The 254,167-nt window shown below is 42.7% G+C and overlaps 5 protein-coding genes and 1 pseudogene across 17 annotated transcripts; 3 read left to right on the forward strand and 3 right to left on the reverse strand.

Moving 5' to 3' along the window:
* Positions 1-8,865: 8,865 nt before the first annotated feature.
* Positions 8,866-144,321, forward strand: GIGYF2 (GRB10 interacting GYF protein 2). Of its 12 annotated transcripts, none has more exons than XM_038574200.1 (29): positions 8,866-8,951; positions 14,719-14,786; positions 36,619-36,702; positions 47,323-47,452; positions 48,379-48,474; positions 60,387-60,498; positions 64,591-64,702; positions 65,536-65,576; positions 90,359-90,538; positions 94,680-94,897; positions 94,989-95,151; positions 95,234-95,422; positions 97,897-98,093; positions 99,070-99,229; positions 106,077-106,243; positions 108,698-108,789; positions 110,213-110,320; positions 111,369-111,469; positions 113,731-113,831; positions 115,679-115,840; positions 117,302-117,460; positions 120,327-120,563; positions 132,179-132,301; positions 133,232-133,441; positions 133,570-133,775; positions 134,979-135,133; positions 136,675-136,883; positions 138,915-139,065; positions 143,286-144,321. In XM_038574200.1, exons 3-29 carry the CDS (start codon positions 36,662-36,664, stop codon positions 143,351-143,353), a joined length of 3,888 nt encoding a protein of 1,295 aa, XP_038430128.1. In that variant the 5' UTR covers positions 8,866-8,951; positions 14,719-14,786; positions 36,619-36,661; the 3' UTR covers positions 143,354-144,321. The 12 variants fall into 12 exon arrangements, with proteins under 12 accessions (XP_038430128.1, XP_038430130.1, XP_038430132.1 ...); XM_038574202.1 differs by having other exon boundaries at positions 138,918-139,065; XM_038574204.1 differs by having other exon boundaries at positions 95,237-95,422.
* On the reverse strand, positions 70,738-79,496 carry KCNJ13 (potassium inwardly rectifying channel subfamily J member 13). 2 transcript variants are annotated; one of them, XM_038574213.1, is made up of 3 exons: positions 79,378-79,496; positions 73,660-74,134; positions 70,738-71,694 (listed from the first exon to the last, which is right to left on the reverse strand). In XM_038574213.1, exons 2-3 carry the CDS (start codon positions 74,117-74,119, stop codon positions 71,072-71,074), a joined length of 1,083 nt encoding a protein of 360 aa, XP_038430141.1. In that variant the 5' UTR covers positions 74,120-74,134; positions 79,378-79,496; the 3' UTR covers positions 70,738-71,071. The 2 variants fall into 2 exon arrangements, with proteins under 2 accessions (XP_038430141.1, XP_038430143.1); XM_038574215.1 differs by lacking the exon at positions 79,378-79,496 and adding an exon at positions 74,231-74,750 and having other exon boundaries at positions 71,072-71,694.
* LOC102156171 lies at positions 124,626-125,110 on the reverse strand (annotated as a pseudogene).
* Positions 143,395-165,323, forward strand: SNORC (secondary ossification center associated regulator of chondrocyte maturation). The gene is made up of 6 exons (XM_038574216.1): positions 143,395-143,532; positions 145,174-145,326; positions 157,715-157,874; positions 158,216-158,379; positions 164,380-164,562; positions 165,150-165,323. Exons 4-6 carry the CDS (start codon positions 158,307-158,309, stop codon positions 165,257-165,259), a joined length of 366 nt encoding a protein of 121 aa, XP_038430144.1. The 5' UTR covers positions 143,395-143,532; positions 145,174-145,326; positions 157,715-157,874; positions 158,216-158,306; the 3' UTR covers positions 165,260-165,323.
* Positions 165,324-167,149: 1,826 nt separating this feature from the next.
* Positions 167,150-206,426, reverse strand: NGEF (neuronal guanine nucleotide exchange factor). The gene is made up of 13 exons (XM_038574217.1): positions 206,288-206,426; positions 205,604-205,746; positions 199,376-199,680; positions 178,742-178,902; positions 177,122-177,274; positions 175,806-175,935; positions 173,526-173,600; positions 171,729-171,818; positions 170,531-170,694; positions 170,134-170,289; positions 169,420-169,499; positions 168,601-168,705; positions 167,150-168,124 (listed from the first exon to the last, which is right to left on the reverse strand). The coding sequence occupies exons 1-13, from the start codon at positions 206,392-206,394 to the stop codon at positions 167,934-167,936; spliced, it is 1,860 nt and encodes a 619-aa protein (XP_038430145.1). The 5' UTR covers positions 206,395-206,426; the 3' UTR covers positions 167,150-167,933.
* Positions 206,393-208,429, forward strand: LOC119865815 (spidroin-1-like). The gene is made up of 2 exons (XM_038573027.1): positions 206,393-206,777; positions 208,416-208,429. The coding sequence occupies exons 1-2, from the start codon at positions 206,393-206,395 to the stop codon at positions 208,427-208,429; spliced, it is 399 nt and encodes a 132-aa protein (XP_038428955.1).
* Positions 208,430-254,167: the final 45,738 nt, after the last annotated feature.

Here is a 254,167-nt window from a genome sequence, read left to right on the forward strand (position 1 = left end):
ACAGGGAGAGAGGAATATGGGAATATCCTTTCTGCTAAGTTTTTCTGCAAATATAAAACTGCTTTAAAAAATAGTCTATGGATAAAACAAAAAAGGAATGGGGACAACTGTGTAGTTACTTCATTTTGTGTGTGTGTGTGTGTGTGTGTGTGTGTGTGTGTAGTTACTTCAAGCATCCACTTGCCTCTCTGGACAGCCATGCCCTGCAAGAACTAAAAACTCATGATTGTAAATGATAAAAAATGTGACACAGAACAGGTGAAGACAAAAAGGACAAATAATTGGGTTCATGTAACTGGAGACCAGGGATAGGACTTCTTCACCCCTTCTTGATCACAGAGTCCTATAGATGTTGTCCCTCTACACCTCTCCCCCGCAGTTCCCATTCTCCACCTCCATGGCCATGGACTTCCTGGGCTCTTTCTGGGTCTCTGCAATGGCCTCCTGACTGCTTTCCCTGCCATCATTTTGCCTGCATGGTCCACCCTGAAGTTAGGATAACATTTGGTTGTAATATTTCCCCTTCAGTTTTTGCTTCCCCCACTTTGGGGATCCAGTTCCCTGCTCCCCTGTCCTGCCCTATCGCTTGTCCCTTTTCCCTCCCCTCTCTCTGTCCAAACTGTGCTCCAGGTACACCTGCGAAACCAAGTGGTTCCTAGAAAGTGCGGCTCCTGAGGGCTTTGCATGACTGTCTCCTCAGCCTGGAGCTTGCCCCCTCCCTTCCCCTGGCAAAGGACTTCTTATTGTTGATGACTCAGCTCAGAGATTATCTTCAGGAAGCTTTCCTGATACCCCAGGCTAGGTGAGGTGCCCCTTCTCTGGGTTTCTGTTTCCTTTTTCCTCTAGTATAATCTTCATGGCATTATGCAATAGCCTTCCTTTCACTTCTCTTTTTCTTCTTTGGACAAGGAACTCTGCTTTACTCACTGCGGTAGGCCTAGCATGGTGCCCAGCCTGGGATAGGCTCCCCTGCCTACTTCATAAGGACAAACCGGGTTTGTTGCAGCAGAGATGGGTAAGGGAGGACCTCTATCACCTACTCAAGGACTTTCTAAGCGTAGTGACATGGGAGCCTGGCCTGAGGGAAGAGCTCTGAAAGTGAGGATAGTGGAGATTATGGGGATATCATTCTCACTGGAAAAGTGATGAGTCTACTCCCCAAAGCCCCCCCCCCCCTTTTATTGGGCAATAGGGAAACCAACAAATCAACAAACCAGTTCTGCCTCTGTCCTGGGGGCTGTGTGATGTAATGGGATTTGGAGTCAGATATAAATAGTAGCTTAGCTTCTGTGATGCTCAGTCCTCACCTGTAAAATGATGATGATCATCTACCTGGCACTTATTAGTGCTCAGGACATAATTGGTTCCTTCTCTATCTTCCACCTTGCAAGACTGTAAATCTGCTACCTCCTGAGCCCTGGGTCTCCAGAGTCATAGGCAAAGGATCCCAGGCCAGGGTGGCCCAGTTCTGGCTGCTGCCTTGGACCTTAGCACAGGTGCCTTCTCTCCCATTTCTCTATTCTTTTGAGGTTTCTGACCCAATGAGCCCAAGGGACTCCTGCCAGTGTGCCTGTTTACCTGCCACACCCTCTGCAGCTGCTACTTGCTGAGCCCTCCTGGGTGGATCTCAAGGCCTGACACCTGTGGCCTTGTCCCTGCTCATATTTCTCCCTCCTGACCTTGCCTGTCCACCAGGCCAGATTCTGGCCACATCCCTACTCACAGGGCTGACTTATAAGAACAGTGGTTCCAGGGCAGCCCGGGTGACTCAGTGGTTTAGCACCGCCTTCAGCCCAGGGCGTGATCCTGGAGACCCAGAATTGAGTCCCACGTCAGGCTCCCTGCATGGAGCCCACTTATCCCTCTGCCTGTGTCTCTGCCTCTCTCTCCCCCTGCTCCCCTCCCCCCATCTCTCTCATGAATAAATAAATAAAGAATCTAAAAAACAAAAAAAAACACAACAAACAAACAAAACAGTGTTTTTTATAGCCATCCCCTGGGTCCTGTGCTGGTGGGAGGTCCAGGGGGGCAACATAGAGTTCCACAACTTAAGGAAGTGCTGAGCATGGACCTTATCAGGGTTCAGTTGTCCCTCTCCTGCCTCCTTTCTGTAACCAATCACTTTCAGTACTCTGCCACATGGTATCAGTGGAAGCGCACACTGTTCTTACAGGTTTGGAAGAGCAGTTTGGTAAGTTGTTGAAATTGTATCTGTATTATTTACTTTTGTTTTAACAAATCATCCCCTAACTTAGTGGCTTAAAACAACGATTAACATTTTATTATCTCACATAGTTTCTGAGGGTCAGGAATTCAGAAGCAGTTTAACAGGTGGTTCTAGCTCAGAGTCTTCCATGAGGCTGCAAAATGTGAGTTGGGGCTATAGTCATCTGAAGGCTCAAGTGGGGCTGGAGGTCTACCTTTCAAGGTGGCTCTGTCATATGGTTCACGAGTTGGTGCTGGCTGTTGGCCAGAGGACTCAGTCACTTGCTGCATGAACCTCTCTACTGGGCTGTTTGAGTATCCTTACAGCATTGCAACTGGCCTTCCTCAAACAAGTGATACAAGACAGCAGATATAAGCCACAATGTCTTTTAAAATCTAGCTTAAGAAATCATACTCTGGGGGGTGCCTAGCTGGCTCAGTAGTGTGCAACTTTCAATCTTAGGGTTGTAAGTTTGAGCCCCACATTGGGTGTGGAGATGACCTTACACTCAGGTGCCTCTGTTTCTTCAGGTTCTTAATCCAGATCCAGAGTCTGAGGCCAAGTCCAGTCATGTGCCCACATGTTGGGGTCAGAAGGGTTAGTATCTGGACAGTTTCTCTTCTGCAAAGGGAGGCAGGCTCTGCCTCTGGCCAAGATTTTTGTTTTCTCCAAATATGGGAAAGTATTTCAGATGCAGAATAGCTGTGAAAGAGTAGCAGATGTCCATTGCAGAGCTACTCATGAGTTTGATCCAGTGGTGTTACTTCTGAGAATTTACCCTATAGGTAAATATAAACATAATAAAGGGTATATTTAGGGTGATACTCATTACTGCATTGCTTGCAATAGAAAAACTACCGGAGACAATCAGGATGTCTACCAGTAGGGAATCGATTAAGTATATTATGGTACAGACATGTAAGTGTCTGTATACGAGGCAGTCATTTAAAAAATGCCAAGGACACCAAGGCATATTGTTTCTTAGAAAAAGGTCAGGGGCAGAGCAGCACGTATAGTAATTCTTAGGTATTTTGTTTTGTTTGTTTTACATGAGAGATTCAAAATCATAGCCCAGCCCATGTAGACCAAGCTGCATGAGGTCAGAGACCAAGTGGATTTTGGGGCAATCAGCATATCCTCAGCACTTGATGGTGCTGAGAATGAAGCACATCTTACTTGTTTATGCATACAACATTTGGGGGGAAACCTTACCAGAAACTGTCAAGAGTGGGTTACCTCCGTGGGGGAGAACCTGAGGGTCCTGGGTAGGTCTTGGGGGGGGAAGATTTGAATTTTTTCCTTTATATGTTTTTGCATTCTGAAAATTTAAAAACCATAGCATGTATTGCTTTACTACTTTTAACAACAGTTAATAATAAAGAGAGGAGACTGACCATCATGAAAGTGAAAAGGGCAGTTGCACATATATATGAGAACCCTCTGCAGTATGAACAGCTGCAATATGAAATCCTAAATAAGCAAAAGACCCAGGAGAAAACAAAACATTTTGGGACACACTGTGGGGCATTTACGTGAAAAAATACATTTATTGAATTCCAAGATAGTTTTTTTTTTAAATTTTATTTATTTATTTGAGACAGAGAGAGAAGGGAAGCATAAGCGAGGTAGCAGGAGGGCCAGAGGAAGAGGGAGAAGCAGGCTTCCCGCTGGGCAGGGAGCCCTCTGGTGCAGGGCTCAATCTCAGGACCCTGAGATCATGACCTGAGCTGAAGGCAGACACCTAACCAACTGAGCCACCCAGGCACCTCCCAAGATAGTTTTTTTATGATTAAATTTTCTTGGTATACCTCTGAATGTTAGAAATGAGAATAGAATTTAAAGTATGAAAAAAAAAAAAAGAATTTAAAGTATGCCATTGTATGGGGCACCTGGGTGGCTCAGCTGGTTTAGCATCTGCCTTAGGCTTGGGTCATGATCCTGAGGTCCCAGGATTGAATCCTGCATTGGGCTTCCTGCTCCACAGGGGACCTGCTTCTCCCCCTCTGTCTGCCTGCCCCTCCCACTGCTTGTGCTCACTGTCTCTGTCAAATAAATAAATAAATAAATAAATAAATAAATAAATAAATAAATAAAAAATTCTTTTAAAAAATCTGCAAGTACTTTTATAATAAAAAATGCTTTAAAACATAAAAATGGATCTGTTTCCATAGTTATCATCTAAGCAGCCTTTCCCTGATGTTTGCTCAGCTCTCTGGCTCTCTATCTTCCCTACCCTCTCTGCTTGTGTTTTCTCTTGTGTACGCAACACTTTCAGTTAGGGTCCCAATCTGAGTGGCCACTGCCCTCTTTACTAACAAATACATCCTCCCTTTTCATTCACTTCCACACTTTTGTATCCTCCTTCCTTATCTCCTGCTCTTCCCTAATCTATTCTTCCTACTCCAAAGACAATTCTAGTCACCAAATTCAATAGCTGTTTCCCCAGCCCCAGATTCTTCTTCTTCTTCTCCTTCTCCTCCTCCTCCTCCTCCTCCTCCTCCTCCTCCTCCTCCTCCTCCTCCTCCTCCTCCTCCTCCTTCTTTTTATTAGCCCCAGACTCCTTGACGATTCTGTATATTTGGCATTGCCAATCAATTTCTTCTTCTCTCTGTTCTGAGAGAGAAGAAGAAATTCTTCTGGTTCCTGCTCCTTATCTGGTCCTACCTGTAACTTTTCTCTACCTACCAGCCATGTGTTTTCCTCCCCAGAGCCTGCCTTAGCTCCATACTTTTGCTTTCTGCAATTGCTGGTTATGGAGGATTCCCCACGATTTCAAAGATCTCCTCTCTGTGGATGACTCTCAGATCTGTAGCTCAGACCTCTGAAATTTCATTTGGGGCTTTTGCTGGAGGCAATTACATGGGCCTCCCCTTGTAGTCTAGGCTAACTCACAGAACCGTGACCTCAGGCTATATGGATTTATTATCTGGCACCTACTTGCTTCCAAAGAGACTGTTTTAGCAAACAAGGTAGAAGCTCTATCACCTTTGTGATCTAGCATAGGAAGTCACCTCCTTTCATTTTTGACTTGTTCTATCAGATATAACAGTTCCCTGGGGACTTTGCCTTTAGAAAGGGCAGTGGCAAAGTTCTAGAGGAGTATGTTGGTTGGACAATATTGGTGTTGCCATTTTTAGAAAAATACAATTTGTGGCAGTGTATCAACCAGTATTTGTTACATACTAAACTTGTTTCTGGCTAAATTCCTTCCTCCTTCCTCCCCTCAATGATGTTACCATCAACTTAGCTGTTTCTATCAATGATACAATAAAGGTGAAACTTTGTTATTACCCCTGGGTAGAGTAGGCCTTCCTCTACAGTTGTAACTTTAAAACCAATATTTAATGAAACATTGGAAAGAGAGTGAATGTAGGAGAAGGGGAAGACACCCTTCCTGTGGAGTAGATAATCAAGAATTGATTTGATCCTGTAGGTATTTACCAAGTGTCTACTGTGTGCCAAGACAACACCAACTGCTGAGGATGTAAAGTCAAATACTCCTTCCTCCTCCTCTTTCTCTTCTTCCCTTAGATTTGGTTCCTACTCTCTACAAGCTTATACTTTGGGCCTAAAAATGTGGCTAAGGCACTCTGAAACACAGTTTCACAGTTTCTGATAAAGTTAGAAATATCACCAATTCCATTATGAGTTATTTACCCACGTGAAATAAAAACCTATGTTTACACAAATACCTGCTTGTGAATATTTATAATGGCTTTATTAATAATCTCCCTGGCTGGAAACAACTCAAATGTCCCTTAGTGGGGGGAATGGATAAGCATATACATAGAATGAAATACTACTCATGAAAAGAAGAAGGGGGAAGGGGAAAGAGGAGGAGAAGGAGGAGAAGGGAGGGGAGGCGGAAGTACTTAAGGAGGCAACAGTATGGCTGAATCTCAAGTGTATTATGCTAAGTGAAAGAAGTCAGCCTCAGAACGCTACATACTTTATGTTTTTATTTATATGATATTATAAGCCAAAACTATAAGGACAGGGTTATTGAGGGATATTATTGAGTGGATGGTGGGACTATTTTGTACTTCAATCTTAGTAGTATTACATACATCTGTATGCATTTGTCAAAAGCTGCAGAATAGCCACTAAAATGCTAAATTTTACTGTATATAAATTAGACCTTAATTATATATATATTTAAATTATATCTTACATATTTAATTTTATGTATATAGATAAAATTACAGGCACAGATGGCATAGCATCAGAGAGATGGAGGTAGCATGGCAAACTGGTTAGGCACTTGGGCTCAGTAATCACTCGGCCTGGGCTAGAAGGTCATGGCTGAGATTTAGAGAAGGCACTTCTTCCAGGTGCCTGGTTGGCTTTCTTAGTGCTCCAAAATACCATTGCCAGGATTACAAGAGAATGAAAGCAAAGCCCTTAATGAGGTGGTTAGCACGTAACAAGTATTAGTATTACTTTTTTTTCTTAAAAGTAACAGCTCAGGAGGTAGAGTCTGTGGTCTAAGGGAGGGGATTAGAAACAGCTTCACAGAGCAGTAACATATGATTTAGGTATTTATTTATTTATTTATTTATTTATTTATTTATTTAAAGATTTTATTTATTTGACAGAGAGGGAGGGAGGGAGAGAGAGAGAGAGAGAGAGAGAGAGAGAGAGAGGTGGAGAGAGTACAAGCAGGGGGAGCAGCAGAGGGAAAAGGAGAAGCAGATTCCCTGTTGAGCAGGGAGCCCAATGTGGGGCTCGATTCCAGGACCTTAGGATCATGACCTGAACTGAGGGCAGACATTTAACCAATTGAGCCACCCAGGTGCCCCTGCTTTATTTAGGCTTTTAATGATGAGCAGGAGTTATGCAGGTTGGTAAGAAGTGGGCCAAGTGTTAGGAAAGACATTGTAACAGGAGGGAAGAGCATCTGCAAAGGCCAAAACAGAATGGCATATTTGAGGACCTGTATTTTAATTTTTAAAAGGTTTTATTTATTTATTTGAGAGGGGAGGGGAGGGGAGGAGCAGAGAGAGAGGGATGAGCAGACTTGATACTGAACACAGAGCCTGATGAGAGGCTCGACCCCATGACTCTGAGATCATGACCTGAGCTGAAATTAAGAATGGGATGCCTAACCATCTGAGCCACTCAGGTGCCCTTGAGGACCTTTAAATATGGGCATATCTGAAGCAATATGCTCAGGGGAAAGAGGAAGGAGAGGGGGACAATGCAAGTCTAGGGTTCAGCAGAATGAGACTGTGAAGGGTCCATTTGAGATTCTGCATTTCTAACAAGCTTCCAAGTGATACTAATGCTACTGGTTCATTGACCACATTATGAGTAGCAAGGACATAAAGATCAAGGGAATAAAGTATTGCAGAAAATAGGGAGTTGTCAATCACATTGAAGATGGGAAAGCACTAAGTCAAGACTGCGACTGAGAAACTCTAGCTACCAACCTGTAGGTTGGGGATATCTAAGAGCAAGCATTAGGTGGATGAGTCAAAACAGAAGCCACACTGGAGTGGTTGATGATTGCTTGCCAGGCATGGAAATTGGGCGAGTGAGTAGAAACAACTCTTTTGGCTCTGAAAAGGAACAGAGAGGTAGGGAGGTGGTTGGAGGCAGAATTGTCGTTTTCTACCATTAACTTTCATAGTGGAAGACATTCGAGTATTTTATTTTATTTTTTTTGCTTTTTAAAGTAAGCCCTGTGCCCAACATGGGGCTTGAACTCACAACCCAAGATCGAGTTGTATGCTCTACCAATTGAGCCAGCCAGGTGCCCCAACTTTTGAGTATTTTACAAAACTGCTGAGTGGCGCTTGGGTGGCTCAGTGGGTGAAGCAGCCAGACTCTTGATCTCAGCTCAGGTCTCTATCTCAGGGTCATGAGTTCAAGCCCCTCCTGGGGCTCCATGCTGGGTGTGGAGCCTACATTAAAAAAAAGAAAAGAAAAAAAAAAGCTGTTGAGAGGGATCCTGTAAAAAAAGGAGGTGGTTGGATGCAGAAGGAAAAAGGGGATGACTTGAGAAGGGTTGAGTTCTCAGATACAGAAATAAAAATAAAGGACGCCCCGTTAAATCTGAATTTCAGAAAAACGAGTGACTTTTTAGTGTAAAATATGTCCCCAATATTTCTGGGCGTCCTGTATCTTATCCGGAAGCCACATCTCAAGACTCTAGGATGCATTCCCAGGTCTACCAGAACCGTTCCCCAGGAGAGACCCTGCTCTGAATTTCAGCTTTTGTCATTTCCCCATTGTCTCTGGGACGGCACAGGGGCAGGGAAATGCTGGGTGGGTAGAAAGGTGTGGAAAAGTTCTAGGGCTGAAAACCAGCTCGTAAATGATGAAGAGCTTTTTGAACTGCGAACGGGTTCCGGATTGGGCGCACAGCGCGGTGAGTCACAGGGCCCTGGCCGGCGCCCAAGCGCGGACACCAACTCTACTCAACTCAAGGGCAGGCAGGGAGCTCCATCCCGGGGACGCGACCGCGCCTGCGCCCTGCCGCGGCCCCGCCCACTCGCCCAGCCTGACATCCGGGGCTCGCGCAGGGGCGTGGCCAGCGCAGGGGGGCGGGAGGCCGCGGAAAGGAAGGATGTCGTGGGAGGCTGGAGAAGCGGGTAGGGAGGCGAGGCGGGGCGGGGGCGGGGCAAGGGGCGTGACGGGACGAGCGCGCTGTCACGTGACGTGCGTGGCGACGTGTCGGCCATCTTGTGTTGTTGAGGCTGAGGACTGACTTGGGTTCTGAGAGACTCCCTGTCCCGGACCGCAGGTAACCAGCGACTCCGTCTCACTCCCCTGCCCGGCTCCGCTGCGCGCCCCGACTCCGCCGTCTCCCACCACCCCACACGCAGCCTCCCGGGCCCGCCGCCCGTGCTCGCGTCCCCGCCGCTCTGGCCGGACCCGGCCCAGCCGCATGGACACCCACAGGCCGCCCCGGCAGCGGCCGCGGCCGGCTCGGGCGTCAGGCGAGGGGACAGGTCAGGTGCGGGGCTGCAGGGTGTCTCCTCCCCGGCGACGGGCTCGGCGGCCGCGGGCGCGTCTCGGCCACCGCGCCGGGGGAGGGGGCCCTCTCCTCCAGGGCCCGTTGGCATCGCTGGGGGAGCCGAGGCAGGGAGGAGGGTGGTGGGGTGGGCAGTGTCAGGCCGACTTGCTCAGGGCCGGACGGCTCGCCTCCTGCTGCCCGCCCCCCAGGCCGGCCCCCCGCCCCGCCTGAGGTGCCCGGGGCAGCAGCTGCTCGGGCCCGACAGCTGCGCCCGCCGTCCCTCCTCCCCACACCTGGCCTACGGGAGGTGCGCCTTTGCCTTCCTCGCGGAACATCTGCACCGGGGAGCCTCCTTCCGTGGCGAGAGGACTGGGTCTGGACCAGGCCTGAGGCAAGGTGGAGCCATGATCTGAACCTGGGACGGAGGTCGGGAAAGTCGAGCCCGAGGCAGCTCCGGGACCCCGAACACTCACGTCAGGTTGAAATGGGCATTATTAAGTCTTTTTTTTTTTTTTTTAAGTGTCAGCAGTTTCCCACGAAGCACTTTGAATACTTCAGTTTCGTGACAGAAACATAAATCAGGTGTATCTTTCCGAGCACAGAAGGGTGTGTGAAAGAAGCAGCTTGTATGACCGTGTTTGGGAAGCAGTAACGTTGCTTTGCATTTATGTGGATAAATATCCACTTTGGATATTTTTTTTTTTCCTTTTTTTTCCTTTTTCTTCTTTTTCTTTCTTTCTTTCTTCTTTTTTTTTTTTCTCTATCCCTGAAAGTCAAAGCACTTAAAGCACACCTAGTTTTGTCTGTAAAGGAAGGTAAGTATTCCAATTAAACTTAAAAGAAATTGAGGACCGGGCCAGAAGCTGTGAAGTTTCTTACTCAGCGTTAGAGATCTCGGGTTCTAGGCAGTTTGGATTCCCAGTGTTGTGTGCAGGAGAGGTACTCTGCCCCTCTCTGGTATTTCCTTGTTTAGATCCTCATGATTTCTTAGATTTTTTTTTTTTTTTTTGATTTCTTAGATTTAAAACAGTTTTCTCTTGTCAGTCCATTTCTGCGCATTTAACTTTTCATCTATTGAATATTTGCAGCTTTAGCCTCACGGCGTTTGGTTAGAGCACAAAGGTGTTCTCTCATTCATGGATGGTTTTATGTGTAATTAGGGTACCAGATTTTGGAGTGCCCAAACCGGATGGAATATGTACTTTTTTGTCACATCAGATGTTGACATCCGTAGAGGACACCGGGAAAAAAAATTTAGAAGTGGTGTGTATCTGGAAAAATGTCACACAGTTTTTCTTTACATTTAACACCACGGAGTACACTGGTAATGGTAGTGATTTATTGGGAAAGAAAGGGCTTCACACCTTCTCTCTACTTGATAGAGCGTTTTAGAATTTTGAGACTGAGGCGGCAGAAAGGGACTATGTGCTTTTATTCATTTTATTCATTCATTCATGCATTCACTTATTTGACAACTATTGAGACTCTACTACACCGTTGGGTGCTAGAACCAAAACAGACAGAAAATTCCTTTTTCAGTGGAGCTCATTTCCAGACAGATAAATAAAAGCTCAGGTAAAATATATAGTGTTGTGGTAAATGATGTGGAAAAAAAAAATGAGACAGGGAAATAGGATGATAGGGAGATAGGGATTTGAGGGTTAATGAGGCGGGGGGGGGGGGGGGGGGGGGGTTAGTTGATTTTAAGTGCCCTAGGAAGGCTGCGTAGAGAAGCTTATGTTTGAGGAAGGACCTGACACTGGTAAAGTAGCAAATCCTGTAGCTATATGGAGAAGGAATGCTGCAGGCTAGGGAAGCTAGAGCAAACATACTGAGGCAAAAACTGACTGAAGTGGGAGCAGGTCAGGTACTGGGAAAAATATGGAGGCTAGTTTAGCCAGAGTCACAAGCGAGAGGGAGGCTAGTAGAAAATGTGTATCCTTCTCATTGGTTCTAAGTCTAGAGGGGTAATTCAGTGACTTAGAAGTTTTTTTCTACACCTCTTGGAGCTGTAAGAAAGGGAGATGAGATTCTGGAGATTTGGGCCAATATACCCAAGTCCCCTTCCCTCCATATAACACACCCCAGTTTGGAAAAATTCAGGCTGCTCATATAACATATTTTAGGAAGTTGTCATGAAATATCTCTCTTAAAAGTTTTTAAATGAGGTGGATGATAAACTGCCTGAAAGATTTCTCAAAAGGAATGGCTTTGTTTTCTTTTTTTTCTTTTTTCTTTTTTTATTTTTATGATAGTCACAGAGAAAGAGAGAGAGAGGCAGAGACACAGGCAGAGGGAGAAGCAGGCTCCATGCACTGGGAGCTCGACGTGGGATTCGATCCCGGGTCTCCAGGATCGCGCCCTGGGCCAAAGGCAGGTGCCAAACCGCTGCGCCACCCAGGGATCCCTCTTTTCTTTTCTTTTTTTTTTTTTTAAAGATTTTATTTATTTATTCATGAGAGACAGAGAGAGGCGGAGACACTGGCTGAGGGAGAAGCAGGCTTCCTGCAAGGACCCCGATGTGGGACTCGATCCCGATCCCGGGATCAGACACTGGGCCAAAGGCAGATGCTCAACTGCTGAGCCACCCCGGCATCCCCAAAAGGAATTGCTTTCAAAGAAGGGGATCTTTGGAATACTTCTGAATATTTGAAAATGTAGGGAAATTCCTTTGAAGTTTAGACACATCATTAAGAAATATAACCTGGAAGAGTGATTGAATCAGCATATTACATTGTTCTTAATCTGATTAGTAAGAATTAAATTTCTCTTAATTACTTCCGTCCAGCCTAGTTTTAAATTCTTCGGGGTCTCTTCCACTAATTTGTATGTCTTTTATAACATCTTATATATGTAGAACTTTTTGTACTGAGTTTATTTCTCCACTTTTACCTTTCAGACTAGTTCCCCAATTCTTTGATAATAGGCATTTTTCTTTGGAAATTTTTTTTCTATTTCCTTCCAGTTTATCTCCATATGCTTATTACTGAGCTATCAAAAATGTTTTCTTTCATTTTAATTCACCTGAGGAATTTAATATTTTGATTTTGAAATGCTTTTGCTGGTGAGTCAACTTGCACATATGAAAAATAATTTGTCATAGCTTGCTTGAAACTCATGAGAAGAAAGGAATTACAACTTCAAGGTGTGAGTGGAGCTCCTTGGCTAAAAGGAGACATAGCAGTAGTAGGGATGAGGTGGTGTTTTGACAAATTGCCTTTTTCCTTCTTGTTCCTTTGTTGAATTTTTGAAATGACATTTCCATATTCTGTCTTTGATGTCATATCAGCTCATTCGTTCTCATGACTCTGCATTTTAAAACTCCATATGTCTGTTTTGTTGTTGACTTTCACATTGGAAGATGACACTACTGATAGTGATTGCTCCTTGGGAGGACCTTTTTGGTGAAAAGATTATTACTGTCCCTTTTACCCTTACCTTGCTAAAGGATCTTTGATTTGTGCCATTTTCAAAGACTGACTTCATTTGCGGTTCTTCATTATCCCCTGTTGATTAAATTTTCAGTATTCTATTTTATTGTGTTTCTTATAGATAATAGTGGGACCAGTCTCATTAGGTTGAATCTACAGCCTATGTTGGTGTTAATCCGGGTATTTTAGAGGCAAGTTAAATGTCCGTTTTCCTTTAGCAGTTTGAATTGCCTTAATATTATTTGGTCATCATTGTAAAACTCTGAACCTAAGCCTTTTTCCCCCCTGTAACCCTCCTCTAGGATTTTATGCTGATAGAGTTCTAGGATTTCCATTCATTTTTAATGCCACGAAAAGTTACTTTTAAATATAAAAGTATTTTCATTCCATAGGGAATCTTACTTAGAGTTGGAGTCATAATATTTCTTCACCTGATTAGCATTTTTAAAATTTTTTAAGCACTCAGATGACTGAGAAATATAGTAGATTGATTAATTATACAGGAATGCAGAATGATACCTTTGTTAAATTGCCCCCACCTTCCTTTTTTTTTTTAAATGGTGGTGTTTTTTTTTTTTTTTTTTAAAGATTTTGCTTATTTATTCATAGAGACAACACACACACATACACACACACAGAGGCAGAGACACAGGCAGAGGGAGAAGCAGGCTCCATGCAGGAAGCCCAAAGTGGCACTCGATCCTGGGTCTCCAGGATCACACCGAAGGCTACAGGCGGCGCTAAACCGCTGTGCCACCGGGGCTGCCCTTTTGTTTTGTTTTTAAGATTTTATTTATTTATTTGTGATAGACGCAGAGAGGCAGAGACACAGGCAGAGGGAGAAACAGGCTCCCCGCAGGGAGCCCAATGTGGGACTCCATCCCAGGATCCTAGTAACTGAAGGCACTGAGCCACCCAGGACTCCTGCTCCCCGCCCTTTTTTTTAAAGTAAGCTCTGTGCCTAACTTGGGGCTTGAACTCATGACCCCAAGATCAAGAGTAGTGTGCTCTACTGACTGAGCCAGCCAGGTACCCTGAATTGCCTATAATTTTTTGGTGAGGTTGAGGGAGGAGAGGGAGGAGGTTTGAAAAACAAAAGAATATTCACTTAATTGGCCACAATTAAGCTTATAAAAATATTTTCAAACTATCGTATACTACCTACTTCAAGTAAAGTATACACTTTTATATTTTCTTGTTAACCATAGTTTCATTATAAGGAAATTGAACTTAATTTATATTTATAATAGATATTCTAGAGCTTGTTCTCTTGAGTTAGGCCCAGAGATGACTTTACTACCTAGTTCTCCCCTTTTCCTTCTGCCTGCCCTTATAGTACATTTCAGTTCATAAAGTTGATTGACCTTTTGGACAGTACAATAACATGGCTACTTTTTTGCAAAATTAAATCAAAAGGCAGAAGTGGCTTAAGTTGCTTTCTTGCTCTTAATAAAATTACCAACTTTAATTTGTAAATTTTGGTTTTTGGCTTGTAGTAGCATTCAAAACATTGTTTGATTTTAGCTGAGAAACCACTTGAAGCTACTGTGTTCAGTCCACTTTTTGTCATTTGAAATATCACCATCCTGTGAATTTTTAAGATGCTGTCTCAGTAGAGCATTGAAAGTAGGTTGTGATTTTGCATCTGAAAGCACACCTGGAGCTTTGCTCCTTGGGCATTTTGGCAGTGGTTATATTTTTGGGTCACTGATTATTTGCATAGGATACATCCTGTATTACTGTGTTGCTGGCTGTTATTTTTCTATCAGGTATGTTTAAAAATTAATACCAAATCCCCGTAATGTGGTTTTGAATGAAAACTGCAAGTAATCACTTTCCTAAACTCTGTATTTCCTAAATTCTCATTTGTTAGCTTCATCCGATTAGAACTTTTGTTGAAAACATGTATATTTTGGTCCTACTCCAGAGTTACTGAGGGAGACTCTTTAAAAAATGTTAGGGAAGTGGAAGCTAGTTTATAAGCATGCAACATGATTCTAATATTTTAGCCAGATTTGTAACCATTTCCTGTTAAAACTATTCATGATAAGAAATTATGTTTTTAAAGTTTCCTAAAAGATTGGTTGTTGGGTCAATTATTTTAATACTTTTGTTATTTACAGTGTTAAAAGGACCTGAACAAAGTCTGCTCACACCTCCTGCTGTGAACCATAGCAGAACTTTTGAACAGGTGAGTGTTGAAGGGAAGCAGAGAGCTGACTGCTTATGCAAACAGATAATTTTTGCATTTAAAGTTTCAGGAGTTATTGTCTTATTTTTTCCCTGAAGTTACAGGTAGTGATAGAAACAACTTCTGAGGTAGTCTTCAGATTCCTTGTGAACCATAAGAATAATCATGCCATTTCTGCATTGATCCTGGTATGGAATTTGTGTCTTAAACTGTTGAAATGATTTTCTGATGGTGTGAAACAGGAAGAGGAATGCTTTGGGGGCAGGAGTTAAGGAGGTATCTTTACAAACCCAAGGGCTATTTGCTTTCGTGAAGGACACAAACTAGAAACTAGGAAGCATTCAGGAGCTGAGACGGTCCAGGTAGCGCTTCCCTCCCTTCCAGCTAGTCAGTGTCCTCCCCTGGCCCCTTTAGTCTCCTCTCCTCTCGTCTCTTTCTCTCCTCTCCTCTCTCTTTTTTTCTTTTTTCTTTTTTCTTTTCTCTTTTCTTTTTTCTTTTCTTTCTTTTTCTTTCTTTCCTCCTCTCCTCTCCTCTCCTCTCCTCTCCTCTCCTCTCCTCTCCTCTCCTCTCCTCTCCTCTCCTCTCCTCTCCTCTCCTCTCCTCTCCTCTCCTCTCCTTCCCTTCCCTTTCCTTCCCTTCCCTTTCCCTTTCCCTTTCCCTTTCCCTTTCCCTTTCCCTTTCCCTTTCCCTTTCTCCTTTCCTTTCCTTTCCTTTCCTTTCCTTTCCTTTCCTTTCCTTTCCTTTCCTTTCCTTTCCTTTTCTTTTCTTTTCTTTTCTTTCTTTTCTTTTTTCTCCTTCCTTCCTTCCTTCCTTCCTTCCTTCCTTCCTTCCTTCCTTCCTTCCTTCCTTTCTCTCTCTCTCTCTCTCTCTCTCTCTCTCTCTCTCTCTCTCTCTCCTGTTTCAATTGTCTTTTCACAAGCTGGCCTTTTTGCTTTAACACATGGAAGAAACTCACCACTTCATTCCTGGACCCACATAAGAACTCAAGCTCTAGTGTCATTAGCCAACTGGTTACCACCTCATTGTCCACACTTCAGATTCCTGGGAGGGAAGATTTGATTGGTTTGTCCAGTTCTCTATCATTGGTTCAATTAGTATGGCCATAGGGTTGGAATCTAGAAATACATACATCGTTGAAAGATCCCACTCCTTTTTTTTTTTTTCTTTTTTTTTTTTTTTTTAATTTTTATTTATTTATGATAGTCACAGAGAGAGAGAGAGAGAGAGGCAGAGACATAGGCAGAGGGAGAAGCAGGCTCCATGCACCGGGAGCCCAACGTGGGATTCGATCCCGGGTCTCCAGGATCGCGCCCTGGGCCAAAGGCAGGCGCTAAACCGCTGCACCACCCAGGGATCCCGAAAGATCCCACTCCTAAGAGTCGGTGCAGGTCTCAGAGAAGGTGTGAAGTTGGCTCTTCAAGGCAGAAACCCACAGAAACTTCTGGATGGTTTTCCTTTCCTAGAAAAATTTCTTATAGATAGCTTGGCAGTTTCAGCTTATATGCCCTGAAGAGTTAAAATACATGTATATCTTTTGGTCATTGAGGCCCAGTAGGTTTCACCAAACATCCCTGTTGGAATTTCCTAGTGCAGTGTTTTAACAAAAGTTCTTGATTTAGGGGGTTCAGAGAAATGTCTCTCTCCCCCCTTTTTTTTTAAGATTTTATTTACTTATTCATGAGAGACACACAGAGGCAGAGACATAGGTAGAGGGAGAAGCAGCCTCCATGCAGAGAGCCCGATGTCGGACTTGATCCCAGGACTACAGAATTATGACCTGCGTCTGTCAAAGGTGGACACTCAACCACTGAGCCATCCAGGCATCGCAGAGAAGTGTCTTTGATAAAGGTTTAGCAAATGAACATAAGTAAGAGGCTTGGTTTGTGGAAAAATTCATTGGTTATTTTTCATTGATTGCTTTCATGAATTTTAATTTCTTGGTACCTTTTTTTTTTTATTTCTTCGTACTTTTTATAGTATTAAGCACACTTGAGTATTAGGAAGCCATGGAGAATTTGAAGGGGACTTACCTTTTTTTTTTTAAGATTTATTTGAGAGGGAGTAAGAGAGCATGAGCAGGGGGGAACAGAGGGAGAGAGAAAAGCAGATTCTCCTCTGAGCAGCAAGCCCAACTCAGGGCCGTCCTGGGACTCCAGGGTCATGACCTGAGCCGAAGGCAGATACTCAACTGGCTGAGCCACTCAGGAGCCCCAAGGGGGTAGATTCTATATGTGAACATATATTCACGTTATTTGAATGGTAGCAGGGATTTCCACTGTTAAGAAAGAATCAGTGAGATATTGTAAACTTTTATATTAACATGTTTTTGTATTCTAGAATTATTAGGTAACATTGAAGCAAACTTATTTTTAGAGTATTTATTTGACAGTGTGTGCCTGCACACATACACACATAAGCAGAGCGAGTGGCAGGCAGCGGGAGAAGGAGAAGCAGGCTCCTTGTGGAGCAGGGAGCCTGATGCAGGACTCATCCCAGGACCCTGAGATCATGAGGGAGCTGAAGGTAGACACTTAATGAACTGAGCCACCCAGGCACTCTGAAGCAAGTTTTTTTTAATGGAGCATTTTGAAGCCCTGTTTATTATTGTTTATAGCTTGTATGTACTTGGTGACATCTAATTACTTAATTTTTTATGACTTGAATCTTGTTGGTATATTAGCATATTGAGATTTTTGATGCAAAGCCTAGAGATTAGTAATTAAGGGTATTGTAGAGTGATGTATCCAGTGACAGGCCACAGATTTGACTTCCTATGATACTTTTTTTCAGATAGTTTCTTTAGCAGATTGCAGCTGAATTCATTTATTTATTTATTTATTTATTTTTTAATTTATTTTAAGATTTTATGTATTTATTTATGAGAGACAGAGAGAGAGAGAGAGGGGAGCAGACACACAGGCAGATGGAGAAGCAGGCTCCATGTAGGAAGCCCAGCATGGGACTCGATCCTGGGTCTCCAGGATCATGCCCTGGGCTAAAGGCAGCGCTAAACCGCTGAGCCACCCGGGCTGCCCTGAATTCATTTTTAATGTAGAATAGCTCTCTTGTATGTTTTCTTTCCTATTATTTTCAAATATTTGTTAGAGATCATGAGCAGGGAGGGAGGGCAGAGGGAGAAGCAGACTCCCTGCTGAGCAGGGAACCTGTTTTGGGACCTGATTCCAGGACCCTGGGATTGTGACCTGAGCCAAAGGCAGACGCTTAACTGACTGAGCCACTCAGTGCTCTCTGTATGTTTTCTTTAATCTGGATTTTGAGGTAAAGTATATTCAGGCTTGTTGAGTTAAGGATTTGTGAGGTTTAAAAAGATTTCCACATAATCTGTAAAACTTCTATAGTCTCTGGGGATCCTTTTCTGGAAAACATTGGCTTGTGATGAAATTATCAAATGACATGATAATGTTTATAGGATTGTAACTTAGAATAGCTCACTGGTTGCTAATTTTGTTCTTTCAACCAAAAGGGGGAAAAATAAAAATGTTTACATATTGTTCAGAAGCTGTGAGGAGAATGACAGTTTTTCTTCTTATAGTGATATTGTGGCCAAAGAACATAGTGATATGTTCTTTGGGAACAAAGCTCCTTTTATTCAAGTTGTCCTGGGCCTGGAGGAAGTCTTGGGAACTCTGGTCTCATCAGTATTGGTTCTTTTGTTCCAGATACTGATAGGAATTAGCAGAGGTACTGTCTTGGTACTTTCCAATTGGTAAATCATGGCTCAGGCTTTCAAGGCATTGTCAGATCTGTGGGCTTTCATGATTAGCTCCTTGAGAGTTGAAGTGATACTGCCCAAACCACGGCCGATTGAGGGACTGGATGTGAAGTTATCCTGCAAGATCAGTGGGTCAGAGAGCCTTAGTTTATGTTCTGGAATCTGACACTCTTCTTTAGTCTTTTATACTACTTCCATCATTGTTAATGAAGTTTTTGATAGTGTGTTAGGAGAATCCATTCCTTTCCCTACCCAGATTGCTTACTATATTCTTTTTTTTAAAGATTTTGTTTATTTATTCATGAGATACACAGAGACAGAGAGAAGGAGAGACACAGACAGAGGGAGAAGCAGGCTCCATGCAGGGCGCCCGATATGGGACTTGATCCCAGGACTCCAGGATCACGCCTGAGCCAAAGGCACATGCTCAGCCTTTGAGCCACCCAGGCGTCCCTGCTTACTATATTCTTAATTGAGTGATGTGGAAGGGTAGAAGTTTAAGGATAGTGGAATAGAGTGGAAGATTGGGAAAAGGGGTAAAAATGACTTCCACAAAATAAATTCCTCTGAAAATTTCAAGGAAATGAAAAAAGTAAAAGGTAATCAAGCAGTGTTGAGCACTGTATCATTATGTAGTGAAAAGTTTGTGGCCTTTGAAGTAGTAAAGTTTAGGTTTAATTTTTTGTTACTAATTACTTGTAACTTTAGGGAAATAAGTTAGCCTCTTGCAGTCTTATTTCTCTTACTTGTAAAGTTTCTCTTTTCTTTTTCTTTTTTTGTAAAGTATATTTTATAGTGATTGTGGGAATTAAAAATCTACAAATGCCATGTGTAATGCCTGGTACACAGTATATGGGCTCTCAGTAAATGGTAGATTTCATGATTGTTATTGCTATGTAAATAGGTAAATTTTGATTATAGAATTTCATTTTTATAATCTGAATAGAGACATCAATGAGTTTTGTTTGTAAGTCTTTTTGGTTTTGTTCTCAATCCAACAAATGTTTGAATAGGTGCTTTGTGATGAGTACTGGGCCAGCCATAGTGGTAAGCAAAACACACAAGGACCTATCTTCATGGGCTTTGCAACCTAGTGAGAGTCGATCAAAAAATCATATAAGTAATCTTCAAAATGGGAAAAGTCTCTCTGTCCTTGAAAAAGATACATTTTTAAGACCTGGATACTTTTTAAGTATTTTGGATACTTGATGTTCTTGTTGTCAATGATATTTTATGCTTCTTGATAGGCTTTTCAGGGTATGTATGTTTGTTGTAAGTTAATTTATGTATTTCTTTGGTTGTCATTTTTCCTTTTTCTCTGAGAGAGACATTCTCATCTTTTGATCTTAGGACTGCTTTATCCTTTAAAAGCTAGAGGACCGACCCCAAAGAGCTTTTGACTTTTAGTTCTCTGTGTTCTTATTGAGAAATTTAAAATGATTTATTCAGGCAGTCCGGGTGGCTCAGTGGTTTAGCGCTGCCTTCAGCCCAGGGTGTGATCCTGGAGACCCGGGATCAAGTCCCACGTCGGGCTCCCTGTGTGGAGCCTGCCTCTCCCTCTGCCTGTGTCTCTACCTCTCTCTCTCTCTCTCTCTCTCTCTCTCTCATGAATAAATAAATAAAATCTTTAAAATAAATAAATAAAATGATTTCTTCATTAAAAAATAACAGTAATCTCATTATATGTTAACGTAAATACATTTTTAGTGAAAAACACCTATTTTCTAAAACATTTCTAAAAAATTTGGTTGAGAAGAGTGGTATCGTTTGAGCTCTTCGCAAATTGCTTTTATGTCTTGCTTTATGGAAGGCAGCTAGATTCTCATGTTTGCTTCTGCATTCAGTCAGTTGCTGTTTATTATTTTGGTTGAAGTATATGAAGGATATTCATCCTCACAGGGATATATGTATATTTGGAAAAGGAAGGAGTATTTTAAAAGCTTTTTCAGATAATTGCAGATCTCCTTTGTACACCAAAATTCAACAAGTAATCGTTCTTTTTTTTTTTTTTTAAGATTTTATTTATTCATGAGCAACAGAGAGAGAGAAAGAGAGAGAAAGCGAGAAAGCAGAGACACAGGCAGAGGGAGAAGCAGGCTCCATGCAGGGAGCCTGACATGGGACTTGATCCCAGGTCTCCAGGATCATACCCTGGGCTTCAGGCGGCACTAAACTGCTGCGCCACTGGGGCTGCCCAACAAGTAGTAGTTCTTAAAAGTTAGTTGTAATGTGAAGTCTGAGTTATACCAACACACTTTTTGCATTTTGTTACATTAAAATCCACTGGTCTATCTTGCACCTTAAATGAATATTTTATATAACAGAGTATCAAAAAATTGCATTCATTTAAATCAGTACCCATTAAGAAAGCCTTTAATACTGGGAAAGTGTAAATACTGGAAAACCATCAAACTCATGGTGGTGAATAGTTTTCCAAAATTCTAATTTTGCTTGAAAGCTCAAATTTTATTATTGGCAACGAGTACTGATAATTGTTTCTTTTTTTTTTTTTTTTTGAAGTGACAGTGTCAATTTGTTCATTTTGGAAAGAAATGTCTGCTAAATACCCAGGTCTGTGTGTCAGTTACTCTTTCACTGCTTTGCCTGGCCAGTTCAGTGCCAACACTGAAAAGTGTAAATATCTTGGTATTGTTATAGTAATAGTTTTGACATCATGGGTACCATGAAAGACTTTCAGAAGACCTTACTTTGAGAATTGCTACTCCAAGGAGTAGAACAGTTTTCAGTGTTCTATTTACATATGATACATAGGAGTTTTGTATTTGTTTTTGTTTGTTTTTTAAAGCATTAAAAAATAATGGATTTGAAATAGAAACTGGAATAAACGTATTGGAACTTTTTAGATTTCAGTGAGGGTTTTTAGTGCTGGGTAGATATGGATTTGTTCATAAGTTGTGATCAGTTTTAAAATAGTTCCAATAGTCCTATAAAAACAATCTTCACATCAGCACTCTGACAGCTTTCTGCTGTGATGGAAATGTTCTATAAATTTGTACCATCAAATACTGTAGCCATTAGCTGCTTGTGGCTGTTGAGCATCTGAAATGTGATTAGTGTGACAAATCGCATTTTATTTTTTAAGATTTTATTTATTTATTAATGAGAGAGACAGAGACATAGGCAGAGGGAGAAGCAGGCTCCCTGCGGGAGACTTGATATGAGACTTGATCCCAGGACCCTGGGATCACAACCAGAGCCAAAGGCAGAAGCTCAATCACTGAGCCACCCAGGTGCCCCTTCCTTATTTTTGTAGTAGTCTTTTTTTAAAGTCATCTTTATTTTATTCTTAAACATTTATTTAGAATGAGAGAGAGAGAGACAGAGAGGGGAGGGGCAGAGGGAAGAGAGAGAATCCCAAGCAGGCTCCACCCCCAGCATGGAACCCAATGCACAGCTCAGTCCCACAATCTTGAGATCACCACCTGAGCTGAAATCCACTAGTTGGATGTTCAACCTACTGAGCCACCCAGGCCCCCCTAGTAGTCTTTATTTTTAAGAACCGTTTTAGATTTACAGAGAAAATAGTACAGAGATCCTCTCATATATACCACACCCAGTTTCCCCTATGAACATTTTGTATTACTGTTGGTGGATTTGTTACAATAATGAACCTGTACTAGTACATCATTATTAGCTAAAGCTCATAGTTTATTCAGATTTCCTTAGTTTTACTTAGTGTGTTGCAGGATCCATCGAGGATACTGTGTGACATTTAGTCATGTATCCATGGCTGTGATAATTTTTCAGACTTCCCTCTTTTTAACAGTCTTGACAGTTTTGAGTTCCTGGTTAAGTGTTATTGTAGAATGTCTCTGTTAGAATTTAGATGTCTTCTTCATGATTAGAGGGGGCTTAAGGGTTTTGGGGAGGAGGTCCATGGAGGTAAAGTGCCACTTTCATTATGTAATTTTAAGAGCACGTACTATCTGTGTGATTTATCACTGTTATTCTGTTATTATTACCTTGATATATGATTGACTTTGATTCCTTGTCAGGTTTGTTCACTGTAAAGTCACTCTTCCTTCCCTCCTTGAGGATGTGAATTAAATTTTAATTTTTGCTTCAGGTAGCCACATGTGGCTAATGGATGCTATATAAGATAGCAAGCACAGTTCTAGACAATGCTCCTCTGTTTTAGATTTATTATTTATTTATTTTTAACAGTTTATTTATTCATGAGAGACACACACAGAGAGGCAGAGACATAGGCAGGCAGAGGAAGAAGCAGGTTCCACCTGCAGGGAGACTGATGTGGGACTCAGTCTAGGGACTCCAGGACGCCCTGAGCCAAAAGCAGGTGCTGAGACCCAGGCGTCCCTAGATTTATTTTTTTTTAAGATTTTATTTATTCATTTGAAAGAGAGAGAATGAATAGGGAGGAGAGGCAGAGGCAGAGGGAGAGGGTAAAGCAGATTTCCTGCTGAGCTGGAAGTGTGACAAGGGACTTGATCCTGGGACCTAGATATCATGACCTGAGCTGAAGGCAGATGCTTAACTATCTGAGCCACTCTGGTGCCTCATCAGTTTTAAATTTTATCCAAAACTTTATGTAACATTTTATTTTTAAGTAATCTCTACACGCAATGTGGGGCTTGAACTCAGAACCCTAGGATCAAGAGTTGCATGCTTCACTGAGTTGGTTAGGTACCCCTAACATTTATCTTAATCAATTAAAAAAAGATCATTTAACATATAAAATGTTACTCTTAGAGTGCATTACTCTCTGAGGGAGGCAGTCTATTTTTAGTAAGCTTAGTCTTTTTTTAAATTCACCTTTTTTTTTGAAGTATAATTTACATAGAATAAAATACCTTCATTTTAAGTACACTCATATTAAGTTACATTTTGATGAGTTTTTTTTTAAAGATTATATTTATTTATTCATGAAAGACACAGAGAGAGAGGCAGAGACCTAGGCAGAGGGAGAAGCAGTTTCCATGCAGGAAGCCTGATGTAGGACTCGATCCCATGACTCCAGTATCAGGCCCTGAGCAAAAGGCAGATGCTCAACTGCTGAGCCACCTAGGTGTCCCAATTTTGATGAGTTTTGATAAATATATATTCTTGAATAACGTCACCACAATTAAAATATGTAACATTTTCATCACCCATGGAAGTTTCCTTCTACTTTTTGAAGTCATTCTCCCTCCCCCACCACTGTTCAGAATCTATTTTCTGTTAGATTTTGCTGCTTCTAGGATTTTACATAAATGGAATTATTCAGTATGTATTCTTTTTGGGCCTGGATTCTTTTGCTCAGCATAATGTCTGATTCATTCATGTTGCTGCATGTATCAGTAATTAGTTTTTTATTGCTGAGAATGTTAGGTATAACTGTTACAGTATTTATCCATTCATCTGTAGATAAACATTTGGGTTGTTTTTGCTTTGGGGCTGTTAGGAATACAGCTGATCTTAGTTTCATGGCATGGGTAGTTATTCAAATTGTGCTGGATTACAATGCTTATCTCAACACTGTAAATTAGAAATCTAAATTTCTTTTAGGATGAGAAAAGCCAGCAGAGAATCTATAATTTTTTTGAAGATATGCCATACAAAGGGTAATTAATATAGAAATAAATAGTATTTTGCCAGGTTTTCATATATAATATATGGTCCAGATAGATATAGATAATTCTTTTGATTTTTGATGATTTTTCTGGGAAAAAAGTTCTCTGTTCCTTTTCCTGGGGTTAACTGTTTAGTAATAAAATGAATAATTGAAGCCTAATTTTGCTTCATGAAGTTTTGTCATCAATAAATATGTTAACAGATCATATTTTCAAAATTATTAAAAAATGATTGCATGTTGGAGCACCTCAGTGGCTAAGTCAGTTGAGTGCTTGATTTCAACTTAGGTCATGATCTTGGGGTCCTGGGATCAGGCCCGGTGTTGGACTCTGTGCTCGGTGGGGAGTCTGCTTGTCCCTTTCCCTCACCCCCTGCCCTCTCTCTTCTCCTGCCTTCTTTCTCAAATAATAATAATAATAATAAAAAATTTGCATGTTAGAGCACCTGGCTGGCTCAGTCAGTAGAGCATCTGACTCTTGCTCTCAGGGTTGGGAGTTCAAGCTCATATTGAGCTTGGAGCCTACTTAAAAAAAAAAAAAGTTTGCATGTTTAAAAATGAAGATCAGATAAAGGAAAAAGTGTTTTCTGCTCTAATGGGGAGAAGAGTTTCCTTTTATTTCTGTCAAAAAATGTCAAAAAAAAAATTCTGTTTGTTTAGTAATCTCTACACCCAAAGTAAGGCTCGAATTGACCACCTTGAGATCAAGAGTTGTATACTTCACCGGCTGAGCCAGCCAGGCACCCTCTTAAAATTGTTTTTAAAACTGAGTTAATTTAAAAAAAAAAAAACTGTTAATATTCAAAAGGATATTAACTTTCTTTTTCTTTTTTAAGGATTATATTTATTTGAGAGGGAGTGCGTGAGGTTAGCAAGAACGGGGGAGCGGACAGAGGGAAAGGGAGAAGCAGGCACCCTGCTGAGCAGAGAGCCTGATGTGGGGCTCTATCCCAGGATCCTGGATCATGATCTGAGTTGAAGGCAGACGTTTAATCAACTGAGCCACCCAGACACCCCAGTATTAACTAACTTTCTATGACATATATGTTGGGGTTGTAAAAGTATTTCATACAAACCAGGCAGACACTTTTTGTGAGAATTAAGATCTACTTTGTAATAAAAATTATTGAAGAATATTATTGCAGATTATGAAAATAGGGATAAAACCATTAATCTCACCTCACTAGTATCTCTTCATTGCTGTCTTCTCTTTGTGTTTAATGACATGAGTAATTACACTCTTGTGTGCAAGAATGTATGTTGCACTGTATTCTGTAGAGTGAATGTGCTGCTTTTATGATTGCTTCCTTTCTTTATAAAGATGAGTGATGTGTGTGTGGATCTTCCTTCATGGTTCCTTTTCATTGTCTTATTTAGCTTTTTTCTGAAGTTAGAAAAAAAAATGCATTCTGAGACCTACATATTTTAGTCTAGTGACTGAATCTTGCTTCATTTTATTTTATTTATTAATTTTTAAAAGTAAGCTCTACCCCCATTATGGGGCTTCAATATATCATCCCGAGGTCAACAGTTGGATGCTCCAGGCACCTGGGTGACTGAGTAGGTTAAGCCTCCAACTCTTGATAGTGGCTCAGATCTTGATCTCAGGGCTATGAATTTGGGCCCTGTGTTGTGCTCCGTGCTGGGCATGGAGCCTGCTAAAAAACAAAAAACAAACAAAAAAAAAACCCCAAACAAAAAAAGGCACATGGGTGGATCAGTTGGTTGGGTGGTTGACTCTTGATTTCACCTCAGGTTTAATCTCAAGGTCATTGAGCTCAAGCTCCACATTGGACTCCATGTGGGGCGTGGAGCCTGCTTAAAAAAAAAAAAGGGAGTTGCATGCTCTACGGACTGAGCCAGCCATGAGCCCCCTTTTTCAACCTTTTTAAAATTGAGGTATAAAATATAGTAAATAGTACACAAATCTTAGGTGTGTACTTGGAAAAGTTTCACATGTGTATATACTGTATTAGATCCGTATAGCAAACATTTCTAGTACCCCAGAGCATATTTCTCCTTCCTGGTCATTAGTTCTACTTCCCTATGAGCATATTTCTGACTTATGTCACGTTTTGATTAGTTTATCTATTGAACATCTTATCAAAGGAATCACACAGCCTGTGTTCTTTGGTGGCTGGTTTCTTTCATTGAACATGATGTCTGTGGAGATCCATGCAGTATTGTTGTATCAGTAGTTGATTCTTTTCTTTTTATTGCTGAGTGCTTTGTTTTATGAGCAATTTAACTTTTCTTTTTGAAATAATTTCAAATTTACAGAAAAGTTGCTGAAAATTGCTAAGATTTTTTTTTGTGTTCATTTAGTTCAGTCACTAGTTTTTAACATTTTCTGTATTTACTATATTATTCCTTTCTCTTTGTATGTATGTACACATGTAATTCTTAACATAATTTATAATATATCTTTTTAAAATAATATATTACATTTTATGTAAGTTTTTTCTGTTCCATTTGAGAGTATGATACAGACGTCATGCTTCTTTTCCTGTAAATATTTCAGTGGTGGTAGTTTTTTTTTTTTTTTTTTTTTTTTAATTTTTGAATCATTTTGGGGGTGGGCAGTGGGGGGAGGGAGACTCCTAAGCAGGCTCCACACCCAGCACATGATCCTCATATGGGGCTCGATCTCACAACCCTGAGATCATGACCTGAGCTAAAATCAAGAGTCAGACAGATGCCTAACTGACTGAACTATGAACCACCCAGGTGCCCCTATTATTCTTAAGTAAGCTTTCTGTCCAGTGTGGGGCTTGAATTCAAGACCCTGACATCAAGAATCCCATGCTCTACCAACTGAGCCAGCCAGGTACCCATTTAATGTTATTTTCTTTTTCCTTTTTAAGATTTTATTTATTTGAGAGAGAGAGAATACCCATGTGCATGCATGAGCAGGGGTTGGGGGTGGGGAGGGGCAGAGGGAGAGAGAGAAGCAGGGAGCTTGACTTGGTGCTTTGAACCCAGGACCTCCAGATCATGACTTTGGCAGAAGACAGACGCTTAATAGACTGAACCACCCTGGTACCCCTTCAGTGTTGTTTTCTAAAAATAAGAACATTCTCCTTCATAATCACAGTAAAATTTTCAGTCATAATTAACATTGATATTATACTATTACTTAATCCAGAACTCTTTTATTACAGTTGTCCTTTAAAGTTGGTTCAAGATGAAATTAAGAATCAGAGGCACCTAGGTTTTCATACCTCCATGTTTCCCTTAATCTGGGATGATTCTTCTGCCCTTTTTTTGGTGTCTTATGACATTGATATTTCTGGAGAGTATAGATGATTGATTTTGTGTATCAATTGAGTATATCTGATGTTTTTTCAGGATAAGCTTCACTTTATGCATTATTCTCAGGAATGTAACAAATATTGCTATGTTCTTCTCAGTGCATCACATCAGGAGGCACATGGTATCAGTTTCTCTTTATTAATGTTACCTAACTTAGTAACAGCCAGATGGAAGAGATGCATAGGGCAAGGTATATGGGAAGGGGTGCAGAGCTTCAGTGCTCTCTCTGGCATACCACCCTTTCCTTGATAGCTCCACTACAATTTGTTTATTTATTCATCTGTTGGTAATTTTTTAAAAATGTTTTATTTATTTATTCATGAGAGACAACAGAGAGAGGCAGAGACACAGGCAGAGGGAGAAGCCTGCAGGCTCCATGCAGGGAGCTCAACGTGGGACTTGATCCCGGGACTCCAGGATCATGCCCTGGGCCGAAGGCAGGTGCTAAACCGCCGAGCCACCCAGGGATCACCATCTGTTGGTGATTATTTGCCGTGATAAACATAGTAGCCAAATGTCAGTTTTTGGTAATTGTGAATAAAGCTACTATGAATATCTTTGTCTTTTGGTAGATACTTTTCTTGAATATATATTTAGCTGTGTATTATGGGATCATGGGAGGTAGGCATATATTTAGATTTGATAAATATTGCCAAACTATTTTCTGAAGTGGTTGATATAATTCGCACTAATGGAGCTACTAATCTTGTGTTATCTTAATCCAGATCTGGCTCAGGTAAAAATAGTTTGCTGCTGGAATAGGGACAGAAGTCTTCATTTATTTGGGACTGTGTGTGTGAAGAGTGCTGGAAGGGTAGCTCTTTTTCTTTGCCCTTGGGAAAATGGATGTAAAGAAGTGTCAGGGCAGATTCAGGTTCCTAGGTGTTCGTTTTGGTATACTATGCATAGTACTGGCTGGACTTCATTCCAGATTTGTCATATTTTTTTTTGGGGGGGGGTAAGTTTTACATATCCAGGAGATGGAGATTTGCAGCAGCAGATAATTTTTATAAGATTCAGGAGGTTTTATTTATTTATTTTTAAAGATTTATTTATTTATTCATGAGAGATACAGGGAGAGAGGCAGAGACACAGGCAGAGTTGGAGAAGCAGGCTCCATGCAGGGAGCCCGATGTGGGACTTGATCCCGAATCCCAGGATCACACCCTGAGCCAAAGGCAGGTGCTCCACCACTGAGCCATCCAGGCGTTCCAGATTTAGGAAGTTTTAAAGGAGTACATATTTTGAGTTATTAGTAGTGGTAGCTAATCACGTCGCAACTTCTGGAAGCAGTATCATGGAACACTTTCAGAGTTGAACTATCAGCTGCTGTTCAGATTCTTTTTTTTTTTTAAGATTTTATTTTATTTATTCATGGGAGACAGAGAGAGAGAGGGAGGCAGAGACACAGACAGAGGGAGAAGTAGGCTCCATGCAGGGAGCCCGACATGGGACTCCATCCCAGGTCTCCAGGATCACACCCCGGGCTGAAGGTGGCGCTAAACCACTGACCCATCCAGGGATCCGCCTGCTGTTCAGATTCTGATTCTACTTTGGCTTCTTCCTGCTGTGTTTCTCCAATTAGGACTTAGACTACATAGATCTGTAGCTCCTTCCGTGTTCATAGTGATTGGATGTGTCCAGAAGTTATCTGGCTTCTTGACACTGCTAGGTTGTGAGAAAATGAAGCATTTTGGGCAGCCTGGGTGGCTCAGAGGTTTAGCACTGCCTTCAGTCCAGGGCCTGATCCTGGAGACCTGGGATCGAGTCCCATGTCAGGCTCCCTGCATGGAGCCTGCTTCTCCATCTGCCTGTGTCTCTGCCTCTCTTTCTCTCTCTCTGTCATGATAAATAAAATTAAAAAAAAAAAAAGAAGCACTTTATGTCATTGTGTACACTTTATGTCCTTTTCCAACTACTTTTTCAGAGGTTTGGATGCTTCTATATTTCAGAGATGATAGGACCAGGACTTGTTCTCAGAATTCTTGAAGCCTGCTAACTCCACTGTGCCATGTGTTACTGTCATCACTGGTCATGAGATGAATGAAAGTCCATGTGGTTATTTATCTTTTTTGTCTCATTTTCGTAACCACTGAGTTTTTTCTCTGTTGACCCAATCTCATGGTTTCGTTCCTTTCCAAGAACTTTTACTGAGATTTCTGAAGTGTCATTTTTGTGTGTTAAACCTTTCATATGTTAAATTGTTCATAGGATGTTTTTCAGTGTTATTAAGGTAACTGAAGCCCACTCTGCCCTGATAATTTTGCTGTCTCTTTAGCCCTCTGAGGTTACTAGTATATTTCCCTGCATAAAAGTAGCAGTGTCAGTAGGCAGAATCAGAAACTTTATTCTCTTCTGTTCATGGCCTGTTCTGTTTCTTTGCTAGGGTGATGACCATTTAGCCTGGTTTACTCCTATTGTCTCTATGTAATTACTACTCTGCTTGAACACACATTTTCTGATGTATGTATGTATATAAACTGTACCCCTAATGTGGGGGTTGAACTCACAGCCCTGACATCAAGAGTCCCATGTTCTACCGACTGAGCCAGCCAGATGCTTCCTCTCACCACATTTCTATAACTACTTTACAAATCACCAGTGACTTCATTGGTAGGAGACAATCTTTATCTTTTTTGCTTTCAGTGTTTGAAACTTTTAAATTCTATAGAAAAAGAATTGTGCCAGTTCTTTATTGTATACACAGATTAGAAACTTACTAGGAAAATAATTATCCATAATTCCACTGTTCAGAAGTAAATATTAACATTTTGGGGCATATTTATATATATCCACTAAGGATATATTTTAGAATGTGTTGAATGTTATATTCTCTGTAGTCTGTAACCTGCCTTGAACACTTAATATGTTGTTGACGTCTTTTTATGTCAGTGAATATAGTTACTATTTGTTGTCATCAGCATTCTATAGGTATGTAGGTCTGGCTTTCACAATATCTGCTCTATTTCTAACACCTCACCTTTCCTTTTAGCTCTTGATAATTCATTCTCCTCTTGGCACCTTGATCTTCCTAAAATACAAGTTTTATCCTAGACATTTTCTTGCCCTAATCTTTTTATAGCCTTTCATTGCCCCTGGGATATAATATACTAAGTCTTCTATAATATGGCCACTGATTTACCAGTCTTCACTTTAGTTTTTAGCCCTTTTGAACTGATAGATAATCTCCCCAGAGACCCTGGCTCTTTCTCCCATCTGTTAGAGTCAGTGAACATGGAGAAAGTGAGAGTCCATGATAGGGTGAAAGATTAGTGCTGGAGATCTCTAACTATGTGGTCTTTCTCTTCTTGCCAGTATCGTCCTGCATTGTGTTTGCTGGGCTTTGTTCTTATCCCTTGAGCTTGTCCCCACTTGGCTTCTACTTTGGGATAGTTTCATTCAGTTTTTGGTTACAGTTATGTAGATTTACTTCCAAATCTGTTTTCTCATCCCCATCCTCACTCTGTAGTGGAGTTCAAGGTCTATAATAATGGTCTTTTGGGGTGTTTCCTCAGGTGTGTTGATTTTGACCAAAACTATGAGTGTTTTTCCTCTCAAATTTTATTTCTTTTCAATTTTCTTTTTACTTTCAAGCTTTATATACAGATTCAAAAAGCACTGTACATTGATACTGACTCCTGTAGTTTCCATTCCACTTCTGCATCCTCTGTGTAGATTTTCCTTTCCAGAGGGACCAGTGCTGCTTCTACTTACGAAATGGAGTAGATACTTGAATGGATCTTTGGTTTTATGCAGGTCATTGTAAGGGAGGGAGGGCAAGGCAGTCCTTCCAGGGCAGAGGATTGGCACAGAAAAAGAAGAAGAAGGAGAATGCAGTGGAGAGTATAAAGTTCTCATTTGGCCTTGAGTTCGGAGGTGAATTGAGAAGGTAGGGATTATCAGATTGGTGGGGACCTAAAATACCAAGAATTTTGACCATACATGGTAGGTAGGTTTAATTGACCATTTTACAGAGGGGTAAGCATGACCAGAATAGTACGTTAGGAAGATTGATCTTGTTGGATGTGAGTACTTAGTGATTCAGGGAAACAGATTAGAAATTTCATTGTAATAATCCAAACGTGAGTTAACAAAGGCTTAACTGTAATGAAAGAATGCAAGAGAAATCTTGAAAAGGAAATTGACCAAATTTGAGACAAAAATGACAGGATATAAGGAAGCAATGAGGAAGGAGTTGCATATGATTCTGTGCTTTTGAGCCTGGCTAATTACTGAACTCTGAGAACAATGGTACCTTGATCAGTTTTTGTTGAGGTAGATATCTAGGTGGAACAGGCAGCTGGAAATAGCATCTGGGTCATGGGAGAAAAAAATCAAATCTGTATCACAGTGTGGGTGTGTGTGGGGAGGGGCTTCCCTAGGGAATAGCAACTAAATAGGAAGGAAATGAAGATAGGAAAAAACAGTACCAGTGCAATGCTGGTCATGGAGGAGAGTTTCAAGAAAAGGCAATCTAGAAAGGTAGAGCACAGCATCCAGAGTCTGGTTCAAATCCTGACTTGCTGTGAAAATTCAGGGCTGTTTTCTGATGGTGACAACATGTAGCTCAAGGTGAACCCTATGCATTTCAGGACCTCACTGCATCCTTAGAAAGGACAATTGAGAAATACACCCAGTTTCCATTCTAATTTATAATGCAGAGGTATTGAGTAAGATACTCTATCTAGTACATATGTAAATACATTAGAACTGGGCTCATTTAAATGGATGTGGATGGGGCAGTCTGAGGTGGAGAATTCAGAATTAGAGATTATAGTACTATAAGCTTTTGAATGAGATTTCTTCAATGGTTGTGACTCTTAGGTTTCCTTTTTTAATTTATAAAGGAGAACAAGTAGAAGACCATTCTGAGTAATGTAGGTGTCTTTAGTTGATAATTAAGTCACGTAGATTATTATTCTTAGGTCCTCAAGAGCTCTTCAGAAATCTTAATGGAAACCATGTTATAAATGGTAGTTAGGTTTCCAGCCTAGGACATTAAAAAGAATAGCTTTTAATGTTTGCACTACCTGTAAGGTTTATAGGTGGAATGGTAAAGAGGACCAGAACAGGATTTCCTTGCTTGTTCCTTACTGTCTAAGTCTAGTCTAAGGCTTCTCCTGTAATTCAAGACTGCTCCCTGCAGTTGGGAAGGTTAGGTGTTACACAACTCTAAGGACTCCGTTGGCATTCTTTGTAGTAATGGTGCTCACACAATTTTGTGCTTCCAAGACTTGTGTGGTAGTAATTGAAAGGGGGAATTAAAAAATTTTTTTTTAATACAACTATCAAATAATTCAGTTTTTAATTGAGAGTCATTTGCCTTGTAAATTCAGTCTGGTTAAAATCTTGACTTGCTTTATAAATTCAGCATAAATATAAAACTGACTGTTTTCCAGCAGTCAAAGTTCCACAGGGTTTGAGTATAAAACATTTGGCTAGATGGGGTTTAAAATGGTAGTAAAAACACTCCTTCAGGATGTTTTGTATTACAATAAAGCCTCTTAGTTGATGTAGGTCCACATACTTTTTAAAAGCACACTGAATTGATTTATGCCAAATATGGTCACAGGGCTGATTTGTAAGCAGCATACCTGTATTGATTTACAATGGGTACTTACTTGGAGTCTGATCAACACTCTCTTGACAAGTCATTTCAGTTGGAATGTACCATAATTTAATTGAATCTAATGTGCATCGGTTGTGAGATTGTTAAAAAACATTTTAAAAAAGATTTTATTTATTTATTTGAGAGAAAGAGAAAGTGAGAAAGTGTGCATGTGAGCACAAAGGGAGAGGGAGAAGCAGACTCCCCACTGATCAGAGAACCCAAAGCAGGGCTTCTTCCCAGAACCCTGGGGTCATGACCTGAGCTGAAGGCAGACAACTAACTGAGCTGCCTGAGCACACCAGTGAGTGTCTTCATGTATTATTAAGGAAGAAATCATACTGTGAAGTAAGCTCTGCCACAGTTTTTTAATTACTTAAAATTTTTATTTTACATTTTTTCCTTTTAGTCTGGTAGTCTATGACAGCTCTTATTTGACATTTTTTAGATTCAGAAAACATTTTTCATAAATTGTTATTTTTTTAAAGTTATCTCTACATCCAACATGGAGCTTGAACTCATGACCATGATCAAGAGCTACATGTTCTTTTTTTTTTTTTTTTAAGATTTTATTTATGGGGTGGCTGGGTGGTTGAGCATCTGCCTTTGGCTCAGGGGTGATCCTGAGGTCCTGGGATTGAGTCCCGTATTGGGCTCCCTGTAGGTAGCCCGCTTCTTCCTCTTCCTCTCTCCATGTCTCTCATGAATGAATAAATAAAATCTTTAAAAAAAATGTTTTATTTGTGAGAGAGAGCATGTGCGCACATACACGTGTGTGCATGAGTGAGCAAGCATGAGCTGATTGAGGGGTAGAAGGAGAAGGAGAAGCAGACTCCCTGCTGAGCAGAGAACCTGATGCAGCACTGGATCCCAAGACCCTGAGATCACGAGCTGAGCCGTAGTCTGACGCTTCACCCAGATGCTCCATGAGTCACATACTCTTCTGACTGAGCCAGTCAGGTGCCCATTATTTTACATTTTTAAAAAAGTTCCTTTAAACTTATTTAGCAAATAAGTCTAATAGATTTTATTATATGATATATATTTTATATATATGTTACAGAGAAAATAGAAGTGAAATAAATTGTTAAGATATTCCTCAGATTCCGACATATTATGTCTGACTCTTCTACATCATGAAGAATTTAGGATTATGGAAATTTCTTTCCTCCTTCCTCTCCCTATCAGTTTAGGGTCATGTCATTAAGGGTATTAATGATGAAATGTTTCTTGGGGGAATGCTCCATTGTTTTCTCATCAATTTAAAATTCAGTGATTTGGTGCTTCTGAAATTTTCAAAAGCAGTCTAAGTTGTTTAATTTTTCCCTCTTTAAGTACTTTGGGGCTACTGCATGTGGCCACATGTGGGTTGTGCGTTGTCCAGTCTCAGCAGGAAACTCTAACAAAGTTCATCTGCATTTGGTTCTTTTCCTCAAGTTCTGTAAAGCACTTAGAATCATTTATTTGATGATGAAAACTTACTTCACTAATATCCCATTGCTGTATTTTCTTTCTTTTATATATACTACATATCATTTCAATTTAGAATTATTTTATAATCTTTTTGAAGACATTTTAAGCAGCAGTTTTAAAAATCAGATACTAGCAACAATACAGTTGAAAGGATGATAATATGAATGGTTATGACCAAATTTATTCTGGACAATGACAGCTTCCTTTGAGCTGAGAGCAGTTGTAACAGGATACTAATTAAGATGTATTCTAATTTCAGAGAGGTTAAAATGTGCAAAACCATGTGTCTTAAGTGGTTTTTTTTTTTTGCAATCACCAGTTGCTTAAGAGGTGGGGAGGGCACTAAGTTGATCTCAGCTCTAGTCTGGTGTACAAGCTTGAGGGGTCAGGTAGCAGAGAATCAGGGTTAAATTAGAGTATGGGCATCTCCCTAGGATTGAATAACCTCCCTCAGGGTTGAAATAGGGCTAGAAATACCTTCCAGGAAGGGGGACAGATAAATTATTTTTTATTTACTTTTATTTTTTCCCCACCCTGCTGAGTTTTTCCCTTTTTCTCCTCCCCTCCCAGGGTAGACAAATTAATAGCTGATTATGGACATTAACATATTTTTATTTTGCCTTTTCTGCATTTTTGACTAATTTCTGGTTAGTATTTTTATGCAATCTCTACACCCACAACCGCAAGATCAAGAGTTGAATGCTCTACCAACTGAGCCAGCTAGGCACCCTGAAGCATTTTTTTTTCTAGTTAATTATTTTTAGATCTTCTAAATAGAAATAAGAGTCAGGGTAATATGACTTTATCTTGGAGATATTTACAATATATTTATAATATTTATAGTATTTCTCATTTTTAAGCTCTGAGGTCTTTTTCCCCCCAGCTTTACTGAGATATAATTGACACATTATATTGTCTAGGTTTAAAGCATATGTAGTGTGTTGGTTTGATATGTTTATATTTTGCAAAATGATTACCACCTTAGCGTAAAACTAATAACCTCATTCCATCACATACTATTTCTTTCTTGTGGTGAGAACATTTAAGATCTAATCTCTTAGCAGCTTTCAAGTGTATAATATGGTATTATGAGTTGTAATCACCTTGCTGTACATTAGATCCCCAGAAGTGGAACTTTGTATCCTTGGACCATATATCTCCCTATTTTTATTTCCCCTGCCTCCCAGCCCTTGGTGACTGCCACTCTGTACTCTATTTCTCTGAGTATGGTGTTTTTAGATTCCATATAGAAGTAATACCCTACACTATTTGTCTTTTCCTGTCTGACTTATTTCGCTTTAAGCTCTGATATATATATTTTTTAATATTTTATTTATTTATGATAGACATAGAGAGAGAGAGAGAGAGAGAGAGAGAGAGAGAGGCAGAGACACAGGCAGAGGGAGAGACAGGCTCCATGCCGGGAGCCCGAAGTGGGACTCGATCCCCGGGCTCCAGGATCCCGCCATGGGCCAAAGACAGGCGCTAAACTGCTGAGCCACCCAGGGATCCCCTAAGCTCTGATATTTTAAAATGGCTTTTGAAAGGTCACTTAGGAAATTTATTACTGAGTTATTTTAACTTGATGGTTCAAGATAAATTTTTTAAAAAGAATCACTAGTGTGTAAACATGCTAAACAAAGTGGGGAGAGTTGTAGCAGAAACTATAAGATAGAAAGGGAGGATGCCTATTTTAAGAATCTTTCATATACCTCCTGGTGATTAGAGAGCCATTGCAAGGGAATAATATAAATTAAAATGTAAATCTGTTACCCTTCATTTACTCCCTATTGCTCAATGGCTAATGAAGAAGATCCTTAATTTGGTCCCTGGTGCCCTGCATGGTGTGTTCCCACCTATCTGATCAGCTTCATCTTAGACCATGCCCCCTTTCCCCAGATAAACATAAGAAGACAGTGAATTGAAATGTAAGGTGGATTTATAAATTTCACTTTGCCTGCTATACTGTTATAAACAGGGATTAAAAAATCCCATTCTGGTGGCTCTAGTTAAGAGGAGCCAGGGAATAAGTAAAAAAACTCTAGCTAGACTTTCTGGATTGGGATTCTGCATTTACTCTTGATTAATTGTATGGAGATATTTTTCTCTTTAACAGGTTTCTCCACATATAAAAATCTATTGTAAAAATACGGAAAATAATGGCAGCGGAAACACAGACACTGAACTTTGGGCCTGAATGGTGAGTTTTCACAATCTGATCCTGTTGAATATTGGATATAGTACTAGTATAGTAGTAAGGTATTTGTACAGATATTGGGTGGTTTATAAATGTACATGTTTCTGAGACTTTGATTTATCCTAGTTGAAAACAGTGTAGCTTGTCTAGGAATAAATTACATTTGGTTAATGACTGCATTCTGTTTTTAAAACTTTCTTGATCTGGCCATGTAATGATAATGGGATTTTCTTGGTCTGGTTTTGCAATGATAATAGACTCCTTGCAGTCCCACCACCCTAGCAAATTATTTGCTTTTTCTTTTGAGCCCTTGTCTAGGTGCATATAAAATTTTTCATAAAATTGTAACATTTTTATCTGTATTTGTTTTCTGCTACAATGCTGTTTTGTGAGTGCTGTTCATAGACTTGTTTGAAAACATAGTTTTTATTGAATTACTATTTGAGTTTTATTTTTTTGATGGGCCAGGGAGGTGGTCCAGAATTATACTGGCTATTAACTGTAGCCCATCTAAGATTGATATAGCATTTGCCATAATAACAATTAATTGACCTTTGAGTCTCTTACAGATGTGTTTGGACCCTGAATATGGAATTCTCATGGAATTTTGAGATCCATCACATTGTAGTGTGACTTTTTCCCCCTCTTCTTCTTTCCCCCCCAATGTTGGTGATTGAAGATCCTCTCATCAGTGGCATGAATAGTTGTTTTTTCTATTCAAATCTTGAGCCAGAGGCAGTGTATATAAAGTGGATAAATTGGAATGGTATCGTAAACATTCTTGATTGTTCAGGTGAAATATGATTCAGACTTCTGTAGTAACTCACTGCTTGAGGACACTTACTAACTTATTTTATGCATTTATTTTTTATATGTAATTCCTAAATTTTCTTGGCCCCTTATAGCTAGCATTTGGAGACTGAGGAGAAATCACTACTTGAAGTTCTAAGAACTGATGCAGCTTCTCTACTTTGAGAGTTTATTTTGGAAACATTAACTTAATTAATGCTGTACCTATTTGAGGTCTTAGTTTGTATTTTAAAAACAATTTTATTACCATATCTATATATGTTTCTAAAGAAATTAAGAGATTACAAGTAAGCCAGAGGAAGGTAACATCATCATAATTTTACAGTCCATGATAACCACTGTAAATAGGTTAGTTTATTTTTCCAGGTGGTTTTATGTATGCTTATTTGTATATATGTACATTATTTTCACAAAAACGGGATCATACTGTACATTCAGCTTTGTAACCTGCTTTTAAAGAATAACCACATGAAAAGTATCTTTTTTTAATCAATAAATGTTTTCTATTATCTTAAATGGTGGCATTGTATGATGTACCATTATTTATTTAACTAGTCTAGATGTAGCATATATAGGCTGTTTTCAGCTTTTCATTATAATGAAAATATTTTTGATGAAATTCTTGTAGCTAAACTTTATTCACAACTTAATAACTTTCTTTATAAGGTGGTTTTAAATCCATATAGCTCACTTTGTAAATCATTTTGTGTGTAACTCTTCTGCCTTTATCTAGAATTTGTAACTGCTTCTCTTTTGTATTTACACACTTTCTTTCATTGTAAAAAACATGATTAAAATTGTCAGCTAATTTAAAGAAGTTGCCCCCTTCCCCCACCTCACCCTTTAAGAAAAAGAGACAACACCAGGAACTTAGCTTAAACCAAAAAAAAAAAAAAAAAAACAAAAAAAAACCTGCTGGAGATGTTCTAGAGTCAGAACACGTTTAGCTTGATGTCCTATACCATAGATTGGTAAACTGTGACCCGTGGGACTATAAATAAAGTTTTTATAAGTGCAATTTTATTGAACACAGCCACACCCATTTTTTCCCCCATATTACCTGGCTGCTTTCATACTATAGTGGCAAGGGAGTAGTTACAACAGAGGCCATCTGGCTCAAAAAGCTTAAATATTTACTCTCTAGCCTTCTACAGAGAAGTTTTTTGGCCCCTGCCCTAAACCATGGGTTCCCAGTCATTTCAGTGTGTCAATGACCCAGTCTATCAATAGCGCCGTACATTTTTTCATTGGTACGCTGAAGTTTTTTGTTTGATCAGTCCAAGTTTTGTACAAAATTTGAATTGGAGTAACTTTATTAGAGAACATTTACTAGTCCCATGCTTAAACAAAACAGTAGCTTTACCTAATTCTTGCCAACTGCAGGCATTTTTAGAGCTTAGGAGCCTTCCCATGGTCATCTGAAGTGCCGTTAAACTGAGGAGTGGAGGTCTAAGTAGGCACACTATCTGTTTGGTATCATCTATCAAATTTTTTTCTGGCAAAGGGAATATATGAGACCTTTAAGTAACTCAGATAATCCTGAACTAGAAAGCTGCAGTGTGAATAGAAGCTGCTGTATTTCTCTGCATGTAACATTACATTCATTGTGGAGCTTGAGGTAAGGAACTGTGTTTGGAATACTTGAGAATCAAAGTTTAGAGTGATTGCATTCCATCAGGGTGTAACTCTGAACCATAGAGGAACATTTAGTGATACTTTATTCTATTTATTAAGATCATTATTTTTATTATGATGTAAGACCAATGTTCAATAAGAGATGAATGGAATGAAGAGATTTACTGATACTTGGGACAGTAGTAAAGTTGGGAGAGTGTTGAAAATTGTGGTAAAGGCAGACCATGAATGACCATATAAGTGGACTTTTTAAGGTAGGTCTGTGAAAGCATTAGATCTTAGCTCATTTCTATGTTTAGAATAAAGAAATGTATTATATAATCACCAATTTAAAAAAGTGTGATAGATTTAACAGAGGAGTAAATAGTTTTTAGGAATAAGATTTTATTTATTCATGAGATACACACAGAGAGAGAGAGAGGCAGAGACATACACAGAGGGAGAAGCGGGCTCCATGCAGGGAGCCCGATGTGGGACTCCATCCCTGGACTCCAGGATCATGCCTTGAGCGGAAGGCAGATGCTTAACTGCTGAGCCACCCAGGTGTCCCCAAAGCAATGGTCTTTACTCAAATGTTACCATCTTATACCTCTCTTGACTATCTATACAATACCTTCCCCTTATTCCCTGCCTCCCTTCTCTGATTAATTTTTTCATCATGGTCTATATCCAAATAGAACATGGCAAATATTTTACTCACTTATTCTCTTTATTATTTCTATCCCATCCTCCAGCTCCCACTAGACTGTGAGCTCCACTGAGGGCAGGTCCTTTGGTCTCGATTTTTGTACAATTTATTCGCTGCTGTATCTCCAGTTCCTTCATTATAGTAGGTACTCAATAAATATTTGTTCAATGAGTGAATGAATTTTTGGAAAGTAAAGTTGATTTTAATGTTTTGTTGTTATAAATATGTGTGTACATCCTTGAACCGTTTTGTTTGTACTGCTGTTTATTTATTTTGGAATAATTCCTTGGAAGTGGAGTTATTAAATCAAAAATTTCATTTTTAAGTCTTTGGATGATGTATGTTATGGACAGATTGACTACCAGAAGGATTGTGTGAATTTAATTCCCATTCTCTGCCTGTTTACCTCACCCTTGACAAAACACTAAATACTACCTTAAGAAAAACAATTTTTGTTTTGTTTTGTTTTAAATCTGGTAGATTCAGGTTTTTTGGAATTTTTTATTTCACTAACAGAGTAATTCATACTTATTCTGGGAAACCTTGGAGGAAACAGTAGTACAAAAAGAAAAATAAAATATCTAAGTTATCCTTAATTTTACCATCCAAAGAACCATTGCTAACATTTTGGGTTGTATCCTCCTATTCTTTTCTTTTTTTTGCAAATGTTTGTATGTATATTTAAAGACATTTTGAAAAACCAAGTTCATTATTACAGTTTTATTTGGGGATTTTTTTTCTTTGAGGATTATAAACGGATAAATGTAGATGATAAAGGAATTTGGCATAGGGGGAATAATTGCAGATATTTACCTGGCTTTATGGGGAAGGAACCAACGAATCTCCTTTAGATTTTCTCCTATCCCATCTCCTCCATGGCCTTAGGGAAGTTTTCTCAGGTCTTTACTTGCAAGAAAGTGAGGCACCTCTTTACCCTAAAGCACTTTGTTTATACCTGTGTGAAAGTAGCTACATCTTTGTGTTGTGTGTCTGTGTTTACTCAGAAAAGAACAAAAGAAAGGCACCGTGTATCTCAATTTTGCTAAGCCCATTGTTTACCTTAGCTTGCCGAACATAAGCACTTAGTAAATGTTGGATGAAGGCATTTGAGTCTTATGGGGTGGGGCGAAATGAGGGCAAAGAAGGAAAACTTGACATTGCTAGATTACTAGTATCATCTTTGTGGGCTTGTGGGTAAAATGAGCAAAATTCTGGAGAATGGAATGCATTATTCATCCCAGTTTTCAAAAAGAGTGAAAGACATCTGTGTGGTCTGGAGGGATAAATAATTCAATATTATTGAGAGGTGTATTTTAGAAGAGAGTATTAAGATTTGCTTAGAAAACATTTCTCATGTGCCTCCTATGTTCTGTGTCTTGTGTTAGGTTCTGAGGCAACAAGGTTGAAATGACCTGGTACCTGCTTTTGAATGATGTAGTGGGGAAGCTGACACTAAATAATTTCACTATAATACCAATGTGTAAAGGAAGTGTAGTGAAGTATAGGATATTGAGCTACTTATTTGATGTCTGTAGATCTCTCATCCTTCAATACTTTTCCAAAACTGAGCTCATGAGTTTTACTGTTTTTATTAATTTATTCATTCATGAGAGACACAGAGAGAGGCAGAGACTTAGGCAGAGGGGGAGAAGCAGGCTCCCCATAGGGAGCCCAATACAGGACTGGATCCTCTATCCCAGGACCACGCCCTGAGCTGAAGGCAGACACTCAACCGCTGAGCCACCCAGGTGTCCCGAGTTTTACTGTTTTAAATTTCTCCTTTTGTTTAATATTAAATACCACAGTCTGCCATTAGCTCAAGCTCGAAGTCTTGGAGTTACCCTGGGTATTTCTTTTACTTCTGTATTTCTACATCTAGTCCATCACAGTGCTGTGTCAGCTTCATCTCCAACATATCTCTTGAATCTGTTAATTTCTCTCCACCTGCATTGCTGTCACCCTAATATAAGTATGATTACAGGAGTGGCCTAATGTTTTATGGCTTCCATTCTTCTCACTGTTCTTCCTATAGTAATCTTAAAATATAAATTGGGTCAGGTTTTTCTCCAAAATCCTTTAGTAACTGTATGTCTGTACTGTTGATTAGCTTTTTCTTCCCCTAGCCAGTTAACTCCGTTAAGGCTCAGCAGGTACTTGTGTGTAGCCAAGATCTTGAGGATTTCTGTTTCTCCTCTTTTTCCCCTTATTCTCTCTCCAGCTACCCCCCATCCTCCTCATTCTGACTCTTCCTTCTCCTTCCACTTAACCTCTCTGCTCCCGCAGCAGCCTTCCCCTCTCCCAAGTGAAAATGGCTTGAAAAAATATTCCTGATAGCAGAAAGGACATGTATAAAGACAAAGGGGTAAGAAATGGCAAGTTTAAGAGAGGAATTCTGAGACATTGTCTTTACTATAGTGTGAAATGTGTGAGAGATGAGCTTGGAGGCAGCCTTTTTGCGTTAAGAAGCTCTGGATTTATTTGATCATTATATGCCAATAAACAATTGTTTATCAGGGAACACCTTATTCAGGCTTGCATTTGAAATATGTTTGTAGTAGTGTGGAGGATGAACAGTGACTAGCTATATCACTTAGGATGCTGTTGTAGCAGTCCAGGTAAGAAAGAAAAGTGTGGACAATAATGGGTTAGTTGATCCAGGGGATGGCTTAAGAAATTTAGGATCTAAAACTGGTAGGATGTGGTAATTGGGTATGGAAGATGGTAGAAGGTGAGGAGTAAAGGATGATTCCCAGACTTTTTTTTTTTTTAAGATTTTATTTATTTATTTATTCATAAGAGACACAGAGAGGCAGAAACATAGGCAGAGGGAGAAGCAAGCTCCCTCCGGGGAGCCTGATGCAAAACTCGATCCCAGGATCCCGAGATCATGACCTCTGGTCAACCACTGAGCCACCCTGGTGTCCTTGATTCCAGACTTTTAATTCTGTGGTTGAGTAGATGGTGGTCTCCTTATTACCCACCTTAAGGTGATAAGGGGGGTTGGGATGAATCAGCTGATGAGTAGGGTTTGGGACATGTTAAAGCTAAAGCTATGGGGTCTCTAGGTGGTTGAATGTGGAAGTCTTAAACTCTAGGGAAGTCAGAGCTGGAATTGAGAATCAGGAGCTTACCCAGAAATGGTTTTTGACCCTACATCTTCACATATCTACATTGACATTCCAGATTGCTTTCATAAGCTGAAGTTTGGATTTGGGACAGTAATTAATATGTGAAGACCTTGGGGTATCATGGAGTTTTAGAAGGTCCTGCTAATGCTACCTATCAGTTACTACTACTCATACTAGACCTAGGCCTCTTGTGTTAAACAGATCTCAGTATGACCATAAAGGTGAAGGTGACAAGGATAGGAAGTTGCCCCTTGGATTTGTGTGGGTTATTGATGAACTCTACTGGAGCAGTGGAGTTGTAGAGGAGAAGCCAGATTATGCTGGTGTGGTTTTGTTTGTTTGTTTCTTTTTTTTTTTTTTTTTGCACTAGGTTTTGAAGTGACCTGGAAGTGCAGATGTGGAGATGGTTCTGAAATGAAGAGGAAAGATGAGCAATGATGCATAACTAGGGGGGGATGCTGCATTACAGGAGTTTTAAACATATCACTATTAGATATATTTAGAGACTAAGGGGAAAGCAAATAGGAGGGATTAAATTTCTAGAAGAGAGAGTTGTATGGAGCAAGATCCAGGAGAGGTTAAAAATCATTGGTGGGAAAAAAAAAAAATCACTGGTGGGTTTTTAGGGAGGGATATTACCCAAGTATGTTTTTAGCTTTTCCAGATATCTGTAGGTGGGGAGGGACTTGAAACAGGATTTGTCGATTATTGAGTAGAGCACAGTTCTCCTTATTCAGCCTATCTTAGTTTGAATTACTCTCAGTTTTCCTTGGTCTGTTCTTTTCACAATATCTGGAGGAATCTCTTGAGAATGCACTCCGGTTACGTTATTTTTAATAGATCTGGTGCCTATAAGAAGTATTTGGTGCTTGACATTGGACATTCAATCCTTGGGCAGCAGGACGTGGGGGTCCATTGGAAGGGAACCAGGGTCATGAGTGGATTTGAAACCTTATGAGGAACAGATGAAGAAATTAGTAATGTTGAGCCATGAGAAGGAAAAGTCTTGAGACAGTGTGACTATTTTCCGGTACCCAAGTGATTTTCATTCCAAAAAGCACCTAGTTGTGCCCTCTAGTGGTAGAAACTATTGGCGAGCATACTGGTTTAGTATAAGAAAGATCTTTTAACAAAATTTTTTTCTAAAGATTTTATTTTTTGATTTATTTTAGACAGCATGTGAGTGGGGGGGAGGGACAAAAGGAGAGTGAGAATGAGTGCTTCAAGCTGACTCCCCGCTGAGCATGCAACCCAATGTGGAGCTTCATCCTGCAACTCTCAGATCATGACCCCAGCCGAAATCAAGGGTTGGACACAATCAGCTGAACCACCTAAGCACCCCTAAATATTTTTAGTAAAAAACTATATATATTTTAAAATTAATGTTTGGCAGACTAAATGTTGGCTATTTTAAATAAAAATTTGAGATTTTGTTCTTTTTAGTCATGAAAACTTAGGTTTGAGTCTTTGTTTTGCTGGCTGTAAATGTGGGCAAGTTGTGTAACCCTCGTCTGTTAATTGGGGTTGTCGTGAAGCTGAAATAAAATGAGGTACTGCATGTGTAAAATTCACAACCTCAGTTCTCAGTGGATATTAATTCCACTTCTTCAGGAAAAAAGCCCAACTTTACATGAATTTGATGGAAAGCAGTTTCCTGGAAGGTTAGTCAACAGTGGTTGGATCACTTCTTCATGGGCATGTTTTATTTGGTTGTCCCAACCTGTCTTACAGGACTTGGACTAAATGACTTCCAAGTCCAGGAATAACTGAAAAGAAAACAAAAGATCAGTTATTAGCAATAAGCACTCCCAGCACCCAGATTATACTTTTAATATGCATTAGAGAGAATCGGGCTCCCTGGAGAAACGGCTAATTCTAAATCTGAGGCAAGAAATAATACAGGTTATGTCTGGAACATACTGATATATCAGGTAAAAAAGAAGCTGTTAAAGACCCTTAGGGTTGTGTCAGAAGGATTTAGGAGAGCCAATCTGAATAGTCTCCCATTGGTCAAAGGTAAGACAATTTGCAGGGTACCTGGCCTGCTTGCTCAGTCAGTGGAGCATTTGACTCTTGATCTCAGGGTTGTGAGTTAGGTGTGGAGCCTACCTAAAAAAAAAAAAAAAAAAAAAAAAAAAAAAAGGAGATTTTGAATATTGTTAAGAATAATTGTTAAGAATAATTAGTTAAGGATAGTTTAACTTTAAAAATAATTTGTTACCATTGGAAGATGCTAGTAAATTAAGTCCCTATTTTGAAAACCAATTGAAAAGAATCAAGACTTTTTTCTTTTTTCCTATATTAACTATACTATTTGGTAACAATACCAAAAAGTATAAGAGAGAAGCTTCTCCTTGTAGAAATACTCCAGCTAATAAATAAGGAATGATAGAATATAGTCACTTTGTAACCTTGTATTTATTAATGAATAAATTTAGGGACCTAAGCCTTGGTTATCAGAGACTGCTAGACTCAAAAAACCAACGAGGCAGTCTGTGCTTCCTGATGGCAAAACATGGAAGTCTTTCCAAATCTGATCAGGTCTTTATATCCAGTCACCAATGTCATTAATGCAGAGAGCAGAGAAACATGTTACACTATATAGCACAGAGAGAAGAATCAGCAAAATCCAGACTAGAAAAAAATCCGTATCTTTTAGAACATTCTGAAATATTTAAAAATGAAAAACGTTTCCTTAAAAATTCCTTCAAAAAATCTTTGAAAGCATATGATTTCCTTCGAAATAGTATCAGAGTAGGGTTAGATGGAGTGGTAGAAGGAGCAGGGTTGGCCATGGGTTATTGATTTGGGGGCTGGGTGAACAGTATGTGGGAGTTTGTTATGTAATTCTTGGTATTTTTATATATGTTCAAAATTGTCCATAAATGTTAAAAAAAAAAAGTGAGTAGAAAGATAAGATAGAAACATTGAAAAAAGACCCTATAGTCTTTTACTAATATGTCCTCCCGCCTTTTCTGGAATTATATTGTACATGTAAACATATTTTTATATTTATGTGTATATAATTTTTGGATAATATGCAAGTAATGCTCTTTTATTTCATATTTTTAAAAGTGTATAGTGTAGATCATTCCCTTTTTTGGTTATGTGAATAAAGCTTAGCAATTTTGGGAATATATTTTATTTATTTTTTAAAGATTTTATTTATTCATGAGAGACAGAGAGAGAGAGAGAGAGAAGAGGGGCAGAGACACAGGCAGAGGGAGAAGCAGGCTCCATACAGGGAGCCTGACCTGTGACTTGATCTGGGGCCTCCAGGATCAGGCCCTGGGCCGAAGGCAGCGCTAAACCGCTGAGCCACCCAGGCTGCCTGGAGAGTGTATTTTAATGCTTCTGTTGAATTTTCCTTTAGGCTAAATCTGAAGTAAAGTATCTTAGTGCCTTTTATTCTTGATACTCACTATATAGAACTTCAGGCAGCCCTCAGATAAGGAGTTATTGCTGATAGTTTTGCTATCTGCTCTTTGACACAGTGCTGCAGTAGGATCTTATTTTTGCCATTTTTTGCTGAGTTGCCCTACCTTTTTTTTTTTTTTTTTTTTTAAATAAAAGCATCTTACAAATATTTCCCTTTCCCAAGTTCCATTCCTCTTAGAGTATATTTTTATTTTTTCCTAGCAGTAAATATGGCTCAAATTTTTTTCTTACACTTTCACCCTTCACTGCATTTTCAGATTCAGTACACTGATTCTTAGTTGCTTTCAGTAAAAATCATGAAATACTATAGGTATATAAAACTATGAAATTGTAGCATTTCTACACAGCATGAATGAGAAAATAAAACATTGCATTTAAAACACCCTTTATACTCTCCTTCCCTTTGCAGATAGAACCTTATCTTGAATTTTATATTTGTCAATTCATGTTTGTTTTTATACTTTTGCTATGCTTTATAGTGTTTTTAAACACTATAAATTTATTTGCAGGTTTACATGTATATCTTTTTATAGGCTTCTATGTTTGCTTTTTCTTTTATATAGAATACTTTGTTATTTAACAAATATTAATGTTTTATTAAATGTTAGCAGATCATTCTTTGAAGTGGTTGTTTCATTGCAATCCTACAGAAACTGCTTGAAAATTTCCATTGTTTTACATCCTTAACAACAATTGGTATTCCAGATTTGTTAATTGGTACCGTCAGATTCATTAGTTCTTATTAATCTAATATGTATAAGGTGATTCTTCAGTTTCGTTTTAATCATGTTACTTTTATGATTTCGAAAAAGTGTCGCCTCTTCACTCCCAGACTTCTCAGGAACGTGCCATCATATTTTTTAAGTAAGGAATTGCCACAGGGTTGACACTTCATTTTTATATTTTATGTTTCTCCTATTCTAGGCTCCGAGCTCTATCCAGTGGTGGGAGTATCACGTCCCCTCCTCTTTCTCCAGCTTTGCCGAAGTATAAGTTAGCAGACTATCGTTATGGTCGAGAAGAAATGTTAGCACTTTTCCTTAAAGATAACAAGGTAAAAAAACAAAGTAAAGAATTTAGAATTATGAATGAGATTTCAGAGTACGTATGGTGATGTATTGATAGATGAGGTACCTATAATTTTTCTCTTTTTCTTGGCTTTGATACCTGTAGTAGTTGACAGAGAATCTTCTAAGTGTAAGGAGCTCTGTATTTCTTAGAGAAGACCTAAGATTTTGTTACAGGTGTGGAAAGCTTCATGGAAACAGGAAAATCTTCAGCACTTAATACTTTGTCTAATTTCCTCCTAATGTCTCCTTCATGTCTAGTTCTATCCCAGTTTGCTGGCTGAGAAATGCCATCACCTTGCACCTCTTACTCTTCAATTGGAAGTTAGGAGTGAGAAGAGGAGCTGTTTCTCTTCTTCCCCTTTTTGTGTTAACTATAAACAATTTTTAGTGGAGAGAACATGTTAAAATATATCACAGTTGTGTCACTTCTAAATGATCGAAACCAAAACAGCGTGTAAAGTACACTTACTATCTGACTAGTGAGAGATAATATTTTCCATTTTTTAAATATACTTTGTTTTTACTATTATTAATGGATTGGGGATCTCAAATTTTAATGATGATTGCTAAGAACAAATTGTTTGTGAAACTCTCTTTAGTACCTTGTTCCTTGAATTAAATATGGGGATTTTTACTCTTCCACTGTGCACTCTGGAATACCAGAGTTAGTGCTGTATATCAAATCTGAATGTGGTGATCTGATGGGAGGAAGAGGAAGTGACTGGGGTTTTTAATACTTGACCCTCTGAGAATATGTAAGTACTGCTGAAGGTAATTGTGGTTGACAAAGCTTTACTCCATATTTATAATAAACAGCAAGAGATAAACCAGACAGTATTTTTTCTTGTTTTATAGTTTTTGTGATTAGAGGGACAGCATTAATTTCATGGTCATATGTTTGGTCATACAGATACCTTCAGACCTTCTGGATAAAGAATTTCTGCCTATTCTACAGGAGGAGCCCCTGCCTCCGTTGGCTCTTGTACCCTTTACAGAAGAAGAACAGGTTTGTGACTAGCTTTGAGCCTTAGGTCAAAACCTTATTGCTTTCCATTGAGTCATGAAAATAGGAAGTTACTAGTTAGGCCCTAAGGCCATCCATCCCCACAGGTCTGCTTCCTTCTTTCTGTTTTTGCGAAAGTGTGGATGCCTGTCTTAGTTGATGAGATTCTGTTTTAGTTCTGAGGCTTTTTGAGTGTTTTATAGAGGTGAGGAAATGTTTCTAGATCCTTGAGGATGGGAATCTTATGATTTATTTGAGTAGAGAGAGAGAGCTACTTTTTGGGGGAGATAGGGGCTTCTCTTCAGAAAAATGTAGTTTTTCAGAAGTAATTAGCAACCTGGATTCTCTTGAATGCATTCTACCACTGAAGGAATATATAGATCTTCAGCCCAAAATGTGCTTAATAATGGGTTCTCTGTCACCAATTTTTGTTTATGATGTGAGAAAGTTAGATTTTGGGGCTGGAAAGTAGATTTTGTGTTGTCTTTATTTATGGTGTGTTGTTTCCAAACATAAATAAGAGTTTCTGATTTTAAGGAACTTATGGTAATTGTTGTAAAACGGAAAAATAAGAACTTTATTGGAATGCTGGAAGGCCATTTTATTAATTCATTTATCTTTTAGAGATTTATTTATTTATTTTAAAGAGAGTGTGTGCTTGCACAAGGGTGGGGAGAGGGCAGAGGGAGAAGAAGTTAATCCCAAGCAGAGTGCATGCTGAGTGTGGAGCCTGGCATGGGGCTTGATCCCACTACTGTGAGATCGTGGCTTGAGCTAAAACCAAGAGTCAGACGCTCAACCAACTGAGCCACCCAGGCATCCATGGAATGCCACTTTATGTTTATTTATTTATTTTATTTATTAGAGACAGAACAAGAGTATGAGTTGGATGAGGAGCAGAGGGAAAAGCAGACTCACAGCTGAGCAGGGAACCTGGGGAGGGCTTGATCCCACGACCCTGCGATCATGACCTGAACTGAAGGCAGACACTTAACTGACTGAGCCACCCAGGAACCCTGGAATGCCACATTAAATGAAGAATCCTAATTTCTTTTCTTTTCTTTTCTTTTTTTTTTTTTAAACAGATTTCTTGAGGGGCACCTGGGTGGCTCAGTCAGTTAAGCATCTGCCTTCAGCGCAGGTCATGATCTCAGGGATCTGGGATCCAGCCTGTGTCGGGCTCCCTGCTCAGTGGAGAGTCTTCCTCTCCCTCTCCTTTTACCCCTCCCTCACTCCCTGCTCTTGTGCGCGCGCTCTCTCTCTCTCTCAAATACATAAATAAAATCTTTAAAAAAACAAAAATACAGCTTTCTTGGGACAAAATTTGTATGTCATACTGTTCACTCTTTTAAACTATACAGTTTGGTGGGTTGTATAACCATGAGTTGTATAACCATCACAACTGTCTTATTCCAGAACATTTCATCATTACTTTTTGCAATAACCCTGGATGTTTCCTTTACACTCTTGCCATAGTTTGCAGGAGGAAATCACTCTATTAAGAAAGAGATGCTTATTAGAAGCTCTCTGTTACAACTATGCTAAGTTCTAAGAAAGGTGTGATATTAATCGTTGGTGATTTTCATTGCCAGTGTCATAAACAGTTTTTGTTTTGTTTATAACTTCTTTTGAACTAGGTTAGTTTTGTCTTTATTCATGAAACCCAGTATCATTTAGTATCATCAGTGGATATTTTCATTGTCAAAAGTTGTTTGTTTATTGCTATAAAAAGTACACAAGAAAGAAAGGATACTGTCGCCAGTGATGGCTGAAAATTTCCTTTTCAAAATTGGGGCCAGTTTCCTTTTCTTTTTTTTTTTTTATTTTTATGATTTTATTTATCTGAGAGAGAGAGAGAGGCAAAGACACAGTCAGAGGGAGAAGCAGGCTCCATGCAGGGAGCCCGATGCAGGACTTGATCCTAGGACTCCAAGATTATGCCCTGGGCCGAAGGCAGGCACTAAACCACTGAGCCACCCAGGGATCCCTAGTTCCCTTTTCAAAAAGATTTGACATATGGCAGTATTTTGGTTTAATTTTTCTTAAAAATATTTTTACTATGAAGTCTTTCAAATAGATAAGTATAGAGAATATTATCACAAATACCATTATGTTTATGATTGAGATAGAGAAATCTTAAAATTATTATGTATTTGTGGGGTTTTTTTTGTTTGTTTTAAAAATGAGATTTCTCATATTGTGGCTGTATTCCACCCTTCCTTCTTTCCCAGATATTACTTTGAATTGGATAATTTTTCTCATTCATGTTTTAATATTTTCATTACATGTTTGTATATCCATATGCCATAAAAATTTCATTTTACAGGGTTATACATTTTTAAAAAAGTTTTTAGTATTTTTATTTATTTGACAGAGTGCACAAGTAGGACAAGAGGCAGAGAGAGGGAGCAAGAAGCCCAATGTGGGACTTGATCTGAGGACCGTGGGATCATGACCTGAGCTAAAGGCAGATGCCTAAGCTACTTAGGCGCCCATATTGTTATTTTTTAAAGATTTTACTGTTTTTACTTATTTATTTCTAAAGATTTTTATTTATTCACTTGAGAGAGAATGAGAGAGAGAGAGAGAACATGCACGCGCATGAGCAGGATGAGGTACAGAGAGAGAAGCAGACTGTCCAGTGAGCAAGGAGACCGATGCAGGGCTCCATCCTAGAACTCCAGGATCATGACCTAAGCCGAAGGCAGATGCTTAACTGACTGAGGCACCCCAGGTGCCCCAAAGATTTTATTTTTTTTAATCTCTACACCTGCTGTGGGACTTGAACCTACAATCCTGAGATCACATGCTCTACTGGCTCAGCCAGCCAGGTGTCTCTAATGATTTATTTATTTATTTATTTATTTATTTATTTATTTATTTATTTATTTATTTAATTATATTTATTTATTCATGATAGATGTAGAGAGAGAAGAGACACAGGCAGAGGGAGAAGCAGGCTCCATGCTGGGAGCCTGACGTGGGACTTGATCCCGGGACTCCAGGATCGCGCCCTGGGCCAAAGGCAGACGCTAAACCACTGAGCCACCCAGGGATCCCCATAATTTTATTTTTAAGTAATCTCTGCATCCAACATGGAGCTTGAATCTCTAACCCCGAAATCAAGAGTCACTCACTCCACCGACGGAGCCAGCCAGGTGCTTTTAAAGGGTTATGAATTTTATTATTTTTTTATTTTTTATTTTTTAAAAGATTCTATTTATTCACGAGACACAAAGAGAGAGAGAGAGAGAGAGAGAGGCAGAGACACAGGCAGAGGGAGAAGCAGGCTCCATGCAGGGAGCCTGACATGGGACTTGATCCCGGGTCTCCAGGATCACGCCCTGGGCTGAAGGCGGCGCTAAACCACTGAGCCATCCTGGTTGCCCAGGTTATGAATTTTATATTGAAGATGGCATACAGTAGTTTTTATTCTGTAGTTTGATTTTTTTCTTTCAATAATGAATTTTAGATTTATCTGTGTTGATACACATAGCTTTAGTTAATTCATCCCTTCTGTTTAGTATTCCATGTGTGAGAAAATCCAGAGTTTTTCCAGTCTCCTCTGGTTAGAGATTTAGGTTGTTTTGAAATTTTGCTATTGCAAATTATGCTGCAGTAATTATTCTTAGAACCTGCGTTTTAAAATTGAAATGGTTAGATTTGGTTCTTTGTGTGTGTGTGTGTGTGTTTTTTTTTAAAGGTTTTATTTATTTTAAGAGAGAGCACGAGTGACTGGAAGGGGGCTAGAGGGAGAATCTTGAGAAGACCCCATGCTGACCCCAGTGTGGGGCTTGATCCCAGGACCCCGAGATCATAACCTGAGCTGAAACCATCATCAGAGGCTCAACAGATTGAGCCACCCAGGCACCCTAGTTCTGTGTGTGTGTGTGTTTAAGAATTTTATTTAGTTACTTGAGAGAGACAGACAAAGATAGTGGCAGAGAGTACCAAGTGGGGAGGAGAGAGAGAAGCAGACTCCTTGCTGAGCAGGGAGCCTGGCTTGGTACTCCATCCCAGGACCCTGGGATTGTGACGTGGACTGAAGGCAGACACTTAACTGACTGAGCCACCCACATACCCTTTTTGGTGTCTCTTTAAACACACAGATGTGGGTGATGTAATGTGAGTAATGCTACATTAGTTTCTATAGTAATTTAAGCCATTTTGCACTGTTACCAGCCGCATATGTGAGGTCTCATTTTTTTTATGCAACCCTCTAGCTCTTGATTTTTACAGTTTGGCCAAAACAGTGGCTGTGATAGTTGTGTGTGGCTTTTTTTTCCTTTTTTTTTTTTTGTATTTCACTAGTCACTATCAGCTTGAGTACCATTTCATATCCCTGTGGCCATTATGGTTTCTGATTTGGTTGTGTTCTTTGTCCATTGTTTTACTGGGTTGTCTTTCTTGTTGATTTTACAATTTCTTTATATTTTCTTTAACATCAATAAAATCTGTTTTTTTAATCTTATTTTTTTTAATAAAAGGTACTCAGGGGTACCTGGGTGGTATAGTTGGTTAAGCAGTTGACTCTTGATTTTGCTTTAGATCATGGTCTCAGGGTCCTGGGTTCAAGCCCTGCGTTAGGCTCTGTGCTCTGTTCTCTCTCCCTCTCCCTCTGCCCCTCCCACTCAACGCTTGCTCTCTCTCAAATGAATATTTATATTATATTTATAAAAAAAAAGTTACTCATATTTACTGTAGGAAATACAGAAAGGTATATAGGAGAAAAATCTCACCATGTAGAGATTCTTTTAACATTTAGTATGTTTTATTGTAGTCTCTTTCCCTTGTATATCTTTAGTTGTGAAAATATACCAATACAGACTGAATCCAACAGCATATTAAAAGGATTATACAACCTGACCAAGTGGTACTTATCCCTGGAGTGCAAGGGTGGTGCAACTAACATTAATAAAATGAAGAAAAAACCACTTGATTTTCTAAATTGACACAGAAAAAGTTTTTGACAAAATTCATCACCTTTCCTTTTTTTCTTTCTTTCTTTTTTTTTTTTTTTTTTTAAGTTTTTATTTAGTCATGAGTAACACAGAGAGGCAGAGACATAGACAGAGGGAGAAGCAGGCTCCATTCAGGGAGCCTGATGTAGGATTCGATCCCAGGACCCCAGGATCACAACCTAAGCTGAAGGCAGACACAACCGCTGAGCCACTCAAATTCATCACCTTTCTTGATAAAACTCTCAACTCTTGTTGAACTCACTCTTGTTGAACTCACTCTTGTTCTCAGTGAACAAGAAATAGAAGGGACCTTCATCAATATGATTAAGGGCATTTATGAAAAACCCATAGCTAACATCATTCTCAGTTGTGAAAGACTGAAAGCTTTTCCCCTAAGATTGGGAACAAGACCAGCTTACTTGCCTTTACTACTGATATCCAACATTGTGCTAGAAGTTCTAGCCAGAGCAGTTAGATGAGAAAAAGAAATAAGAGGCATCCAAATAGGAGAAGTTAAACTGTCTATTTTTAGGTGACATGATGCTATAAATAGAAAATCCTAAACACACAATCCCACATACAAAAAACTATTAGCACTAGTAGATGAATTCACAGTTGTAGGGTACAGGATCAACACCTCAAAATAAGTTATTTCTATATGCTAACAATAACAATCTGCAAAAGGAATTATGAAAAGAGTTTCATTTACACAATAGCATTATAAACAGTAAAATACGTAGTAATGAATTTAACTAAGGAGATGTAAGACTTTTTACATAAAAACTCTAAAATACTTTTGAAAGAAATTAAAGAAGACCTAACTGAGAAGGCATCAGTCAGTATTCATTAAGCCTTGGAAGACTTAATATGGCTAATCAGTTTATTGTTTCTGCAGTTCCCATTGAAACCCCAGTGGCTTTTGGGGTAGAAATTGACAAGCTGGTCCTAAAATTCATATGGAATTACAAAGGACCCCAATAGTCAAAATGATTATGAAAAAGAACAAAATTGGAAGGGGCAGCCGGGGTGGCTCAGCGGTTTAGCGCCGCCTTCAGCCCGGGGTGTGATCCTGGAGACCCGGAATCGAGTCCCATGTTGGGCTCCCTGCATGGGGCCTGCTTCTCCCTCTGCCTGTGACTGTGCCTCTCTCTCTGTGTGTATCTCTTGTGAATAAATAAATAAAATCTTAAAAAAAAAAATTGGAAGACTCATACTTGATTGCAGATTTTTCCACAAAGCTACAGTGAGCAAAACTGCAGTATATAAAAAAACAAGCAAACAAAACTGAAAAAACTACTGTGTAAGGATAGACATATAGGTCAGTGGAGTAGAAGTACAGAAATAAACCAGATTTTTCCATACACTAAATTGCTTTCAAGAAGCTTTGTATGAGGATATCTCTTCTGTTTCACTGATCCATAACTATAGCATTTTACTATTACTTTTGCCATGTTCAGCATTTTTATTTTTATTTTTCCAGATTTATTTTTTGAATAAGGAATAAATTATGTGGTTTGAAAATAAAAATGTACAGAACAGTATGCAATAGGAAATCGCTTTCCCATCCCTTCCTTCAGCCACAAGTGCCCCTTTCCTAAAGACAGCAAATGTTAGTAGTTCATTGTGTATTTTTCTGAGGAAATATTAAATATGTCTTCTGCCTTTTATACAAGTGATGGTGTACATTAAGCATTGTTCTGAACTTCCAATATTGAGTATTTGTTTTGAAAAAACTCTACAAACTTGGCAAAATATTTTTATTGTTTTAGTTTGCATTTCTTTCCCAGTGTAAAGTTTTTCAAATGTTTATATTTAAGTTTTTGTTTTTGTCTTTGTTGATTTTTCTTTGAAGAGTAGTCTTTTTCTAGTTTATACTATTTATGTGAGCTAGCCCTAATCTGACCCTGTTTTCTAAATTTTAAAATTGTATTTAATGCTTTAGTATACCAATTTTAATCATTTGTGAGTATCTTGGAATTTTTCAGGTACTTATACATATTTGTAATAATTTCTTTTTTTTTTTAAAGATTTTTATTCACATGAGAGAAAAAAAGTACGAGTTGAGGGAGGCGCAGAGGGACAAGCAGATTCCCCACTGAGCAGGGAGCCTGACATGGGGCTTGATCCCAGGACCCTAAGATCATGACCTGAACCAAAGTCAGATACTTAACTGACTGAGTGACCCAGGAAGCTCCTAAAGTATTTTTTCATGGAGGCCCGGTTTGCATAGATAGCCTGCCAGGGGCCACAGTGTTTTTTGAGCTTTTCATTTTTTTGTTTTTGTTTTTGTTTAACCTAATCTTTGCATTCAGTGTGGGGCTTGAAATCATGACCCTGAAATCAAGAGTCCCTGTGCTTAACCCACTGAGCCAGCCAGGTGCCCATCTTTTTATTTTTCTTTTAATTATTTTCTATATTTCTTAGAGTTTAAATGAGCCAGAAATGCTTTTTAATAAGTAGGGAGGAAGACTTGCTTCTAGTTACCAAAACATAATATACTTTTAATCAACAGAATGAATAATTTGATCATCCAGAAATATCGTGTAACACTTTAAGAAGTTAGTAAGTTTCAAATACGTTTTTTGAAAAATCAAAGATTATTCAACAAAGTGCTGCTGGGAACTTGGTTAACAATTTGAAAAAGAGTCAAGTTAAGTTTGCACTATACCTATACAATGAAAGTAGCCCTGGAATGATAAAGTAATAAATCTTCATTCTGCTTTTATAGTGGAAAAACTTATTTTAAGGTGCTAATAAGGTCTGGATAGGTATTATAATTACGGTGGTCACAGAAGATCATCAGGATCTATCTTTGAACTCCTTTAAAGTTCAAAGGATATCCTGATACTATTTGGTATCCTTTGTTTATAAAATATGCTGGAATAGGAGTGCCTGGGTGGTTCAGTCAGTTAAGCCTCAGACTCATGATTTCGGATCAGGTCATGATCTCATTGGTGGTAAGATTGAGCCCCATGTTTGGCTCCATGCCCAGTGGGGTCTGCTTGAAATTTTCTCCCTCTTCTCTTCCCACTTGCATGCATGCATCTTATACTCCCTTTCTCTCATATGTGTGTGTGTGTGTGTGTATATATATATATATATATTTTTTTTTTTTTTTTTAATGCTAGAGTAGGACAGTGCTTAAAGCTGGCAAAAGATTCATTAGCATTTTGATGTTGTCCTTTGGATGACCAGACACCCCCTTTAGGGATTGTTTAGATATTTGAAGACTAGAATTTTACATATTTTTTTCACCCCATGACCCTTGCAGGGGAGATGAATACTTCTAATAACCCAAAATAGCTTCCTGGGATGCCTGGGTGGCTCAGCGGTTGAGCTCCTGCCTTCGGCCCAGGGCGTGATCCTGGGGTCCCAGAATCGAGTCCTGCATTGGGCTCTTTGCGTGGAGCCTGCTTCTCTCTCTACCTATGTCTCTACCTCTGTCTTTGTGTCTCTCATGGATAAATAAAATCTTTAAAAAACCAAAATAATAGCTTCTTGCTGCATATATTAAATTTAAATATTAAATTTCCCAAAGTTATCTTTTTTTTTTTTTTTTAAGATTTTATTTATTTACTCATGAGAGGCACAGAGAGAAAGAGAAGCAGAGGCACAGGCAGAGAGAGAAACAGGCTCCACGCAAGGAGCCCGATGTGGGACTCTATCCCAGGACTCCAGGATCATGCCCTGGGTGGAAGGCAGGCACCAAACCACCAAGTCACCGAGGGATCCCTCCCAAAGTTATCTGAAGTAGATACTTAATCTTTAAAATGCAAGTTAAGGGACGCTTGGGTGTCTCAATTTGTTAAGCATCTGCTTTCTGCTCGGGTTGTGATCTCAGGGTCCTGGGATCGAGTCCCACATTGGGCTCTCTGCTCAGTGGAGTCTGCTTCTCCTTTTCACTCTCCCTCTGTACTCTCCTCCGACCTCAAATAAATAAAATCTTTTAAAAAATAAAATGCAAGTTAATTTTGTCCTCTTTCTATATATGCGTGTGCTTGCATGTATGTATAAAATAGACTAGGAAAAAGGTGTTTTTTTTTTTTTTTTAAAGTTTAAGTAATCTCTACACCCAACGTGAGGCTCAAACTCACAACCCCAAGATCAAGAGTTGCACATTTTTCTGATTGAGCCATCTAGGTGCCCTGGAAAAAAGTTTTCTTTTTTCTTTTTTCCTTTTTTTGGAAAAAGTTTTCTTAAAGCAAATTTGTTGCTTAAACATCTCGTGAATTGTTTTGGTTTGGGATTTCCCTTGTAGGTATTTTGAGAAGCATGACTCTACATAGCTGCTACCTATTTTAGATTGTTGTATTTTATTTATTTGACATCAAATTACTTTATGCATTTTGGATAGATAATACATTTTATTAAAAAAAATTCAAAAAGCACATATAGTGAAAAGCAGTTGTGTAAGTCACCTATTGTTATTCTAACTAACTGTTCCTCAGGAATAGCCACTGTTTCCATTTTCTTGTGTTTCCTCCCAGGGATAGTTAATAAGTCTACAACTACTTATATATTTATTCCTATAAACAAGCATGAACATAAATGGCATATGTTGTGCACATAGTTCTGCACTTCACTGTTTTCACCTAAACATCTATTGAGGAGATACCAAATACTCCTTTAGCTTTTAATGTGTCAGACACTGTTGTAAGCACTTGTCATGTCATGTGTTAAGTGCTGGCAGCAACCCATGAAGTAGACGTAAATATTGTTTCTATCCACTTTATCTAGATGAGGAAAATTGGCACAGAGAAGTGGGGCAAAGGAACCACAATTCAGTTTCAGGCAATCTGGCCTTTCTGTACTCCTTATTACAGCTATGCTTTTATATCCTTATGCATTTGGTTGACGATACGGAATTTGCAGTTTTTGTGGATCAGGATTGATTAGTGAGTTCATATGGTTCAACCTAATAAATAGAATTGCCTCATTTTTTTAAACAATTGCACTGAATTCCACATGTAGATGGCCATTCTTTATTTTTTTTGGGGGGGGGTAGTCAGGTCTATGCCCAATGTGGGGCTTGAACTCATGACCCCAAGATCAAGAGTAGCATGCTCTTATGGACTGAGCCAGCCAGGTGCCTCAATGATTTTTAAGTTGATACTTAGGTAGATCCCAATTTTGATTTTACAAACAGTACTGCAGTTAAAGATCTTTCTGTTTTTGTGATTTTTCACGTGTTATAAGAGAAGTGTGTCAAAGGGTATAGACATTTAAATCGAATTTTGAGAAATTGCCTTTCAGAGATGATAGAAATTTGCACTTTCAGTTGTAGTATGTGAAGATGTAGGATAGAATATGCAAGTTTCTTGTACCATATTGACAGGTACATATGAGTTTCATACGTGTTTGGTAATGTGTTCAACTGCATGGGATCTTGGCATACATGATGATTTAGCTCTGAGCTCTGTTTTTTTTTTTTTTTTTTTAAAGATTTTATTTATTTATTCATGAGAAACAGAGAGACAGAGAAGTAGAGACACAGGCAGAGGGAGAAGCAAGCTCCATGCAGGGAGCCTGATGTGGGACTCGATCCCAGGTCTCCAGGATCATGCCCCAGGCTGAAGGTGGTGTTAAACTGCTGAGCCACCCAGGCTGCCCAGAGCTCCGTTTTTCTAGTGTTAGAATATATGAGTAGATTTTGGGACTTCATAGTCTTGCTTATGACCCTGAGATCATGACCTAAGGTGAAATCAAGAGTCAGACACTTAACTACCTGAGCCACCCAGGTGCCTGTCAACCCAACTCTTAAGCCTCACTTCTTGCCCCTCTGCCAGGAGGGCCCTTAGCTATAGCTGTGCACAAGTTGCATTTTCTTCATTGTACCACACTTCTGCATTTTTGCACAAATGTCTGTTAGGTTCTAAGTGTAGACAGTATTCAAGTAAGGATATATTCCATCATTTTCTGAGTTTAAAACTCTATTGCAAAATTCTCCTTCAAATACCCAGGATGTTTATATTTTGTAAATCATTTTCAAGATTTTAAAATTGCTTCTTGCTGAATTTTTCCTAAGACCTATGTATTCCATTTATCCAGGAGTGTCAACTAAACATATTTTTGGCTCCCAGGCTTCCTGTGTTCTTGAGTCTTCCTCTTCATGTTTGAAGGTTTCCCACTGATTATTATCTTACTATATTTGACCCTACCCAGATTGGCTGTGGATGCAAGTTCAGGCTTATGACTGAGAGATTGGGGTTTTGTTTTTTTCAACCTTTCCTTTCTTCTCCCCATTAAGATGGTTGATCTTATTTATGTAGATTCTTAGCTGGCCCTTATTTATTTATAATTCTTGTTATTCTATTAAATGCTACTTGGAGTTGCTAATTCACAGTAGTGAGCAGAATGAAGCAAAAATGATTATTTCCACCTTATGCTATCGTTTGTGACCATCTTATTTCCACCTTTCACTAAAGAATCCTTTCAAACTGGATTTCTTTTCTTTTTTTTTTAAATTTTATTTATTTATTCATGAGAGAAACAGAGAGAGAGACACAGAGACACAGGCAGAGGGAGAAGCAGGCTCCATGCAGGGAGCCTGACATGGGACTCGATCCCAGGTCTCCAGGATTACGCCCTGGACTGAAGGCGGCACTAAACCGCTGAACCACCACCCGGGCTGCCCTCAAACTGGATTTCTTTACCAAGTTTTCTCTATTTACTGTAATGCATATTTATCTCATCTGCTTCTGGATACATTCAGCACTTAGAGATTATCTAATATTTCCACATATTATAGTAAATATAACACATTGGTGGTCAGCATTTGTTGATCTGCAATGTTAATTTGAGATTTATAGGTAAAATCAAGTTTTAGATCATCTTAGGATGTGGTGTAGTTATGGTTAATGAGATGCCATGTCATAGATGAAGTGTGAGACAGGGAAGAGCTACATACAGTTTTATCTGTTTCATCCATTTTTTCTTTTTTCTTTTTTTTGGCAGAGAAACTTTTCCATGTCTGTAAATAGTGCCGCTGTCCTGAGATTGACAGGACGAGGAGGAGGAGGAACAGTGGTGGGGGCTCCTAGAGGTCGAAGTTCTTCAAGAGGGCGAGGTGAGCTTTCACGTGAAAGATGTAATAACAGAGGGAGAGAGAAGTCACTTTAAACATATTTTTATTCTTGAGTTTTAAAAAAACAGTTCTTTGACATTAACTGTGTACTAAGTGTGCTGAACCTTTGTTTTCTGAACCATTTCTCAGTGTATCTGTTCCACACTGCCTGATTTGGAGCAGAGGAGGATAATTCTTAAGTGTGAAGGATTCTAGATGGTCCTAGTTAACTTTGGCAAAACCTCATGCATATTCCTCATGCCCAGGGAGCCTTGTGTTTTGCTATAGCGCCCTAAAGTGCTCGGCTGCTGGGGCATCACTGAAGTCCCTGCAGGCCTCTGTAACACAGAGTTTTTATATAAGGCAGTGTACCAGGAGTTATCCCCAGTCAGAGAGAATCTTGAGTAAAAGCTGTCTCATCAGTACGAGGGGTATTTTAGAGGTAGAGCAAAAGATAATAAGTGTAGTCACTTATTTAACCTGTAGTTTTATAGATTTGTGTCTCAGAATAATTATTTTGATACTACTTGTTGTATTTTTTTTTTTTTTTTCTATTTGCTCCACTTTGTGTTCATTGATTTTCTGCAACATAAGGGCATTCTGGATGTTTGTAATATATGTATTCAGCATTTACCTCTTAAGATGGTTAAATCATAGCAGTAGCCTAAACATACGCTGTAAGTTTTTGAAGAGGTGCTTTAGAAGTGGAAGAATTAGATATCTACAAAGCCAGAGGCTGTTGTCTCCACATACCGTACCACCCAGATTGTCTTGATCGAGTGTGGAATATCTAAATTCTTTTTTCTTAAAGCTATGCCTTATGAATAGTTATTTACACCCAGTCTTTACAGAGACTATGCTTTCCTGTGAAGAGGTTGCTTTCATTTATTCAAAATGTGGGAATAATGAAGAAGCTAACTAAATTCTCTACTTGTAGACCAGGTACATTACCAAGGTATATGTGGTTTTTCCTTCTGAATTTGTCAGTTTCTAGAACAGTAGTTTTTAACCTGCGGAGTTGTGAGAAGTACCTCTGCAACAAAATACTGGGTGGTGAAATTTAGGCATGTGTGTGCTTCAAAAGCTCCATAGGTCATGGAGATTCCCACATGTAATTAGGTTCCATTGGTCCAGAATTCATTTGAAATTTTGCATCTGGGTGGTGTAGTAATGTTTTGGAGATGGCTCTGGTCCTCTCCTTGGGTGTTACTTGTGTTTTTCTCTGGTAAGCTGGCAGCAGGGAGAGGTTACACTCAGGCAGCTTTGCCTATTGTGCTCTTTAGAGTAAGTCCTACAGAGGACTTAATACTCAAGAAGTGTGGCCCATAAGCAAGCTGTTTCATTAGCCTCAAGTCATCACCAACTTTGTGTGCCGCAAATACTAACCAGTTTTCCCTAAACAGTTGTTAAAAAAAATTCCATATCAAGAAATAAGTGAAGGATTGACAAAATTCTCCCTTTCTTTGAACTGGAGGATTATCATATATCCCACATTCAGGATTTAAAGAGGGTATGTGCAAAAGATAGATACTGTGAGAGAAGTGGTGACTTAACGCTGATGTGAACAAATGGCATGAAACTATTCATATAAATGAACTGACTTGGAAAAATAGTTCCAACACCATTGTCCCAACTGTGATTTCCAATAATTTCATAAGACCATTAATCTGGTTCTATTTTTTTCACTTAGTACTTAATTTTGACTTACGCTTTAAGTAATGGTTATTACAGCTTTGTTTTACATGGGCAGAGCTAATATTAGATGATTATTTGGCTCTTTTTAGCTTGAGGAACCTTTGATGTGAAAATTGACTGACTTCTAGATTTCTAAATACCATGAAATAGTAAAATTTAAACAAATGGGTGGGGAAACAATAAAATTATCATCTTTCTATTTTATCTGGTTAATCTGTTTAACAGTACAGCAGATCCACACAATGGTCAACCACCTGGCTTCGTCATCATTAAATGGAAGTATGTGTGTATGTGTGTGTATATATACACACATATATATATTTTTTAAAGCAAGTATATTTTATTCTCCCAAAATAATTAGGTGAAATCTCAGGGCAGTTCTTTAACTATTTAGCTGTGTAAAAGATTCATCATGTTATATATACTTCTTATATGAGAACTATTTTTTTTTTTTGAGAACTATATTTATATATGATTTTGGTCTTTGTACTTTGAAGATTGTTCCTTATGTTTTACAAACTGGAGAGCTCTAGAACCTGATTCTTTTTATGTGCCCACTCATGAATCTTAAGTCTGATAAGGAGGACCAGTACCAATGCTGGTTATAACTGGCAGAAAATACTTTGTGGTATGCTTGTTTTTCTGGTAACCTGAAGGCTATTCTTTATATTCAGATTTCCAAAATAAAACTCACTTTCAAGATGTTATGTACTTAATGGTTTATTTGAGAAATTTGTTCTCTTCAGAAGAGAAGACTTTCACCCTATAAAATCATCATTGTGGGAGATTATCCCAGTGTTACGTAACAGTTTGTGTTCTATTGTTTTAGGATTTTAGATAAAATGTATACATTTCCTAAGGAGAGAGGTACTGAAACTAGGAGTTGACATTAAGTTGACATAAAGTTAAATTGACAGAACTAGAAGGTAATTTAAGATTATTATAGTTTATACCTAGTCCTCACTTCCATTTTATAGATGAAGAAATGGATTACCTGGACTAGTTAAAAGGGTGCCCATTGTTTCCTAAAATTACCCACATGTAATTGTGTGCATTTTATAATAAGATTGTATAAAGTACAAGTATATTCTGAGTCAGGTTTTGATAAATTATAAGCAAGAAGTGGAAATCCTTTGTGGATATTTGCAATAATTATTTAACTCAATTGTATTTAGCTTGGAATGCATTCATACTTTTGTTCGAGTTTCATCATCATTTTTCTTTGGGTGCCTTTACACTGGTAAAGAAGTTGAGCTACGGATGATGGCTAAGATTTCACCTAAGTACAGCCGTAGACTCCTCTCCCTTTTCTAGTTTTCTGACCTGTGTGTTGAATACACATGGTGCACAATAGTTGAGAAGACCTCACTTTGCACAGAAGGTATAAAGCTAAAAGTTCATATGGTTTTCTGTCACCAGACCAGCAATTGGATGTATACTCTTCCTGACCCTAACTGTGCAGCTTTATCATTTATATAAGTGGAGTTATTTTTTATAAGTATTATTCTTTGGCATGCTTTTGTCATTCAACAGGATAATGTAGATTTCTTATGTCAGCATTTTATCTTCTGTGGCTTCATAGTGTTCTATCAAATTATTTTATCAGAATTTATTGGCCGATCCTTTATTGATTAGGTTGTTTCCGGTGTTTAAGGTTGCAATGAACACCTTTATACATATGTATTTGTGTGTTTCTGTTAGGATAAATTGTAGTTAGAATCATTGAGTCAAATTTTGATAGATTAACCTCATTGCCTTCAATAAAGGCCAGTTTACACTTGAAGGCCTAGAGCCTCTTAATCCCTGCATTCGGCACATTTTCACCACCAGCCCACTGTTTCAAATTCAGTCTGGATGCTTTTCTTACTTGAAGACTTGAGCAAAGGGGAAAGAGTGCCTTTGTTGCTGAGGAATATGCTTTAAGAAGTTAGTTCTCAAAATTAATAGAGTTTGACCCTATTAAATTATTCTTTCTTTGGAGTTAGATAAATAATTTTAACATTTGTGTTTGGCTTTTATACGTTATCTGTTCTCAAGCTCTCTAAATCTTTCATTTTTGTTGGAAATAATCCAATAAAAGGTCCTATTTGTAGTAATAGTTTATTGATCTTAGAATTTTACTGTTGAACTTTGGTATTAAAGAAATGAATGTTGATACTGTTTCTTGTTTGGGACTGGGACTCTTCCATCTGTTTCTAACTTGTTTCTTTCAACTTCCTGTGGTCTAGCCTCTTCAGTGCCAGTTTTGGTCTTTCAGGTAAAGATCCATCAGATCTTGCTAAATGTTTAAATGTAGACCTCCTCTTTATGAAGAGACAGAACTTCAAGATTAATCTTTGGTGTTGAGTATTTTCCAAAGTTGACATCTGAGTATCATTTTTTCTGTTTTCTTATTTTCAGGCAGAGGCAGAGGTGAATGTGGTTTCTACCAAAGAAGCTTTGATGAAGTAGAGGGTGTGTTTGGTCGAGGAGGTGGCAGGGAAATGCATAGGTCACAGAGCTGGGAGGAAAGGTAACTAAAAGATCCAGATCTTGGTATAAAGGTTTCTTGGTGTAACAAACATTTTTTTTTCTGCTTTATGCAGAGGAGATACTTCTGTATATAGTTTCTAAGATTTCATTTAAAAAATGCTGTTAATTGAGTATCAATCTGTAAGAATTTTTTAACAGATCCTTATTTAAAGGATGAAACATTCTAAATAAATAGGTTCATATGTTAGTGCCAGCATGGGTATTTCATAGTTTATCACATTTGCTATTTGATTAGCATTCAGTGGGAGGCATTAACAATTGACATTTTATTGCTTGTTGCTATTAGTCAAAGCATCTTCTCTGTTATTTGTGAGTTTTTGTGATGTTTGTTGATGAGGGAGGGCAGTTGCACAAAGTTGTATGTGCAAAGATGTCCACTGTGATGATTATAATAAGAAAAAGCCAAACAGCTTAATATCACTGTGGTTTCTTATATAATGATATACCCACACAATAGAATATTATATAACCGTTAAAGTTAGGATGATTTTGAAAATATTTAATGATGTGGAAAACACATTCTAAAAGTATATTAAACTATAGCATATATGTAAAATCATGTATCTAATTTTAAAAAAGAACATTTTTTTCTGGGTAAATAGAAGCTAGTTAGATTTTGGTGAGATAGTGGATATTTTTGTTTTTATCTTTGTGCTATTTTGTATTTTCCAAATGCTACAATAATTATGCATTTGTTTTATAATTTGAAAAAGAAAGCATGCTATTAGAGGAAGATAGGGCAGTGGATGTCACGGATGGAAAGTCTATATATTACTCTCAAGTCGTGTTTGAAACTTATTTTATCTTTTCTAGAGGTGACAGACGTTTTGAAAAACCAGGACGAAAAGATGTAGGTAAGGCTTGCTTACTGTTTTGAAGTATTTTTATCTAGACTTCCATGATAATAGTTCGTAACAAGGCTCAAGGGATACATTTATTAAAAATTAACTCATTACCTGTACCTCTCCAGTAGATGGAGTTGTAGCATTGCTTGCATTAATAATTCCATGGGTCTGTGAGGGCTCTGTTGCATGAAACTAGGGGTGGTGAACACAACCATTAGGATTTACTTGGATTAGCTTTTTAGGTTTGTGTGTTCTTGGGAAGGCATATATTCTTTATTAAGGCTACCTTGTGAACTAAAATTTCAGTCTGTTAACTCCCTTTTCCAATGTAGATACATCTCAAGGGTGAGAAGAAATAGGAAAAATGCTAGAATGCTTGTTTTCATGTCAGAGGGCAAGTGCTAAAACTTAATGTTTTTACTTTAGTCTTTTATTCATCTGGTCTTTTTGATGTATAATCTTTCTTTTTCTTGTTTTGAGATGAGAGCCCTCAAAATAAATTATAGTTAAGTTAGCCACTGAATTAAAAGGTATGTAGTAAGGGAATAAGATTTCCATGTTTGTGCTCAATTAATCATAGTTTATATTAAAAAATCTAATATGTTAAGATGGGCTTTCTGACTGATTAAAGGTACTACCTTCCAAACTGCCAGTGGGTAGTAATGTCTGAGAGGAAAAAGAAATGCCGATTCACAGTAATATTGGAGTTATGAAAATCACCATGCAAGATCCAAATTCCTACAAGTACCAGAAAAGGACTACAGAGTGTGATTATATCTGACAAGAGTAAATATTTCTCAAAGATATGTTAAATATGTAAATATCACTCATAGGCTGATTTGCAGATTTTTTTTTTAACACTAGTTACAGTAGTCAACTTTGCATCACTGTTTTCATATCAAATTCATTTTTTCAGTTATTTAAACTTCTCATTTACTAACATGGCATCAGGAATAATCAGTTGTATTTATATTAATGAAAAGTTAAATGAGTAACACAAATTTAAAAGACTAGGTAAGTTATTGCTACTTGAAAGGCTTTACTTGTGTCATAGACTATTGGATAAATACTATCTTGGGGCATTTGTTTAGGACTTTTGCTTCTATCCTTTTCTGATTCAGTACTTCTGCCAGTGCATATGGAAAGATAATGAGGGGTAGTTTGGAGTACAGGGTTTTGAGTCAAAGATCACCAGTAATCTAAGTTCTCAGACATTCAGTAGTTTCCTAATAAATGAAGGTAAGAATGCCTTACAAAATTTTTGGGATTAAATAAAAGTATATGGACCCATTTATTTGTTTAATAGTTATTGAGTTCCTACTCCTTTGATAGGCCCTGATAGGCCATGTGTTAGGTGCTATGTAAATAGTCCCTTTTTTTGGATGACATTGTTTGTATGTGACCAGATTTTCAAACTATACAGTATTTAGAGGGATAGCTATAGAGTAGAACTGGTGGGACTTGAGATAATTATTAAGATGGAACAAGAGATCAGATCTAATCAAATGGAAGTTTAACAGCAGAAAATGCCAAGCAAGTCTTGCATAAACTCTAGAATTGAAGATATGGAGTAATGGCATAATAGCATCCTGCTGGGGAAAGGCACAGCCTTCTCAGCTGACTGCGGGATCAGTGTTAACCAGCAGCGGGATGGTGCCGAGCACAGCATTTACTAGGACTGAAGTGTCCTCATGATGCAGGCGATAGGGGTGCCTGCTGTCTTTTTTATTGACACAGGACAGCTTAAGTATTGTGTGCAGTGGCCATACCCAGAAGGGATCCATATGTTGGAGTAGGATGCTTAGGGCATTTGAAGCCCTGTGATGGGGAATGCATGAAGGAAACAGGGCTGTTTACACAGCAGACAAGATTGTGGGCAGGACAGGGTGGGGAGGAGGGTTTTTAGGGTTTCTCTCTACAAATATTTGCTTAACAGTCATAAAAGAGGAATTAAATTTGATCTGTATGAGTCTAAAGGCAGATTTAAGGAGGCAGATACTCGACACAATCTTAAAAAGGTTTACTAGAGTTGTCTGAAAATGGCTTGGATTGTCTTGGGAAAGCAGTGTGTTCCCTGTTAAGACAATAGCTTGATTTTAACTGTTTTACACATAGTTATATTTGGTGGTTTGGATAGAGTGTAAAGTTTCTTTTTTATCATTGTTTTAACTCTTAATTCAATCTAGGTTATTTCCCCAACTACTATTAAAAATACAAGTCTTTTTCTTTGTCACCCTATAGGTATATCTGTGAAAAGATGAGTTCCATAAAACTAAGTTGATGTGAAGTTGTTAAGAATATAAAGAAAGTTTTTCCTATTAAAATATCAGGGCAAGTTTCACATATATATATAAATAAATCATAGTGGATTTTACTGAATATTTTTTGACAAGATGCACACTTCAGGTTGTATTAACTGCTAATAATTCTGAGCCTTTCTTTTTATAAGCAGTCCATTTTTGTTGAAAATATTATAAAGAGATTTGTTCCTAATTGTATCTTGCACTCTTCAAGAATGGCAGTTCTAAACTAGATTGTTGGGATAGAGTGATATATATATATATATATATATATATATATTGGTCAGTTGTGAGATGTTTTAGGACCTCAAATTAAGATTTGGAATACTGAAGTTTCCAGAATACTAAAGGTTCCAGAATGACTTGTTTTTAAAATTAGTGATGATTTATATCATGTATTTGCTGCTTATATGAAGAGAAATGGGTGTGTTTGCAGACATCTGGGCAAGAATTGTGCATATTCCCTGTGAACACACCCTTGGGACAATGTGGAGGTGGAAAAGGCCTTCAACATTGGAATTACAATTGCTATTCAGTAGGAATTAATTGCTGCAGAGGGAGATCAGTTCCGGTGATGAACTTGTATGATTCTGTGAGGAGGAAATTGAAAGATCATTAAATAAAAATTAATCCAGTTGATACCAATAGGTTCATCTCAATGTGTTACCAATTAGTGGATTTTGGTGTGAAATACTTTAAAGTAGACATAAGAGCCTTTGACTATAAGGCTGCTTCTAGCAGTAGTAGGTATTATGGGCTTATACATATATAAAACCAGACCTTATGATATTTAGTAACTACTTGTCTAATTTGTTGGGATTGTCATGCTGTCTATATTAGCTTCCTAAAGCACTTCTAAAGTGAATTCCATCGTGGTCTTCCTAGTCAGGTATCCAAGATAGCATTACTGGGCTCCCAGGTGCCCCCAGGTTAGTGAGCTGTACAGCCAGAAATTAGAGCTGCTGTTCCCACCTCCCAGGTCTTTCCCCCTCTGTCCGTTTGCACTTCCTTCTCTTGAAAGGATAATGGTATCTTGGCAGAAAACTTAATCCTTAACGTAGAAACTGATTCTCTAAAGTAAGTGAAAGAACCATGAACAGTGCTTTCAGAAGCTTTTCAGCCACCTAGACAGAAGTTTTTGATTGCATTTCTTAGTTGTCTGCTTGTGAAACATTTATTAAATAGCATTAGTATACCAACAGAGTTGTTTTGGGGTATATGTGGAGGAAATCACATCTAGTTTTCAGATGCAGAGCTTATATATACATAGTGTACCTTGAGAGTTCTGTGACTTGAATGGAGAACATGCTGTGTCTGCAGGGAGCCTCATCCCAGATTTTGCTCACTTTTGTCACTTTGGGCACCTTCACTTAACGGGTGGAGTTGTGATTTGTGTAAGTGATATAGAGCTCTTAGGAAAAAGCGTATCATGTAAATCTTTGATACTACTTTATTTTCATAGATTATGTGAATCTGGTTACTTTATTATAGAAATAAGAATTCCTACTGTCTGTATGTGTTATGGCAGTCCTGGGTTGGAAAAAAAAAGTCTGTTGGAAAAATTAGCCTTCCAGAATGCCTAAAGTTTCCAAACAGCAGAAGTTTACCATAATTAATTTCTGTGTTCTTGATATTTTCTTAGACCACTCCAGAGTTCTTTATTTTCTTTTCCTTTTGGTCAAAGAATAGAAAAATGTGACTTGCTGCTCTGTCCTGCTCTTCAGAACTGATTGCCTTTATAGGCTCATGTTTATTTTATGGAATGATTCCTGGCTGGGTCATCACCAGTGGGGAGGGTTAATCTTTCACTTTTCCTACTAAGACCTGAGTAAGGGAAGTTTTAGAAAAGAAGAGCAGCCACAAATCTACTTGAATTCTGATAAGGGTGACTTTTTTGGGTTTTGTTTACTTTGAGGACAGTTTATTATTTTTTTAAATCAAAATGAAAAGCATGCAGAGAATGGTTTTAAATTAAATTGGAGGTAAGGGAAAAGGGTTCATCTAAGTATATGTAAAATAGAAATTGAAGCAGAGAGAGCATAATTTTCATGGAGTATTAGACTTGGTAAGAAATAATAGAGTTTATCTAGTCCAACCTCCTACTGGTGAATAAACACTCATTTTGTGTTTATAGAAAAAACTATTTGAAGTTGGAAACAGGAATTTGGGTTTGAAAATACTTGTTGCCTAATTTTTTGCTTTATCTATTGGAGATGTTTTTCCTATTTGAATTATAAGTAACTGAACTTTTATATCTAAAGCCTTAAATATATTTGCATTTATGAGTTACTTAGGGTGTCCTGTTTTTTTTATACCACTGAATGGATCACAGGTAAGAAGGGAATGTTTTTACTTAGGTCAGAAGCCATTCAAATGAATCGTTAATTGTAATTTTTAAATCACTATTTGATTATTATGCAAGCTTACTTTATAGGAGATAGAATTTTGCATCTCCTTACAAAATTACGGGTTGCATTCAGCCTGGAGCTCTTACTTGATCTGATCACTTTCTGCCACAAATACATGAACATGTGCATGTGTTTGAGTGTCATGCTCAAATACTTTTAGAGCTATGTATAAATCTATATACATTGCTGTGTGTGTGTGTGTGTGTGTGTGTGTGTGTGTGTGTGTGAATTTTTGTTCTTAGGTGGTAAAAATTGAGAGGGTAATACTTAACTCCAGTTTTGTTGTATGAAGAACCAGAGGAATGATCTTTGTTGTCTTGCAAAAATAAGAGTTTTAAAATGATGTTCACTAAATATTGTGAAATCATCATTCTACACAGGGAGCTAGGTTTAAGACTAGACTGTTGCTTCACTTGCAGATGAAAATGAGAGATTGTGATTGATTTTAGAGTTCAGGTGTGTTAAACTTTATTGTCCCATTTTACCTTCATTAGTGATACCATACCACTTTAATATGAATCCATCAACATTTCTGTATAAATACCTGTCACGTTGAGATGCATTGATTTCAGCAGATAACCACAGTACAGATTTGTAAGGTAGAATGTTATATTTCCAGAATGTGTATTGTTAGCTCAGCCTTTTTTATGGGCATAGGCTTGATTACTATGATGTAATCAGAGGTGTAATCAGCATTGAAAAAAAGAGAAAACATGAGATATGATGAAAGAGAAGTAGCTGCATAACTGGCTGGGTATATTTAATACATTAAAAAACAGGGTGTCATGGAGACGTCTTATTCTGTCAGTCCTGTTTCTGAGATCTGAAAATTGTCCATGCTTTGTCCATTGATATGGATGTCCATGTCAGTCCTATTTGGGCTCTTGGAGACCAGAGGAGTTGGAAGTTCAGGAACGGTCTTGTCAAAATTCTCCATCTTGATTTGATATTCACCTTTGGAACCCCGGGTCAACAGAGACGCAAAACAGTGATGTAACATGATCTCGGAGGGTAGGTAGGACGTCCTCCTTTGGCATATTTCTCCAGTGCCTTCCTGCATTGCTGAGAGGAACACAACTAATTCAAAGTGGGGAGGATTTTCATGCTGGAGCAGAGTAGCAAGAGGACTTGATGGTATAATGGAGTGATAATAGGTTAGTGGAAAGATAAAGAATGGACATTCCTCAGAACTGATGCCATCAAGGTGGAAGTCCACACTGGTCTGGTTGAGTTCACCATTTTCCCTTTCCTGATAGAGTACAGCTGAGACTCGGACACTAGTCAGAGGACTAGGTCGAGTGTTGGCCACTTGGAAAATTAGATTAGGTTTGCCATCTATGTGAGCTACTACTGCTAAGTCCGTAAAGCGAATTGAAAAAGCTCGATTTTTTGGCCGGGCAATCTTCGCCACAAAGGCACCTAAATTAGAAATCAGTGAATTTTTTTTTAGAATGAACACTTGAAATATGAATACTATTTCCGAATGAGAAGGGTATATCAAATAGTTATACACTTCTACTCCAAGTGAGTTACGAATTGATAAATACATTGTTAATTTGGATAGTCTCATTTGCCTGAAGAATTTTCAACATGTACATACATCCTTATTTTAAAACTATGATTTCAGAAGGCTTAAACAGAATTCATTTTGTTACATAGAAATGTAACTTTCTTTTCATTTCTTACAAAATCAGAGAATGATCATTTCTTATATTTCTGCCCCCAATTTAAAAAAAAGTAACAAAATAAACGAAATTCATTTGTAATTAGATTATTTCAAGTTGAAGTAGAAATTAGATTCAGAGTCGAATGATTTAGGGTGGGAAGGGGACCAGTAGAATGATTGATACATTGAGGAATTTTTAACTTTGAAACTTATACAACCTCTTCCCTCCCCTTTATTTTATAAGGCTTTGGCTCTAAAGTGTTTTCAGTGTACCTTTAAAAGTGCATTTCTGGGATCCCTGGGTGGCGCAGCGGTTTAGCGCCTGCCTTTGGCCCAGGGCGCGATCCTGGAGACCCGAGATCGAATCCCACGTCAGGCTCCCGGTGCATGGAGCCTGCTTCTCCCTCTGCCTATGTCTCTGCCCCCCCCCCCCCGTGACTATCATAAATAAATAAAAATTTAAAAAAAAATAAAAGTGCATCTTCTGTGCCCCCAAGCTGTAGGTCAGGATTTCTTAACCATTTTTGTGCCACAAATCTTGTTGGCAGGCTGGTGAGATCTGTGGTCCTCTTATCATAATTATGCTTTAAATGCATAAAATAAAAGACATACGAAGGAAACCAAATATACTGAAATCGAGTTGAACATTTAAAAATTTATAGTACTGTATGTGCTTTATAAATGCATTAAACAGCAAAATATATTGGCAGGTTTAATAGTGTACTTTGGGGAGTATTGTAGTGTGATATGAAAATATCAGTGATTGCTGTTTGAATCAGAGTTATGGGTATGCTGATACTATTGTTTTTGTTGCCTATGTTTATAATGGAAGGAAATGGTAATTTTCAGTTAGGGGCTAGTGACAAAAGAAGTAAGTTTTTCCTAAGTTCATGAATCCCCTAAATTTTATCTAATGGCTGACCAGTTTAAGAACTTGAATAGGGAAGTTAAGTGATTTGTTACAGTTTACAGAGCCAGTTGGCAGCACACTGGACTTCATTCCAGATCACCCTTCATTTGGCTCATTACTTACCTTTTCAGATTATTATTGCATAGTATGTTAAGGCCAGGTTTTCTTTTTGATTTGTTTTTTGATTTTTAAACTATATATACACACCACTTACAAAAATGACGTCCTACTTAATTACAGGAAAGTTTTATGTGTTACCAGGTTTATAAATAAAATTTCATTAATCTTTGTGGACGTATATTCAGTAAGAATGTGTATACTTGATCTCTAAATATAATGCTGACTTTGGTGCTCTGGGTTTACTGATAATGAGTAAATGTTGAACAGATAAACTCAGAGGAGGAAATTTTAACCTAGTAAAAGAAAATAAAATTCTTCTGTTAGGTAAAATGATTGTCAAAATGTGCATTTAACATATTTATCCACTTATCTGACAAAAGTATTTAGTTTCTCTGAAAAAATGCCTTTTAGACTTTTTGTTAATATTCTTTTTGTGTAAGATGTTGCTGCAAGTTAGTGTCATTAATAATCCCTTTTTTCTTAAGGAGTCCAAATAGGTAAAGTTTAAGCATAGGGTCAGGGTTCATATAATTTCATCTCTTATTCCCCTAGTCTTTCTTCAGTCTTAGATATTACCGGCTGATAATGCAAATGAATTATTCTATACATACCACAGTTGCTTATAATTGGCTATCCCTTCTCCAAACCACTTGTAATTTTTTTTTTTTAAAAGAACAAAAACAATTACCTGTGATAAAAGCCTCTAACATGAGGCCTAGGAGCATTTGTATGGCAAGTAGGGCGATTGCACTTGGACAGTCACCACTGGGGAACATGGTACCATAACCAATTGTGAGTTGTGTCTCCAGGGAGAAGGAGAATGCAGCTGTGAAACTGGTGATGTACTTCACACAGATAGTGTGGTTTTCAGGTGGGGCATCATGATCTAGTTCCAGATCACCATTCATCTCAGCTAGAACATACCAGAGCACTGCAAAGACAAGCCAGTGGACAACAAAAGAAGCAGAAAAGACCAACATCATCCAGCGCCAGCGCATGTCCATTAGGATTCCCCAAGCATCTCGCAGATATGCAAGACCTCTTTGAGCACCATCCATTTGAAGTGTGCTGTGGCCATCCTTGGTGACCATCCTCCGGTATCTCTGAGTTAGGAGAGGAGCAATAACTTTGCAATTACTGCCATCCATCTCAGGCTGTAATTTCTGAAACAAAGAATAAATTAGTAAGCTCTTAACGGTTTTACAGTTAATATTAATTCTGAGACCTCATTCACTTTCTCCTTTTTTTGGAATACTTACCTGGCTACTGGGTAGGCTTTCCCAGTCTAACAGCTCTTTTTCTCTTCACGTAAGAGAAAAGAGACAATACTTATTGACTAAGCCATTCATTTGTTGCCTAATCATCACTTGCCTTCGGATATCTCTTATTGTTTCCTTGAATGACTGTTAAAATATTGTTTGCTATTTTAATATTTCCAAGTATATTTCAAAATCCTTAAAGCTTGGGGTTATGGTTCATGTCCCTTTGATATCTTTGTCTCTTGCACATAAAGTATTTATTGATTTGACTAAACATTAGTGTAAATAACGTTTTTATAATTAATAATTATGAATAACTCATAATTTAAATGAATAAATTAAATATATGTGTTCCTTTATGTAAATAACTAGAAATCATTTGGAAATGCAGTGTTACACTGTCTGCAAATGTTTTGAAGCTGAATTCCATGCTAGGACAGAACTAAGCTTTTAGATCCATAGTTCTAATGTATGATTTTTAATTAGCCTATTGAAAGTTTTATGAATAGGCTTTGTTTTTGTCGCTTTGTGGCCATTTTCATGGATTCTTTCCTTTGTCTAATGCATTGTCATCCTCTGAATATTCTAGATTCTGATTAGATTGTGGAATGGGGAGAACATTATTTTCTTAGATAAGTAAGAAATTCTAGGTAGAGGTTCCTAGGTAATACTAGTTTTGAAAGTAAGTAAACCAGAGAAAAGCTTCAAGTTTAATGAACTAAAATAACCATTAAGGCACCACATGGCCATTTTTGAAAAATAATTAATATAATTCGTTTTTAGCTGTAAACAGTTAAACTGTAAATCAGTGGGTGTGTTTTTCTCTGTGTGGTGAGAAGAAATCTAAGGTATGCTTTCTGTGTGACGATTTCTATGTCTTAAGACTTTTATGTGGATCTCACAGGAACAGACTGGAAAATGCAGCTTTGCTTTTTCTTTCTTTTTGTCACAGTGCAGTGCTAGGAGTTTACGTTTGACTCTTTGCCTACCTGCTTCCCTCAGAAGTAGATGCTGTTGAGAGTATTATATATCCCCTTCCTATGTTTTGTTTTGTTTTGTCCCTTCCTATGTTTTGAATGACGGTGACACTTAAAGGGAGTAGAGGCATTGGAGCTAAGTTGTTGGTTGAGTTTGCTGGATCTTTTCCTGTGTCTAGGGACTTTGGGGCTGTGGAGACTGCCTTCCTGTGATAATTGGAATTAGACATTGGCTAGTTGGGTATGTAATTTCCCTTTCTCCTTGAGGCTAATTTAACAGATATCAGTGACTTAGAGACATTCTCTTGTATTTTCTTCAGATTTGAATTACTGATGGAACACTGGGATAATGGTTAAAATTTATTTACAGTAATAACCATTTTATTTTATTTTTTTTTTAAAAGATTTTATTTTATTTATTTATTTTTTTAATTTATTCATGACACAGAGAGAGAGAGAGAGAGGGAGGCAGAGGGAGGCAGAGGGAGAAGCAGGCCCCATGCAGGGAGCCTGACGTGGGACTCAATCCCTGGTCTCCAGGATTACGCCCCAGGCTGCAGGCGGCGCTAAACTGCGCCACCTGGGCTGCCCTAACCATTTTAGTTTCATATAAACTTAAAGTCTTAGGTCATTAATGCTTTATAATTCATTATTCTGACAAGTAGTCTTTATTATTATTAGTGTATTTTTTTTCCTTAACATAGCTACTTAATGACTCATTTTGCTAGATTCTTTAAATGTTTTAGGAGACCTTATCTCTGTCCTTTTGAAAGTAACAACAACAGCAATAATTTTCACTGTGCTAGGTATCTTCATATTGCATTATATCTAATTCCTTGGTATGTCAGCAGGATAGACTTTTCTTTTGGGTTTGTTCTTAAGATTTATTTGTTTATTAGAGGCAGAGAGAATGCGAAGAGGGGGAGGGGAAAAGGAAGATAGAATCCTCAAGCAGATCCCCTGCCGATCGTGGAACCCTGTGGCAAAAGTGGATCCCAGGATCCCGAGATCATGACCTGAGCCAAAATGAAGAGTCAGACACTTAACTGACTGAATCATCCAAGTGCCCCAGCAAGATAGACATTATTATTCTGTTTCTCAGATGATGTCACCAAGGGTTAGGCAGATGGGGGCCTTAGATTGTTTGTAATATTATCCTCGTCTGGCTAACTTTACTGGTTAATTTTCTTACTACAAGATGCTAATTTTCTTACTACAAGAAAGTTTGGTGAAAAAAAAATCTTTCCCAAGATGATTGGCATTATATTTTCAAGATTGTCTTTGACAGCCATATTTTTAGCTTCTAGTAGATGTTCTTTCAGTCCCCATAACTATCTCAAGTATCTGTCTTAAACTATTGTTGACTTCACAAATGATTCTCATGACAGTAATGATTAATAATATTGGCCAACATATATTGTTTACTATGTGGCAGTAATAATACCAAATACTTTCAAATGCCTAGTGCAGAGTAACCTTCTAGTGTTAGTTGCTTTATTATTATTATTAATAGTGTTCCTTAACTTTCCCAGTAGTAAGTACCATTGTAATTTCTATTTTACAGATAAGGAAACTGAGGCATAGTGAATTTCCTAGGATCACAAAGGTAGTGTTATTAGTGAATCTCACACCAAGTCCATAGTCCAGAGTCAGTGCTTCAGAAATAGATATTTTGATCCTGGTTAGCCTTTTGTGAATAATACTACATTCCATTTGACTAGTTTTGTTTAGGAGTCATTATAGAATATTTGGTCTTTAGGAATGCTTAGGTTCAGACCTAAGATTTGTGGTCAAGAAATATATTTTCAGTTAAGGAAGACATCTTGTAAAATTTGAAGATCAGTACAGCCACAATTATTATGTAGTCTAATCTTCTGAATATTATAGACCAGTACAAATTAAAATGTGGAGAGGAAACTTCTTACATAGCATTGCCAAATTTGTATTTTACCAGGTGAGAAAATAATTTCTAGAATATATCATACTAATTTTATAAAAGAAAAGCCATTTTGACCTTAAAAGAGGAAGAAGGATATAATAAATGTTAATTGGATTCCTTCAGAAAGGTTGTGAATCACCACTGTATTGTCCTTAATGGTTTCTTTTTCTTTTCTAATTTTTTTTCGTTTTTTGAGGTGAAATTGGTATCTGATATTATATTAGTTTCAACTTGTTTCTTGCTTCCCATCTGTGTGAAAATGCCCATGATGGACCTTGTACTCTAGTGCGTATTGTACTTTAGGATCCACTGTCCTGGTGAATGCTACTAATTGCTGATTGTTTAACAATAGTTTTTTGTAGGGAGAACTTTGTGATTCTTGATTTTCACCTTAAGTTATTAAGTTCTAAAACTCATTACCTAGGGAGATAGCCTTTCTGTATATATTATAGCTAACAAAATTATTATTATTTGGGCTTTTTCAGGATTGTTATTACCTACAGCTTTGTAGCACTTACTCTGGGCTTCAACAATTTCATTCTTTTTCTCTTGGAATTAACTAAATATGTGAGGAAAAAAAACCTTTGAACAGGGATGTCAAGGCTAATATCAAAACAGTGAAGCCGTCTCCTTTTTATATATAAGGCTTTGCTGGATCTTTTTTAAATTGTGTTGGTAAGTGGAGTATTCTCAGATTTTGATCCCCATTTAACGATTGCCCTGAATAAGTCCATCTTTGGATTTATATGAAGAGTATGGTTTAGTATAACTAAAACAAGGTAGGGAATCTAGCTGACCATGCTCTGGCTCTGTTGGTTACATAGCTGTGTCAGCTGGGCAAGCCACCCAGTCCCCTTGGCCAGGCTTCCTTATATTAAAAAAAGAGAGACAAAAGGGAATTAAATAATACGATCTTTTAAAATTCTACAAGTTTTAAAATTTATTTCTATTTCCCTCAACTGACATAGGTTTTTTATATTATTTTTTTTCTTTTTTCTCTTATGTGTTTTACATCTGCTTGTGTGGTATTTGAAAATTACATTATTGTTGCCTGATACATGTAGATTTTTCTCTTCATCAAATTTAAAAGTGACTGACAGGCATCATTATATTTATACTATTATATTTCCAAGTAATTTTCATATCTTTCCAGGTGTACAAATACCCTTTGAGTATGTTTGTCTTGGTTTGTATTTATATGATTCTTACTAACTGATCCCAATAGAAAATAGAATTGAAGCTTGAGAAGGTTTGTTTTTTCTCTCTGTGTGTGGGCTGTAAAGTATTTGCTCATTTACAAACTTCGGTGGATAAAAACACTACTTTATAAAAATGATAGTTTGGCTGCTTCGGTGGCTGTCGAAATTATGGATTTGTTTTACTCATTTGGTTTGTAGTACTTAAAATTATATCTTTTTTATTGCCATGTTGTAAGGTGGTAGTGTAGTTCATATTAAACAGTTAAGATAATAGGCTATAACTACAAATGTTAAATGATCACAATATTACTATGTATTTGTTCACATCTAGTGTAAAAACTGATTGTATAAAGTCTTAAAGTCATCTCTCCTACCCTCTATAATTGGGGCAAACAGTGTGATTTCTCTCTTATATAAGCTCAGAGAATCTTTTATATTTTAATTTCTTATTTGTAGAAGCACCTACTAATTTTGGTAATTCTATACTTAAAAAGACATTTAAAACTAGATAGTCATCACTTTTTTCATGAAATAAAAAATTGTGTGTGCGGAGATTGTTCTTGTATACTCATTTTGGGTTTTTTACTCCCTTCCAAAAGAAAGATTATCTATCTATCTATCTATCTATCTATCTATCTATCTATCTATCTATCTATCTATCATCTATCTATCTATCTATCATCTATCTATCTATCATCCTTCTATCTAAAATCCAAGGAAGAGAGGTGAAAACAAAAAAGCCCCTGAATTTTTTTAGGGCCTTTCATTTCTGCTTATTTCTGTACTGTAACATGGGATTGGTGTACATTTAATAAAACAAGAAAATTTCTAGTAATGCTTTCAGTAGGGCTATTACTCCATTTCTAAAATTTAAGGAAAAAGAATAAAGAACCTTAATGTATGACCCTGAAGGTAATATCTTTGTTTTAAAAATCTATTGGCAATATCTAGCTCTGTCCCTATTTGCCACTCAATTTCTTTCTGTTCCTCTTAAGGAAAGAAATAAGAATGAATATTATTTCATGTACTCACCAGTACTTTTGCTGGGTCAGTCTGTGTGCACAGGTAGGTCTTGAGGAAACTTGCAGAGTCTGTCCTTTTGATAAGGTAACTTTAATCTACAAGGCTAGCTTGTGGGTTCTCTTCTTGGACTGGATTTACAGTTCACATTCCTCTGTTTATAATGTCGTGGGGGCTAGTTTCAGCTGAAGATGATGTGATTGGTCACTTAGTCCGCAGGGGGGCCAATGAGCTCTGATCATGTGGAAAAGAATGCTGGTTTGTTAGGAGGTCTTTCTTTACCCAACACAAACCTTAACAATTCTGGAGAAAGCCTCCAGAACTGACTTGGAGAAGGGGTGCATTTTTTCCCTCTAATCAGGACCGGTCTTTAGTAAGTTTGCATAATCTTACTTAAGAGTTTATTTGAAAGTTCAAAGGGATAAAATTCCCTGCAAGATTTCCTTTTAGCCGTCTTTCCTTATATAGCATGTTGAAGTGTGAGATACTGCCTTTACTATTCCTTTTTTTTCTCCATTTCTACAGGGAAGGTTTCCTTGGATAAGGACTTTTAAGCATGAATTAATTAATTGATTTTACTAGTTTTCTTTTCATATTCCATCTCACTAGAATGGCTGCCACTAATTCTAAAACTGATTATATAGGTGATTTAGTTACCTGAATTTTTGTAAGGGAGGGACAAGGAGACAGGCCTTTTCTTCTTCTTCTTCTTCTTCTTCTTCTTCTTTTTTTTAAGGCTATGTGCAGAAATCTTAAATAAGAATAGATTTAATTGTTTGCTACCTTGCACTTATCTTTAAAAAACACACCTGTGTCAAGGAGCTGAAGAATTATCTTAAGGCATGCTTTAGTAATGAGGATGGTTTCCTGAGAGGTTTATGGTGTTCAGGGTACAGCAAATTTAACTTAACATCTAAATAGTGTTTACCTAGAAAACGACTGTGATCTAACTTGTAGCAACCTTAAAGTGAGCTGTGGGATGGTTTTGTGTAATGCTTTTACTGAGCAGTACTTCTCTCCACCTCTGTTAGCTGCTGATTTTAAAACTTTGATCAAATGTCACATGTAAGAGGATCTGAGAAACAAAGGCTGTGATTGTTCAAAGTAAAATCATGGAAGGCCTGCTGGGAAAATTATTAATGTAGACCAATATAATGCTACTTAGAAGGTAAAATCCGTCTTTGTAGATTCCTTCCCCTCCCCCACAATTAAAAAGAAAGTATTAATTCCTTCTTTGTTCTGTAATGCCAAACATTTCAATACAAGTTCAGACACAGCATTGGAAACTTTGACCTTCAGAACTAGAGAAAGTAAAAGCATAAAGTAGGGACTTGTGATGGTGATGCTTATTCCCTGTACACACTGGTAGGGAATTATACTGTATATCAATTGACAGTTGACTGGGGAAGAAAAAGCCTTAGCAAATACAGTGTGACACTGCCTTTTAGAAAGTACAGGAGTGTATCTGCCATGTGTCTCGCATCAACATTATGATAATTAAGATGGTGAAGGATTTTACCAAACTTAGAAGCCTCTTTCCATAATATACTCTGTTTCAGAATATATTAAGGCAGAAATGATTTGGCGAGATGATTGTCAAGAAAGAAATGTCTCAAGTGAAGAAGGGTTCTGGTTTCTGGATTTCTGTAATTTAAAAGTCTTGCTGTGGTTTATAGACCATTCCTAGTTGCTAATTGTGTGGATAGTAGACCAGCTTTGGAGTGTCCACTCAGGAGCACAGTACTCCCATTTAATAGTCTGAGCAGTACTATTCATTCCTGGTTGAGATTGCCAGGTTAGCTGAGATGAAACTGATCTCGACATAGATGGTATATCAACTTCACCCTAAGACACATGGGCCCATCTAAACAGAATTACTGACTTTAGTTAAAGATGGTTCTAAAACATTTCTTTTATGAATGAACATAAGTGGTAAATATCTGTTCTTTGGTTTATTTTTTATTAAAAATTATAATGATTAAGCAAGGTGCCAAGACCAGATACATTGTTCTATATTAAATTCAGATCTCTGTCCCTAAAGGTATTTGATTTTCTTTCTGGCTAAAGTAATCCAGTGTATAGTCCATAACTATACCAACTTGTACTTGAGACTAACAGATGCTTTAGTTGGAGTATAGTGTCCTGCCTATGTACATGGATAATCTTTCAACTTTAAAACTTTAGCCGTGTTCTATGTTCTTTCTTATATAGTATACCTCGCTTTCTTTAGAAGATGCCTAGTCCCTTTTCAGTTCTGCATTCAAGCCCAGCTGCTGATCGTCTTCTTCCCTAGAGATTTGCGGCAGTGTTAGGGTATATACCATCAGATGACTGAACATGAGGGTTCAGTTAAAAAAATACCACAAGAGGTATTTTTTTTCAAGGAGATTTTGATATGCTGCAGCCCCTCCAGTCTGTCTCTTCCGGTCAGGGATTGTGTTTTCAGGACCAGTGTTAATGAGTGGAGCAGATTGTAACCTCTCGGGTTAGGATGGGAGAAAAGTTACACATCTTTGGATATAAAACTTAAACTTCTCCATCCTAGCCATCCTGAGTTTTGTTTACAATTAATTGTGGGGAAAAAAAGTAAATACTAACACCTGGATGGGATTTCCTTTCACTATTTTCTCTGGTGTTAGAAAATATTTTTAGTGTTGATCAGAGAATGTATATCTGAATAGAGGAATACAAAGTTTCTTACTAGAAAAATTTGCACATAAACAAGCTTCAAAGTCTGTCCCATAATTCCACTTTTGCTTTTGGAGTTTGGGTACTTGTAAGTTCCAAGTCTCACAGCTGTAGATTTTATTGGCTGAGTGCCTCTTCGCTCCATCTGAAGTTTTCCATAAACACCATTTTTGGCTGTGAGTCAAACATGCACACAGGTGCCCTTTTACTGCTCTTTCTCCTTAGGAAGTCTACTCAATTAGACCAGACTAAAACCAATATTACATTTTAATTTAATTTAATTTTTAGAAAAATCCTATTCATACTTAATACATTAAGTCAGAAACAACTAAGTATTTACTGCCATTGGGAAAATGTTTATATATGTCATACATTTGCATTTTAGCACCTTTTGTACATTCTTAGTTACTGTTGATATAAGATCATAACTTGTATTATATAGATTGTATAGTTTGATTATAAAACAGTCATATTTGCTCTTTTGAATAGAAGAAAATACATTTTAAATTTGTGTTTCTTTATCTTTTGAAGGTCATAGATACCTTTAAGACTCTTACAGGGATCCCTGGGTGGCGCAGCGGTTTGGCGCCTGCCTTTGGCCCAGGGCGCGATCCTGGAGACCCGGGATCGAATCCCACGTCAGGCTCCTGGTGCATGGAGCCTGCTTCTCCCTCTGCCTGTGTCTCTGCCTCTCTCTCTCTCACTGTGTGCCTATCATAAATAAATAAAAAATTAAAAAAAAAAAAAAAAAAAAAAAAGACTCTTACAAAAACCTTACACCTTTTTCCCTGATAAAAGAAAGCATGCCAGCATAATATTTACTTCTCGTTCAAGGATTCATGGCCCCCAAGTTCATTTATGGACTGTAGGTTAGGAATATTTGGGTCAGCCATTAAATTTGTAAATTATTCAGTTATGTTTACTTTTCAATCTTGTTTACAAATTATTCTGTTAAGATTATAAGAAATCAACTAAAATATTTGCTTACTCAACCTTATTATTGTTCTGATATTATGGAAGGAGGAGGACTTTGGTTTGAAATGCTGAGGAGGGCCTTGTGGGTATCCCTCACTGGCCACTGTGGAATTCTAGACTTTGTAGACATGAAAGGAACTTTAGATAGCATCCTCTAAGTTGCCTGGGAATGGCTTTTAATATTTTGCTTTTTTTTTTTTTTTTTTTAAGATTTTATTTATTTATTCATGAGAGACATGGAGACAGAGAGGCAGAGACACAGGCAGAGGGAGAAGCAGACCCCATGCAGGGAGCCCGATGCAGGACTGGATTTTGGGTCTCCAGTCACGCCCTGGGCTGAAGGCAGCGCTAAACCGCTGAGCCACCCAGGCTGCCCTAATATTTAGCTTTTATTTTAAATTAGACCAGTAATACACAAATTATGTGTGTTTTTTTTTTTAAGATTTTATTTATTTATGACAGAGAGAGAGGCAGAGGCAGAAGAGAAAGAGAGGCAGAGGAAGAAGTCAGGCTCCATACAGGGAGCCCAACATGAGACTCGATCCCAAGACTCCAGGATTATACCCCGGGCCAAAGGTGGCGCTAAACCGCTGGGCCACTGGGGCTGCCCTCTGTGTTTTTTTGTTTTTTTGTTTTTGTTTTTTAAACCAATCCTATAGATCAAATTCTTCTTGAGATTTTCACTCTCAACTCAAATCTACACAAATACAAATATACTGTAATCATTTAAATGGTTAAGGATTTATTTGGATGTTTTAGAGCAATTCTTGAATTCAGTGTAATTTTTAGTTATATTAGTAGTAATTGGAAATTTATTTTATTAGATGGTGCTTGAAGTCATTTTTTTCCTCTCAAAAGAATTTCTCGAGTGAAATTTTTATATTGAAGAATGGGTCTTAACATTTCTGAGGGGAAAAAAAAAACATTTCTGAGGGGTATGCTTTTTTTTTTTTTTTTAAAGACTTTATTTATTTGAGAGAGAGAAAGCAAGAAGGCGGTGGGAGGGGCAGAGGTACAAGGGACAAGCAGACTGCACGCTGAGCATGGAGTCCAGTGTGGGGCTGGATCTCATGACCTGAAGCTATGACCTGAGCCAAAACCAAGAGTCTGTTGCTTAACTGAATGGAGCCACCCAGGTGCCCCAAGATTAACACATTTGGTTCCATCTTCCCCTTTTAGAAATGTCGGTAGTCGTTGTCTATATAAGCTGTACCATGCATAGTATGTCTGTTGCCCTTTTAAAGTTTGTTAGACTTTGATCCCAGAGCTTCCTCTTCATTAGTTTTTCTGGAATTTTTTTGCTTCTTTCAGTGGATTAAGTCTGTGAGTAAACCCAGGTTTAGGAGTTTGAACACCTGTGTTCTATGTCTGATTTGGTCACTACTTAGCTCTATGACCTTGGGAAATTCCCCCTATAAGTATCCCTTTCCTCACAGAACAATTGAGGTGATGATGTTTAACTTAACTCTTATGATTGTAATAAGGATTAGTTGAGATAAATGGATGCATTTTGTCAAGGAAAATTTGACAAATTTTAGGTTATTTGATTACATGTGTGTCCCTGGGCTGTGGACCTGGGGGATTGATGCATGTATAAGTTTCTTCTTTATTTTTAATCCTTCGTCTTTAATTGTGTTTGTCCATAGAGGAAAGCACTCATGTTGATGTTTGCTAGAGGTTTGAGTAAAACAGGTAAAAATAGGTAAAGTTAGTACTCATTTTTCAGGGATAAGATTTAGTAGTGCTTACTAAAGTTGAATATACCTCATTTCACTCTGGCCATTTCACTTTTAGGTATATATCAACAGAAATACAAACATATACTAAATTTCATATTCAAGAATGCTCATAGCACAATTCATATAGCAAAAAGCTAAAAACAACTTCAGTCAGCAGCAGAGTCATATATTGTGGTCTATCTACACAATGAGTTCCTGTACAGTCGTGCAAAAGAACAAGCTGCTCTTCTCTGTAACAATGTGGATGAATCTCCCATAATGGTTCCTGTAAGAAGCCAGGCATAAAAAAGTTTAAACAACAGGCAAATCTAATCTTTGGAGATGAAAGTCAAAAATAGTGCTTGTTTTGGGAAGGGTTGACTGGAGGGACATGAAGATTTTTGAAAGCTCCTGATATTTTCTTTTTTATTTCTATTTCTATTAACTTTTTATATTTTAAGTAGGCTCCATGCCCATTGTGGAGCCCAGTGGCAGGGCTTGAACTCATGATCCTGAAATTAAGACCTGAGCTAAAATCAAGAATTGGACCCTTGGCCAACTGAGCCATCCAGGAACCCCAGATATTTTCTTTTTCTTTCTTTTTTTTTAAATTTATTTTAAAGGTTTTTTTATTTATTAATGAAAGAGAGAGAGAGGCAGAGACACAGGCAGAGGGAGAAGCAGGCTCCATGCAGGGAGCCCAATGCGGGACTCGATTCCGGGTCTCCAGGATCGCAACCCAGGCTGAAGGCGGCGCTAAACCGCTGAGCCACTCGGGCTGCCCGATATTTTCTTTTTTATTTTATTTATTTATTTTTAGGGTTGTTTGTTTGTTTGTTTATGAGAGACAGAGAGAGAGAGAGAGAGGCAGAGACACAGGCAGAGGGAGAAGCAGGCTCCATGCAGGGAGCCCGACGTGGGACTCAATCCTGGGTCTCCAGGATCACGCCCTCTGCTGAAGGTGGCGCTAAACCGCTGAGCCACCGGGGCTGTCCTGATATTTTCTTTTTAAAATCTTAGTCATGTGGATGTATTTGCTTTATTGAAACTCTTTGAAAGTACATTTGTGATTTATGTACTCTTTGGCAAGAATTGTTATACTTCAATAATAATAAGTTTTCATAAAGGAAGGAGGAGGAGTGGAGTGAAGTCCACTTAAAAGTTCTTGAATTTCTCTCACCTTTCTCTTATGCACATGACAGTGACTCCCAAAGATGGAACTCCACCTACCTTGCACTTACGTGTGGGATGTTTGACATGTCAGAACTATATTATTCTGGCTTTCCTTAGTTTACTGGAGAAGTTGTCACCTTAATCTTTCCATTGAAGTTATTAATTATGTAATATTTGACATAGCAAAAAGTATATTGCAGTTGAGGAAATAAGCACTCAGCAACAAAATTTGAACTCCTTTGTTATAGAATTTTTGAGCTAGAATGGGCTGGTGTTCCTGTAAATTCAGGCAGCCTTCTTAACACATACTTTTAAATTGGGAATTGGAAAAAAAATAAAAAAAATAATAAATTGGGAATTGGGTCTTTTTTTTTTTTTTTTAAAGTGAAGGTGCATAGATCAGAACTGCAGCCAAAATTTAAAATCAGGTGTAGTGGGGATCCTTGGGTGGCTCAGTGGTTTGGCACCTGCCTTCAGCCCAGGGTGTGATCCTGGGGTCCTGGGATCGAGTCCCACATCAGGCTTCCTGCATGGGGCCTGCTTCTCCTCTGCCTGTGTCTCTGCCCCCCCCCCCCCAATGAATAAATAAATAAAATCTTTAAAAAAATAAAATCAAGTGTAGTGACTACAAGATTTTTATTCTTTATTTAGTACTGTGCTCCTCTTTAATCTTTAAGATACCTGTTCAGATTAGTTTTGAGACAAGGTATGACATAGTCATTCAAAGATTGTGAGGTAGGTACAGGTTGAAAATTACAAGATGATTTTCAAGAAGTAGAAAACCCAGATTTTGTTTCTTCCTATATTTCCCCTACTTTTGCCCTATTCTTCTTTTTTTATTTTTAAGTAATCTCTATATCAACGTGGGGATTGAACCTACACCCCAAGATCCAGAGTTGCATGCTCTTCCAACTGAGGTAGCCAGGTGCCCCTGCCCCATACTGTTTTAAAATTTTTTCCTATTCTTAGGTACTAATAGGAAAAATATATGTAGGACTGGCAAGTCTAAAGGTAAAACGGTTTAGGAAAAAATGTAAACCACACAAAGGGACATAAAGTCAGTAAACAACATGAAAAATCTTTGATACGAAAAATTCATATCTGAGCCATATTAGTGTACCACTTTACAACTATTACAGTAGTAAAGGTTTTTTTTTTTTTTTTTTTTTTTTTTTTTATGATAGTCACAGAGAGAGAGAGAGAGAGAGAGGCAGAAACATAGGCAGAGGGAGAAGCAGGCTCCATGCACTGGGAGCCTGACATGGGATTCGATCCTGGGTCTCCAGGATCACGCCCTGGGCCAAAGGCAGGCGCCAAACCGCTGTGCCACCCAGGGATCCCAGTAGTAAAAGTTTTTTTTAAAAAAAGGATAGCAAGAAAAAAAAAAAAAAAAGGATAGCAGCACTTAGTATCAATAATGTGAAATGGTGTGTTGATTTGACCCTTTTTTTTTTTGAGGGGAAAAAGGCAGTGGATGAAGTCTGTCATCTGACTTAGTAATTGCATTCTTTGAAGCTTTTTCAGAAGACATAGTTCAGAAAAGCAGGTATTTCTTGCCTCATTATCTATAGTTCACAAAAAAATTGGTTATAAAGTAAATGTCCAGTCAAATAATCTAGTAGATTATGCTGTGGCAGCAAGATCTACCTGGTGTGTACCCATTTGCATAATTAGGAAGATGTATAATCAGAGAGGAGTATTTGCTGTAGATGGAGAGTAGATTACAGAATAGTAGGTATATTGATTGCAACTATGAAAAAATATAAAGTTAGGTAAAAGCCAACAACAGATAGGGCTCTGTTTCTAAAACAGAGATTACTAGTACTTTTATTTTTAATTTTTTGCAGTGTATCCTCTATTAGAAAAAATTAAAATTATAGTGACCAGCTTTTAAAATCTTTTTTTTTTTAATTTTTATTTATTTGTGATAGTCACAGAGAGAGAGAGAGAGATAGGGGCAGAGACATAGGCAGAGGGAGAAGCAGGCTCCATGCACCAGGAGCCTGATGTGGGATTCGATCCCGGGTCTCCAGGATCGCGCCCTGGGCCAAAGGCAGGCGCCAAACCGCTGTGCCACCCAGGGATCCCGTGACCAGTTTTTGATAAGCATTTTGCCATTTGTGCTCTTTTGCTTGCTTTGCTATGTTCATTAGTTTTTCAAAGGCTTAGTGTAAAAGTAGGTGAAAGAAAGTCAGTGTTTCATCTAGCACATCCATCATGTGATTACTACTGTATTCCCAAGTCATTGCATGGTACCTGGCACAAACTGCTTGTGACTGATTATATGGGTTTAAAAGCCATTTCCCATCATTTGTCTATATATGTTTCCATTTTATCTATGTATTAGGGATTTTTTTTTTTTAGATTTATTTCTTTATTTTCGGGGAGAGTATAGTGGGGAGGTACCAAAGGAGAGGGAGGAGAGAATTTCAAGTAGACTCCTCGATGAACATAGAGCTTGATGCAGCTCAATCTCATGACTCTGAGACATGACCTGAGACAAAATCAAGAGCCAGGTGCTTGGATGCTTAACCAACTGAGCCATTCAGGTGCCCCTGTATTAGGGGTTTCTTTAAGGTTTTTTTTTTTTTTTTTTTTTTTTTTGTGAGTACAGTTACAATTTTCATCAAGTCATGTAATATATGTGGTACTTTGTAAAATGGGTTGCCCTTCTTATTCTGAATAAGGGAACCTGGGATGCCTCCAAACCCAAGACAGACATGGGATATATCTGTATTTGAATTCATAAAACTTAGCACTGAATGTGCAATAAATATTTGTTGAATGAGTGAGAAGATGAATATTTGAATCCTGTCTATGCCATTTAAATAGTGTGAATTTAGACAGTTCTTTTATGTTATCTTTTTGCTTCTCAGTATTTTTCCAAAAAGTAGGAAAAATAACTTCAAATATTGAGGATTGTTATGAAGAATAAATCAGATGATTGAGTGTTTTGCGTTGTTTTGTTTAGATGAGTTTTATCATCTGTGGCCATGTAACAAGATACTTCAAAACTTAGCTGAAAACAACAAACATTATCTCAGTTTTTGTAAGTCAGGAAGGAATAGCATAGTTGCTTGGCTCTGACCTGGGTCTCATGAGTTTGCAAGGCTGCAGTCAAGGTGTCAGCCAGGGATGTAGTCATCTGAAGGCTTGACTGGGTTGGATCCACTTCCATACTCACTCATGTGGCTGTTGGCAGGCCTCAGTTCTGTGCCATGTGAGCTTCTCCACAGGGCCGCCTCATGACATGGCAATTGATTGTCTTGGAGAGAGCATCCTAAGACTGATGGAAGTCAGTAATTTTTAACTTAATATTGGTGCTGACATCTTACTGCTTCTGCTGTATTCTGTTTGTTGGGAGCAAGTCAAGTGCAGCTCACACTTTAGGCGAGGGTATTATGCAGGAGTCAGAAGGGAGGTCTTGTTGGGGGCTTAGAGGTTGCCTTCTATAATAAGAAAGCAGGTAGTATTTTGCCTAGCAAATTTCCAGATATTTTATCCTTCAGGAGAATAATATGTGGTAACAACCTAATATAACTGTTTGGATAAACAGGATATTGAATCTTAATACATGTGAAATGAAATATAAGAGGATGACCAGAAATGAGAATTCCCTCATTTTCAGATGTAACTGTACAACTTTCTTTCATTTTCATGGTGGTTTAGTGAAAAGAATTGAGGTTATCACTGATGTACATGTAACTTTTTAATTGTTTAAATGGAAGATATCAGTGTATGTTTTGGATTTTCAACTAATTTAATGTGAGATTTTATATAATCTGTTATGAATTATGTAAGCACATGTGGGATGATGACTAAAGAGAGAATTTGCACAGTTTGGAATTATCTTGTTCTTTGAAAGTACCAATTTAATTTACTTGGTATACCAGGCTCTCTTTCTTAATGGAACTCTTGACTGGCATTAGGTTACACATAGCTTTGCATTCTGTTCAGAAGCAATTTGTTGTATGCTTATTATGTAATAGATGTTAGAGTAAATGAAAATGAAAAATTATAGTTCATACTGTCTACTTTTGAGTTTTTTTTTTTTTTTTGGCTAAAAGGTAGGTTGAATTTTACAGATGTCCTATTTGGGTAGAATTGCTAGTAGAAGTTGATTAAATAAATTAAAATACATCATATAATTAAAAATCTTGTATGACTTTTGAAAAAGCAGTATGTGCTGGTAAGGTAGGTTGGTTCACGTTTCATTGCACCCCCCGTTTTTGGTGCATGTATTTGTTTAAAAAATAATTGTCCGGTCTGTGACTGTTGTACTCTAAGAAATATGTCTAATACTGGATGCATATGTCTGCAGCTCTGTTGCTCAATACTGCCTGAGCAGGTACATCTGCACAAAAGTGTGATCTCAGCCGTCCAGTCTGTTTTCAGAATCCTTATTGGCTGAGGCACATGTTTCCTTATTTTCATTACAGGGAGACCAAATTTTGAGGAAGGTGGACCAACATCGGTGGGAAGAAAGCATGAGTTTATACGATCAGAAAGTGAAAACTGGCGTATTTTTAGAGAAGAACAAAACGGAGAAGATGAAGATGGAGGTTGGAGACTAGCTGGACCGAGACGGGATGGAGAGAGGTGGCGTCCCCATAGCCCTGGTAAGGCTCCTGCCAAGGGAGTGCGGAGACCAAAATAAGGGAGTATTTGGTGGAGATTGTGTACCAAGGAAGCAGAAAAGATGAACTAGAAAGAAAAAAAAAAAAGAGAGAGAGAGAGGACTGAATTATTTATGTCATTACACTTAGTCTTATCACTACAAAAAATACTTCAGCATGAAAATTCCCCAAGTCTCTTCAGTTGATGAAAATCATTTTTATTTTTCTGGAGCAAATAGTGTAGTTTAATGGGAAGCACCTGCCTTTAACTGCAAAAATGTGAGAGGGTCTCCTTTGGTTTTATCTAACATTTAATCTTTGTATTTTTACCAGCATGCTTTAAAACTTAAAATGTGTAATTATGTGTTCATTAAAAATATGTGCTCTTCCTAAAATTGGTATTTTTCCTGTATAATAAAAGATGTATTTTTTCAAAAAAAAATTTTTTTTTATCCTAAGAAAGTGATTTATGCTTATTTGAAGGATAAACTCTAAACCTAGGTCAGAAACATAATCACAAGTTCATTCTTTTGTCCTAACTTTAGAGAAAGGAGAGAGAATAGTAGTGATTAGTGGTTTTGTAAGTTCTTCTGTTTGACTCTTAAGAATGCCTCAAACTGTTCTTCCCTGACATTAGATATGCTCGTAATTGAAGACACTGGTGCTTTGTGTCAAAGTTCATCCCCTACCAAAGTGCTGATTCTATGCCTCATGATAATCAGATGCCACTGTAGTTTGAATTGTGGGGTCATGCAGAACTGAAACGCACAAAGAGTGTATATTTGCCTTATGAATTTCATTATTTTAGCTGTCAGCCATATGCCAGAGCAGCTCACTTTTGTAGAAGAAATCATAATTAAACTGTTTTCATGTACATTTTATTTTACTTATTTATTTTTCTTTAAAGATTTATTTATTCAGAGAGAGAGAGGCAGAGACACAGGCAGAGGGTTCAGAAGTGGGCTCCAAGCAGGAAGCCTGATGTGGGACTCGATCCTGGGTCTCCAGGATCACACCCCAGGTGGCAGGCAGCGCTAAACCGCTGCGCCACCGGGGCTGCCCTTCATGTACATTTTAAAATCAAGTTATTGGGACGCCTGGATAGCTCAGAGGTTGAGCGTCTGCCTTTGGCTCAGGTCCTGATCCCGGAATCCGGGATCGAGTCCCATGTCAGGCTCCTTGCGTGGAGCCTGCTTCTCCCTCTGCCTATGTCTCTGCCTCTGTCTCTGTGTCTCTCATGAATAAATAAATAAATAAATAAATAAAATGTTTAAAAAAAAAGAAAATCAAGTTATTAGCAAAATCACTAGTCTCAGTCTGAGTAAACATTGTAACAAGCACTCAGAGTGCTTTAGGTAGTTATGGATAGGTAGAAACATGGTGAAGTTAATCTTTGGATAGAGTTTTGATGCTTTTACCCCAACTCCTCATGGTTGCCTCTTGGGTGAGTTTTCTGTCATGAGTGGGCATTGTTTACATCACAGTTATCTAGGCAATTCTCATGAGTCTGTGTGCTGGGCAACCAGATGTTATAGTTCTCTTCAAGGCATCACGGCATTTTGTGCTGAGCTTGCCTGTAAGCAAAAGGGTTTGTAGACTATGTTCCCAACAAGCATTCAGTGAAAGAATGGACAGGGTCTGGACTGAGCGAGAAGAGAAATTCCAGCGGATCAAAAACAAACAAGGTGAATGTTTTGGAAGACCAACAGTGTTTGTGAGCCCAAGTGTCTGATGCCGATTCTATTAAAGGGAGTTAGTTAAACAAAGTAAAATTTTAGTGTATTTTCTACCACTGACCCTCTTCACCCCAACAACGTAGATTTTAGATATATATTGTCTTTTTCTTAAATCTTTCTCCCTGATACTCGATTTCCATGTCCAATTTATTTGTCATTAACTTAACAATTTCCCCCAATTTTTTAGTGGTACATTTTTAAAAGACAGGGTGAGGTGTATGATATATGGGGCTAAAAAAACACTGGAAATAAGCATTTTTAAAAAAGAATACTATCTGCTTTTTCAAACCAGCATATTCAAAGTTAAGTCTGATTATATCGGTTGTTATAAATTACCCTTAGCATATCTTAGATTATATTTATTCTTCTATGATTTGATTAAAAGTTTAGTGATTTGGGATGCCTGGAGTGGCTCGGTGGTTGAGCGTCTGCCTTCGCCTCAGGGCGTGATCCCGGAATCCTGGGAACGAGTCCCACATAAGGCTTCCTGTGGGGAGCCTGCTTCTTTGTGTCTCTATCTCTCTCTTTCTCTCTCTGTCTCATGAATTAAAAAAAATAAAAAATAAAAATAATCTAAAAAAAAAGTTCAGTGATTTTTTTTTTTTTTTTTACTATTTTTTATATTATAAAAATTGTAGCAGACTTTTATTTTGGTATTGTAAGACCTTAAAAAGCAGTGGTTAGTCTTCATAAGCTGGGGATGTGTCTTATCTGCTACATTTGGTTTAAGTAGGACTCAAAACTGGATATTAAGGGAGATGGGACTATTAAGGACAGCAAAGCATCCACTCTGGGAGCTGAACTTAAGAAACTCAGTAAGAGGAAAACATGAGCCAGATGCCTAGAAGGATAGATTCCTATCATGGTGCATACTTAACAGACAGTTTAGAAATGATAGTAATAGAGAGAGTACTTTGGAATTCAACAGTTGATCATGAATACTTCCTTTGAATAATGATTCGAGGTTTGCATTTAAGCAATCTGGATATAAAGTTCTTTAGTTTTCATAGAAGTGTAATAGTTATAAGTAAGTAAAGGATGAGGAGGAGTATGGGAATTATGTTTTCTTAGCTTTTTTGTGAATGATTTATAAGTAACTACCTCTACTGGGCATTTTAGTGTTTTGCCTTCTCATTTTCAGTTTGATTTTCAGATTGCTGGTTTTAGCAAATTGGGCCTTAGTATAGTAGTAAGAACATTGAACTTTGGCTTTTCTTTCGTGTATCTCCTACAGAGAAAGCAGTCAAAAATAGAAAATTTTAATAGGTTAAAACCTACCTCTCCTTTTAAGACACTCAGACTTATGTTTATCAGATATTAATGACTTTTTTCTTAAAAAATACCATAACTGGCATCTTTTATTCTTAGGCAGTCTTTTTCCTTTTGAAAAGTAGATGTAATAAACCGTATACTAGGGTGGATTTAGGAATGTCCCTGGGGATGCTATACAGAAATAAAAATTCCCTAGGGAGAGTTAAGAGATGAGAGTAAATTGTGGATGCTATTGTGGAAAAAGTAGCAGAGGATGCAAAATTAGATTCTAGTTCTGCCTTGCTATTATGCAAGTTAACTTCTGTCAGAGTTTTTGTTTCTTAAACTGTAGAATTAGGATAGTGGGCTGTATAAAATCTGTGATATCTGTCAGTGCTGTAATTCCATGCCTTTTTCTTGGGAATCAATTACAAATGGGATCTCGGCACTAGCAAGTAGGCATGATGAATTTGATATTAGGAATTGACACGGGAGTTGTTCTTATACATCAAGAATGATATTTTTGGAATTCCTGGGTGGCTCAGCTGTTGAGCATCTGCCTTTAGCTCAGGGCATTATCCTGGGTCCGGGGATCGAGTCCCACATTGGGCTGCCTTTGAGGAGCCTGCTTCTCCCTCTGCCTGTGTCTCTGCCTCTCTCAGTGTCTCTCATGAATAAGTAAATAAAATCTTAAAAAAAAACAAAACAAAAAACCGATATTTTCAGGAGAAGAAAGAAATGTGTTAAAGCCTGCCAGAGGGAAGGCATGGACTTGAGCCCATGATATCCAGTGGTATAAGCCTGGGCTAGGAGTCTGCCATGTAAACGGCAAATCGGCATTTCAGTCAGATATCTAAAGCTTATCCAAAATGTATACTTTGCATAAAGTGCTTTTTAAAAGTGATTTGTTTTAAATTGATTTTTCAAAGCTTTAGAGTATGTTGTGTGGCTCAGGATTTACTGAAGATAACTACTGTTGTCACTTAGTGATGTCATGTGTATGCTGAGCTCTGAATTTCATTTAATTTGCTTAAGTTTCTCTGTAGTAAATTGATTATTTAAATGCACATAGTTTTCTTTATTTTCTATTCGCGATTTTCTTTTTCAAAGACTGTCATAAAATTTTTCTAAGTTTTGTATCCTCCTCCTCATCCCAGATGGCCCTCGTTCTGCAGGCTGGCGAGAACACATGGAACGACGGCGAAGGTTTGAGTTTGATTTTCGAGATCGGGATGATGAACGGGGTTATCGAAGGGTGCGCTCTGGCAGTGGAAGCATAGACGATGACCGGGATAGTTTGCCCGAGTGGTGCTTAGAGGACGCTGAAGAAGAGATGGGCACATTTGACTCCTCTGGAGCATTCCTCTTTCTAAAGGTAAGAAATCTGTTTTAAATGTCACAATAGGCACTGACCTACCACCAAAGTTCAATGTATTTTGAGCTTTGGCTTCATTTTCTTGATACAGAAAGTACAGAAAGAGCCAATTCCAGAAGAGCAGGAGATGGACTTCCGGCCTGTGGAGGAAGGTGGGGAGTGCTCTGACTCTGAGAGCAGCCATAATGAAGAAGCCAAAGAACCTGATAAGACAAATAGGAAAGAGGGAGAGAAGACAGATAGAGTAGGAGTTGGTAAGGCTCATTGTCGTCTTTTACCTTCTTTTTATCAAACCGAAAGTTTCATAAGTTAATTTAAGAATGCTTCATGTTCCAGAAGCTAGTGAGGAAACATCCCAGACCTCATCATCATCTGCAAGACCAGGTACTCCTTCAGACCATCAGCCTCAGGAAGCACCGCAATTTGAGAGGAAGGAGGAATCCCAAACTGAGCAAACGGAAAAAGCTGAGGAAGAGGGTCAGACGGAAAATAGCCTGCCAACCAAAGTGCCCAGCAGAGGGGATGGTATGTATTTATGAGAGTAGATAAGCTTAAACAGGATTCTACTCAGGCAGGCCAGTGATCACTGATAAGATAGGTTTCTGTTTATGCCTCATAGAACTCCCAGTGGTAAATTATTAGAATAGATTATTTTACCAGTAAAGCTAGTCATGTGCTGCTCCCCACATATGTGTCCTTCCCCAAATTCACCAAAAGAGAAGAATCAAGAGTGCAACTCAGGAATCTCACTTTCTAGGATGTTAAGATATAGCCATCTTCGTATTAGTTGAGCAGATAGGATTTAGGACCTTCTGCAATAATTTTATTTCCACATCAGACGGGTGACCTTCCTTTTTTTCATATAGTGGTTGGGTCTATGTCCCGAAGGCACACCAAATTGCTGCTGTTCCAAATGAGGCCATAAAGAACATGGATGAATCTGGGGAAGTCCTACCACTTTTGCTAGAGAATAAGCTTAAAGTATATCCCCTTCTTTAGTGTTACTGTTTTTATTTTAACTTGATAATGTATCTTAGTAGGCAGTTTTTTTTTTTAGTAGGCAGTTTTAACATTCACTTCCTTGTTTCTTCTTGTGCATATTTAAAAATAACATTGTAATCCTTCATGTTAAAGGGGTAATTGGTTGAGTCACAATAAAAAAAAAAAAAAATCACACCTTTACCATGGCCTGCAAGCCTTAACATCTTCCTGCCTCTGTGGTTTCAGTGCCATCTCTATCTCCTTTGTACTCTGTTCCCCAGTTTCACAGCCTACTAGGTCCTGACATGAGCCTTGCTCTTTTGTCTCCTTGTCTTAGCAAATACTGTTATCTGTCCCTGAAACTTTCGCACCCAAAGTTCCCAAACTAGGTTAGCGATCTTCTCTTGTTTCTTAAACAACCAGCACTATTCCTGACAGAACAATGCAATAATACAAAAATCTGTGTATTACCTTTTTCCCTAATAGGCTAATATTTTGAGGGTTTAAACCAAGGATATCTTTGCAGTGTTTCATGTCTAGAACAAAGCTTAGTGAGTGGATTCAAGTGTTTGAATCTCTCTCAGGCACTGTGGGACTTGTCCGTTTTGAGACCTGTTTGATATGTAGTTTTTTCAGTTATGGTGTACCCCAAATTACTTGTGGTTCATTCTTGTGGATGTGCATGCCTGGGGCCTTTTTCTTAGGAGATTTTAGGATGGAGTCCAGACATGTGTATTTGAGAAAGCTTCATAGATACGTATTAAGGATTAAAACTCCAGGTTAATATTCTATAAGGGGATAAAACATATGTATGTTAGTCATCTTAGGGCAAAATTCCTATTTAAGAGGGTAAGTAAAGAGTAGCCAGAGAAAAATCTTCAGAGGCAAGAGTGGCCTAGACTAAAGGGACTATGAGGAAGGAAGGAGGTTTAGGATTGGACTGCTGAGGTCAGATGATGAGGACTAGGAAAAGGCATTGGATTTGGGGACTTTGAGGCACTGTTTCTCTTTGGGAGAGAATCTGTATTGGAGGGTGGAAGTGGAAGTCACAGTGCAGCAGGTGTGGGTGATGGTGGTGTATTGGCTATTCTTTTAAGAAGTTTGGCAGAGAAAGTAAAGAGTTCCTGAGAAGAACAGGAATTTGGAGAAGCTATCTGTAATTGAACAAACAAGGTTTCAAAGGGGAAACTGCAGTTGTATCTAATTACTCCCATCCCCTTTCCCTTCTTAAGAGCCCGCATACTGAGAGGCTAGAAATAGAGACCAACACAACACAGAACCTCTTTTGCAGTCTGTTCTTTTTTTTTTTTTTTTTTTAAGATTTTATTTCTTTCATGAAAGAGAGACAGAGACAGGCAGAGGGAGAAGCAGGCTCCATGCAGGGAGCCTGATGTGGGACTCAATCCCAGGACTCCAGGATCACGCTCTGGGCTGAAGGCAGGCGCTAAACCTCTGAGCCACCCAGGAATTCTGTTCTTATTGGGAAGAACTTCCTGCACTGTCCATGTAGACTCCCAAGTGCTCTTTATTATTCTAAAGACTGTAATGTATTGAATTATATTATCACCTGAAATAGGTATTTATTCAAGATAATTGCAGATGTGTTTAGTCAAAGTTAATTGCAGATATGTTTAATCAAAATTGATGAAATACGACATTTTTGAGAAGATTTGCAGTGCTGTTAATGGTCTGCTATATGGAGACATAAGAAGGGATTAGACCAATTCTGTTTGCTTTCAAGAGGGAGACGTACAACTAGTAGATGCTCTAGTGACACAGACAGGCACTGTAGAAGGACCTTCTAGATCACTTTTAATCCTGTTTTGTCATCCTGTAAAGATACTTCTGTCATTGTAGGGAGAAATAACTATAATTTTCCATAAGAAGTAGCTGCAGTGTCCCTGACACATTCACATTTCTGTTGAGCCCATTTAGCGAGCAGCCTAATTAGAGGATACATTCTTCATAAGAATCTCTAGTTTAAAAGGTTTTCATGTTTCTGTGTTTTTTTCCTTTAGAAATGGTTTCTGATGTCCAGCAGCCCCTGTCACAGATTCCTTCAGATACAGCCTCTCCTCTTCTCATACTTCCACCGCCTGTTCCCAATCCTAGTCCTGCCCTCCGGCCAGTTGAAACGCCGGTCGTAGGTGCTCCTGGTATGGGCAGTGTTTCCACAGAGCCAGATGATGAAGAGGGTCTCAAGCATTTGGAGCAGGTAAAAATTGTGTCATTATTTTTTTCTCCTCCCAAACTACTATAAAAATTGGAAAGCATTAAATGAATCTTCAGAAATAGAACTTCTGTGCGCTAGATTTTATGTACTGGAAAAGTTGTTTGTAAATCTGGTATTTTTTTGTATGAGTAATTGTCTTTCAAATCATTTCATGCTTATAAGTTTCTGCTATGTAGTAGTCATTGTGTCAGGTTATTTTTTCTCTTCTGAGGTTGCCCTTAGCTGTTTGCTTTTCTTTTTTCTTTTTGGAAATTAATGGAATGCCAAAAATGGCAAATACAAGCAGCTGTGCATGGGCATAGCGTCTTCTGTATTTTTGCCTGAAGTGTAACTGGGAAAATAGTTAAACTCAGGATATTAGCATTTTATTCATGTCTCTAGATTTCCCTAGGATTAGATATAACTTTGTTATATGTGAAGTAAATGGTAGCTTATTTTCTATAGAAGAATTTCTCTTTCTTTGAGATGGAGTGGTTGTTGGTGGCAGGAAATGCTTGAAGAGAGGAAGTAGGGCGATGTCTTAGTAGAATTGTAAAAGATTATATTTGTAATTGATTAATTGGATCTTTATTGTATTAACACCTATGTTTTTATAGGTTTAGTTTATATGCTTCAGGACTGACCAATGGCTTATTAAATAGTAATCTTATTAGTGTGTTGATTAGAAGCCTGGCCTTTGATCCATACCAGTTTGTGTTTTAATCTGTTTGGTTTGCTTAATAATTTTGAGACTTTGAGCAAGATTTGGCCTCTCTGAGCCTTAGTTTTCCCCTCCATAAAATGGGGACAGTATATATTTCATGACCTGTTGGAAGAAGTCATGGTTGCCTGCTGTGTTTCTTGCACAGTAGTACCTTTCATAGATCAAGTCATTCATAAAAGGTAGACATTTTTGTTACATGTACAAGTATTAATTTGGGATCATTTGTTTCCTTAATCCTTTTTTTAATCCTGTTAGCAAGCTGAGAAGATGGTGGCTTATCTCCAAGACAGTGCACTAGATGATGAGAGACTGGCATCAAAACTGCAAGAGCACAGAGCTAAGGGAGTCTCAATTCCATTGATGCACGAAGCAATGCAGAAGTGGTATTACAAAGATCCTCAGGGAGAAATTCAAGGTAGCTTGTTCCATTCTACTTGAAGCCATTATCTTCAGATTCTGTAAGATGGTCATTCTTTAATGTTAATTTTCATAGTAGTAGAAAACAATCCATTTTCCAGGTTTTCTTCGTGTGTGTGTGTCTGTAACATGTATACATACATACGTATAGAAGGCATTTTTATAGGTTCCTCCTATAGTACTTTACAGTTTCAGTGGGGGAGGGCAGTCCAAATGAAAATTATTTGAATACAAGGTGGAATGTGATTACTAATAATTTAGGGATGTAAACAAAATACTCAAGACCCCTTCAGTTCTGGCTTCCCAGCTGGTTAACTAGGCAGGTGAATTCCTTATGTTCTTTGTACTTCAGTTTCCCTCCCATAAAAGGGTGATGACAGCAGTCTTGGAAGACCTTACTTGAATGTTTCACTGAAGTGGGGTTGATATCATAAATGATAAACAACTGTTAAAAACATGTGAGAAAGGATCGTACTGTATTATAAACTAATCCCTTAAAAGATTTGTACAGTGCACAAGTTAGATTAGAATGGGGAAAGAATGCTGTAAAAGACAATTTGTTGATTCTTCGTTTCTGCTTTTGAAATCTTTGTTTATAACCTGAAATTGGTTGACTATATTAGTGTCCTTTTCATGATAGTGTTTTACCAAGTATACCCTGTGACCCCTCTCCAGTGTACTAACTCCTTTTCCATTCGCAGTCTCATTACCCTTCCCCTTATTCTCCTTCATAGCATCGAGTGCTGTCTGGTTCTGTATATATTTGTTCATGATCTGTTTATATTCCTGTAGAATGTAGGTACATTGGAAGCAGGACTGTGCATATGCTTGGTTTTTGTTTTTGTTTTGTTTGTTTTGTTTGTAAAACAATCAAAAGTGTTTATTCAGTGTTTTAGGGATTGCAACTGGAGAGACAGAGTGTGCCCCCAAGTTGAGGACTGTGTGTTTTAATTAAAACACATGGAGGTGTGTTTTAATTAAATTTACCTTGAGACAATTGTAGCTTCACATGCAGTTGTAAGAAATAGTAGAGATTTTATGTTACCCAGTTTCTCACACTGGTAATCTAATGCAAAACTATAGTACAATATCCAGCCAGATTATTGACTTTGATATAGTCAAGATTCAAAATGTTTCTATCTAACGTGGAACTTGAATAGCCACACACATTTCCTTCCCACCCTTGCCCACTCCTTAACACTTGGCAACCACTAATCTATTCCCCATTTCTATAGTTTGTCATTTCAAGAATGGTACATAAATGGAATCCATTTCCATCCAATGGAAAAATGTTTTTTTTTTTTTTTTTTTTTCCACTCAGCATAATTCTCAGGAGATTGATACAGGTTGTTACATATATCAGCAGTTTCTCTTTATTTACTGAGTAGTACATCCATGACACGGATATAACATAGTTTAACCATTTCATCCATGAAGGGTGTCTGGGTTCCTGTTTTTGGCTTTTTTTTTTTTTTAAAGATTTATTTATTTTAGAGAGTGCTCATAGTGGGGAGGGGCAGAGGGAGAAAGGGGGGAGAATCTCAGTCAGACTCCGTTCTGAGTGCAGAGCCTGATGTGGGGCTTGATCTCAGAACTCTGAGGTGACTTGAGTCGAAACCAGGAGTCAGATACTTAACTGAGCCACCCAGGGTCTCCTCATTTTTGGCTATTATGATAAAGTTGTTAAATATTTATAGGTAAGCTTTTGTGTTAACACAACTCTTCATTCCTCTGAGATATAAATACCGAGGAGTGCAATTGCTAGATTGTATGGAAATTGCCATACTGTTTTCCAGAAGGGCTGAACCATTTTGTATTCCCGCAGCAATCTATGAGTTACTTGGTTTCTTCATATCCTTGACAGTATATTTTTTATGTTAGCTGTTTTGACATACTGTGTAGCGATACCTCATTGTAGTTTGGGGTTTTGAGCATCTTTTAATGTGTTTATTGGTTGCTTATTCTCTTTAGTAAACTGTCTCTTCATGGTTTTTTTACCCATGTTCTAATTGTTTGCTTTTTTTTTAACCTTTGAGTTTTGAGACTTCTTTTTTGGGGGGGGGGGCTTCTTTATATATATAGATACTAGTCCTTTGTTAGATATGTGGTTTGCAGATATTTTCTCCCATCTGTATCTTTTTATCCTCATAACAGAGTCCTTCACAGATCAAAAGTTTTAAATACTGATGAAGTCCAGTTGATCAGTTTTTCCCTTTTATAGACTGTGTTTTTGGTAGTAAGTCTGAGACCAAAGAACTCTTTTCCTGGCTTCAGATCCCAAATTTCCTTTCCAAAATAGTTTATAGTTTTTGTTTTACATTTAATTCTCCAATCTTTTTTTTTTTTTTTTTTTAAAGATTTATTTATTTGAGAGAGAGAGGAAGCCAGGAAAAGGGGCAGAGGGAGAGAGTCTCAAGCAGACTCCACACTGAGCAGGGAGCCTGATGTGGTGCTTGATCCCACTACCCTGAGATCATGACCTGAGCTGAAACCAAGAGTCAATTGCTCAACTCAGTGTGCCAGCTAGGAGATCCAACTCTATGATCTATTTTGAGTTAATTTTTGTGTAATGAATGGGACTTAGGTAAAAGTGGGGGGTTTTTTTTGCTGATGGATATCTAGTTACTCTGGAACCATTTGTTGAAAACCATCTTTCCTCTTTCAAATTGCTTTTGTATCTTAGTTAAAATTCAGTTGGGCATTTTTATGTTGGTCTGTTTCTGTGTTCTTTATTCTACTGATCTGTGTGTCTGTCTTTCCACCAATATCACAGTCTTGATTATTGTAGCTATGTAATACATCTTGAAATTGGATAGACTAATTCCTCCCCTTTTTTTCCTCCTAGTTTATTTTTATCAAAATAGTTTTTAGCTTTCCTAGTTTCTATACCTTTCCATATAAATTTTAGAATACTATTATCTATATTTACCATATAAATATATTAAGAAATCTATATTTAAATATCTTGCTGAGATTTTAATAGGAACTATGTTAAACCTCTGTTATTTTGAAGAAAATTGACATCTTTCTCATGTTAACTTTTCCAGTCTATGAGCTTGTGTAGTTTTTAGAATAGATACACACTCTATTAGATTTGCATCTACTTGATTTTTGAGTAATTATAAATTTTATTTCAATGTCTTTGTGTTCATTGTTACTACATAGAATTGAGTTTTGGATGTTTCTCTTTAGTCTGTGACCTTGCTGAGTTCATTTATTAGTTTTAGGAGTTTTTTTGTGGTTAATGTTAGATTCTGTAGGATTTCCTTTGTAGACATTAGTGTCATCTGTAAATAGCAACAGTTTTTTTTTTGTTTGTTTCCAACCTATATCTTTTATTTCCTTTTGTTGCTTTATTGTATATTCCAACACTATGTTGACTGTGATGAGTGGAAGCAGATATACTTGCTTTTTCTTTCCTTTGTTCCTATTTTAAGGGGAAGACATTCAGTCTTTAATAATTAAGTGTAATGTTAGTTGCTGGCTTTTTATAGATATCCTTTATGAAGTTGAGGAAGATACTTTATTTTTTGAGAGTTTTTATTACAGTTGGTATCGGATTTTGTCAAATCCTTTTCTGTATCTGTTGATATGTTCCCATGATCTTTCTTCTTTAATAATTTTAGTATGGTAGATTAAATTGGTTACATTTTGAATATTGAAGAAGCTTTATATCCTTGGAGTAAACCCCTTTTATTCATGGTGTATAACTCTTTTTATATATTGCTAGATCCTGTTTGGTAATGTTTAGTTAAGGATTTTTGTGTTCATGAAGCATGTTGTTTTGTAGGGTTTTTTTTTTTTATATATATATTCTCTGTTTTGTAGTTTTTTTATATATATATATTCTCATTGTCTAATTTTATTATCAGTAATATTAGCTTCATAAAATGAACTGGGAAATTAACTCCCTCTCCTATTTTCTGGAAGATTATTTAGGGTTGGTGTTAATTTTTCTTTAAATGTTTTGTAGAATTCTCTAGTGAAACCATCTGGGGACTTCTCTTTTGGGAATTTAATTTAAATTTAATTTAATTTAATTTTAAAATAGGCCCCATGCCAAACATGGGACTTGAACTCACAACCTTGAGATTAAGAGTCATATGACTGAGCCAGCCAGATGCCCTATTTTTGGGGAATCATAAAATTCAATATCCCTAATAGTTACAGGGGCTATTTAAATTATTGATTTAATATGAGTTAATTTGGTAGTTTGTGTTTTTTGATGAATTCATCTATTTCATCTAAGATGTCAAATTTGTGTGGGTAGAGTTATTTGGAGTATTCCCTTATTTTCTTTTTGATATTTTCAGGTTCTCTAGTGATGGCCCCTGTTTCTATTCCTGATCTTGGTAATTTGTTCATTTCTCTTTTGTCATTGCTAGTCTTGCTAGATATTTGATAATTTTATTGATCTTTTCAAAGAATCAACTTCGATATTTTTCACTATTGTTGTTTTCAATTTCATTGAGTTGTGCTCTTTATTATTTCTTTCTTCCTTTTTAGGGTTTGCTTCTCTTTTTCTAGGGTCTTGAGGGTGGGTGCTTATATTATTGATTTGAGACTTTTCTAATGTAAGCATTTAATACTGTGAATTTCTCTTTCAGCACTTAAACTGAGTACCACAAATTTTTATACATGTATTTTCATTTTCATTCAGTTCAGTGTACCTTTTTTTCTTAAGAGAGAGAGAGGTGGGGGATTGCAGAGGAAGAAAAAGAGAAAATCTTAAGCAGGCTCCATGCCTAGCATGTGATCCTGACTGGGGGCTTAATCTCACAACCTTGAAATCATGATATGAGCCAAAATCAAGAGTTGGACGCTTAACTGACTAAGCTACCCAGGTGCCTCCAGTTCGGTATATATATATATATATATTTTTTTTGATTGCCCTTGAAACCTCCACTTTAAAAAATATATATTTAAGTAATTTCTATACCATATTAAACTCATGATCCTGAGATCAAGAGTCATATACTCTTTGGACTGAGCCATCCAGGCCCTCATGAGACTTCCACTTTTACTTGTGGATAACTTGGAATGTGTTTAGTTTCCAAGTGTTTGGAGTTTTCCTGTTATCTTTCTGTTAATGATTTCTGGCTTGATTTTATTGTGGTTGAAAAACACACCGTATATAATTTCAGTTTTTAACATTTTTTTGAGACTTCTTTATGGCTCAGTATAGTTCATTTTGCTGTATGTTCTATGGGTACTTGAAAAGAATGTTTATTTTGCTGTCTGGAGCATTCTATAAACATCAGTTGGACCTTGTTCATTGATGGTTTTGTTGAGCTCTGTAATCTTGTTGGTTTTCTGTCTAATTATATCAGTTGTTGTGGGAATGGTGTTGAGGTCTGCATCTGTAACTGAGGATTTCTCTGTCTTTATAGTTTTATTAGATTTTGCTTCATGTATTTTTGCAGCTTTGTTTGATGTATACATTTTTATAATTACTATGTCTTTTTGGTGGATTGACCCTTTGTTAATACATATCCTCTCTGTCTCTGTTAATTTTCTTTGTTTTGAAGTCTACTTTATCAAATACTAATATAGCTATTCCAGCCTTTTCCCCCCTTAACACTTGCATGATATATCTTTTTCTATCCTTTTATTTTCTTTTTTTTTTCAATTAAAAATGGTTTTGTTTTTATTTTTTTATTTTTTGTATATTTTTTTGTTGGAGTTTGATTTGCCAACATATAGCATAACACCCAGTGCTCATCCTGTCAAGTGCCCCCCTCCCAGTCACCCCATCCCCCTGCCCACCTGCCTTTCCACTACCCCTCGTTCGTTTCCCAGAGTTATATCCTTTTATTTTCAATTTGCCTATATTATATTTAAAATTACTTTCTTGTAGGTAGCATATAATTGTGTCGTATTTTTAGTTGTATATATTGGGTTATGTTTTTTGTTACTGACAACTTCTCCAAATTTGGGATACATGAGGTAAAATGAAAAGTCAGGGAATTCACCACCACTGTATGGTTCCTTAGGCTCCAAGGCTCTAGCAAGTCTGCTTTTTTTCTCTCTACTCTTTGGGGTCATCTTTTGTTTCTTTTGTATATAATGTGTAGGGTTTTTTGTTGAATTTAGCGGAAGGAGCAGGGACAAGTATATCTATTCTATCTTCCCAGAAATGGATGTTCTAGGGCTTTGTTTTATTTACTATTGTATTCCCATGGCCTAGACCCATATAATTGGTGTTCAGTAAATATTTAGTGAATGAATGAATGAATGGATATGAATCAGAGTGCATTTGTTGTTTTTTCTATAAAATATTTAATTTTTAATTATAAAACATCTAGAGAATGTTAACACCACCCCCCACCCCCCATGCCCCTGGCCAAATTTAGTCATACCTGGGTAAATAAACTGCAATTTATCTTAATTTAATAGATTGTTGCTTATACTTTGCTTAACCTTTAATAATCTGGCAGAAAATGAAAATTAGAGAAAAGCATATTTAGCCTAACTACATGTTTATATTTATGCCTAAGTAATACAAAATCTAACAAAAACACTCATTTTTATGAATTCTGACAAATGAATTGTAGAGATCAAGTGAAATGGAGACAGTTACACTTCTTAAAATAATTAAAGTGCCACAGAGAATTTGGGATGTATAGACAGGAGTCTTATTTCAAAATCATTTCTGTTGCATTTTATTAGTTAGAAGCCTATTTAACTGCCTCTGGGGATGGATTAAATTAAAATATCATACAAAATATTTGATAGACCTCAAACAAGTTGTATCTTTGGTTAAGGATCAGACTCAGGAAATATTTTTTTCGTCTTCAGTCTGAAAGGATTTTTATTGCCCTTCTGTTTAATTGGTGCTATTATAGGTCCCTTCAATAATCAGGAGATGGCGGAATGGTTTCAGGCGGGTTATTTTACTATGTCTTTATTGGTGAAGAGAGCATGTGATGAAAGCTTCCAACCTCTTGGTGATATCATGAAAATGTGGGGAAGGGTTCCCTTCTCTCCCGGCCCAGCTCCCCCTCCTCATATGGTAAGTACCTTACAGCTCTCTCAGAACACATAAGAGGTGCAGAAACACTTGCTTCTCTTTGTAAACACAATGCAGATGTTGCATCTTACAAGGAAGAAACTGCATTTTTTGAGAGTAATTGAGATGACAATGGACAGTCTGAATTGGGGACTGCATACCTAGCTATAGTGATCTTTTTAGAACTCAAATACCTGTGTTCACCCTCCAATCCCTAAATTCTAAAGGAAAACCTTCAGTAGCTTTCTTCTAGCAGGTGTAGAATAAAGAACATCTTACTCTGTCTTGCCTACTAGGTCCTACGTGTTCTGGCTCCTAATTTTCTAAACTCACTTCAGAGCTTTTAACTTTATGTATTGTGCTTCAGTTCTGTTGACTTCTTAGAGTTCCTTTTTGCATCTGGTTAGAATGCGCATTCTCCTCTTTCCCTTCCCTTCTTCCCTCCCCTCTGTTTGCCACTTGGTTGCTGACTCATAAAATTCCTAAATTTTAGGTTTATCTTAAAGCAAATAAATGTTGCTAATAAAAAAAATTTAGTGCTTTGGAATATTTTGAAGATTTTTTCTTTTTTTAAATATTAGTTACTGGTATTGTAACTAAAAATTGATTCATAATGTAACATACCTCATATACTGGCACTGGAATATCTTTGAAAGGGGAAATTGTACCTCTCTGCAGCTGCTTCTCCCTTCTCCCTGTAGAATTCTTTTTGGAGGGCCTCGAATCTGTGCTTTATGTTTCCTTTTCCAGGTTGGAGTGTTGGGTGGCTGCAGTAGTCAGAAGTGGCCATGGTCAGACACCTTTAGTGGGAACACTGGGTCACTGCAATAACAGTCACCATTGATTTATTCATCAGCTACATAGTGAGGGCCTGTGCTAGGCCTTGTGGTGGGTTCGAGATGAGGGCAAATAGGCCTCAAACTCTATGGTCAAAGGGGTTTATAGGTAAGAACAGTGGCCATCAAACTTGTTTGGCCACAGCCTGTAGGAAAATAAAAGTGAGTTTTACATTACTACTCTTTACGTTCATAACCATATGTATATTTTTGTGAAAGAAATTTCACAGAACATTTTGTGCCATGCACATATTTTCTTCCCTCCCTCCCTCCCTTCCTTCCTTTCTATATGAATGTTTATCTTGACCTAGTAATCAGTGTCGCAATCCACTGATGGGCGAAACCTCCTATAATTTGGAGAGCAGTGACAAGTTCTAGGTGAGGGAGATTATTTCTGACATTTCTGTTGTAAATCAAAAGAAAAATTATTGTATAAACATTTAACTTATATACCAAGTTTGAGCTTTATTTCCCTTTTCTGAAATTGGGATGAGTTATTGTGCATGTTTCAGTGCTGAAAATTCATCCCTTGGAGCTTGGCATGGTTGCTCTAGCCCATTTCCTGACTTCCAGGTAAGGGGGCTGAGCCTCAATTAGACTTACTTAAGGGGCAGAACCATGGCAAGCTCTGTTTCTGTCAGCTGTTATTGTCATTGCCCTGAATAGCACTGGTAAGAGAGTTCACTTTGATGATGAATATACCTTGAAATGTAGGTTTTTATGTAGACATTTTAGATTAATCTAGTGTAGCTTCCACCTTCCCATATTTAATGAAAAGAAAAATGTTCCTGAATTTGAAATGATCTCCACCCCCCCAAATTGTGTATCAAATATTTTATTTCAAAGCCTACTTTCTGTATAATAAAGAGATAAACTGTTCATTAATGACTTGCCTTAGTTCTGTGTCACCCTTATGTCTTCATTATTTGTTATCTTATACTTCACATTTTATTCTTTCTCCCAATTTTAACTTTTCAGAATTTAAATTCCAGCTATGTTATTTGAAAATACAAACTAAAAAACTGTATCTTTTCCAACTCATGATGTATTAATAGTAATAGAAACACCAAATTTTAGGGTTGACAGTTACAATTTTCAAAGCTCTTTCATATTCCGTTAATTTAAAACTGCTCAGCATCTTTGACAAGACATATATCTACATTGTTCTCTATATTCATTAGGGGCCCTTGTAAAATTCCTACTGTCACATTAACTTCTGTAATTTTACTCCTGTTTTGTCCTATTTCTCTAATTCTGCGTGATCTCCAAATTTAGAGATCACTTTTAACATTGGGAAATAATATATTTTTTAGTTAACAGTAATGACTCTGGAGTACAGTATAATATTTAGCTTCAAGGGTAGGAGGGGAGAACAACTGCTGAAATGAGGACCCCTTTCCCACCATAGGGAATCTCTTAAAAATGCAGACACCACCTTCTTCCACTAGATGGCATTGTTTAGCCTTTAAAGAACTTTGTAAGAAAAGCATTTGGGGCATAAAGAGAGAGTGGCTTGTAAAGATCTGAGATTGACTTTGCTTTCAGATGTATGTAGTAAATGGCTTTTAGGCTCTTTGCAGTTTGTTCAGTGGTATTTCTTTCCCTACCCCTTCACTCCTAGGGAGAGTTGGACCAGGAACGACTGACCAGGCAGCAGGAGCTCACTGCCTTGTACCAAATGCAGCACCTTCAGTACCAGCAGTTCTTAATACAGTAAGAGCAATAATACAGTAGGGTACCCTGCATTATTCAAAGTGCCTTTATTTAAAAAAATTTTTTTTGAAGATTTTATTTGTTTGAGAGTGTGTACACATGAGTCGGGGGGAGGGGCAGAGGGAGAGGGAAAAACAAACTTCCCCCTAAATGCGGAGTGCCATGTGGGCTCCATTTCAGGACCCCAATATCATGACCTGAGCCGAAACCAAGAGTCTGACTCTATTGGCTAAGCCTCCCAGGAGCCCCAAAGTGCCTTTAGATATAATCTCCCATGTTTTACCTTTTATAGCAGAGAACTAAAAGTTTATAAGATACTTCAGTCACCCAGTTAGTGCCATGTTACCACTATATATTTGGAGTTTGGTCTTACCTTTATAAGTACCAGAAATTTACAGAAAATGACACATTAACTATAATTTTGCAAGCTCGTTAGCTCCTAAAGCAAGAAACAACAAGCATTTTAAGAATTAAATGGCTCAACTTTGAATGCCAGAGAAAAAACATAGTTGAGAGGGCAGAGAAGAAGTAAAAATTTATACTGTTAGTAGTGATGTGGAATAATGGCAAAATCACTTGAATTATGTGTCCTTTTGGTAGAAGCAGTAAGATTTACTGTCATCTGGTGCAAAGATTGACAAACCAGCTTGGTCCCTGTTGTCATGAGCAGGTTTTTTTATTTTTTAATTTTTTTTAATTCATGAGAGACATAGGCAGAGGGAGAAGCAGGCTCCTGTGGGGAGCCTAATGTGGGACTCGATCCCAGAACCCTGGGATCGGATCACGCCCTGAGCTGAAGGCAGATGCTCAGCCACTGAGTCACCCAGGTGCCCCATAAGTAGGGTTTTATTTGGAACACAGCTACACACATATGTTGGTGTGTTGTCTATGGCTGCTTTTGCACTGCAGTGGCAGAATTAAATAGTTGCATGTGGCCTGCAAAGCTGAAAATATTTACTGTCTGGCTCTTTACAGAAAAAAAATTGTTTACCCCGATCTAGTGAAAAAAATCTTAACCTAAAATTTTCTAAGCTGAAACATAAATTTTAAGAATCTTTATACAAGTTATTTTTATTTTTGCAAAAGGTGCTTCATGTGGAAATAGTTCGAATCTGTTTTATTTTTCATTTGCTTTCTGACATTAGTTTTGGGGAGTTTGCTAGTTTTTGACATTTTGTAATTTTCCTTTTTTCTTTTTCTTTTTTTTCTTGCTCTCCTCTTTCATCATGTTATCTAGAAGTTCAGTTTTTTGACAGAATGACAGAATTTTCTGTATAACTATCATGAAGAATTGTTAAAATTTATTTGATAGCTATTTCTAGTGGTTTTTTGGGGGGTGGTAGACCAACCTTTGCTTTTCAGTATCTCAGTAAAGTGCACTAAATGTGGATTGACAGGTTACACTTTATTTTACTTTTTGAAGACAGCAGTATGCACAGGTTTTGGCTCAACAACAGAAAGCAGCTTTGTCTTCACAGCAGCAGCAGCAGTTGGCACTTCTTCTCCAACAGTTCCAGGCCCTGAAAATGAGGTTGGTCATCATTCCATGATGTGTTAACATTGTGTGTGTGTGTGTGTGTGTGTGTGTGTGTGTGTGTGTGTATTAAAGAGAAGAAAGGAAATGTTGGTATAATGTATGAACTCTGGTATCAAAATACCCACACATGGCACATGTGTGTATTATGTGTAAAAACAGAATATAGCTTTTAAAAATAATAACTAAGCTGGCAATAAAGCATTTTTGGTCTTTGTACTAATAGAGGATAAATTTGGAATAAGAATCACAGAATAATGAGGACATTGAAAAAGCAGTATATTCTTAGAGAACCAACAACAAAATTATAGTCCAGAAGTTTAATCTCCTTTTCACCCATGAGAACTCAAGAAAGATATTCACACTGCCATATAGACTTAAACTCTTCCAGAACCCAAAAGCCATTCAGATAAGTCTGAGGAAAAGGAAATTATGCTAGAAGTCTTAAATTTCTGTAGTTTCAGATTATCATTCAGGGCAATACTTGTATTCCTTCAGAGGTATCGATGACCTTCTTAAAAATCTTACTGTCCAATTTTACCAAAACCTTCTACATTTCTCTCTTGAGTCCTAACCCATCTAGTGAGGTAGGCAGGTTAAGCAGTAAGGTGCCAGTTTACGGATGGATAACTGATACACCGAGAGATGAAAGGACTCCGTTGACATACTACACAGAAGACTTCAAAGGAATAAAACGAAGACCTTTTGACTTATGGTCTATGGATTTTTCATTATAACAAGCTGGCTCTGTTATTCTTACTGACATATTCTGTTTTTTTTTTTTTTTTTTTTAAGAATATAGGTATATTCCTTTAGAAATCAACATTTGTTAATACCTTGATTCCAGAGGGTGATAACTGGGCCTCTATCTTTGTTCCTCTCCTAAACACTTTGGTGGTGTTACATTTTAGGTGTTACATTTTAGTTAAAACAATGAAGGAGTTTTCTGGCTAAATAGCTGGAAAAACCTGCCAATAATGTAGAAATTCCTCTTTATTTTTGCAAATGACAAGAACAAGTTAATTTTTTTATTTCCCTTTTGCAGAATATCTGATCAGAACATCATTCCTTCAGTAACTAGGTCTGTGTCGGTGCCAGATACTGGTTCTATCTGGGAGCTTCAACCAACAGCCTCACAGCCTACAGGTAAAAATTTAGATTGGCCTTTAAGGTAGCTCCAAGGATTTAGACTTTTATTTTATAATTCAACTTTTAAAAAATATGTCACTTTTGAACAATTTTATATTGAATATTAACAAAAAGTCTCATTTTTTAATAGACGCCAGCAAAGGATTGAAAAATATTATTGAAAATTCACTGTTAAGGATTTGCCAGAAGTGTTTAGTAGATAAATTTCATGAATTTGAATCAGCCTCTCTCTTTATGTTGCTCTACCAGTGTGGAAAAGTCTTTTAAGGGATCCCTCTGCCTGTGTCTCTGCCTTTCTCTGTGTGTGTGTCTCTCATGAATAAATAAAATCTTTAAAAAGAAGAAAAGTCTTTTGAAATGTTCTTTTTATTTCTTTTGCCAGAGTGGGGGAAAAAAAAAAAGCTTAAGTAAAAACATTTTTTCTTTTGAGTGAAGGATTAATATATATAGCTTAACACTGCAGGCACCCAGAAGTTTTGAGATGAGAAAAGGCTGCTTTAAAGTGAGCACCCTACCTTATTCTCTGATCTTTTTGCATCAAATTAGAAATTTTGGGGCTGGAATTTTTTTTTTAAGTCTTGATATTGGTGGAACACTTAATGGTTTTTAAGATTTGATAACTGCAGATGTAGGTAGTTTGAACCATGGACAGTCCTTACAAGAGGTTATAGTTGGTGTTGACAATTCTCAGGAACCATAGGCATTGATGGATTTTTCTTTTTTTTCTTTTTTTTTTTTTTTTAAGATTTTATTTATTTATTCATGAGAGACAGAGAGAGAGAGAGAGAGAGGCAGAGACACAGGCAGAGGGAGAAGCAGGCCCCATGCAGGGAGCCTGATGTTGGGACTCGATCCCGGGACTCCAAGAACACACCCTGGGCCAAAGGTGACGCTAAACCTCTGAGCCACCAGGGCTGCCCCATTGATGGATTTTTCTTAAAGCCCTTGAGCTTTTCAGGCTGTAGTTCTCTTGCTAATACCGGTCCTGGGGATTATAGCAGGAGAAGGACTGATTATCGTCCTTCATCAACTTTCCCTACTCTGTGTACCTTATTTTTTTCTTGGTAGCCATTTATAGTTATGATGCTAAAATATTCTCCAGTTTTGGGGGAACTGTTTGTAAATACCTTATTAAGCAGTTTCTTTCTTTGGGTGTGGAATGATCAAGGCCTTTTACAAATGGTCCGTTGGTTTTCTACAACCAATAATTTATCCCTACAGAAGTAGGGATATAGGGAATAGAGAATGCTGGAAAGTGATGTCAGCAAACCTTTTGCTGGCAATAGGAAAATAGACTCAGAAATCTTTATCTGTTTACTACTTCATCTGACCTTGTGCTGTCAGCAGGACCCATTGTCATTTGTGAGATCTTCCCAGCCTTTCCAGAGGCTTCCCTAGCTCCAGCTATACCTCTTTCTCTCTCTTTGAAGTGAAATTTCACTTAGCAGAACATTAACCATTTTTAGATGAGCAATTCAGTGGCATTTAATACATTCATAACATCGTGCAACTACTTAATGCTCGCTCTCTAGTTTCACAGTTATATACCTCTCTTGACCCCACTCACTCTACTGAGTGTGCAATAAGAGTTTGTACGGCTGCTGGGAATGCTGTGGGCTTTGGATCATCTAACACACTGGGATTTAAATCCTGGCATGGCCACATGCTTGGTGTGTGTCCTTGGGAATGTTATGGAACTACTCCTGATCCTTAGCTTATTCATCTGTAAAGATGAGGGATATGAACAGATACAGAGTTGGTTTGTTTCAAGAGAGAGGGAGGGGAGGGAGTGGGAGAGGGGCACCAGGAAAGGGAGAGGGCCGGGGTGCGGGGGAGAGGAAGGGAAGGAATCCTAAGCAGACTCCACGCCCAGTGTGGAGCCCAATACCGGGCTCGATCTCATGACCCTGAGATCATGACCTGAACCAAAATCAAGAATCAGATGCCAACCAAGTGAGCCACTCAGGTGCTGCCCCTCTTACAGGGTTTTTGAAGATGAAATTAGTTTCCTAGCAAATGCCTGGTAATTTATTTCCTTCTAGATGGGTGAAGGATATTGATTTAAACCAGAGTTCAGTGGCAGTTTAGTCTGCCTAAAAGCACTATGATGGAGCTCATTCAGGGACAGGGAAACAGCTTATGTGGATATGTGGGGAGATATATATATATATGTGTGTGTGTGTGTGTGTGTGTGTGTGTGTGTGTATATATATATAAAAGCTCTGATATCCCTCACTTTTTTCTTTATTGTTTCACAGTTTGGGAAGGTGGTAGTGTATGGGATCTTCCCCTTGACACCACAACTCCAGGACCAGCCCTTGAACAGCTTCAGCAGATGGAGAAGGCCAAAGCTGCAAAGGTCTGAAACTCATTCTCCCATAGCAGTGCTTGCTTTCCAGCTGTAGGACAGCATTTGTTTACTGATGTCTCTCTTGCTAGCTCTACTTTTTCCTGTTAGTTTACTGTTACTTAGTGGAATAAGCACATTCATATTCTATCTTTACCATTCCCTCTTCTCCCAAAAAAGACCTCAAACAATGAAAATTAGCAAACTAAATTAATTGGTTGTTGGTTGACACATTAATGATTATGATCATATGTATACTTTAATTACATTATTTATAGTATAAACACTTTCCTAAGACCTAGGAAAATATGCACTGCATTGCTTATCAGACCATTGATCTGTGGCTTGAGTTTTCACATTGAATCTTTATAGTGGTGTTAGTTTACATTTCTTACTGTACCCAGAAATGTGGTTGAAAAGCTCAACATTAAATCCTGTGTTCCATTCACGTCTTCTGGAGTAGCAGGAAGTCTTGAATTCTGGTTATTACTTGTCAGCTAAGGATGTCTTACCAACACTTATTGCTGTTATAATGATTCTCGGTCCTCATGCCTCTGGGAGAATCTTGTTCCTATTTTGTACTTAATGTGTTCTTATCCTCTGAGGTACTGGCAGTCTCCTTAGAGGGTCCAGAACGTAGAAGGGGTTCATGGTCAGGGTCTGTCTCCATAAATGAGTAAGAGACCATAATTCAGCTAATTCTGGAGAGTGTTCTAGTACTGTAGTGCTTTGTGCTGGGAACATGTAGATGATGAGGGATAGGAGCCTGCAGTCTTTTGTGTCTGGGGTGTGTGTGTGTGTGTGTTTTGAAGTGGGTAGAAGGCAATGACACACAGGTAAGTAACACAGTTACAAGGGTGGTCAGGAAAGCATATGGGCTAGCTATTCTCACCTTGTTGGAGAGGTGGGCATCAGGAATTGTGTGACGTTGATGGACAGTGTTACCTGCACTGACTTTCACTTGAAGAACAGTAGGATTTAATCCAGTTAAAGGAGCCAGTTCCTGTAAAGGCTCAGAAATGCATGAGAACATACTGGCTCAAGAAGCAGCTAAATAATTTGGTCTGGCCTGCTGGGGACATTGTGTGTCTGAGGGATTGATTAGTGGAGAACAAGGAGGCTTAGATAAGACAAGCCAGTCATGAGAGTCCTTATACATGTCCTGTTAGAGGGTTAAGGTTTATTTTCAGGGTGAAGGATGGTGTTAAATGTAAGCCCTGGAGTGATTTATTTTGATGGAACTTAAGATGTGCTGGGGAATGTGGGCAAAATGGATGCTGGGAAACCCAAATAAGGGACTCTTAGAAATGTGGATGAGAAAGTGAAAGCTTGAACTGGCATGTGGCAGTGAGATTGGAAACTGGGTGCTGGATTGGACTAGTAACTAAGAACTATAAATTATAGAACTAGTTAGGAGATTGATCTTCAAATTTTAAAGAGCTGTGTTTTTTTCACATTAGCAGCTTTACAGTGTTGCTAATGAAACCTTGTAGACACACTATTAGATCTTGAATCAGAAAATTCTTTGTAGGGATGAGCACAGAAGTGCCACCCCAAGAGAGTTCTGACATTACTCTCCTGTTGGCCACTTTCTCCTATGTCTAGGCGATGACATGTGGTAGTGTGGAGTGAGGAGGAGAATCCATTCAGTTTAGAAGAGCATGACACTGTTGTACTTACTGCGACACAACAGAGCTGAGTTCTCACAGAGCTAGCTTCATCACTCAGTTGCAGTACAAGCAACAGTGAATGGTGTAGTGTCTGCATCTTCTGGCTTCTCCTAATGGTGCTGGTCAGTGATGTTGGAGTGTTTCTGTGCTTGGCTTCAGGTTTCTTAGAGTGTTTTCTTGTAATCACAGCTAGAACAGGAGAGAAGAGAGGCAGAAATGAGGGCAAAACGGGAAGAGGAGGAACGAAAGAGGCAAGAAGAACTCCGGAGACAACAGGAGGAAATTCTTCGGAGACAGCAGGAGGAGGAAAGGAAGAGGCGGGAGGAAGAAGAGCTCGCCCGAAGGAAACAGGTATACCTTGGAGAATACTGCCCCAGAATTAGCCCTGAACCACATTCTCAGTTCTCGGGAGCTGGTCTCTCAGAGGGAGTTAATGGCAGGATTGGGATTAAAACCTTAGGAGATTCACTTCCTTTAGAAGAAATGTCTGTGACCCACTTGTAGCCCCTGGGGGGGTAGCTTCAGTCCTGGTACATCACTGAAGTTGATTTCTTTTGAATATTTTTAGTTAGATTGTAACTAAGTCTTTGTTTAAGTATTTATAACCAGTGATGAACAGTTTTCATGCATTTTGGCTGTTTGTATTTCTTTTTTGGGGATTCTCTGTTCCTGTGCTGGATCCCTTTTTCTGTTGGGATTTTTACAGATCCCAGTTGAAATAGTCTGCTCTGTAATAGCCCCAAAGTCCAGCTTTCTCTCACATTTCATACCCATTATCGGCACCAAGAGGTACTCTGTGAAGAACAGAAGGGTCCATGCTGAGTTAGATTTGAACTAATATTTCTTAAGAGTTACACTCTACACTAGCATGTAAGGGCTCTAAGAAGTATTACAGTAAAGAATTCAGTTTAATTCTGTGTTGCTCAGTATTTCGTAAATTATTTTGATGGTGAGACCCTTTTCTTTGTACTTGTATGGGGGACTTTGTTCTTCAGAACACATTCTAAACTACACAGCTTTATTCAGTAGCTAATGGAGAAACTAGGACTGACTCTTAGTGCAGTGCTATTTAACTACTACTAGTTTTTCTTATTTATTTATTATTATTATTATTATTTTAAGATTTTATTTATTTATTCATGAGAGACAGAGGGGACGAGGCAGAGAGGTAGAGACACAGGCAGAGGGAGAAGCAGGCTCCCTGCAAGGAGCCTGATGCAGGACTCAATCCCAGGACACCGGGATCACAACCTGATTGTGTTCAACCACTGAGCCACCCAGGTGCCCTTGTTCATTTATTTTTTAGGTAGAAGACCCTGTGTGTGCACTAATATAGGGATGGTGGGTGGAGGGGAAGAGGGAGACCTACATACATACATACATACATTTATTTATTTATTTATGAGGAGGTGGGGAGGGGCAGTAGTAGTAGAGGGAGAGAGAGTCTCAAGTAAACTCCCTGCAAAGTGCAGAGCCTGACATGGGGCTTGATCCCACAACCCTAAGATTATGACCTGAGCTGAAATCAAGGGTTGGATGCCTAATGGACTGAGCCAGGTGCCTCACTACTAATGCTTTAAATACAAACTATTTTAATTGTTGATATGTGTACTTCCCAACTCACATATTTACTTTTTACTCTAGATCCTGGTTGTATTCTTTTTATATTTACTGTTAACAGAGCCTTAGCAACACATAGTCTCTTTTCAAATTATAATGGAATATATTAATCAAGATCCAGAGTTTGTTTCTCTCTCTCATACACACACACACACACACACATCCACCTGCCATTTTTCTTTTTAAATTTAGGAAGAAGCTCTGCGACGCCAAAGGGAGCAAGAAATTGCATTAAGGCGACAGCGAGAAGAGGAAGAAAGACAACAGCAAGAAGAAGCTCTTAGGAGACTGGAGGAGAGGAGGAGAGAAGAGGAAGAAAGGCGGAAGCAGGAGGAGTTGTTACGCAAGCAGGTGACAGATGGCTTGCTCTTCTCATTGCTTTTTTGAAGCTAGGCATTTGTGATTAGAAAATGTTTGAAGAAGAGGATAGTCTATTTTACTAAGAGTTATTATAAGAGACCTAACTGACCCTCAACTACTTTTGTAATGACTGTCCCACAGGTAATTATGAAAGCTGGATAAAATATCATAGAACCAGCCCACCCCCACCCCCATACCAGAGAGAAATCTAAAGAAGTCCCTACCCTTTAAAAAAACCAAATGAGAGATCTGCACTTTACCCACTTTTGCCTCAGGGTACTCTTTGTTTTTTCTAAAGTGCTCTATTAAGTGCTGCTGCATATTTTCACAGACTGTGCAACAGTAGGCACTATTCCAGTTCTAGTCCAGCCAGGCCATTCTGCCACTACGGGCAGCCAGAACCACTAAAGCATTTCTTTTTAATGTTTAAGAACTTAGATTTTTTTTTTATTAGTAGACTCTATTATATTAGAACAGTATTAGATTTTCAGAAAAATCTGAATGATAATATAGTGTCCTCTATTATTTTTTATCTTACATTAGTATGGTACATTTGTCACATTAAACCATTATTGTTGTGTTGTGTTGTGTTGTGTTGTTATTAACTAAGTCCATAGTTAATGAGGAGGAGAATGGAGGAGGAGTTTTTTTTTTTTTTTTTCACATTTCTTCAGTTTTTTCCTCATGTCCTTTTTCTTTTCCCATATCCCAAATCCAAAGTACTACATTTAGTTGTCTCCTCAGCTGCTTCTTCACTTGACCGCTTCTCAGGCTTTCCTTGTTTTTGAGGTCTTTGGCAGTTCTAAGGAATTCATCTGATGTTTTTCTCCCAATTCAGTTGGATTTAGGGGTGCTTAGAAAGTAGATCACACAGAGGCAAAGCGCCATTTTTATCACACTCTATCAAGGGTACATATTATCAATGTGACTAATTACTGCTGGGGTAGACTTTAGTGACCTGCCTGCAGCAGTGCCTGATAGGTTTCTGTACTATAAACATCACTCTTCTCCCCATGCACTGTGCTCTTTGGAAGGAAATCACTATGGACAGTCCACACATACACATGTAGGTCGACACAAGCTGGATGTTACCTGCTTTTGCCTAAGTCCTTAACTGAAGCTCTTTGAGCAACCTAAATTCTATTAGAGGTAGATAGCTTCAAGGATAGATTGTATGTCAATCGATTCATCATTTGGCTTATTCATGTGACAGTTAACATTTTTAGTTAAAGTAGTCCATGCCAGTTACTGTGCTTGTTTCCCAGTGAGGTATGAAAGTTTTAAAGAAATTGTTTCTGTCCTTAAGCTCATAGGTTATGTTGGTGATGATTATACAGGAAATAAATGCCACAGTTAGGATACTTTCAGCTGCAAAACCAAAATATTCACCTAAAAATAGTTTAAACAACAGATTGCCTGTCAATGGATAAGGTAGTTATACACGACTTCAGTAACTCAGTGTTATCATTAAGGATCCAGGTCTTTTGCAAACTTGTACTCTAGTGTTTCTTGGTGGCTTGACTTTTGACTAGATTTTTCACCTCATGATTAAGAGTTTTGGATACCATACCCTTGTACAGTCTGCAAGCAAATGGTCCCTCTCTAATGCTTCTTTTGTTTCAAAAGAATACCTTCTTGGGGATGGTGGCAGGGTCGAGGAAGAAGAAGAATACCTTTTCTAGAAGCCTTCCAGCAGACATCCCTTTAGCCTAAATCATATCACATGGGTGGCCCTAGTTACAGTGGAAGCTTAAAAAGTGAAATCTGGCATTTTAGATGTCTGAGGTGACTGATCTTCTGTCTGCAAGGAAGAAGCCTGAAAGGAATCGTTTTTGGATAGGAAATAGTTGTTGCCATGGGTGGGCTAGGAGCAAACAGAAAAGGGCAAGGTATAAATGGATATAATGAAATGGCAGAGGGGAAGTCTACCTCCTAAAAGCAAGGCTAGGGAAGTCCTCATAGAGTGGTCAATATCTGCCCGGAGTTCTGGAGAATAAAGAGAAATGTACTATCTGGATAAAACACATCATTGTAGGTATAGTAAGCAGATTCTGTGAAGGGGAGGACAAGGAGCGTTCCAGAGGGCACATTGCAATGGTTTTTGAAGAAGGAAAGCAGAAGGAAAATGAGCCGAGGTACAGGACAGATAGTAGAGGGATAGACAATAGGTCAAGGAGAGATGTGCCCAAGGACCTGTGGGCTACAGGGGGTGTGAATCAGTGGTGAAATTTAAATGGTCTTATAAGGTTGCTCTGGTTCCAGAGCTGCTTGAGGCTTTCTTGGTAATCTGGCTTTGCAAAGTCCTGGTGCCTCTTCAAGCCCACCACCCTGAAAAGCTAGCTCTGCCTCCACATAGGAACAGTTTTCAGAAGCCTTTACTGCAGTTGGTGGTGATCTCTTAGGTCAGCCTTTTTTTTTTTTTTTTTCTTAAAGATTTTATTTATTCACGAGAGACACAGAGAAGGCAGAGACATAGGCAGAGGGAGAAGCAGGCTTCTTGCAGGGAGCTGATGTGGCTCTCGATCCTGGAACTCCGGGATCATGCCCTGAGCCGAAGGCAGACAGTCAACTGCTGAGCCACCCAGGCATCCCTCTTAGGTCGGTCTTTATCACAAATGTTTGAAGTGACATTCCTTTTATGAAGAAATTAGCAAATAAATTAAAAATTTATCCTGTAAACACGCTGAGCCTTTGTAGCTACTGTAAATGTATTTTAAAAGAAAACTGCTTTTTGTCATCATAAAGTTTCTGCTTTCTCTGTTACTTCTATAGCTTTTTAACAGAAACCTTCAAAAATGATTCAGATTTTTTAAAACACAATTAAATTTTATTCTCTTTTATTTTTCCTTCTTGGAAGGAAGAGGAAGCTGCAAAATGGGCCAGGGAAGAAGAAGAAGCCCAGCGTCGATTAGAGGAGAACCGGCTGCGAATGGAAGAGGAGGCAGCCCGACTCCGGCATGAAGAAGAGGAGCGGAAGAGGAAAGAGTTAGAGCTCCAGCGGCAGAAGGAGTTAATGCGCCAGAGGCAGCAGCAACAAGAGGCTCTCCGGAGGTTGCAGCAGCAACAGCAGCAGCAGCAGCTGGCTCAGATGAAGGTAAAGCCTTGACACCAATCATAGGTGCTACTTGCTGATATTTTTAAGATACTGGCATATCAGTAGCAGGAGTGTGCTTTCTTTAGTATTGAATGTTACTACTATTTTTCCCCCCAATGTGGGGCTTGAACTCATGACCCAGAGATCAAGAGTCACATGCTCTACTGACTAAGCAAGACACGCATCCAGCAAGACTTAGTGATTGTCTGGATCTGAGGGACAAAGGCAGAGCTGGGGTGGCTCCTAGATAGTAAGCCTTCAGTAACCCTAAAGTCTTGACATTAATGATGGAATGTGAGTAATTGGGAAGTGAGCAGCTGTATGGCAGGGTCCAGATAACTTTACATGTGATCTGTGGTTAGCAGTATCCTAACTGCTGGTTAGTGTCCCCTATCTTCACCGAGCTCATAGAGAAAGACATATAAATAGGAAATGTGAATAGAGTGTTGAGTGTAGCAGAAGAGGTGGTATCAAGCAGTAGTGTATAAGCACATGGGAATTTGTTAAGAATGCAGATTCTCTGGTCCCACCCCAGACTTCCTAAATCTGAACTTTTGAGGGGTGAGGCTCAGTAATCTATTTGGAAAAGCCTCCAGGGGATTCTTATGCTTGCTAAAATGTGAGAAGCACTATCTACATGGGAAGCTTGGAAAGGCTTTCTGGAAAAAGATAACTTTTAAGTTGAGTCATTAGGGAGGGAAAATTAAAAACAAGAAAAAAGCCACACAGGCCACTTGGAGAGTGGAAGGGGTTTTTGAGAGAGGAGACATGGTATGAGCACAAGAATGAAATACAATAATACTGCGGTATGTTTGGGGGAAATTTAAAAAGTGAGTTACTGTTGCTTATGAGTACAGTACAAGAGAAATGTGGTTAGGGTCCATGTATATTAAAGAATTAAGACTTAAAGATATGTGAAACAGTGGACTAAAGTATTTTCAGCTAGGAAATTGCACTGTCAGATATGCAGGAGCAGATATTAGTCATTTTGAGAACTGAATGGAAGATGGATTTAGAAGGAACAGAGCTGGTGTTTGGCAGAGTGGCTGTGAGGGGCTGGTGGGGTTGTCCAGGTACAGAAGAGGAAGGCCATAATGGGATTGGAAAGGTGGAGTTGAAGATAACTGTCATTATTGAGTGCTTGCTTTATGTCAAGCACTGGGCCACAGCTTTCCATATGTTACATAGGTTCTTCTTTATATCCACCATTAAAAGCTTAGGTGTGGATACCTATGTTCTGCCAAAGAGAACATTTTTTGTTCAGGAGCTGAGTTGTTTGTCGTGGGTCCAGCTGGGGGTTGAGCACAGAGCCGTGTATTAGAACCTATGTGTCTATGGCTCCAGAGCCCTCAAAAGGCTGTCAGAAGACTTTTCTTAAGAGGCCACATCATAGACTGTGGTGACTGATAAGAATATGGGATGAGGGGGAAGACAAAGGCACGGGTAATTCCAGATTCTCAACTTCTCTGGCTGTGTCTTTTGTGTGTATCTGGTTTTGTCCTGTTATCCTCCGATAAATACTAAACATTCTGAATGAAGATAAAGGACTTGAGATGGTTATGAGGAATTGCTTAAAGGTTCTCTTGGGAAAAAAAAAGGCATTAAAATTGGTACCAAAAAAAAAAAGTTCTTTAAAGATGGCTTTATTGAGATAATACAACTCATGCCATACAATTGAACCAGTTAAAGTATACAATTCTGTAATTTCAGTATGGTCACAGGTATGTGCAACTATCACCACAGTGGATTTTAACATTTTCATTACCACCCTCAGCCCCCGACCCCCGCCCCGACGAACCCACTGGCTATCACACCCTATGCCCTATTCTCCCGAGCCCAAAGTAACCCTTTAATCTACTTTCTGTCTTTATAGATTTGTCTATTCTAGACATTTCAGTTAAAAAAGAATTGTACGCATTTTGTGACTGGCCTCTTTGAATTAGCATCATGGTTTCAAAGTCCACTCATACTGTAATATGAATCAGTACTTCATTCCTTTTTGTGGCTGAATAATACTCTACTGATGGACATGCCAGCTTTTGTTATCCATCAGTTGATGGACGTTTGAACTATTTCTATTTTTTGGCTGTTATGAATATTGCTGCTATAGATAAATATTCATGTATACGCTTTTATGTAGATGTGTAATATAAACCTAGGAATGGAATTGCTGGGTCATATGAGAACTATGTATTTAATGGTTTGTGAAACTACCAGACTATTTTCCAAAATGGCTGCACCATTTTACATTACCACCAGCAATATATGAGGATTCAAATTTCTCCACATCCTCATTAATCCTTATTATCTGATCTTTTGATTATAGCCATCCTCATAGGTGTGAAGTGATATCTTGTTGTTTTGGTTTGTGTTTCCCTGGTGACTAATGATGTCAAGTATCTTTTCATGTGTTCATTAACCATTTATGTGTTTTGGAGAAATGTCTCTTCAAATCCTTGGCCTTTTAATCTAGGTTGTCTTACTGAGTTTATAAGAGTTTTTTATATATTCTAGATAAAAGTCCTGTGTCAGATACATGATTTAAAAATATTTTCTCCTCTTACTTGAGTTGTCTTTGTACTTCCTTGATAGTGTCCTTTGATGCATAAAGTTTTTCATTTTGATGAAGTTCAATTTTTTTTCTTTTGTTGTTTGTGCTTTTGGTGTCATAACTAAGAAAATACTGCCAAATCTGAGGTCATGTAAATTTATTCCTATGTTTTCTTAAAATATTTTTGTAATTTTAGTTGCCAAAATAAGATCTGTGATCCATTTTGAATTAATTTTTGTTAATTGTATGAGGTAAGGGTTTGACTTCCATTCTTTTGCATGTGACTGACTATCCAGTTGTTCTACACTATTTGTTGAAGACTATTCTTTACTGAATGGCCTTGACATTTGAGTTGAAAATCAGTTGACCATAGACCTGTGACTTCATTTCTGGATTTTGAATTCTGTTCAGATGATCTATATATACATCTGTCATTATGCTAGTAACATACCCATCTCGATAGTTTATTGCTTTAAGTTTTGAAATCAGGGAGTGTGAGTCCTCCAACTTTGTTCTTTTTCCATATTGTTTTGCTATTTTGAGTCTATTTCGTTCCAAAAGGATCATAGAATTAGCTTATCAGTTTCCACAAAGAATCCAGATGGGATTTTGACAGAGATTGCCTTGACTCTGTAGATCAATTTGAGGAGTTTTGCCACCTTAACAATACTGTCTTCTGACCATAAACGTGGGGTGATTTTTATTTAGATCTTTTTGAATTTCTTTCAGTCTTTTATAGTTTTTAGAATAACTTTTGTAGTACTTCTGTTAAACTTATTATTTTGTTCTTGTAAATGGAATTTTCAAAATTTCATTTTCAGATTGTTCATTGTAAGTGTATAGATACGCAATTGATATTTGTATATTGAGCTTGTATCCTGCAATCTTGCTGAACTGCTTTATTAATTGTTTTGTAATGGATTCATTAGGAATTTCTGTACACAGAATTTTGTCATCTGCGAATAGAGATGGTTTCACTTCTTCCTTTCCAGTCTTTTATTTCATTTTCTTACCTAGTTGTCCTGGCTAGAATCTCTAATATAATGTAGAAATGGCAAATCAAATATCTTTGTATTGTTTCTGATCTTGGAGGAGGAAGCATCCAGTCTCTCAAAATTAAATTTAATGTTATCTATGGGTTTTTTGTAGATGCCCCTCATCAAGCTGAGGAAGTTTCCTTCCTTTTCTTCTTTGTTGAGTATTTTTATGCTGAAAGGGTGTCTATTTCCCTCCTCCTCCACCCATGTGTATACTTGCACTTTCTCACTCTCTCAAATAAATAAAATCTTAAAAACAAAACAAAATGTTACTATCAGTGAAGGCTTGACAGTGGAGATACAATCTAACATCCATAATATCTAATGTTTTGCAGATAGCAATGTAGGAGATATATATTTTTAATTACCTTTCATTTGAGTGATCTTATTTAAGATATAAATTAATAATTTGGAAGTTCTTAGTCTCCTAAGGAGATTTTCAAATGCACTCAATAGAAATGGTGAATGAGATTTTTAAGAAATATCTTCCATGTCTACATCCTGCTGTAATGTCTGTACCATTTTTTCTTAAAACTGTTTTCCTTTGCCTCCAAGAGGAGTTTGAATAAGATGATGTTTTGCTTGACTTTGATGTCCTGAACTTTATGTAATTATTTTTCTTTAATCTGTTGTTTACTATAAATTTAGCTTTTTGTTTGTTTAATCTTTTCATCTCTCCATCAGTAGTTTTATTGCATCAGTAGTTTTATTCCATAGCTCTCATATTGGACAGTTCTTTCTGCATTTTTCAAATTCAGCTGAATTATCCACTGTAAGCTTTTTACCAGCTCTTTTATGGAATGCTTTAGTCCCCCTGACCTTGTGATGATTGCACCTCTCTCTAAAGTTTTTATGACACTTAAATTTACAGAATCTGAATACCTTGCAATCATTGCAGACATCATGCCATGCTGGGTGTAAATGAGTCCTCAACAGAACTAGCACTTCTCAATACACATGTTGAAGCTATGTGGATTCCCATTGACCAAACGCCATTCTTGAACAGAAGTCTGAATGTCTTCTTACAGGTCTATTTAGCTTGTCTATTTCTTCTTGAGTAAGTTTTTGGTAGTTTGTCTCTTCATAGGAATATGTCTCCTTCATCTGGGTTATCTAATTGATCAGCAGACTGTTGGTCATGGTATTCCTTTATATTCCTTTCTGTAAGATCAATAGTGATGTTGCCCTTACTCTCCTGATTGTAGTAATTTGAGTCTTGTCTTTTTCTTGGACAGTCAAGCTAAGTCAATTTTGTTGATCTTTTGAAAGAATAAGCTTTTGGTTTTATTGATCTTTTTCTATTTTATGTTTCATCAGTTGCTTCTAATTTTATTATTTCCTCCTGCTTGCTTTAAGTTTACTTTGCTCTCTTTTTCTAATATCTTTTTTTTTATAAGTATTTTGTTTCTTTATTCATGAGACACACACAGAGAGGCATAGGCAGAGGGAGAAGCAGACTCCTCAAGGGGAGCCGGATGTGGGCACTTGATCCTGGGACTCCAGGACCACACCCTGAGCTGAAGGCAGACACTCAACCACTAAGCCACTCAGGCATCCCTTTTTCTAGTATCTTAAGGTAGAAGGTTCATCTTTTGAGATCTTTCTTCTTTCTCAATATTGAGATTTGCAGTTATAAATTTCCCTCTGAGTATTGCTTTAGCTGCCACCTATACGTTTTGCTTTGTTCTTGTATTCATTGGTTATATAGAAGTGTTTTGTTTAATTTCCACTTATTTGTGATTTTCCAAAATTTCTTTGTTACTTCTCTTTCCATTGTGATCACAGAACATACTTTATATTCTTTTTCTTTTCCTTTATTTTTTTTTTAAGTAGGCTCCACATCCAGTGTAGGGCTTGAGCTTGAGTCACATGCTCTACCGAATGAACCAGCTAGGTGCTTCTATTTTTCCCTTTAAATGAATTATTGAAGTTTTTATGTCCCAAATTTTACCTTCTTTAGGTCGGTCCTGGAGAATATTCCATGTTTCTTTGAGAAGAATGTATATTCTGTTGTTGGCTGGCATATTTATATAGATGTCTTTTAGGTCCAGTTGGTTTATAGTGTTGTTCAAGTCACCTAGATCCTTGTTGATCTCCACCTAATTGCTTTGTCTATTATTGAAAGTGGAGTATTAATGAAGTCTTTATTATTGTCTAAATATTGTCAAGCTACTGAATTGTTTATATTTCATTTTTGCCATTTCTTGTTTATTTTTGTTTTGGTGCTCTGTTGTATTGCCCATATGTGTTTGTAATTTTTTTATCTTCCTGCTGGATCAGTCCTTTATTATAATTAAATGTCTCTATCTCTAATAACTTTTTTAAAAAGTAGGCTCCATGCTCACTGTGTAGCCCAGTATGAGACTTGAACTCACAACCCTGAAATCAAGACCTGAGCTGAGATTAAGTCAGCTGCCACTTAACAACTGAGCCATATAGGTGCCCCACCATTTTTTTGGTTTAATTTTAATTTTATTTTTTAAAATATTTTATTTATTTATTCATGAGAGATAGATTGAGAGGCAGAGACTCACAGGCAGGGGGAGAAGCAGGGTCCATGTGGGGAGCCCAATGTGGGAATCGATCCCAGGACCCCACACCCTGAACTGAAGGCAGATGCTCAACCACTGAGCCACCCAGGCATCTCATTTTTTTTGTTGTTGTTTTAAAGTATATTTTGTCTGATAATGATATAGAACCTCCAGCTTTCTTGTGTTTGCTGTTTGCCTGATACATCTTTATCTATGCTTTCACTTTCAACCTGTATATACCTTTGAATATAAAATATCTCTTCAAGACAGTATAGTTGTATCTTATTTTTGTATCCAGTCTGATAATCTCTGCCTTTTGACTTGATTCTTTAATCCATTCACATTTAGTGATATTATTTATCTAATTGGATTTATGCCTGCCATTTTACTTTTTGTCTCTTATGTCTTTTTTTCTCTCGTCTTCCTTTACTGCTGCTTTTTTTGCATTAATATTTCCCATTGCAGCATTTTAATTCTTTAATGATTTAAATCCCTGTATGTTTATTATATAACTTTATTTATCTCTTGTTTTCTTCATTTGTACCTCTGAATTCAAGTTACCATATGGAGTGATTTACTTAGCCCAATACAACTTCTTTCCCACTTACCTCCGTCTGCTAGCAAGAAATCCTCTGAATTTACTGGGAATGTCTTTATTTCACCTCTATTTTTGAAAGACCTTTAGTGGATGTAGAATTCCTTGTTGATCGTTTTGTTCTGAGGACTTGGGATATCTTATCCCACTGCTTTCTGGATTCCATTGTTTCTGATGATAATAAGTCAGCTATTAATTTTGTGAGATTTCTCTTGTAAATGGCAATTTGTTTTTCTTCTTGCTGCTTTCAAGATTTTTCTCTTTGGCTTTCAGTATTTTTACCATGATAATGTCTATTTGTGGATTTCTTTATCTTGTTATAGTTAAGCTTCCTGAATGTGTAAATTGATGTTTTTAAATAAATTTCAGCCATGATTGCTTCAAACATTTTTTCTTTTCCTTTCCTCTCCTAGTACTTGCATTAGGCCCATATTGGTGTACTCAGTGGTATGTCACATTTCTCTAAGGCTCTCTTTGTTTCTCTTCATTCTTTCTCCCTGTTTTTTGGATTGTGTAATCTCTACTGATCTGCAAGTTTTACTAATTTCTTTCTTTGGCCAGTTCAGGTATACTTTTAACTCAAGTTTTTTTTTTTGTTTTTTTGTTTTTTTTTCATTTTACTTAGTGGGCTTTCAAACTTCAGAATTTCCTTCTGGTGTAAAAATAATCTCAATCTATCTCTCTCTCGATATTCTTTATTTGATGTGACATTGTCATCATGCCTTCCTTTACTACTTTAATCATGGTTTTATTTAATTCTCTGAATATATTTGTAAGACTTTGATGTTTTTGTTCATTCTGACATCTGGTCACCCTCATAGGTGATTGTCGGCTTTTTTCCTGGTGTATAGGCCATTCTTTCTTGTTACTTTACGTGTCTCATAATATTTTGTTGGAAACTGGACTTTTTTTTTTTTAAGATTTTATTTATTTATTCATGAGAGAGAGAAAGAGAGAGGCAGAGGGAGAAGCAGGCTCCATGCAGGGAGCCCGACGTGGGACTCAACTCCAGGTCCCTAGGACCATGCCCTGGGCGGAAGGCAGACACTAAACCGTTGAGCCATTCCAGGGATCCCCAAGGAAACTGGACTTTTTTGATATCATTGTCATTAAAGGTCCTACACACCCTATCATTTTTTAATTCTTTTTAAAGATTTTATTTATTTATTAATGAGAGACAGAGAGAAAGAGAGAGATAGAGGCAGAGACACAGGCAGAGGGAAAAGCAGGCTCCATGCAGGGAACCTGACATGGGACTTGATCCGGGATCTCCAGGATCGCGCCCTGGGCTGAAGGTGATGCTAAACCCCTGAGCCACCCAGGTTACCCACACACTCCACCATTATTTGTTTTGTGACTGATTGGATTAATTTAGTGAAGTCCTAGTCTCTCTCTACCTCTCTAATAGGGTGAAGCCTCTGCTGCTGCTCTTCTAGGAGATGCAGCATTTGGTTTGCCCACAGTCACTCTTGGATCACTGTTTTTGGCAGGACTGTCTTTGATTATCTTTTTCTACATCTGACCTATACTAATTGCTACCTGAATTGCTCTACTGTTGTCAGAAGTGCCCTGGAGCATAGATTGCTTCATAGACTGACCCAGTCAAATTCAGGCTTCTTTGAAGAGAGACTTCCTGAGGTCTGTTTTTGCGATTGTTTCTGACACCGCCCCCCCCCCTCCCGCCCCAACTTCTTTTAGGTCTTTCCTTGGTTCTCTGAGACCAAACAGGGGCCCACAGTTTAATCTGTATCTCCAGTGAATCTACCAGTCTCTGCCTAATTGCCTTTCACCCAGCCTCCACTGTTTTTAAAAGTGTCCTTTGGCTTGGACTCCTCATTCTCCACACTCTGTTACAAATTAAGTCAGTTCCTTTAGGAACCATATTCTGATCTTTTTCCCCTTATCTCCACCCCAAGGCAAAAATCTCTGAGTCCCAGCTCTGGCGCTGGCTACAGTGGTGTACTCTACTGAGTGGCACTCATGCTGAGGAATTGAGTCCTTGGGGGAGGAGCAAGAGCCTCAGGTTTTCTTGGCTTGCTTCTCCTAGTGGCATGGTGACCTTTTGAGCTAGGGCAGTGGCACTCAGGGCCCTGGTAGTACCAGTAGTACTATGCTCAGGATTGTTTCCACCCTACTAGTTGCAGGCTAGGCATAAGAAGAGAGCCCTTACCTCTCAGCTGTACTTGCCTGTAACTTAGCCTTTGCAGCAGATAGCTGTAGGCAGGATGGGAAATGCTGGTGTTGTGCTCTTTGCGGGAAGCCAGCCCACTGACTGGTAGCTGATGGGGGAGAGGGAGGCCTATGTTCTTAGTGACACTCATCTGGAGTGGAGTTTCAGTCTGGCTGAACTGGGAGTTGGGAGAGAGTAGATCTTGGTGCAAGTACCACAGACTCTCACTTCTTATGGAATTTTGGCAGGTTTTCTTGAATAAATGTTTCTTCATTTGCTATATTCCCTTATGTTCATTTCCAGAGGCTTTCTTTTAAGTGACTTTTTTTTTTTTAAGATTTTATTTATTCAAGAGAGACAGAGAGAGAGGCAGAGACACAGAGAAGGAAAAGCAGGCTCCCTATGAGGCGCTGTTGTGGGACTCGATCCCAGGACCCTGGAATCATGACCTGAGCCAAAGGCAGATGCTCAACCGCTGAGCCACCCAGGCGTCCCTCCAGAGGCTGTCAATAATTTTCACCAGTTTCGCTGGGGAGAGGGGCCTACAGAACCCTTGCACTCTCATACTAGAAGTATAATAGTTTGAACAGTTGTTTTTAAAAATAAAAAAAATAGTGCTAAAAAGTAAGGTAACAATATCAGCAGAAGAAACAGTAAATTTTCTTAAATCACTGAAGGATTTTAGGCATTCAGGGGACACAGAATGTACCAACCTCTCTATTTGTATGATTGATAAACTGCAGTTCTCTTGAGTGGGCAGACAGGATGCTGGTTGAATTGGAAAATGTCCTGAGGCATTGATGGAGTGATGGGCTATTATTTCCTATGGACAAATAAGATTTAAGGAAAATAATAACTATGTGTAGACATTTGTCTGCCATGTAAAGAAGACAGATTTGTTCTGCATTATTCCAAAGGGCAGACCTGTGAGTCATGAGTGTCGAGTACAGTGAAGTATATTTTGGCACAGCAAGTGGGAAGATCTCAGAGGTGCCTGAAAGGGGAGGAGGCCATTTGGCAAGGGGGTACATCTCTTCTGCTGCTGGCTGAGGTTCTTTTTTTTTTTAATTAATTTAATTTAATTTAATTTAATTTAATTCTATTTTATTCTATTTTATTATTTATTTATTGATTGATTGATTGATTAATTGCTGGCTGAGGTTCTGAAGAGGACTGGGGAATGTTTCCCGGGGGTATGCTAGGGTGACACATCCACTGGACTTACAGGCAACGTTGGAAGTTACTGGCCAAATATCTGCATCAGAGTTAGAAAATACACAAATTCTTTGGCTTCACCTTTGGATCTTCTGATTCACTGAGTGTGGGGCCAACGCATCTGCATTTTTACAGGTCCTCCTAGATGTTGCTGCCAGGTTTGAGATCTGTTGCAGTATTTGATCTTGATTGTGCCTTCCACTGTGTCATTTCCTGTGGATAATATGAATTCACTTATGCTCGACTTTGCCTACCTACCCTCCAAGTCTTTCTCTCTTAACTTCCCTCCTTCCCTCTCCCCCATTACAGCAGGGGTGCATTTTGAGAGAAAGGTACCTATTACCTATTGCATTGGCCCCCAGATGTAAAGGATTGATGATGTTCTGTAGCACTGAAGGTAATATTAGTACTCATTTGGTAATGTCAATAACAGTTTAAATTGTACCCTTATCCAAACAGCTCTAGGTTTAGAGATTTCTACTGTAGAGCCATTCTCCTTTGGGTTTCTTGGGCATTTTATTGGATCCGTGTTCATGTATTCTTTTTATTAAACATACTTCAAGTCTCCTTAGATTTGTGTTTTGTTACTTTGTTAAGAGCCACAAGATGTCTCAAAATTTTAGTGTAGCTTTTTCTGGCTTGGAAGATCAGGAGATTCCCTTAGAATATCAGGTGTTTGAGAACATTAAAATATTCAGAACTTGAAAATTTATACTCTATTTTAGCCAGTGATTTTAAAGGTACGAAAAATAGAATTATTGATTAAAAACAGCTTGGTGATTATGACTGGAAGCTACAGTCTGGCCAACTGACTTTTTCTTGTAAAAGACTGATTAAGAACTGATTTCATGAGAGAACTGATTAAGATGTTCACCACCTCAGCTTTCCCTTCAGAAATCTTGTCCTTAAACATTCACTAGAAAGTAGCATATTATGTGCTTTATTTTCTCCTTGGATTAAAAATTTAATGATTCTTCTGTCTACTCCTTTCTCTTTATATATTGCTGTATATGTCAATGCTGGATATAACAAATTTGTAATCCCAAAAGGTAGGTCAAATAAGTATATTGTGTATATTTTAAGCTCTCTAAAATAATCTTAGGTGTGGAATAGTGACAATAATTTTATTTTTTTAGGAAAGATTTTATTTATATGAATAGTAGAGAGCACGAGCGGGTGGAAGGGGCAGAGGGAGAGGGAGAATCAGGCTCCCTGCTGTGCAGGTCTCAATCCCAGGAACCTGGAATCCTGACCTGAACTGAAGGCTGACACTCCAACCAACTGAGCCACAAAGGCGTCTCTATTGACAAAAAAGACCAAAAAAATTTTTTTAAAGCAAACTAAAAGAATTCTAATATGCAAAAGAATCACAGGGGGAAATTTGAATTGAATGTTATAAATGGAGCTGAAGGAAAACATGAATGTATTCTTGTATATAAATGTGCAGTATTGCCTCTTTGTTTTTGTTTCCTGTGTACATTTCCTCACCAACTCTTTTGCCTTCCTTTTTTGTTAGCTTCCCTCTTCTTCCACATGGGGCCAGCAGTCCAATACAACAGCATGTCAGTCCCAGGCAACGCTGTCATTGGCTGAAATCCAAAAACTAGAAGAGGAACGAGAACGGCAGCTTCGAGAGGAGGTAAATTTTAGAAGTAAAAGCGGTCTAGTCAAACACTCTTCCAGAATGGCTGGTGTGCGTTATGGGTGAGGTTAGTAAAGATCATAATTATTGTCAGAATTGCTGTGTATCTGAAATGGATGCTCATTATTAAACTCTTTAGCCTATAATAGGAATAACATTAAGATTAGGGAACACGAATGTTCATTTACCTTAAATATTTTGTTGTAGCTCTTGAAGAAGTAGCTCATAAATAAAAATAAATGAGTTTTTCAGAATTATGGCTTTATGCAGATATCCTCCTTATAAAGTTGATTTTTAGAATACAAAATACATTTTTTTTCCCTCTAATGATACTGGGTTTTCTGACTAGCTAGAAAAACTTAAATATGACAGAAAGAAAGTTTCTCTGCTTATAAGTCTATATCCTGAAGCTTATCATTAGGATTAAAAGGATACGAAAGTGTGAAATAAGAGGGAATAAAGGAAGAATACAGGGCAGCCCCGGTGGCTCAGCAGTTTAGTGCCACCTTCAGCCCAGGACAAGATCCTGGAGCCCCGGGATCAAGTCCCATGTCGGGCTCCCTGCATGGAGCCTGCTTCTCCCTCTGTGTGTGTCTCTGCCTCTCTCTTTCTCTATGTCTCTAATGAATAAATAAATAAAATCTTTAAAAAAAAAAAAAAAGGAAGTTCATATGTATTTCATTTCAGTGCTTAGCCAAAAGTCCTACTTAATTTTTAAGAATTTAAAAAATTGGATTTGGTCTTTTTATTCTCCTCTTAGTGTCTCTGGTAGTTTACATCTTTTTTTTTTTGCAGCAAAGTAGCTAACCCTTTCATGTTTAACTTTGTATAGCTGTTATGTATTTGCATTCCACTTACCATACTAGACAGTAGTAACTAATCTTTTTTGAAGACCAGAATCTTAAGCTAGCTCCTCTTGTGCAATAGCAAAGACGCCAGCAGAGGGAACTGATGAAAGCTCTGCAGCAGCAGCAGCAGCAGCAGCAGCAGAAACTCTCTGGATGGGGGAATGTCAGTAAACCTGCAGGCACTGCGAAGTCTCTCTTGGAGATACAGCAGGAAGAAGCCAGGCAGATGCAGAAGCAGCAACAGCAGCAGCAGCAGCACCAGCAACCAAACAGAGCCCGGAATAATACGGTGGGTTCATCATCTTTTCCTAAGCACTCATTGTATGGTTTGGAGGTTCTCTTTTCTGACTTTTGTGGACTCTGTTTTTCTTATTTTAGTATTGTTAACCACATCATTTGTCTCTTCTTCTTTAACAGCATTCCAACCTGCACACCAGCATTGGGAATTCTGTTTGGGGCTCTATAAATACTGGTCCCCCTAACCAGTGGGCATCTGACCTAGTCAGTAGTATCTGGAGTAATGCTGACACTAAAAACTCCAACATGGGATTCTGGGATGATGCAGTGAAAGAGGTGGGACCTAGGAATTCTACAAATAAAAATAAAAACAACGCCAGTCTCAGGTAGGGCTCAAAATAATCAATCCTATGCTTCTTTGAGGGTTAGGGGATGGGGCGTGTGGGAAGTGGGGTACTGGGTGGACAGGGAAAGATAGTTATTTAGTTTTTGCTTATTTTCATCTGTGTCCAAGCATGGGAAGTTGTAGTTTGGTGATTGCTTTCTTCCCCATGGAAGCACATCTGAATTTTACTAGGGGCTCTTTGTACTGCTAGGCACTTAGTCCATTGCCTGTCACATGGTAACCACTTAATAAATATTAGGAATAGTATATGTGTGTGTGTGTGTGTGTGTGTATAACATTTCTCTAAGATACTCTAGATCTTAGCATTTTTCTCTAAATTTATATTTTAAGTTAGCTAGACTATAGTGAGTATTACAAACACCTCTCTAATGACCTTAAACCTATTTATTTTTATGATAGAGTTCCACTTCACCTTTGTCTTTCTTTCCTCAGTATGCAGTGTTATTGAATGAGCATGGGTTTTAATGATAAATATGTGAACTCAGTTCCCAGCACTGCCACTTACTAGCTGTGTGACCTGTGTGACCTTGGGCAAGAGGGAACCTTTTTGAGCCTCAGTTCCCTCATCTGTAAAATGAAGATAATGACTTCATGGGTGTGTAGTTGTACAGATTAAATGAATACATAAGAAGTAGTTAGTGAAGTGCCTGGCACATAGTAACTACTTAATAAATGGTAGTGTTGTCAGATTGTTTCTTCTTGTTTGAGGGTCTAATGTATTAAGAATAGGACTCTAAACAACTGTCAGCTTATTGAGCAGCTTTGCCAGGCACTGTACTCTAGGCTTTTGCATACAGTATCTTTATTCTTTGTTGATAATCCAAAGAAATATTAGTACCATTTTACAGATGAGTAAACTGAGGCTTAGCAAAATTTTAAAACTCACCAAAGGGCACATAGGAAGAATTTAATCATTTCTCTGGCAAGAAGCCCTGTCTTCACAAATGAGAATATATTAGCTGAGGCTGCATTATAAGAGGGTACTGAGTCCCTCTGTCCCCAATCCAAATATTTGAAGGTTTTTTGGTTTTGTTTTGTTTTTTAAAATTCTTTTTGGAACCAAACATTGGATTACTAGACAGCCATCCAGTGTTGCCAAGACGTTATCTGTTTATGGTGTTGTAGTATAATCATATAGTAACAGTTTCTGGGAATATAATATCGCCCTATTGTTTTGCTTTAGTAAATCTGTAGGTGTGTCTAACCGGCAGAATAAGAAAGTAGAAGAAGAAGAAAAGTTGCTGAAGCTCTTTCAGGGAGTAAATAAAGCCCAAGATGGATTTACCCAGTGGTGTGAGCAGATGCTTCATGCCCTTAATACGGCAAATAACTTGGATGGTAAGAATTGGGGAGGGAAACCCAGCATGTGGAATAGCAGAGCAGGACCCACAAAGAGATTGACAATTTGGAATGATGGGCCAAACTCAGGAGGTGAAAGCTAATGGAGATCAAATCCTGTAGATCTGAACAAGAACTCAACTCTCTAATGGTATAATAAGTACTACTTGTGAGAAAAGTCCTGTAATATTGTGCTCAAATAGGTTATCTGTGGTTGCCACAAAGTAAATGCTATCTCAGGCTGTCTTAAAAATGTGCAGGGCAGAGGAGGTCATAGTTCCATATAGGTCATTTAATGGGGGACATTGCCAGACAGTCCAGCTCCAAAGAAACATAACTTATGGTGGAGACAAAGGTTGTCATGGGCAAGAGAAGGCTGAAGTGAAGTGAGATCTTTCCCTTCCTGCCTTTGGGGGATGGGGGTGGGAATCATGTGACAGAGCAAGTAGACTTATTTTATGCTCAAGGAAACTAGGACCAATGACTGGAAATGAAAAGGTTTCAGTGCAATTTGAAGAAAAACTTGCTAATTATTAGTTGATCACGAAGAGAATTCTTTGCCTGAGATTGAAGTGAGTCCTTGCCCCAACCCCAAAATGTTTGCACCAGAGACCAGTCAGCTTGATGTGGAAGGGATTCCTATAACAGATAGGCTACTTTGAACTCGTCCACCTCCAATGATTTAATTAAAAACAATAATCTTTTAGAAACAGAACATTAAAGGAATGGAAGAATTCCTTTACAGCATTGTAACAAAATCTTATATTCTGGAAGAGCCAGGGAAAAAATAACAAATAATGGCCAGCTACCATTCATTAAGCACCTATCATGTGCTAGGCACTTTCTAGCAGTTAGCATATGTTATTCCAATTATTTAACTTTTGCAGTAATTTCATAAGATACTTACACAATGTAGGTGATATTATCCCCATTTTATAAATTAGGAAACAGAGGCTCAGAATGGTTAAGTAACTCATCAAGGTCACACAGCGAGCAAATTTCAGAGTCAGGATTTTAACCCATGTCTGTCTAACTCTTGATACTTGTGCTTTTTCTCCCGCACCACACTGCTTGTATGTTCATTTGATTCCTCTCTAAACATAACGTATGTCAGTGAAGTGAAAGTTCCTAGAGGGTATGACTATATTCTTAGTATCTGTCAAGGTGCCTGATACACATCATAGCACTTAATAAATATTGATTGGATTTAAGGAAAGAAAGAATGAATTTCCAGATAACTTCGGTCTTAGGCAAGCAATTGTTGGAGTCAACATAACATTTAGTGAAACTATACATGCATAATATATCTTTGTTTGACTCTGTGCTATTTGAGATAATTTTGGGCATTGCAGTGACAGTGGGCTTTTTTTTTTTTCCTGCAGAGTAGCTTAAAGAATATTTAACACAATAGCTATATATGTTTTAAGTTTGCATCATTAGAGTCAGCAGTAGGTGTGACAGTATATTAAAAACTGACACTGATTCTTTACAGGTGATATTTCATTGTTACTCTTTATTTCTTTTCTCCTCTCATGTTGCAGTTCCCACTTTTGTTTCTTTCCTGAAAGAAGTAGAATCTCCTTATGAGGTCCATGATTATATTAGGGCCTATTTAGGAGATACCTCTGAGGCCAAGGAGTTTGCCAAGCAGTTCCTCGAGCGCCGTGCCAAACAGAAAGCCAGCCAGCGGCAGCAGCAGCAGCAGCAACAACAGCAACAGCAGCAGCAGCAGCAGCAGCAGCAGCAGCAGGTATAAGCCCATGATTGGCGCCATGCCCCTGTCAGCAAGTAGTAATGCCTTGAAGCATTGAGCAACCAGAGAAATGAAAACTAAAACAAATGATGCCATTTTTGTACATCAAGTGACCATAGCTTCTTAAAATGAGGTAGACTTGATATTTTCAAATGGCATGTCCAGCTTTGTGAATTTCCCAAATGGCCTACTAGTTCCTTTCTCCTTGGTTCATATATGTGCTTCAGTCAGATTGCAGATTCCAATTTGTCACAGATACATTTTTTGAATAGTTAGAAACATTTTTTTGATAGTTAGAAACCTACAAATCTCCAGTGCTCAAGATGCCCTGTTACTCAATATTGACAGCACCTTAGCATGCTGGATATGCCATATATTGTTGATAGGGATGTAAAAGGTATAGTCCGTTCTCATTATTTGTGGTAGTTTGTAAAGTTGCCACTAATGCTGAATTAGCGAATACTGAACTTTTGTTCCAGAGAAAACACCCAGTTAGGTTTCTAGAACTTCTGGTCATAGCATTTTTTGTCAGCTGATCAATACATTACCTTGTTTTATGTGTGTTTCTGTTTGAAGATGCCTTATTTACTATATTGTTGATTCCTTGGACTGAACTCCTGGCCCGCAGCACTACAGCTGCTTACCTCGCACCTGCCTTTTCTCCATAAGCATGTCACAGCCTTTTTGGAACACTAGATAGCACTTAACACTTGGGGGCCATTTTAAACAGTGACAGCACTAACAAGCAAAAATGTGAGCCTCATGACACTACGGAAACTGAAAAAAGATGATCGTTTTTACTGTATGAGAGCGGAGACAAGAAGGTGGAATACTGTCCTGTTCCACCTCAACTGGGAATGTGTTTCCTCAGGCAACTCAGGTTTTTTACTGCTCTGGACATTCACAGTTCAGGAAAACCATAAAAGCCCTGCAAGTTTTGATTTTTGGGGTTATGGATAAATTATAGCCAGTATGTAAATTTGGAAATAGGAATCTGAATAATGAGGATCAGTTGTACAAGTTTTCTAAAAGATGAGGCGGCAAGGCTCATGGAGAGCTTAAGAATATTCATATCCTTCAATCCTATAATTCTGCCACAGATAATGTTTGTTACAGCGGTCATTTCTGGGAATATAAAAGATACAGTGAAGTACATTAAAAATCCGTTTGGGTGGATGGGTTAAACAAGGATCAAGGGAAGGAAAGTAAACAGCACTAGGAGAAATAGAGAATCAGAAGGGAAAACATCGTCTTTACATTTGTGAAGTGGCTGCTCCTGTGTGCTGAAATTGGAGGTGGGGGCCCACGCAATGTGTGCATATGCACATGTAGCCAGGCTCGTCCTTCCATGGTCATTTCTCTACTCTTCCTTCTCGTCCCCCACTGCCACTACCTGTGCCTTCAGCTAGCTCACTGAATCTGATCCCAGTTTAAAATGAATTGTTCTAATAAGGGCAACACTAAGTATGAATGGCTGGTAAACTATTTTGTAGTTGAACCAGTTGGTAGAAAGTATATGGATATTTTGGGGATCTTCTGGGATTGCCAATGGGAATAAAGTACATAATAATTTTGTTTGGTAACATACTGCCAGCTAGTCTGCAGCCTCTGTCCTCTCTGTCCTGGGGCTCAAGACAGAGGAACCTTATGTTTTGGTAGGTGAGGGGTGTAAATTGCTTGAGTACAGAGGTCTATTTTTGATTATTTGCTGTATATTTAATTTCATAGTGGCTGGAGACTCTATGTATACCAGAGAGGTTCTGACAGTTGTGTTGTCACAGTGGGGTGGAAACCTAGAGCTACCAGGATAGGCCTTTTGGAGGCACAGAGCTTAAGTGGGATGTCTGAATCTAAATGAAGGGAAAAGATGGCTCAGTGGACTCCTCTTGGTTTCATTATTACTGGAATCCATGATAGGCTTTCTGTTTTTAATCTCATACTTGATAAGGTGAGGACTAATCAACCATGTTCCTGTCGTGGGCCATACTTGCATCTATTGTGTAACCCCAATTGTGACATCTTCTCTCACAGGACTCTGTGTGGGGAATGAACCACAGTGCACTCCATTCAGTATTTCAGACCAATCAAAGCAACAACCAACAATCCAATTTTGAGGCCGTACAAAGTGGCAAGAAGAAGAAAAAGCAGAAGATGGTCCGAGCAGATCCCAGTTTGTTAGGTGAGCAAAGCCAAAAATCTCAGCTGGGAGTTAGAGGTGTGCAGGTTATAGCAATTTCCTATGTGAATCTCCTGATAGAATGTTTTTCATAAAGGGAAATATTTCTTATACAAAATTAATTTTTTAAGCCACTTCAAAATAAGTAATATTTACTGGGCACATCAGTGCAAGAGTGATGCCTCGTGTGCTATAGGGAATAAGAAAAGTAATTACTTATACTTGTGTGATGCTTTAAACTTTGAAGCCTTATTTCATATATTCTATGAATTTCCCTAGAAGGCCTTTCAGTGTAGTTGGAAAATAATGCTAATGGAGAAAAGGAAAAGTTGTTAAAACTTAAACACTGATTTGTATAGAAACTGACCATAAGTCTAATCAGGTATTCAAATAACTAATATTTGCTGATATTCATTATATATGGGTGTATATGTATATATATATAGAGAGAGAGAGAAAGAGAGAGAGAGTGTGTGTGTATATATATATATATATGTATATATATATATATCTATACATATATATATATATATTCAGAGTCATTCTGCATTATGAGATCATGTTCCACTTTACCAGTGAGTAAACCAACGCCCTGAGGGTTTAGAACATTTTCTAAAGTCACACCATTATTTAGCAGTGGGGCTGGGATTTCAGAGAAGGCCTGTTTTCTTTCCACTCTTCTGTTAGCCACAACTATTCACGTCTAGCCTTGAGAACCAGAGTCTTCACACAAGACAGCTTCATGGAAACAGTGACACCAGAATTAGGGCTTTGAAAGACTGGCAGGAAGGACAGGCAGTGGTGTTTCTGGAATAATAAACAGTCTAGGCAAGCAGATGCAGACTGCTTGTGTTTCTTAAGTTGGCCAAACAGCTTCACAGACAATGATGAAATTAGAATGATTCTCTGTTTATGAGTGTCAAATAGACTATTAAGAACTGTGTTGTCCAGAGCAGAACGATTATATTGGCAAGATGGCAGGTTGGAGTGTTGGCCCAGGCAGCAGGCTGTGGTATAGACCAGGTAAAAGATCCTGGTGGCCTGGAGAATAGGTAGGGGTTTTGGTAGTAGAGATGGAGAGGAGTTAGATGGGTTTCAGAAACTTAGGGAACTGAATTGGCTGACAAGGGGAATGGAAGGCTTTGGGCAGCAGGGTGGGTAGTGCTGCCATTTGCTAAAAGGATGAGCCCTGGAAAATGGAGCAAGCTTAGGGGGATAACAACACGGTGTTAAAGTGTGTTGTGTGGGTCCAGTGTGGACCCAGTGTGGAATGCCTATGGGACTACAGATGGAGATCCCCTTGTGAAAAAGTAGAGAGCACAGCAGGAAGGAGATTGCCATCCTACCTTGCCCGTAGTAGGGTCTCTGCCTTCCCTCAAAGGTCTCCTACAGTGGAGAAAACAAAATGTTAGTAACAGAAACTTAACTTTGAGGATTGCCCTTTGGAACTGGGGCCTGAAAGCTGGCTTGGGAGCAGAGAGAGACCTGGTGAAATTCTGTTTTCTTCTGCCTGTCTCAGAATTGTATTATTAAGTTACTTATTTTACCTGCCTCAGAAATTTATGTTAAGAATGGATGGAACAGTCTAACATTTTACCCAGTTTTGACAGAAGTGGGTGAAAATAGATTTACAAGTGCCTCTGAAATTCTGGGTGTGGCTTCTACCAAGAAGCCCTTTTGCTGTTTAGCTGTGTGGCACAGGAACCGTGGACTGTCAGGGGGGTGAGGTAAAAGTTCTCTGAATTAAATATTCAATCTGATTCCATCCCCATTACAGATACCAGAAAGAAAGGGACTTAAAACTCTCTTTGGGGGAATGAGGGTTATTTTAGGAATAGAGTTTAAGGAATACATATTATGTTGAAGGAACAGAAAAAAATATATAAGGAAAAGGGAAATAAATATTCAACAAAGTATTGAGAGAACTCACTTGTGTAGGCTTGGACCTTTTTATGAAAATGTCTTCTCAACTGAATCTCTATCTGAAAATTGCTCTGATGATTACTAACTTCTGCCCCTTGCCTACTCATTTCTACTTACTGCTATTTGTTTTATTGATTCACAGATTGAGAAAAATTAACAAATGTCTGTCATTCACAGTTCCCCATGTACAGAATGAGACAGTTCTAATTTGATCCAAAAGCATCCATTGAGAAAGTAGTCACTAATTAAAAGAGAACTTTGCTTCTAAAACAGACCATCAGGGGATCCCTGGGTGGCTCAGCAGTTTAGCGCCTGCCTTTGGCCCAGGGCATGGTCCTGGGGTCCTGGGATCGAGTCCTGCATCGGGCTCCCTGCATGGAGCCTGCTTCTCCCTCTGCCTGTGTCTCTGCCTCTCTCTCTCTCTCTCTCTCGCTCTCTGCCTCTCGCTCGCTCGCTCTCTCTCATTGATGAATGGATAAAATCTTAAAAAAAAAAAAAAAAAAAAAGATCATCAGGGAGGCCCAACCTCATTTTAATGATCCATCGCCTCCATTGTACTCTGTCTTCCTGTAGTTTTTAGAGCTGCCAGATGCCATTGTGAACCAACATCCATTACTTAGATATGATAGATACACACGATGGCATTTTTTTTTTTTTGAGATTTTATTTATTTATTCTTGAGAGACACAGAGAGAGGCAGAGACATAGGCAGAGGGAGAAGCAGGTTTCCTGCAGGGCACCTGATGCAAGACTCGATCCCAGGACTCCGGGATCATGACCTGAGCCAAAGGCAGACACTCAACCACTGAGCCACCCAGGAGTCCCAGTTTGTATTATTACATTTCCACTTTTAGCACATGTAGCTTGTTTTTATTGCAGTTTATCTTTCTTGAGATACATGTGAAGTCAAAACCCTGCTTCGAAATAAAGTAATAGCTCATTTCATAGGCTGTTTGGTCTTTATGTTTTTATATTTATCTAATTAAATTGTTATTTCCAAGTAGGGACACTAAGCCTTTTGTTATTTTCAAGGAAAAAGTCGTGGGTTGTGGGAACACTGTTGATGGGTAGAACTAAGGCTGGGGTTTGGAGCCCTAGCCTCTCCTAATCTTAGGCCTTGTAAGCAGCTTTTACCACAACTTCCTTAGCTAATAGTCATGTTTACATTTTCAAATCGTGATATTTTGAGTCAAGAATAAAATATAATTAAGCTATTTTTATTATGTAAGACTTTTTTTGTTTAGTACTACACTTAAAATGTGTCTTTGTTTGAAAACTTGAACATTAAAAAACAAAAAGGAGGGAGCAGAACACAATATTAACAACTGCTTTTAGGTAGGAGAGCATTGCCTGTTTACTTCTTGATATCCAAATAGCAGCTGAAACAGTTTGAGATTTCATTTAGGGTGGATGAACTGAAAGCTTTTTGAGAGCCGCTCATTACAAAGAAGCCCTGTTAAATAATACTTTTTTATCAATGTTTGATTATGGAGTTAATAGAAAGATTACATACATGTGGTAGATGGGATCAGATTTTCAAAATGTTGGTAGTGTTTGTGAGGACTGCTCATTGCCTTCAGTGGTGGTGCTCATACTGCTTTCTCTAAACCAGATTGCATTTTAGTTAATCAGTATGGCGGACTGAAATTCTTTCCTTTACAAGTCTATTTATAATAGGTTGATTTGAATAAAGTCTATCCTGTGATAGAATATCTAGGGTTGTAAGGATTTGGTAGTGGATCTTCCCTAAAACACCCCCTACCCTCAAATAGCAAAAATTCTTGGCCAAAATTTTGAAAAAACTTTTGACCCAATAAGGGGAAAAAGTATTCCCAGTAGTGAGTGGGACTGAAGTAGTACTACTACCACTTAGATGTCACAGTCATATGGTTGGATAGTTACAAAGTGTTTGGTGTGTGTTATTCCTGCCCCCCCTCCCCAGCCCCCATCTCTGTTAAGATTCACCTCCCGAATGAACTTTCCCCACTAGCCAGCCTGTCTTAGCTTTAACACATGCTCACAGCCCAGATTCTTCTCAGGAATCTCTGACGCATTAGTTTGCAATTCTTTTTTTCCTCCCTACTTAAATTACACCAGAACCCTAAGAAATAAATAAAAACAAAGAATCTCTCATCAGAAGAGCAGAAATACCTCTCTCCAACCTTTATCCTTCCTTCTTCTTTTCTTTAGTATCCCTATGGCATACTAAAATGCAAGAGACTTCTATTCTAGCCCACTGTCTGGAATTCATCCCCACGATTGTCTCGGTGTGGTCACTCATTGCCAATTTTTTCCGGCAGGATTTTCAGTCAATGCTTCATCAGAGCGACTCAATATGGGTGAAATCGAGACTTTGGATGACTACTGAGCACCTGCCAGTGGACTGGCCTTCCTTCTCCTCTCCGCTGACCATGGATTCTCCACCTTTGGACACAACACTTACTCACCATTTACTCTTTATCACTCTGCAACAAATCACAGAACCGATCATCTCAGGCTTTTTCTTCTAGCCCTTTGTGTCCAAGATTCTTTAAACTGTTTTTGTTGGTGAGCATCTCAGACTGTAGATAAGTGGACTGGACCCTGTGTCTTGGGGGTGGCAGTTGGGATTACTCCCCAACAAGGCTGATTTTGGGCAGCACCTGTTTACTGTGCCGTGATTTCATCTACTGTGTCCCAGAAAGTGTGTTGGGATCTGCCAATAGCTATTTACTTTCTTATGTCACCTTTTTCCCTTCTATTTCTTTTCTTCTTCTTTTTAACCCCCTCCCCCACCCAAGGGCAAGGGGTCTAACTGGTGCAATCATGAAGAGAGTTAATGGTAACAGACATTGGCCAGCAGCACCATGCCATGAACTGTGACTTGAGTGTCCGACAAGACAGTCAGAGCACCCCCAGTCTGAAGGTTGCATTGCCACTGCTAACTTTGGGATTGCATCAGAAGAGGCCCTGAGTGGGGTGGAGTTTAGATTGGATTGGTTTGATGTTGCACACCCCTCGCCTGTTCTTTCTGAACATCCTTTCGGAGAAAGGATTCATGTTTTTCTTCATTAGATAGTGACTTCCAAGCAAGCTGACTTCTCCCTTAGCATATGCCAACCTGATTGGACAAAGGAAACCCTATGGCCTGGGAGAAGGACTTATTCTTAATTTTTCCTTTCTTACAAAAACTGATTTTTCCCATAAATATTTTTACTTCAGAGGACTAGGACCAGTTTGTTTTGGGCCTTTCTGCTGAAAATTTGTCTCGTTTAAGAGGCAGCTAGGATCTTTACCATATGTATGAATTTGTATAATTTCACTTTGGATAGGGATAAACTTTTGCTTCTGATAAAAGCCCGGAATTTCATCTGGTTCCTCAGAGCATTGCGTGTGTGTCTTGCTGTGGCCCCAAAAGGTTTTGTTTAAAGATTCTGGAGTGGCAAGTTGTTTGCCTTTTCTGAAAAGAAAACATACAAAACCTGACCATCTTTAAGACCTTCATCCATGGGAAACCACTACACAGGAGAATGCAGTGGGATGGAGGGGATGGGAGAGAATGGGAGAGAGAAGCCTGGTCTGGCTTCTGATCATGGCCTCCTAATACCCCTTCACTTCAATTATAAATGTATTCAAGCCCTATTTATAAACAAACACTCTTCCTGCCTCCCCAACCCCGGCAGAACATCACCTGGAATTGCCAGTCACACTTTGGTCTGGAGCCATTGGACCGTCCGTCCCTGTGTGAGAAGTGCTGTGGTTCGGGTGGCTCCTGGTAGAGCACCTTTTCTTTCTGTCATCATTGCCTGAAGAAGGCTGGAGTTGCTCTGAGAGCATTTTGGTTTTGGCTGATTATATTTGGTTTCTATTTTTATTCTTTTGGATCACCATTCTCCCTATCCCTTCTTGCCTCCTTCCCTCCCTCCCTCCCAAACATGTACAATAACTATACAGAGACTGCTACAAACTTGTATATAGTTTTTGGATCAAATAGCATGAGGAGATGGGGAACCATTAAAAGTTGGGACTCCTGCTCTCCTTTGCTTTGTAAATTCAAAAGTGGGGGGGTGGGGAAGAGGGATAGTTAAAATGTTTACAAAACTTTAAGCTCCCTCGGAATTTTGCCAGTGTGGAGGAAAATAAAAAAAGAACTTAAATAAAACGTGGTGGTATTCTGTCTGAGTGCCTCTTGTACTCACCTTTGTCAAGGCTAAGTCTTGCACTAAACCGTTCTCTTGGCACCGTGGAGACGCTCCAGACACGTGAGCCCCTGAGACATGGAGGCAGCCATGGCCTTTCCTGCCAGGGTGTGGAACACTGGCTGGTTCTGTATTTGGGAATGTAGAGGTCAAGATAAACATGGTAAGTTTGACCAAATGTCTTTACTCCTTTCACTGTCCCTTTCTGCTGACTTGTGGATGGTCTCTTGCCCTCATACCACAGACACACCCTCTGAATGTTCCTTCCAGAGCCTACCCACACCTTCCAAACTGGACTCCACTGTGTGCTTGTTCAGGGAAAATAAAAATAAATTAAAAATTAAAACACAAACATTTGGGGTGGGGTAGGCAGATTTGGGGTAGCAAAGTCATTTTTATCATGGAACATTGCATTTACTTCACCAAGAACCTTGCTTCTACTTGAGGAATTTCCCACTTAGTGGAAAGAAACCACCCCTCCTGCTCTTTCTCACATTCTCATCTGTTCACGGACTTCCAACTACCACATTCTGTCCCTTTCAATAAATTTAATTTGCTAATTATCTTAACTCTTAGTTTTAAAGTATTTGTTTTGTACATGGTTTGCTTTTACTTAATTTGGAGGCTTAAAAAAAAAAGACCATACCCAGACCAGATAGCTTTATTATGGAGACTTTCCCCTAGGTGGTGTTCTCAATACTGTTGCTACATTACAAATTACTCCAAACTTACTTAGAACAACCTCTTCATTTTGCTGGTAACTTTATGAGTCCTTATTTTAGGGAAGGGCTCAGCTGGGGAGTTCTCCTGTGAGGTCTCCTGATTGTGGCCATATGTCAACAGGGCTGTGATCTTAGAAAGATTTGATAAGGTTGGCCAAGATGGATCACTCATGTTAGTGGCATTCGATTCTGGCTGTTGGCTGGGAGCTCAGCTAGCTTCATAGCTAGAGGAACTATATATTCCTCATCAGCATATCTTCAGAGTAGTTGGACTTAGGTGGCACTGGGCTCCCTGCCAGAGGAGAACCAAGCAGAGGCTGCATCACCTTTTCTGCCCTAAACTCAGAAGTCATATAGTGTCACTGTCAAAATCCTCACACAGCTACTGAGACTCGGGGCTGGAAACATGAGACCCTTTCCATCCTGATGGAAGAAGTAAGGTCACATTGTCGGAAGAGCATGTGGGGTGGGAGATGTCCTTGCCATTTTGGGTAATTATCTGCATAAAATTAGTTTATGCATATACATCAAGGAACTTTAACTCTCCATTGGCTCTGAGTTGAGGGATTACTTTAAATCCCTCAGGATAGATTAATAGTACTTCTGGCTTTATCTTTTAAGCAACCATTTTATAAATATGTAGTAGTGTATCCTTCTACAAACAGTATTTTTTTTAATTGATCAGGTAAAGAATTGGAATTTTTTTTTTAAAGATTTTTATTTATTCATGAAAGACACAGAATGGCAGACACAGGCAGAGGGAAAAGTAGGCTCCATGCAGGGAGCCCAGTGTGGGTCTCAATCCTGGGACTCCAGGATCACGCCCTGGGCCAAAGGCAGGTGCTAAACCGCTGAGCCACCCAGGAATCTCTGAAATTTATTTTATACAAAGTGCCCTCTCTGCATTATTAATAAAAATAAAAAGTCTATATGTCTGACAGAAATGCTACCGTGAAATGAAGCTATTTCTCTCCTGTGCTTCCAGTGTGTGGGAAGTAGAATTTCCTCACAAGAGCATCAGGCATGCACACTCCAGACAGTAAGTTCTAACCAAGAGCATATTCCAGATGGAAGCTGGAGCTCCTGGTTGATGGGTTTCATGGAGCAAAAAGAAAGCCCAGCTCTGGAGATAATGGAATTGGCCCTGCTTTGAGTATAGGCGGTTCCTAATGAGTCTCCTTGCTGGGACGGTGGGGAGCCTGGGAACCTCGAAGCAGCCAGATGTGTGATGTTTATTTTAGGGATGTCATTGGATGTCCTGGGAACGAAGAACCTATACAGCTCTTGGTAGTGCCACTTGTGGACTAGGAACCTGCAAGGGGGGAGTTTCCCTCTGGGGATTAGTCATTGGGAATGTTTTGCAACTAAAACAACATAGCTATGCTTCACTGTATGGGAGGAACAGCACATAGATGCCAGGAAGCAAGGGGAGAGAAGTGGGCTTTTTCCCTGACTGCTGCAATGTAGCCTAAAATCTATCATTCCCCCCGTTTTGTTGCTGGCAAAGGGATGACACCATGAGGATGAAACTCATAATAGCTTCAATACTCAGTTCAGGGACACCTTGGTAGCTCAGTGGTTGAGTGTCTGCCTTCGGCTCAGTGCGTGATCCCAGGTCTGGGGATTGAGTCCCTCATTGGGCTCCCTGTGAGGAGCCTGCTTCTTCCTGTGTCTCTGCCTCTCTCTCTGTGGCTCTCATGAATAAACAAAGTCTTAAAAATTCAGTTCAGATCTTAAGCAGAGCCATAATTTCTTAAAGATTGTTTCCTTTCTCCTCAAGTGTAGGAGTGGTAGATTAGGAAAAATTACTTTTTCCTTTGAATTCCTCTTTTAGAGCAAGAAATGGTCCTGAAAATTGTTGGTGGGTTAGTATTAGGTTTGGTTGCATATAGAAGGTGAAAAGCAAACAAAGTGACTTAAACAAGATGGTTTATTTCTCAAGTGAAATCTAGAGGCTGGCATGTTGCTCAGGGACCTGGGTTCTTCTGTTTCACCATCCTGATTGTGGCTTCCATACTCATGGTCACTCTTGGTCCACGGTGACTACTAGAGCAACAGTCATCAGCCCAATATTCCAGGCAGGAGGAGGGAGTGGGGTGAGGCAAAAGGAGCACTCCTCCCTGCTTAGTCCTCCATAAATAGGAGCTTTTTTGGGAGTCCTTCCCAATGTCTAAAGTCTTATTGGTTAGAACATAAATATGTAACTATAGTTCGTTGCAAGGAAGACTGGAAATTTGGAGATTTTAGTTGACCGCTTTACCACCCCAAATACCATTGGGGTGCTGTTTCTAAGAACTGGGGAGAATGGATATTGCATTGGTGGTTAGTCTCTAACACTAATTTGCTCTAATTTTCTGTTTTGAAGTTGGAAAAATTGGGGATCGTTTGTACACATTGATCATGGGAAAGGAAGTCTAGCAAACTACCCCAGTTTGGTCTGTGGACTGAGGATCTCAGTGTTTTCCAATGAGGAGGTTCTTTTTCCATTCTTGTGCAGAGCTGGGGTACCAGAGCAATTTCCAAAGGCCCAGCCTTGCTGTGTTTGGCATCTCCTACTTCTGCACAGAGTCTGGATTTGGGGTGGGGTTTTTTTTTTTTTTTAAGGTATCCTGTGGAGTGAACCTGCAACTGGTTTCATGAATGGAGTTGCTGGAGTCAAACTGTCAGATATGAATGTTGGTCCTACCACCTACTTTGGGCAAGTATTTTTTCCCTATCTGCAAAATGGAAACTATCAAGTGGTTATGATCAATAATTTAAAATGCAGGGCATCCCTGGGTGGCTCAGCGGTTTAGCACCTGCCTTTGGCCCAGGGCGTGATCCTGGAGTCCCGAGATCAAGTCCCACGTTGGGCTCCTGGCATGGAGCCTGCTTCTCGCTCCTCCTGTGTCTCTGCCTCTCTCTCTCTCTCTCTATCATCTCTCTCTCTCTCTCTCTATCATGAATGAATGAATGAATGAATGAGTAAATAAATAAATAAATAAATAAATAAATAAATCTTTTAAAAAACTTAAAATGCAAGTGCATGGTATAGTGCCCAGTGCATAAAATACTTGATAAATAGTGTTTGTAGGCCATTTTGCCAGAGTGAAGGGAGTTTGTAGGCTCATGTAGGCTCAATACGGTAGACTATTATTAAATAGGGATAAAATTTCTCTTGGACATCTTAATATTAGTGCATAGAAGTAGCCCGCAGGGAGGCAGTGTGGTACAGGTTCTATATGAAGCTGTATGTCAGCTAGCACCAGATCATCTGTGGAACTTGAAGCAAAAATCATTCCTTAAGCTCCATGACCAGAGTTTCTAATTTGGAGTGGGACCTAGCATTGGAAATTATTTTGAAGTACAGAATGGGCAGTCTGTGAGTAGAGAAGTGTTGCCTACCTGATACTGCTCTGACCTCCAGAGTTTGTGAGTGCGATCTGTGTGTGCATCTACACATCTTTGCAGCATACTGCCAACCCACACTGTTTTCAGATTTAACACTTGTGTTTCAGCATGGGTTCTGGATGATATATGATAATCAACCTTTGCAGTTTTCCTGAAGCAGAGTTAAGTTGAAATGCAAGTATGGTGAGCCTCATATAGGGCTTAGTCACTTACCTAATTTTCTGACTCTCTAGTAACATGAAATTAAGCCTTAGATGGCTCAGGGTCCCATCATAAAACAAATATTCAGTCAAAAGAAATGGAAAAATGTTGGTGTTGAAAAGGTTAGTAGCAAAATGGATAAAGGTAAAGTTACTGAAGGATTGATCAGTAATTGTAGGGAAACCATTAACACCATATTCAGTGATCCCATCAGTCATTCTGTCCATTTCTAGGTGATTCTTTTTTTTTTAATAAATTAATTTTTTATTGGTGTTCAATTTACCAACATACAGAGTAACACCCGGTGCTCATCCCGTCAAGTGCCCCCCTCAGTGCCTGTCACCCATTCACCCCCACCCCCCGCCCTCTTCCCCTTCCACCACCCCTAGTTCGTTTCCCAGAGTTAGGAGTCTTTATGTTCTGTCTCCCTTTCTGATATTTCCCACACATTTCTTCTTCTAATGTCTCTCCAGTTCACTTAACAATCTCACCTGGATACTGTGTGTGTGAACATGAATATAGAAAAATTGGTTTATATCTACAAATATATAAAGCAAGGAGAAGGGCCCCTGGCCGGCTCAGTTGGTGGAGCATGCAGCTCATGATCTCAGGGTGTGAGTTTGAGCCCCATGTGGGGTGTAGAGATTACTAAGAAATAAAATATTAAAAAAAAAACCCTCTTAAGAAGAGAGTAATACCATCTAAAATAGGCAGTGAATAACATATACTTAGCTGCTACAGTTCTTGTCTCTGTACCAGCTCACAAGCTATGGGTGATAATGTACAACTTATTTCCTTATTTCTCATTCCATGTTCTTTTGCCCTGTACCTTCATTCTCGAGGGGTCTGAATCCTTAATAGTCCTGAGGTTATTGCAACTTTTGTCTTTAATTAGCTTCCCCCCCATCCCAAGTTCAGGTTTTCTTATTAATGAAAAATTTCAAACCTACATAGAAGTAGACTAGTGTTAGGAGTGTCTAGGAAGTCCCATGATCTGAGTGCCAGCAGATTCTGTCTAGTAAAGGGCCCTCTTCCTGGTTTGCAGACAGGCATCTTGCTATGTCCTTGGGTGGCAGAGAGCTCATGTCTCTCTTTATCCACCTTTTGACATTTATTTATAAAGAATTTATTTTTAAATTAAGATTTTTATTTTATTTCCAGTATAGCTAACATGCAGTGTTATATTAGTTTGAGGTGTACAATATAGTGATTCTGCCATTCTATACATTACTCAGTACTCATCAGAATCAGTGTACTCTTAATCCCCTTTACCTATGTTCACCCATTGTCCCCCACCCCCGCCCCAGCTCCCTCTGGTAACCATCAGTTTGTTTTCTCTAGTTGAGTCTGTTTCTTAGTTTGTCTCTCTATTTTTCATTTGCTCATTTGTTTTGTTTCTTAAATTCTACGTGTGAGAGAAATCATATGTATTTGGTTTCACTTAGCATTATACTCTAGCTCCATCCACGTGGTTGCAAATGGCAAGGTTTCATTCTTTTTTTATGGCTGAGTACTATTCCATGGTGTGTGTGTGTGTGTGAGAGAGAGACATCTTTATCCATTCATCTTTTAATGGACATGGGCTGCTTTCATAATTTGGCTATCGAAGACAATGCTGCTGTAAACGGGTGCATATATCCCTTTGAATTACCGTTTTTGTATTCTTTGGGTAAATACCCAGTAGTGTGATTACTAGATCATAGGGAGGTTCTAGTTTTAATTTTTTGATGAACCTGCACATTTTTCCACAGTGGCTGCACCAGTTCCATCCTCACCAACAGTGCAAAAGAGTTCCCCTTTCTCCACATCCTCACCAACACCTGTTGTTTCTTGTGTTGTTGATTCTAGCCATTCTGACACATGTGAGGTAATATCTCATTGTGGTTTTGATTTGCCTTTCCCTGATAATGAGTGATTTTGAGCATCTTTTCTTGTGTCTTTTGGCCATCTGGATGTCTTCTTTAGAGAAATGTTCATTCATGTCTTTGTTGAGTTGTATCAGTTCTTTATACATATTGGATACTAATCCTTTATCTTTCAATCTTTTAAAGATCATCTTTCCCTTTGTCAGGGCCCTACTCTCATGACCTAATTTTTTTTTTAAGATTTTATTTATTTATTCATAAGAGATACAGAGAAAGAGGCAGAGACCGGCAGAGGGAGAAGCAGGCTCCCTGCAGGGAGCCCAATGTGGGACTTGATGGGAGAGTTCTGGGATCAAGCCCTGAGCCAAAGGCAAATGCTCAACCGCTGAGCCACCCAGGCGTCCCCCCTCATGACCGAATCTAACCCTAATCACCCCCAAAGGCCCCATTTCCAAGCACCATCACTAGGCTTCAACATAAGAATTTGGGGGGACACAAACAGTTACAGCAACTGGTATTAACAAACTCCTACCTAACATAATCCAGCTTCAACAATTGACATTTTACCAATTTTGTTTTATTTCACATTTTTATTTTTTTTTAAAGGTAGGGAGGGGCAGAGTGAGAGGGAGAGAAAATCTTAAGCAGGCTCCATGCCCAGTGTGGACCCCGACAATGGGAATCAGTCCCACAACCCTGAGATCATAACCTGAGCTGAAATCAAGAGTTGGACACTTAGCTGACTGAACTATCCAGGTGCCCCCTTCTTAGACTATTTTAAGACAAATTCTAGATATGTCACATATTTTAATGTGTGCGGTAACAGATAAGGATGCCTTTTTTTTTTTTTAAGTTTTGTTTAAGCTCTCCACCCAACATGCGGCTCGAACTCACAACCCTGAGATTGAGAGACACATGCTCTTCTGACTGAGCCAGCCAGGCACCCTAATGAGTATGCCTTTGAAAAAAGAAAAGAACAGGGATGCCTGGGTGGCTCAGCGGTTTGGCGTCTGCCTTCAGCTCAGGGCATGATCCTGGAGTGCCAGGATCGAGTCCCACATTGGGCTCCCAGCATGGGGCCTGCTTCTCCCTCTGCCTGTGTCTCTGCCTCTGTGTGTCTCTTGTGAATAAATAAGTGAAATCTTTTTTTTTTAATAAGTAAAATCTTTAAAAAAAAAAAAAGACTATATGCGAGTATCACATTAACCATGTTGATAATTAATATCTAAACCCAGTCCATATATCATTTTCTCATATTGTCCTAAAGGTGTCTTTTTTAAAAGTTTGAACCAAAATCAAAATGAAGTTCATTTGGTGCAATCCAGTTCCTCCTCAAAAATGAAATTGAAAAAATGGAATCATTTATCCATGGAACATCCTATATTGGATTCGGCAAGGAGCATCCTTTATAGTATCAATTAACTCCTCTCTCACATTTTCTGTATATTAGGAGTCAGATCTAGAGGCTTGACTATATTCAGATTCTCCCTTTCCCTTCAAGGAATACTTCATTGCTGGCATGGTGTACATCCTGTTGCATCCCATCAGTCATGTCAGCAAGTGGTTTTGTCTGGCTGTCCCATATTTTCCTTATGTCAAAATTCATCAGTCCGTCCCATGGCTGTAGAGTTGACTCACCCATTATAACCGGTCTGTTGTTGACCATTCATGTAGCAGTTTTAACATTCCTCAATGGTATAACCGTCTGTTATATATAACCGGTCTGTTGTTGACCATTCATGTAGCAGTTTTAACATTCCTCAATGGTCATTGTCTAGGTCCTATTATTGCATCATTTGTTATTGAAAAATAGTGACCCTTGGGAGGAAAGGGAGACCTTATTTTGAGTAATTCAAGACTTAGAACTTGGAAGAAGAGTGGAAAGAACTCCAACGTGATTTTCACTCCCAACTGCTAACGTCTTACCGTATCTGCTTTATCAGTTTTTCAGGATAATCAGTTTTTCTTAATGATGACTCTCTGTATTTATTTATGAACCATTTGGAAGCAAGCTGCAGACATGTCCCTTACCCCTAAACATTTCAGGGCGTTTCCTTGAAACAAGGACATTTTCTTACATAACCACAGTGTAATTATTAAAATTAGGAAATAAATTATATAATGCTATTAATTAATATTTAGGTTTCATTCATATTTCACCAATTGCTCTGCTAATATCTTTTATAAGGAGAAAACAAAAAGGTGCAGTACGCTATCCATGATCACTTTCTGTATTTAGTCGGCATGTTCTTGAGTCTTCTCTAACCTGGAATGGTTCCTCTGTCTGTCTTTGTCTTATCTGGACATTTAAGGATGTAGGACAATTGTTTTGTTGAATGCCCCAATTTGTGTTTGGTGTTTTCTCAGGATTTGGTTGAGATTATGCAATTGGGCAGGAATAATACAGAAATGATGTTACGTCCTCAATGCATCATAACATATGATGATGTTGGTTTGAACCATTACTGGTGATGTTAATTCTAATCCCTTGATTAAGGTGGTGTCTGCCTGGTTTCTCCACTGAAAGGATTTTTTTATGGGAGATACTATGAGACTTTGTAAATATTCGATTCCTCATCAAACTTTTAAAAAAAGAATTTATTTATTTATTTATTTATTTATTTATTTATTTATTTATTTATTTATTTATTTATTTAAGAGAGAGCATGCTCATGAGAAAGGAGGAGGAGCAGAGGGAGAGGGAGAAGCAGGCTCTCAGCTGAGCAGGGAGCCCAATGTTCAATCCCAGGACTTGAGCTAAAGGCAGACACTTAGCCTACTGAGCTACCCAGGCACCCCTCCTCATCAAACTTTTATTCACTAGTTTAAGCAGCCATTGATTCTTGCTTGAACAATGAATACTTGCCATACTTTCCTTTTATACTTATTAGCACTCTGTTACAAGGAAGAGCTTTTCATGCACACATGCACGTGTGTGCACACACCCATGCATGCCTGTGCATACACTATAGGTTAGAATCTGATAGTATTTTTCATGCATAGATTGTTCATTTGGTGCCCCTCCAACTTGGCTCTCCCTCATTTTTTGAGCACTTCTTTCTTCATGAGATATTCTAGACTCATCATCTACTTTTCCTTTCCCATATTTGGAATTAGCCATTTTTCTAAATCTGTTGCTTCTGTAAGGAAGCCTGAAGATTTATGAGTGGAAGAGTCTCAAATTTGTTTGAGTCTACCCAAACATCCCCATTCCAAATCTCAAGGTCTCACTCCTGTCCAATCAGTGCTATAGGTTTCACCTGAGAAAATTGACACAGCTGTGAATTCAAGACTGTAGTTCTGCAATTCACACAGATTTGGGGCCTGATCTGTAGCCAGTTATGCCCTGTATCCACAAGAAATAAGGTTTTAAAAAAGATTTTATTTATTCATGAGAGACAGAGAGGCAGAGACATAGGCAGAGGGAGAAGCAGGCTCCCTGTGAGGAGTCTGTAGGACTCAGTCTCAGGACCTCAGGATAATGACCTGAGCCAAAGGGAGATTCTCAAACACTGAGCCACCCAGGTGCCCTGAAAAAAAGATATTTTTTAAAGACTGTCACAAAAGGGCTCTAGTTCTTTGATCATGACTTGGCTTTCAAATTTAAAGCCTGAACTTGTCATTTTCTGTGAACACCCACTACAGTAAAACAAGTAGCCAATTCATTTCACTGTCCTATTGATCATATCATCATCACCTCTATAAACATCAAGTACAGTATCTACTTGATCTTTTAAGCCTTGTCTTCAGTAGGCACTTCATGCAAAACAACCACATGAGTCTTAACATATGGCATGCCACATGTTACCAGATCAGATTTTCTACTGGCAATCAGGTCTTCTGTGCATTCAAACTCAAACATGGTGGCAAGCCAAACTCAGAAACACATCTTTGAGGGCCTGTTTCTCAGGATCATTCCAGGTGCAAAGCTCTGTATTAGGGTCTGACTTGGAAACAGGATTCACTCTAGGTATTTCAGACAGAAGAGATTTAATGCAGGGATATATTTTAAGGATGTCTAAAGGACTGAAGGAGTAGAAAAGGGAAAAGGGAAGGGAAGTTTACTTATAAGTTGACAACTGCACCTAGACAACCGACATCAGCCAGGGCTAAAGAAAGATTCCTCAGAGGCCACAGCACTTTTAACTAATGCTCCTGGAATTGGATTTCAGCTGCCTAGCAAGGACCCAGAACCTGTACTTCCAACTTTATGTGGCTGCCCCCAAAGCCACCATCACCTAACCTGAGTCCCTGATGTTCTTAGAGCTGTCAGAGAGTGTCACTTCTCCCATCCCACCTTGTATCTCACAAGTGCCTCCCATTAGCAGGTGCTAACAGGAAGTCAGCTAGAAAGGAAGTTTCAAGTGTCCTTGAAAACTGTCATTTTGAAACTGTAGTTATCTGACTACATTATGCTGCTTCATTACATTGCAGGGCACAAAAAGTTGAGGATGGGAGCCTGGGGAGTAATAAGGCAACATACATGAATAAGCAAGTGAGAAGATGCTCAATGTTAACTCCATCCCAGAAATCCCAATGGATTGAATCCAAATACTGAGTTCCTGTTGCATGCTGGGCATGGTGGTGCTAGGTTCTAGAGATGCATTGGTGAACAAAATACAGCCCTTGCCATCCTGGGATTTATAGTCACATAGTGGGGATAGGCAAACTATAAACACTTCATCTAATGGCAATATTACCTCTATCTGACAAAAGATTTTTATTTTGGATACACACACAACCCAAACAAAAATAAATGTAAAAAGATAGACTACTCTAATAAATGGCAATGAAAATTGAACAGACCATTCACAAAAGAGGATACTCCTTTGGTCGCTGAATATGAAAAGGTGCTCAACTGTGTTAGTCATGGAAATGCAACCACAATGAGGCACCATTAAATACCTATCAAAATGACTAGAAAATGAAAGACTGGCATTGCCAGGTATGGGTGAGGATGTGGAGCCACTGCTTACAGTACTCATAAGAGTATAAACTGGAACACTTTGGAATAGTGCTCAGCAACATCTGCAGAAGCTAAACACTACCTACCCTCCGACCTAGCAACTCTGTCATTAGGTTTATAACCAAGAGAAGTTAGCGTGTATTTTCACCAAAAGACATGTACAAGCATATTTATAGGAGCTGTATTCATAGAAGTTCAGACCTGGAAATAACCCAAATAGACACAGGTAAATGGCAAAATGGATAGAAGCATGGTTAAGTTGTGACATATTCATATAACCGAATACTACTACTATTCAATAAAAACAAAAAAGCTGCTACATGCAGCAATGTAGATGAATCTCACAGAATCTCGGACAACAACAAAAAAGCCAGTGAAACAAGTTCATGTCCTATGATTCCATTTATTTGAAGTTCAGGAATAGACAAAACTCAACTATAGTGACAGAAGACAGAATTGTGCTTTGGAGGTACTGATGGGTGGACACAGGAAGGATGCTACTGATGTGCTGGAAATGTTCGATATTGATTAGGCTGTTTGCCCTGGTGTATACATTCATAAAAGTTCCTCAAACTGTAAACATAAGAACATAAGATTTGTGCATTTCACAGTATATATGTTATTCCTCAGAAAATTCACCAAAAAAAAAAAAAAAAAAAAAACGGTGAAAGAAATGAGAATCTTATGTATATGTAAGTGCTAGAAAGAAATGATGTGATGGGTAGATGGGAGGCTGACTCATTAGGACTTGAATGGTGATGAGATAGGTACATACTGAGCTGAGGGACTGCCTTTTGGGAGATGGGATGGCAAGTGGAAAGGCACTGTGACAGGACCACGTTTGCTACGTTGGAGGAACCTAGTCAAGGCCAGTGGACTAGAATAGCGAGCAAGGCCAAGGGAAGCCTTTAAGGTGACTTTTCTAAGTTCAGGGAGAAAGCATGAAGAGTGTGAGGTAAGGGGTGCTGGCAGTACTTTCTGAGAGATTAGACAGGAGTAAGGGAGAGAAAAACCTTTGATGACTTTTAATTATGTGGCTAGGACATCTGGGAAGATCTGGGGCTGGGTTCCACTGACTGAGCAGGACTGGAGAGGCACTGGAGTCAGGGTTGGTTTGGACACGTTAAATTACATATACTTTTTAGATACCCATGGAGCTTTTGGGGAGGCCGTGGGTGGTCCGGCTGAAGTTCTGCACCACACCCAGGGTGGGCACAGATGCCAGGAGCACACAGGTGGTGTTTCAAGTCTCAGATACCTGAGAGAACAGAGAGCAAGAAGAAGAAACAAGGCAAAGTTTAACGACATGAGCTTTTCTGGAAAGACTAGAGCTACTGAGGGTTTGGATTGAAACTGCGTTAAAAGTGCTTCTTTCACAAACCCTGACGAGTGCTGTCTCCCCACCAGGCGTCGGAGCCCAAGAGTGAGCTGACTCTGTGCAGTGCTGACTGCCTGGGCTTCAGTCTCTCAAGCCAGGGCCACAGGCACTAAAATGCAGATCCCTGGGCCTACCCATGACCCCCTGAAACAGAGTGCTGGAGGCATCTGCATTTTCCAAGTAACCTGGGTGAGTCTTTTTGCACATTGAAGTTTGAGAATCTTTCTTCCAGTGGTTGAGAGTGTGTGTGTGTGTGAGAGAGAGAGGGAGAGAGAGAGACAGAGAGAAAGAGAGAGAGAAAGAGAGAGGGCTGTGGGGAGGGAGAGAGGCAAAGAGAGAAATTTCCTCTTTCTTTCCCTCTCTGAGGGTGGGGCTACTTTGGAGTTCAGGAAAGCAGTCGGTTCTGTAAGCTTTGCTCTGTGTCTGTGTGTGTGTGTGTGTGTGTGTGTGTGTGTGTGCGCGCTGATGTGTGGGGGGCGGGCACGGTGTCCCAGGAGGACAGAGTTTGCATTGATGAAAACCCTTCCCAGCCCTTTGATAGCTCTTTCCCGCCGCTCTGAAGTTAACTAGCTCAGTCGTCGGTGCACCCTGCTCTCCAGCTGCGCACCCTCACAGGCCAGGATGGCATTCTGTCTGGCCCTACGCATGGCCCTGCTGCTCCTCCCCGGGGTCCTGGCCCCCGCAGTGCTCACAGGTAAGGGTGCTCCCTTGACTCTGCTGCCACCAGCCGCCCAGGGCCAAGAAGCACCTTGGGCCACATTCTCCATTGCCTACTGGGCAGAGGCCCTTCATAGGAGATGGGGCAGCTGTTTGGGGCGATTCTGTGGAGGGCTCCTATGGATAGGCTGCCAGGAGCCGAGTCGATGTCCTGGGAATTGCTAGCCACGGGGACGATGGCCCGTGAAGCAGGGGGGTGATTTACGGAGCAAGGCCAGGGACGTTAGCTGCCTGGGGGACGTGGGGATTACCCCAGCATGCTAAAATCTGAAGGTTTCAGACCTGGGAGTCAGGAGCAGGCATCAGGCACAAGGCAAGCGGCTGAAGGACCAGAGGCCCCAGGCTCCTAGGCAGAAACTACAGAGCTCTGTTGTTTTACTTTTCAACCCTGCAAGCCCTTCTCTGCTGGCTTTATGAAATGTCCTTCCAGAGTGAGGACTCAGGTACTATTCCCAGCCCATGAGAAATTCCAGAAAGAGCAAGGGCCTGAGACTCCTTGGCAAAATCATGATGAGGACACTGGACTTAGCCTCAGTACTGAGGATGAAATGGCTGGGTCGGGGGTCTGGTGAGAAGGAAAGTCCCAATAGGCTTGGGGTGGCAGGCTCCCTGGACCTGGGGCATGGTGCTAGGGCCCTCTGCTGGGAGGGGCTGGCCCCATCCAGCTTCAAAGCTCAAGAGAGAAATAGCACAGACAGGTCCTGAATAGTCTTCACCCTGGAAGAAAGCAATCTCTGTTGGCCATGAGGAGAGCCAAAATAGAAATATTTCAGGGCCCCTGTGTGTAAGACAGTGTGTGGGAGGGGGTCCTGGGCTGGAGAAAGGTGTGGGTAGGAGACCCTGGGAGACCTTCTCTGCAGCATAGGCTTTGGGGGAATGTCTGTGGATCTATCAGGGTGTCAAGTGGATGCCAGCCACCTGAGCATGGCGCTGGGGAGAGTTGCTGGGGGGTGTGAGGCCTAGTGGGACAGCCACACACTCAGGCACACACACCAGGGAGAAATGGGTGATGGTGAGTTGCTTGTGGGCATCCAGGCCTCTCTAGATGCCCTAGGAAGAAGAAGCCTGGCTTTGCTTCTGGCTGTGTTTACCAGCTGTTTCTCAGCTTCTCTGTACATCTCATCTGTATCACGGTGATAACTGCAGTCAGTAGCTCTGCCTCCCTTGCAGGGGACCATAGGACTACCAAATTCAAACATAAGAGCTTTCAGGATGGGCCAGGCCTCCTGTAGCACCCAGTAACTGTTGGGGACATGACTAAATGTCCCCAGCCCCTCCTCTGGGTGCAGGGTGGTCTTGGGGCAAAAACACCTCCCTCATGTAGGCTGGGAAGGTGCCCAGCCTCCCTTTATATGGGAGATGAACCAGTTGGGCAAGACGGGCTGGTGTGATGCCCCAGGAACTGGGAGAGTGACCTGAATGTAGGATGGCATCTTCTATGGACTAGACCTTGAGACTGTGGTCCTTGTAAATCCTCCACACCCACCCAACCCCTGCCCAGTGGTCAAAGTGGGTAGAGGTGAAGGTGCTGGCGCCTGCCTGCCCAGGTTCTGGGGCCGCCTGGGGAGCTCCTGTCCAGTTTCTTGTTCCCTGAGTAGCCAGCTCTCCCTGCCTAGGATACTGGCCAGAAGCCCTGGATCAGGCTGTGCATACACAGGCTGGGTGGGTGGGCTTTGTCTGCTGCCACAGGAATGTTTGGGGACGTGTTTGGCATCTCTAGGACCTCACCTGGCCTCACCTCCCTCCACGTGTCCTACCAAGAACAGGCAGGCCAACTCCACCCTGGAGTCTTTGGGGTTTTGGCTGGCTGTTGTTCTTCCTGCCGTTCTGTGAGGGAGGATGTTTGGGAGGTTCTCAACTACCCCACTCTGGGCTAGAAGCTCTGAGCAGGTGTGTACAAGGCCTAACAGGCCCCCTGCCCTTTGCTTGGTGGGCTGGGGTCCTGCAGCAGGCACGCAGGGAAGGAGTGGCTCTGTGGCTGAGGTCCAGGTCCAGCCTCCTGGCCTCCCTGTCGGTTGCCTGTGGCTGCAGCTAGTGGGGCAGGAGGAGCAGGCCAGGTTGAGCAGGCGGGAGGCCAGGGCAGCGATGAAAAGGCCCTTCATGGCTGGCACAAAGGCTGTCTGTGAGCTTGGGTGCCTGGCCTCACGGCCCTGTGGTCAGAGCGAGTGTTAAACAAACCTATTTACCGAAAGGCAGGGCAGCTGGAGGCGGTGGGACCAGGGAAGAACCCACTGTGCCCGGGCTTGTGGCAGGGTCACAAGCCCCCCCCCCCTTCTGGTTTCCTTGGTCAGAGTCACAGGACTTGCTAACCCTGGTCTATCACAGGTCCCCCTTGGTCCTACCCGTCTCTCTGTTCTCACTTAATATCCCATTGGGGCTCACAGCTCACCTTCCATACCTGGGACTCTCTCCTCCATGACTTTGCTTGTGTTGGTCCCTCTGCCTGGCTTTGTTTCCCTCATCTCCACTCTTTAGAAGGGCCCTCCTGCCGGCAAACTCCCTGACAGCTGCTTCTGTTTAGGGCTCTCCAAGATACAATGGGGTGGGGGGGGGGGAAGGTGGGTTATTGCCTTTCAACTTTGTTTTCTCCTTTTATTATAGCAAATTGAGAAAATACAGACATGTAGATGAGGATAAGAAAAGGCTCTGGTCTCTTCCTGGCACCTGTACCTCCTTTACGAGAAGGCTGGTGGCTGAGTCCAGGCTGCAGTTCTGAGCCTACTCAGATGCTGGCAGGCCTCTGGGGGTGTCCCGTGATGGTCAGCTGCAACAGAGGTACAGCACACAGATCTACCTGGCTTGTATCTGGCCAGAGGGGCCCTGGGGCCAAGGCAGCAGCTGACGATGGCAATGCCAGCACAGTTACTACTTGTGTAGACCAAGGAGAGGCACGGTCCAACTCCCATTTCACAGATTGGGAAGTGAAGTCAGGGAGTGGGGAGGGAAGTCAGTCTCCCGGGGTCCCAGGGTGACGTTGCAACAGAGGCTTCGGACCCTGCCCTTTTGGTTTGGAAGCCCATGGGTTCAGCCCCTCAAGCTTTAGGGACTGGTTTGGTGTTGGAGGAGGGGTTGCAGTGGGTACACACGGCAGGGATAAGGTGGCCTGAGCCAGTGTGTTTGGCAGGGAGGACCTGGCTTCTGTGAGGAGCAACAGAATAAGAGTGGGTCATTGGTCTCCCAGAAGGGGAGTAGGCCTGAGTGCGCCCCAACTGCCCTGGTCAGAGGGCCTCTCTCCCCAAGATGGCTCTTGGGCTCTGGCAACAGGCAGAAGGAGATGCTTACCTGGGCCCTGCTAGCTCCAGGTAGCTGATTCCCCCAAATACTACCCAGGTTGGCTGGGCCTGGTACCCAGGAGCCCTGTGGTAGCCTTCCTGCCATGGGTATAAGAGGAGCAAGTGGGAGCCAATGGTTTGTCCATTTACCTGGGAAGACAGGCAGTCTACGAGCCCCAGACCTCAGAGCCTAGTAGTGGGCATACTCAGGCTTTTTCTCTGGCTCAGCTCCTAGGAGCCTGAGGCAAGCATGTCTGGGGCCCAGCACTTTCCATAGCAGCCACAAGGCTTGTAGACCCACCCCCGCCCCCCCAGGCAGTGACAACGGGGGCCTGACAGGGTTACTCCCTCACCTTCATGGGGTGGTCTTCATAGTTGGTAGTGGGTCAAGGCGGCCTCTAGACACCAGCATTTTGGTTCAGCCTCAGGCCCTGCCAGTGAGAAGCTTCCCTCACACTGTATCCCAGGGACCTTTTGCCCCTGGGAGATCTGCTTTGCCAGGGCGTTTCCTGAAAAGGGATGTCAGCTCAGGTAACCCTTGGGGAACAGAACAGCGGTCCCTGCCTGCAAGCTGAGCCTAGACCGGATCTAGCCCAGGCCTGAGAGAGGCTGCAGGGGCAGGGCCTGGGGAGACCTGTACAGTATGATTGTAAAGAGCTTTTAAATTTACATCAAAGTTTCAAGAATAACCCAGTGAACTCCAGTAGATTCTTAGATTCACTTTTGCCATATTTGCTTTTCTTCCTGTCTCTCATCTACCCAGTTGACTTTTCTGAATGTTGACCATTTGAGAGTAAGTTGTAGACATCATGCCTTTTTGGCCCTAAATGCTTCTAAGAACAAGGATGTTTTCTTACATAACCAGTCAGTTATCCAAATGAGGACACAGACATCGATACAGTACTGTTCTCTAAGTATATTCATTCTTCCCCAGTAAACCCCGTAGGACCCCTCATCCAGGAATACATGCTGCATTCAACCTCCTTGGTCTCTAATCTGGAAAAGCTCTTCAGCCTTTCTTTGTCTTTCATGACCTGGATGTTTTTGAAAGCATGGTTATTTTAAGACTGACCCTGAATTTGGTTCATGTTTCCTCGTGATTTGCCCCAGGTGGGCACTGTTAGCAGCAAAGACCCAAAGGCACCTCTGTGTCTTCCCAGAAAGCAGCCTTTCTCTGCAAGCCAGTGAGTCTGAAAGCAGCTTGGCCCTGGCCTGTCTGTACCAGAGGGAGCTCTCAGGGGTGAAGCCTCTGGAGGAAAAGGTGCCTCGGGGACCTGCAGGCAGGCTGGCTGGGCTGCATGAACTACACAACTTCCCTGATGGTTTCTTGGGAAGTGTTTCCTGCTACTTCACTGTCCAGGGGTTTTGGAGTCCCAGCAGCACTCCTCACAAAGGCACCCCCCCCCCCCCCAAGACTTGGTTTCCTCAACTCTGAGGCAGGGATACAACAGTTCCTAGGCACCGAGCAGCTGGAGTTAAAGAGATGATGTCTGTCATGGCACCTGCTGAACCCATTCTAGGGACTGCGTGGGGGCTCAGCGTCTCTGGATCACAACTGAGATTAGGCACTGGCCAGCCCTGACCCTGCTAAAACCGATGTTCAGGGCTGGGGTGGGGAGCCCAGAGACTGCCTGCCATTCTGGTCTTGAACTTAAACTGGGTGGCTGGGGCCTCCTGTCTGGGAAGGATAGATGGGTCCAGGGTTGGGGTAGTGCTGTGGGACTCCTCGGACCAGGATCCTTGAGTGTGTGAGTGTGAGTGTGTGTGTGTGTGAAATTGGCATGGGCCGGCATGGCGGAGGTGGGGATATGGGGCTGCAGTTGTCACACAGGCTTCTCAGTCTCAACCTGCCCCATTCCCTGGAGCCCCTGGGTGCTCTAAACCTTGCTAACTCCCAACCCAGGAGCAGAGAAAGGCCTCTGCAGAGAATGCTGCACAGGGACTGATGTGCTGACTGAGCCCCAGCTTGTGTGGGGGCAGGGGGAGCATCGGCCCTTTCCTGGGGCTTCCCTTTCACTGACCACAGACACCCCTGCCCATCCCTCTGGCCCTGTTCTGTCTGGAAGCAGCAATGTCCTGGCCTTGCAGTTTCTTAGGATACAGAGTCACCTTGGGGTTTAAGCTTCAGAACACGGGGTATGTGTGGGCACTGGGCCCCATGTCCTGCGGGCTGTGTGGCTCTGCCCAGGTTAGGGCAAAGGCAGGGAAGCAGAGGAGGAGTCTGCCTCTCTTCCCCACTTCCTGGGGCTCTGGGTAGGCAGGGACCCTGGTTCCTGTTGGGGGCAGGGGTGGGGGTGGGGGGAGTCGTCTCACCCCCTTCTGGCCTCTCCAGGGTCTTCTGGTCTCCAGACCTGTGTCTGCCTTGCAGGGGGAGGGTCCCTCACAAGTGTCAGTCATGTCACCCAGGCCTATGGAGCCAGGCAGTTCAGAGGAGGGATCCCAGGTGGAGGCCCTGCGCCCGCCCACGGTCCTGAAGCTCTGCGGCCGGCGGCTCGGGGTCTTCCCAGCTGTTTTCTAGGAGAATCTGTTGGTCCCCGTCTCCCTCCCTCGGCCTCCCGTCCGTCTGTCTTCACCGGCTCGGGCTCGGGAGCAGTCTGGCCAAGTAGGGGCTGAAACGGGAGGCCGCTGCGGTCTGACCCCAGGGGCGGGGCCACGGCCCGGTCGGCCCTGCCGCCTGCCCCCAGCGCCCGTCCTTGGCCTTGCAGCCGAGGGCCCGCAGGAGCCCGCGCCCACCCTGTGGAACGAGCCCGCCGAGCTGCCGTCGGGAGAGGACCCCGTGGAGAGCACCAGCCCCGCCCGGGAGCCCGCGGCCACCGGGCCCCCGGCCCCCACCGCCACGCCGAGCCCCGAGGACAGCACCGCGCGGGAGCGTCTGGACCAGGGCGGCGGTACCTGCGGGAGGCGGGCCCGGGTGGGGGTGGGGTTACGGGGGGGGGCAGAGCTTTGGGGGGGGCGGCGCGGAGCCTTGGAGGGGCAGGCCGGGGCGGAGGGGTTGGGGGGCGCGGAGCCTTGGGGGGACGGGCCGGGGCAGAGGGGTTGGGGGGCGCGGAGCCTTGCGGGGGGCGGGCCGGGGGGCGCGGAGTCTTAGGGGGGCAGGCCGGGGCGGGGGAGGGATGGGGGGGCGCGGAGCCGCGGGGGGGCGGGCCGGAGCCGGAGGTGGCCTGGGGGGGGCGCGGAGCCTTGGGGGGGCGGGCCGGGGCGGAGGGGTTGGGGGGCGCGGAGCCTTGGGGGGACGGGCCGGGGGGCGCGGAGCCTTGGGGGGGCCGGCCGGGGGGCGCAGAGCCTTGGGGGGGGCGGGCCGGGGCGGGGGTCCGGCTGGAGGGCGCGGAGCCTTAGGGAGGCAGGCCCGGGCCCGGGGGTGGGGGGGGCGCGGAGCCTTGGGGGGGCGGCGGGACAGGAGGGCGCGGAGCCTGGGGGGCGGCGGGGGGCGGGGGTTGCGGAGCCGCGGGGCTGAGCCGCCCTCCGTCCTCCGCAGGCTCGCTGGGGCCCGGCGCCATCGCCGCCATCGTCATCGCCGCCCTGCTGGCCACCTGCGTGGTGCTGGCGCTCGTGGTCGTCGCGCTGAGAAAGTTTTCCGCCTCCTGAAGCGAATAAAGGGGCGGCGCCTCGGCCGCGGCGCGACTGGCTGCAGCCCCGGGGGCGCCCCCGTGTCTCAGTGTGTCCGCGCGTGCGTGTGTGGGCCAGCGGGGCGGGCGACTCCCACCCGTGCGCGCGGGTCCCCGCTCGGCTGCCCGCGGCCCGGGCTTCGCCGCCCCCGCCCCCGCCCCCGCCGTGCCCGAGCGCCCGGGGCCGCCCGCTGCGCTGGGCCGCGGACCGCGGACCGCAGGAGGGGGGGCGGGGCGCGGCCGTCGTCTGACTTGGTCAGCCAAGCCCCATGTGCCAGCTCGGAGCGCCATGCCCGTCCCTCCAGCGCCCCCGGGACCCCCCCCCCCCCGCCCCGCCCCGGAGCCCCAGGAGCAGCCCCACCGCCGCTCCCACCGCCGCCGTCCCAGGCAGCCTCCCTCCAACCCCCGCTTGGCCCTGGCTCTCCTTTCTTGGTCACGTCCTTTATTTCACACGCTTCCCTGGGAAGCCCCGCTTTTATAATTGAGATTTAAAATAGTGGCTGAGCTGCCCCGGGCACGGCACGACAGGAAAGAAGCCAGAACTACATCTCTTTGCAGTGGAAAAGAAGACTAGAGGCGGGACTGTCTGCGCCCCAGTGATGGTTTGATCCCTTGGGTCTAGGTGTGGGTGCTGGTGGAGGGAAGCTGTTCCTCCTTCACCTCTGATTTCACTGCTGTTTCTAGGGACTCTTTTGGCCTCCTTAGCTTCCTTGAGCTCCTGATCACTTCTGCTCCAGCTAAGACCAGTTTTCTTCTCCTGGATACTCCAGATGGGCACTGGCCCAAAACACATGAGGGTTAGAAGTTTCCACTTATGAAGGACTGTTCTAAAACTGACCAGTTCTCACGAAACTGTTTAAATTACTTCATTCCACGTAACCTCTGGTAACCAAAGCCCTAGTTAGAGCAGCTGATCCAAATCAGCATGCTGTTTACCAGCTTCAAAAAGCTTAACTGGACAAGGGCCAGGACCAGTGGTCACCCCTCCCCTTTGTCCCAGGGTCCCCCACCCCCAAGAGCAGCATAAGGCCAGGAATGGCCCCTCTCCCCCCGGCCCCCTCTCCTCAGAGACTTAAGTTTGGGTACTCCCCCTGGGGGTGTAGCACAGAGGCCCTATGAGCATCAGTCAGTCAGCCGCTCCCTGATGAACCAGAGTGTTGCACACGTATGCACCTTCCAGAAATCCATCCAATTCTCCAAGGGTCTCAGGTCTCAAGAATGCCAAAAGCCATGTTGTGGCCTGTGAGAAGTTGCTACAAAGTTCCACTTGATCTAAATCCTGGGCTAATGAAGGACCTGTTCTGGCATGGAGGAAAGTGTGCCCTGGCAGAAAGAGTGTGGTCTCAGGCAGGCAGGGTTGGGAAGGGTCTGATTCCAGACGTCCACACTCCAGGACAGAGTCGGGGGTGGGGGGTAAGGAATCCATGAAGGTAGCTTGGGCTGGGGGAGGAACCGCATTTGGGTAACTTGCTGGCACCAAAAGTGGGAAGAAGTGCCCAAGGTAGGAAGTGACTGGCCAGGTAGGAAGCCCCAGCCCCATGCCTGATGTTAGATCTCCTGTGGGATCGCCACCCACTGATATTTCTGATAGTCCTACTATGGTCTTCCAAAGCTGCGTTCTCACTTCCACTCCAACTCCTTCAAATAGCATCTTGTTTCTGGAATCCTTCCATAAGTAGAGGCCTAAATCTTTTTCCAACCTGAGGTCCTAACCCTGGCTGCTTTTTCCTGTCTTGGAAGTCACCTCAATCCCCTCCTTTAGGACATGCCTCCTCCACTGGCCTTGAAAGGAGTTCCTCTTTCCCTGCCCAGAACCAAACACCTCATTCCTGTGTGCAGCAGAGCAATAAAGAGCAGACCTTCACCTCCGTTATTTTATACATGATGCTTCTTTTAATGCAGCCAAAAATGATATTTGCTTTTCTCGGAACCAAAACCGATACAGGATGCAGTGACCAATTCATTCCTCACAACACCTGGGCTCCTGAAGGGGCCAGAAGACACAAGTTACATCCAGCTTGTCAGGGAGCCAGAGGTGGCATGGGCCCTCGGGCCAAGCTCTGGTAGGCCTGCCATGAAGCAGGGCCTGGCCGTGCAGCCAGAGGCTGGCAGAGGCTTGGGGAGGGGGAAGACAGAGGTGTTTGGTCTCTCAGTCCTTTGAATCGGAGACCAAGGGCTGCTCATCAAGCTCAGGCAAGGGTGATCCATCTGCACGCCTGGTGGATTCTAATGGCTTCCAGGGTAGAGGACAAGTGCGGGGGGGTCATGACAATCCTTCCAGCCTGCCCTCGGCCAGGGACACTCTTCCAGTGCCTGGGAAGGCCCCTGGAGCATGCCGGTCCACTTCCACTCCCTCTCAGAGACAAGGGGGAGAGGTGGCAAATACTGTTTAAAATGGACTTTCTCGTTTATAAATGCAGCAGAGGAAAGACGTAGGCACCCTTTCTCCAGTTGGCAAGCGAGGGGGCCGAGACACAGGGGCACTCAGCGCGCGGCAGGGAGAGGGGCGGGGGTGGCCCCTGCACAGGCACTTGCCTTCCCCCAGAGGCCTCCACCGTCCGTGGGGTCGGCCTGCCCGGCGCTGCTGCTGCTGCTGCTGCTGCTGCTGCGGCCCGCCCGCATCCTCCCGCCAAGCTGGTGACCCGGGCCTGGGGTCATTGCCGATTTCGGCTGCCCAGCTTCCTGCGATCCTTGTTCTGGCTGCGCTGAGGGTCGTCCATCTTGTGGACTCGGAAACATTCCTTGAGGTTCTGGGACCGGATCTTGGGATTCAAGATCTCCTCAGTCATGGAGCTGGGGAACCAGCCTCTCTCCTGGTCATGCAGACGCTCGCCAAAGATCCACCCTGTGTAGGGATGGGTCGGGGAGGGTCAGGCCGTGGGGGTGAGGGCTGAGGGCTCCCATCCCTGCTGGGATAGAGGTGAGGGAGATGCACGAGCCCGGCTGGCCCTTCCAGAGAGCACCTGCTCGGCGAACCGCCGCTGGACACGCTCAGATTGGGTTTTCCCCTCATAAGCTGGGAAAGCACTGCCCTGACACCCTCCTGGAGGAACCCGGTGTGTCCCAAATGTATGGACTTTGGAACCCATTCCTGAGCCCTCAGCAGCTGTCTGCTGCTCAGAGTGAAGCCAGGCCGCCCCCAAAAGGGAGAGGCATCCAAGCGGACCAGGTGGTGTCTCAGTGCCCCCGTCTTGTTGGCCAGCCTGCCTCTGAGCCTGGGCCTCGTGGTGACACCCCCACCTTCTCCCTCAGACTGGCACAGGGTCCTGGGGGCGGGGAGGGGGTGGCACGAGTGGGGGTACGCCCAGCCCCCGGCCTCACCGTCTTCGGTCTTTTCCAGAATGTTCAGAATGTCGGCCAGCTCCAGTGTCAGCTCGTCCGGCTGCTGGGCCACATACGGGTGCACACACTGGACCTGGGGACAGTCTGAAGGGAGGGGGGAGGGAGGTGACACGTCATCACCAGGTCACCCGTCCTGCTCCATCCGCAGCAGGCCCTGGACACACACACTCACCCCCCACCCCGGGGGCTAGCAGGGCAGGTGCGCCTGCGCCTCACGTTCCCACAGCAACGGGAAAGGGTCTGCTCAAGGGACAGGAGGGTCTGGCTCCACAGAGAACACGGTTAAAACAGGGGCTCTGGAGGAAAACAATATGCGGATAAAGGGAGGAGCAGTCGGGGAGGGGGACTTCTTTCGGACTTCAGAAGGAACTTGTCAGGCCTGGGATGTGGTGCCGGGAGCCATTTTGGGGAGGGCCAGGCCCTGGAGAGCACAGCAGGGCTAGCAGCTTCGCTGTGAGGCAGGTGGGCTCGCCCGTTTGTATCTTAGAAGACCTTCAGACGGCTGGCAGCCCCAGAGAGTACTGGTGTTTGCCTTTTGGGCCCACATCCCTCTTGGTTTCTTCGTGGTACCTATCACTTAAGACCCTGGGACTTGTTTCATCAACCATCCACACGTTTGGGAAGCTCGGTCACACCGAAGTCCTCCATCAGGGTTGGCGCACAGGCCCTGGGGCAGGGGAAGCCACGCCGCCTCTGGGCTGGCTGGCTCGGAAGGCTGCCCCATCAGGGGTGTGGAGCAGAGGCAGAGCCCCCCCCCCCCCCGCCCCCACCTGCCTCCTCCACCCTGAGGGCACTTACCCAGCAGCCGGGAAGTGAAGGAAACAAACTTGGTTCTCCGGTTGGGGGCCAGTGAGGTCATCCAACGCTTCATCTCACTCCTGGGACGCGGAGGAGGACAATCGCCGAAGCCACAGAGCAAACCACCCCTCACTTCCCTCCGGGCCTGGTGCCAGGCATCCCACAAGACCGCAGCAGGACAGCTGGGGGTGCCCAGCATCCAGCGGAGAGGCACGGGGCGCCCTGCTGCATCTCCCTGACACGCGTGCCACCCCAGGGGCACCCCCGAAAGCCGCAGTCTCTCAGACACATTGTCTGGGCGGTGGGAACTGGTCCAAGTGGACCAACTAGGGCCGAGGTGGGTGGGGTGACCTGTGAGCCCTGTGGGACGAGAGCCGAGCACCACTCTCCCCGCCCATCTCGGCTGTCCCTCCCCGAGCCCCGGGGCTGCTCAGGCGGGTGAATGGACGGCCCGGGCCGCCCAGGGTGTGGCGCACTGGTCAGCCAGGCCCCGAGGGTTCTACATGTCATCAGGAAAGAGAGGCCCTCCTGGAGCCTGAGGCCCCGAGGGACACCCCGACTGGCGGCAGCCCCTGGCAGAAAGCTTCCCCTTGGGGTCTGGGCGGCCGGTGGGCCACCAGGCATGTCCTGAGCCCCAGAGCCTTGCTCCACCTGGGAGGGAGACCCGGGGCGCCTCGGGCGTCAGGGGCACGGCTGGCGGCGCGCGGCACTCACTGAGAAGACGCCTTCAGCATGTAGGTGGCCTCCCGGTCGTCCGCGTTCTCCAGCAGCCGCAGGATGAACACGTTGGCCAGCGTCTGGCCCTGGTCCTCCAGCTCCTCCACCCGGAGGAGGCCCCTCGGGGCCGAGTCAAACACTTGGTACTTGTCTCTGGGGACCCAGGGCGGCAGGGTGGGTGTGTTGGTCCCCAGGAGGCCCCAGGGAACCCCCACCTGCACCCCCGGTCCTGCTGGCCCTAGTGTTGTGGCCACTCCTCACCTCATCCTGGAAGCCCCCCACCTGAACACCAGTCCCCCCACCCCCAGACTGCCGCCTGCCAGGGTGACCGGTGCTGAGGGGCTGGCCCAAGCCCCAGCTCTCCCTGCCGCAGGGCAGGGGCCCAGCTGCTCACCCGGGGATCTGCCGGCAGATCACCAGCAGGTCGTTGAAGAGGAAGAGGTAAATTTCCCGGAAGAGTTTCTTGGTCCGCAGGGTTCGGGAGGTCTTGGGGCCTGACATCTGCTGCAGCTCACCCTGCTTCAGCAGCCAGCGGGAGTGGGAGATGATGGGCACGGACTGGGGGCGGAGGGGATGGGGTCAGAGCGGCTGTGCCCCTCCAGGCCTCCCGGGGCTCCGCCAGCCTCACTGGAGTCCTAACCCGAGGACTGGCATGGGGGCACTGCCCTGGGGGGGGGGGGGGTGGAGCCGTCCTGGGTAAATGCAGGAAGAGCAGTGCATGTGTGTGCACACACAAGGGTGTGTGTCGCTGTGTATTTGTGCTGGGGGCAACTGTGCATTTGTTGTATATGTGTTTGTGTGTGTTTCTAGGTATATGTGCTTGTGTCTAAGTGTGTCTATGTGGACTCATGTGTACACCTGGGTGTATGTGTGTGGGAGGGGGCACCTGTGTGACAGTTGTCATTCCCCACCAGGCTCAGCCCAGCAGGGCAGAATCAGAGCAGGAGCCAAGTTCACAGCAGAGAGGAGAGAACTGGGTGCCATGGGACAAGCAGGCCAGGTCTGCAGGTATCCACTGCAGGGCTCAGGGGGAGGCTCCTGGCACCCAGCGGCCGGACCAGCAGGTGGAGATGTGGGGGGAGCCCAGAAGCCCATATCTGCATCCTCAGCCAGGGCTCACTTCCTAAACACAGCAGGACCTCAGGGACCCCCATGTGCACTGTGTCCTCATGTGTCACCAGAAACCTGGGTCCCGGGGGCTCTTCGTGCTCATGAATACCTGAAGCTTTACATAAAGTTGGGGGAGGTCAATAACTGCGGTCAGATTTTCAGTCCCCCCTCCCCCCATTTAAGAATCCCTGATTTGGTCCCTGTCACGTGCTTCATGTCCACTAACTGCTCAAGGTCACACAGCCAAGAAACGAGAGCATGTGGCTCCAGGCTCCTTGCACACCATCTCTCAGAAGATAAGCACAGGCCAAGGGGATGGCATGGTCACAGGGGGCAGGCAGGGTCAGCGAGAGGTGTCAAGAGAGATGTCAGTGAAGGTGACACTGCACTGAGACACAAGGGGGGGGCAATCATTGGACTCGACCAGGGACAGATGCTGCAGGCCAGACCGGCTGGGGTGACGGGGACGGGCACAGGCTCACCTTGATCTTAAACTCCATCTTCTTCTGAATGCTGATCATCTGCTCTGTGCGGCTCATTTTCCTGACACCCTCGTTGCACGCTTTTACCACCTAGCATCAGAAGGGGGACACATGAGGCCAGGTGCGGCCAGCTGTTCGCGGCCCCTGCCTTTGTCCGCTCTGGCCCCAGGGCGTGAGCAGACACTGCCTGCAGCCGAGCCTGGCTGGCCTGCTGTCGGTTATGGCTCGCGGTTCTCATTGAAATCATTAAAAAATTGCAGTAATTTTACATGAAGAGCCAGACCAGCTTAGAAACCACAACCCCTTTTTGCAAAGATTACAGGTGTACGTGCCGGTTTGTGAGGTCAAGCACCCGCAGGTCAGCCATGAGGTGTGGGATAACTGGTGAGCTTTACCCTCTTCTTTTTACTTATGAACACTTGCTCAATTTTTTTTCTTTGTATTGAACGTCAATTACTTTTATCAATTAGGAAAAAAAAACCCACCTTTGTATTTTATTTAGTTTTTCATGGGTTTTATTTTTACGTCATCTCTACACCCAACAGGGAGCTCGAACCCTGAGATCAAGCATCACATGCTCTACTGACTGAGCCAGCAAGGTGCCCCTAAAAATACACCCTTATTAATAAGAGAAGTAGGGACGCCTGATTGGCTCAGCAGTTGAGCATCTGCCTTTGACTCAGGGCGTGATCCTGGGGTCCTGGGATCGAGTACCGCATTGGGCATCTTGTGGGGAGCCTGCTTCTCCCTCTGCCTGTGTCTCTGCCTCTCCCTGTGTCGCTCATGAATAAATAAAATCTTTTTAAAAAAATAAGAGAAAGGTAAAGTACAAGAAACACAAGTATAGCTTTCATTAGAAGGGAAAGAAAAGGAGGTGACAGCAGAGGAGAACCTAGGCACCAGGCTCTCAGCACGGTCGCCGGCACGACTGAGCGGCCCCTGCACCTCAGCCGGAGCTGGCTTGGGGCCCCAGCAACACCGGGAGCCACACGGATGGATGGCACCCAGAAGGGACACAGACGCCACCGCTTCCAGCACCGCCCTACCCTGCTGGCGACGCCCAGGAGGAACCGCTCCTCCAAGGGCGAGGACTGGACACTGCTTCTTCACCTGGGGCGGAAAAAGCAGGGCCAGTGAGTCCTTGGGCAGACAGGAGGGGCGAGGCAGGGGGAGGAGGTGTGGGGCGGAGCTGTGTCAGGGTCCAGAGCCAGATCCAGCCCCCAGGGCCGTCCCAGGGCAGGAAGATGCTGGAAGCAGGCTGGGACAAGCGTGGGGCCTGAGGGCACCAGACGCCTGCAGGGGGGCAGCTGATGAGAGAGCCCTGCAGGTGGGTGGCAGTAGAGGTCACCTCGGCTGCTGCTGGTCGGCCCTGGCTCAGTGACAGCAGGGGCGCTGTCAGGCCACACCTGCTCTGTTTTTCTTTCTTTCTTTAATAATCTTTACGCCCAACGTGGGGCTTGAACTCACCACCCTGACATCAAGCTACCCCACGTCTGCCTTTGGCTCAGGGCGTGATCCCGGAGTCCCAGGATCGAGTCTCACATCGGGCTCCCTGCATGAAGCCTGCTTCTCCCCCTGCCTGTGTCTCTGCCTCTCTCTCTCTCCATGTCTCTCATGAATAGATAAATACAATCTTAAAAAAAAAAAAAAAAAAAAAAAAGCAGATATTAAAACGAATTTGCAATTTCCAAAGACACACGGACAAGGGAGAAAGGCAGGACCAGACAGTGGGCGGCAGGTATCCGGACAAGGAAAACAGTTTATGGAGGAAGAAAAGGAGGAGGAAGCACAGCTCACCATCTCCAGTTCCTTGTGGGCCTCCAAAGCAGTGCACTCGCGCTCAGACCTTTCTTCCACTCTCTTCAGAATGTTCTGAGCACAGGAAAATCTGTTTTAATTTGACCACATGTGGCCTTCCCTCCCCTCCTGGCCCCCATGGACACGGGGCCTGCCCTGCCCTGCCCCGGGAACTGCCCTCATCGCCAAGTCGCAGTGACCCTGAGACTTTGTTAACTCTCCTCTTACTGGTGAAAGTGCCTTTTTTTTTTTTCTCCAACCGTTTCATTTTCTTGGATTAACAAAATGATGCTCTCATCACCTTTGCCTCAAAACGTGCTTCCCAGAATGCCTCCCTGATGGCTCCGGACCACCATCCGGCCTGCCCTTGCCCTGCGTTTCCTCAACACAATACTCAGCTAGGTCTTGATCTTCCTTTTGTTGGTTTTCGTTGTAGAAAAATTAAGATTTTTACATATCTGTATATGCTCTTTTCCTGTAATTTCTTCATAGTTTCCCCCGACTTCTGTTTCAGTTTTTCCAAGTTAAAAAACAAATTTCACACGTAACCCCTTCAATGACTAGCGTTCTGGGACTTGGGTTTGTGCCCCCTGAGCTCTCTCATAGCGCTCTCTCTGGCCGCCCTGGGCATCGGGGTGGGGCGGGTGGGATTGCTTCCTCTGACGCCCTCCTCTTTGGTCTCAGGCCTCTGGGCCCGGTTCCCCCCGGCCCCAGGCTGTGACCTCTACTCCTTACTGCTGCCGCCATGGAGCTAGCCAGCTGCCCCAGGTCTTTGGTCTCCCCACTGTCTGACCTCTGAGCTCCCCTCACTGTGGCTTGCAGGTCATCCTCTCAGCTGAGAGCCATGGCCAGGTCCACACCATCCACTCCCCTGCAGGGGTGGACCGAATAGCCCAGCAGCATGCAGCAGGCCCCAGGGTCCCCACTGTACAGGCGATGCCCCCCGCTCCAGGCTTCAGGAAATGTCACCCCCTCCAGGCTTCCCTGGCTCCAGCCCGCCTGGCCTTCCTCCTGCCTCACCCCTATTCCTCCTTGGGCACCGTGTCCAGGGCTGGGTCTTGGGACCCCTTTCTCTCCTTGTTTGGTCTCTCTCGCTAAATGGCACCTCAATGCTGAGAAGCCCTGCGCTGACTTCACCCCTTTAACTCTGAACTTAGGGACTTGCTTGCTCAGGGCTCTCGAGCTCAGCTGGGTCACACCAAAACCCCCGACTGCTCCCGACCCTGTCTCCCCACCTTTTTTTTCTGTTCTTCTCCTAAAAGATTTCATTAGATCAAATAGTAGTTGTCTTTCACTTCCACTAAAACCAAAGCTTCCCAAGCATAGAAACCCGTGGATATATCTGTGACCTTTGGCCCCAGGACAGACTAGCAAAAAAGTAGGCACAGTACTCAAAAAATTGTTTGTGGTATGAAAGAAAGGCCACTGCAGACGCAGACCTGGGCCATCTTCAGCTTTTGTTCATAACTGTTTTAAGACAACTCATCCATCCAGTCTGCTCTCCCACAGTTCAGATGGGGAAACTGCTCCAGCTTAGACTCTTCCTCCCTCTTACCCGGAGTAGAAAGTGGGCACCTCAATTCTGATTTCCTTCCTTCCCTCCAGACTCTCCCCTCCTCCCTACCCCCCACCCCGCCTTGCCCCCTCCCCCAGGCCAAGCTGCCTTTGTCCAGTAGCTTCCAGACCCCTTCTGCCATTTGCACTCCTGCTCTCCTGCCCATCACTCTGCACAGGCAGCCGTTGCGTGCTCTCACAGAAGGCAGTTATCAGGCGACTCCTGGTCCTGCCGAGGAATGAAGCCAGCATCTTACCTGGTCCCTCAGGGCCTCAACTGACCTTTCATCCCAATCTGCACTCACTGCTGTCAAGTTCCCTCAGCTCACCATTGGCCTCCAGGCTGTGAGCCTCGTTGCCCCAGGGCCTTTGCATAAGCGGTTGCCTGTCACCTGAAGAGCTCTTCTCTGTCAGCCCAGTCTCTGCTCAAATGTCACTTGTCTGAGAGTCTTTCTTGAGCCTCCCCAGCTGACGGTGGCCAGGCAGTGACCCCCTATCAAGTACCCCGCTTCACTGTCCTCACAGCCATGACCGCCTCCTGGTTTGTGTGTGCTTGTCGATCTCTCTCCCAGACTGCAGCTCACTGGGAACAGGGGCTGAGTTCCCCCCACTGCCTTAGGATTTGTGGAGCAAATGGACTTCCTAGAAAGCTAGCAGAGACCTGGAACAGCCAAAGGCAAAGGCCTGCAGCGGGAGAGGTGTACGCAAGCCCAGGGCACGTGGTACCTGGATCAACAGCTTGAGGCGCGTGATCCTCTGGAAAGGCAGGATGAGGAAGGAGGACAGAGGCAGCCCCCTGCACTTGGGGTCCAGCTCCAACTGCGCAATCAGCTCCCGAAAGGCCGCCTTCTCCTGGCTGGGGACACGGACACGAGGGTCGGTCTCAGGCGCGCAGGAGGCGTGAATCGGATGTGCGTCCACGGCCCGGAGGAACCAGACAGCCCACGGGCACCGAACACACGCTTACTGCTTTTCATGCAAAATAAACCGTTCAGGTACGAGCCAAATAACAATAGTGGCTTCACAGGCCTGGCCCATGAAAACGTAGCAAAAGATGCCATGTGTGGGAAGGTAAGAATTGCTCATGTGGCCAAGTCCATGACTCAGGCACACAATTCAGTGATTTGCCCAGCAGGGAGCCATGGCAAGGTGAACCCACGTAGTGACAGAAACAGCAGCAGGCTGGGGGCAAGGGCCAGAGGGACTTGCGCTGTGCCTGCCGCCAGAGATGTCCTGTGTGCGGGCGGCTGGGCAGGGGGCAGCTAGGGGGCCGCCTAGACCACGGCCCCAGGGACACCTGCTCACCGCCTTTCCACAGGTGCCCTGCCCGAGGGGCACCCCAGGGTACCTAGGCCCTGTCCTGCCGTATGCTGGCTTCCTTGGTATCTGTCCTCAGAGCTGGCGTCCTGATCCCCTCCCATCCATTTTCAACCCCCAAACATCCCAAGCCCTGAAAGCTCCATTTTAAAGCATCCACGAGTAGCTACATGGCTTGATGGCAAGCCCAGTGAAGCCGAACGTCAGATTGTTGCTTCCCAGAGAGCCCTTTGGTGCTCCGGAGTCGAGCTAAGAGCACATCACTGGTTAAACCATCACCGAAGCGTGGCACAGAAGTGTGAAATGTTTAAAAGAAGCAAATTGACTGAAAAATCACCTCATCGACCGGAACTCCAGGGAAGCTGACAAGCAGAGAGGTGAGTAATAAAGTCAAGGGTGTTGCTGGAACCCTACAAAGGCTCCCCCGCCGCCCCATCCTTGCCTTTGTCCCTACCTCAGCCATCTTCCCCAGCCCTTGGGCATTGAGGGGTCCTCCCGGCCTCAAACCCTCTCTGCTAAACCTCACGTTGCTCAGCCCGCCGCTCTGGACACGGGGCCGGTGGGCGCCACGGCTGCCTGTGTCGGGGTCATATTCCCCTAGTGACCCTGACGCCCCGGGCACATGCCAGGCTCGGGTACTCTCCTGGGAAAGCAGAGGACCAAGGACCACGGCTGATGTCCTCGTGGAAGTGGTGACACCTGCAGCCCGGGACGGGGACACTCACAGCAACTGCTTGTAGGTCCTCTCCTGGTAGGTCTGGTTGCTGACGTAGGTGATGTACACGGAGAAGTGGTTGGCCGCGTAATGGTACACGATGTCGCACACGTCCGAAATGACGATGTTCTCCTCCATCCGGCGCTCCAGCTCCAGGAGAAACCTGCAGGGTGCAGGGTGGGGGCAGTGGCCCAGGTTAGGGACACGTGACAGCGACACTCAGGACACACCTCCAGCCCCAGGCCCAGCTCGGACAAGGCAATGGATGCGGCAGGACGTGATGCCCGCGCTGACGGCGTGGTTGGTTGCATCGAGGAATTATCTGTTCAGTGTTTTCAGGTGGGTAATAGCCTCAGGAGTATTTTTTAAAAGAGAGTGAAAGCGACCTTATGTGTGACATACACACTGGTGTGCTCCTTGATGAGGCAACAAGGGGAATTTGCTTCAGAAGGCTCCCGGGGTGCTGGAGAGGGGTGGGGATGCGAGCAACTCTAGATGCTGGGCTGGGGGTGGGCTCAACACGCTCCTGTCTCTACTTCTGCATGTCTGGAATTCTCCACGATGAACTATAAGTAAATACATAAATAAGGGACGCCTGGGTGGCTCAGTGGTTGAGCATCTGCCTTCGGCTCAGGGCATGATCCTGGGATCTGGGATCGAGTCCCGCATCGGGCTCCCCAGAGGGAGCCTGCTTCTCCCTCTCCCTGTGTCTCTGCCCCTCTCTCTCTCTCTGTGTCTTTCATGAATACAGAATCTTACAAAAAAAAAAAAAAAAGGCAAATAAAAAGACTCCCTTCCCTCAACAAGGTGAAACAGCAGAGGCCAAGGGGTCTCTCAGCAATCCTGCACCTGAGCCCACTTGGGAGCTGCCATGAGGAGGAGTGCAGAGAAGGGGCCCACCCGGGGGCCCACAGAGCACCAGCAGCACCCCGGGCACCCCAGAGGTGGAGGGGACCCTACTGCCACACCACAGCTTCACATCCAAACATGCGCCGTTAGACCAGCTCATCCAAAAGCTGAGTTTTGGGCTTTGAGCCACAGATTTCCAAGGCCTAGTGAGAAATGGTCAGTGGATCTTCTATCCTAACAGTACAATTTGGCATCCTTTTCTTCTTTGCAAGAATCAATTAATGGCTGTTTATTCTTCCTCCAGTTAAGCTCCTCCCATCCTTATAGGCAACATGTAAGCACAGTTCCAAAGTCATCTCCACATATTATGGAGAGAGAAGGCCTAGGTCCAGGATGGGGTTTCTGCAGAGGCTCTCAGGGACTCTTGGGGCCCTGCATGCACCAAACCAGGACTTTAGGACACCAGGATAGAGAGCAGCTTACACGGACCCCCTGGACCTGGTCAGGACACCCACCACACACCTGCCTGACTCTGGGGGACATGTGGGATATCTGTGCTGTTGGGAGGGAACCTGCAGATAGGAGGCCTGCTCAGGGGGACGCCCTGGCAGGACGGGAGGCAAATGGCTGGGTTTACCTATTTGTATCTTACTATAGATAATTCCAAACACACAAACGTAGAGAAGCCAGTGTAACAAGCACTCGCCACCAGCTTCAGCCATACCCCAGGTGAGAAGGTTCTGGAAGCCAGGCCCCACGAGGACCAGAGCAGGTGGCTCACCGTTCACTGACGGCCATGACGTCCAGGACATTGGAGAAGAGGATGTGTGCCTCAGACGGGTGCAGGATCTTCTTCAGACGTTCATTCTCCATGAAGTGAGACACGAGCAGGCTCAGGCTTTTGTAGTAGGAGGCCTCAGAAGTGACCAGCTCGAACATGGCCTGTGTCAGGACAGAGAGGCAAGAGGAGGGCCAGCGGTCACCTCCCAGGCCTCACCTTGCAGGAGGGCGTCTCCCTGGCTCCCGGTCAGAGACGCAGAGACAGGAAGGCCTGTGTGTGCAAGGGCGAGTGGACTAAGGGTGCTTCCACACGCTGGCTGCAAGGCTCCCTGCATAAAAGGCAGAGAGAACGTGCTCACGGCTCGCTATATGGAAACCCAGAGACCTCCTAACATCCGGAGCACGGAGTAGGTGAAAACCCAAGAGGTCAGGCATATACTGGAGCCCCAGCAACTGCTAACGGTGACGCGGGTGGTCTCCTGGTGCAGAATGGGCGTGAAAATCGGTACGGAGGGCCTCCCACCTATACACCCCCAGGGACAGCTGGAGGACACAGGCCACCGTGTCAACCACAGACAGCAGGAGGGGGTGCATCTTTTATCTTTTCACCCTTTAACTTGTCTTTATATTTTTTTCAAAGATTTTATTTATTTATTCATAGACACACAGAGAGAGGCAGAGACACAGACAGAGGGAGAAGCAGGCTCCACGCAGGGAGTCCGACGTGAGACTCCATCCCGGGTCTCCAGGATCACACCCCAGGCTGCAGGCAGTGCCAAACCGCTGCACCACCAGGGCTGCCCTAACTTGTCTTTAAATTGAAAAATGAGCATCTATTATTTCTTCCATGGTCTAATTTCATAATGTAATCGATAAAGCAATTTTCACTTTGAAAAAGAAAAAGAAATCCAGAATCTGATAAGCTCCCTGGAGGCAGCCTTATTCTGTATCAAGCCTGTTTCCTGGTCGCTGAGCCTAAAGCACACAGCAAAACCAGTCGAGGCTCTGTTCTCTCCAGTGAGGAGCTTCTCTGCCATGAGGGCCCACCTTCCCTGGCTTGCTCCCAAGCAAACCGATGACCCTTCCTGAGGGTGGGTTCGGGTCCCACAGTGGCCGCCCAGAAGGGACGGTGTAGTGGGGTGAACTGTGCCCACCCCACCCCCCCAAAGCTGTGTCTGTGTCCTAAGCTCTGGCACCAATGACTGTGAATTTATTTGGGAAATATGCAGATGCAGATTAATGATGTCCAGGACATCACCCTGGATCGAGAGTCTAAATCCAACAACAGGTGTCTTTCTAAGGGAGCCATGTGACACACGACGGACGTCTGACACGGAGGCGCCCAGAGGAGGCTGTGTGAAGACCAAGGCAGAGCTGAATGTGCCCCGTGCCCAGGGCCACCTGCAGGTGCCGGCAGCTAGGAAGGGCAAGCGGCTCCCGGGAGTCCTGACACCTTGGTCTCAGGTCTCTAGGCCTCACAGCTGGGGGAGAAGAGACCCCAACTGTCGTGAGCCACCTCGTTGGTACTGATTTTTACAGCGGCCCCAGCTCTCTCTGTGTCTTTCTTGAATATGAAAACTACCAGACAGATGGAGCAGCACAGGGATTCTGGTCCTCAGCACAGCGACTCTGGTCCTCTCCGTGCCCAGACCACCCCATATGTCACTGCAACCCTCACCCCCCGCCCCACCGGCCAGAGCCCTACCAGGGCTCGAGGCTCTGGCAATGAAAGTGGAGCTCCAGGGCCCAGGAAGGACGGGTGGAAGGAGACAGGGAGGGACTAGCATTTGTTCTAAAGGCACTAGGAATCCTCCCGAGTCCCCCAGGAACGGCGTACGGGGGGGCTCCTGTTCCACCCAAAGGAACCAGAGGCAGAGGTGAAGTAACGCCCTCAAAGTTACCGCTGGGCGGGCGAAGGGCAGAGGCTCAACCCAAGGGACTTCCGAGCCCTGGGCTGGGCCACCACGCTGCCCCGTTAGACCGCAGGCAGAGCAGGGGTTACAAGAAGCGACGTGTTTGCAAGTTGGGGACCTCCAGGAGCATACACCCCCCCCCAGCAACAGGGTCAGAGTCCACAGGGAAGTCACTCTGGGGTGGCCCAGCAATCAGAGCCCGGGCCACTGTGGCGGAGAGCCCACCTGGTGCCCCAGTGGGTGCCCCCGACCTGGGCCGATGGGAGCCATCGCTGGAGCCTCTCTGGAGCCACCCCCAGGTCGCGGCGGCCAGGTCCACTTGGCGGGCGAAGCCACGGAAAGCACATCCCAGCGGCCTCCCTGGCGGCCCCGCACCCCACGACCCAGCGCTCGGCCTGCGGCGGCACCACGGGCCCGCGGGAGGCTTCTCGGCCTGCGGCGCGGGCATCAGACCACCTCCCTGCTGCTACGCTGCGGTTCGCTAAGAAGATGTCCAGAAGGTGTCAAGCCACCGCGGCTTGCAGGCTCTAAGCAAATACGCAACCCGCCGCCCGCACAGGGACGCGGCCGAGTGTGCTCGGAGGACGGAGCGCCGTGCCTGCCACGCAGCCCCGCGGAGGGCGCGTCTCCCCGAGGGCCACCCCTGCACACCCGCACCGCCTGAGCCCGCACCCCTGAGCCCACCGCGCACCCCGCTCCTTCCGCACGTGCCATCCGGGGCGTTGTCCCATCTGATGGTCACGTCGCTCTCCCTCAGTCAAGCCTCTGGGTGCAGCGCGGGGCTGATGGGGATCCGGGCCCTGCGTGCTCTCCGCACTCTCTCTCATTCCCTCACTCATACATCCACTCATTCACGCATTCGCTCACTCACTAATTCACTCATCCATTAATTCATTCACTCATTCACTCACCCCCTCATTCATTCACTCACTCATTCACGTACTCACCCCCTCATTCACTCACTCATTCAATACTTACTAATTCACTCACTCACTCACCCATTCACTCATTCACTTACTCATTCACTCACTCATCTGTTCACTCACTCATCATTCACTCATTCACTCTCCCCTCTGCTCTCATGTTTGCTGAGCACCTGTCTAGGCACCAGGGATTTAGTAGTGAGCATGGCCAACTCCCTGCCACCATGGAGCTTGAATCCCAGGGAATGGGGACAGAGCAGACAGGGAGAGGTGTGTGTGAGTGTATGTGTGCGTGTATGTATATATGAGTGTGATGAGTGTGAATGTGTGTGTGAGATGTGTTTATATGAATGAGTATAAGAATGTGAATACAAGAGCATATACATATGACTGTGTATGAATGAGCATAAGAACGTGCTGTGTGTGTGTAAAAGTGTGTAAGAATGTGCACACGTTGCTGACCATAGGGCACTCCTTGATAAAACCACTGCTCCGTGGCCACGCAGGCTGAGGCCCCCTGACCTGCCCCCGGCTGATGTATGACACCCTCAGTGGGGCTGACGCAGGATCCTTAGCCTTGGGGAACACTTGGCTAGACTGACCCGAATTTTATGAATCACGGCTCGTCTCTCAATGCTGCTTAGTGCTCAACTTAATATCCTGTTTGATTTCCGCCAATTATCCTGTTCCAGTTTTTTTCCCAGCCTTGCCACTACCAAGCCCGTTCCTGCCTGGGTTCTTTTCCAGGGGTGAGATCTGCTCAACTCTGGGTGCTGCTTCGGAGGGGTCAGTCCGGGTGGTTGTGGAGTTGGCAGGGACTGAGGTGGCCCTGGCATCTGGCACGGGCAGCTGAGGAGCAGAACGGTCAAGGCTTCTGCCTTGGAGTTAGCCAGACATTTGCCAGGATGAGAACTGCTTTAAGCAGCTAAGCCTGTTTCCATCGTGCAAAACGGTAACCACAGTCCCCAGCTGACAGCCGTCAGCCTGGAGCCCACCCATCTCAAAGCACCTGCTGGACGCTGGGGGTCATTACGGAGTCAGCATTGGGGCGCTGCCCTCACAGGACTCAGCTCCACAGGATGAAGCTCTGGCCAGAGGGATCAAGAGGGGCTTGTACTAGGAGGTGACACTGGATGTGACAAGCCCATTCCCAAGGGCACAAATGCTCATGCAGAGAACGGATGTGCGCGCCTGGTGGGACAGGGGGATGGTGGCCAGGCCATAAGAGGACCACGGAGGAAACAACAAGCTCCTGTTTCCATCTTTGAGTCTTTCCCCTGCCCGCTGTGTGGGCCTAAACCACACAGCCTTGTTTTCCAGAGTCCAGGAGGGCTGCTCCTGGGCGCTGAAGGTGTTCACACCACTTCCCGAGTTGGCTTGTGGACGAGAAGCCACATCTGGCTCCCCGCAGGCTACCCTACCACACTTAGAAGACACTGGATCATATTTTTCTCAGTAAATTTAGATTTTTCTCCAAAGAAAGGAAACAACAGAGAGAAATCACTGGTGTCCCAGCTGGGACAAGACCATCACCGCTCCGTCTCACATGAGCTGACTGGATTTAGCTTCAGCTGGCAAGCATCTCCCCCTTCCTGGAGCAAGGCCAGAGACACCTGAGCCTGCAGACCCCAGGCCAGCACTGCACCCCTTGAATACAAGATACTCCAGAGATGCACAAAGCCAAGACCCCTTGCTAATGCAGGGTCGGCCACGGGGGCCGCTTGGGGTTCACTGGGGTGCTGTAGGTGGCCTCAGCACTGGGGGAGTTGCAGAGTTAGGACCACCTGGCCATGCTGTTCAAGCAACGCATTGGAAGAAACAAATGAGACCCCAGCCCATCAGCAAGGGGGATGAAAGAGGAAGCAGGGACACCAGGAAAATCCAGGGGAAAACCTAACCTGCTTCTGATTGAGGGAGGTGAGAAACCAGTGCCAAAACCCACAGTGCTGCTTGTTAAGAACCCACTTCACTCACCCGTCAGTTGCTGGGTCTCAGACAGTTGAGCTTGTGTCACAGTTCATCGTCTGCCACGGGTCCTCGGGGTCCGGCCAGGCAAGCTCACTGCCCCAGTGCTCCACGCCCCGCTCCCACACGGCCACTGGCATCGGCCCTTGGTTCTTCCACCAGCAGGGCACGGGGGGGGGAGCAACCCCCTCCCTTGCTCTGCACCTGCACCATCTCCTTGTAACTCAGGACTCTCTAGGAACCCCCCATGCGGCACATTTTGTCCTGTCCTGACCTCCGTGTTAATGGACCACAGCTGTCTGAGGCCACCGCCTTCCCTTTATCACGATGTGGTCATGTGACCTGAGTCACAGGTCCCCCTGGATGGAAGCTGCCCCCAGGACGGAAGCCGTCCCACCGCCTGCCTCCCTGCCACTGCCGTCAGGTGTGGCTTCAGCACAGCTGGGAAGCAGAAGCAGCCCCCTCCCCACAGTCCCGGTTTGGGGGTGGGGGCCCACCTCTTCCCAAATCCCAGGCTATTCCCAGGACAGGCTGTCCATGGCGGCTGGATCTCAGCTCCCATCTGAGCAGGTGAAAGGAACAAAATGGGATCTTCTTAGGTAGTCTGCATTTTTCCACCTGCTTGGGACTGAATTGTGTCCCCCCAAGCTCATAATGTTGAAGCCCTAGCCCCCAGTATGACTGCAATTGGAGATGGGGCCTATGAAGAAGTCATTAAGGTCTAATGTGATCATAGAGGTAGGGCCCTGATCCCCTATGACTCTGTCCTCATGAGAAGAGACAGAGACACCAGGGATGCAAGCCAAAGACAGCGGTCCCATCAGATACCAAGGTTGCCGGGACCTCAATCTTGGACTTCCAGCCCCAGAACTGCGAGAAATTCATGCCTGCTGTCCAGCCTCCCAGGCTGGGCAGTTGGTTATGGCAGCTCAACCTGGTCAAGTGCCACCTAATTTCCCATCCAGCTCCAAGAACTGTGGCCCTTTCCATCCTCTGGGCCGACATTCGCTAGCCATTGGACTGGATGTGGACTGGAAGGCAAGGCCAGGAGCCCCCTCCCAACACAGGACACACACCTCTCAGGGAACAGGGAAAAGTTGGGCATTATTCCAAGTCACTGGAGCAAGGCCTGGGAGCAGAGTCAAGAGAAAAGAGACATTCTCTGCTGCAGGTCCTGCGTCACTGGGGAGACTCAGACCCAACAGATGACTCTTCACAGGTGTTCTGTGAAACAGCGTGCGCGGCTTCCAAAAATACCGCACCGGAAGACAAAGTTCATTTGGCAAGAACTGAGGACCATTCCTGCTGCCCCCACCCCTTGCCAGAATGAGGCATTTTCTCTCCCTAAATCCAGGAAACTCTTGGCCCTGCTTCTTGCTTGGTCACCATGCTCCTGCTCAGACACAGACTGAGCAACACTCTCCTGGTGAGCAGGGATCATGAATACCCTCGTCCGTGCAAGGTTATCAGAGACACACAGCCCCGGGTGCAAGCAACAGCTGCCACTCATCAACACCCAACAGGTGCCTGGCGTGATGCCATGTGCTTGTGAGGCATCACCTGACTCAGTCCTCACCACAACCCTGGAGGTCCCCCAGACTGTCCCCACAGATCAGGGTGCTAAGGTCCCATGGCCTGTGAGTGGCAAAACCAGGGTTTGTGCAAAACCAGGGTTTGTCCTTTTGACTCCAGAGCTCTGTGCCTTGACTGCTCTGCTACGGAACAAGAAGCCCTTCCACGCAGACACCAAGTTTTCCCACCAGCCCAGGGCCCAGCAGTGCCAGGCCAGCACCCTGCGTCCTCAGAGGTGGGCCTGCTGTGATTTGTACAGAAGCCCCCTCCCTCCTATGCTGGCCCCTGTAGACTGTAGACTCTCTCCGGGTCCTTAATTATCTGCTTGTTAACATGGTTCTTTCGAGTAGGTGCTTCATACATTTGTTAAAGGAAAAACCTCCTCAGTAGCGCTCTCATGCGTAAACCAGATCCCCAGTCCTGGTTTACGGATGACACACTCGTAACTTCCTCCCACGGGTTCTGCTCCCCAGGGCCCCCTGCTCCCCACGCTCGGAGCGCCCACATCTGTTTACAAGGACACCACTGGCTGCATTATACGTTCATCCTTCTTTCTAGGCTCCTGCTGGCCGTCCAGTGTCCCATCCTCTCTCCTGGACGGCTTCCTGAAGTGGCAGGTACAGGAAACTCAATGCTCCAGAAGCTTACTGGCCACCTGCTGAGAGCTGGGGGCTGCCAGACACTGGGGATCCCGAGATGACCAAGACCTACCCCTGCCCCCTCGGAGACCCTCGGCCCAGGAGACCTCAAGCGTGGGGGGCCAGACTTTGCGCTGCTGCCCAGACCTCAGCTCAGTCATTCCATAAACCTGGACCAAGAGCCACCTCCAGGACGTGACTGGGCTCAATGCTGGGGACACAAAGGCACAGAAGCATGCTGTCACCAAGGATGCAGCCTGGGCACGGCCGATGACAGCTCAGCGGTGACCCTGACAGTGAAGTGGGGAAGCAAGGAGGAGGCCGTACCCCAAGCAGCAGGAGAAGCAGGCAGCCAGGGAAAGGTTCTGGAAGGGGCTGAGAGTTAGCCAGGCAAAAGTGGGGGAAAGCCAACATTTTTCAAGCTGGTCCCCTGACCACAGGTGTTTGTGCAAATGCAGATCCCCAGGCCTCGCCCCGGGTCCACACATAACCTGTCTTTTAACAAGATGTCCAGGTCCTCGTGAGGTGTGGCGGTGACTGAGGACCCTGGCACCCGAAGCTTCTGCAAGTCACTTGGGAGCTTTCTTACTTGTCACTCGGAGCTCCTAAGTGTTAGGGCACCTGCCTGATGCCTATCTTCCCTGGTACATTTGCTTTTAGCTGGAGGGCGGGAGGAGACAGAGAGGAAGCTGGGCCATAATGCCAGGGGTCTCCTTCTAGAGCACCCCACTACCTTAGAGGTTGCGGGGACATAACCCATGGACACCCTGGTTCAGACCCCTCGGTCCAGTCTCCAGGCCCCACAATGTGCCAGAGGGAGTTATGGCCACAAAGGCTGGGCCTTATGCTCCAGATGACCACACGCTTCCTCCCTCCTCCGGGGCTGTCACAGGAGCCAGGGTGAAGGGTGGCCAGGCCCGTCCATGAGAGGCTGTACCTGCACTTTGCTCTGGGGCCTTGAGTCCTTCTGTGCCAGCGTGGCCACCCCCAGCAGATGCCCCTCCATGCTCCAGGCTGGTCCCTCCCCTCCACGACCCGACTGGAACAGCACAAAGCTTTGCCACTTCTGGGGCTAGCCCAATAATTCACTATCACAGGTATTAAGGTGGCTGGAAGTGACTCCAAAAAGACACTCAGTAAAGAACAAGCTCCTGAGAGTGTCTCTCTTCCACGAATGATGATGGATCAGACTCCAGAGTGCACACCTTGACCCGCTGCAGTGGGGTCTGCGGGGTCCACCTGAGGCCTCGGCCATCACATGTCACACAGCGTGGCGACAACGACCTCGGGGTGCTGCTGCGGGCCTAGGGCTCACATATGAAATTGTAGCTTCCTGCAGCCCTGGGGCAGGGGGCCCTGAGCACCCCTAACGTAGGTATAAACTTTAAAAAGACACAATCTTACAACGATGCCTCACTCACAGTAAGAGAAATGGAAATTAAAACCACAACGAGATATCGCTGATTATCTAGCACATCAGTCAAGACAAAATGATGGGCTCATGTACAGTGGTGATGTGGAGCGAGCACCCTCATACCTCAGTGTGAAGATAGCATCTCCCAAAATTTAAAAAGCAGGGAACTCAACTCCTCAATTCCACCTGGCAGTTTCCGTGGTAATCCACTGCGAGGATTTCAGTTTTATATAATAATGCATTGAATGTCCTGGACCCGCAACATTTCTAATCGCAAATAGCCATCCGTTGGGGGGCTGGCTAAAGAAATCAAGGAACATCATAAACAACAGAGATCCATAAAGCGAACCAAAAAAAAAAAAAAAGAAAGAAAGAAAAAAGAGAATGGGGTGCTCCATTTGGGCCGATGTAGAAAGATTTTCAAAACATTTTTCCAAGTTGAGAAAGCAAGCACAGCACATAACCACGTAATAGCAGGTTCACCATGTGTGCGGCACACGGACGCCGCCCTCGGGGACCAGGCACAGAGGAGACGTTTTTCACCGTAAATCCATTTACTCTTTTTGCACTTTTCTTTTTTTTTTTTTTTTTAATGATAGTCACAGAGAGAGAGAGAGAGGCAGAGACACAGGCAGAGGGAGAAGCAGGCTCCATGCACCGGGAGCCTGACGCAGGATTCGATCCCAGGTCTCCAGGATCGCGCCCTGGGCCAAAGGCAGGCGCTAAACCGCTGCGCCACCCAGGGATCCCTCTTTTTGCACTTTTCATCAGGTACGTAAGTTATTTATCCAAAAGATTCCTTTCAAAAATGACAAATGCTAACATCACTTTGTGGCAAGAATTACAGGTGTTTATCATAGGACAGGAGCTGTGTGATGTCCTGTGTGATGGCTATCGTCCTTAAACCGTGGAGCAAAGTCCCTGTCCCTCCTAACTGGAGACTCATTTGTTGAATTGTTAAAGTTTATCCCAAAGAGACAAGTATGTGGTTCAATGAGGGTTGGTGAGCAAAATAACAGTCACGATTTAATTTCTTTTTTTGAAATCTTTTTTTTTTTTTTAAAGATTTTATTTATTTATGAGAAACACAGAGAGGCAGACACAGGCAGAGGGAGAAGCAGGTCCATGCAGGGAGCCCGACATGGGATTCAATCCCGGGTCTCCAGGATCACACCCAAAGGTAGTGCTAAACCACAGAACCACCCAGGCTGCCCACGATTTAATTTCTTGATAGAGGTACATCATATTAGGGTGCCTGGGTGGCTCGTCGGTTAAGGGTCTGCCTTTGGCTCAGGTCATGATCCCAGGGTCCTAGGACGGAGTCCTGCATAGGGCTCCCTGCTCCTCCGGGAGTCTGCTTCTCCCTTTCCCTCTGCCCATAGCATGCTCTCTCTCTGTCAAATAAATAAAATCTTTATAAAAAAAAAGTACATCATATTAAAAACCCATAATTTTCTTCTAAAATGGATAGTTTTTTTTAAAGTACATTAAAATTCTACATTGTGAAAACAGGTAAAAAAAAAACAAAAAACAAAAAATGTATCCTGTTTTGGAGGTTGAGCAGACTGAGATCGTAATAGATCCTGATAGATCCCCTAGGAGGCCCACACAGGATAACCACTGGGTCCCCTCCCTTCCTGCCCCTGGCAGGGTGACGCTGGAAGTCCTGACTGGGCACCCTGGGGCTGTCCCGCTGCAATAAGAACCAGCCTGTGCAGGCTGCCCCATGGGAGTGTCTGCATGACCTGGTTTCCTTGGAGATACTCAAAATATCATTCCCTGCTCAGTTTTTGAGCTGTGCACACCCAGCTCACCAAGATCAGGGACCAATGCACGTCTGTCTTTTCTATCCCCTTTGCCTAGACAGGTTCCTGGAGCTCGCTGGGGACATGGGCCATGCCAGCCACAGGAGTGACCACTCCACGTAGTATGCTTGGGCGGCCCCTCCAGGTTCTCCATTCTTTCTCAGGGTGCTGGCGTCAGGCCTAGTGAGAATCAAGCAGTGACTGATGCTTCCTCCAGTGAGGTGAGGCCCCTCGGGTCCCTCCCCTTTGCTTTTGACTCTCCCTCAGGACCATTCCACGTTCCATGGCTTTCTGGGGAAGCCCCTGCCCTCTCTACAGCTGCCTCCCTCTCAAACCTTATAATTTGAACGTACGTCTGATTATTTTCTCAAACTCTTGTGTTCTCAGACAGCAACCCCAACACCATTCCAGGCAGGAGGGTGGGAATCGAGGGCTACAGGATAAGTTTAAGAAACAGAAACTAAACCGAGAAAATCCTACCTGATGTCTAAGACCACGTGTTCCAACTTCAGCTACCTAATTTTTACTTAGAAAAGGAGGGAAACATACAATTTTGTTCTTAAATCCCAGTTCTTCAATGACTAAGACATAGGCCTACCAAAAGGCCATCATTTTGGGGTATTTTCCTTGTGTGAACAGTAGTTCATTGCAACCTGCTGCTTTTGTAGCTAAGGAGAAAAAGATGTTCCAACAACAGATTGAGCTGGTGGTACCAGTTGCCTGACTTGCCTTGAAAAATGAGAAGATCTAATGCAGAAGTCACTGATTTGGAACAAAAAAGATCTGGAGATCTCACTGCTTCCTTTGCCAAATATTAACAAAATAGAAACTCACATTAAGCTTTTTAAAATAAATATGAAAAGTCAGACCAGGGGCATCTGGGTGGCTCAGTCGGTTAAGCATCTGACTCTTGATTTCGGCTCAGGTCATGATCTCAGGGTCGTGGGATGGAGCCCCACGTGGGGCTCCGTGCTCAGCATGGAGTCTGCTTGAGATTTTCTCCCTCCCCCTCCCCCTCTGTTCCTCCCACTGCTCACTCTCTCCCTAAAACAAACAAATAAAATCTTAAAAAAAAATAAAAGTCAGACCATAAAGTCTCAGAGCAAGACACATGGCCTGTGTGCCCCTGTGATTTTCTACTGCATGTGACTGTATTTATTGTTAGGTCATCCTAGTTATTTAAATATCTTTACTGGATCTATTAGAAATGATGAAAATGTCATTTATTAAATCTATTTTTCCATGCCAATTCTACTATAGATGGAATGCTTTATCCCGCCTTTATCTTTTAATTTTTTAAAAAGATTGTATTTATTTATTCATGAGAGACACAGAGAGAGGCAGAGACACAGACAGAGGGAGAAGCAGGGTCCCTGCAGGGAACCCGATGTGGGACTTGATCCCAAGACCCTGGGACCACGACCTGAGCCAAAGGTAGATGCTCAACCACTGAGCCACCCAGGTGTCCCTATCTTTTAATTTTTTTTAAAAAAAGGTTTTATTTATTAGAGAGAGACAGAGAGAGAGAGAGAGAGAGAGAGAAGCACAAGCAGGGAGAAGGGCAGAGGAGGAGGGAGAGGGAGAAGTAGACTGTGTAGCACAGAGCCCACCACCACAGAGCTGGATCCTACAACCCTGAAATCGAGACCTGAGCAGAAACCAAGAGTGCATCCAGGTGCCCCTCTATCCTGCCCTTTAAAAACTTAATGTGTCATAAATATTCACCTTGTTCATTCTTTGAAAATATATATATATTTTACATGTTTTCCCTGTGTACACTGTCTTACTAAGTAGTTCCCCTATCATTGGGCATTTTGGGTTCTTCCTCCCATTCTTCCCCTAATTTTTGCTGGAATCAACATCCTTATAAACAAGTATTTGTGCATATTTCTGATTATTTTTCAAGATAAATTTCTAGGAATGGTAACACTAGACAGTGTGCAAACATACCCTTGTAAGGGTCTGGTACACACATTGCTGTTTTCTCCCTATCAGTGTGTTTGAGAGTACTCATTGAAAAATCTGCCCAACACCAGGTTTTAAATATATTTATATTTTAAAGTCTCTGCCATTTGAAATGCCTCAATGTTGTTTTAACTTGGACTTCTTTGATTAAACCAGTGAGTTTGATTTCTCCCCTCCCACCCTTTAAATTTAATCACCGGCCACTTGCAATTTTCCTGGGAATTGTTCTGTCCATTTTTCTTTGGGATACTCATCTTTTTCTAATTGATCGAGACCTGAGTTTTGCTCACACATACAAAGACAACTAAGTTTTGGATATTTATCTTAGAATCAGCCATTTCCCTGAAATGCCTAATAAGGATCCAGTGCTTTTGATTCCCTCAGGATTTTTAAGTAGGCAGCCATCATCGGCAGGTAAGGGTGGCTTTGACTGTCCTTGCTTATGCTTTATCTCTTATTTCTTTCCTTGTTTTGCTGGACTCGCTAGAACTTCCAGAGCAACACTGGTGTTAGCAAGCTTCACTGTCTTGCCTTGATCGCCACCAACAACAATTCTTCATTAAATGTGATCTTGGATATAGACCTACGATGGTCTTTATAAATTTCCAAAACTATCCTGAGTTTTGTTTAAATGGAAATAAATGTCCTATTTCCCTTTTCAACGTCTTTGAAGGTCAGGGTATTCTTCTCTGGCCTATTGATAGGATACATTCTGGCCCCAAACTTCATACCATCTTTGCATTCATGCATATGTGTTCAATATATGTTATTCTTTTTTCTTTTTTAAAGATTTAAATTTATTTATTTGGGAGAGAGAGAGAGAGTATGTGTGCGCACAAAGGCGTGGGCAGAGGGAGAGGGAGAAGCGGATTCCCCACTCAGGGGCGCTGCCCTCACAGGACTCAGTTTCATGGGATGAAGCTCTGGCCAGGGGGGTCAGGAGGGGCTTGTCCTAGGAGGTGACACTGGATGTGACAAGCCCATTCCCAGGGGACAAGGGAGCCTGACATGGGGCTTGATCCCAGGACCTCAAGATCTTGACCTGAGCTGAAGGCAGACACTTAACCAACTGAGCCACCCAGGTGCCCCCTCAATGTATGTTATTCTTTTAATGTATCTCCAGATTTGATTTTCTTATGTTTCATGTAAATTTTTGCTTTAATTCACAGTAAGACAGATCTAGGTTTTGTTTTGGGGGTTGGGGCGGGCGGGGGGGCAGTGCTTCTTTTGTTGGATTGAACAGAATGAGGACATTCAATCTGTTTCTTTTCCTCTTTCCCCTCTTTTATGTTTTAGTTTTTAAATTAGTATGTGGTAAAATTGACTTTTGATGCACAGTTCTAAGAATTTTAACACAGGTATAAGATTCTTGTAACCAACACCATAACCAGGACACACAGGGTTCCATTACTCTGAAAAAGCCCCCTGTGCTCTCCTGTTCTGGTCACACCCTCCCCGCCCTCATCCCTGGCGATGACCACTGATCGGGCCTCTGTCACTGCAGCTTTGTCTCGTTCAGCGTGTCCTACAGATGGAATGACATGGTGTGTAACCTCCCTGATTTCCTTCACTCAGCAACATGCCTTTGCATTCACCTAGCTGGTGTATAGCAATAGATCTTCTTTTTAGGACTAAGCACGCCATCGTACAGACTTTCCAGAGTTTATCTGTTAAAGGATATTTGGTTTGTGCCCTGTGTTTGGCTATTATTAATCGAGCTACTATAAACATTCACCTGCAGGTTTTTGTGTAAACCTAAGTTTTTATTTCTATAGGGCAGTAGTTCTCAACCATGAACTACTTTTGCTTCCCAGGGGACCTTCAGCTAGGTCTCGATTCATTTTTGGTTGTGACAACTGGGGGTAGGATTTTACTGGCATCTAGTAGCAAGGACCTCTTACAACGCACAGGAGAGCCACCCCTCTGACAAAGAATGATCCAACCCCAGATGTCATCCTGTCGCTTTTGAGACGCTGCCCTAGGTAAACACCCACAACTGGGACCTCCGGGCTGTATGTGGTCTGTGTCACTTGTAAGAAACCACCAACTCTTTTTCAGAGCAGCCAAACCATTTTGTACTCCCACCAGCCAGGTACATGAATTCTAATTGTTCCACAACCACACCAGCACTTGGTATTGTATTTTAAGTTTTTTAAGCTAGTGTGTATTATTATTATTATTTTTAAGAGGGTTTTTTTGGGTAGATTTCTTGAGATTTTTTTATATAGACAATCATCATGTCCTCTGTGAATAGGGGCAGTTTATTTCCAGCTTCCCTGTGGACTTTCTCTTTGACTCAGGGATTACTTAGAAACATGCCCCTCGATTTCTAAGTGTTTGGAGATTTTCCTGTTACCTTTAGGTCACTGATTTTTATTTTAATTCTATTACAATTACAGAACATACTTTGTATGATTTGAATTCTTTTCAATTTGTGAAAGTGTGGTATGGTCTGCCTTGGTGAATGCTCTGTGTGCACTTGAAAAATAATGCGCGCTCTGCTAGGTGTTGAGTGGAGTGTCCTAGAAATGCTATTAGTTCCAGTTGGTTCACAACACTCAACTCTTCAATATCCTGACTTTTTTCATGTCTCCTGGTCCCACTGATTACAGAGAGAAAGGAGTGCTGAGTGTTTAATGAGGTGGATTTTGTTTTAATGTGTGTGTGTACTACAGGGATGCCTCAGTGGCTCAGTCATTGCGCATCTGCCTTGGGTTCAGGTCGTGATCCCAGGTTCCTGGGATGGAGTCCCATATCAGGCTCACCTCGGGGAGCCTGCTTTTCCTTCTGCCTATGTCTCTGCGCTTCTCTGTGTCTCTCATGAATAAGTAAATCTTTAAAAAAAAAAAAAAAGTGTGTGTGTGCTACTGATCAGATTTGGTTAGAATACCTTCAACCAAATGATTTGTGTATTTCCCTCTTTTCCATGCTCTGGACCATGGGTCAGCAAACCATAGCCCACAGTTTTTTGGCCAACTATAACCGTGAAAGAAGTTTAACTGGAATGTCTATCCCTTCACATGCTATTAGCGGCTATGACATTACCATGGACAGCCGAGCGGTTCTTAAAGGCTGTATGGCCCACAAAACCTAAAATATTTACTATCTGGTCCTTTAAGAAGGGACGATCCCTGCTCTAGATCTTTCCTGACCAATATAGTAGCAACCCATGGCTCTCAAAATGGAAGTTAGTTTAAATTACATAGAATTAACCATTCTGTCCCTCAGTGGCAGCAGCCATACTACAAAATGCTTGATTGTCACACGTGGCTGGTGACTTTGGGAGATGCAAATGTAGAACATCTCCAACGCTGCAGAAAATTCTGCTGGACAGCAGTGTTCTAGACTACTCCAAGTGACAGGGGCTCTTTGTGCTTTGACCACTTGGCCCAACTCAGTCATCTGGGGGCAACATCTCTTTTGTAGATTTCTTTTGGTTACCTGGTATATTTTGGTGTTTAAGAAATTTTTATTTTTGAGTCAATTTTTGGTAGCTTATATTTTCCTAGAAAGTCCTTCATCTCATCGCGACTTTTACGCAGGATCTATTGATCTCTACCCTATCTGCTTTCCTTTGGACTGTGTGTGTGTGTGTGTGTGTGTGTGTGTGTGTGTTTCCCCCTGAATGTCTCAAGCTAACATCTTAGCTCGCTTAATTTTTTATTTATTCCTTATTTAACAATTAAAGCATGTAAGGTTGTGAATTTTTATTCAAATGCAGCTTTGGGGGCACCTGGGTGGCTTAGTTGGTTAAGCATCTGCCTTGGGCTCAGGTCATGATCCTGGGATGATCCTGGGATCATGCCCACCCCACCCTCAGGGCTCCCTGCTCAGCGAGGAGTCTGCTTCTCCCTCTCCCTCTGCTCTTCACCCTACTTGTGCTCGCTTTCTCTCCCTCTCCCTCTCTCTCTCTTTCTCTCTCTGTGTCAAATAAATCAATAAAATCTTCAAATTCAGCTTTGGCAGTATTCCATATTTTTAAAATGTAGCATCTTCCTCATTATCCTTGAAGTAATCTATAAATATAAGATTGATTTTCTTATCTCAAAGGTTAGGAGCATTTTAAACATTTCTGATTTGAGGTTTTTACATTGTTCAAATTTATTTTCTTGTTTCACTGCACCCTAGTGAGAGATTATGACCTATATAATTTTATTTATTTTTTTTAAATTTTTTATTTATTTATGATAGTCACACACACAGAGAGAGAGAGAGAGAGAGAGAGAGAGAGAGAGAAGCAGGCTCCATGCACCGGGAGCCCGACGTGGGATTCGATCCCGGGTCTCCAGGATCGCGCCCTGGGCCAAAGGCAGGCGCCAAACTGCTGCGCCACCCAGGGATCCCTATAATTTTAGTAAATATTTATTGAACTTTTTCTTGTGGCTTAATATATGACCACTTCTCAGTGGTATTTATGGATACTGGGAAATAGAAGATTGCTTCTCTCAAGCATATATTTCTGTGAAATATATGTCTCACACAATTTTAAATTTCTTAGTAACCATTTAGTAGCCATTCAAAAAGGTAAAGAAACAGGAAAATTTTAATATAGTTTATTTAATCTAACATATCCAGAATATGGTGTCAGCATGTAATATAAAAATTATTAATATGGTACCTTTGCTTTCTTTTCATTTGTACTAAGACCTCAAAATTTGGTGTGTATTTTCTACATTTACCATGTTTCCATTAGGATTAGCCACATTAAGTGTTCAGTAGCTACCAGTGGCCAGTGGCTCCTGCATTGGGCAACACAGCTGCCACGACTACAAAGTTCAGTAAAAGTATTCGAGTTCACTGCATTACTTTTTTTCAGATTGCTTATATCCATGTTATGTCCCACTCCTACAGAAATAGTGTAGCGTGTACGGCAACTTCTGCTCATGTTTCTGACAGATTCCACTCTATCTGGCTGCCATCTCATAATAGTTGGCAATATTACCTTTTCATTGTAAAGTGAACCTCTTAGGAATGGCCTTCCTAATCATAGACATAACGTCCAGAAGACCAGGTTTTAAAAAAAGAGAAAGAGACTGGCAGGTTTTCTATAAAACCGATGAGATATTTTCATGTGAAAAGAGACACCACAAAGCAAGGCGGCACTTAAATGCTCAATTGATGTCAGTGTGTCCAGCTCTTTACCTTGTTAACTCATTTATCTTCACAACCCTGTGATGCAGGTACTAGGATTATCCCAGTTTTACAGATAAGGAAACAAGAGCATAGAGAGGTTAAGTACTTGCCCAAGGTCACACAGCTAAGAAGTATCAGAACTGGGATCCAAACTCATGCTACATCACTTCTCCTACTACACAGAAGAAAACATTTTAAACATATTTAAAAAATGTAAAACCCAGAATGTATAAAAAGCTGCCATCCATCAGGAAGAGAAATAAATATAAACTACCCAATAGAAAGAAGGGCAAAGGATAAGAACAGGCAATTCATAGACAGAGAAATGGAAACAGCTAATACACATGTGAAAATATGCCCAATTTGCAAGTCATCAAGGATAGATAGGTTAAAAGCAAGATACGATTTTTCATCCAACAGATGGGCAGATGGGAGCAGAGATCAAGAAGTCTGCTAACCAGGCTCAGGGGCTACGTGAAAATGGCCTCCCTTCACATCCTTGGAGTATTATCAAATTTGTCCTGCCTTTTTGAATGGCAACATGGCTGTATCCACCCCATTTAATTTATTTAATTTTATTTTTCTAAAGATTTATTTATTTGAGAGAGAGAGCACTCACACACAAGCAGGAGGGGCGGAGAGAGAAGCTCAAGTAGATGCCACCCTGAGCGTGGAGCCCCACGTGGGGCTCGATCTCATGACCCTGAGATCATGACTTGAGCCGAAACCGAGAGTTGGACGCACCACCCACGGGGACATCCCGGTCCACCACCGTTTAAACTGCACTACCCTGACCAGCCACAGTCTCCCACCAGCTCACTCAAGCGCCTCCCAATCAAGCTCCATGTGGCCACTTGCTGAGTCAATGGCTCGGCTTCCCTGCAAAGCTGTGCGGGATGTGCTGAGCGCTCTGGGCAGCAGGCTGCTCTCCAGGCCACCTGTGCCAGGCCACCTGCGCCAGGCCACCTGCATGCTTCTCTCCCCACCTGCGAGCCCCTTGTGGCGGTCTTTGCTCTGATTCAAGCCAGCAGCGTCAGGGCACAGGGAGTTGTCTTCATGAAAACTAAGCTGCAGTTTCTAAGTCGCTAAAAACCAAAATCAAAATCAAACGGCTGTTAGATAAAACAAATGTAAATGGAAGGGGGGAGCCTCAAAAAAGTCTGTAAGGATTTTGCATGTAAGAGTCTTCCTAAATGTCTGAACCCCCAAACCAGATGGTGTCTTAGGTCCATCCTCTATGAGGAGAGAGAAAATAGACACGGTGGGTCCTCGGGTGAGAAGCCAGGAGCCAGACAAGGCCCGTACACGTTGGCACTGCAGTTTTTAAATGATGAAAATCTATAAATGAGTAGCTTCTTTACTTTTAAAACATTTAAAAAATAGAGTGATACCTTTTATCAATGTCCAGGATACCTTTCTCCATACAAAGGACTCGTCGTTCCCTTTGTTAATTCATCCCAGATTCCACTCTGTCCCACGATATAACGGGTCTAGATTTCTAATCAGTTGGGGGATTTCTGTCTTTCCATGGAGGATTTAAGCAATTTACGCTCATTATAACGGATAACATTTGCTATGGACTCTGCTGCCTTATTTTATGCTATTGGCGGGGGGGGGCTTTTTAACTGTTTGCTCTTTTAGTACAAAGGCCCTGCTCTCTCTGCTTTGAGCTTTGCTTATGTCGTAGAAGGCTTATACCATGTTTTAAGTTCTACTAGGGTTTATCTCTAAGCTTTCCAAAGGACTTAAAATCTTTACTTCTCTAGTTATCAAGGTAAAAAAGAAGTATTTCCCCAGAAACTGGTATTTGTTCTGGGGACTAAAGAAAAAGGCCCCGTGGTGGTGATACTGTGTGAAAGAAGCTGAAGACAAAATAGTATTATAGAATTCCTTCCATATGAAAGTCAAAGTTAGGAGCAGTGGCCCTGTCTGTGGCCAGGGGATCCTGAGGTAGGAGGGATGGACAACTGCAGGGGGATTTCTCCATGTGTTCTGGCACCTTCCATGTGGTTGCTTCTCTGAGTAGGGCTCCCCCTGCCCCAGGGGACATATCTATCCACACACACCCCCACGTGCATCTTCTTTTCCAGTGGCCGGGGGGTGGGGGGGGGGTGGGGCAAGTGGCTTCTTTATGTCTCCTCCGGGGTTTTTGTGCAAAACTAGGAGAAGCCACATCAGGAACAGGTGACTACACAGGATTTACATCAGGTGTTTCATTAAACACTCCTGACGCAGCCCTTTCCGGATCCCTGCTCACAAGTCCCAAGGGCCTGGGTGGATCCCTCTCAATCCTGCCAGGTGGCTGTGCACAAACCAAGCCTCCCCATGTCTTCCCCCAGCAGGCGCAGCCTGGTCATGAGCAGTCGGTCACGAGCGGTCAGTCACGAGCGGTGCACATAGGTTACTTTTGTCTTTTAAATAAACGAGAGGAGCAAATGTTTCCGCGGACTCCAGGGCAGGAGGGACGGGGAGGGCAGGGCACCCGGGGCTAGAACCAGTTCCAGGACAGGCTGGAGGGGCGTGCGGGTACAGCACAGAGAGGAGGACTGTGGACTGAACCCAATCTCCTCCTTTCCCCCTCTCTCGCCACTTTTGAAATCTCGTGGTGACCACACACTGCACGTCCCTCCCCACCGTCCTCTCCCCTTACTGCTGATCACTGTGCTCCCATCTCTAGATCGCGGGCTTTCTCTCTACTCCCGAGTGATCTTTGCCCAACTGGAAGGAACACGCCGATGTCCCAGCTACGCACTTCCGTTACTGTGACTCCTTCGTGGATCCTCCCTCCCTGCCAGCAATAAACCCTTAGGCCGCCTGGCGCTTTTGCCTCAGCCTAGCTGATGTGCAAGGTGTGCCTGGACCATCTATGTGGTGCAGCAGGACAGGAAGGCCCTGGATTTCCGCACCGGTCTGCTCACCCTTGGGTTCAAGGGCCTCCGGAGCAAAGCGGTGGAAGTGGGCCACAGATGGCCCCCGAGCTCCCTCCCGTGCGCCCCGGGAACACCCGACAACCTCAGGCACCCAAAGGATGCCACCTTGCTCCCCGATGAAACAGCTCCGCTGCGCACGCCCAGCACTGGGCTGAGCTCTCCTAGAAGCAAACGAGGCTGGTTTGTTTGTTCTGTTTTGTTTTTGGTGCCTGTGAAACAACATGCATTTCCCTGCATGTTCTGGATGGCTAAACCCACCAGGAAGCGTTCTGGTGAGCCCGCGGGGCAGGGGGACCCCTCACGGAGGAGGCCTCCCCAAGTGCATGGAACCACCTGTCCGTTCTGCACGGAGCTCCCACCCCTGGGCAGCCCTTTACCTCCTGCAGCTTGATCTCCTCGGGCTGGAGGATTTCCAGCACCCCGCTGCTCTGGATCTCGGGCAGGTCCTGCCAGAGGTTAAATCTCGAGTGGGGGTTACTGAGGAGGCAGATCTGGGGCAGAGCCTTCCTCTCGGGCGGGCTTGCCGGCTCGTCCTCCTCCTCCTCCTCGTCCTCCTCCTCTTCTGGGGTCTCCTCGCTGGCCGGGGAGCCATGGGCATTGGTGTGTATCTCTGCATCCTGCTGCCTCCTGGTTTCAATTTCTTGGAGCGTGGATTTATCTCGGTATTCCTGATACAGGAGCCCTGAAATCAAAACAAAATCAAATTTGATTTGAAGAAAAAGGGACAGATTTCAGAGGCACGGCTTTCCAAATCACTAGGTCAAGACGTGGTACTCTCACCGAGGGCAGGGGCGGTGCCTAGGAGAACGGAAGGAAAGCCTTCCTCCCCAGAGGGCTCTCCCCGGCCCAAGGAACTGCCACCGTCTTCATTTCTTGGGGATGATCGGCATATGGAAGATTTTCCCCCCCCCAAAAAAATAAAGAGATCCCTGAACACATTAAAAATCTGGTCACACAAATATGTGGCTTTCCCCACACATACTTGGCAGACAGCTCGAGTCTAGAACTTGATGTGTTGATAACCAAGGGGCACAGTTGATGGAAATGCCCCAATTATGTTTCAACATCCCAACAGGATGCTTTCCCTAGCCTTAAGTGCTTCAATATTAAAACTTGAGCGTGTTCATTTGTGAAATGGGAATAGTTGTAGATTCTCATTTTGAAGGAGAAACTGATATTTCATCAGCCTTAGGATTCAAAAGGGGAACAATCTTTTTTTTTTTTTTTTTTTTTTTTTTTGCTTTTACAGTTTCAGGCTTACTTCCCTGACCAATTGTACTTAAAATAAATGCATTTTAAGTCTCCAAGGAGATTTGGGGGTACATATGAATCAGTACAAATGTAGCATCTCTGGAGGGAAAACCCTGATTTCAGACATCCTGGCTGCCAGGTGGAGGGACTGTCTCTTCCCAGCAGAAAAGCTTCAGGGACAAGGTGGGAGGAAGGGGGGAGGGGGTCTCGGCCCAGAAGGAGGGGAGGTGGGGACTGGGTGGAGAGGGGGTCAGGCCCCTAAGGTCATGTCTGCCGGCCATGCCATGGAGGCGGCAAAGTATCCCGTGGGCAAGAAAGAGGCCCCAAGCAAGCAGCTCCGGTCTCCATCTTCGGATGAGTGTGGAGAGGAAGAGAGATGCTGTGTTAATTCCCCAAGGGGGTGATGACGGAGGCCCAAACTGCATGTGGTGGTGCGGGATGGAGCCACGTGCCTGGTTCAGGAAACAGTATTAAGGCACAAGACGGGTCCTGGTGTCTGCCTGGTGCTGGGTCACGAGTGAGAGCCAGGTGACCAGCATGGCAACAGGGTCTGGTGGCCCCAGTCAAGGAGACAAGGAGCCCAGGAGGAGGGTACAGCTGAGGGATGGGGGGCAGCGGAGAGATCCAGGTGCACCTGAGGGGCATCCAGGTGGGGAGGGCCGGGAGGCAGCCAGCCGAACATTCCGGTCCGGCCTGCAGTCAGGGGCCCCTTGATAGTCCACCTATAAAACAAAGATGATTTTCCCAGGAGAATTCTAATTGGGATAAACGTACCACTTGTAAAGCACTTTCTCTTAGGATGCAGTACAAACCCTATTATTCCTTTCTTATCTAATAGTTAAATATATCTAAACAGGAAACAAAGGAAGGAAGGAGAGCAGACTAACTTTGAAGTCCTGAACGCGGCTGGGTAAATTATATTCATACACGGAAACCCAGTAAGTCCGCCCCGTGGGACTCCTGAGCTCGCCTCCCATGCTCCGTAACGCCGGATTACGAAGCCTCTACGGTAAGCGGAGCATTTACTTTAAAAAATTAAGATGCTGTGATTTTGCCGAGCTCCATTCCAGCAGAATATAAATGAAGGTGATCTGACAAAGGAAGGAAGAAAAGCCCCGAGTCTCTGTTAAATGTAATCCGGACTGAAGATCTATGAAGACTGAAGATCTCCTTCACGTCACTGCGTAACCGGGTTCAGTCGGGAGCCTGAGACCTAACTGTTGCGCTTTGAACCGACTCGTCTCCCGTGATTCTGGCGCGCGGTGTTTACAGGGGTTTAAACGAAACCAAGTTTCCTCGAGTTGACTTGGATTCGATTTTCAAAATGTGAATGAGCCTCCCACCTAGCAGGTACTCAAACAGTCACTGAATCGGACACCTTTTCAAAAAGCGGCTTTGAGGGCGCCTGGGTGGCTCAGTCTGCAGAGCATCCGAGTCTTGATCTCAGGGTCGCGAGTTCAAGCCCCATACCGGGTGTGGAGCCTACTTTAGAAACAAAAATGCAGTTTCTAAGCCTCACCGAAGCATCTAACCAATTTGGCATCTTTTTGAAGGTTCAAAAATATGTCTTATACATGCTATCGTCGGCACATCATGGATAACTACTATCTCCAGCATCTCAGTGTGATACATATGGTGAAAAGAGACAAAAATATCAGCATTGTGGGTAGCTGGGTTGAAAATATTAATTCTGAAATCACATTGTGGTAGACACTGTTGGCTGCCTCTCCTCTATCCCCTCACACCCCGTGTTCCCAGCTGGCAGGGGAGGGGTTTTGTTTGGGTGCTGACCCATTCCGCGCTCGGGGAAGTGGGAAAATGTTGGCTGACCAAAACCCACTGTGACACTATGTTGTACACCTGCAACTAATATTTACACTGTATGCTAATCAGAATTTTTAAAAATTTTTTTAAAAATAAAAACTTTCTCTAAAAAAACAAAACAAACAAAAAAGAAAATATTCTTTAGAGAGCTCTCAAGTATAATGAGAGCTCTCAGTAGCATAACGGCTGGCCTTAGGGACTCCCTTCACAAGAGAAAAATCACAGAAATTAGGCTTAAGATTAGAAATAAATGTCCACCTCCAATGTAAATTTCCCTTAAAATCTGGCCTCGTCTGCCCTATAACTCTACAGAAAGCACTCAGCCCTAATCTCTAGGTTCAAAGTGTACACATTGCTCACGTCTTTACCAAAAGCCAGGAAATAAATTTAACAAAAGCGCTTGGGGGAAAAAGAAAACCAAACCCTACAGTGATATTTCCCTCCTTCTTGCCAGTGGTGGGTCTAGGCATGAACATGACACAGCCTGGCTAAGGAGAGTAAGGGGACATTTTACATCTTTCAGAAGTGCTTTCCAGTCGGTTAAGCATCTGGTTCTTGATCTTAGCTCAGGTCTTGATCTCAGGATTATGAGTTCGAGCCCCACTGTGAAGCCTACTTAAAAAAAGAGAGAGAGAGGGGGCTTCCCCAAAAGACGTCCCTCCTCAGGAGACACTTAAAGAAAAACTTTTCTTTTTTTGCTTTTACATGTGTCTGTCTGTGATGCCTGGAGCTGTGGCAGCCATTTTGTGACATGAAGTGCAAATGCTGAGAATGATGGAGGGAAAGGAGCTGGTGGGTAACTGCTTGGCTGATTAAACCAATTCCAGAATTTTCTACCTCTGAATGAAAAAAAAATACTGCCATTGTTTAAGCTCTCTCTCTCTCTCTCTCTCTCTTTTTTTTTTTTTTTTGGCTGGACATTCTGTTACTTTTAGCCAAAGACTCCCAAGACAAGTAGTTTCCGAATACCTCTTTCTGAAGAATTTAGAATATGAATTTAAACACCAGTTTTCCTGGAATTACTGTGACTACAAAGAGTTATCTGACACACTGTGTAACCATTTTTCATAGCCCGTTTATTTTTATTGGTCTTAAAATTCAGATTAATAGTGTAGTCTTACCTGAGGAGCTACATGTTAACTAATTAAATGTCTATACTCATTGTTCTATTAATATGTTTTCCTATCTCATATTTTATACATTCAGCAAGCACAACTTTATATGAAAATTAACTTTTACCAGTAAAATCTTGCACCTGGTATAGTATATTTATGCAGATATACAAGACCCAGTTCCCATCTTTCCCACTTAAAATGTTTTGTACCAGGCTGGCTGTGCTGCCCTGCAAAAGGGGTAAATTCCTGGCTCCTCTTGCCAAAGCCCTGGAGTCATTCAAAATCTCACTTTCTAAAGAGAATTGTTTTTTTTTTTTTTCTTTGAATCATTCAAATACAAGCTTCTAAGGGGCGGGGGGTTCATTTATTTTTTAGTGAGCACCTTGTATGCGTCAAGCATTTATTAGCTCAGAGACAACGACAGTGGCCACATGCAGGGTTTGTGATCTGTAACGACGGTTGTGTGCCGTGTCGTGCACAATCCTGGAGGAACTCTGTTCCGGCCTCAGTGGGAGGCACTGCAGGACCTACCACAGCCGTCTACAAAATGCCCATACATGGTTTCCACTTTCCTCCCCGCTTAATTCTACTGTGACTTGCGGAATCAGTCCTTTCCTGATAACCTGGCAAAGGCTTCACTTCGTTCCTAGAGCTGAAAGCAGGTGGGGCTGTTGTAGGACTCTGCTTAGCACAGGCCCCACGTCCACAACGAGGGAAGTGAGAAGGTGCTGACAGCTCGTGCTGCCATCCATCCATCACAGCTGGTGAGCCACTACTATGGATCCAGCCCAGGAGCCGGAAAAAGATATTCACCAGTTACACCAGCACTTACTGGAGGGGGGAGAAAAGACTCCACGTCAGTCCCTATGCTTCGCCACATGGGGAACCAGGGCCAGCATGGGTGTGCACCAGAGCTCAGGGCCCCTGGCTCTCAGCTTGAAGCCTGTGCCACTAGCCTAACAGGACCAGCTGCCTCCAGGAGAGCTGTCTCCACATGCCCGGGATTGCTGACGAGAGCCTAGCCCTCTGTGAGAGGAGGCATGGAGCTCTCCGCCTGCACTCCACGTCCTTCCCAGTTATGACGCTGATTTTAGCCACAGAAGATCCCTTTCGAGAGGGTGGAAGTCAAGGTCTCTCCAGCGTCTGCCAGGGCAGAGCTGGTTTTCCTCACTACAAAGGGACAGGGAGTGTGGCAGGGAGGTGGGAGAAAGAGGTGGTGTTGAGGCCTCTTTGTTTTCAGATCGGCTCCCCCTCCATCACCCCAGCAAATAAGGAGGAAAACCTGCCACTATCACGGCCACCAGCCAGCCTGACACCCAGGGGGCCTGGCGGTGACAAAATTCCTGGAGTCAGCAGCAGCTTCCCAGCACGCGGGGTGCACTCCACCCCCTCAGCTGTGCCAGGGGCTCGACTCCTCTCAGGGATCAGTCTGGAAAAACCCTTCCCAGGGAAGAGTGGGCCGGCCCCGGGAGTCTCCTGAAGGCAGGGTCTCCTGGGGCGACACAAGCTCCACTGCCACTCCAGACACCCCGCAGCTGCCTGAACGCTGGTGGTAGAAAACGATGCTGATGTATTTAGGAGAGGACATTTCTGAACCTAGAATTTTAATTGAACGAATAAACTGCAGCTCTGACAACACCAAAGAACAAAAAAACATTTTCTAAGCAGCCGGTACGATTTTCCAAACGATGGAAACCCACGTTAACCATTTGCTGCCAACCCTGGTGACGGTGATGGGAACTAGTTTGCTGTCATTAGCAATTTCTGACTCCTAAAATCCAAGTGCTCGCCTTCCTGGGACGCCTTCTCCATCCACTTTCTGCATTCACAGCGTACTCTAGCTGCAGCTGTGCAGAAGCCAGACGCACACAGGCCGTGCCCCACACCTGGGGCCTCGTTCCTGGAAAAGCAGGTGAAACCACCAGGCTTGCCTTCCTGACCCAGGGGCCTCTGGGACCGCCCCCCCTCTCTACTTTGCCCTTCCTTCCACTGTGCAAAGTCCCCCAGGCCTCCTCCTCCTGAGCAGGGGTCTCTGCAGAAGCCTTTCTCAAGCTTTGATGTCATTCCAGGTTTCCCCCAGGCCCCTGCCAGGCCAGGTCCGGGCAGCACTGTCTCCTGCAAGGCCCAGCAGCACCTCACCCCTGAGATGACAAGGGGACAGCGGGCCCTCCCCCAGCGGAGGGCTGGGCGGCTACATCTCTTCCCAGAGCCGGACAGAAATCCATTTGCAGCAGCCCAATTATGCATCACTATTGAAATGTGACAGTCTCACCTACGGAGCCACTTCGAGCCAAATATGTCCCAAAACGTTCCTTAGCCACATCAGATACCTGTGCTCCCGGAAGCGCAACGACCTCGGGAGCAGGGGGACCGCCGGGTCCGCGCTGAAGCGCCGCCGCCGCCGGGGACACCCACCTATTTGTTCGATGAGGTTTCTCCAGGAGTCGGCGGGGATGGGGTGGATCATCTGCAGGGCCTCGGTGAGCGTGGTGGGGCTGTCGGCCAGCGCCGGGCACTCCTCGGGCGTGGCCCCATTTCCCGGGGTGGAGGACGACTCGCTGCCAAGAGCAAGGAGGGGCAGGGCCGGTCATTTCCAAGCAACGACACTCGTCGGCCGCCGGCGGGGGCATCGGCACAGGTGGCCCAGGCCCGCCGGACCCTCCCCGGACGGCCCGGCCCCGCGCCCCCGCCCCCGCCCCCGCCCCCGCCCAGGCCCTTCTCGTCGCCGCAGCGGGTGCGACCCGGTGATTCATGCCCACGCCAGCCCGCCCCAAGCCTTCATGTTTTCGGAGCCCGGGAGCTCGCGGGCAGGCGTCGGAAACTTGGCGCGCCCTCGGCTCCCCGCGGCGCCGCCCGGCCGCCCCGACGGCCGGCCCGAGCCCAGCCCCCCGCCCCCGCCCCCGCCCCGCATCCGAGCTCGCGCCCCAGGCCCGCCGGGGGGGGGGGGGGGGGGGAGCCCGGGGCCGGGACCCGCGGCGGCCGAGCAGGGCGCACCCCCGCCCCGGGCGCTCCGGCTGCACGACCCGCGCCGCGGGGGGGGCCGGGGCCGGGGCCGCGGCGCGCGGGGGTCGCGGAGGTCGCCCGGCCGCCCGCCCTCACCTGCCCGGCAGGTGTCCCGCCGCCGAGTCGCGCGCGTCGCTGTCCGAGGTGGAGCTGTCGTGGTCCACGGCGCAGGCGGCACTGAAGGCTGCGGCCAGCAGCTCCATGGGGGCCGGCGGCGCGCGGGCGCTGGGGCCGGGTCGCGGGCCGCGTGGGGGCGGGAGCCGGGCCGCGGGCGACGGGCGGCGGGCGGCGGGCCACGGGCCACGGGCCACGGGCGGGCTCCGGGACCGGGTCGCAGCGCGCGCGGCTGGAGCCGGAGCTGCCGCCGCCGCCGCCGCCGCCGCCGCCGCTGCCGGGCGCTCCCGCGGGCGGGCGCGCGCCTGGAGGCTCCGGTTGCCACGGCAACGGGGAGGCGGGAGGGCGCGCGCGGCGGGGGCGAGGCCGGGAGCCCGGACTGGGCGCCACCCGGACCCCGGGCGCTGCGGGCCCCCGCGCCCTGCACCCCGCCGCGGCCGCGCCCGGCCCTGGGAGAGCGGCCCGCGGACCGGTGCGGGGAGGGGCCCCAGGCTCGAGCTCGGAAGGTACCGGCCACGTGCCCCCGAGCCCCGCGCCCCTCGGACCGCCGCCCCGCCCACGGGCGCATCCCCGCCCCGCCCCGCCCCGGGACACCCCACCCCACCCCACCCCCGCCTCTGCTGCTGGGGCCCAGCCTGGCGGAGCGCGTCCTCACCTGGGGGGCGGGGGGGCCTCTGTCCGAGGGAGCCCGAGGTAGAGCCTGCGGTCCTAGGGGAACCCTGCACCCCAGCTCCTGGCCGAGACTATGGAGGGGCGGGGGGGGGGGAGCGGCGCGCGTCTCCCCTGCGGGTCTCGCCGCCCTCGGGCACCCAGAGGTCCCGGTGGCCGGCGCTGGGTGTGTGGGAGCCGGAAGAGGAGAATCAAAGCGCCCCAAACTTCCCCCCCGTTTCCCCCGCCTGGTCCCATTGAGCCTGGCGGCCCGCACCCCCGTGTTAGCTAGTTCAGTCCACTTCTGACCCCCAAAGTCGGCAGAAACGGGTAATGGGCCCGAGCGGAACGTGAGCCCTCATCGGCCTGGCAAGGCAATCTGGGGGGACTTTCCTCGGTGTCCTTCGCCGAGGCCAGCCTGCCGCCCCCCCCCCCATGGGCCCCGGTGACAGCGGGGCCAGCGCCTGCAGAGCGGGGTGAGAGCCGTGGAAACCCTCCCCCCGCACCTTGCCCCGCACGTTTCACCACCGGGCGCTTAAGTTCACAGATTCCTCCTTTGGGGCTGCAGATCCTTCTGGTGGGAAGGCCTTAGTTACTGGGTAGTTGGTTGGCTCTGTGGGGTCCCTTGGCCAGCCATCCCCAACACCCAGGTCGTGGTAACGGGGGAGCTGGGGTGCGGTGGGAGGCGGGAGGGAGGAAAGCAGCTTGAGGGGAGGCTTGTAGTAGCCGGAGAACCCCGCGGGCCCTCCCACAGCTCTGACTCTGGGAAACCGTACTCCAGTTGCCCCAGTCCCAATGCCTAAAGCCGCCACTTCACTCTTGGTCCCCTCTAGGGCCACATTGGACGGGTCTGATGTCTTGCTCTGAAGGCCTCTGATTCTTTGCAAGGCAACCACCTGGTCTTCTCTTTTTCCAAGCCAGAGGCCTTCCTTCCTCAACCCATTCTGCAGATCCCACACAACCCTCCCTGGAACTCCGCATTTTCATCTGCTCTCTGGCCCTGCCTGCCTGGATGCCTCCCGCACATTCTAGTGTGCTCACATGTCCCCACTGTCCCCAACAGCCAGGCAGGAGATAGGGCAGAGCCGGAGAGCTGGCCCCAACCTTCTTCCTTCACCCCACTCATCAGTGCCTCACTGAGCCCCCTGGATCCTTCAAAGCAGCACCCCTGCCCCTCTGCATTTGGACCTCTCCCCAGTCCATCCTTCTCTCTGTCTCCTTTCTAAATTACGGGTCTGCTTCCCCGCTTAAATTCCTGCATTGCTGTCCCATCACCACCAGCCCCCGGGCACTGTACCAGGCTCTTCACCAGCATCTGGCTCCATGCCTGCTTCCTTGGGGCCACTGCCCTAGCTGGCTCCTCTGAGGCTTTAGCTTCACCACAGTTTTCCAGGCTCTGGGCTTTCAAGTGCTATTCCCTCTGCTCCCCTGGTAGTCCTCACTCCTGCCCCTCCCTCCCCAGGTGCCATCCCCTGAGTAATGGGCAGCATTACCTGGCACTGTAATTCTTTGTGAATAGGGCCATCCTTACACTAAGCCATGGGCTCCTCCAGGGTGGGCACCTGGTGTCTTACTCATCTTTCATCCGGGCGCAAGCTGGAGCACAGTGTGGCCAATCACTAGGACCTATCTCTTAGGACGGTTTCACCAGCCCTTAAATTTGATGTAACACTAAGTTGGAAGCTGTTACTTTCACACTTTGCTCCACCAAGGGGAAAAGATTCATTTTTTTTTTAAATCAGAAAATACTCAAGCGAAATTACGTATATTAAGATGAGCATAATAAAACCTTCCAATTGAAAAAGAAGCTAAAAATATCCTCCTAATTATAAAATCGGTTTAGAAAGTCACTGAGTTCTGAAGGCATATAACTTTAAGCTAAATCCCGCACATTCTCTTTCCTGTCATATTTGGTGCTTATCAGGCTATTAGTAAGATCTCCATTTAACGAACATTTGTTCAGGATCATTCACAAAGTATAGATCAATATTTCATATATATATATATATATATATATATATATATATATATATACACACACACACACACACACACACACCTGATTAGTACATGGTAGGTGCTCCATAGGATTTGCTAAGAAATTCATAGTATATTTTGAAAAATATTCAGTTATTTTGTATACTTAACCTAAACATTGTTTATTTCTTCCTTTGGACTATAAAAGGTAAATATTGGAAACACAGGGGATTCTTATTTATCCTCTGCTTTAGGAACCTTCATTTATATTTACAAAATGTTATCTTATTCTGAGGAAGAATAGGGAGAACCAGAGGAAATTTAGAAACGATCTCATCCAACACTTTTCTTTTACAGAAAAAGCAGCTGAGCCAGAGGGTTAAAATGACAAGCCCAAGATCACACAGCTGGCTTATGGCAGATTTTTGAAGTCTGTGCTAGTAAGTATGCTATGTTCTGTGGGACAAAGGAAGTGCAAATTTCTATTCACTTATTCTAAGTGTTTTTTAGGGTCACATGGTATGTCACCAGGCTCTCAAATGTGAAGACACATTTATATTTTTAAATCTAGTAGGAAAATGACTTGGATTTTTTGTTGTTGTTTTGGTAGTAAGAGGATAATCCTTACATATATTGGAAACATCTAGAAACCGGTGCTTGATAGCTTTTAATTAAATCACCTGTATCTTCTACAGCCATAAAGACAGTAGGTTATTTTTGTCACTCTCTAAAGACTTTTTAGTTGCTTTGAAAATCAACACATTTAAACTAGGTAGGCAGCCCCAACAGTCAATCCACAGGAGGCTACTGCCTCAAGGTTAACTGAACCCCCCAAATTCAGGGAGAAAGTAGGAAAAAGACAAAATGTGCCTCTCTCACTGCAGTGCAGCTCCAAGAAACCCGGAAATCCATACCTGATGGATGGAGTTTTCTGCAAGACTTCCAAAAGGAGATTATTCTGTTGGGGGTTTGGAAGTATTTTACTGGTGAGGTGGAGGTGGAGTCCTTTCTTTCGTTTTGAACATGGAAGATAAATCGTTACGTGTGGAGTTGTAAATATTATGGAAATAAGTTAAAAACAATCAGTTTAGCTCTTTGTGGTAAAGAATTGATCTTATCCAAAGAGAGGTTTATTTAGCCTCTGTCTTGGGCTCCTGAGAGGTGATCTCTAAGCCCCTGGGATGGTATCTGATAAATCAGAAGAGTGTCTTTGCTGACTTGGAGACCGGGGAACAGATAAGGTGGGGGCTTTGGGCCGGGTGATCATAGCTCAGCCTCCAGAGGGGCTGAAGACTGGGTGGCCAACTCATTCTAGGTGATTGAGCCTCAAAGAAAACGCTGCACCCCAAGTCTCAGGTGAGTTTTCCTGGCTGTGACACACTGCTGGCCAGGAAGAGTGAGCACTGTCCATAGCTCCGCTGGGCGATGACAACTGGAATTCTAACTGGAACTTTTCTGGACTCTGTCCACGCATCCTTTCCCTTGGCTGATTGAAGTCTGTAGCCTTTCATGGAATAAAGCCATAACTGTGAGCGTGACAGCTCAGTGAGTTCTGAGCCCTTCGACTGAATTTTTGAGCCTGAGCGGGGATGACACAAACTCTGCAGTTGGTGTTGTAAGCTGTCCCCAGATGTCACAAGCTTCTACTCTGATTTAGAGTCCAGTGGCTGTGTTCCCTTAACAGTCTTCCTTTCCACGATGTCTTGTTTTCTCCTTCAGTGTGCCCTAAGGATTGCTGCCGGGTTAGTTTTCCTTGGACACGTCTGATCCCACACATCTATCATCTTCAGTGGCTCCCCAGTACTTCGCTGGTCATTTGTTGCTGGTGGAGTTAGTGTACAGTCCAGCCTGTGGCTGCCCTGGATGAAAGCTGAGTTACCCTGAGAGCTCCTGGTCCTGCTCTGTTAGTCCTCCCTGTTATCACGCACTTGCATTGTTTCTCTTCCTAGTGAAACTAAGATTTGACGAGGGGAAGCTATGAGGATGTTATTTATCTTTGCATCCCCGGCACCCAGTACATCCAGGAGGCATCAGGAAATAGTAAGGTAGTTACTCAATAGTTGGTAGGCGTTACATTGACTCATCCTTGGTTCCAATCCTTCTTCTAGTTATTGAAGGTGGCATCGGCATTCCTTTGGTGTTTCATCTTGCTCTTTGGCCAGTGAAGATATTTCTTTAACTGACCTTTTTGAGAGTGAGCAGGCTTTTGGGGTTGCTACCTCAAGCTTGGGGGAGGTAGCTGTGACTTGTTTTGATGAGTCAAAAAAAAATCCACTTAAGCTGGATTCACTGTTTTGGTAAAGTGAGGAGTATTTTGAGTTTCTTCTTTGATATGGTTGCTATGGTGGACAGTCGTTACAGTGTGGGTTAGATAGGGAAAAGCTCAGAGGGGCGAAGAGATGCATATGAACCTTTGTCTGATTTAAGGAGCTGGGCCAGCACTGGTTAGGTTTCAGTGATCATGGGAAGCTGGCTTACTTGCTAGACTGACATTGCTGCGCTCAATGACATTTTCGGAATCAAAAATAGGTGGCCAAGCTTTGCTCGACTTCCAGATGTGAGAGGCAGCCTGGATGATGTTGCTTGGCTCATGAAACATGGGATTTTCCCAAGCATTCTGATGGTTGATGTGTCTTTATAGTGGCCTTTAAAGGCTGGGACAAATCCTGGCCATGTCTTCAATTATGAGACACAATCGTATGGCCTTGATAGAAATGTGTTTCTAAAAACTGGCTCCCCAAAATAACTCATGGATAAGAAGCTGTAACACTTGTGTCTTTATCTGGAACTGTGGGAAATGAGAGATTTGGGCTGTGGATTTCTTTGCAATATTCTTAACAGGAGCCTGGGACATATAGGGTCCAAGAATTTTGGCTCTGTGTGATATCAGGGCTTTTGACTAATAGGAACATCCTGGATAAAGGGATCTAAAGAAGAATACTGCTATTTTCAAGATATATTGAGGCTGAAATCTAGAATAATTAGGGAGTTGCCTCAGTACACATAATTTACATTTTAGGTTGTGGCCATGGGGGTTTACACACTCTTAAGTTGAAACTCAAACTGTGGAGGAATGACTAGCCCTCCTCCTTCCACTTAAATTTAGTTATTTTAAATTACCTTATAAACTATATAGTTAGATCTAATTTAGTCCTATATATAGTAAGTATAGTGTACCATACAAATAGGAATTTTTATTAGTATCATTACCACTTAGGAAGCCTACATTTAGCACTAGAATACATTCACTGTTGTAATGGAGAATTTATTGCCTTAATCATTAACCAAATGTAGCAAAATCGTATAGGTATGAAATGAGAAAGATGTCCATTCATAAACAAAGTACTTGTAGGAATGGCATGTCATTAACAAAATTAATAATTAGAAATTGGTCACAGATTATTCCTTGAGAATTGCAAATAATCGGACTTTAGAAAAGTATTTTCCATAACGAGAAGTAAGGCGCACGGTAGCTTTTCATTTTCTGCTGAAATCAATCCACCGCACCCTTAACATCTAGTAGAAAGAACGTTCTTTGTTGAGTCACCAGGAGTAAGGTTAAGGATTTCGAGTCTCAGGAAAGGGCTCATATGTGTTTGCTGGAGAGAGATCACTTTAAAAAGTTGTTAGGGATGAGAACAAGATGTGCCATCAGACCTACTGCAGGTCTTCTGCTGCCCATAATAATGTTCACAGATATGCCTTTTCCCCCAGAAATTCAAAGGTTTTGACTACTTTTGCTATTTCTTTTTCGAGGACTCTAGTCAGGGAACTGGTGACCACGGTGTACAAATTAGCACCAAATAAGTGGATGCTCTCATCAAGAGAAAGCAGATGTTTCAAAAACATATCAGATATGTAGCAATCAAAGAGTTTTAAAAATGAACAGCCAGTGTTAGCCAAGACTTGGAAACTATCATTTGCCTCTGGGGGTGGGAGTGTGAATTGGTACAACCTTTCTGGGGGGCAGCCTGGCAACCCGTATCATAAACCTACAAATGTTCATATTCTCTGGCAAAGAGAGTCTATTTCCAGGAATACAGGCTAATAAACTGTAAGAATCTGTGTGAAAAAAATGGCCATAAGAACTTATATTCTTTTTTTATTAGAGTTAATAAAGAGTTTAATAAATTAAAAATAGCGAAACATTGGGAGCAACCTAACTGTCCAATAACAGGAGATCGACTATTTTAAATTAGGACATACCTTTGAAGCGGAATATCATTAAAAACGATTTAGAAAATATCTAATAATCTGGAAAGCTGTCTGTAATATATTGAATGGAAAAGCAGAGTCCCAAACTGGATGGTAGTGTGATCTTATTTTGTTTATAAATAGACTTCTGTACACAGAACTTCAGGCACACACACACATTGGAAAGAGGACTGCAAGAAGGTTCACGAAAACATTTCACAGTACTTGCAGTTAGTCGGATTCTCAGGGAACTTTCCTGTTTTTTATTCGCGTGCTTAAAATTGTTTCTACAATAAATGTGTCACTTATGTAACGAGGGGAAAAAAAAAGTTACTTTCAAAAACATTAGTCCCTTAAAGTACATGAATGTAGAGCATGGATTTAAAGCACTCACATCACCGTAGGGAATCCTGGTGAAGTTGAGAAAGAAGGCTGGGCTGTTGTGTATTCTCTAGATTTCCTTGGGGGAAGGGTGGCAGGGGGACCTCAGTTCATTACATAAATCTTGTAAAAAGCTCTTCGGTTTCCAAGGAATCATGAATTCAAATTTTACAGTAGATTACTTCCTGGCATCTCTAAAACGAAAGCACTTCCCTGATAGTCTCATGTGCCTGGTTAAAAATAGTCCCTTTTCTAGAAATTCCCTTTTCCTCCTATCATTCCACATGTATCACTTCTGACCAGAATGCTTTTTCTGCCTTTTCCATTGAAGTCATGGTGCCATACAGGAGTCATCAAAGAAATCACTGCCTCCCACCAAAGGCAGGTCTCCCTAATGCTCCAAGCCCCTTCCCTGCCCCTACTGCTTGGCTACATCCCACCCGTGTGCTAGTTCAAATGCCGCCTCCTCCATGAAGCCCACCCCCAATCCCATCCCATCGCTGGCTGTGTTCACTCACTCTTAGCACCTCACCAGGCCTTCTCTTAAAGTTTGATTACTTTCTTGGAGAATTAACTCTCTGTCCTACGGGACTATGCAAGGAGACAGGAGTCAGCCTGATTGATGTCACCTCTCTTGCTGTGTCAGCAGAGACCTGGTATGTCCTGGAGGCTCTAGACTTACTTGCTAAATGGAGCTGGAGTTGGGGGAGGCTGGAAAGCACACAGACATGCTTTTGGTATCATCCCAGTCCCTCTGGATAAATTACAGTCTTAGAGACATCTCTTGGACCCTAGTCCTTTACCCATTGAATACAAACCTTCCCTTGCTACTTACTCTCTAGAAAGTTAAGTGCACCTCAGTGAGATGGCCATTGTGACCTGGGGGGACCATCCGTTTACCAACAAAGGAATGAAATTTCACTTTTGTTTCTTTACCTATTTACTGTTTACCCCTCCCCTGAGCTGACCAAGGCTTCTTTTCCTAACTTTTTTTAAAAAGATTTTATTTATTTATTCATGAGAGACACACACACACACACACACACACACACACACACACACACAGAGGCAGAGACACAGGCAGAGGGAGAAGCAAGAAGCAGACTCCCTGCAGGGAGCCAGATGGAGGACTCGATCCCAGGACTCCGAGATCACACCCTGAGCCGAAGGCAGACGCTCAATGCTGAGCCACCCAGGTGTCCCTTCTTTTCCTAATTTTAAACCCATGTCTCATTTTTTCCATGCAGTGGAAAACAATTTAGTGCATGCTAAATTATTGCTATTGCTAAAATGTTGTTCAGCCCTCGGAGTAGCTTTTATTTGTCACAGAGTCAACAGGATCTCTAGGACTGTTGCTCTGTTACGTTCAGGGTAAAAAGAGTCTTTAATAGTCTCTTTTTCCTTCTTAACCATAAGGATCTTTTGTAGGGATCTCATAGGATGGTCTCAAGCGCACCAGAAACACCATCTTCCTTTTGAAATTAGCATTTGTTCTTAAAAAAGAAAGAGACTCTAACCTGTCATCAGTTGAGTGTTTTCTCTTAGAAGTGATGGATTCTTACCAGGAGAGAGGAAAGCCTCCTTGACACAGTGAGTCAGAGAAATGACAGAAGAGAATGGAACAATTCTTTCCCCTTGAGAACACCTTCGAACACACGATGTCCCTTCCTTAACCCAAGGCCCTCCTTTCAGCACTCACTCTACCTGCTGTGAGTCTGCACTGATGGTGCACTGGTCTTAAAGATGGAGCCCTCTGAGTTTTCTGGACTGAAATCCACTGTTCTTATCAAACGGAGAATCTTCAAGGGAAACAGACATTCATATACATCGCTGATGAGAGGGCAAAATTGTCCAACCTCACGTGGAAGGGAATTTGCCCATAACGACAGCAGCACCTACAGGCAAGTGGACTGAATGTTTATATGCTCCCAGTTCATATGCTGAGATCCTAACCCTAAGGTGATGGCATTTGGAGGTGGGGCCTTTGGGAAGTGATCAGGTCATGAGGATGGAATCCTTGAGAAATGGGATTGGTGTCTTTATAAAAGAGACCCCAGAGAGATCCCTTGGTTTGGTCTTGGATTTCCCAGATTTCCAGAACTGAGAAAACTAAATGTCCTTTATTTTTTTAAAAGGTTTTATTTGAAAGAGAGAGAAAAAACAAGTGGGGGTGAGTGCGTGGGAGGGGTGTTGGAGGGATGGGGCAGAGGCAAAGGGAGAAGCAGACTCCTCGGCTGAGCAGGGAGCCTGGATGTGGGGCTCGATCCCCGGACCCTGAGATTATGACCTGAGTTGAAGGCAGATGCTTAACCAACTGAGCCACCCAGGCACCCCCTAAATGTCCTTTATAAGCCTCTTTGGTATTCTATTGTAGCGACCTGATGGCATGAAGACAACTTGCCCTTTGCTCCAGCAATTACATTTCTAAGAGTAATTAGGCAAGTGGACTGAATGTTTATGCTCCCAGTTCATATGCTGAGATCCTAACCCTAAGGTCATTCACTGCATCATTACTTTTTTATAACAAAATATTGGAAAGAACCTACCTACCCAGGAGACTGGGGAAATACATTATGAGGAAGGCACGCAGTGGGGTACTAAGCAGCTGGACACGTGAGACCGGGAAGGCACTCCTGAAGTGACAGTGAGGTGATTTCCAGCTCTGTGTCAAAGAAGCAACATATGAAAAAGCATAGGTGGTATGTGATCTAAGGAAGGGGAAGTTACACAGGTGCACACGCAGGCTTTTTGTTCTGTTTTATTTTTTCCTTATCTCAAATAAGAAGTGCAGGAAGGAAAACAGAAAGGAGTAAAGTTGGTTACTTTCAGCCGTGGGGGTGGAGGGTGAGACTTTGCCGGGCGTACCTTTTCATAGAGTTTTGACTTGTAAACCATGTAGATGTTTTACATATCCAATTAATAAAAAGTCTGAAAGTCTGAGGAATAACCAAACTCTGGAATTGAAAAGAAACTGACATAAATGAACCTAAGTAATTATCAAGCTGATAACAAAATCACACAGAAAAAAAATTAATTCAAGGAATTTTTGAGTATCATATTCTATACCGTTACTGAAATCTATCTATTCTGGGACTGAAAAAAACAAACAAACAAACAAACAAACAAAAAACAAACAAACAAACAAAACAAAGAAGTTCTAAACTTTATGCAGTCGGTGGTGTGGGTTGAATTGTGTCTCCTGAAAAGATGTGCTGAAGTCTCAGCCCTGAAGGTGATGTCACTTGGAAATAGGATCTTTGCAGATGCAACGAAGTTAAGATGATGTCATACTGCATTAGGGCAGGTCCTAATCCGATAGCAGGTGTCTTTGTAAGAAGAGAGGAATTTGGACACAGAGACACAGAAACACACAGATAGGAGGACACCGTGTGAATACGTTGGCAGAGGTTGGAATGATGCATCTATTAAGCTAGGGGGTCAAGGGTTGCCAGCAGCCCACAGACACTAGGAAAGAGGCATAACAGACTCCCCTATGTCCCTCAGAGGGAGCATGGCCCTGCCAATGCTTCGATTTCAGACCTCTGGCCTCCAGAACTGAGAGAGAACCAATGTATCTTGCTTAGAAGCCACTCAGTTTGTGGTACTTGGTTACAGCAGCCCTAGGGAAACTAATATGGAAGATCTGTTGGCACAGAGTCGGTGTGAAATCCTGTAATTGTAGAATAGAGAAATATCCTACAATACACTGCTGTTGACAGCCAGGGCCCTCTCTTTTAGAAAAGGGAGATTGCAAGACCAATCCAAGACCAATCCAAGACCAAACCATCTCTCTTTTAGAAAAGGGAGATGCAAACACAGAATGGGGAGAGCAAAGAGGAGCGCTGTGTGTTGGACTGGATGGAGGGTATCCATATGAGCACAGGTGCACACACACACGTTTCTCGGTGGTGTGCCCTGCAGGGTCCTAGAAGCATTGACCTGCCAGTAGTAATGAGATATTGGTTTCCAAATACTGTTCTGCACTAACAGGAGCTAGGGCTCTTTGGAGAAGTGGCTGAGTGCAGGTCTAGGATATACAAAATATAAGAAATTATATAAACTATCTTGCTGTGTCAGAAGGGAAGGGATATATCCAAGAGACATAGTAGCCAGCTAAAAGGCTCCTACTGGTTGCATTTGTGACAGTTTGAGCATCAAAAGGGATATGACAGTAAATGGCTTCAAACACATTGAAAAAACAAAAAACAGATAGAAAATAAGCCCATTAGGAACCTATACTGATACTCAAAAACAAAACAAAGGCGGGGTCTTCTTCATAGAAAATATCACCTAATATAAGTAGAAGGAACACTAGAACATTCCCATTCTGCAATTCCCAGCGGAATGGATAATTCAGGAAGGATCATTAATGGATGTTAAAAGCCACCGAGTTAACAGGTTATTAGGAAAGAAGCTTTTTACACAGGTTTCAAACCATCTCCTTACAGATAACTTTTAATAGTTGCCAAAGGAAAAATCGTACCTTTTCTTCAGAACAATCTGGCAGCTTCCAAATTAACTAAATGATCAAACTTCGCAAGGGGAAGAGTGGACCAGCTGACACGAGTGCCTCCTGATGGGACACAGTTTGAAGTCTGCATCACCTGGATGCACTCCTGCTAAAAACGGTTCAGCTGAATCTAATGAAGCGTCTAGCCCTGACTTCCCATTTAAAGAACGTAATGCAGGCAATAAAAGGAAGAAGTTAAAACATCGCACCAGGAGGCAGGCAGGCAAACGCAGGTGCTGCAGTCGGCAAGCCTGGATTCTCAAATGGTCGGTCAGGAAAACAAAAGGGGGAGATGTTTTAGATTATAGGAGTCTAAAGAGAGCAAACCGACAAATGCAGAGCTTGACACTTGGTGAGATCTTGATTCACAGATCCCAGCTGTGAAAGACATTTTGGGGGACGATCAGGAGAAATTTGAATCCAGATTGGATTTTAGATAGACTATGGAGTGACTGTGAATTTTCTTAGGTGTGGTGATGGCATTCTGGTTACGTAGAAGAGCGGCCTTATTCTTCAAAGCTGTATGTACCCTGGATGTTTTAAGTGTGAAGCGTTATGATGCCTGCGATTTACTTTCCTATGGTTTTAGTGGAAATGGAGGAGGGAGAGAGAAAACACAGGTATTAGGGCATATGGGAGTTCATTGTGCTATTCTTTCATTTATTCTGTTTCCATTTTTTTCTTTATAAAAAGTTGGGGGAAAGGAAAAAATATTTAGAGAAACAGCCCATTTGGCTTAAAGAAATGTATGAACGATCAAGTTTAAGTGTAGTCGGGTGTAAGGCATAGAATATTGAGTTTGGGATGATACAGAGGCCAAGGGAATGAAGCAGCATTTGCCAGTCACCTTGCCAAACTCGGGAGCTCTAGGGCCCCGGGACCCACTGGGATATGAGCCCCACAGAGGTAGAGCTTTTGGCCTCCTGAGTTCACTGCTAGCTCCCCAGTTCCTAGAGCAAAGCCTGGATCATAGTAAATGCCCTCAAAACACCCACCTGGTGAAATGAAATGTAAATAGCTCAGTGATAAACATCTTTGATGTCTGATGATTTTTTTCGGGATAGACTCTTGGTCAAAGATGGAGCATTTTTATTGCCTTTCACTTATATTATGAAATTCCAAATGGTTACACTGGTCAACACCTAACTAGTGTCTTTTCTCTGCATCCTTTCTAATAGTCAGAATTTTAAACGATTTGCCAATTTGATACGTGAAAAGCGGTATACTGTTCTATTTCACATTTCTTTTCTAGTGAGGTTTTTGTTTCTGTGTTTTTGGTTTGTGATGGTTTTGCATTGTTCTTTTATGACTAATCTTTCCATGTCTTTTGCTTGTTTTAATTTTAGGATGTCTGTGTTTTTCTAACTGATTTTAAAGTCAGTGTGCCATGTTGTTTATAGGAGCTTTTAAAAAACAAACAAACATGGCCTATTTTGTAGGAAATATCAAAGAATTAGTGATTGCTGGTGGTTGCTGAGTGGAGGGCAGTGGGGTCAGCCCTCCAGCCATCCTCCCTGGCCCCCCTGGGAATCCTCACTCTACTCTCCCACTGAGATGAGGGTCTGGGGGAGGCAGAGAGGAGCCTCACAGGGTCTTCTGGGCCAGCCCCTGCCTTCAGGTAGCCAAGACATTTGCATCATGATTTTATAGAAAAGATGTAGGAAAGACCACCAAGGGGGCATCGCCCTTGCCAGGACCACGCGGATGGGGTGGGGCTCGGGGGAGACTCCTCAGTCCCGAACAGTTGCTGAGACCTCCGGTCACTTGCAGGAGGGTCCCTGACCACTGCCTGTCCCCTACCTGGCTGGGGCAGTTTGATCTGAAACCGTCACCATCAAAACCAGACTTGCCTTGTCTGCTGGTTCAGTTCAGTCTTTTTCTCACTAGCATATGATCGATTTCACCACATGCTACCAAAAAAAAAAAAAAAAAATACATGGAAGGATAGTCCACAAATTTATATCAACTGCCAACTGTTCAGTAATTTATTTATCCCCCAAGTGGCTGCTGAGCATCCCCTATCTGCAAAGCCCTGTAGACAGTCAGGCCTGAGCACCCGCTGTGGCACCCAACACGCACGTGGTTGGCTGTTATGGACTTTAACGATTACGGACTTTAACCATCACTGAGCGGAAACCCCAAAACGTCACATGAGAAAATACCAATAATGTTACATCAATAGCTTCCAGAAAGATTACTCTTTGAGGACACATCATTTCATCTTTATGGTCTCCGAAGGATTTATTTAATTGTCTTTCATAGAACAGAGGCCTCATAAATAATTTTTGAAAAATTTCTAGGCAGATGACATAGTCAAAGCTGTAAACTTACAGTTTCTTCGTTTCAAGGTTACCTTAATGAATTATGGGCATGGCAGGATGTCTTTAAGAGTCTGATCACTCGAAGGGGAAATTTTAGTAAGATGAGATGTCTTGAATTTTCTTTTTTTTTTCAAGGAGGCTAGGTTTTAACAAGGAGTATCTTAAGTCAGATTCCCCAGAGGCAAAGACTGGCACTGATGATTCACTAAGGAGGAGCGCTCAGGGAAAGTGCGGGGAGCAGGGGAGCAACCAGGGAGGGGAGATGTGTGAAGCAAGGAAGTGCTTCCAGGCAGAGCCATCTCAGCTGCCCCACAGGGGCTGTGTGTGTGTGTGTGTGTGTGTGTTGAAGGGCTGGTAACCCTCAGGCATGGGGAACATGAGAAAGTCAGGTGGGCTTACAAGGACTCCATGCCATGGATCTTGCCCAGCATCTGATGTGTTTATGTAGAATTTACCTTCTAGCCCAGTTCATAGAATGTTCCCAGTGAAGTAGTTATCTACTGCTGTGTAACAAACAGCCCCAAGACTTTGCAGCTTACAGTGATGTCTCTTGTCTCATGTAGCTTCTGAGGGTCAGGAAGCCTGGCGCTCTGGCTCAGCGTCCCTGATGCCCACCGTCCTTTGTGACCTTGACTTCAATTCATAACCATTCTGTCCACCTGTCTGTTAGAAATGGTCACAAAGTCCAGGCCACGCTCAGCGGGAAGGGTGTGGACACTGGGTGCTGGCATTTGGGGCCACCTTGGAGGTGGGCTCCCACATACTCCTCTTGCCACAGAAGTTCTGAGGACACCCGGTGTTGCTGCCCCATCTTGTGAGTTTGACACTCGCCAGAACTGAAACTCCAAAGTGGACAGAGATGCTGCGTCCTTACTGCCTCTCCAGTGGGCCAGCACTGCCCCATCCCAGGCGCTTCCTGCGGCCCTCTTTAGGTGGAGCCGACTCTGGGTAAAATGAGCCACGCCCAGGAAGGGCTCGTCTGCCTTGACCTCCAATCCTGCCATCTCATCTCTTTTGCTCACACACAGGGGGCTCTTTGTCCCCAGCCCAGGGGTGACGGCCATCTCTTGGCAGACAGGTGACTTTGCAAGCTGGGAAGATGCTGACTCCTGGTGTAATGTTTAAACTTGGCCAAAATCGGGCTTGTTCTTCTTCTACGGCACAGAGTCAAGATCTCGATTTGGGTTTTATAGTTGCATGACTGGCAGGGTGAGGATTTAAGAGGCCCACAGTGCCAACTAGCCTTGTCAGAGAGAAGAAAGGAAGCGGGCAGTGTAGCACTCGGTTTGGGGCGCCCTTACCCGCAGGGCTCCGAGGGCCACATCACTGGCTCTTTGCTCTCTCTGGAGCGCCCTCTCCCCACCTGCTCCAGTTCCCTGTGTGGGCAGAAATCCCAGTATATCATTTCTGGGCAGAACCAGCCGTTTCTCCTATGGCTCCTCACGCTGCATGAAGGGTGGCATGCTCCATGGTACCGCTACAGTCAGTGCGACAGGGAATTTTGAGCACAAGTTTTTTTTAAAGTAAGCCAGAGGCAGAGCTGAAGGGTGGAAGGAAAGCACAAAATGATCAGGTCCAAGCACTGTGGGTGAGGGTGGTGCAGCCGGGAATAAGACCTGGATCTGCTTTCAGCCCAGGGTGTGACCCCGGGGTCCCGGGATCGAGTCCCGCATCGGGCTCCCCGCAGGGAGCCTGCTTCTCCCTCTGCCTGTGTCTCTGCCTCTCTCATGAATAAATAAATAAAATCTTTTTTAAAAAATTGCAGAGGGAACTCAAGCTCGCTAAACTCCGACAGGCATTTATTTACCAAGCACCTGCTGTGCTGCAAGCACCATTTTAAATGTCATCTGTACATTTTCCCATGTATTTCTCACAACACTGTGGAGCAGGTAATACTTTTAAATTTCAGAAACTTTTTAAATCAATGGCATTCACTGTGTTGTCTAGAACTCACTTTCTCCATCAGTAGGTATAGGTGCTAGGACTTTTGGAAGGTGACCTATCAGAGAATCCTGTACCTTTAAATGGAGATATTGATTGCCCTCACAGTGACTACAATGTTCTTCTAATTGTAGATTACGAGAAATAGTGTCATTTGCCAAATAACGTTTCAGGACATTGTGTTTTCTTACTTTGGCATATTTTTGCTGGAAAGTCTTAGACACACAATCAATTGCTTTAATCAATGTATCTTTGAAAAGGGATTGGTGTTTTTGCTTTTGGTGTTGATAATTTAAATTTGAGACAGCTACGCCTATACAACCAACATGGTTAAAATGAATGGATGAACAAACGAATGAATAAGTAAGTCCAGAGGATGGCTGACATATATACTCTTTCATGAAAATTGGAAGATTGGAAGGGGGACAGAATTCTCAGCATCCCTGTCCTCTGCTGGGGTTGATCTGCCCAGAGTCAGCATCTTCCCTAGAAGAGCAGTTCTGGGTTTGCTGCAGGACACAGGCTGTCAAGGCCACCATCTCCTCCATGGAGCGTGACTAAGGGGATTGGGTCCTGGAAAGCTTTCCAAGCAAGAATGCATCAAAGTTACACAGCTGAGGCCCAACAATGGGCTCCTGGATCATGGGTTTTAGGACATTGGGGCTTTCTGGGAAGCTGCCAGGGGCAGTAGTTGCTAAATGTCCCCCTGAGTCACCAAATAAGAAGTTTTCTGATAGAAATCAGCACTTAGAACAGTGAAGGTGCTCAATTAATATTCATTAAATAAACATATAAATGGATTCCCACGGTTTGCATGGGTGAAACGTCTACTAAAATGAATGATGTTTGTTTTAGAGCAGCTAACCACAAAAACAATTCATTCTTCCTATTGACATATGGATAATAGAGCAGATCATCTATGAAGCCAACTGTTCAGGTCTGCTGTGTACAGTAGCTCAGGCTGTGCACTGCTCAACTCCAGGCTGCCTTTTACATAGATGACAGTGTGAATGGTGCTCTCTGGAAGTGGGTCCTGGAATAACATTCATGACTTAAAAATGGATACTTCATTCTATATTCTCTGACAGGGGAGGCATGAGTCCAAATCATTAATTCATCTATTCATTCAAATGTCTTAGGCCTGGGGATGTGACCATGAACAAAGATTCCAGCCCAGCTCTCAAACTAGTCACCATCTAATAGAAGAGACAAGTGGTGGGGAAATTAAAAACTAGGATCCAGGGGATCCCTGTGTGGCTCAGCAGTCTGGTGCCTGCCCTTGGCCCCAGGTGAGATCTTGGAGTCCCTGAATCAAGTCCCACATGGGGCTCCCTGCATGGAGCCTGCTTCTCCCTCTGCCTGTGTCTCTGCCTCTCTCTGTGTCTCTCATGAATAAATAAATAAAATCTTAAAAAAAAAAAAACAACTAGGATCCATGATGGAGATATTATATGGTGCTGTGAGAACTCAAGAAAGGAGTTTCTTATGCAGCCTGAAGCAGAAAGCGTAAAGGAGGGGTGGTGGGTTAGGGGAGGCTTTCTGGAAGAAGCTGAGACCTGAAGGAGGAATAGAACTATCTAGGCAACATTGTGGGGAGTTGGGGGGGGGGGTTGTTGGAGTATAGCAGGTACAAATCATTGAGATGTAATAACAGGTAGCACATGTGTTGGGTAGCCATCATAGTCCTTGGTGCTTTATAGATATAACTTGTTTTACTTCTATTACTTATAATGAGTTAAGCATTTTTATTACCCCCAAGTTAAAGATGAGTAAACTGAAAGAAAGAATGACTAAGTAACTTGCGCTGTAAATGATGGAGCAAGAGTCAATCCTGGGAATCTAGATGTAGAGCCTGTCGTCTTTTATTTTTCCTCAAGACTTTTAAATTATCTTTTTTTACATTTCGAAAGAATCTCAAAAATTACAAGCCCAGTTGACCCTTGAACAGCATGGGTTTGAACTGCATAGGTCCCCTTTGTAGATTTTTTTTTAATTGCAATATAATAACGTAAATGTATTTTCTCTTCCTTATGATTTTCTTAATAACATTTTCTTTTCTCTAGTTTACTTTATTATAAGAATGCAATATGTAGTATACATGCAAAATAGGTGATAATCAACTATCTATGTTACTGATAAAGCTTCTGGCCGACGGTAAGATATTAGTAATTAATTTGGGGGGAGTTAAAAATTAGATGTGGATTTTTGACTGCATGGGAGTTGGTGCCCCTAACTCCTGTCTTTTTCAAGGGCCAACTCTACAGCACAAAGTAATGTTTTGGGGTACTTTTCCTGAACCATTGGAGAGTACGTTGCTGACCTGTGTCATTGTCCTCAGATCCTCCGACACTTCTCAGTGTATGTTTTCCACAACCAAAGACTAGCTCTTATGTAACCAAAATACAAACACCAAAATCAGGAAGTCAACTTTGATACATTATTGGTTATTAATGCTCAGATTCCATTCAGCTTTCGCCTATTGTCCCAATAATGTCCTCTATAGCAAGACGATCCAGTGTAGGGTTACCCATTGCGTTTAGATGGCTGGCCTCTCCGGGTTTCATCAGTCTGGAAATCTTTGCTCAATTTTTGTAACCTCAATACTTACAAATATTTCAGGCCACTTATTTTGTGGAATGTTTCTTGATTTGGATTTTCCTGATGTTTTCTGTGATTAGATTCAGATTTTGCATTTTGGGTGGACTACCTTGTTTAGTTTGGCAGGGTTCTGAATTTTACTGTATTCTTCTGTCCCAGGTACAGAGGCAGTTTGTCATGTGCTTGTATATGCTGGGTCTGTCAGAGTATTTTCTTGTTAATGCCCAGCACTTCTCCTTTATGCTAGGAGGTGATTGCGGTATGGAGAGAGGAAGGATTTATTTACCCGATGCCACATGCTGATATGAGGCTGATCCAGGACTCCCAATTCTGCTCTGAGTTTTTTTTTTTTTTTCTCTTGCCTGTTTGGGGACCCTCCTGGGCCTCTGAAGGTCAGAGAGGTCAAGTCTTAAAGATCAGAGAAACAAGCTTCCTGGGTCCCCTCCCCCAGGCTTCCGCATCCTTCCCAGAGACAGCCCACAAGGTAAAAAATGTTTAATTAAGAATTCAAAAGAACTAGAAAAAAACCCACAACCAATAAGATACAAGATAATGACTAACAAAAGAAATAGAATAATTAACATTATGCATGAAGGATAGATAGAACCAATAAAGTAATTTTAGAATGAAAGTTAGGTTGCTGAAAAAGTTAAGGTTATAATCAGTCAAGCAAACAAAATAAAAGGGCATTTGAAGGATTATAGTCAGAAAGAAATTGGAAATAAAACAATAAGTTAGAGCCAACAAATCCCCAGAAGCTTAGGGATTTAAATAGTAAGATAAAAACAAAGTAAAGGGGGAAAAAGGGGATTTGACATTAAAGCAAATCCAGAAGCCATGAATTTTAATAGTGGACCTAATTATAAAAGGAAAACATTTAAAGGTGATTAAAATAGAGGGAAAGTTAGAAGGAAGATAAAAGGGCAAAGTAAAGAAGTTTAAAAACGAAAAGAATGATAGCTAAGATAAATCGGCATAACTAAAATAAGGCAAAATTAACCTAAGGGGAAAATTTAATAAGTGGGAAGGTGTCTGCAGCTTAAAACACTAAAGATGTAATTATGAGTGGGTAAAATCCATGCTGCAAGCCCAGCCCAAAGGCCTATTATTATTATTGCTGTTATTATTATTTTAAATGTTAAGGGAGTCAGCAAATCCCAAAGGCAGCCTGCTTGACCCCTTAAGATCTGAGCTCCTGTTTCCTGAGCCTGTCCATCACCGCGGGGCGGGGCCACGCCCATCTCTAGCCCCGCCCAGCCCCTGACCCCGCCCCCAGGCCTTGTGGGCAGGTGGGGCCGTGCCCTCCTTCAACTTACTAACAGGGGGAAAAAGTTCAGAACTGCTGAAAATAAGATTAGAGCTGTCAGAAATACATGAAATTAGCTGCATAAACTGTGAAACATAAGCCACAGTTATATTTGTTCTGAGACAGGGTAAAAATAGAAACAATTTCAGAGATAGAAAATTCAAACCTCATCAGTCACCACATCTAAGTGGCCTGAGATCCTTCGAAGGCTCTCCTGTCCTTTGTTTATGGTCCACAGACTGGGTGGGCAATCCCAGGGCCCCAGCCAGTGCCCAGGTTGGGGGAAGACAGAGAGGAAATTAATTGCGAAGCTCTAGTTGCATCTTTAGTGCTGAGGGCGCTGGGCCTCCTCTCTTACCAGGGGAGTGAGAAAGTGGGCTATTTCCAAAAGGCAGCTGGGCAAGCCAACCCCTCTGCGCTAGAGATGCTACATTCTTGCCAAAGCTGCAGAGTATTTATCCATCCTGGTGACAGGCTTTGCAAGAGCCTTAGTCTGCACATTCTTGGTCCCCTGCTGGACCAGTCCCCACAGATGTGTCAAGTCCTGCAGTAGAAACCTCTGCCCAGGGAATCTGCATTCATTCACTCATTTATTCATTCATCAATCTCATCAGTAGGTTGCAAATATTGAGTTCTTCTGATGTGTCAGATGTGTGCTAGGTGCTCAGGAGGGAACAAAATTTGGCATGGTCTTGCCTGCAAGAACCCTACAGTTAATGCCTCCCAGGCCTCCGTGACCAGCAGTGAGAGCTGATGGTTCTCCCCAACCTTCTGGAGGAGAGGACATAGGCAAGGAGGTGGGGTGGCCTGAAGGGTCTCCTTATTTCAGCTCCTGCCTTTTTATTTTATTTTTTAAAATAAGCTTTCAAAAAATTAACATAATACAAAGTGAACTTTTTATTATGGGAAATTCCAAACAAATACTTAAGTAGATAGAAATAAATGACCTCCCCCAAATACTTTCCACCCAGCTTCAATAGCTATGAACTGGTGGCTTGCTTCCTTGCATCTCTACTCCTACCTGCCCCTTCCCAGGATTATTTTGAAGCAAAACCCAGACATCATATCATCCCATTCAAAATATTTCATAATGTATCTTGCAAAGATAAGGGCCCTTAAAAAAATAACCTCAATACCCTAAAAACACCTTTAAAAATTAACAGGAATTTCTCAACATCATGAAATATCTGATCTGTATTCAAATTTGCCTGGTTGTTTTTGAAGCTTTCCTTCCCAGAGTGTTTGTTTGAAACTGGATTCGAGTAAGATCTACACGGTACAGTTGTTAATATCCCCTTCTTGTTTTCTCCTTGCAGTTTATTGAGATGTGGGGTCATTTGTCCTGTTCCATTGTTTGGATTTTGGTGGATGCATCTGCTCTGTTTTGTGCCTGTTTCTTTCTTTCCTGTTTCTTGTAATTCGGTAGACCTAGTGATTATAGTCAGGCTGCATTTCTTCAGCTCCTCTATTGCCTCAAATGACTGACTAATAGCAAAACTCAAAAATAGTGTCCTTGAATAAAGGAGGCAGCCCCAAACCTGCAGTGACTCAATATTTATTTCTTACGTTTACAGATTTTGTAAAGACTATGAGACTCTCCTAGTAACAGCTCAAACTAGCATTTATGAACATCTGACAAGCTGCCCCCAGGGTTATGCTACGTGGAACTTGTACATTTCCATGGAAACATGTACAGTTTCCAATATGGAAACCGTTCCTTGCCCTATATCAGCCGTCAAAGACTCACAATGCCATGCCTGAGTCCTTGGTGTCAGTGGAGGATTTCATGGCAATGACCATTTTGGAGATGGAGCCAGGAATAACAGTTACAATATTTAATAATCAGGAGGGCCTGGCTGAACCAGCTGGAGCAGAGTTGCTAACACTTAGTGAGGCTGCCTCTGTCTGTTCCCTGAGTGTCAGCCCTAGGATGATTCTAATACCTAATGCAGGCTGACCATCCGTGGAATAATGAACTCCTGCAAATCCCTCAGAGCACTGCCAGGAAAAGCAAAGGTATTTTCAGTTGGACGGTCAGTGGACAAATATTTTAAGCATCAGCCTGTTCAGTTCATGCAGAAAAATTGTCCAACATGAAATTCTATAATGTAGTCTAATTTTATGTAGAAATGTCTTTATAAAAGCACATGTTTGAGTTCTGTTCTTTTCCTGTATATCTATATATACATATTTATCAATTTATTTTTTTGTGATATGAAATGATTTCTCGGACTAGAGCCCTGACTTTGTGACATTGCATCTGTAGTAAAGATCCAGTGTGCAACACCTTGACTTGAGAGGACCTCTGAGGGACCAATCTGGCAATGGACTGGGGTAGGAGGCGCCCTGTGCCTCTGGGCTCTGTGAGCAGGTTAACAGGAATACCCTCCTTCTTATAGCCAAGTTCAGCCTGGCAATACCTTCATCTGGGACAGCCTGGAGAGAGATCATGGAGTGTGGAGTCAGAGCCTCTGGATTCATGATCTAGTTGTCTCACTAGCTGTGCAACCTCAGGTAACCCGGTCATCATCTTTTGCTGAGACTTAGTTTTCTTGTCTTTGAATTAGGGATAACCATAAGAGATTTAAAGAGACAGAGCACATAAAGGCACTAAACAAATGTTAGTTCCCTTTCTGTAGCCCTCTTTCTAGCACATCTGTCCATAGTAATTGTACTTCCCTCTTGCCTGTGGCGCTGTGACACCCCTGCTGTTGGCATATGGAAGAAGACTCGCAGAACACCCATGGGTATGTTGTGGACAATTCTAGAACCTCCGGGCAGGCACTGACTACTAAAAACATCACACACTCCAGAGTAGCACCACCTAAGCTTCTTGCAAACTGGAAGACTGGTTTCTGGGCCATTCGGGGTTTTGATGGACCTCAGTCTTCTAATCTACTCTAATCCCTACTCCTGCTGCTTGCATTCTGTGGCTTCTAACCTCACGCATGTCCCCTTTGGCATTCTCTTGTGCAGGAGATCCAGACTCTACTATAGTAGATATGTTTTGAGTGCCTGGCTATCCTTCACACACATCTCAAACATATTCTTAAATGTGGCTCCCACTGATACGGTGTGAATAGCCCCATTAATCCTACCTTCTGTTCTTTAAACAGATTGACCCAGAGATAAATACCTGGCCAACCAGATTCTTTTCCTTAGAAGTTCTTTCTAAGAGACACAAAAGGAAGTAACCATTGGCTGTGAAAAATCAACCTGAAAAGTCATACTGTCTATGGCTGCCATTTTGGGTCATACACAAGCTGATAGGTAGTGAGAAGAAGCCGGTGTGAGGAGAGAGCAGGAGAATAGAACAAGCCATAGAGAGAAGTAGTGAGAAGTGGAGCCCACAGCCTTCAAGAAAATGAGAAAGTGGCTCTGGTTCCTGATGGCTTTTCCATCTCTGTCAAGCTGGGCTTCACTCTTATACTTGGATGCTTTGGGATTCCAGCATCCTTATAATATCCCTCTTTCACTGAGCAAGTTGAAGTAGGTTTCTGATCCTTGCAACCAAAGCATTGTTGACCAGGAACTAAAATGAGGATATTACTCCCAACACCCCTATTCAACCTTGTAGTAGAGGTCTCTGCCAGTGCAATAAGGCAAGAAAAAAACAAGTAGAAGGCATGAAGATTGGGGAAAAAAGAACTAAAGCTATCTTTACTCACAGATGGCAAGATTGTGTGCATAGAAAATCAAAGAAATATACAAATAATTAGAACTAATAAGTGAATGTGTCAAGATCACAGAATACTAGGCAGCTACGCAAAAGTTAATTATGTTTAAACTGCCAATAAGCAATTGAAAAGTGAAATTACAAATCATTTAAAACAGGATCAAAAGCAATAAATACTTAGGCAACAATGTAATTAAAATATGTGTAAATCCCCTATTAAAAACTACAGATCATCACTGGATTAATTTAAGGAATATCTAAATAAACAGTAGGTTAGGACATGTTCATAGATTGAACAATTTAAGGTGCTAATTTTTAGGTGTCAGTCATATCCAAATTTATCTATAGAGACAATGCAATCTTAACCAAAATCCTAGCAGACATTTTTTTAGAGTAGAAATTGACAAACTGATTCTAAAATTTATATGGAAATGCAAGGGACTTAAAATAGCCAAGACAATCTTTAAAAAGAACAAAGTAGGAGAGTTTGCATTACCAGATTTTAAGACTTAGCACAAAGCTACAGTATTTAAGTCAGTGTGATATTGGCATAAGGAAGACACTTAGATCAATGAAGCAGAATAAAAGTCCTGAAAAGACCCACATGTCTGCAGTCAGTGGATTTTTTGAGGGGAAAAAAAGCACCAAGGCAATTCACTAGGGGAAGAGAAGGGTTTTTTTTGTTTTTGTTTTTGTTTTTTTTTTTAAATAAATGACACTAGAGCAACTTGTATGCATAGACCAGAGATCTAAATGGGAAAGCTAAAAGTATAAAGCTCTTACAAGAAAAACCTAGGAGAATATCTTTATGACTTTAAAGTAGTCAAATATTTCTTTTTTTTAAGATTTTATTTATTCATGAGAGACACAGAGAGAGAGAGAGAGAGGCAGAGGGAGAAGCAGGCTCCATGCAGGGAGCCTGATGTGGGACTCGATCCCGGGTCTCCGGGATCAGGCCCTGGGCTAAAGGCGGCACTAAACCGCTGAGCCACCTGGGCTGCCCAGTAGTCAAATATTTCTTAATTAGGACAGAAAAGGAAAAACACAAAAAACAATTGATAAATTAATCTTCATCAAAATAAACAATTCTGATCATTAAAAGATAGGAAGATTAAAAGAGAAGCCACACTGGTAGGATATATTTGCAATATATATATATATTTATTTATTTGACTATGGACTTGTATTTAAAATATATATAAAGAACTTCTACAAATGGGATGCCTGGGTGGCTCAGCGGTTGAGCATCTGCCTTCAGCTCAGGGCGTGATCCTGGGATCTGGGATCCAGTCCTTCATTAGGCTCCTGGCAGAGAGCCTGCTTCTCCCTCTGCCTATGTCTCTGCCTCTCTCTCTCTCCGTGTCTCTCATGAATAAAAAATCTTTTTTAAAAAAACTCCTACAAATTAATAAAATTTTAAAATAGGCAGAAGACTTGAACAGAAACTTCACAAGAGAAGATACACAAATGGCCAATAAATATATGATAAGGTGCTCAATATCACTAGTCATCAGGGAAATACAAATTAAAACCGCGGCGAGAAACCACAATATGTTAGACTAGATGCCACTACAAAGACCGACATTTCCAAGCATTGCCAGGACCTGAAGTGACTGGCACTTTGATATCTTGCTGGTATGAGTGTAGAATAGTCATACTGTTTTGAGAAATTATTTGGCTCTTCTCAGTACTGTCAAGCATATACCTATCCTAAGACTCAGCACTTCCACTTCTGGGCACACACTCAGAGAAATAAGTGCATACATCCACAAAAAGCCTGTCTAAGAATGCTCATAGCAACTTTATTTATAATGGTCAAAAACTGGAAACAGTCCAAATATCCAACAGAAAGATGGATAAACAAATTGTGGTACTTTTCTTAGCAATAAAAAGAGCAGTCTGATATACATACATTTGAGGAACCTCACAAATGGTATGTTCAGAAAAATAAGTCCGATACCATAGAGTGCACACTGTATGGTTGATCCCACTCACACGAAGTTCAAGAACCAGCAACACTAAGCCAAAGGTGTTGGAAGTCAGAAGATAGTTATACCTGAGAGAGTTAGGTGCTGACTGCAAAAAAGGGTCTTAGGGAGCCTCATGGGACAATGGGAATGTTCTGTTCCTTGATCTGGTTGATGGTGTTAAAAAGAAAACCAGAGGCCCAAGATGGTGCCACTTACATTAAGAATCCGAGTCAGTAAACCAATTCTCAACACCTAACCTAAGAACCATTTCAACACTGCAGGGATATAACCTGTACCTGGTCAGTCAGGAATGTTCTGACCGGCACAGATAAGGCGATCTGTCACAGGGTCCCTCTCCATCCCCTAATGGAAGATGAGGTAATCCACCAACTAAAACTCTTTGTCCCCAAATGAAGGTGACCTCCCCTGAAATGATCCTTTTTTTTTTTTTTCTGTTTCTGATATTCTTACATTGCCTTGAAAAACCTTTCCCTTCGTGTAGCCATTCGGAGCTCCCCTCTACTTGCTAGATGGGGTGCTGCCCAATTCGTGAAGGGATTAATAAAACCAGTTAGAGCTTTAAAATCACTCAGTTTAATTTTTTGTTATGTAACAATGGTCAAGTGGGTGTATATGTATATACAAATGTATTGCTGTGAAGTGAATTGTGCCCCCCGCACCTGGCCAAATTCACATGTGGGAGCCCTAACCCCCACGTGATAGTATTGGAGGTGGGACCTTTGGAAGATAATTAGGTTTAGATGAGGTCATAAGGGTGAAGAGGAAGAGGCCAGAGTTTGCTTTCTCTCTCCGTCCAGCATGTGAAGACGCAGGAGAAGGTGGCTGTCTGCAAGCCAGGCAGAGAGCCCTCCCAGAACCTGACCATGCTGGCACCGTGATGGTAAATAAATGTACTGCTTAAGCTCCCAGTCTGTGATATTTGTTACGGCCGCTGAGCTGACTGATACATTCGTCACGCCATATGCCCAAAGTTGGTACATTTTGCTGTAAGATTTCCTTCAATGAATCCTTTTAAAATTACCTTTATGAAAACAGTAACTATAGTGATAATTACAAAAAAGAAGGAGCGGATACTTGGGGCTCTGCACGAGGTAGACACTCTACATCCTCAGTTGCTCCCAGTCTTTGTACCATGGAGGGTTCCTTCCTTTCCTTTCCTTTTCTGTTCTGTTCTCTGTTAAATTTGGATCATGAAGCCTGCATTTACATGCACAAATCTAGGAGACGGAATTATTTTCCCAACTTAGAGCAAAAAGGCCTCCAGCAGGAGTGGATAGGTACGGACCCTGGGGAAGTGACTGTGGAAACGTAGCAAGACATGCTCGGACTCGACCATGGCACTTTGAATGAGGGACACAGTGCACAAAGGTGGGGACACAGGATGTGGGCCAGAGTAGGGATTGCATTTCTTTACACATAAAGGCCTGAATCTCCAAATGAGTCTGAGCTTGGTGCTGGAGAAATGAGGCTCTGTGTGCACGGCACACACTAGTGGTACCCCAGACGTGTTATGTCAAACACACCCTGATGTATGGTGGCTCCTGCGTTCCCAGGAGAAATTCATATTTTGGTTTTTACCTTTAAAAGCAATAGCTCAAAGCCCTGGGAGCCCGATAGCCCATCAGGAGGATTTTTTCCTCCAGAAAACTTTTTTCCATAGCAGGTACATTGTGACTTACCCTGCCATGGAAATCCAGTTCGGAAGACATAATAGAAACAATGATCATAGTGGGGATCCCAAGTGGGGATCATAGTGGGGATCCCAAGATTGACCTAAGTAAGCTTTCCAGAATCTCTGTCCTCACTAGGCCGCAAGACAGAAGGAAGCCCAGGGCCAGCTGGACTGGCTAGGGTGCAAATAGCAAGGGGTTCCAGTTTTCCACTCCACACCCCACTTCCACCTGCTTGCGATTGGCACCACCTGTTCCTGTCTGGGCCTTGCGTGAAATCTCAGGCAGACCGCGGGCAGAGCTTCTCTGGTCACTCTTAGGGTACAAACAGATGGTGTCTTTTGCTTGGTTTTCCAGAGATCACCCCAGAATTACTACAAAGCACCAGCAGCCCTCTTCTCCCAGTGCAGGCCTGCCACAGCTGGGAAGGCTCTGGATCCTGCCCCCCTAGCCATTGGGCCCTCAGAGCAGGGCACTCCTGGGGGCTTCTCAGAAATACCTCATTGGGGATCTCTGTCCACAGTTCTTGGGCATGTGCAAAGCTCTCAAGTGGCCACTTTATGACTCCTTGGTGGGGTCCTTTTCAAAGTGGTTCATAACTGGTTTCCTTCCTTGAGGTCCACACTTGACTCCAAGAAAACATGTGCCTCTGCCTTGCCTTTGGTTGGATGCTCCTCACTCCCTGCTCAGCCCTCTCCTCCCCTCCCATGAGGCTGTCGGCCAGCTCATCTCTAGATGTTCCCAGGAGCAAGCCAGCTTCTGGCCCTTGTGTGCCCCACATGTCAGAGATTTCCAGGTGGTTCTCTTGAAACCCACCTCACTAGGGTGAAGATGGGGGATGTGATGGTTAATTTCAGATGTCCACGTGGCTGGGCCGTGATGCCTAGACATGTGGTCAAATATTATTCTGGCTGTTTCTGTGAAGGTGTTTTTTGAGATTAACACTTTAATCAATTGACTTTGAATAAAGCAGTTTATCCTCCACCATGTGGGTGGGCCTCATCCAAACAGTTGAAGGTCTTTGTCCAAAACAAAACCTTCTGGCCAAGTTCCATAGCCTTATCCTCTTTTTTATTGATTATGAAAATATGGAAACATTCGTATACTGATCTCTTCCCTTCCTCAGTCCCAGGGGCCTTCTGCTGCTCCTCTGGGACTCTTGCTACAGTGTTGGGTCCTGCTGGTCAAATATTTGTACTGTCACTCCTGCCCAGCGAGCCCTGGACATGAGGGATGAGCGACTTCATCCACTGTCTCTTGGCGTGTCCTGTGTGGGTGGGCGGATATTTACAGTGTTGTTCTTTGGCTCTTACACCAGAACAGAGGCAACAGGAAGCAGCTGCCTTTAATGTAGAATTATGTGTAAGTGAACTAGGTACTCATTTATTCATATCAATAAATTCATATTTTTATCAAAGTATTTACATTGTAATATATTGCATTACATATTTGAATTATTAAATTATATATAATATAATTTTATATAATAAATATATAAGTTAATAAATTATATAAATGTATAAGATATGTAAACATTTTAAGTATAAATATATAAAATAAAGGGCCTGTGGTCAAAGCAGTATCAGGAAGTGAAAGGATGCCTACCACCTGGTTCCAGGATGAGATGCTTAGCCCATACTTCCCCGGTACAAATATAGGAATACTATTTCCTTGCAACTATCCAGGGATTTGTAGGAGGTGTGGCATTTCTAGGAATTTAGCTTAAAGAAATAACGAGTGATGCGTACCAGGATTTTGCCACAGTGATACTTATCATAGTGTGGTTTACAAACCAGCAAAAAATGGAAACTCCCTTGGGTCAGGGATTGCTGTTGCCTCTCTGTATCCATTTTCCTTTATTCCTTAGTATGGAACCAATTTACTGGAGGTGGAGACAGACCTGCTTTGAAAGAGACATACATTTCCCAGCTTCCCTTGCAAGCGCAGGTGGCCATAGGACCCAGTCAGTTTGGGTCGATGAGGTATAAGCACTAGTTGTTGAGTGGGCTTCAGGGAAGCTCCTTAAAAGGAGAGCAGAGTAGGCTGGCATGTGCCCCACCACCCTCTGCTTTCCTCCTGAACTGTGGCTGTGATGGCCGGAGCTCTGGCAATCCCCTTGACAACTGCGTAGGAGACTCGGTCCCTCCAGGCATGAAGGAGCTGCTGTCTCAACTCCCCAGGCTTCCTCCACAATAGATCTCTGTCTCCTTAAGCTGTGCCATTTGGGCTTTTTGGTTACATGCAGCTAAATTTACTCCTAGCTGCTACAATACCCAAATGCCCAAGAATAGTAGCATGATTAATGAATTGCAATCTAATCATACTATACTAATCATACTATCGATTATTTTATAGTCATTGACCGTTTGTGTAGAAAAATATTTAGTAACATGCAGAAGTATTTTTGATATACTATTAAGTAAATTCAAAGACAGGATATAGAGTAAATCGCATTTTATGAAGAGAAAATAGTCATAAACCATATAAGGGGATAAAAAGCCTTGCAACAGTTACAACACATTAAAACCTCTCTGGTGGTGGTGCAATACAGCGATTTTCCTTTTCTACTTCTCGAAATCTGTAATATCTACAATTTCCTAGTTTTGTGATGGAAGAGTGACAATGGGTAATTTAAAAAAAAAAAAAAGAAGATTGTGGAGTCTTTTTGTTTTCTTTTTTTGTTGTTGTTTTTGTTTTCTTTAATATGGGTAACACGTTACTTGAAAAAAAATACCTAAGACGCGCTTGCAGACCTGCCAAGACTTTGCCACAATGGTCCCCCCCCTCCATACCTGGTCATTAACCGGCCCCTCCTGCAGTTTGTTATCTCTCACCTTGTTCTCTTGGCTCCTGGGTCTGGCTGTTTTGGGATTCTCCACCGAAGCATTCTGCTCTGGGGCGAATTCAGGGTCAGGGGCTCATTTACAGACTGTCCATTTTCCAGTGAATCTGTGACATTTAAGAAAGGCAGGGAGTTAGAAAATATGCATCTCCCCTCTTCCAGGCAGTTCTCTCTGTGACAGGGACAGTAGCAAGTTCACCCTGGGAGGGGGCAGGAAGAGGAGTGAGGAGGGCTGTTCTTCCTCTCACACCCTTGGAGGGGAATTTGCCACGGCTTGCACGTATTTGGTGACCTGGGATGCCGTCTCTACAAACATTATGATTATGATGCAAGAAACTTCATGTGCATACGTGTGTGTGTGTGTGTGTGTGTGTGTGTATCCAGTCAATGGCAAAAGAATATTAGAAATGAGATTGCAAACTTAGATTCATGTCTCAGAGGCCAAGAAAACCAGAACTACCAGTGTTCTTGTTTCTACTGGACAAAAATCATTTGCAATTCATCAATCTTTTAACATCTAACTTGACAAGGTCCAAATCCCAATCGCTATTAAATGATAAGTCAAGCTCCCACCCCTGGAGTGTCAGATCACCCGTGGGTGGGTGATCGGTCAGGTTGTGTGACTTTGAAAAGGCTGCCATTCAGCAGAGCTTCCCCACTGCAGTCACAAACTGTGAACCCAGAGCACAAACCTTCTTTTGTCGTGTGGGAGTGGGCCAGAGAAGCCCGATGCCAGCTGATCCGTTTTGTCTGCTTCTTGGAGGCAGAGCAGGGGGCATTTTCCCCTTGGACTCTGGATCAAGCAGCTCTGGGCTGTCTTGGGAGTTAGCTCCAGGGAAGCAAAACAGGGAATAACTTTAAAAATAAAACTCTCAGTCTGATGAAAATATTTATGGTCTGGACATCAATGCATCTTTGAGGGTGGCAAGAAGTGAAGTGACCCTTGTTCTAGTTACTCTGGCGTCGGCATTCTCGGCTTGGCTTGGGAAGCCACACAACTCTTTCCACCTTGACACGGTTCCCCTCTCCAGCCTCATCTTAGATGCAACCCCACACCCGCCTTTGCTCCTGCTCAGAAAGACCCCCGGCTCCTGACCCTGGGCAGCCGTATTTGCTTTTCTGTCTGCTTGCGATGCTCTAACCCTGCAAGATCCGATAGGACCCCTGCTAGCCACATGGGGCTAGTATGCACTTGAAATGTGGCTAGTGTGACTCAGGAAGTGAATTCTTCATATTTTTTGAAAGATTTTATTTATTTATTCATGAGAGACACAGAGAGAGGTAGAGACATAGGCAGAGGGAGAAGCAGCCTCCCCAAAGGGAGCCTGATGTGGGACTCGATCCCAGGACCCCAGGATCATGACCTGAGCCAAAGGCAGATGCTCCACCCAGGTGCCCCGAATTCTTCATTTCTTTTTAACTTAACTTAAATTTAAATGTAAAAACCAATACTCAATTCAGTTACTAGAAAACTTTTAAGGGTACATGGAACAGTCTGGGTACGCAAATATGCTTTTCTAACTGTACATCTTATGAAACCTAAATCCAGATGAAATATTTCCAATAATTCAACAGATTTTCAAAGACTTAGTGCAAAAACATACAAAATGTCTCATTACTAACTTTTTATATTGATTATTGGCTCCATGATGGAATGAAGATATTGTGGATGCATTATGCTCAACAACATGTGTTGTTAGAATGGATTTTACCCATTTTTTTTTTTTTTACTTTTGTTAATGTGGCCGCTGGAAAATTTAAAACAACATATGTGGCTTGCATTATATTCCTGTTAGAAAGAGCTACCCTAACCCCCTCTCCATCTGCACAGACTTTGGGACGAGAACGATCTGAACTCCAGCTCCAGCCAGGCCACTCACTAGCTGTGTGATTTGAGGTTAAGTGACTCTGTCTCTCTTTGCTTCAGTTGTTGTTTTTTAATCTGTGAAATGGGTGTAATGGGGTGCCTGGGTGGCTCAGTCAGTTAGGCATCTGCCTTTGGCTCAGGTCATCATCCCAGAGTCCTGGGATTGAGCCCCACATCAGGCTCCTGCTCAGTGGGGAGCAGGCTCCCTGCTTCGCCCTCTCGCTCTGCCCCTCCCCCTGCTCGTGTTTTCTCTCTCTCTCTCTCTCTCTCTTTCTCTCGTTCAAATAAGTAGAATCGTATAAGTGAGCGAATGAATGAGATGAAATGAAATAAAACGAGTATAGTAAGGACACCCCTAGCACTGAGGACCTATAAAAGCTCAGCCAAGTTAACTCCTATTCTCCCTCTGGCCATGTCCTCATGAACCCTCCGATACTCATCTAAAGTATCATCTTTGCAGAATCTTTCCTAACCCCGCCAGAAGGGTCTTGTTTTTTGCCTTTACCTGTCTTGTAAACTTTGAGATGCTGCTTTCAATAGAATGACATCTTTACCATATTGTGGATCCCTTAAGGGTAGAGACTCCAACTTTCTTTGTGTGTGAATATATTTCTAACTTTTAATTTAGTAAGATTTCCAAACATACACAAAAGTTGAGAGGGGAGTCTAATGTACCATTCACCCAGCTTCCACAACTTTAGCGTGGAATATAGCCTCCATCACATTTTTCTTGCTCTTAATTCGGTACTTGATGCATAATTTTGTTAGTCTATGTAGATAGCAAACACCCACAAATTGCCATGCCTCTCATCAAGCAGTGGGGTCGGGTTGACCATCTGCTTCTATCTGGGCTGGCGAGTGAGCTGCTTGGACCAGCAGAGTGTAGTGGAAGTAACTCCACAGGTACTGAATCCAGGCCTTTTTAAAAAAAAATTATTTATTTATTTATTCATGAGAGAGAGAGAAAGAGAGAGGCAGAGACAGAGGCAGGCTCCATACAAGGAGCCCGATGCGGGACTTGATCCCAGGTCTCCAGGATCACACCCTGGACTGAAGGCGGCACTAAACCGCTGAACCACCAGGGCTGCCCAAGTCCAGGCCTCTTGAGAGTGGTTTCTGCGCTTGATCTCTGGGAAGCCTGCTGCTCTGTGAACAAGCCCCAGCCAGCCTGCTGGAGCACGAGCAGCCACACAGAACAGAGACAAGCAGTCTCAGCTAGGCCCACCTGGGGACAACGAGCTCACTAGCCTCCAGGGAGTCTAGCAAGGCTTCCTTGACCTTCCATCCCCAGATAGCGATCAGCTGACTGCAGAGGTCAGGCAAAGTGGCTCAGACAGAGCAACCACCCAACCAACCCCCAGAATCACAAGAAAGAATAAATATTGTTGTTTTGTCTCTGTATATCGAGGGTGGTTTAACATGTGGCCAAAGGCTACCCGATATGAAGTTTAGTGAATGTCTTGAATGAGTTGATGAAATCCCGGGGTCTAAAGCAGGTTTTGCCACGTCCAGCACATGTAGGGTAGCAGACTGGTGGCAGCTGCTGCACCCCCAGGAGCTAACAAACTGTCACCTACTCCACAGCCCCAGCACGCTGCCCACTCACGCATGCGGGTAAGTTACAGAGAAAGGAGTTTGCAGTTCTGACAGCCTCCTCTGCCGATTGTCGAAGTTTCTGTACCTTATTCTGCTCAAGAAATATACTTTGAGCAGATAAGATGTGCTAGGGACAGGTTTGAAAGATTAAGGGATCCAGCTGCAAAGCTATTCCCAAGGTATTAATCTCAGATATTTTCACTGCAGCAGAAACTCTGGCATCACAGCAACAGTGAGAGAGCAAAGATAGGACCTCACTGCTCAGGAAGCTCATGTTCCCAGATATCCCCAAATGTGGACAGCTCCAAGCCTCCCTGCTAGAATGCATGTACGTCTGGGGGTGTTTTGTTGAGTCCTAGAACAAGATGTTTCTTTTAAATAGAAGCCAGTCTTACTGTATAATTTGGGTCAACATTTTCTCCTGAAGTGCCCACATCATCATATTGCGGGACTTTGAATTCTTTAGATAACAGCTTCGAAGTGTCTCATTTTATTGCACCTGTCCTTGATAATTTGTCAAGGCCTTTTATTCTTCTCTCATTTAATTAGGGCCTTTCAGTCCTGATAACTCCACCTGGAAGTCAAGGGACAGCAATGGTACCAGCTGTCCCGGGCACTGACCTGCTGGGTGGTGGGTGTTCTGTTCAGGAGTGTCTTTGGCTTTGCCTTTGCTTCTTTGTCTCATGGTGCGATTGAAGATGGAGTTTCTCTGAATCGGGGTGGAGCTGCGGGGTTCTCTGCCTTGCATCTCTTGGTTGGTTGGCGTGGTGTGTTCTCTCATCTTCTGAGAGAGTAACTCAGGTCTCACGTTGTCCCTCGAAATATCAACCTTCCGGGAACCACTCACCAATTTCTTCAGGGCTTTTCCAAACCTCCAGATCCCCTGGTCTCCATGGAAATCGGTCCAGTTGCTTCTCAGGAGAGTGACTGGAAACAGGCTCTCCAGCTTCACCGATTTGAGTGCTTTGGAATAGAAAGAGAACAATTTTCAGTTCGGGTCATTGGGCTAAATATTCCATTCAGAGTCTGGTCTTCTACTCCCCTTCAGACTTGATGAAATTTGGAATAGTCTGCACATCTGGGCGACCGCATCTTTGTCAATGAAAATTACACTTTAACCACTGCAATTTGGATGCATTCATGTATCATTTTATAATTGAAGTTTGTTTATTTTATTCATAGGATGCAGTTTGGGGAAATGCTTAAAGTGGCTTGTATAACTAGCTTTCAAGTAAACAACTTTCGAGTCATTCAAGAGAAAGAGCAGCAAAACCAGTGAGGAGAACTCTGGGAAACCAAAGTGAAGAAAGGAAAGATGTACAGACACAAAAGTAAGGTCTTGGGGACTATTAGCGAGTGACAGTCACACAACAGTAAATTCAGGAGTCGGAAAACTTGAATCCTGTGGGGACAAACCTCCTGCCATCCACTGGTGGCAAGGTCTGGTGGGCAGAATGGGGGCCTCTCTGATAGGATGACGTTGTATGGCAGCTGTAGGAACAAGCCCTTCCCCATCCCACCAGCTGGGGTAATAGAATGGTTGTCTCCTCTGGGGTGACCATAGTGGATATATATCATCTAAACCAGGGCACTCTTCACAGGAAAAGGGGTGTAATACAATTATACCAGGACTGTCCAGGCAAACCTCATTTTTTTGCCAACATGGGCCTTCTAGGGTATGGGCTCTCAGAGTGGTGAGGGACATAGCAGATCCCTAAGGAGAGTGTTAGCGGGTTAGGACGGTGTGCTAGGCAGGAGAGCCGCGCTAGGGTCCATGTGGCTTCCCATCCATCTGAGGGTCCAGAACCTAGGCTCCTATGGCCTCTAGGGAGGTTTAAGAGGTACAAAAACTGTATGTACAGGCTGTGTTTATGCAGGTACATCTTTCTTGATTACAGGTGCAGAATTTCTATCATGTTTTCATAGAGTTTAGAGATTCAGGAAAGCTTTCCTTTTCTGTTTCTGTTTTCTTCTGTAAAAAAAATGTAAAGAATGGAGGTCTGGACTTGAGGCAACTCCTGCCCTTTCCCACTGACCCCTCTGCTTATAGCAGGTGCCCTGGCTACCCCAGGCACTGCCCTCAGTTCCTCACGAGTGAGTTCCCAACCCCCTTCTCTTCCCCTCACCCCAGTCCAAACACATCTGGGTAGTTGGTCAGGTGACCTTAGAATATTCAAGAAGGGTGGCTTCCCTTGCTCCAGGCAGAGCATATATTTGTTTACCTAAGGCAGGAATTAGGAATTTCTGGCCAGGGAGATTTGAAGACTAAGGATGGCTCTGGTTCCTGGAACCAGCTACCTAAAGATAAATGCAGAAAGTTTGTCCTAGGATGCTGCTTCCTTTCCTACCTGCCTGCAGGTCTGCTGATATCCCATTGATGACCTGGCCCATAAATACTCAGCCAAGCAGAAACAAGTATTGAGGTATTAGAGGTCAGGAAGCACTAAGACAAGGGCCTACCTTGGGGCAGCTTGGCCTGGCTTGTGAGGGCCTGGGGAGCTCCTTCAGCACCACGGCCAGCCAGGGAGCCCCAGAAAGCCCCTGGTAGTCCCAGTGTCCGTGTCCTGGGACATGGGGTGCCTGTGGGATCTGTTGGAGAAGTCCTGTCCTGCTGTCTGGTCCTTTGCCTCAGAGAGTAAAGCTGTGATTTCAGATGGCCAGAGATGACAATGTAGTGGCCAAGAGGTCACGTTTGCAGGGGACATCCCTCCCAGGAGCACCTGGTAGGACAAAGTTTATTACAAACATGGCAAGGAACCCACAGCTCGCAGTCAGGAGGGGTGGTTTCCACGCACAGCAAGTTGAACCCCAGTCAGCAAGGGGATGAAAACAAGAGAGAATGAGAGGTTTCTATCCGGTCAGATGGAGAGGAGACCCTCTGCCCTGCAGTCTGGTTGGTTGGGAATGTGAAGAGAAGACTCAGGAAGGCCAAGGTCAAGTTCATCAGAAATCTGCTGGATCCTGGAACACAATGGGGGTCAGTGAATTCCCCATCACTGACAGTATCCAGACAGAACCTGTTAATTTTAGGGTTCAGTGACTCCGGCCTACCAGCCAACATCCCCTTCTCTCCTCTTTCACTTGCCTTTATGCCTCTTAAGGGAGCTGAGGCTGTTCTCAGCTTGATCTGGGAGCAGAGGGCAAGTGGCCAGAGGTCCCACGGCCACACGGTGGGGTGGGCAATGCAGGAGTTAATTGTGTGGTGGGTCCAGTTTGTGGAGGTCTCTGAACTGGGTCAGGGTGTTCCTACTGCATCCTTGAGGAGGTGGAAGCTATGGGCAGGCCAGGCTGAGGCCCAAGGCCAGAGGGCAGGTGTCACCCAGGTATGAGCCAGGAGTGCCAGGTAGGGGCTCAGTTGGGGAAAATGTGCAAGAGGAATGACAGGGTCAGTGACGGTGGTTTGGGAAGGAGCTGGGAGGAGCCATCCCCATGGCAGGTGATGGGCAAGGACGACAGGGCAGGCCAATGGCACTCACTGCCTGCCAGATAAGTGGAAGCAAAGCCTGTTTGGGGTGGGAGCGTGCTGATTTGAGCTCCCAGGAGGAGGGTGTGCAGCTAGAGATCCTTGCCTGAAGCTGACTCTTAGGAACAGGGCATCTCCCTGCTCTGACCAAGGGCATCGTCAAAGCCTCCGTGTCATGGCCCTGAACACAGACTGGGTTTTGGCATTGAAGATGATTATCGTTATCGTCACCATGTATTATGTTAGGTTGATTTTTAAAACTTGAAGTACAATTTACATACACTGCAATTTCCTCTTGTTAGTGTACAGTTCTAGGAGTTTTGACCAATGAATAGTTAGTACAACCACCACCCTACTCGACCTACAGGACACTCCATCACCCCAGAATTCCCTGTGCCCCACTGCAGTCAGCCCCTCTCTCACCGTCTAGAGACCGCCAATCTGTTCCTCATTTGCCTTTTCCTGGCTGTCCTGCAGAAGGAACAGCACAGCCTTAGGCATCTGGCTCCCTTTGGCTGGTGGGATCCACTTGAGATTCGCCAGTGTAGACTGGGCATTGTTGTGAACCCACGGAAGCCTGCATGATGTACTGTGAAGGGCATTCGGCCGGGAAGTGGGGCACTTGGGTTTGACTATCCATTTTCTACTGCCTGTAATCACCTACTCACACTGGGCAAATACAGGCCGCAGTGTCTCACCCAGAACACATGGGGGTAGGTGGGTGTTCTTGGGGCTCCTAGCTAGCTCTCAAAATCTGAGATCTAGGGCAGCTCAGAGAGCCCTCAGAAGGAAGCTCATGGCATGACAAGAGCCTTGGGGTTGCCTTCAAACCATCTCTGTCGTTTTCTTTAAATGATGGTCTCTGAAACCCTGAGAAAATGTATTCCATCTTTAAGACAGTGCACACACACACACACACACACACACACAAATTCGTGAAACCCTCTGAAAAACAACTCTAATTCCACCTCAATTATTGCCTATTTCAGGAAACTGTGCTCTACATCTGAAATATTTTTATGATCACTTCAATTCTTCTACATCCATTAACTGTTGGGGAGCCCGACAGCCCTCCCACCATCACCTCATGTTTTTCTTCAGCTCCTCAGTAGCTTTAAGCCTATGTCTCTCTGTTCCAGGTCGCTTTGGGGTGGAAGTGCACAGGGCACGTTTGTGATGGGAAGCTGCATTCGTGTGTCGTTCATTCACTCGCTCAGCAAGCACTGCTGCGGTGCTGTCCACACCCGGCACCTGCTGACACTGGTGCCCGTGTCTTTGTTTTGGGCCTTCCTTCCTTCCTTCCTTCCTTCCTTCCTTCCTTCCTTCCTTCCTTCCTTCCTTCCTTCCTTCCTTCCTTCCTTCCTTCCTTCTTCCCTCCTTCCTCCCTCCCTTCCTCCCTTCCTTCCTTCCTTCCTTCCTTCCTTCCTTCCTTCCTTTATTTTTAAAATATTTTATTTATTTATTCATGAGAGACACACAGAGAGAGGCAGAGACACAGGCAGAGGGAGAAGCAGACTCCCTGCGGGGAGCCCAACGTGGGACTCGATCCTGGGACCCCGGGGTCATGACCTGAGCCAAAGGCAGATGCTCAACCATTGAGCCACTTCCTTCTTCTTCTTCTTTCTTTTTTTTAATTCATAGAGGCACAGAGAGAAAGAGAGAGAGAGGCAGAGGGAAAAGCAGGCACCATGCAGAGAGCCTGATGTGGGACTCTCCAGAGTCTCCAGGATCACACCCTAGGCTACAGGCGGCGCTAAACCACTGAGCCACCGGGCTGCCCGAGCCACTTGCCTTCTTAGGAAGCTCCTGAAGGGCAGGACTTGGTCTCTCTTGTCCAGGTGCTGCCTCTGGTGCTAGGCACAGAACAGTACTCTGTAAACTTTGGTGGTTTGCAATAATGAACGAGTGGATGAGTTATCTCCCTGAGGTCCATGTGATAATTACCACTATTTTATAGATATAGAAGCTGCAAGTCAGAGAGGTCTGGCAACTTGCCTGGGATCACACAGCTGGTAAATGGTATGGTGAGGATCACGCCCCATCTGTCTGATTTGTTTGTTGGGGGAACCTGAAATCCATGTGATGTGGTTAAAAGATGCTGTTGTAAAGACTGGTTGAAGGCTGGCAAGCATGAATCAGAGGCAGGAGTGGGGGGAGGGTGGTTCCTAGGCTGCTCTCTGTGCTAGCTATGTGGCTTCAGGCATATGAGCCAAGGGTGACTGATAAACCTCCCAGCATTGGGCTGAGGGCCAGAGAGCCTCTCTGCATGAGTCAGTGGCCTGGAAGGGCAGGGCAGGGCACATGGGAGAAGGTGGTGGGAAAGATGGGGGGAAACTGGCTGCAACCTAGCTGTGGTGACCCAAGCCAGCTGCTGGAGGTGGGAGATGATGGCACGGTGGGCACAGGGAGGTGTGTCCTCTAGACCAGGGCTTTTCAGATGTTTATGCACGGAGTCACCTGGGGCTCTTGTTAAGACACAGATTCTGACTCAAAACATCCAGGGTGAGGCCCCGGAATGCCAACACTGTGAGTCTGTGGACCAGTCTTGAACAAGATCCTTATGGAGCAGAACCACAGCATCTTTGGCAGATATGGAAGCAGGTGCCACTAGGGAGCTCAGCCCCATACTGCCCCTCACTTTGGCTAGGTGGGGTCATGGCTACTGCTGCTGGTCAGAAACAGAAGTCTTAATGGAGAGCAGAGCTAGGGCAGGCAGGAGGAGGGGGTGTCAGGAGAGAGGCAATGGGGGGCTGAAGCAAGAGCTGTAGGAAAGAATCTTCCACAGAGGCTGAGGGCATGTAGTGAATGTAGGTGAGTCACCTGGGTACCTGCTCTGAAGCAGAGCCCTGGGGGTGCCAGAGACAGCCTATAAGACCAGGCCTGACCTTCGCATGGCTAATAGGGGCCACAGGAGTGAGGAAGTACTTCAAAGCAGAGGAAAAATGATGAAGTTTCTGGTTTGGTAGAAAAGCTCCAGTAAGGGAAGGACCTCGTAAAGCTGCCCTAGAAGATGCTCTGCTGTCAGCATGGTCTGCGGACATGTGCTTGTAGTAGAAAAATGTAGAAGAAGCAGGAGCGCCTGCTGGCTCAGTCTGTTAAGTGTCTGCCTTCGGGTCAGGTCATGGTCTCGGGATCCTGGGATCAAGCCCAGCATTGGGCTCCCTACTCAGCAGGGAATCTGCTTCTCCCTCTCTCTCTCTCTCAAATAAATAAATAAAACCTTTAAAAAAATAACTGAAGGGGGAGGGGGAATAGAAATAATTGATGGGGAAACCAAAACAGTCTAGTACTGGCACAAAAACGGACACATAGATCAATGAAACAGAACAGACAGCCCAGAAATATACCCATGTTTATATGGTAAATTAATCTTCAACAAAGGAGGCAAGAATATACAATGGGGAAAAGACGGTCCCTTCAACAAATGGTGCTGGGAAAACTGGACCACTTCTTTTCACCATATACAAAAACAAACTCAAAATGGATAAAGGACCTAAATGTGAGACTTGAAATCCTAAGACTCCTAGAAAAAAACACAGGCAGTAATTTCTTTGACATCGGCCATAGAAACATTTTTTCTATATTGACCTCCTGAGGCAAGGGAAATAAAAGCAAAAATGAACTATGGGGGCCGGACCAAAATTAACAGCTTTTGTGTAGCAAAGTAAAATGCCAGCAAAAGGACGAGACAGGAATGAGAGAAGATATTTGCAAATGATATATCTGATAAAGGATTAGTATCCAAAATATGTAAAGAACTTCTACAATGCAACACCAAAAACCCAAATAACCCAATTGACATGGACAGAAGACACGAACAGACATGAAAAGATGCTTAACGTTCTTGTCATCAGGAAAATGCAAATCGAAACCACAATGTGATATCACCTCACACGTGTCAAAATGGCTAGAATTAAAAGGTCAAGAAACCAGTGTCGGCCAGAATGTGGAGATAAAGGAACCCCCGTGCACTGGAAAGCCGAATGGAGGTTCCTTAAAAAATTAAAAACAGAACGACTCTATGATCCAGTAACTCCACTCCTGGGTATTTAACCAAAGAAGATGAAAACACCACTTTGAGAAGATATAAGCGCTTCAGTGTTTAATGCAGCCAAGATGTGGAAGCAGCCCAGGGGTGTACGCTCTGACCTCAGCAAGGCCCCTGCCCCTCCAGCAAGTGGGGACAGGCTGGGGGATCTCAGGCGCCTTCTCAGTCCTCCTCACCCACTCTCCCTGACTTTCACGTCCTGATTCCTTGTTGCCCGCTTGCACCAAACACCTGCTACACGCAGAAATGGGGAGACCCTCCAAATGATTAACTGGTGGGCAGGAGAGAGAAAGAACTGAAGAGGGGGCAAGGGGTGGGAGGGTGCTAGGCTCAGTCGGGTGCTCTGTCTCAGGGTAACTTTAAGTGGAGACCTGAAGGAAGCTGGAGAGCAAGGCTCTGAGGATGATAGGAGGCTGAACTTCCAAACTGGACTTGTTGGCTTGCTTTTGGCTCAAGAGGGAGAAAAGTAAAGAATGAGCTCGGTTTTCCTTTAGGGCTGTTGAACTGATCCAGTGGGACAGGAAGCAGGACTGTGAGGGAGAAGTTGGGCCTGAGGTCAGGGAGAGGAGGCACATTTGGCAGGAAGCGGGATCTGCACACAGTCTGATGCAATAGGGTCTGCGCCCACCAGGACCTGGAAGGCTCGCTACTCATTACAGTAATGGCTCATTGAGCATCTGCTTCACAATAAGTTTCTAATCCAAGCAACTTCTTTTGAGAGGCAAGAACACGGTGAGACAAAGAACATTCTCAAGGGCACACAGCTGCTGAGTGCCAGCTGGACCCTGAGTCCTCCAGAGCCACCCGCTTCCCACTGCACCACCATCGGCTGTACAGCCCAGTGGCCCGGGACACTCACGCAAGAGACAGGGATGGGGTTAGACATAGTGACACAATTTGTGTACAGGACGGAACAGACTGTGATAGATCCAGAGTGAACAGCACCCCTTTCCTGGTGATGCAACAGAAGTTAGTGAAATTAGTTTTAAACCTGGGAACTAGACAGTGATATAGAAGGGTTGAGCACATTTCTTTTTCACAGAAAGGTGTGCAAATGCCAGAGAGTGTGGGATATACATTTACATCTATCTGTCCACCTACCTACCTCATCTATCTACCTACCCATCATCTATCTACCTACCTACCTTATCTATCATCTATCTATCTATCCATCCATCCATCCATCCATCCATCCATCCATCTACCTACCTACTGACCTCATCCATCTATCCATCCATCTATCTACCTACCTACCTATCATCTATCTATCTACCTATCTATGTACATAATCTGCAACATGAATAAAGCTTGTAAAAGAAGAAGAAAGCTAGAGGCTGAAAAGGATGAACTAAACATTCCTATGTGCAAGAAAACAGTTAATGACAAGCACCAGGGAGCAGCATGGCCACAAGTGGAGCCTAGATGGCAGAGGCCACACCACCACTGAGCTGTGGTAGTGTGGGTGAGGGAGGAAGGAGGAGGTCGTCTGAAAGGGCCCCAGATGAAGAAGGTGGCAGGTGATGGCAGACACAAGGGAGGGCAGAAAAACCTCAGATATTGGAAATTTAAAAACAATAAATAAATTTTTTATTTTAGATTTCTGGAAAAGCTGTAAAAATCCCAGGTAATGGGATTTTTTAAGCAGCTCTTCAAAGAACCCAAAGGCTCTGAGAATAAGAGTAAGTATTTAATCATTTGGAGGGCCTCACCATTTCTGCACGTAGCACGTGCTTGGTGTAAGCAGGCAACAAGGAGTCAGGACATGAAAGTCACGGAGAGTGGGTGAGGAGGACTGAGAAGGTGCCCGAGATCCCCTAGCCTGTCCCCACTTGCTGGAGGGGCAGGGGTTTGCTGGGGTCACAGAGCTTATACAGTTGGGAGTAGAACCTTCCCCCAGTCCTTGACATGTCCACTCCATGCACCCCTTCCTGCTCTGTCTGGCTCATGTGGTGAGTTTGAGCATCTGTCCTTTATCAGCAGAAGACCGGAGTGAGTTCTTGGGTGAGGTAGCCTCAGCTTTCAGCTTCTCACTGAAACACCAGTGACAGCCACCACAGCACCAGAAGCTGAAATTAAGCATTGAGTTTATGGCAAGACCAGCAGGTTCATCCACTAAATATACTAATTAAGATTAAGAAGCATCACCGATGAATGACTTGTACCTTAAAGTTCTTGAAAAACTATGCATGCAGCTTATAAATCAAGAGTCAAAATGAGAAGGAAAATGTATAAAGGAGGACGCACAGAACAGGGTGATGGAAGCATCGTAGGATGCAGAGCAGGGTTTTTCCAGTTATTCTGGAATTGCTGCTGAGGCCAGACATGGCTTAGTTCTACTGGAATTTCTGCTGCAGCGGGGCGGGGGGTCAGCTGGCAGCCCCGAGGGGTTGCTGAAGGAGGTGTGCCCCCTCCCTGCACTCTGCCTGGATAAAATAAGAAGTGGGGAGCAGCTTGGTTTTTGGGGTGCCATATTTGGGGCAAATAGGGCAATGGTTTCCAGGGAGCCTTGGAATAGCCCTGGGTTCCTGTAAGAATGGGAGGCTCCCAGCTAGGAGTCACTCCCAAGTCTCCTGGAGAGAGTTCTGAGAGCAGAGGGTTATGATGCCATTTTGTTGCTCCCTCCTTCATGCTTCCTGAGGCTCAGCATACACGGAACATGGGACCAGTGTTGGCTTCCGGGGAAGAGGATTTCTGAAGGTCAGGCCCCACTGGGAGACCTCATGCTGTGGGGCTTGAAGGGACCATGGCCTGGTGTGCCCTAGAAGATGAGACATGCTGACCTTTGTTCTCTGTGGCCTCCAGAGCAGCCCATGTAAAGACCCCAGAATCCCCTGAGGTTCCCCCAAGCTCAGAGGTTAGCAAGTGTTAGAGAGAGGGGGCTGCCCAGGTGGCCACTTAGCCAAGCAATGGGCTGCCTGAACTGGAGACAGGCAGGTACCTCTAGGAGCAGAGGGGGATGTGTTGGCCTCTCTGGGAGGGATGGTCTCAGCAGCGGATGGAGGGAAAGGAGAAGAGGTATAGAGGAACACTAGCCCAGGACCACCTTAAATACCCATCAGAGCCAGCATAAGAGCCAGGCTGAGCCAGTGGGATGCCTCCTACCATGGGTGCACAGCCAGCCACAGGACTACACCTGATCCCTGATCCCTCCCCCACCCTCAGGAAGGGGAGGAGGAGGAGGATATTTCTCCAGGCCAAGCCCCTCCCCCTGACGCCACCACAGTACTCTATCCTGTGCTGGAAGGAGGGGAGAGGAACTTTGATTAGTGTGAGGTTGAACTTTAGAAAATTTAAACATGACAAATGGGCAAAACCTAAGAACAGGTCACAGAAAATGAAATACAGATCACTCTCAAAAACCTGTGAAAGATTTTCAACCCCATGTCTCATAAGAGGGAGGGAAATCCAAACCACACTAGGATCCTTTTTTTTTTTTTTTTTTTTTGCATTGGTAAAAAATCAAAAGTTTGGTGAATGGTGAAGCTGAGAGGCAAGCCCCCCATCATAGCTGGCAATGTCTACCAAAGTAAAATGCAAATATGCTCTAGCTCAGCAATCCCACCTGCAGGAATCTAGCCCAAGAATCTGCTTGCAGGTGTGAGGAGTGGTTTGTGCACAGGCTTCCAAGAGCAAGTTGTTGAAGACACTAGTGTCTCTCTATCAGGAAGAGGTCATGCCAATTAGAAATTCCTAAACCTTTGGGGTGCCTGAGTGGCTCAGTTGGTTGAACATCCAACTCTTGATTTTGGCTTGGGTCATGATCTCAGGGTCATGAGATTGAGCCCCTCATAGGGCTCCCCCCTTCACCCCTCACTGCTGCCATGAGTGCATGTGCATGCACACACACACACACACACACACACCTGAGTGTGTGTGTGTGTGTGTGTGTGTCCTCTCTCTCTCTTTAAAAAATATTCCTAAACATTTCCATCAATGGAATAAGATTCCTTTGTAAAAGGAAGAAAAAGGCAACCTTAAATTCTGATCAAGAAAGGATCCCACAATATCTCAAGAAAACAAAAACAAGGGCAGAAGAGTATGTATTGTATTTCCATCACGGCAAAAGAGGGAAATACATTCAAATTTATTTGGATGGACCTAAAAACTTCTGGAAGGAGTTATGAGAAATGAGTTTCAATAATCAGAGGAGGGAGCCTGGGCAAATGAGGAACAAGAGTGGGAGGGAAGGAGACTTTAGTGTACATACCTTTTCATATTTTTTTGTATTTTTAGAGCTATGTCAATGTATTAACCTATTCAAAAATTAAATAAATAAATCTTTTGAGAAAAAAATGAATAAGATAGATCTTAAATGCAGAAATACTTCTAAAAATGGAGGAGGCAGAGAAGTTATGGGATCTAACCTCAAAGTGGCCTCCAAGAGCCCTGCTATATAGCAGGGTAGTGAGTTTGGAGAGAGGAAAACTGTTAGCCATGATGGGGAAGAAAAGGCTGTTTTATATTTATACCTTCACAAAAAATCCAGATTTTTTTTTCCTTAATGAATCAAGTACAGAAGAAGAATGAATTTTTTTTCAAAGATATTATTTATTTATCCATGAGAGACACACACACACACACACAGAGGCAGAGACAGAGGCAGAGGGAGAAGCAGGTGGGAGCCCAATGTGGGACTTGATCCCAGCAACCCTGGGATCATGCCCTTAGCCAAAGGCAGAGGTTCAACCACTGAGCCACCCAGGTGTCCCAAGAATGAATTGTTAAATGAGATGTTTTAATTCTCTAATTAAAATTCTCTTGAAAAAAATGCTCTCGGAGTGATTTAGAGGCAATTTCATAATCATTAAGCAATCTTAATACAATATAGCACATCAGTGGGTTAGTGACAAAATTAAATACCAAACTCTAGGAAAGACCTTTAAAAGTGAGATGAGAAGGAAAATTTATCATGATAAAGAGTACTGTGCACATCAAAAATACAGTGATGCTAGAAAATCAGGGCGGATCCTGCTCTCATCACTATTAACATGTTGGGGGTTGGCCAATGTAATGAGACTTAAATGTTACCAGAAAGGAAGATTAGGGGCGCCTGGGTGACTCAGTTGGTCAAGTGCCTGCTCAGGTCATGATCACAGGGTCCTGGGATGGAGCCCCACTTGGGCTCCTTGCTCAGAGAGGAGCCTGTTTCTCCTTCTTCCTCTGCCCCTCCCCCTTCTTATGTTCATGCTCTCTTTCTTTCTCTCAAATAAATAAAATCTTTTTAAAAATGGTTATGAAGTTCATCTGTAGAATAGATAGGGAATATTAATTCAAACTTTTTGAGTATATATGTAATGAAGATCATAAAATATCATAAAATACAATAATACAAGGGATGTGGGACTCCCCCCAAGGCAGTCAATCTTTGACACAGAATGGCCAGCCCAGAAATGAATTCTTATCTATAAAAATGCTATATTCTGGAAGAAGCATCACAAACATAAAAAATAGAGAGTTAACAAAACCAGACAAAACATCACAAGAAAACTATACACCAATGTCTCTTATTAATATAAGTGAAAAAGACCTTAACAAAATACCAAGAAACTGATATATAAAAAGAATGATACACCATGACTAAGTAGATTTATCTCAGGAATGCAAGGTTGGTTTAACATGCAGATATTAATTAATATGGGTGTCTCAGTCAATTAAGTGTCCAATTTTTTATTTTGGCTCAGTTCATGATCTCAGGATTGTGGGATCGAGCCCCAAGTCAAGCTCTGTGCTGTGAGGAGCCTGCTTGGATTATCTCTCTCCCTCTCCCTCTGCCCCTTCCCACTCACCCTTTACCCTTATGTGCACGTGCTCTCTCTCTCTCTAAGACAAAAATAATGCACTATAACAATGAAATGAAGAATAAAAATTAGAAAATTAGTAAAATGTCAATAGACATTTTTTAAAGATTTATTTATTTATATTTATGATAGACAGAGAGAGAGAGAGAAAGAGGCAGAGACACAGGAGGAGGGAGAAGCAGGCTCCATGCCGGGAGCCCGACGTGGGACTCGATCCCGGGACTCCAGGATCGCGCCCTGGGCCAAAGGCAGGCGCTAAACCGCTGAGCCACCCAGGGATCCCCCTCAATAGACATTTGACATCAAATAGCATTTGACAAAATTCAACATTCCTTCATGATAAAAGTACTCAACAAGCCAGGTATAAAAAATAACTTCCTCAACATTGTAATGGAGATTCTAGCTGGGGCAATTAGTAAAGAAGAAGAAATGAAAGATTGGAAAGGAAGGGGTTAAATTCTATTTGCAGATGACATGATCTTGTATTTAGAAAGTCCTAGGGAATCACTTTAAAAGCTATTGGAAATAAGTTCAGCAAGGTTTCAAGATGTAAGATCAATATACAAAAATCAATTGTATTTCTACATGGTAGGAATAAGCACACAAAAAGTGAGATTAAGAAAAGAATTCCATTTACAGTGTCAATAAATATTTAGGAATATAATTTTAACCAAATGAAGCACAAAACTTATATTCGGGGATCCCTGGGTGGCGCAGTGGTTTGGCGCCTGCCTTTGGCCCAGGGCGCGATCCTGGAGACCCGGGATCGAATCCCACGTCGGGCTCCCAGTGCATGGAGCCTGCTTCTCCCTCTGCCTGTGTCTCTGCCTCTCTCTCTCTCTCTGTGTGACTATCATAAATAAATAAAATTAAAAAAAAAAACTTATATTCTGAAAACTATAAAATATTATTGAATGAAATTAAAGAAGACCTAAATAAATGGTAAGACATTCCATTTTCATGGATCAGAAGAATTAATATTGTTAAGATGGTATTACTCTTCAAATTGATCTACATATTGAGTACCATCCAAAT

This window comes from Canis lupus, chromosome 25 (genome assembly GCF_011100685.1).
Source record: "Canis lupus familiaris isolate Mischka breed German Shepherd chromosome 25, alternate assembly UU_Cfam_GSD_1.0, whole genome shotgun sequence".
NCBI classification, from domain to species: Eukaryota; Metazoa; Chordata; class Mammalia; order Carnivora; family Canidae; genus Canis; species Canis lupus.

Excerpts from the sequence above, each read along its gene's own strand:
- LOC119865815 (XM_038573027.1), top strand. The coding sequence starts at position 206,393 with ATGGGGGCCGGCGGCGCGCGGGCGCTGGGGCCGGGTCGCGGGCCGCGT.
- KCNJ13 (XM_038574213.1), bottom strand. The coding sequence starts at position 74,119 with ATGGATGGCAGTAATTGCAAAGTTATTGCTCCTCTCCTAACTCAGAGA. Across the intron at positions 71,695-73,659 it reads GTTAGAGGCTTTTATCACAG|GTGCCTTTGTGGCGAAGATT; the intron begins GTAATTGTTTTT and ends TTTCTAATTTAG.
- NGEF (XM_038574217.1), bottom strand. The coding sequence starts at position 206,394 with ATGGAGCTGCTGGCCGCAGCCTTCAGTGCCGCCTGCGCCGTGGACCAC. Across the intron at positions 199,681-205,603 it reads AAACCTCATCGAACAAATAG|GGCTCCTGTATCAGGAATAC; the intron begins GTGGGTGTCCCC and ends TTTTGATTTCAG. Across the intron at positions 175,936-177,121 it reads AGGACCTACAAGCAGTTGCT|CCAGGAGAAGGCGGCCTTTC; the intron begins GTGAGTGTCCCC and ends CCGTGTCCCCAG.
- GIGYF2 (XM_038574200.1), top strand. The coding sequence starts at position 36,662 with ATGGCAGCGGAAACACAGACACTGAACTTTGGGCCTGAATG. Across the intron at positions 36,703-47,322 it reads CTGAACTTTGGGCCTGAATG|GCTCCGAGCTCTATCCAGTG; the intron begins GTGAGTTTTCAC and ends CTCCTATTCTAG. Across the intron at positions 108,790-110,212 it reads TACCAGCAGTTCTTAATACA|ACAGCAGTATGCACAGGTTT; the intron begins GTAAGAGCAATA and ends TACTTTTTGAAG.
- SNORC (XM_038574216.1), top strand. The coding sequence starts at position 158,307 with ATGGCATTCTGTCTGGCCCTACGCATGGCCCTGCTGCTCCTCCCCGGG. Across the intron at positions 158,380-164,379 it reads GGCCCCCGCAGTGCTCACAG|CCGAGGGCCCGCAGGAGCCC; the intron begins GTAAGGGTGCTC and ends TTGGCCTTGCAG. Across the intron at positions 164,563-165,149 it reads GCGTCTGGACCAGGGCGGCG|GCTCGCTGGGGCCCGGCGCC; the intron begins GTACCTGCGGGA and ends CGTCCTCCGCAG.